This window comes from Corythoichthys intestinalis, chromosome 5 (genome assembly GCF_030265065.1).
Source record: "Corythoichthys intestinalis isolate RoL2023-P3 chromosome 5, ASM3026506v1, whole genome shotgun sequence".
NCBI classification, from domain to species: Eukaryota; Metazoa; Chordata; class Actinopteri; order Syngnathiformes; family Syngnathidae; genus Corythoichthys; species Corythoichthys intestinalis.
The window spans coordinates 36,574,157-36,862,514 of record NC_080399.1 but is presented as its reverse complement, the minus strand read 5'-3'; the positions used below and the strand labels follow the sequence as shown (position 1 = coordinate 36,862,514).

General features: G+C 40.0%; 3 protein-coding genes across 8 annotated transcripts in view; all 3 read right to left on the bottom strand.

The window, feature by feature from the left end:
- The window catches only part of znf423 (zinc finger protein 423), a 283,900-nt gene extending 185,434 nt beyond the window's left edge, over positions 1–98,466 (bottom strand). For 2 of the 5 annotated variants that reach the window (XM_057835817.1, XM_057835820.1), the window contains exons 1-8: positions 97,643–98,466; positions 75,632–75,694; positions 50,435–50,626; positions 3,134–3,311; positions 972–1,096; positions 699–780; positions 430–505; positions 62–345 (exon numbers count right to left, since the gene is read on the bottom strand). In XM_057835817.1, coding sequence (XP_057691800.1) covers positions 62–345; positions 430–505; positions 699–780; positions 972–1,096; positions 3,134–3,311; positions 50,435–50,626; positions 75,632–75,694; positions 97,643–97,682 — 1,040 coding nt within the window. In that variant the 5' untranslated portion in view covers positions 97,683–98,466. The remainder of the gene's footprint in view (positions 1–61; positions 346–429; positions 506–698; positions 781–971; positions 1,097–3,133; positions 3,312–50,434; positions 50,627–75,631; positions 75,695–97,642) is intronic. The other 3 variants (XM_057835818.1, XM_057835821.1, XM_057835819.1) reach the window with 2 other exon arrangements.
- Positions 98,467–114,388: 15,922 nt separating this feature from the next.
- si:ch211-216l23.2 (uncharacterized protein LOC565061 homolog) lies at positions 114,389–128,917 on the bottom strand. The gene is made up of 9 exons (XM_057837730.1): positions 128,733–128,917; positions 128,476–128,553; positions 126,591–126,661; positions 123,840–123,960; positions 118,393–118,592; positions 116,773–117,051; positions 116,525–116,692; positions 114,879–115,085; positions 114,389–114,715 (listed from the first exon to the last, which is right to left on the bottom strand). Exons 1-9 carry the CDS (start codon positions 128,792–128,794, stop codon positions 114,684–114,686), a joined length of 1,218 nt encoding a protein of 405 aa, XP_057693713.1. The 5' UTR covers positions 128,795–128,917; the 3' UTR covers positions 114,389–114,683.
- A 10,573-nt stretch (positions 128,918–139,490) lies between these two features.
- On the bottom strand, positions 139,491–284,005 carry LOC130915755 (cGMP-inhibited 3',5'-cyclic phosphodiesterase 3A-like). 2 transcript variants are annotated; one of them, XM_057835784.1, is made up of 14 exons: positions 282,651–284,005; positions 186,972–187,022; positions 168,653–168,913; positions 160,504–160,661; positions 151,386–151,459; positions 149,518–149,660; positions 149,271–149,408; positions 146,849–146,960; positions 146,552–146,665; positions 144,893–145,092; positions 144,571–144,774; positions 143,046–143,207; positions 142,716–142,968; positions 139,491–142,255 (listed from the first exon to the last, which is right to left on the bottom strand). In XM_057835784.1, exons 1-14 carry the CDS (start codon positions 283,473–283,475, stop codon positions 141,969–141,971), a joined length of 2,982 nt encoding a protein of 993 aa, XP_057691767.1. In that variant the 5' UTR covers positions 283,476–284,005; the 3' UTR covers positions 139,491–141,968. The 2 variants fall into 2 exon arrangements, with proteins under 2 accessions (XP_057691767.1, XP_057691766.1); XM_057835783.1 differs by having other exon boundaries at positions 149,518–149,663; positions 282,651–284,004.
- Positions 284,006–288,358: the final 4,353 nt, after the last annotated feature.

Genomic DNA, 288,358 nt, shown 5'->3' with positions numbered 1-288,358 from the left:
GTTGCGTGTCAATATGATTTCTTCCCAAATAATAACATTAAAAAGGAATGCAGTTTTATACTTGTGTTTGCGGTTGGCATGTTGCGTGTCAATATGAGTGAGGAGCGAGGCCTCGTCCAGGAATATCTCAGGGCAGTGGATGCATTGCAAGTCTGCTCGGTCAGACAGCTGGGGGTGACGGGTCACGACGTGTTTCTCCAGCTCGTCGGTTTGGCTGAAGGTCTCTTCGCAGTAGTCGCACATGTAAAGGTCCTGCTCCAGGTCTACCTCTCCCACCGCTCCCTTTTTGCCGCTGTCCTTTTCGCTCCTCAGCGCTACATGCTCACGGTTCTTGCGATGTGCCTGCTTGAGGAAAGTTTATTAGAAAAACTACATTTCAAAGGACTATTTTTTGGAACAAAGCCCATACAAGAAGACAGTGTAGCTTACCTGCATGTGGCTCTGCAAGGATGATGTCGATGAGAAGCCTCGTTTGCAAACGCTGCACTTAAATGGTTTGCTGGAGCTAAATTTGTGGAGTGACAGACTCGGGTGTAATCAAAAGCAATATCTTTTAAACTTGTGATTAAGTAGACATTTATTGAATATACATATTATAACAGCAAACATTAAAAAGGTAACATATATATATATATATATATATATATATACATATTATAACTGAAAACATTAAAAGGTAACATGTATATGGCACTTACCTGTGTGTCTTGAGATGGATCTTTAGATGGTCAGAGCGGGAAAATGCAGCCTCACACTCTTGGCAACTATATTTCTTGTCTCCTGCAATAGTTGACAAATTAAGAAAGGATCATTATCAGACATAAAAAGAATAGCTAAAAAAATGCATGAAACAACAAAGAAAAAATATTATGAAACTGTCCTTCCATTTTCAATAACGCTTACCCTAAAATGTCTGACTTAAGATTAGTTATATCACCAATAATGACAACGAATAACATGTGACTGTCTACCTGTGTGGAGTTTGACGTGGCGGTCTCTGCTCCGCTTGTGTTTAAAGAGGCGGCTGCAAAAGGTGCACTTGAAAGGCAGTTTGTCACTGTGGATCTGCTCGTGGCGCTTCAGGTAGCTCAGCCGACTGAAGAAAAGAATATGAGAACTCAAGAAGTGAAGTAATTGTGCAGGTAGGAAGACAGGTGCACAGGGGTTCATTGTTTTGTTTTATTGCTATAATTATGACTGAAACTGAAGCAACAAGTAAATACAGTTTCTCATTATATTTATATAGGTACATTAAAAAGAGAAAATGATCTCATTTATAAAGTCAATAAACTCATCATATCGATATCAACAATTATAATTGATGATTTTCTATGCCAGATTGAAATTTCTTCAAGTGATCCTCTACCTTAAATACATGTAGGCTCTCATAAACCACAATTGTTCTCTTGTACTAAAATATGTTGTTAGAAACACAAAAAATGTTAAGTCAATGGCAATATTTTATAATATTTACTACATATTTTGACCGTTAGTTGGCGCCATGGTTTGGGGCTCGCAGTGATGACGTCATTGGGATTTTTCCAAATGTGTAGTGTGTTCAACAATTGCTTATTGCTGCCTAAACTCGCGAAGTAAAATGCCACGATGTGCTGCTTTTGGATGCAATTTGCAGTCAAATGGATACAAGGGGAGTGACGTGAGTGGTCAAGGTGGGAATATTATTTTTAGTGAATAAATGTGCATAAGTGGAAGCTTCTCCCCCTTTTCGGTCCCTGTATGCACGTATCCTACCCACCACGCATTACAACTGGCGCCCGAACATTTTTCCTAGATCCTCAGTCAAGTAAGGGATCCGTCTGTTTTCTGGATGACGGTCCCACCGCGTCTGCAATATTGGTTTCGGATCTGTCTATTTTTTTTTATTCGTCGGTCCCACAGCGGCTTTTCGGATCAGTCTATTTTGTGCAATCGAGGCCTGATCGTGGCTGCGACATTGCCACGGGATCGGTCTAATTCCTGGATCTTCGAGTGAGTAAAAAACGCAGATTTGGATTACTATTGCTATCTTTTTTGTTGACTATTCTTCGTAGGAGTTTTCCCCAAATCATACCAAATAATCAAAGCACTATGGCACGCTACAGTGACGACAGTGACTCTGACATGGACCTTACAACAATGTTGGAGTTCGTCAGGGAACACGTGTTTGCGTACTGCTGAGCTCCCGAGTGACGAGTGGTCAAGGTGGAAATATTATTTTTTGTGAATAAAATTTGCATAGGTGGAAGCTTCTCCCCTTTTTGGTACTTTTATACACGTATCCTACCTACCACACGTTACAATGTACAAGACATGGATTACACAAGGTGTGCTCTTTGGCCTGTACTGTATGTAAAGCACACGACAGCTCTGGATGCTAACAATCTACATAATTATATTGGGATAAGTTTGAAAACGCAATATGCTTACCTTGAATATCTGCTAATAAAACCGGAGTTCCCAACAGCATACACTCTCGCTCCCAACCGGAGTTCCCAACATCATACGCTCTCTCGCTCTGTTGTCATTGAGACTTTTGCCCAATTTTTGTCTTATCAGGTATTTGCTGCACGCATTTTTCCCTGAAGCTCGTCTTGTGAACGACCGACAGTGCTGTCCTGCTCCTCACTTTTCAGATCTGGTTCAAATAGGAAGGGTAGAACCGACAACATGTTGGGAAAGCTAACGAGTGACCCGCTGGAATTTCGGCAACGGGCCTGGTGATGTCACGCACTGCGACATAACAAGAATGGCGACCTATCACTTAAAATAATTATACAAACTTTATTAAAACAAAAACATTAAGAGCGGTTATAATATCAAATTATTATACTCACACTAACATTTATCTTTTAAGAATTACTTGTCTTAAAAATAGAGGATCCCTTTAAAAAGTTTGGGTTTATAATTTTGAAAAAACCTTTATGGTATGAATCTCACTTATTGAACTGAACTATTGGAAAAAACAATTTTGCAATTTACCAATTGTACACAGTTGCGAGCATAAATAAAGACATAATTAAGGGTGGAACTTTAACAGGTTGATTATGATGATTTCATCACAACATTTGATTAATAAACATGAGTTCTACTGTTTGGTACATTTCTGTTGATTCAAATGTGACAAGTTTGATACCTGAAGGACTTGTCGCAGAATTGACACGGGTATGGCAGACCGGCACCGCCTTCCTCCTCGCCACCTGTAGCCATGCCGAGGTCGCAACATCCGTCGGGCATCTGTGAAGGTGATGCCACGTCTTTGCTGGAGGGCGAGGACGGCACCCAGGACAGCCCCGCTGGGTCATCATCGCCGTCTGGGAGGCGGAGGAAAGCGTGTTGTGTTTTAAAATACTTTAGATTGATGCACCACCAAATAGGAAAAAGTACATAGCCACAGGATTTCCCAAAAAATTGCAATTAGAGCACAGACAGAGAGAAGGGGGTAAAACAGGGAGCATTAGAATGATTAATAAGAAGTTACATCTTTCTTGGAAGGCAAGAGACAGCCTGTGGGAGTTCTCAAATGAGAGAGAGGCTATAAACAAAAAAATAAAATAAACACATTTATCCTGGTTATACACACCCATGCAAACACAGACGGCAAATGAGGGTGGCAGAGATAAAGAGAAAGAAATAGAAGAAAGACACACTCCACAGCAGCAGCAGCAACATCTAAATAGAAGGCTCCAAGAACTATGTATCCCCGACGGGGCCCCGAAATAAGGACAGAGTGTATTTTCTCTCCCTTCATCCTCCCTCTGCAGCCATCCCTCATTCCATCCCTCCCTCCCAGCCCTTCACTCATCCCTGAGGACCAGAGATCCGCCTCATCATATTTTCATTAGGGCCTTGGCAGATTGAAATGTCTGAATAGCGATTAGAACACATACACAACTGAGAAAGACCGATTTGCTCATTCCTTATATCAGTGGGCATTAGTCTTTTTTTCTTCCCTCTCTTGACTATGCAAGAGGTTAGCTCATGTGGAGTTTACTAGAGGAGCAACTGCAAGCGTCTTTAATGCACACTTTACAAAAAGGTTTTACAAAACTAAAAGGGGGCAAAAATTATTTTGCCATTATTCTATCTGCTGCAGCGAGTTTACTTGTTTTCAAAATTAATACAAGCGATATTTCCTTTTTTGTTTTTAATCTAACAGCTATCAGAAAGCAGAAAATATTGAGAGATGATTTTAGAGGCAAATTTCTGCAGGTAGTTTTGCAAATCTTATCAACACAAAGCATTTTACTTTGTAGGTGTTGTCTACCGTGTATACCTTTCACAGAGTGCATTGAAACAAAGTCTTGTGATGACTTGATTGCCGGGAAAATGTTGACCCAGCGACGGGCAAATAAAACTCAACAAGGGGTAAAATCTGACACTGAAAATGTATGAATTATAAACTTAGCAAGAAAAAAAGAAAAAATGTGAATGAAAAAATAGTGAGTGAGTGAGTGAGTGAGTGAGTGAGTGAGTGAGTGAGTGAGTGAGTGAGTGAGTGAGTGAGTGAGTGAGTGAGTGAGTGAGTGAGTGAGTGAGTGAGTGAGCGAGTGAGTGAGCGAGTGAGCCAGATGAGAAGAAAAAATCTGTTATCTGTTAAAATCTGTTAAAATATGTTTTGCATCCTTAAACCTGTTTATCGTCATTAAAAAAAAAAAAAAAAAAAAGACGGCACACCAAGATAATCCGAGTGATGAACACAAACATTTTAGTGATTTGGACACATACATTAAGGCACACATTAAGAGAAAAACACTTCTGCTTTGCTTAATAAACTGACTAAAGCACTGAAAGGATGAACTATGACAACAAAGGACGACATCAGACTTGGCGTCACAAAAAAGACTGGGAAAGGAAATTGTTGCAGTTATGTAAATCTGACAGATAAAAACCCAAATGTTTGTGGAGGTTACTCTACTAACAAGTGTCATCAAAGAGGTAATTGGAAATAAATTGTCAAGGGCAAATTAAAAACACATTTGTGATTTTGTTTTGTTTTAAAGATGGAAGCCACTGTTTAGCTGTTCGATATGTCAGTAAAATTAAATCACAGTTGTGCTGAAAATATATTTAATATTAATAATAATAATTAACAAAATATATATATTTTTTTACAAAACCAAAAAAAACAACTATTACAAATTAAAAGGGATGAGACAATGTTTTGTATGAAAATTAGAACCTGTAATATTTCATTTTTTAGTTTCCATTATGACATGGCACCAACAAAAAAATAAAATTAAAAAAAATTCTAGTAGGCCTTGAAAGCGCAGTCAAAATTCCAGAAACGGGTTGGCATTTTTCGGGGTTGTCCTTCGGGAAAATGGCTGGCACCGAAAGAACACTGGATCCTGAATGGCCTTGTCCCCAAATGTTTGATAGTTGGGAGTCGAAAGGCAAGGCGGAAAAGCAAAGCAGATGGGGAGAATCAACTCTGTTTAAGGCAGACTTAGTCGGTTAGAATGTAACACTTGTGAAGTTGGAAAGCAGGAGCATTGAAGATGAGAAGAACGAGAAGAACTGAACAGACCGAATCGGTCCGAGCCAAAGGGAGAAATCACTTTTTGAAGGGTGGGGTGTCGGGGTGTCGAGAAAGAAAGGGAGAGGAGATTAGCGTCATTAAAGAGCCTTAATCCTCTGACTAGCGTGGCTGGCGCTAAAATGGAGGATCACACGGCATTTTAACGCCGTCTTTGTCAGTCGGCCACGAGGGGACCTGGCAAGACAAGGCCGAATGGCAAACTGGGAGGAATAGCATGATGTGGAGGGAAGGGGGCAAGACATTTTCAGTTAAATGTTAAATTATAGAAGAAACCTCAAGAGGAGACAATAAAGCGTGGATTGAGGTCTTTTTTAAGGAGAGACAGCTTGGGAGGAAAAGTGGGAAATGTAGGGTTTTTTTGTTTGTTTTTAAGGGGGCGGTGGTGTAACACATACTATTTTTTCGCTCACCCCCGCCCTCTTTTTCTCTTTTTAATGAAAGACAACGAAGGGAAAAGTGGAGAAGCGTGAGTCCCCAAGTGTTGTGTTGACGCTTTATCCCTTTCTCTGCCCATCTCTTCGTGCGTCAACCTTCTTTATGTCCACAATAGTCTTTCTACTCTTGTGCCTTCATCCCTCCGTCAGTTTTCATGTTGTTACTCATTGAAGCATTCCATTCCAGTCCCTACGACAAGCTCCCTTATTGGTGCTGGCCTTAACCTCTCTTTCTCATCCTGGACATAACTGAAGCAGGTGGGGTTAGAGATTTAAGGCAACATGTGTCATATAATATAGGGAAGAACTATTGAAAAACACTGACTCTCAACTTGTAAAAGCATTTTTTTTTTTTTTTTAACTATCCATGATTTTTCTACAGGCCTCGTCCTCATTGGGGTTTCAGGGGACTTAAAGCCCATTCCAGCTGTCTTTAGGCAATTTGCAAGTTGTTTTGATCACCAAAAACCTATCCATGAGAGCCTGAAAATGCAAATATTTGAAAGTTGGTTATGCCAACTATTGGCCTGGCCAAGGATTTACAGCGTCTCATAAAGACTGTTTTAATCATTAGGTTAAAGCTCTGCAACACCCTAAAATATAATGTTTTAATTCTCTCTTACACATAAATGTACTCTAAATTAGGGCTTAACAATATTGGAAAAAAACTGACATTGCCATTTTTTCTGGGGGTTGCAATATATATTGCACTATTAAAACGAGAAGAATTTTCACCAGACCTCAATAGCTCTGTTTGGGAAGACTCTGGTTGACTCACTGACCAAATTGTATTAAATAGAGCTGTCCCGATCTGATCACATGATCGAAAATCGGACCGATCGCGCCATTTGTCAGAGGATCGGAATTGGGTGAAAAGGATCTAGTTTTTAACTAAAAAAATATATTTATCTTTTTCTGCTTCATGCTCGTACAACCTGTCATGGTTTCTCTTGAAAAGCAGTATGACCAAACTGTTTTTCTTGGTCACCAGTGTAGCTGGTGTTTAGTATTTAAAGTTAACGATGATTGACAGGTTTTCAGCTTTGATCTGGCCAGAGCCTCGATAGCTCTACGATCAAAGGCACAAATGTGTTAATCGTCGTTAAGCTTGGTACACAGTCTGAAGTTTGCTGTGGAAACTTATCTGTTGTGTAAGTTAGAGGCTCTTCTCAGCAGCGTGAGTGTCAAAGCAAAAAAATCATCGGCAGATTCTCAAAACCAGGTGACTCGATGCTATCGGGACATCCCTAGTATTCATATAAATACCATTTAATCCAGGCTAAGGGGGTTTATCTGTGAATGATGAAGATTGGTGTATATAAAAGGGACCCAGGAAGCCATGTCTCTGCACAATTGCTGTGTTGCCTCCTGTTTTGTTTAGGCTCTTTCCTTAATCTGGGAAGGCGGGCAGGGAAATAACAAAAGCCTTACTAACGCCGGTGGCATAAAATACCATTAAGAAAGTTTAAGAAGTCATCAGTTTCGACCTTTATGCAGTAGTTTAGCCCTGTTGTGCTGAATGAATGCATTTTTAATATTTCAGATTCTATAGGGTTAGCACAAGAGTGTTATTTGTCATGACCAGTGTTGTTAATAACGGCGTTAGAATATAACGGTGTTACTAACGGCGTTATTTTTTTCAGTAATGAGTAATCTAATGAATTACTTTTCTCATCTTGGCAACGCCGTTACCGTTACTGAGGCGGGAAAGGCGTGCATTACTATGCGTTACTAAGTTGGTTGAATAAAAAAAGAGTCTGAGAGAGACAGACTCACGGAGACAAGACAGCAGAGCAGGAGTGGGGAAGACGCTGTTGCAAACGCGATGCTAGGTGGCTCCAATAATACCTGACTGGAGCCATAGCCTACAAACTACGCCCACATGATACGGTAGATATCGCATATTATAGAACTAGATGCAAATCAAAGACACGGCTGCATTGGCAACATGTTTTAAGGACTACATGCGTTAGTAAACAGCCGCCATCTTAAAGCAGTAGACCTCTCAGGAAGGCTATGATGTAGAGATCCTTCCTCGCGAACCTAAGTAACTTTTTTTTTTTTTAATCTAAAATGCTCCTAAATCGGCAAAATCTTGACTTAAATCTATCTTTAAACAACGGAACTGTTTTAAAACTTACACATGTTGAAAGCAGACAGAAGGGAACTAATGCAATAATGGGAGCAATTTTAACAACTTTAACGGTTGATTCACAACTTTAAATGACTTCCACACATAGCAAAGGTTACTATCTAGTTATAGCAATACCCTTGTGTCTAGTTAAGTGGAGGGTAAAGAATTGGGCTAGCAATACCCTTGTGTCTAGTTAAGTGGAGGGTAAAGAATTGGGCTAGGGCCAATTGTCCCCAAAACCCTTTAAACTTCACATTGTGTGACCTGTTTTGTTTTGTTTTGTTTTTTTTGAGAAAAAAAAAAACCTAAAAATTATCACTAGTTACTTTGCCAAGTAACTAATTACTCTTACATTCAGGTAACTGAGTTACTAACGCAATTACTTTTTGGGAGAAGTAATTTGTAACTGTAATTAATTACTTTTTAAAAGTCAAATTAACAACACTGGTCATGACCATACAATTTAATTAGCAATTGGGGAATAATACATAGGTAAAAAGAATATAAGAATATCCTGTAAAAATATTGGTGTAGAGAGATAAAGACAATGATTACATTTTGCTGCTCTCTGTCGCATTTTCCTCGTTCTGAATCTTCCTCCTTCATTGGGCTGAATTCTAAATCATCTGAAATCGTTACTCTGCCTATGTCATCACCCAAATGGCGGTGCCAGAGGGCTATAATGACAGGAGTAGCTAAACAGCAGATTTAAAGATTATTTTTTTGTCATCTGCACTTTGCCAAATTTTTGTAAATAGTCGAATCATCACAAAATGTGATTTTAATTCACATGATAATGCTATTTAAGATTTGTTTCTGGTTTTTTTTATGCAATTAAGGCCATAAATGAATTCATTGCCTTTTAGACTTTTCAAGAATCAAGGATCTGTGGGAACTCTGCATGTAATTGCCACTTGTAGCACAAATGATCTCAAATGTAATTAGGGTCACCTCAACTTACTAAACAAAAAAATGTATTCCTCCAACAGCCTCTGCCTCGCCCCCCTACCATTTTGCCACTTCCACCTTCCACCAGCCCTTTACCCTGCTTCCCTCCAATGCCTCCACCCTTCACTTCTCTTGTGCACTGCTACCAGGCTCCCTGCGATGGCCCCAGGCCGCTTTAGCATGAGCGCGCACAGCCACAGACTCACCATGGGGAGCAAAAAAACAACTTTGCACTCTGTATAGCACTGGACAAACTCATGATTGCCATAAAAAGAACCCTGAATGAAGTTTTTTTTTTTTTGTTGGTTTTTTTAAACGGTCTTCTTTTTTTGATTTGCAGCACAGCAGCCTACATGGAGGGGGTCAAAATACAACTTGTGATTGGGTTTAAAGAACATGAGAAATGACGTGAGACGCCTACCTGTTAGTGTGGTTATCACGTGAGTTGGCATGGCAACTGATAATTGAAGCACAGATTTGTGGTTGCTATGCATCACGTGAATTGCACCGCAGGAACATGTATTTGACCAGTCGGATTGTTTGTTTGAAACTACCTGTTGCTGATGGCACTGTGAAAGAAATTGGTAGCAGCCATTCTTTTCCCTGAATGTAACATTGACAATACATCCGTTTCTACATTTTTTTCAGTATCAGTTAATCACATATGTCTAAATGCAGCACTGAAATGCTTGTGGGGGAGCACAGACCTCTGCTGGCGTCCTTTAAGTTCGCATGGGATGCAGTCTATTGGGACATGCATACACTACATACTGGAACACAAGGACGATAAAGCAGTCTGTCCGCGTTAGGGTTATGCCGATACTAACGGATGGATAAAAACACACACAAACACACACTAGGCTGACAGTGGGGACCCTCACCTTCTGCCCTGGGAAAGGGTCCGGCTGCTTTGGACGCTTTTGGGCGCCAACTGTTCCATATGGGCAGTGACTATGTGTCTGTTTGTGTGTTTGTGCCAGTGTGTCTGAGGGCAGAAGGTTAGGAGCAGGGGGCTAAAGATGGGGTGGGCGGACGGTCTACTTTGTGAATATCTGTTTAATGTCACATTTGCAAATAGAGCACATAGGAAAACATCCAATTCAAAACATATAAAAAGAATCTATAAACTTGTTTTAGGTTTGTCAAGAAGTAGCCTATGAGATGCTACAACATTAAGAAATCTAAGGCACACTAGGTGTGTTCTCACACTGTGTGTTCTCTTGTTTTTGATGAAAGAATGAGATGTCAATTCAAATTTGTAAGACTTAATTCTGACTATAAAGGTTGGCACTTGTGAATGTATTGTTTTCTATTTATTTATTTTTACATTTGAAAATTGGAGATGCATGAGACATTTCAACAATCCAGCTCAGTTTTTCAATGAAATTCAGTTTGAGTGAAGGTAGGTAGTGTAAGTTTAACCTGTTTTTAAACTCCTTTGACTCTGTGAAATCACCCAAAAATTAAAACTTATTTTGAAGTGAGTTGACTTTAATTGGGCATTAAAAAAGTTTGACCGTTAATCCAAAAGGCATTGTATATAGTGTGAAAGGGTTTGTCTCTATTCTGCAGAGATGTTACTCTTACAATTTAGTCTTGATGAAGGCATCTGGAGTAATAGCTAAAACTTTTTCAACAGGAAAAGTCCAGTTACTTCACTTCACCCTTTGCAGATTACCATTTTTTGTAAGATAAAACAGCTAATTAGGAATATCAGAACATTAATAGTGGTTCTTCTGTGTGTTCATATGACAAGTATTTTTTTTGTGTTGTCATCAAATTCTTACTCATCTACCTTGTACCATGATGCGGGCTAATTTGTTTAAAACTGATTAACAATGGTCAGAACAAGGGCTGCAGCTATCGAATATTTTAGTAATCGAGTAATCGACTGAAAATTCTAACGATTAATCAAGTAATCGGATAAAACCTTTTTTTTTAGGTAAAGAGCAATTATAAATATACATAAGAAAAAAAGACATTTAATCCAATATTGAATCATTTTCAGTCAATCAATGTCTTTATTTTCGATGTACATTGTTGAAAACAGCCAACAATTGCATCTCAGCTGTGACTAGAAAAAAAAATTCACTGCTTTCACTCAAAAAACCTCTAGATCTTAAAAAAAACAAACAAACAAAAAAAAAACATATTTCTTACCTAAAAATGTAATTACGCTTGATAACACACATCACTTGAAAGCTGCGTGTTTTTCCCACGTGTTTCAATTGAATTTCCATTTGTGTCAAGCTATATTTAAGTTGTAGTTAAGTTTTAAGTTGGTCTAAACTATAAGTACTGAGAGGATTTTAAGTTTTTGCAGTGTTCAAAATAAATGTATGATACCTGCTGTATTGGAGCACATTAGGGACCAGTGCTACTTGGTATTTTATTCAGCAATGACTACTGAGCTAAAACTGACATTTAGCTTTATTATGTTTTAATTTACACCCTCATCACTCTACAGCGCTGTGTTTTTACAGATTAAATAAAGCCTGTATATAAGACACGTTAGCCACGCATCGACAGTGGTCATAATCAATAGAAACCTAGCCCTCCGAAGGGCTAACGTTACGTGAGCGAGTGACAGTAATGTTATATTTATTAGCGCTGAGAAGTCTACTGCTTAAAGATGGCGGCTGTTTACTAACGCTGCCCAGACGCGGCCGAGTCTGTCATTTCACATCTAGTTCTAAATGCATGCTATATCTATGAGACGCCTCGGACATTACCTGCTACCACACTAGCATCATGCGGGCGTAGTTTTTAGTAACGCTGGCGTAGTTTGTAGCGGCTGTTGGCTTCAGTATGTTTTTTTTTTCTGTTTTTTTTTTTTTTTTAAATTGTTTCTTCCTCTACGCACGTGACGTCAGCGCGTTGTCCCGCATCAAAAGTAGCCCGGGCAAAACGTGATGCTTAGAGCTGGCAAAATTAAACGATTCCTCGTGGTGAATAAAATTACTCGGATCAGTTTTTAAACTCGAGTTACTCGAGTTGCTCGAATATTCGTTTCAGCTCTAGTCAGAACATCGAGGTCAGTAGTTCTTTTCCTTGGGCCACAAATCGTCAATGTTCCCTTTGGTGCCCCACTGCAAAAAAAAAAAAAAAAGAAAAAAAAAAAAGTCTTACAAAGAATACATGTCTAGTTCTAGCACAAAAAATATAAATAAGTATTATTTTAAGAGTTTTTACTTTTTCCATAGGCAGATTTTTTTACTTGTTATAAGCAAAAAGTAGAGCAAAAAGTTATATTTTTTGAAGTGACATTTGTTCTAGTGTTTGTGAACCCGGAAATGAGAACCTGCTTCCAGGCAGTGTTAGATCAACAACAGAAATACCATGTCAACGCACAGATACACCACAAATGGGTACTGACATGCATTTACTCAAGCCCGCATACTGTACATCATTGTGTGGTCACCCAGCTTGGGTTATCTATATACATATATCATCTATATCATCTTCTGAGCCTGAAGAGGAGCCTAAACCAAGTCCATTCTGCATAATATGTGGCTAAAAGCTAGCAAATGAGGCAACGAAAACAAATGAACTGAGAGCATTATACCTCGTTGCGAACCGTATTGCTAAAGCCAAGTAACCTTTCACAATTGGCGGTAACTCCCTATGCTTGCAACCAAGGATATGATTCAGCGCATGGTAAGTTACATTTTCCCTGCACTTAAAGCAGAACTTCAGATTTTTTGGCATTAGGCTTAATCTTTGAGTTAGCAGGGGTTTAATTAGTCGGTGGAGTTGATTTCAACAAATTCCGTGCAGTTTGTTCGTTATCTAATAATTTCAGGGCTCTGGAGTGGCTAAGTTACCACGAGTCAATGGTCCCTTCCGAGCATGCCAATAAAAAACGATATTAACAGATCTAACATAGTCAAATAAATTCAAAATGCAGATTGTTATTCAAAATATCCATGCGGCCAAAACAATGTCACACCAAACTGCCGTAATTCATTTATTTCTGCAGGACTTTTTTTTTTTTTTAATGCGTAATGCCACCACAATAGAGAAGAGTGCTTCGGCAACCCATGCTCATGCCACATTTGAGGTAGGTGAGAAGTCAGACTTATCCCACTCGGATGGTACCAGTTGCAACTTCAAAGCTTTCTAAGTGTGTTTTTTTTTTTTATTTTGGCCATCAAAAGAGATACTGACCTCCAGCAAACATGCCTTCTCATAAGCGATCAAATAGTAGAGGAAAACTGACGGCTTAGGTAAATAGACCACACTGTAAACTGCCTTCTTTAGTTTTACTATTAATGGTGTGCTTTTTGACGGGCAGCGCATTTTGTCAAGTGATTTCTGATTGAAGCAACTCGTGAAGTCAAGGTACTTTTTTTTATCTGACTTCGCGACTAGGGCCTCCCAGTTCAAGTGGTGTTTCAGTGATATTTCTCCTGGTAGGAGAACTCCGACTTCCCACCTTCCTCGAATGCAGCATCAATATTGACTGAAGAACGGTAACATAGAGAAACGTGCATTTAGAGGCTGTGAAAACAGAAGAAATGGGCAAATGAGATTCATTCATTCATTTCCCATGCCGCTTTTCCTCACGAGGGTCGCGGAGGTGCTGGAGCCTATGCCAGCTAACTCAGGGGACACCCTGAACTGGTTGCCAGCCAATTGCAGGGCACAAGGAGACATACAACCATTCATGCACACACTCATAACTACGGACAATTTAGAGTGTTCAGTCAGCCTACCATGCATGTTTTTGGGATGTGGGAGGAAACCGGAGTTCCCGGAGAAAACCCACGCAGAGAACATGCAAACTCCACACAGGAAGGCTGAAGCCCGGGATTGAACCCTTGATCTTAGAACTGTGAGGCAGACGTGCTAACCACTCAGCCACTGTGCCGCAATGGGCAAATGAGAGTTTCCACAAATTCCCTATGAAGAAGGAGGAACAATACAAACTGTGGATACTTGCTGCTGGGGATGACAGAAACACACCGGTGGAAAAAATATCACTCCGCTCGGCAGCCTGTTACCTACAGAGCAACTGGATTACAAAATGTTGCTGTTCATACTACAGTTATTGATATGCAATGGTAAGTTTTAATAACTTCATCCTGAAAACATAGCCAAAACTATTGATTGCATGGGTCATCTGGGATTTTCATGCGTGCATATGTTGTTTTTTATTGGCATGCTAGGACGGGCTCATTGACTTACGCTAGCTTAGCCACTCCAGAGCCCTGAAACTAATAAAAAGGTAACTAACTGCACATAATTTGTTGAAATGAACTCCACCGATTAATTAAACCCCCACTTACTCGAAGATTAAGCTTAATATAAAAAATTCTGAACTTCCGGGTGCTGGGGAGGTGCCCTCTGGTGTCATGCCGCGCGCCCCTCCTGGCCCGGGGGTGGGTTGTGGGGGGCGCGCTTCCGTCCCCTTGGTCTGCTTCCGGCCCTGTCCGCCTCCCTGGGCCGCGGCGGCCGCTGCTGCCCCCCGGCCGGCGGGGTCGTTGGCGGGGCCTCTTGGCGCCCGCGGGGCCTTGGGTGAGGCTTGCTGTCCCTTGCCGGTGGGGTGGGCGTCCCCTGGTCGCCGGCGCTTGGTGTGGCGCCTGCTCGGAGTGAGGGGTGGGTGCTCGGTGTGTGTGGGGGGGGGGGGGGGGGGGTTGGTGGGGGCGGTCGCACTTCTCACTTCGGCACTGTAAATATTTTTCACCTTGGCACTTACATGCTCATACATTTCTCCGGGGAGAGTTGGGACGGGGCTTTACAGTCCCGGCCCGGCTCCCCCCTGTTTTTAATGCACCACACACCAAGGTTGTGGGATGGTTGGGACCTGTTGGGGGTGGGGGTACCTCACGGGTGCCTCCTCACCACAGGCCCCGCCATCTCTGCACCTTTTTTAAATGCACCACACATCATACTCCACAGGAGAGCTCTGGCAAAGGGCGGTGGGACGGGCGGCTGGGCAGAAGCTCCATGCTGCGGTCCCACTGCCCCAAGCCAAGCTCTCCTATTTTAATGCATACATTGCACTACCCTCCCCTCACACCCCCATCACGGTGCTGGGTGATGGCTGCCAGTCGGGAACCTGGCAGCCACAGTAATAGGGTGGTAGGTGGGTCCCACACTTTTTTATATGGCGTGGCTCCTGGGGTGTGGCCTCCCCTCTGCCTCGGCTGCCGGCCGCGGGAGTAGGTTGGGGGGTCGGGTCTCCGATCTTGCATCGCCCCGTGGCAGTTCCTGGGCGTTCTCCTGCCTCCGCCTTCCCCTCTCTTCTCTGGCTGGGCATCCGCCCTGCGCTCCGCCGCGGGTCGCTGACTGGGCGCCGGTGTATCAGCGGGGTGTCGCCTGCACCGGCGGGGGACCCTGCCTTGCCTGGGGCTTGGTGGGCCGCTGGGGGTCCCGTGGCGTGCCGTGCCGGTTGGGGGGCTGCGGCTGTGGCTCGTGGCCCGGGTGGGCGGGCGGGGGTGGGTGTAGGCGTGGGGTTGGTGATGCGTCCCCTCCTGCCATCCCTGAGGGCCGGTTGATGGGTGCGCGGGTGGCCCGGGGGACCACCCTGGGTCCCGGGGGGGGGGACGATGGCTCCTTTGCTGGGCTGCGGGAGGAGGGATGGGCTGCGCATGGCCCCCCGCCCCCGCGCCCGCCCTCCCTCCCTCCCCGGGCTGGCTGGGTGGGGGCTGTGGCCCTGGGTTGGCGCCCGCGCGGCTTCTCCGCCCGTCTGCGTGGCTGTCGCGCGCCCGGTGGGGCCTGCGTGCTGCTGGATGTGGTAGGGCATTCTCGGGTCGGGGGTCCCGGTGCCGGGATTGGCGATGCGGCGGCGTAGGGTTGGTCGCCAACGGGCTTACTCATAAGAGATTCACACGATTACTGAGTTCTAGATCACAGAACTGATTTGTGTACACTCTACCCCTATCAATCACTTAGCTTATAGGCTTATAGACACCCCCACCCCCATTCTCCTCTTTCACTGGCCAATAGGCCCGCACATGGTGTAAACCGGAAATACATCTCGCTGACGATAGCACCAGCATATTAGTAACTAGTTTAGATGTTCAGTGTATTTCTAGTTGTTGTTTGTGTATGTGTTTCTTTTCCTTCTTCTCTTGTATTTCTTTTCTTCTTTCCCCCCATAATCCCTTCCTGTTCGCTGCTTTGTCATAATAAAAAGGTATTTTGAATGATCACAATGGGAGTATGTCAGACTCTCAATGTGAAACATTAAAACTGTTCAGAATCTGGGCACTTAGACTTCCATTCTCTGTGTCAAACAGCTGAACAGGACAGGTTTGAAAAAAAAAAAAAAAAAAAAAAAAAAAAAAAAATTCTGAACTTCCTCTTTAATGTTAATCTTTAGCCCCGTCATGTTATTTTAAATTTACTGTAATTTTCTGCCACACATTCCGTGTAAAAAAAAGGCCCATGTCACACCGGTTCATGGTGCAAAAAAGGTTGCTCACTGATTTAGAGACTACATTGTCCTATCCCCGCCATCCTGGAACAAATCAGATAAAGCAGATAACCATTTTGATACGATGTGCCTCTGTCACCAGGCCTGATTGAAAAATGCTTGTCCCACCTCCTGACAACGTCCGCTCTTGGATCAAGCTCTTTGCAGCAGTACGCAATGGTTGGACAGGCGCTGGTCTTCTAATGTGACCACTCATCCATTCCAAGACACACACACTATGACTTTATGCCACCATATCTTGTAATCTGACACTTTGACCATTAGGAATAAACCAAAAAACTGTGTAGTTTAATCAGGCATGAGTCATACATACAGAATAAAAATGCACAGAAAAATTGTTCTTGTGGACACTAACTTTGAAGTCCTACTCCACAGTCATTCCAGAAACGATCATCTTATAACTTGCAATGTAGCATACGTCAGTATCTATAGATACTTGGAGCTAAATTATTCTATGGCAGGGATGAGTTATATATTGCAGAATGATGCTATTTATTAGCATTATCCAGTAGAGGGCAGCTTTCTATAGGTCAGGAATTTGACAGTAAAAGTTAGTGCAGAATTATTGTTTCCTGTAGGTTACGAGTAAGCCAGTAGAGGACACTTTTCAGCCTATAGACCCTACCCACCGACGTCACAAAATCACATGCTCGCTGTATGGTTCCGCCCCCTTGTCCGTCATTTTGTGTCTGTATTATCAATGGTCTCAATTGATCGAGCAATTTATAATGCATTTCATGGAAGACCCGGTGCTTTCGGATGCCGTAAACTCACTTGATGCGTTGCATAAAAGGCGTTATGTGGAAAAGCTTCAGTTTATCCATTCGCCAGATCCATATTTGATGCCTAAATCGATGTTTTTCGACCCGCTGTCTCCGCCGTATTTGCCTGACATCTGCTAGCTACCCTGATATGTACAACTATCTTGTCCACACAAAATCAGCCTATTCTCACGAAAGTTTGAAAAACTTTAAGAGCTTGGAGGCTTATAAGTACTTCGTTGCTGGTTGGGTGAAACAGGTCCTCGTCCACGAAAAATCGGCAGGAATCTATCTTGTGCTTGGAAAGGTGAGTTACGAAATTTTCAATTCAAAATCTTTTGTTATTGCTAACATCCACTGTCAAGTCTAATGTATTTCATGTCGTTTGTCAATGGAGTTAGGGCTTTTAATGTTTATATGGTTTAGCGATAGCACTCTCACTACATACATACGTGTATGTTGTCGGCGATTAGCCTAGCAATGATCTTAATTGTGGTTGTCAGCCCAAAACCCTCTAAATATATATTAAATGCATCTTACCAGACATAAAATGACTACTACATAATCTGTGGTAATCGTTTGGAGCCCAGTTTTCTCGTCGAACTGCAGCAGCCCATCTCGCTCTCTTCTCTCCGGGTCTCTCGGAATCCGGTAGAACTTCCAAGTCTCTCCGTCTTCTCCGTCTATCTTCTCTGTTATTGCAACCGACCGCCACACACGCCTTCACCATTTTGATTATTAATGTTAACGAGCAGAAAAACACGTCGTAAATAGGAGGAATGTACGTAGCCTAAACAGGTAAACATGATGTGTTGACGGACAATTGGGCGGCACCAGTCAGGAGGAAGGAGTTGTGACGTCACGTGGGTAGGGTCTATATTAGCACACAGGTACTTATTTACACAAGTACTCACAAAGTTGTAATAATGCAAACATTGATAAATAACACCAGTCAGGTTACTTTTGAACTACATTACTATCTTCTGCATAATAATAGATCATTGGCGTTCAGCAAGAGCATCCTATAGATCCATGGGTGTAATTATCGTGAGACAAACATCTACAATCCTGCAATTGGACCCAACTGATATTGGAATATACCCCCCGTGTTATCCCGATGTAACGTCCTTCCTCATTAACCTACGTGTATGTGGGACTTATAAATAAGTGATGCAGGCAGCTGGAGCTCGCATCTCAAAACACAAACATGCAGTTATGCACATTAGAACACAGGTTAAAAAAAAATTCATTCAGTCATTATTTTTTCCGAGCCGCTTATCCTCGCGAGGGTCACGGGGATAAATGAATAAATAAATAAATAAATAAAAAAGGAAAGCTCCTTTTTAACATAAATATGGCATAAATATGCCAAACAAAACATTATCTGTGCAGACAGGAAATTTACTGAAGCTTCTGAATCAAAACTGACGCAATGCAGAAACATAAACTCTCGATGATAAGGGGCAGAGAGCGATAAGAATATAAAATGAGGGGAATGTGAGAGTAAGGCAATGAGGCTCTTAAAACCCTGGGGAGTGAGGTAGAGGGGGTCTTGTGCCCTGGGGAACCCAGAAAGCAAGCTGCGGGAGGCGGGTACCTCCCGCCTGCCATTCCCCTTCCCTCCCTTGCCTTCTGGAGGATAGAATCCCGGACAGCCCCCTAGTCACAACTCGTAAACCCCCCACGAGTGGAATACATGTGAGCACACACACATACACGCTAAAGAGAGGTTCCCAGGGGAGAGGAGAAGCAGAGCAGAACACCTGGACCTGCCATTAGTGGCACATTCAGGGATTAGGGGCGCAGACGGCAAGAGAGAATGCACACTGGGATCAGTGCTTATACACTATATGCAGAAAGTAATAAATAATAAACATTCACAGATATTTACAATCCCAATGCACATTTGTGCAGTTTTTTTCTAACAAACTCCTTCCAAAAAGGTAAGGAGTAGGAGTAAATTTGACTGCTTTTATGCCACCTGGACGTACTGTATTGTGGAATAATTAATGATGCAATAAACCATTCACTCCCCAAGAGAGTTGATATTAACAATTGAGGGTCAAGGACAGAAACGGAAAAGGAGAAATGGTCAGGCGAGATGAAGACTCAAAAGTTAAAGTGAAAAGGGGGAACAGAAAGGGGTAGGGTAGGGTAGGGTAGGGTAGGGTAGGGTGCATAGAATAGTGCTTTTTGTATATTTAGTCACACTAAGAAGGCACATACAGTAGAATCACTTTAACAGTAGAGAAGTTCCAAAAAATCAAGTATTACATGCATCGCGATTCGACACGTGACGATTCGATTACAATTCGAAAAACGATGTTTTTCCCTCTAACTTTATGGCAGCCGCTCGTAGCAGAACTAAATTCAAGACACGTCTGCCACGGGGCACCATTAACAGGCGCGGGCACGTTATGATGGATGCTGCTGGTTACTGAGAGAGAGATTTACTCCTTTTTAAAAGACTGGAAAATAAATTTGTGTGTGAGAGAGGCAGAGACAGAAGCGCAACCCGGTGGTCGCGCTTGTGTGCGCAAGTTATTTTTTTAGAGCAAGAAGGGAAGAGAGATAGTTCGTTGCTCCTTGTCATTTAGATGTCCAGCAGTAGTTTTAAGGCATTTCAATTGAAAAATTTCCTGAGTGTGTTGGTAAGACCAGTATGCATCTAAAAGAGGTGAGTCCACGAATCCTCTTGAACTGTTTAGCCTTTATTGTTGTTGTTTTTGAGATGTTAATAGTTAGCACCGAGCGCTAAGCTAATTAGCTAATTCGCTAACGTGTATTTCATATGCAGAACGTGTAAAACCAAAATTAAGTACAGCGGTAGCACTACAAACATGCGAAATAGTACAGAATTCTTTGAAAAAAAAGTATATTGGTTAAAAGAAGTCTTATTTCTAAAGACACTTTGTTTCCAGAAAATGTGGAATTCATTCCACCTGTGTAAATTTTATTGTATTGTTGAGAGAAATAAGTACTCCCTTTAAAATGGTTAATGTTTTTGCACTTTCTTGTAAAAAATAAATAAATAAATGAAAAAGCAGCTTAAGGGCAGCTTTTTGTTGTATGGGCATGTTTCCATCATTCCTGTTGAATCATCAGGATATTTCAATAAATAATGGACATAAATTTGTTTGGCAACTGTATTAAGTAGTAATGTATGATGCATCGATAATCGCGATCATTGTCAATACAGCGATCATCGTTTAATAATCGGATCGTAACACCCTGAATCGTAATCGAATCGAATTGTGGGGTGCCTAAGATGGCACACCCCTATTTATCAGGCATTATATTTGCATTCATTACATCTCTAAACAGTCACAAAATAGTGCTTTGTGTGCTTTACGTGTATATCACAACCTTATAACAACTTTTTTTTTTTTTACTTTGACACTTCAAAGGTTAACTCCTTTTCTACTAGCTATTGTTGACTTTTTACCAGACAAATTCACACAAACTGGGAGGGGAATAATCCCTTAGTATCAAGTCCAAAGTGAGTAGGACAGGGACGTTTAAAAACAACTGTCCAGAAAAAAAGGCCCCTGGGTGAATAAAAGACCACACGCTGGTTATAACAAAGAGCAAAGCTCAGACACACATAGGGAGGGATGCATGGACAGAAACAAAGGTGGGCTTAGTGCTTCGGTTTCTGTATGTGCGTGTGCATGCGTGTGTGTGAGTGGGTGACATGAAACAGATCAAAGTGGAGGGAGGTCAATAGGGCAGGGAGGGAGAAGAGGGACAGGGGGTCCCATTACTGCAGCATGCATCTGCAAGTTGTAGTGCAAGTTTGTCATCGTAAATTCTAGTAGCAGCCTTAGAAGTGGGATTTTATTTAAAAGTAGGCTAAATTTAGCAGAAGAATGTACAATTTAAGAAATGGAAAAGGTAAGGAACGAAAGCAAGTTCTGTTACACAGTAATACACATAATGTAATACAGACGGGTGCACTGTCTCCAGTAGATATGATATCCCAAGCCCACTGAGGTGAACTGAACTTTACCAGCGCCCTCAGAATACTTCTTGTATGTCTATACCAGAGTACAACTTTCACTTACATGTTGCATCACTGGAAACACACCAGATTTTGCTTTGACCAATCCAAGGCTGACAATTGTGAAATAACCTCCTTTTGGATCTTTCACCTGCGTCTGCACTCACAAGTTAGCTCCTGTCTCTCTCCTTGTCTTTCCTAGCCTCTCTTCTATGGAGGAGAGAGCGAAAAGAACAAGCATGCCCCAAAATTAATTTAGATGGTGGAATTAAATTAAAAGCATAGCCTCTGGAGTTTTATTATGTACTAATGTTTGAACCGTTAACTTGGTTTGTATGACTAAAACATGAATAATTAAGTACTAATGGGGTTATTATTATTTCAGGAAAGAAAATCACATTATGGGACTTCAATGGATTTATTAGTCTTTGAATGTGTGGGTTTGGGAGGTAGGAATTAAGCAGAAGGGACATTAGAAAAACATGGTTCATTACACGATGACTGTGTGGGTAGACTTTACCGTGAAAGAGTTTATATCATAATGTCACATAATCCCCTTGTTTGCTAATGTGTATTGACGAGCACAACAGATTAAAAAGGCAGGTGGAAGTCCACTTTTTCACCTAATTGTAGCACATACACACATAGACACTATTTTCTGACGCTAGGTAGCACATTTCTTTCTAGAACACCTTGATAGTCTTATGATTCCATTATATCCTCCTCGGACGACATTCTGTCCCAGATGTAGCAAAGCAGCTCCGGAGCATAAAAGAGCCTTTGCCATGTTTCACATCAGGGATAGTTTGTTGATGAGAATATTTTATTCATTTTAAAGGTGTTTGTTCAGGCTGAGGTCAGGTTCTCTGCACCAAACCTATCCAAAAGTACCTTGTGGTTATTTTTTTGTGTGTACAGAGGGAAGAAAAAAGCCTTTCTGAAACTTTTAAAGCACAGCATTCAAATATTTTAAAAAATGTGTTGATCAAGGACGGGGAATTTGATTTGGTGTGTCCCAATACTTTTGAAAAAGTCCTGACAAGCATCAGTCAAGTTTTCGTTAACCTGGCTTGGTCAGTGAGACACATGTGCGTTTGTCTTAGGCACAACGAAACTATGAAACGTCTCTTCACGTCTTTTATACAGAAACCCCTCCCTTATCAGGCAGCAAGCAGTCAGCCCCTAGCGCCCCTTCTGCAGCTGTCACTGCAGCCCTCATCACAAATAGTATTCTCAGAGGACAAAATTCCCAACATACAGGACAAATACCCACATCTACTCAAAGTGGATAGTACAACAAACACGGACGCATATCTCTGTGTTCAAGACTGAAGCATTCTTTACTCACATTCACACACAATTTTATCTGCTAATTCACAGACCGCATGTTTTGGCAGCTGACAAGGGGTAGAAATACTCATAGCCTCTAACCCCCCCCCCAAAAGTCTGCCATCTACTATGCACACGCTCAATACAATGAGCAAATCTAAGCCAAAAATACGAAGATGCAAATGACGAAGGAAGTTGGAAACTACATTTGTTCAATTTCAGATGTGCTGAGGTGAAAAAGAGAAGACGGAAACATGTACAAACATACAAAGCGCAGTGCTGTGCAATTCACAAGTTCAACAGTCCTCATTAGAACACAGAGGAAAGTCAAGAAAAAATCTAAAAGACTGAGAATCTGACAAATGAAGAGCAGAGGGAAAGAGATTCATGTGACTTATAATAGTTTCTGGGTGGATGTATGGATTGATTCAATGATTCAATGGATCGATCATAAATCAATGGGATTGCCTTGACCCCACCCCCCTTTCACTCTCCTGCTTCCCTTTTTATCACTATTGTTGTGTGTGTTGTTTATTTGAAAGGCCCTGTATTACCACTATCCTCAGCAGCCCCACTCCTGACTTATTTAGCAGTATGTTTTCGATCATATTTGAAAAATGAAGAGCAGTTTGGTTAATATTTCAAGACATCCCACTTGCACGAGACAGAGAGACACAAAGAGAGAGAGGGAGTGCTAACTACATCAGGGGAATGGAAAGGAGGGAATACGAAGGAGAAATTCTCTTGTTTCCTAACCCCAATTCGAGTAGACGGGAACAGAAACATACAGTGCAGAACAACAAACATATTTTACAACTATTAAAACAGTGACAATAATCCTTAAAAGGAACCATGGAAAGAAAAACATGTAGTTCTTAAAAGATAAATGTTAGTACGAGTTATGATAATTTGATATTAAAACCCCTCTTAAATTTCTTGTTTTAATAAAATTTGTAAAATTAGTTTAACTAGTACATGGCCATTGTTGTTGACGACGCAATGCACTCTCGGCGGTGACGTCAAATGGCCACGCTGCCGGACTTCCACAGCGTCATTCTTTAATTACATGAACATACCTGTCAACCCGAGGCCATTGGCAATCTTACTAATAGTGACGTATGCCCTTAAAAATCGTTGACTAATCTTACAACGTTGTACAGTGGGGCAGATAAGTATTTAGTCAACCACTAATTATGCAAGTTCTCCCACTTGAAAATATTAGTGAGGCCTGTAATTGTCGACATGGGTAAATCTCAACCATGAGAGACAGAATGTGGAAAATGAAACAGAAAATCACATTGTTTGATTTTTAAAGAATTTATTTGCAAATCATGGTGGAAAATAAGTATTTGGTCGATACCAAAAGTTCATCTCAATACTTTGTTATGTACCCTTTGTTGGCAATAACAGAGGCCAAACATTTTCTGTAACTCTTCACAATCTTTTCACACACTGTTGCTGGTGTTTTGGCCCATTCCTCCATGCAGATCTCCTCCAGAGCAGTGATGTTTTGGGGCTGTCGTTGGGCAACACGGACTTTCAACTCCCTCCACAGATTTTCTATGGGGTTGAGATCTGGAGACTGGCTAGGCCACTCCAGGACCTTGAAATGCTTCTTACGAAGCCACTGCTTTGTTGCCCTGGCTGTGTGTTTGGGATCATTGTCATACTGAAAGACCCAGCCACGTCTCGTCTTCAATGCGCTTGCTGATGGAAGGAGATTTTCACTCAAAATCTCTCGATACATTGCCCCATTTCCCCAGATCAGTCATCCTGGTCCCTTTGCAGAAAAACAGCCCCAAAGCAGGATTTTACCACCCCCATGCTTCACAGTGGGTATGGTGTTCTTCGGATGGAATTCAGTATTCTTTCTCCTCCAAACACGAGAACCTGTGTTTCTACCCAAAAGTTCTATTTTGGTTTCATCTGACCATAACACATTCTCCCAGTCTTCTTCTGGATCATCCAAATGCTCTCTAGCGAACCGCAGACGAGCCTGGACGTGTACTGGCTTCAGCAGGGGGACACGTCTGGCAGTGCAGGATTTGAGTCCCTGATGGTGCATTTTTTTACTGATAGTAGCCTTTGTTACTGTGGTCCCAGCTCTCTGTAGGTCATTCACTAGGTCCCCCCGTGTGGTTCTGGGATTTTTGCTCACCGTTCTTGCTATCATTTTGACGCCACGGGGTGTGATCTTGCATGGAGCCCCAGATCGAGGGAGATTATCAGTGGTCTTGTATGTTTTCCATTTTCTACTAATTGCTCCCACAGTTGATTTCTTTACACCAAGTGTTTTACCTATTGCGGGTTCAGTCTTCCCAGCCTGGTGCAGGTCTACAATTTTGTCTCTGGTGTCCTTCGACAGCTCTTTGGTCTTGGCCATAGTGGAGTTTGGAGTGTGACTGACTGAGGTTGTGGACAGGTGTCTTTTATACCGATAATGAGTTAAAACAGGTGCCATTAATACAGGCAACGAGTGGAGCCTCGTTAGACCTCGTTAGAAGAAGTTCAACCTCTTTGACAGCCAGAAATCTTGCTTGTTTGTAGGTGACCAAATACTTATTTTCCACTCTAATTTGGAAATGAATTATTTAAAAATCAAACAATGTGATTTTCTGTTTTTTTTCCCACATTCTGTCTCTCATGGTTTACCCATGTTGACAATTACAGGCCTCTCCAATCTTTTCAAGAAGGAGAACTTGCACAATTGGTGGTTGACTAAATACTTATTTGCCCCACTGTATATAGCGTGCAATATGAAACAAAAATAAAACTCAATTTTTAAAATAATATGAATTTATTGGTAATATTGTAACATATAACCTGGTGCAATCATCAAAGAACAAGCAATCTCTTCAGCTACGTCATGATTACTAAAATTTAACAGTGACTTTTGTTATAAATGTACTGTATGTAGCACTTTTGGCAATTTCTATCATGTCTTGATGGCTGCACTTCATGGCACTTCAGCTCGCAATTCAGTTTGACTTGAAGGTTGTTCGTTAGTGTGTCCAATTATAAATTAAAAAGGTCAATTGATAAAATTAACTTACCGATGCAATCTTTGAGTCAGCGAACATTTCTTTTGCTAATTCTGAGAAGTGATCAGTAATAGTTGCAGGCAAATTGTGTTCGACAACAAAATGGCAGAATAAAATCTCCGCTTTCGTCACTTTTCATTCTACAGACTTCATCTTTATGACAAGTGTTGTTAATCTTACTTTTAAAACGTAATTAATTACAGTTACAAATTACTTCTCCCAAAAAGTAATTGAGTTAGTAACTTAGTTACTTGAATGTAAGAGTAATTAGTTACTTGGCAAAGTAACTGATGTTCCGTTTTTTTTTTTTCAAATACTTATTTTCCACTCTAATTTGGAAATAAATTCTTTAAAAATCAAAAAATGGGATTTTCTGGGTAACATGGGTAAACCTCAACCATGAGAGACAGAATGTGGAAAAAAAAACAGAAAATCACATCAATCATTTAAAGAATTTATTTCCAAATTAGAGTGGAAAATAAGTATTTGGTCACCTACAAACAAGCAAGATTTCTGGCAGTCAAAGAGGTCTAACTTCTTCTAACGAGGTCTAACGAGGCTCCACTCGTTACCTGTATTAATGGCACCTGTTTTAACTCATTATCGGCATAGAAGACACCGTCCACAACCTCGGTCAGTGACACTCCTAACTCCACTATGGCCAAGACCAAAGAGCTGTCGAAGGACACCAAAGACAAAATTGGAGACCTTCACCAGGCTGGGAAGACTGAATCTGCAATAGGTAAAACGCTTGGTGTAAAGAAATCAACTGTGGGAGCAATTATTAGAAAATGGAAGACATACAAGACCGCTGATAATCTCCCTCGATCTGGGGCTCCATGCAAGATCTTACCCCGTGCGGTCATAATGATAACAACAATGGTGAGCAAAAATCCCAGAACCACACGGGGGGACCTAGTGAATGACCTACAGAGAGCTGGGACCACAGTAACAAAGGCTACTATCAGTAACACAATGCGCCGCCAGGGAGTCAAATTCTGCACTGCCAGACGTGTCCCCCTGCTGAAGAAAGTACACGTCCAGGCCCGTCTGCGGTTCGCTAGAGAGCATTTGGATGATCCAGAAGAGGACTGGGAGAATGTGTTATGGTCAGATGAAACCAAAATATAACTTTTTGGTAGAAACACAGGTTCTCGTGTTTGGAAGAGAAAGAATACTGAATTCCATCCGATGAACACCACACCCACTGTGAAGCATGGGGGTGGAAACATCATGCTTTGGGGCTGTTTTTCTGCAAAGGGACCAGGACGACTGATCTGTGTAAAGGAAAGAAAGAATGGAGCCATGTATCGAGAGATTTGGAGTGAAAATCTCCTCCCATCAGCAAGGGCATTGAAGATGAGACGTGGCTGGGTCTTTCAGCATGACAATGATCCCAAACACACAGCCAGGGCAACAAAGGAGTGGCTTTGTAAGAAGCATTTCGAGGTCCTGCAGTGGCCTAGCCAGTCTCCAGATCTCAACCCCATAGAAAATCTGTGGAGGGAGCTGAAAGTCCATGTTGCCCAACAACAGCCCCAAAACATCACTGCTCTAGAGGAGATCTGCATGGAGGAATGGGCCAAAATACCAGCAACAGTGTGTGAAAAGCTTGTGAAGAGTTACAGAAAACGTTTGGCCTCCGTTATTGCTAACAAAGGGTACATAACAAAGTATTGAGATGAACTTTTGGTATTGACCAAATACTTATTTTCCACCATGATTTGCAAATAAATTCTTTAAAAATCAAACAATGTGATTTTCTGTTTTTTTCCCCACATTCTGTCTCTCATGGTTGAGGTTTACCCATGTCGAAAATTACAGGCCTCTCTAATATTTGCAAGTGGGAGAACTTGCACAATTAGTGGTTGATTAAATACTTATTTGCCCCACTGTATGCTCCCTTGTTTCTTCAGGACATTCTTTTGACAAGTTTGACTTGTCCTTTTGAGAGCTTTAGTCCGCTTTAGTCAGCTTTTGTCGGAAAAATATGTTCATATGACAAAATATAGCACCAATCTATTTTCTACCAGACACTAGAGAAGGGAGGTATACCGAAAATGTACCTTTAAGGAGATGATTCACGATGACCAATGTAATTTTGACCATGTCGTTAAATTCAGTATTTTAATGAAATGAGAAAATTAAAGTCTTTTGTGCCCGCTTTGACTATGTGTTGTTAGGCTATTCCAGGGGTCGGCAACCCAAAATGTTGAAAGAGCCATACTGGACCAAAATAACAAAAAACAAATATGTCTGGAGCCACAAAAAATTGAAAGCCTTACATATTCCTTACAAATAAAGCAATACATATATATATTAGCTAGCTATATTAGCAATGACTAAGCTACAAACACATAATGAGCGTACATGATTTCCGTATTTTTCGCACTAGAAGGCGGCCCTGAAAGCCTTCAATTTTCTCAAAAGCCGACAGTGTGCCTCAAAATTGGTTAATAATGGCATGACATTCCATTTAGCTCAGCGCCATCTTGTGGATGCATAACGCAACGCCAACCACTACTACTACTACAACAACTACTACACATAACAATGCAGTGCGCCCTATACATGAAAACGGTTCTAAAATAGGCCATTCATTGAAGGTGCCGCCTCAAGTTTAAAGTGCCTACGACAAGCTAAAAAAGTCTTTAAAAGCATTATTATGTGCATTTGAATCATATTTTGAGACGATTCGACTATATACAACAATTTGCCATGGCGCAGATGACGAGAAATTAGTCTTTTCATGTGAAGTTTAGCCACACCTACCATTTTAGGGCTCTAGCGTCCCCAACAGGAGGATGACGTCGGCAGGGTCATGGTTTCATCCGATTTAGAATTCAGCCTATTGAGGAGGAATTATTCAGAATGAGGAGGATGACGTCGGCAGGGTCATGGTTTCATCCGATTTAGAATTCAGCCCATTGAGGAGGAATTATTCAGAATGAGGAAAATACGACGAAGAGAGCCGCAAAATGTCATTGTTTCAGTGTCTCCAATATTTTTACAGGATTTTCGTATATCGAAGTATTTTTCCCCAATTGCTAAATAAATGGTATGGTCATGACAAATAACAGTCATGTGCTAAATGGATTATAAAATATTAAAAATGCATTTATTCAGTACGACATGACAAAATTACTCCATACTGGTCAAAACTGGCGACTTCACCTTTACTGTCGAACTAGGCATTAATGAAAAACTGATTTCCATTCAAAATATGAATATTCAAATCATTTTTTCACTGATTTACAAAATTCCATATAAAACACCATCTAATTTTTATAAGAGCAAAACCTCAATTTTAACTATTCAGAACATAGGATATGCTTTAAAATTGAAGATAATATACTGTAAACACTGGCTTTAAAAAAAATAAAATAAAGATAAAAGTAAATACATTTAAAAAAAAAAAAAGAAAAAAATGACTTATATTATGCACAGTGAAATGGTAGAAAATATTTTGAAGACAAAGCAAAAAGACTTTTTTTAATCACAAGGAAATAAATAAGGAGCCTTACATAAATGAACAAAAATAAGTGCATATTAACATGGAAGGTGTGCTGAACCACCCAAATAAAATAAATTTAAGAATTACAAAACAATTAACTCTTTCCTTTCGCTTAAATATCTGATCAATTTTTCATTGCATTGCACCTTTAATTCAACAATTTTTTTTTTTTTTTTTTTGTAGAGGATAGATCTTCAGCTCGAACCCAACCCGACCGGACCCGAATTTCAGGCCGGGTCAGGCCCAAAATCTGAATTATTTTCGTTCAGGTCGGGCCGCACTTCTCTCTCGCTAACTTTTTTTTTTTAATAAATATATTTATATATGTATACTAAAACGATGTAAGGATGTTAAAACTAAGGAATATAAAAAAGGAGAGTGGGGCATGGAAAGGCAGAAACTTGTGTCGGCTTTGCTGAATGTAAATGAATGTGACGCTTTGCTCTCATACGAGAAAAATATTTAACAAACTTTTCCAGCGTTATTTTGATGTGTAAATGCATTTATAATGATCGTAAAAATATATAGACTATTTAAACATTGAGAAAACTTGAGAAAATAATTGTTAAATCCACTTTCTGCCTGTTAGACGAGACACACAAAGATAAAGGATATAAATGTTTATTGTTTAACTCGGAGAATTTGTTACAAAAGACATGCTTTAATTTGTTATCTTTATGGACAGGCATCATCACAAATGTGATCACACAAAACACAACCACGCATCGCATCCCCGCATTTCCTCCTTATCCTGAGTCCTAACAAATAAAACATAAAATTTCCGGGTATTTTTTCAGGTTCGGCCAGCATATCAAGCTAATTGATTGGGCCGGGTCGGGCTTCAACACCCGCGGGCCGGGCTGGACTGGATTTTTTAGGCCCGATCTAACCACTACTTGACGCTGGGAAGAACTACGGAGAGTAAATAAATGAATAATAAATATCGCTGGAAACGGATGACGCTACAAAAGCTCTTTATTATACTTGTTAACATTTGTGTATGTAAATCTGACGTTATTAGATTGTTCTTATTGGAGATGCGTGTATGGCAGCGTGGCAGGTTTTTTTTTTTTTAAACATTGGGTTTTGACAGTTGCTGTCATATTTTCGGGATTAAAGCACCGAATGCCAGAACAGTGTTCCGCCTGAAAATGCCGGTACGCCGTTCTGCCTCATTCCGGCTCACTTTCACCCCTGCATTTGTTATCAAGGTGAATCTGCTCAATTTACTATAATAAAGCCATATCGTCCAGCCCGAACAGACACATCATCATGATGTATTTCACAGGAGAGCATATCACAGCTTTTAGACTGTTGGCAATATCTGGATGTCCAATCTTTATATATTATATACTATACCATCACCATAAATAGCCGCGAATGACCTGACAAAGTGTTTCAAACAAAACTTTCTGAAAACTTATTTTTGTTTTAGGATGAGATGAGCTTGAGAACATAAATACAAGATAGTCCTTGCGCTCATTTTTCTGCCTTTTCCTGAAAAACATTTTGTAAACACGTTGAAAGCATCTGAAATGACCACGGGTCTTTCGCTCTCACACAAAATATGTCTGAACACCATGATCACCGCACACATAGAGAGCTACATATTTTCACGTGTACTTATATGCGGAATAACAAACTTCACAATGGTGTTCCCCTGAGACTTCCCACAGTGTAGTGAATTCTAATCAGGCAGTTAGCAAGACAGCTATTTCAGGGGACGAGGGACAGAGAAAGTGAGGAGGGTGGAGGGAGAGTGAACAGAGGATATGGAAACAAAAGGTTCTGGTAGCACCCAGGGGAGAAGCCCCAGAGCAGTTGACGTCAGTGTGCGTGTGTGTTCGGCATCAGATTGGGTGAATAAGAGTGGGAGGCTGGCAGAGACTGTCCTGATACTCCTCTGGGAGCTCTTGAGGCAGGGAGAGAACAGTACTGAGCAGGACTTGCAGCCCACACGTAACAAGGTGCCCAGACAGACAGCCTGGCACACACAGCTCATTCACGAGACTCAACTATCACTTGACAGAGATGTGTTCATTTTTTTATGATTAAATTTTACAAGGTGGCTGCTTATTTCAGAAAAGGTTGTGTCACAGTACACAGGGCACCTTCCAGAAGGTAAATCTATCCCACGTCACACTACATCATTTCCACTTCGTCCTATTCTGCTTCTCCCCAGAGTTGTGCTTTTCTCTGACATTTGGCTGGACAAAGGACACTCACACCTGAGAGCTACGTTAAAACTACAATAAGCGGTATCCCTATGGTATGCTGGCCTTTGCCACAACCGTCTGTGAAACTGTGCATGAATGCATGGAAAATGTGGATATCAAATAGTGATGCACGATAATACATTTTTCAACCGATACCAATAACCGATAATTTCCTCCTCATTCCAACCAATAACCGATAATGTCAAGCCGATAATTCTATTAAAAGATTTATGTAAAATTAAAGTATACACAAAAGAAAATATTACTGTGCAAAAGTATAATTTATTGCTCTTTTTTTCAACATAAAATATGAACAAGTATTCAATTCCAACATCAATGACAGATTGTCTGACATTGTGTAATGGTAAACTTTTGGCAACAATTACTTACAGAGTAAATACCTAAGTTGCACAAAAATGCCTTTAAAAGTAGCCATTCCTAACATATATAACATTAATACACTGCAAAACACACCTCCTTAAAACTAGTCAGTTTTAAGTGTAAATCTATTGGAAATAAGTGAAATTATCTGCCAGCTCTTCAAGTGTATTTCAGATTTCTTGGAAGAAGAATAGTTAGCTGAAAATAATCTTCACAGCCTTATTTTAAGCAATACATTATTATACTTAATCCTAAAAAAAATAAAAAAATTAAAAAAAAATTGGAAGAAGGAAAGATTTTGAATAATATTTGTGGCTACAGAATATTATTGTTATTTCATTACAACACAAATGTGCTTATTTAAATTGATAAGTGTTAATAAGTGCCAATAAGTTTTGATTATCTACTGTGACTGTAATTGAGCAGACAAATAAGTTAAATAATTTGAAAAGTGATTGCTAATGTTATATGCTTTGTTGCACACTGTGAAAATGATTAACTCAAAAGAGCGAGATGTCATGTACCCATTCTGAAGCGCTTTGTTTACATTTGCGGCACTCACGACATTTGCTTACCGCAGCTAAACTGATACACGGCAGTACTATTTGGACAGAGTTGGAGCTCGCATCCACGTGCGTGTTGTTTTGTGCCTGAGTTTTGTTAAGCCGAAAATAAAGGCAGCGTTACAAAGTCATCTCGTAATTTTACACACTGAATGCATTATTGACTGGCTGAGTTTGTTTTCTCTATGTTTGAATTATCATCTAACCACTGTGCCGTCATGATAAGCTTGCTTACTGGACATCACTTGTCCAAATGTCCGTGGTTAAAAAATGATGTGATTGGCATGTTTTTCATGAAGAATGGTGGTCATATAAACTGCATTTTTTTATCCAGGGCTTTGGTTACCGGGTCATTTCGGTAAAAAAAAAAAAAAAATCGTGTCATGTCTCGGCGGCGGCAGCTACGTTCGTACCGGATAATCTGCTCGCCCCGGCCGGTCCGCCGCAGTGTATTCAGGTTCTGGTTCTGCTCGCACCCCGTGGGGGAACGCTCGAGAAACCGTGGTGTTCGCCGGGGAACCGGGCTCGGCCCGCCCCGCCGTGGCCTGCCGGACCGGCCAGAGCGGCGGGCTCCGTCGGAAGACAGCTACTTGCCGACTATCGGTCTCCAGTCGTGCCGGTGTTTAGCCTTAGATGCGAATTTACCACCCGCCTTGGGCTGCATTCCCAAATAGCCCGACTCTGTATCGTCACAAGCCCTGTAGTTTAACTTAGTTTGTGTTTACAATAGCTTTAGCATTCCCGCTAGCAGCAGCCTCGTATTCGTTCCAAAAATCTTTGTGATGCAGTTTTAAATGGCTGCTGGGTTAGTGGTTTTGAATGAGGACGCTTTCTTTCCGCGGTACATGTTTCGCAGATGGCGAGAGCGTCGTTTTTTTTCGTAACAGCCACCATAATATTCAACTACTTCTTGTCGTGTAACTCCACCTCCTCAACCCCTCCTCCCTCAGGGGCCTCAGAGTTGAGGCCCAGGTTGAGGTGGCAGCGTGCTGAATTCTTCGGTTGCGCACATTTGGAGGCTAAATCAAGTATATAATTATCGGATTGCATTATCGGTTGAATTTTTTTTTTTATCTGGATTATCTGTGTGATGTCATAATTGCCATTATCAGCCGATAATTATCGGTGACCGATATTATTGTGTATCTTTAATATCAAACTTAGCATACATTGGCTCTATACTAAATGCAATGAGCTTCGTGAGTGCATGTGACTTCGTCACTGTGAAAAGGCATTCTTTGGAACTTAACTATTGACTCAAGTTCTGAAAAAGAATGACATCCAGAACAACCTGAATGGAAAATATCTTTCACATAAAAAGCCTGCACTGTTTCCAAAAGAAACTGAATCGAGAGAGACTGGAAACACATTTAATGTTTTTGTATGGGTTGGAGAAACTTCAGTTACCAATTCAGACTCTTCCTAAACCACTGTGAATTTAGATATAACAGGGTGCGGTTACACTTTCTATATTGAAGCTATATTACAAATGTAATGTTTTGACTCTCACTTAATTGTCTTTACGTTGGCGTCATGGTACATATTTTTTTATTCAGTTGCCGAAAAAAATGTCCCAAAATGGCCAAATAGAACACATAATTGATGAAGAATAAATATAAAACGACAAATGGTTGGTGAAAATACTTCTCAAACCCAACTTGAATCAAGGGCATAAAAAAATCAAAGTCCTCAAAGCGGGTATGGAAGACAGAGGTTGGTTGGAAAAACGAGTGGAAAAACAGAGGGAGGAAGACAAACAGGGGCTGGGGCCAGTCGCCATGGGGTGTGGGTGTATGTATGTGTGTGTCTTGGGATGGCACAGTGGGGAAGTTTGGGGGCATGGTGGAAAGGATCAGAGCTTTGGGGCCAGCTCAGTGGGGAACAGAAGAGTTTGGGAGAGAATGGCAGGAGGCGAAAGGGGGGAAGGGAGTCAAAGGGTGAGCGGAGGGGATGCGGTCAGTTTGGGGTTTGAGAACTCAGTGGGGAGTTACAGCAAAGAGGGAAGGAGGGAGGGAACATAGGGAACGGAGGAAAGGATGCAGACACCGAGGCCAATGTGCTGGGAGGCGAGTGGCATGTGACTTGTGATCCAAAGATGAGTAGGAGGGATAAAGAATAGGGAGGGAAGGTAGAAAGAAAGAATGTATAAAATAAGGGGGACATGTGTTCCACTTGAGAGGGAGAGAAAAAAGGAAGCTGGGAGGGAGGGGGAAATGGAGAGAAAAAAATCCCAGGTGTCAGCAGGAGGGGTGAGGAAAAAAAGAAAAGAAGAGGGGGGTTGAGGTTCTAGGGGTCCTGGTTGTTGGCAGGGGTGCAAGAATCCAAGGGAATGGCCTGTTCCTCATTATCCAGACACCCCCTACACACACAGGCCCCTCATGGCCCCATGACAACTTTATCCAGGCCCATTTAAAACATGCACTGACAGAGACATAAAACACATATAAGATACATCAATTATACTACAAATAGTATGTTGTTTATCCTCCCAAAATGATTAAAATGCATGTTCATAAACACTGGTGTGAATTATGTTGCTAGAAAATCGGTACAGTCATCTCATATGTTGTGCAGGTTACAAAAGATAGGCCCATTCTTAGATTTTAGTCAGAAGGGATTTTGGTGACATCTGCTGCTTCAGGCGGCAATAACAAGTATATCATTCAGGCTGAACCACCGAAGCTTGTAATTTCATAAAGAAGATACAACATCAACCCATAGCTTTTCAGCTACCTGCTACAGCTACACTATGGTATACTTTTTTATGACACCGTTAGAGCCCATGGTTACAAAGGGAGAGTGGAAATGAGCACTCACATCTGTGAAATATTGACAATGAATGTTACATTTCTAAAACATGTAGCAAAGTTTTATTATAAGACTGATTATGGAATGAAAGGGTGCCAGTACAGAGCCCGGGAAACTCTAGGTTGTTAAACCACAGTGGACGCTGGCAATAGATTATTCAGGGTTTGTACACCAATTCCATTGCCATATTCACGACCTTTTTAAGCACTTTCAAGATCAATTTTCCAGTTTTTCCAGTTCCTTTTCAAAAATATCTCAATGTTTTTTGTGTTTTTTTTTTGTTTGGTTGGTTGTTTTTTTACAATCAGGCGATAATAAAATACTACTCACAAGTACGCAAAAGTCTTCCAAAAATGTCCTACAACCCCCGAGGCTCGACAAATTTAGTTTGAATGGTGGTGATTCTAGAGCTGTCCCGACTAGTCGACGTTGACGACGTCATCGATGACGTAAATGCTTCGACGGTCAAAACATACCGTCGACGGGTAATGACGGGTTTAAAAAAAAATTACATGCGGATAAAGTTTAGAATGGCGGGCGCTCGCGATGCAAGCGGTTGTTACTAGCACCCCTAAGGGGGCTACTGTTATTTCAATGTGTGTTATTGTCAGATTGAGCAAAGAGGAAGAAAGTGGGCGAGCAAGAGAGAGGGAGCGAGATTGGTGAGTTGGGAAAGCGTGCGGGTAGCGCAGAGTTCAGTGGCTGCATTCCTCACGTTTTTGTTTTGGTCAATAAAAGTATCCATAAAGAGCCAGCCGACGCCTCTCGGTGTTTTTATGCACGCCGCCGCCTTCCTGAGGAGGAAATCGGACGAACCGATGACAACGAGCCATGTGAATCACCGGTTCACTCTTCACTACGGCGAAGAGTTGAAAACACCGCCAATTACCAAAAAGGGCAGAATTGGTGACAAGTGAAAGTGGCATAAAGCCAAAAAAGCAGACCAGAATAGCCAGAGCATGGAATTATTTCAAGCAAAATATGGACGGTGCCACTGTGTGTACTCTTTGCTAAGCTGAGCTCGCATACCACGGTAGCACGTCGGCTATGAATGAACATTTGAAGCGCCGTCACCCAAGTATAATTTTCGAAGACAACAGGAAACAACAAGCTAGCGGATTGTAAATCCATACAACTTTCTAAAGATTTTTTTTTTTTTAAATGGAAGTTACCTTTATGTGTGTCGTATCAACGTGCATTTTTATTTAATAAAATAATTTATGTATATATATATATATATATATATATATTATGTAATTATATAATTATATAATTTTTAAAAAATCATTATTAAATTTATTAGGATCATGGAAGCTCCCACTTGGGGAAAATATATACATATATCCTGTATATACATAATAAAAATATATATGGAAACAGCACTGGCCTGCTTACTGTAATCCATGACTGAACTAATGTTAGTTACTTTATATTATAAAGTATCATATATATATATATATATATATATATATATATATATATATATATATATATATATATATATATATATATAGTAGTATACTATATTTAAATAAATACATTAATACTATATATTTAATTTTTGTTACTGTGAGTATGTGTGCCTCTCATTCAAAATAATTGTGGTAATATTTCAGTGTGCCCTCTACTTTATCTATTTTCAGGTTAAAACAAACAAAAGTTGAACAGTTTTTGCCCTCCCCCCAAAATGCGGAATGCACACCAGAAAAAGCATCTGAACTCACACAAAGTATTCTTAAAATGGTTGTCTGGGATATTGCAATTCATTTTAACATTTAGAACAATATAGACAATGACATACCACAAAAAGAGTAAGAATTGTTTTGACTCCTGTTAAAGAGGTGAAGTCTCAGTGTTTCCGTTTACATTTGTTTCGCACTAGTTTAATGCCAGCAGCATTTGACCTCATTGTTTGCGATTTATTATTGATATTTATTATGCTATTTGTTTATACGTTAATACAGAATTTAGGTGTTCCAAAATGTTTTTTTGTGAATTAATAAGCTTCAACAAAAATTATTATTATTAAAGAAGTTAAAAAAAAAAAAAAAAAAAAAAAAATATATATATATATATATATATATATATATATATATATATATATATATATATATATATATATTAGATTAGTCGACTAATCATAAAAATAGTCGGGTGACTAATCGGGAGAAAATTAGTCGCTTGGGACAGCCCTAGCTGATTCTGAAACCCCATGGGAGGGTTGGAAGCAGTGAGCATTTTGGCATTTTTGTGGAAAACTGAACGCGTCCTATAATAAAGGTGCCAGCTTAGTGATAGATAGCATGCTATTTGGTGGACAAAGACACGCATGTCAAGGCCGAGGAAACCTTGATAAATGTGCTTTCTTGAAAGTTTGCGACACTTGAAAAATAGCTCTGACGCCTCCAATTGCTAAGCCGAATGATATCTCGATGTATGTTTATGTGGAGTTTTAGTTTACAACAACAACAAAAAAAACTATTCTGTTCTTGCTGAAACTAGTACAACTCTTTACAATGCTATGACAATCTCACCTACTCCTTAAAATAAGACTCGCTGTTTTTCTTTGCAACAAGGGGAGTCGATCGAGTCCTTGTAGCGACAAAGCTGAACGAAGTGATTCACAGCCGGATTAAATGGCAACTGGCAACGGGTGTGGAAGTCGCGGAAAAAAATGTGAGAGAAACCGGAACTGGTCATGCGATAAAAGTATTTTACTAAACCACGGCAAAATGCGCATTTATGCATTTAATACTACTTTATTTGTATACAGTTCACTTGATTAAACTCAAGCACGGACTCAAATGCACTGTACTCTTGGGAGGGATGATGTGACACGGGACATTAAGGGAAAGCACTTTCAGATGGTGCGTGTAGCAGCGATGAAGCAAATTTATTTTATTTTCCTTTGTATTTTTAGACAGTGTGCTGAAAAATGTGTGCCTCACACTTCCAGGCTTTTTTAGGGCTTTACGCAAAAGCATTAATGAAACAATAAAATCCAAGCATTTTCAAGGATTTATGCAGACAGCCCTCAAACTGCGGGCTTTGGACCGATGTTTTTGACATTGGACGACTTCCATCTACCAAATTTAATCTTCGCCAGGGTGGTAAGAACGGTTCACGTTTCACTGATTCAGTGTATCGCGAACTAGTATTCATAAAATTTTTTTTTAAATATGCATTGTTTCATTTTGAGGCACAGGAGACATTGTTTTGCAGCAAGGCAGACATGACTCAGGGGCCTTGTATGTAACTATAAGCACTCATACAAGACGTGACATTGGTTAATGCTGCAATTTTGACACATTAGCGCACCAGTGAGCACCAGTGCAGCCTCTCCAACCGATGAGACCGCCAATAAGAGTGGCTTCACCCCTTGATCGCAGCATCCCCCATTATAATCAACGGACGACTCCACCAATAAAAGTGGTCTTATCTCTTGAGTCGATTGGCTGCGTACTGTGGCAGCCTCCCCTATGCTGATTGACGAACAAGAACAAACAAAGAACATAGAACAAATTGGAGTGGATTTATCATGTGAGCTGATTGGCTGCACACATCGCAGGCTGACCCAGCCTCTTTCCTTGTTCCAGCTCTAGTCCAATGGGGGAATTTGAACAAGAAGAATTTCTACCCCTAAATGAAGCATCATATCCCTGCTACATGTTCTCTTCGCTCAGGAGTGGACTTACACGACATCCAGGAGGTGTGCGAAGTTTCCCAATGCATCACACGTGTACTGTAATTAAACCCTACTTTGCAGTTTTTACTTTTAGCGAGGGGTTCTGGTTCTCATTAACTGCAAAAAAGGAGGGATCACTGTGTAATAACAATGATCTCCGCTGGTTTCAACAGGTCAAATTTAAGACTTTTAAAGATTATATAAAGACCGTATTGAATACAGTTTGAGACCCGATTCATGTCAATGCTGGCATAAAAAAGGAAAATGAGCGGGTATCACAGGTAATTCCGCTTTGTTGTAAGACCCAATTCACATTAATGCTGGCATAAAAAAGGAAAATGAGCGGGTATCACAGGTAGTTCCACTTTGTTGTAAGGTTTTGGCTTCCACAAATATTGAAACATTTACTGTAAAAGCGAGACTGCAGTTTATGCATTTTCTACATAAAAGAAATGTCAATAAATAACACCTTTCACAATCGTATTTAAGATCATTTGCGAAATTTTGGGAGAATTTGAGACATTTTAAGGCCTTAAATTCAAAGGATTGGATTTATGAATTTTTTTAGACTTTTTTTTAATACCCTGCTGATACCCTGAATAATAATGACATAATATTTTCCTTGTCACAAGCCATTTCAATTCAGCATTGGTGATGTGGCAATTTGGCAGCACACACCCAGGTGATGCATTCATTGACAAGCAATTGATTAAACTTCCAGTTCTCAACTGATTGAAGAAAAGTATTGTTTTTGAACCATTTGCCATCATTGGGCAACTTAACCTCTAATGCAATACTGTATATTAACTCTTTTTGGACAACAACAACCACTTTAACTGAAAGCAAATGGTCTTTCCATGTAACATCACGTAATTGCTCCATAGCTGACAGTAAGATGGAAAATCCGAAAACTAAACAGAAAATGTGACTGCAGAGAGCAGGCAATTTATTTATTCAAAGATATGTAAATGTATATCTTCTTAATCTGACTGTGTAAATATTTGATCAATAAACACAAACACAGAGATAAAAAACAAAAAATCTGCAAAACCCTTTGGCTGAAGAATTCTAATGAATGTTTGGAAACAGAAGCTGTCGCCTGGCTGTCTCGCCATCATTCACACACACACACACACACACACCGCCCCCCCCCCCAAGACACACACATACTGTATGGTTGACCAGGAATGGAGGCTATTAGCTGACTACATCCACATCCACACACAAATATTTACCCTCTGCAAGATCTACACACAAGGCACACGAGGACACTGAGTGAGTGAGGCAAGATGAGAGGGAAACAAGAGGGGAAGTTACATTTTTAATTGAGTGCTTCTTTTCCTTTGAGCATGTGGGGCTGAATACAAGGAGCAAGCTGGTGCCAACACACACACGTACACGCACATACTAGTACAATCTTGTGTCCTTTGGCAAATTCTTGGTTTTACCCTTACTTAAGTCAGAGAAAAGAAAAAATAGTTGAAGTAGTAGGAGAAATGGAAGGAAAAGGTGAGGAACAGCTGAAAATGAAGGGATACGAGGAGAAAAGAAGAGAGAAAATGTCCCCACAGAGTCTTTCTCCCTTCCTGGAGCGAGCTCAGGCCCCTGCAGCGCCGCCTGTGTAATTTCCAGCGGCAGTGAATACAGGTATTAATAAAAGCCTCACAGGGAAGAGCATACAATATAACCCTACATTTTCAGGCATTATGAAAGGACGCCCCTAGGGGTCCTTGGGCTCAAATTTCTGAGATGCAGGCATTGTAAAAAGACGCCCTGGGGGAGAAGCCCGCAATAGAAATCTGCTGAATTCAAAGCATTTCCAGAGCCCTGGTGGGAGCCATTACTCCCACTGGAGGGGGAGAGATCTTTTTCACACTCTCCTCTCTCCTTCCAACCGCGCTCTCTTTTTTACCAAACATGTGTTGCTGACATGTTGACAGATTGCTCAGTGAGGTGTTTAGGTGCATGCACAAGGCGTTTCTGCCGAGACACCGGCTACATCCTTCTCTCGTCCCGTCTCTCCTTTCCCTTGCCAGTTCCTAATTCGCCCCCACCCTCCAATCCGCCTTCCCCGAACTGCTAACCCTCTCAGCGCACCCAAAACTGCTCCCATCCATATTTCATAAAGGAGAAACTAGGCTGAAAGAGAGATGGCGAAGGAAGGAGGATGGAAAGAGTTTGGGTGCAAAGGCAAGAGAATTGGGAGGGGAGGGGGGGTTTAGATAAACAGAGACAAAGCGGGATCAAGGGAGGGGAGCAGGAGGAGAGGACAGATAAAGAGGAATAGAGCGATGAAGTCACTAGACGAAGTACGGTGAAAAATGAACCCTGTGATGAAAAATGACTCCAAACAACCCTCCGCCATTGCAGCATGCTGTGACCCCCACATCCCCTTCTCCTCCTTCTACTGCTCCATCCCCCTCTCTTCTCCCTGAAAAACCTGAGCGGGAGCCAGCTGTGTCTGAGCGGTGTTACAGTGCACGTGTGCGCACACTTGTATGTATGCCAAGGGCTAAGCACAGGAATGTTTTGGCGACCCCCCGGGTACACATACACACACATAGCAAAGAAGGAGCAAGGCAGGCAAGGTAATAAAAAGAAATCAAAAGAAGAGGCGTGATTCAGAAATGAGACTAATAATTACTTTGTCATTCACTTGCACTTACTGGATGAGAAACACACACATACTGATGGAGTCAGAGTGCAGGAGGTTGTCTGTAATTCTGCTTCTGATGAAGCTCCTCCTCCCTTTCCTTCTAGTAGAAAGTGATCTGTGGTTTTAATAAGAGTCTTGGCCTCCCAGGACTCAGCTGTTATGCTGTCGACAGACGCAGTGAGGTGCGTGCGTGTGAAAGAGAGAGAGAGAGAGAGCGGGTAGCAACAGATGGTTGGAGCTTAGCAAAGAGCAGACATCCCACAGGGGGCAAACCAGTCACCCAAGGGCCCCTGCACTAACAGCCCTGCTCTCCTTCCTGCTTTCCATTTCCTCCATGTTTTTTTCTCCCTGTAGTTGCCCCTCCTCACAGTCAACCACTTTCCTTCTCCTCACCTGTCTCCTCTCTTACTCTTTGCTCTCAGTAAGACCTGCCGGTAATGTCCTTCTTTGCTTGACTGGTAGAAGGAGGAGGAAAAAAAACAAACGTGCAGTTGGATGTGCTCAACAACTTCACAAATACTTTCCTTAGGAAATGATATGCAGTTCCGACACAATTGCTTCAACTCACCAAGATGCATCTGGCTGGGTTAATGACTCGCTATTTGTCACTGACAGCAACTGTTTGGGCCTTCCTGCTTTGACAGACAGCTACATCCTTTTCTATTTGTCAATTCCTTCTGTTTATGTCTCCTTTTTAAGCATCACTTTGTGTGTTTTTCTTGCTAACACCCGAACCATATTGTTTTTGTGTTTGTGTGCGTGAGTCCTGAGGGGAGTTCCTGTTTCACGGTGGTCACAGGTTTGAAAAAAATATTTAGAGGTCACTTATTTCGACTATTTACCATTTAAAATGATTCCAGTAAGTTTTATAGTGTAATGTATTCAAAAGTGTAAATCACAAATTTCATGAAAATATGATATCTATTCCTTGGACAACTGTGCGATTAGAGGTGGGAATCTTGGGGCACCTAACGAATCAAATACGATTCAGAGGCTACGATTCGATTATAAATCGATTATTAATGCATCCCGCCAGCTATTAGCTGCTTCTAATGTTTTGTACATTTGTTACAAAAATTGTACAAAAATCCTCACAGGCTTAAATAAACTACTATTTCAGTATCAAGTTAACAGTTCAAAACAGTAAATAAAATACTCAAGTCCCCATTCTGTATCAGCAGCTTTAAACTACATTCATTTAATTTAATGTTGTGAATCAACTGGTAAAGTTATTAAAACTCCCGTTATTCCATAATTTCCCTTCGGTCTACTTTCGACATGTAAAGGTTTTAAAACTGTTTCATCGTTTAAAGATTGATTCAAGTCAAGATTTTGCCGATTTAAGAGTATTTTAGATAAAAAGTTAATAGGGTTCGCTACAACAGCCTTCCAGAGAAGTCTACTGCTTTAAGAGGGCGGCTGTTTACCAACACCTGAGACTCTGTCATTTTGCATCTAGTTCTATATATATGTGATATCTACCGTAGCATTATATGGCCGTAGTTTGTAGCGGCTGTCGGCCGCAGTCAGGTATTATTGTTTTTTTATTTAGCGGCATGAGTTGAGCATGGTGTTCCAGAGAATCTGGCGGCAGCCAGCCTCTCTCGGTACCCTGCGCCGCTCGTGTTTACTCTCGGTCCGTTCCTCATTGCGTCCCGAAGACCGCGCTGACTGTGTTTTAATTCCGCTTTACTTGGCATATTTCAATAATCGGAATTTGGATGTTTGTGAATCGTTCTCGAATCTTCCAAAGCCGAATCGGGAATCTAAGAATCGGAAATTTCACACACCTATAGGTACGATAGATGTCGATATAAAGTATGCCACAAATAAATTCCATTTGATTCAAGGGCCTTTGATCAATTTAATACAATATGTCCACATGTAACACAGTTAAATTTTACTTGAAAGGATATCAAATCTAAAAGATGAGATGTTGACAGATGTTTTGCATTTTGATCCATTTCAATTTGATTGTGCTTAACCATTCGATTTCATTCCAGATCGATGTATCCTTTTCCCCGCATTCAACCGAATTATAAAAAACTATACATTTCGAACATTGAAAATGCAAATGCCGAAATTACGCTGCACACAAATAAAATTGATTCTCTTGCTTGTTGTGGACAGTTACAAATCCTAATGTTTATACATCCTATAGGCACTCAACCTTCTTGAAGAAACAAATACACTATATACATTACATAAAATGCAATACATAATACAATGCATAAATTGTACAAATGATAATAATATAATTTCAGAATGGAGATTAAAGGTTAGGTTTAGGTTACATCTATGTGAGCATTTGAGTGGATACAGTGAGGCCAGAAAATGTTCTTCATTTGATCTGTGGGATTTTTTTTTTTCCTGCGCTCTTCCTCTCCTCAGGGAGCCTCTGCTCCACATTCTGACTCCTACTGAGACCCATCGACACTCCCGCGACTCTCTTGCTCGCTCTTTCTCTTGCACGCACAGCACACCCACAGGATATATACCCCAATGTAAAACACAAAAAGTACCAGACACAAACATACGCAACAAACACTGTTGTCAGATGAAATTGCATACCTAATACAAAAATAAAACACACAATATAGCTTTACTTCAAATGTATTTTTGGTGAGCACAAAAAAAGTGTAATTTTTGGAGTTATATACATGGTTGATTTGGTGCGCACACATTAACGTGTCATTGATCTGTGCCACACTGTGTGTACGAGTGTGTTTGTCCAATTTGTTCTCAAATTAATGGTGCCTCTTTATAGGCCTTCTGCTAGAGTGCCACTGAATTACTTGGTGCTTCACAGTTGCACCTGGGACCCATTCAGTGTTATAGCTGTAGCTCCATGCTAACTCGGGACTCATTCGCCACAAGAGTATACAGGGTGTGCTCCAACGTCATTTCCTTGCCACTATGAGCCTACTCAGGCAGATTAATTTGTGAAATTTGCTGCAAAATGAGAGGACATGAATGCATTTTTCTGTTATTTTACAGTATTCTTCTGTATCGCTGTGGTGATCACTTTTAACTCATTCACTGCCATTGACAGCAATTATATAATGTATAATGTTTCAATGTCATTAATGGCAATGGATGTCAAATCTTCATTAATTGGAAGGGGTGGCAGCGAATGGCGACTCAAGCCAGTGAGTAAACCGTGTCAACAAACCTGGAACTCACAGTAGAGCAACTTTTGACATTACTAAACCCACAGATGTGAAAAACCCTCAAAGATTTTACAAATAATTTGAAGGTGGGGTAGTTAACATGCAGTAGTTAATGGGTATGCATTTTTAGTTATCAATTTGACAACTGTATATTTACTAATAGAGGAAAACTGCTATTTCTGAAAGGATTTCAGAGCTTACTGATACTACGATAACCTGTTCTTGTGAATTTTAAAATGAAAAATCATATGTAACATGTCTCCAAACCTCCCTGCTCAAGAACAAGAAGAATGTTCATGCATTACATTATTTCTGAAGTAAATACAGTTGCCACCGAGGAGGAAGATAACTTTTTTTTTTTAATTTGGGTATTGTGTTTATCCCTAGAAGGCGGTGTGTGTGTATCCCATTGGTCCCGGTACAGTGGCTCCCAGGAGCATGAACCAGAGAACATAAAAGGATTCTTTAGTCCACGCTTTTAATTCAGGCTGCACCACAATAATAATCAGAAAACAACGGTTCCTCAACATCATTCATACACGTTGCTATACGAGCAACTCATAGATGAATGTATATATGCAAACCAGCACATGCGAGCACATTTTCCAAACTGTGGGATTACACTGTAATCTGAATCTTTCTCCAGGGAGCAAAAAACATTCATCATTTCATTCCATTTCTTTCTCCTGCTCTCCCTGTTGCTCTCTCTGCGCTCTCTCGCTCAGTAACATCTCTGCCTCCCTAGACTCCTGTGCTGAAAATCACAGGCCACATCCAATGCTCTGACAGCGACACTGCTTCTAAAAAAGCTCAGTATGAAAAAAGACAAACATGTGCTGCAGGGCCTTAAGTGGATTGTAAAAAAACAACAGCAATTAAGAAAGCTGAACGAAATGAATCTTATGTTCTTGCTAATTTTCTCTTACATCACAAATCACATTTTTGTAATTAAACTGACGTCTTTTGGTTAGCCATCTAGCCTAAATTCACACATGCCTTCCAAATTGTCAAAAAACAAACGATTCAATGAAGGGTGACTTTTTTTTTTCATTTGAGATTTTAGGATGGGAACCAGAGTACACTGAGGTTTTCAAATTCCAAATGGTGAAATACATATGCGAATCCATTGGCTGAACAAGCTGGATGCGCGGCACATGGGCCTATCAGTTGTGACTGGATGTTGAAGCAGCAGGTGAATATGAGGTTGCTCATTATACACAGTCTGTAAAAACACCATCTTTAGCACTTTCAACAAATTCCCCCGCCCACACTCCCATATCAAAGTCATGCATCCCCCCCACACACACACACACACAGACGCTTGGTGGCAGGACAACGTCTTGCACCCTGAGTGCGCACGCGTGTGTTGGCTTGTTAAGTAAGCATTTCGATTTAAGGGTGGGAGCCAAATGCCCCGGCCCAATCGTTTCAGTCTCTCCATTAACCCGTTCATGTATGAATTACGATAACCTATATCAGGATACTTTCCTCAAGTGTTTTTAGAACTCTACTGTATAGGCATGATCAGAAATAATAACCTAGCTGTTAATTGTAGTGACCACTGTACCTGACAGGGCTAATTACAGCAGTGCTAGTAATGACTATGACTCAGTGAATATGTGTGTGTATTGTAACTGGAGGTACCAAGTATCAAATTTCGTTTTGTGGTAACAAGATCATGACGCAGGGAAATAATACAGTGGGGCAAATAAGTATTTAGTCAACCACCAATTGTGCAAGTTCTCCCACTTGAAAAGATTAGAGAGGCCTGTAATTGTCAACATGGGTAAACCTCGACCATGAGAGACAGAATGTGTAAAAAAAACAGAAAATCACATTGTTTGATTTTTAAAGAATTTATTTCCAAATTAGAGTGGAAAATAAGTATTTGGTCAAGCCAGATTTCTGGCTGTCAAAGAGGTTTAACTTCTTCTAACGAGGTCTAACGAGGCTCCACTCATTACCTGTATTAATGGCACCTGTTTTAACTCATTATCGGTATAAAAGACACCTGTCCACAACCTCAGTCGGTCACACTCCAAACTCCACTATGGCCAAGACCAAAGAGCTGTCGAAAGACACCGGAGACAAAATTGTAGACCTGCACCAGGCTGGGAAGACTGAATCTGCAATAGGTAAAACGCTTGGTGTAAAGAAATCAACCGCTCTGTCAGCACCTACAGGACAATAGTTTATTTGAACAGTTCCAGTCTGGCTTTCGAGCTCATCATAGCACTGAAACCGCATTAGTTAAAGTAACTAATGACTTGTTACTTGCCGCTGACGTTGGATTAGTCTCGATCCTGGTTCTGCTGGACCTGAGCGCAGCCTTTGACACAATCGACCATAATATCTTATTGCAGAGATTAGAATGTGACATAGGCATTAGAGGAGCAGCCCTCTGCTGGTTTAAATCATATTTATCTAATAGGTACCAGTTTGTCAATGTAAACCAGCAATCATCATCGTACTCTAGAGTTAGTTATGGTGTGCCGCAAGGATCTGTCCTCGGGCCCATCTTGTTTACGCTGTATATGCTTCCTCTAGGTAACATCATCAGAAAACATAGCATTAACTTTCATTGTTACGCTGACGACACACAACTGTATTTATCAATTAAACCTGAGCAGGTCAGGCAAGTAGAAAAACTAAGCGCCTGCGTCCGAGATATAAATACCTGGATGAGCACTAACTATCTTCTACTTAACCCTGAAAAGACAGAAGTCCTTATAATAGGCTCGAAAAGTGTTAGAGACTCTTTATCTGCCCAGATAGTCACTCTGGACAATGTAAGTGTAGCCTCCAGCGCCACAGTTAAAAACCTAGGAATTTTATTTGACCCTGACTTATCGTTTAAAGCACACATTAAACAAACCTGTAGAACGGCTTTCTTTCACCTGCGCAACATCGCCAAAATTAGAAATATTTTATCTAAAAGCGATGCAGAAAAATTAATTCACGCGTTCGTTACATCGAGATTGGATTACTGTAACTCCCTACTTGCAGCTTGTCCTAAAAGCTCTCTAAAAGGTCTTCAGCTAGTCCAAAACGCAGCAGCAAGACTTTTAACAGGAACCAATAGAAGAGAGCACATCACCCCTGTGCTCCAGGCACTTCACTGGCTTCCAGTCGAGTTTAGAATTAAATTTAAAATACTCCTTCTTACATTTAAGACCATTAATGGGTTGGGGCCATCTTATCTCACCGATGCTCTGGTTCCATACCGCCCCAACAGAACACTCCGATCTCAGAATGCAGGTCTACTGGTAGTTCCCAGGGTTCATAAAAGTACTGTCGGAGCTAGAGCCTTTAGCCACCAAGCCCCTGTTTTATGGAATCAGCTTCCAGCTAGTATTAAAGAAGCCGAGACAGTTTGCACATTTAAGATTAGATTAAAAACGTTCCTATTCGACAAAGCTTATAGTTAGGCTAGTTGAAGTCGGAATAGACTCACAGTTTAAGTTGCACTAGAAGCTATAATGCTGGGGGGCAGTACAGCCGCTGAGTTCTATCTCCTTTTCTTACTCTACCTACCACTTGTCTTACTTTATTTCTATTTTCCAATGTTAATATCTAGTTGTCTAGTCTCTTCATCACTAGTCACCCGGTGTCCCCTTTCCCCCCTCCCCTCTGGGGAGGGGCTATTTTTCAGCTGCAGCCTCCTGACTGTCCGGACCCCTGGCTGGATAGACGTCCTCGCTGCTACCCCCGTCTCATCTGACTAGAGGGACCTCTTCTTGCTCCTTTACTCCACTGTATTTTTACGGACTATAATTTCGCTTGCTAATTTCCATTAGCCGTTCTGGGGTTCCTGTCTATCCGTCCTGGGAGTGGATCTCTCCTGACTGTGGTACTCCCCAAGGTTTCTCATTTTTCTCCCAATTGACTCTGGAGTTTTTGGAGTTTTTCCTTGCCGGCATGGAGGGTCTTAAGGATAGGGGATACCCAGGACTTGAACTGTATCTATTCATCTTTGTTGCTTCATTTCTAATTGTGTATCATATTGCCTCTGTAAAGTCCTTTGAGACCTCTGTTGTGATTGAGGGCTATACAAATAAAATTGAATTGAATTGAATTGAATTGAACCGTGGGAGCAATTATTAGAAAATGGAAGACATACAAGACCAGTGATAATCTCCCTCGATCTGGGGCTCCTTGCAAGATCTCAACCCGTGGCGTCAAAATGATAGCAAGAACGGTGTATGTATGTATCGAGAGATTTTGAGTCAAAATCTCCTTCCATCAGCAAGGGCATTGAAGATGAGATGTGGCTGGGTCTTTCAGCATGACAACGATCCCAAACACACAGCCAAGGCAACAAAGGAGTGGCTTCGTAAGAAGCATTTCAAGGTCCTGGAGTGGCCTAGCCAGTCTCCAGATCTCTACCCCATAGAAAATCTGTGGAGGGAGTTGAAAGTCCGTGTTGCCCAACGACAGCCCAAAAACATCACTGCTCTAGAGGTGATCTGTATGGAGGAATGGCCCAAAATACCAGCAACAGTGTGTGAAAAGCTTGTGAAGAGTTACAGAAAATGTTTGGCCTCTGTTATTGCCAACAAAGGGTACATAACAAAGTATTGAGATGAACTTTTGGTATTGACCAAATAATTATTTTCCACCATGATTTGCAAATAAATTATTTAAAAATCAAACAATGTGATTTTCTGTTTTTTTTTTTTTTTCCACATTCTGTCTCTCATGGTTGAGGTTTACCCATGTTGACAATTACAGCCCTTTCTAATATTTTCAAGTGGGAGAACTTGCACAATTAGTGGTTGACTAGATACTTATTTGCCCCACTGTATTCTTTCTTTCCTTCATTTTCTGGATCACTTATACGATTGCATGTTAGTTTGGAAAATCGACCGGATCCACCAAATTTTTACACGAGTGACTTCCGGTCTGCCCGGTCTTCTAGCTAGTAGTATTGATGCAGGAGGGCCGCGTCTCGCGTCAAATAATAAACTCTGCCGTTCTTTCACGTGCATCGCGTTGAGCCGCTTCTGGGACGCGTCTAACACGCGGCCGCACTGCGACTGGTGTGCATTGGCTGATTGACTTTAACGGCCGCGTTTCACTGCGTTCTCGCGGCGGCCACGTTGTCGCGCCGTTGACGTTTCTAATTTACTGTCCTACCGTGTTAGTCATCATTATAGTAGAGAAGACGGAGTAAATATAATCTAGACATAGAAACTGTAACCCGATCAACTCACAGCCTCGAAAAGTAAGGGTTACATTACGTCAGAAACTCGTTCGGTACGCCTCCGTTCCGAACCGAGCACCAAGTACCGAAACGGCTCAATACGAATACATGTACCGTTACACCCTTATAACCGACCATTCAAAGTCAACTTCCTTCTCTATGGAAATTTTAGCTTTAAATTTGCCTTTTTGCATCATCTTGGAATGTGAGAGAAAACCATGCACAGCCTCGAAAAGTAAGGGTTACATTACGTCAGAAACTCGTTCGGTACGCCTCAATTCCGAACCGAGCACCAAAGTACCGAAACAGTTCAATACGAATACATGTACCGTTACACCCTTATAACTGACCATTCAGTCAACTTCCTTCTCTATGGAAATTTTAGCTTTAAATTTGCCTTTTTGCATCATCTTGGAATGTGAGAGAAAACCATGCAGACACGAGGACATAATTGAAGATTCAAACCTCGGATCTCAAAAAGTAATATTGTTGTGCCAATAACATGCTGCCCTCCAAATAAGCATGAAGATGTAAAGTTAGAGACATTGAAAAACCCATAGCAGATTAAGTCGTATGAATGCACACAATACATGCATGCAATGGTTACCCACCTGCTGGACAGTGGTTCGTTCTATGTTCTGTTAGTTCCGCCAAACATTCAAAGTCTTGCTGACAGTTGTCACAGGTGAATATGGAGTCATCGTCGAGCTCGTCGTCATGTTCACCGGGCTCTTCTTGTTCCCTATCCTCAGGAACAGCCCCGCGTTCGTCCTTGGACTCAAGTGCTTTGACTGTTGTTGAGTCTGAGGAAACACGATACATCCATCCATCATGATCATTATTACTGACAACTCTGGTAAACATTTGCATAAACCTTCCTATCATAATCATGCCTAAAAAATGTTTATGGCACATTTTTTATGTTTAAACATAAACACACTAAACAAGTTGACATTAAACATTTTGAAAAAATGCTTTCCCTTGTCACTTGTCATTTTGTGTAGGGTGATTTCAAACATCCTTTCATATTTTATTTAAAAAAAAAAAAAAAAATGCTGTGACATTTTGGATTTTGTTTGTATTCACAAGTAAAAAGTAATTATTCTTTACCAACTACGCCATTTGTGTTCCTTTCATTTTAGCAAGCTGAATGAATTACAGTGACAAATAACATATCTATAAGGCACTCCAGCATGTGGCTTAGCCGGTGTAATTGTGCTCGAGAGTCATGTGCGAGGCAATCAGTGGAGGGTTACCATGGTCCAATGCTCTCTGCCCTATTGTGTCTCCATTTTCACACCTTATTATCACTTTTTAAATGCTGAGATTCCAGTAGGACTGACGCCTATGGCACGGGGGAACAGAATGAAAAATGGCCAAAGAACATGAATGGCACTGCTAGGGTGCTGGGTTGAATTTCATTTCATTCTGTTGTCTGAATTTTATTTTTTTTCCCCAACTTTTACGGCAATATACTGTACGCTGCACTATGGCACGGCCATTGTGTAACAGAAAAAGTCCCTCTTCAACCATAAAGTTGAAAGTTAACTGTACAAAATGTCTTGGTCCAATAGAATGGCGACTGTAGGGTAAAAAAAAATTTCACTGAATCATTAGTTGACTAAGACGTGCTCCCAGATGACACAGTCCATCTCTACCATCAGAGTAAAGTAAATGCAAAGCTGAACATGAGAAGTTATAGTCACCCAAAGATCCAACCACTGCATCTATTACTGACTAATTCATTATGGGAAGGTGTGATGGGAAAGAGGGATACTGGGAGGTGGGGAATGAGGGACTGCAGTGATGAGATGCAGTGGGAGAGGACATTAGTGACGGAAGGATAGAAGGAGGCCGAGATAAACGGATGGGGATGAAGAGAAGGAGGGTGTTGGCCATCTGTCCAGTGGTGAAAGTACCGTCTGGCTGGAGAGAGTGCCTGAATTCTGCACACAGACTTGCAAATTCACATTTAAACAAAAAATACACAATGAATGGACACAGTGATCATAAGAAAATCACTAAGTATTCATGGATACAGTCCAAATTCAGATGCACGCCAACTTCCAGCAATCAGAATTGATGAATGGAGAATGACATATGCAACTGTTGCATTGGATTTCATTCCAATGTACATATGAGAATACCTGTACACTTGCTTCAAAGAAATCCGGTGTTGTGTAGAATATCTACCATCAGCACCATTAAACGCTTGCAAAAATATTACAAAACAATTCAACACTCAGATACAGTACATAAAACGCAACATTTTCCCAAATACAAACACTTACATGCGCACACAAGTGAATTGCAGGGGTTTGTGGTACCAGAGGTGAGGGCAGTGCCAAATCCAGTACATGCCAACACAACCTGCTGTCATGGCAACAGTGGGGCAAGCCAGATGAAACCATCACCCTCACACTCAGGAAGAAACTTAATATTTCTGTGGTGGTGGGGGGGATTGACATGCGTGTGAGTGTGCGTGCCCATGTTGCAGCATTTTGATGCCTTTCATCTCATCGATACCCCCATCCTCACTCTTTTCTTGGGTCAGTTGTGCAATATGACAACACATATCATAGATGGGATATAAAATGCTGATCGTACGTAATACTCTTCAATCGGTTATATTGTTACATTTACCTACTGGGGGAATACTGTCATTTGGGTCATTATGGAGAACATTTGGGCTTCAAAAAAGTTTACAGATCAATGGTAAAAAAAACTTTTTATTGTTAATGTATTTGGCGTTCACAATACTTGGTATAACCACATCAACAGGGTTGCAAAACCGTACAAATTTTAGCTTTCACTCAGGATAGAAGATGTTACTGCTGAACAAGATGACAAATTTACTTTGGAATTAATCTAATTACGCATATGCATAACAGGGTTGCATGAGGTCAACGTTATCAAAATCCAGTAGTTTCAGATAAAGTTGATGATCAATTGGTCGATTACTTGTGGTAGCCGTAGTTTGAAATAATGCTAATTGGAATACATATCACCAACAGCTTCTGAAGTGAAACAAAAAAAACAGCCATATGAAGAGAAACAGACATATGAAGAGAGATTTCATCAGTATGATCAAGTTGGATTCATACGTTTTTTTCTTTTTTCTTTTTCATATACTGTGTGCAACTAGCTGGTTTAACTATTCAAAATGATAAAAAAGTCTTTGGAATGTCAAAGCTTGGAAAATAACAATCATTAAAACGTGCATGTGATCATATGAAATTTAGACGTATACTAAGACAAAGTTTGCATGCATGTCTTGTTTGACAGCATATAAACCTGGATTTAGATGTGGAAAAATGCCTGTTTGATGCCCCAAGGGGTGACATGCAATAAAGTAATGTTTGAGGTTGTAGGCATTGCCCGGAGTAATCTGAGGACAATGGCTTTTTATTAACAGGTACAAATATAAATATGCAAACGGACACCTCAGGAATAATTAGGTCACTTTGCATATCTGCTGGAATGATACATGCCATATTTGTGTGTGTGTGTGTGCGTGGAGTATTACTGAAGCATGCATTTGTGTGTGTGTTTGTGTACACCCTGGGTAATTAGATAAAGAGAAGTGAATTAGCAGTGTCCACGTGCAGAGGGATGTTACACATCCTAACCCCGCCCAGATGAGCCCCGCTAAGCACCACTCGTTAGGCTCATAGAGGAGTGTGTGGGTGCGTGGGTGTGTGTGTGTCTCATTAGCCAAGTTTAAATGAGTTTTTGTGGGCTGTAGTAAGTTATAAACGGTGGGATGCACTATAAAATGTATGTTCATATAGAGCTGACTTATTAGAAAACCTACCCAAGCATAGCATGAATAAATAATCATCTGTATGTCACATTTAAATGTAGACAGGGGGACTGTACAAACCCAAATATTCGGTTTTAAAGTACCTGTGACACGAAAAAGCATGTTTATTTCATAATACATGCGGTATTTAATGGTCCTAAATGAAATGGGCCACTTGGATGTGTGAAGAAGCGATCGATATATTTATTCAATTTTTTGAATCCCGCGCAATGAAAATGAAAGACTTCCGGCTTCGGTCTTGCATTGAGGAAGAGGGCGATGTGACATGTACGGAAGAAGGAGTCCTCTTCACTATACAGCCGTACTGTTGTATGAGATGGACTAAGGATTCTGCTGATTTGGGGGATTAATACGTTTATTTTTCGCATCACGCCAGTCAAACGGCTGCAGAAAAATCTTGCTGTAGGGAGAAGCGTGTGCGCCTTTTTGGGGTTTCAAAAGGTTCCCATTCATCGGTGCATATTGGCCAAAACAAGCCCTACTACTGTGGGACCATGGGACTTACGAGGAAGTGAGTAAACATCGTGTTTTGTATTATGTCAAATACTGGGAACATTTTAATATGTAGGTGGCTTGCATTTTGTGGCTGACATGCTCCTTGTCCCTTCAGCCGACGACCGGAGGCTTTTCGCACATCCCCCCCGCCAGCAGAGCACTATACTCGGCTTATTGCCTTCTTCATATGCCCGGTGTTCTGTCAAATTTTCTGACCGATCAGAAATTGCAACTTTGTGTTAAAAATAGCCGTGAATACAGCGATTACAAAGTAAACACTACAAACTTTTTGTATATAAAGAACTACTTACGTTTGATCATGGATGAGCATGTAAAAAGCCCTCCTCATTCACATTAGTTGCACAACAACTGCAGCTGCTCTCGTATGACTCTCGCTGTTTACGTCTTCACCGTGTAGTAAAGCATTATTTTGCCATATTCGTGTTGACCATTTGGCAGCTACACGCTCCTCCGACGTCGGCCGGTTTGTTCGGCAGTCATTGTCCAGCTGCTTCCCCGGCGAGCTCTCCTGTCCGTAGTAGCAGGGGAACGAGCTGTAAATTGCTCTCCGCTGGGCGGGTTGCCGACTGGCGAAGACAATCGACAACCCAGTCGTCATGTGAAATGATCCGGGCTAGTTATGTGTGATTTTCTGCTTCGAAGGCTTTGAAAAAGGGCTGCAGCTATCGAATATTTTAGTAATCGAGTAATCGACTGAAAATCCTATCGATTACTTGAGTAATCGGATAAAACAAATATTTTTTTAGGTAAAGCGCAATTACAAATACACATGAGAAAACAAGACATTTCATCTAATACTGAACCATTTCCAGTCAATCAGTGTCTTTATTTTCGGTGTACATTGTTGAAAACAGCCAACAACTGCCTCTCAGATGTGACTAGAATAAAAAAAAAAAAACAATTCACTGCTTCCACTCCAAAAACTTTTAGATCTTATATATAAAAAAGTATATATAAAATATATATTTCTTACCTAAAAATGCCATTACGTTTGATAACACACATCACTTAAAAGTTAGGTGTTTTTCCCACGTGTTTCAATTGAATTTCCATTTGTGTCAAGCCATTTTTAAGTTCTAGTTAAGTTTAAGTTAGTCTAAACTGTAAGTCCTGATAGGATTTTGAGTTTTTGCAGTGTTCAAAACAAATGTATTGTAACATATCAGGTTATAATATGGCGGGGATATTTGCATGCGTTCTTGAATGCACTCCGTGACGTGCGGGGGTGAGGGAGGTGCGGGAGTGCGAGAGACGTGCCTTCCTGTTGTTGTTGTCGTTCCACAAGTTCCCAAAAAAAGAAATAATTGCAACCTAACGAAGCGAGTGAGTCTTTGTCAACATTACAGTATGATACCTGCTGTATTGGAGGACATTAGGGACCAGTGCTACTTGGTGTTTTATCCAGCAATGACCACTGAGCTAAAATTGACAGTTAGCTTTATCATATTTTCATTTTACACCCTCATCACTCTACAGCGCTATGTTTTCACAGATTAAATAAATGTATGTAAGACAAGTTAGCCACGCATCGACAGTGGTCTTAATTAATAGAAACCTAGCCCTCCGCAGGGCTAACATTACGTGAGCGAGTGACAGTAACGTTAATCTTATTTATTAGCGCTTAGAAGTATACTGCTTTAAGATGGCGGCTGTTTACTAACACCGCTGACTCTATCATTTCGTATCTAGTTCAACATACATGTGATATCTATGAGACACATCAGATGCTACCTGCTATCACCGTAGGATCATGTGGGCTAGTTTTTAGCAACGCCGGCGTAGTTTGTAGCGGCTGTCGGCTGCAGAAAGGTTTTTTATAATTTTTCATTGCTTATTCCTCTACGCACGTGACATCAGCGCGTTGTCCCGCATTAAAAGTAGTCTGGGCAAAACATGATGCTTAGAGCTGGCAAAATTAATCGTTTCCTTGAGGTGAATAAAATTACTCGGATCAGTTTTTAAACTCGAGTTACTCGAGTTGCTCGAGTATTCGTTTCAGCTCTACTTTGAAACATCACTCGGTTCGGTTTAGCAAATCGGCTAGCTGTCACGCCTCTTGGTTTGTTTGCATTCTCCGAAGCCGGGGAAGGGAAATGACATAAGCCCGATTTAGGTGGCATAAAATATCGTTCGGGAGGTGCAACAGTAAAGGAGTAAAGTCGACAGTTTTGACCATTATGGAGTCATTCTGCCTTGTCGTCCTGAATAAATGCATTTTTATTATGTAATATTCCATTTAGCACAAGACTGTTATTTGTCATGACCTGACCATGCCATTTATTTAGCTATTGGGGAAAAATACTTGGATCAAAAGAATATCCTGTAAAAAAAAAATTGGAGTAGAGAGACTGAAACAATGACATTTTGCGGCTCTCTTCGTCGCGTTTTCCTCATTCTGGATAATTCCCCCTCAATGGGCTGCATACTAATTCAGATGAAATCGTTACTCCACTGACGTCATCCACCGTTTGGGGACGCTAGAGCCCTATAATGGTTGGCGTGGCTAACCGGCAGATTAAAAGACTAATTTCTCGTCATCTGCACTTAGCTAAATTGTTTTATATAGTCGAATTGTCTCAAAATATGATTCTAATTCACATAATAATGCTATTTAAGACTTTCTTTCTCCTGTCGTACGCACTTTAACCATCACATTGAGTGATAACCTGCAAAATTAAAAAAAAAAAAATTCTGATTACGATTTGCATTCTCAAATCAATTTTACAAAACTTTAACAACATTATACCAAATGAGGTGAAAACTACCTGAGAAGCTTGCCACTAAATAGTGTCTTAACGCGCGAGTAGTTTAATTTAGTACTCATCTGATTTCATTTTAGTAAATTGCGCGTATTACATTTGTATTATAAGTTACAAAATGTCACAAAAACATAGCCACTATGGAACAACTTAGAGGCATCAAGTAATGGATTGTGTTCAATTTTGCGAGCTTGACTTCAGTAATTTTTTTTTCTCTGAAAAAAGAAATGTGCTGTTCACTTAAATCAGGGGTCAGTAACGTTTTTGACCGAGAGCGCCAAAACACCAAACAATATTTTAAAATATGATTCCACGAAAGCCATACACTGTTACTGTACATACGGTTGCCAGCTTGCCCAAGTATGTTTTGTGATCATTGTTTTTTTCCGGGAGCGCATTTGACCGCATCATGCGGGAGTGAGAGTGAGGGCATGCTTGGCTTTTACGAGCAGTTGCCGAGTCGCGATTTGCAAAAAATCTTTAGAAAACAACAACTAAAGCCTGACATCTTTAATTAAATTTAAAAATAAAAACAGACAGAGACTGAGAGCTGTTGAAGAAGATTCCTGCCAGTTTTTGGGCTTTGTGTTCATCTTAACAGGTTTCACACTGAGTAAGTATAAATACTGACAAATTATTTTATAATTAAATATACTGTACAGAAAGTAATTTTGGAACATTTTGGTGTGGTGTGCCGCGAGATTTTTTCCAATGTAAAAACGTCCCGTGACTCAGAAAAAGGTTGAAAAACACTGCTCTATTCATCCTATCGTGATCTGTCGTCATTCAATTGAACCAATCTGAGCAGCGAATGAAGGCAATTTCTAGCCAATCACAGATAAGGGGGGCGGGCCGAGGAGCCGGCCATTGGGTACTGCGATTGGATAGGGATTGCTTCGCTTACAGAAATGGCAATTGAGCGGCTCCTCTGTTGCGAATTCGAATTGGAATGGGCATCCGTGTTTTTCTCAAGAAACTAAAGACGAACTCACGCCATGACAAAGATGCGGCCGAAAGTCAACATGAAGGGATAGCGCTGCCACCTCCTGCAGTTTCACTGACTGACACCATCATCAGAAAATATAACAGGTAAAAACGCCACTGTTCAGGCTAAATTTACGTTGAAGAAGTGTGCCCCCCCCAAAAAAATGTAATGCCCCCCCCCCGTAATTTCTTTCTGCAGCCGGGTCTGCTGATTCCACATTTAAAATTACGGGTTGGCGGAGAGCCAGATGCACTCATCAAAAGAGCCAGATGTGACTCGCGAGACAGGTTCCCCACCTCTGTCTTAAATGCTAGTTTAGGACTTTTTTAGCCAATTTCAAGAACAACTTTTGGGTGAAAGGAGAATTGATAAAAGTTGTAGGACTACTGCATTTGTTGCTAAAAAAAAAAAAATGTTTCTTTTAAGCAACAAATAAGGCTTTCTTTGAGATTTGTTGCTTAGAATAGGTGTTTTTTTAGCTTATTCTGAACATCATCAAATCAAGGCCTTTTAATCTTAAAAATATTTCTATGCCTATTTTAAGAATTATTGACTTTGGTTGTGTGCTCTATTTCAAGATTACTGAAGATTTAGTTTGTTTGGTTTTTTTTTTTTTTTTTAATTTATAGCTTTAAAAGGTTTGTCCATCTATAAGTGTTATCTTGATTTTTTATTTTATGATTTTTTTTTTTTAAGAAATTGAAGTTAGTAAAATTCACCATTACTTCACTTGTGTTTAGTAAATTTAAATTAAAACAAACTGTGTATTTGTCTAGTACTAAAGAAGTGTGTTTCTGCAGTGTAGCTTCACTTCCCTCTTTCTCGCAAATGTGAATGAGCTTTTCAGTGCTTTTTTTTTTATTTTTTTTTTATTACTTGTAGTGGACATAGCCACAGTCAGCATGACCATCACCTGGGGAGCTAATGAACTGGGAAATGTTCCTGAACTGTTCCTTAGTGCTAGAAGTCAACTGAAAGACAGTCCCAAAGCAATAGGCCTTAAATGGGAATAAAACATAGTGTAACACTGCAAAGGAAAGGCGCTTACTTACAGTATGTGTTAGATTTGGCAAGCAGAAAGTGGTACTTTGGCTTGACTTGCACACAGCTGCTCAGGGGGATGAATATCTGCAGGCCAAGTGTACATAAAACACCTACATCCACATGCGCATGTCCGCACAAACCTTAAAGAGGCATCAAAAGGTGTGGAAAAGTGTGTGTGGTGCTTCCAGCAGAATGTTTAGAAAGCAAACAGCCCTGACACAAGGCTTTCATTCTGCTCCATGTCGTCACTGCAGCCGAATTCACAGGCACCTGGCTGTATCAAGCACCTTCAGCGGGGCCACCAACAACAAGCTGTGATGTTCAAATCAAACCTGCACTGGGTTGCCCACTGACGTTATTGATGTCTCTTCAGACACGCGCGACCAATGTCACATAGTATGCATCACACACAAGCTGCCCACAGCAGACATGCTCTAATTGGAATGTTACATTAAGCGGTGGGCCAGAGCAAACACTATCTCGTATGTGTGTTCTTGTAATTCTCTTGTTAAAGGTTATAATTGAGTAGTCTGTGTGTCTTTGCCAATCGAGTAATAACTTTATTACATGAAAGAAATGTTAAGCACGATCCAATATTTTACTTTCTACATACCAGGAAATTCCAAAACTCTACCACTACCTGATATTGTTTATTACTTCTTCTCCTTTTGGCAAAAAGGAACCAAAATCTGTGATTAACTCATTCAGTGCCAATGACAGTGATAGACGTCCACACCATTTCAACTGCGAGGGCTGGCAGAGATCAATATATACTGTAATATATATATATATATATGTTACAATTTACACATATCTTGAATAGCAACCTCGTGAGACCAAAGATTTTTTATTTTTGCAATGCATTTTTCCAGGGGTGGCAAAGTCTGATCCTCGTGAGTCTCAATCCAGCCTGTTTTCCAGGTTTCTCTCCTCCAACATGCATGAACAAAATAATCATTGTCTCCGGAGGAGGGTTTTTAGGAGATGAGAACAAATTTTTCAGAATGTTGAAGTTGAGTTATTCAACTTCACCATCGGCTATTGCGTTTTCTTCTCGAGATTCTGCCTGTGGCTCATACATGTATGGTACAGCAATTTTAGGAAGCGTTTCACCATCGTCAGACCATTAATCCTCCTCAAAACCATCTTCCATGAAAACAAAAACATTTTCATTACCGTATATTCAATGTCTGAATAGCTGAAGAAATACGAGTTGTCAGACAAATTGCTCTCTATGGTGATTGTATGTTCTGTTGTGTATGTACACACACCCGCCCGTGATGTGACAGCTGCTAGCACAGTGTTTTTCAACTAGTAAGCCGCGGCACACTGGTGTGCCGTGAGAGATTCTCAGAGGTGCCGCGAGAAATTATCCAATATTGCATTTTTTTTTTTTTTTACGTCGTTGGGCGGAGTTGCAGTAAGAAGGACACACTAGGTAGAAGATTCCGGTTGTGTGCAGATGAGCGAGGTATTTCTTCTGTCGCGTTCAAGAACTGCTCGGATTTCTAGCCATCAGCCACCTTGTTGTCCGCGACAATGTGGAGCCCAGCACGTCTAATGGACATCATTTGATCAGACTCATCAAGTGTTGATATACACAAAAGTGTCCTTTCCATTTTATCCATATGTGACGCCCATCAATCCTCCCCCTGTATTTTATTCCAACACATTGTCGAGGACAGAAAGGTGGCTGATGGCTAAAAATCCGAGCAGTTCTTGAACGCGACATTAGCAGCTATCCAACAGTGCCATGGTGCCAAGCAAGCTTAAACGCCATCTCCAAACGAAACACCCGTCACTTCAAAATAAGTCGATGGACTATTTTGTTCACCTTCGTGAAAACACAGAGGAACAGCCAACTTTTTTGAGAAAAACTAAAAAAGTAAATGAGAAAGCCCTGAAAGCTGTACCTTGTTGCTCAACTGCTAAATCAAAAAAGTCCCACACTGTGGCGAAGACATTAATACAATCTGCCTGCAAAGCCATTGTCAGTGAGATGCTCGGCCCTGATACGGTTCAAGACATTGCCAAAGTCTGATAATGTCTGATAATTTTATGCTTTTCAAGCTAATTGCGATAAAAAAAAAAAAAAAAACAGAGAGAGACTGAGAGCTGTTGAAGATGAGCTTCGTGTGTGTCTTTCTTCCATTCCTGCCAGGATATCATCTTTGTGTCATGGAAACATGCTCATATTTCACACTGAGTAAGTATATGTATTAAGAAATTATTTTATAACGAAATATATTGTACAGAAAGTCATTTTGGAACATTTTTGGTTTGTGGTGTACTGCGAGATTTTTTTACAATGTAAAAACGTGCCGTGACTCAGAAAAGGTTGAAAAACACTGCTAGCAAACAATGTTCAGCCACGCTGTTGAATTGGCCGAGTGTCTCAGAACTCCCGCGGCGTGGGCAAGTGAAATCACCTTTTCTTCAGTAAGTATGGAAAATATTTAACAGAGGGTGACAGGTTATTTCTACATACACTATATAATAATAGAGATTAACAAAATTATGTGATTTTCAGAATGCGACATATTTCTTCTTTAAAACACAGCCTGTCAAGGATGAGAACGAAAATGGCAGAGAAAAGCTGATAATGTGGAGTGATGATGCTGCCAGTCAGTACATGATAGGTTTTGTTTATCAGACATCCCAAGTAGGCTATGAATGGTCATTTTTGTTTATGTTGTTATTCATCATTTCTATTGCTTCCATTCATCAGATTAAATAAAAATTTCATGACTTGACAATGCTGCCCCACAAGTCTCAATGTTGCTTCAATGGTTCTGAGCACAGCAAAGGGGAGCGTGATGGAGAGATTGGCTTCCTCTCCCAGCCCTCAGAAGAGGCGTGCACTCTAGAAAAAACTTCCACAACGCCTAGGACATGGTTGAGTCTCTGTCCGAGAAGCATGGCACGGCCCTGAGGTACCAGTTATATTTGTTTTTCATCCAAGCCGATGTGTCTTTTCACCCAATGACTATGAAATGACAAGGAGTGGGGAAATCATCTTTAAAGTGATCCTCTGATTTAAATACATGCAGGCTCTAATAAACCACAATTGTTCTCTTGTACTAAAATATGTTGTTAGAAACACATAAAATGTTAAAGCAAAGGCAATATTTTATAATATTTAGTCTATATTTTGACCGTTAGTTGGCGCCATGGTTTGCGGGCTTGCAGTGATGACGTAATTGGTATCTTTCCGAATGTGTAGCGTGTTCAACAATTGCTTATTGCTGCCTAAACTCGCGAAGTAAAATGCCACGATGTGCTGCTTTTGGATGCAATTTCCAGTCAAATGGAAAAAAGGGGAGTGAAGTGATTGGTCAAGGTGGAATTATTATTTTTAGTGAATAAATGTGCATAAGTGGAAGCTTCTCCCCCTTTTTGGTCCCTGTATGCATGTATCCTACCCACCACGCGTTACAACTGGCGCCTGAACATTTTTCCTGGATCCTCAGTCAAGTAAGGGTCCCATCGCGTCTGCAATAATGGTTTTGGATCTGTCCATTTATTTTTATTCGTCGGTCCCACAGCGGCTTTTCGGATCAGTATATTATGTGGAATCGACGGCCTAATCGCGGCTGCGATATTGTCATGGGATCGATCTAATTCCTGGATCTTCAAGTGAGTAAAAAACGCGGATTTGGATTACTATTGCTATCTTTTTGTTGACTATTCTTCGTGGGAGTTTTCCCCAAATCATACTAAATAATTAAAGCACAACAATGTTGGAGTTCGTCAGGGAATGCGTGTTTGCGTACTGCTGAGCTCCCGAGTGAAGAGTGGTCAAGGTGGAAATATTATTTTTGGTAATAAATGTGCATAGGTGGAAGCTTCTCCCCTTTCTGGTACTTTTATACACGTATCCTAGCTACCACGCGTTACAATGTACAAGACCTGGATTACAGAGGTGTGCTCTTTGGCCTGTACTGTATGTAAAGCACACGACAGCTCTGGATGCAAACAATCTACATAGTTATATTGGGAAAACGTTTGAAAATGCAATATGCTTACCTTGAATATCTGCTAATAAAACCGGAGTTCCCGAATCCCAACAGCATGCACTCTCGCTCCCAACCGGGGTTTCCAACAGGACTCTCTCACATCACCAGTTTTGCCCAACTTTTGTCTTATCAGGTATTTGCTGCACGCATTTTTCCCTGAAACTCGTCTTGTGAACGACCATCAGTGCTGTCCTGCTCTTCACTTTTCAGATCTGGTTCAAGTAGGAAGGGTATGTTTTAAGAATTACTTGTCTTAAAAATAGAGGATCCCTTTAAGAAATAGATACGTTTCTCTTACAAAATGTTACTTAAAGTGTTTGTTTATTTACCAGTATGGCTGTCCAAAACTTTTTTAAATTGAGAAAAATTTTCATAAGTCTCAAATATCTCTATTTTTATCTCACCTGATTTGACCTACTTTTCAGGTGTCAAAAAATGCCCTCCTGTTCAAAATGTTTCTTCTCTCAGAAAACAGAGATTTTAAGCTTCACCAATGATGAATCACACATGCATATAGGACAATTTTGAAATATGGCCAAATTGGGAGGTCTCAGAGCGAAACTTCAAGCCACATGAGTGTTTTTCGCCATATGTGTATTTTATAAAGGTTTTTTAAGCACAGTAAATTTAATAATTATATATAAATGTATATATATATATATATATATATATATATATATATATATATATATATATATATACAGTGCCTTGCAAAAGTATTCGGCCCCCTTGAATCTTGCAACCTTTCGCCACATTTCAGGCTTCAAACATAAAGATATAAAATTTTAATTTTTTGTCAAGAATCAACAAGTGGGACACAATCGTGAAGTGGAACAAAATTTATTGGATAATTTAAACTTTTTTAACTAATAAAAAACTGAAAAGTGGGGCGTGCAATATTATTCGGCCCCCTTGCATTAATACTTTGTAGCGCCACCTTTTGCTCCAATTACAGCTGCAAGTTGCTTGGGGTATGTTTCTATCAGTTTTGCACATCGAGAGACAGACATTCATGCCCTTTCTTCCTTGCAAAACAGCTCGAGCTCAGTGAGGTTGGATGGAGAGTGTTTGTGAACAGCAGTCTTCAGCTCTTTCCACAGATTCTCGATTGGATTCAGGTCTGGACTTTGACTTGGCCATTCTAACACCTGGATACGTTTATTTTTGAACCATTCCATTGTAGATTTGGCTTTATGTTTTGGATCATTGTCCTGTTGGAAGATAAATCTCCGTCCCAGTCTCAGGTCTTGTGCCGATACCAACAAGTTTTCTTCCAGAATGTTCCTGTATTTGGCTGCATCCATCTTCCCGTCAATTTTAACCATCTTCCCTGTCCCTGCTGAAGAAAAGCAGGCCCAAACCATGATGCTGCCACCACCATGTTTGACAGTGGGGATGGTGTGTTCAGGGTGATGAGCTGTGTTGCTTTTACGCCAAACATATTGTTTTGCATTGTGGCCAAAAAGTTCAATTTTGGTTTCATCCGACCAGAGCATCTTCTTCCACATGTTTGGTGTGTCTCCCAGGTGGCTTGTGGCAAACTTTAAACGAGACTTTGTATGGATATCTTTGAGAAATGGCTTTCTTCTTGCCACTCTTCCATAAAGGCCAGATTTGTGCAGTGTACGACTGATTGTTGTCCTATGGACAGACTCTCCCACCTCAGCTGTAGATCTCTGCAGTTCATCCAGAGTGATCATGGGCCTCTTGGCTGCATCTCTGATCAGTTTTTCCTTGTTTGAGAAGAAAGTTTGGAAGGACGGCCGGGTCTTGGTAGATTTGCAGTGGTCTGATGCTCCTTCCATTTCAATATGATGGCTTGCACAGTGCTCCTTGAGATGTTTAAAGCTTGGGAAATCTTTTTGTATCCAAATCCGGCTTTAAACTTCTCCACAACAGTATCTCGGACCTGCCTGGTGTGTTCCTTGGTTTTCATAATGCTCTCTGCACTTTAAACAGAACCCTGAGACTACCACAGAGAAGGTGCATTTATACGGAGACTTGATTACACACAGGTGGATTCTATTTATCATCATCGGTCATTTAGGACAACATTGGCTCATTCAGAGATCCTCACTGAACTTCTGGAGTGAGTTTGCTGCACTGAAAGTAAAGGGGCCGAATAATATTGCACGCCCCACTTTTCAGTTTTTTATTTGTTAAAAAAGTTTAAATTATCCAATAAATGTTGTTCCACTTCACGATTGTGTCCCACTTGTTGTTGATTCTAGACAAAAAAATTAAATTTCGTATCTTTATGTTTGAAGCCTGAAATGTGGCGAAAGGTTGCAAGATTCAAGGGGGCCGAATACTTTTGCAAGGCACTGTATATATATAGTTTATAAAGGAAAACAACTATTTGTACATATATATATGCATTTATCTTAACGTTTTAAAATAAAATAACAAATTAGACTCCAGTGGCTCCTTTCTTTACTGACAATGATGACGATGATGATAAACACCAGTGTACTTTGACAAAGATGATGAAGATGACAACACACAGGTGTCAAGGGAGCCTGATACAGTACCTCAAAAATCGGTGAATAACTGAAACAGCGAATTTTGAAGCACGACTTGGCGAGGAATATCTGTTTACAAGTATTTTTTTACTGTTTATGCAAGTACTTCCCATCTCTGCCAGTGAGCATTTGAAGAGCACGTTAGAAAAACACAGTGTAGACAGAAAGGGTCCGAGCCATGTTTCAATCACTGAACCTGACTGTGTGACTTTGCAACTATATCACGGGTGAATTTGGCACACGCAAAGCTAATGAGAAAAAACATGCAAACACTTAATAAAACAAAGTTTACAAGCTCTTTTTAAACAGAAAATGACAGCACAATACATCACTTTTTTTTAATTCAACCTGTCATGTCAAAAGATGGCTGCCTTGATTGTGCTTGAATGCACCCCCACCCCACCACTTCCACAAATACAAGCTGAACAGGTGCAGCTGGACACAACAACACAGCCCCCTGCCTCTCTCGCTCCGGGAATGCCCCCCCACCCTCTGCATAACTCTGTTTGTTATTGTGAGTGTGTTTGTTGTGTGAGTGGGGAGTATGGGTGTGTGTGTTCGGTGGCTATATTAAGAAGATATCTCCCCTCACCTCTTCCCCTCTACATCCCACCTCATCTTGTTCCACCACCCATGCTTGTCTGTGTTTTCACAAAACAAGCATGCCCCCAAACCTACACTACCCAACCCTAACAAGAAGAGATCTGTTGAGGCACAGAGTTGCAACTACAACACACAAAAAACATAAACCTATCCAAACTCACAAACACATTCATTCTCTCGCATGCACCTACTTTAATACTCAAGGGAAATGTTGCAGCACGGGAGCACAGCACCCACAACGCCCACTGCGCACAGGTCTGAAAACAATATGATGAAATAGGTGCTCTTGCCAAGGAATAAGGTTTGTCAAAAGGCACACAGACACAGTATTGGTTCACAAACAAACAGGAGCTAGCACCCAAAAGTTGAAAAAGAAGGTGATTGAGTATGACCCATGAGAATTTTGTTGCAAAAATTTTGAATCTGGACAAAGACAACAAACAACTTCTGACAAAGGGTTTAAATGCTGCAATACAGATGAAAAGCCTGTGCATTGTTGCAAGCAGCCAATAATCGTTGACACACAACACACGAGCGCACAGGAACTGTTTTCCTGTGGTATGGCCTTGGGGAAATTAAAACTACATTATGGACCTCAAGAGAGAGCCAGCAAAAGAGGAATGGGGGGGGGGGGGGGGGGGGGTAAAGAATGGCCAGTATCCTTCTTTCCGGCGATCACAAAGAACCAAAATGACGTGTTATTACTGCCTTTTACTAATGTTGACCTTAGTTCCTTTACTGTAAATGGAATTCTGTTCATTCACTCGAGTCCTATTCCGTACAAGACACTGCAGCAGGCATGTCCTAACGAGATGATATTGATAACAGAGGAGCCTCCAGAAGATTAACTATCATTCTTCCCATATAATATGATGAAAAATGTAAATTATCCATTTATAGCCAAGCTGCTAACATCATAAAACTGTATTAATCTACATTTTAAGCAAACCACTACAAAAGCGGCACTGAAAGGTAATAAAACACTCTGCGCTTTGGCAGCACAGTGAAATAGCAGTTAGTATGTCTACCTTACATTCGAGAGGTTCCGGACTGGAATCTCTACTCTGGCCCTCTTTTTATATTTTTCTTTTAATTCTAAATTGACTTTGGCTACCAATTTGAGGCCAGTTATGATAAGACTGCAGGCTTAGGAGGATGACCCATATATATTGTTAATATTTTCAAATTCAAAAACAAATCAAGGGATGGATATCTTTGATTTAAAGGCTGACAAGTTGTTTTGTCTCATTAGGTCATGGTGTTTGAGCTCTTTTGCTGGCTTATAGTCACACAACTATGCACACTGTACTCAAGCTGTGACTGACCAACAATAGTGCAAGTGGTCTCAGTCTCTCGCATTGTGCTTGGGGAGCTGACAAACCTTTTCCATGATGACTCATTGACTGTTTCTGCATGTGACTGTAGTGTTCTCCAAGAGAAATACTGAGTAACTATGTGTGTAAAAATGGTCGGCCTTTGATGACAGACAAAACTTAAAGAAGATACTACAGCAGTGCCTTAGCTTGCAGTATTTTTCTGTCTGAACAAATTTGGATGGTGGGGTACCTTTGGCCTCAGACTGGTCTGCTGTGGAGCGCACAGGAGACGGAGGAGGGAAAGGAGGAGGAAATGGAGATGCAGCAAAAAAGGGAGATGAAGGAGTTGGGGAAGAAAAGATTATCTTGATGCAATTCCCTTCCGAGTCACTATCCCACCTCCCTCTGCCTTCACTCCCGTGGGTCTTTCCAAACTCAACACACATTTTCCAAAGAAAGCAAGGGAGAAACAGACAGGAGGGAGAGGGGGTGGAAGCTTGTAAATTTAATAGCAGGATGGGGAAGTATAGTATAGTGTATTCCTCCAACCTGTCCTTTTCCCCTCTCTTTTTCTGGTTTGCTCACCCGAACCTCACTGACTCTAAAGGAGCGCACAAATCAAGGTCTGGTTTCTTGATTTTCAAACTCATTCCTATGCAACGCAGTAAGTGGTCCAAAAGTTAGAATGAGATCCAAAGGAAATGAACGACAATGACGGAAAGATTTACAAATAGGTATGAATGAGTAGCGCGAGAACTACAACAAATATTTGAGATGGGGGAACCGTCCGTGCAATCTGAAATGTAAGAGTGGCTGAATAATGAAAAATGGCACCGTTTGTTTTTTAAGAGGAGAGGAAAAACTCTGAGATAGCACTGAGTGTGCATGCGCGCGCGGGTGTATGTGGGGGTGTGTGTGTGTGTCATGGGACTTAAGTTTCCTGCAGGAACTGACACACACAGCAGTTCTTGTGAGCCACCCAGGACCTCAGTCAGCACCCCCTGAAACACACACACACACACAGACCCGTATAGCTGCCCCTGGAGGAGCGTGAGCTCAGGTCTGAGTGAGCAGGAGGGTTGGGGGAGCACAAGGATGGGAGGCATTGGTACGTCATAACTCCCCCCCCCCCCCCCCCCCCAAGGGTCATACTTTCCTATGTTTGTCTCCCAGAGGAGCAAAGCAGGAGACAGGGCACGAGAAGAAGCAGGGAGAGCGATAACTTGGTATTTACTGCATTCAGCAGTATCTTATTTCCCTGCTGGGCTGCAGTCGGAGGAAGTGTTTTAACTGTTCTCTGATAGGCTGTAAAAAGTAGCCACAGCTGGCAAACACCTACAGTAGTCCCACTGTATTTGCCGTGTGTAGGGAATTTTGGGATTTTATCTTTGCTAAGCACAAACTACAACAAAGAGGAGGAATCTTCATTTGTGTTTAGGAGATTCTTCCACTCATTTTTCATTTTTTGATTCACTTATTATTGTTCTAGATTACTTTCCTGTGTCTTTTGTTAACAATTGATACGAAATATTAATGTGCCCTGTTTCTCTTGGTAAATGCCAATCATTCACACACACACAAACATTTGAGAGCAGCAGCAGTTGTGTATTTTACTTTCTCTTTTTTTTTCCGGTAGCTTGGGTCATAAAAAAGATATAGAGTGGTACCTCTACTTAAGGACATCCCGACAAACGTAATTTTCAGGTTGCGACACGCCTCATCAGGAAAATATTGTCTCTTGTTAAGAAAGAAATTTCAGGTTATGAAAGGCAAAAATACAAGTGATGTCCCTGGTCCGATCACGTGATCGGAAATCGGTCTGACCGGTCCATTTTTTTAGAGGATCGGAATCAGGTGAAAAGAATCTGGTTTTTAATTTTAAAGGGATCCTCTATTTTTAAGACAAGTAATTCTTAAAACATAAATGTTATTTTGAGTTATAATAATTTGATATTAAAACCCTTCTTAATGTTTTTGTTTTAATAAAGTTTGTAAAATTATTTTAAGTGATAGGTCGCCATTCTTGTTACGTCGCAGTGCGTGACGTCACTGGCCCCGAATGCCGAAATTCCAGATTGTCACTCGTTAGCTTTCCCAACATGTCGTCAGTTCTACCCTTCCTATTTGAACCAAATCTGAAAAGTGAAGAGCAGGACAGCACTGTCGGTCGCTCACAAGACGAGCTTCAGGGGAAAATGCGTGCAAATACCTGATAAGACAAAAGTTGGGCAAAACTGGTGATGCGAGAGAGTGCTGTTAGGAACTCCGGTTGGGAGCGAGAGTGCATGCTGTTGGGATTCGGGAACTCCGGTTTTATTTGCAGATATTCAAGGTAAGCATATTGCATTTTCAAACGTTTTCCCAATATAATTATGTAGATTGTTAGCATCCAGAGCTGTCGTGTGCTTTACATACAGTACAGGTTAAAGAGCACACCTTGTGTAATCCAGGTCTTGTACATTGTAACGCGTGGTAGCTAGGATACGTGTATAAAAGTACCAGAAAGGGGAGAGGCTTCCACTTATGCACATTTATTCACAAAAAATAATATTTCCACCTTGACCACACTTCACTCGGGAGCTCAGCAATACGCAAACACTCATTCCCTGACGAACTCCAACATTGTTGTAAGGTCGACGTCAGAGTCACTGTCGTCACTGTAGCGTGCCATAATGCTTTCACTATTCAGTATGATTTGGGGAAAACTCCCACGAAGATACAAAAAAAAAAACAAGATAACAAGACAACAAAAAAGATAGCAATGCTAATCCAAATCCGCGTTTTTTACTCACTCGAAGATCCAGGAATTAGACCGATCCCATGGCAATATTGCAGCCGCGATTAGGCCGTCGATTCCACAAAATAGACTGATCCGAAAAGCCGCCGTGGGACCGACGAATAAAAAATAAATGGACAGATCCAAAACCATTACTGCAGACGCGATGGGACCCTTACTTGACTGAGGATCCAGGAAAAATGTTGAGGCGCCAGGTGTAACGCGTGGTGGGTAGGATACATGCATACAGGGACCAAAAAGGGGGAGAAGCGTCCACTTATGCACATTTATTCACTAAAAATAATAATTCCACCTTGACCAATCACTTCACTCCCCTTTTTCCATTTGACTGGAAATTGCATCCAAAAGCAGCACATCGTGGCAGTTTACTTCGCCAGTTTAGGCAGCAATAAGCAATAGTTGAACACGCTACACATTTGGAAAGATCCCAATGACGTCATCACTGCGAGCCCGCAAACCATGGCGCCAACTAACGGTCAAAATATGGACTAAATATTATAAAATATTGCCATCGATTTAACATTTTATGTGTTTCTAACAACATATTTTAGTACAAGAGAACAATTGTGGTTTATTAGAGCCTGCATGTATTTAAATCAGAGGATCACTTTAAAACAAAAACTTATTTTGCTGGCTAGAGTAGCCATTGCTAAGAGCTAGTTGACATTTTAAGGTATTTTACTGCCACCTTGTGGTCATAATAATTCATTGCATTCATCGTGTGACACAGTTTGGAACACAGGCTCATTCACGTGCACAGTACACAGCCTGTTGGGCGTATTGACAATGCTGTGTGCTTTCTGTTATGTTTCTGCCTTGGAAACTATGTAAGTACACTGCTCAAAAAAATAAAGGGGAACACTAAAGTAACACATGGTTGATATGAATTAAATATTTTTAATAAATGCTTTGTTTTTTCCATAGTTTAATGTGCTGACAACAAAATCACACAAAGTTATCTATGAAAATCAAATGTTTCAACCCATGGAGGTCTGGATTTGAAGTTATACTCAAAATGAAAGTGGAAAAACACACAACAGGCTGATTTAACTTTAATGTAATTTCCTTTAAACAAGTCAAAATAGGGCTCGGTAGTGTGTGTGGCCTCCTGACCGGACCTGATATGAAAAAAATCCATTTAAAACTGAGTTAGTTAAATTGTTTCAGTTATATTGAATTTCTATTTTATTTATTGCAAAAACATTCAGGGAGCTATTATATAAGTTTTTATTCAACTTTACAAGAGGTGCTGCTGAGCCTGAGAACTTTTTGTTTGAGTATTTTTGTTGTATTGTATTTTCTGTGGATTTTTTTCTGAGCTATTTAACCTTTTAGTCAACTTTATAAGAGATGTCTCTGAGTCTCGGAAATTCAGGCACTTTTGGAGCTATTATTTTCTATTTGTGTGATTCAATAAACATGCTTTAGGCATTTCAATCAAGTTCATTGTTTGCATTATTCAATTTTTTTCCCGCCAATTTTCACATTTTTACTGCAAATGAATATCGGCTCTAAAAATTGGTTATCGGCCCCTCTAATTACTAATAATCAGTATTGGTCCTGAAAAACCCATATCAATCGAGCTCTATTGTGTGTGTGTATATTTGTGTGTTTGTGTGTGGGTGTGTGTGTGTGCGCATGTGTATGTATGCTTCTGTGATCATATTTTATCATAGTTTCATGTCCGAACACTGTCTCCAAAATATATGTGAACATTTCTACTCCAACCTCTGAAAATAAGTTTTAGACAGTCGTAGGAATTTAGTGATATGTTGCATGCGACACGAAAAAGCATGTTTACTTCATAATAAACGCGGTATTTTATGCTCCTGAATGATATGGACCGCTTGGATGTGTGTGGAAGCGATCGCTATATTTATTTAGTTTTTTTAATCCCGCGCCATGAAAATGAGTGACTTCCGGCTTCAGTCTTGCGTGGAGGAGGAAGGCGCTGTGACGTGTACGGGAGAAGGAGTCCTATCCACTATGCAGCTGTACTGTTGCATGAGAAGGACTAAGGATTCATCTGATTTTGCGGATTAATAAGTTTATTTTTCGCATCACGCCAGCCAAACGGCTGCAGAAAAATCTTGCTGTATGAGGGAGAGGCGTGTGCGCCTTTTTGAGTTTCAAAAGGTTCCCATTCACCGTGGATATTGGCCAAAACAAGCCCTTCTACTGTGGGACCATTGGACTTACGAGGAAGTGAGTAAATATCTTGTTTTGTATTATGGCAAATACGAATACAGCGATTACAAAGTAAACACTACAAACTTTCTTTAAGTAAAGGACTAGTTACGTTTGATCATTGATAGGCATGTAAAAAGCTCTCCTCGTGCACATTAGCTGCACGTTAGCTGCACAACAACTGCAGCCGCCCTCCTCCGGGGAACGAGCTGTAAATTGGTCTCCGGCGAAGACAATCGACAACCCAGTCGTCATGTCAAAACATTCGGGATAGTTATGTGTGATTTTCCGCTTTGAAGACTTTGAAACATCACTCGGTTCGGGTTAGCATGTCGGCTAGCTGTCACGCCTCTTGGTTTGTTTACATTCTCCGAAGCCGGGGAAGGGAAATGACATATGTCCGATTTAGGTACCATAAAATATCGTTCGGGAGGTGCGACAGTAAAGGTGAAGTTGACAGTTTTGACCATTATGGAGTAACTTTGCCATGTCGTCCTGAATAAGTGCGTTTTTATTATTTCATATTCCATTTAGCACAAGACTGTTATTTGTCACGACCATGCCATTTATTTAGCAATTGGGGAAAATACTTGGATAAAAAGAATATCCTGTAAAAATATTGAAGTAAAGAGACAGAAACAATGACATTTTGCAGCTCTCTTCGTCGCGTTTTCCTCGTTGTGAATAGTTCCCCCTCAACGGGCTGACTGGTCCTTCTCAAGCCATTTATTTAGCTATTGGGAAAAAAATACTTGGATAAAAAGAATATTCTGTAAAAATATTGGAGTAGAGAGACTGAAACAATGACATTTTGCGGCTCTGTTCGTTGCGTTTTCCTGGTTCTGAATAATTCCCCCTCAATGGGTTGAATATTAAAACCGATGAGCCCAGTCTCCCGCTGACGTCATCCTCCTGTTGGGGACGCTAGAGCCCTATAATGGTAGGCGTGGCTAACCGGCAGATTAAAAGACTAATTTCTCGTCACCTGCGCTTTGCTAAATTGTTGTATATAGTCGAATCGTCTCAAAATATGATTCTAATTCACATAATAATGCTATTTAAGACTTTTTTCCTCCTGTCATATGCTCTTTAAGGTTTGGAAATGTCGATACTCTCATTAAATTTGAGTAAACAAAGATTAAACATATTTTGAAGGGTGATTTTGGGTAGGGTGTGGGCATTGAGCATCGATGGAACCCAGTTCAAACACTCCGATGCTCCCAAAACCGTTCAAATTTTTTAATTTCAATTCCATGTTTCGATGCCCTGACCGCCGAGCGGGAAAAAAATTGCTGCCGAAAACCACGAAGAAGAAGCCACAAAAAGCGTGTGTTTATGCATTGCAACTTGATTACAACCATGGACATGGTGTGGCGGTGCTCAAAACTTTGGCTGAACTTTACAAAAAAAAAAAAAAAAAAACAGACCAGTCAGCTCAGTGCAACATTTGCAACGCAACTATATCATACAAATGTGGCTGCACAACCAATATGAACACCTCCGGCTTTATGGAATACAAATGCCGAGTAGCATAGGTGAATGCCGCGCCGGTCCTCTAAACAGTCAGAACCAGGTAAGTAAAACAATAAATTACATCTGTCCTATGCTGTTCCCGCGATCCGACCCCAGATTAAGCAGTAGACCATGGATGGATGGATGGATGGATGGATGGATGGATGGATGGATATTACTTCAGGCTATTGTCGATATCACATGTATATAGAACTAGATGCGAAATAACAGAGTCAGCAGTGTTAGCACATGTATTGAGGACTCGATGCGAAATGACAGACTCGCTGGCGTTAGGTAACAGCTGCAATCTTAAAGCCGTAGATGCCTCCGTTAAAATCAACAGTATTTAAAGAATCTTTTGTTTTAGAATCTGTTGTGTTGCTTGTTTAGAAGAAGCAGCCATATGAAGCATTCCATTACTTTTTTAATGAAGTCGTATCAGTGACCATATACAGACATCACATAGCATCCTAGCCAGACTCTATCATCTCTTCTTCTACACATTATACATACACACTGCAACACCGCCACTCACTGGCCTAACTGGTATTGTCACAACATAAACATTGCATGTGTCTGTAAATACAACATAATCAGTTTTACAAATAAGGAAACCTTATCATTTTGCCTCATCGACTTTAAATTATAATCAATAGAAGAATTTATATTAATGCTTCTTCGTAGTTCCCACCTAAGGTACATGTATATCAAAATAATATGCGTAAATGTTTTGTTCGTAAGCTTTTGAAAAATAAACATCTTTGTGAAAGTGCACTCCAGTGGAAAGAAACTTCATCACATTCAAGTTCAAAGACTGATATTCATATACAAGTTAAAAGTAGCCCTATGAGAAGTTCAAATAATTCATAAATTCCACATTAACTGCATTAATAATAAATAATCATAAAAATAATAATAAAATAACAATAATAAATAATCATGGATTTTAAATTCATATAATTTCAAAAATCATCGAGAAGTTAATATAAACTAATAAATTTTTAAACTATTAATTTTTTTACCCTGCCTCTTATGAAGAATGGGAATCGAGAATCGTTCGGAGCCGGAATCGAAACATGGAATCGGAATCGAAACCGGAATCCTTCTGTTTCAAACGAAGTACAACCCTAATTTTGGGGCACGTACAATATGCGAAAGTGTATTAAACTTGAAAAATTATAGCAATACATAAAATATGTGGGAAGAGTGAACCAGCCCTCCAGTTAAAACACGTGGAAAAACTAAATCCTGTACAAGAGAGACAATAAAAAGCCGCCCATCTTGCAGACTTCCTCCCAGGATATCACCATACAACAGAGAGCAGTGAAAGAGCACACAAATCTCTCCTGTCTTGCTCTCCATGTCCCTTTTGTCATATCTCTTTCCATTCAGTATTTCTCCAGTGATCAGTGAGTTCGCCATCTCTTTTTACATCTTGCTGGGCTTCTTTCAAATCTCCTTATTTCACCACTTTGTTTTTTTCTTCATCTAAGTAGTTTCATCAATCTCTCCATCCTTCCCTCCCAATGTTCACTCCATCTCTCAGCCCCTCTTGCTCCTACAGTATCCCGTAGAGAAGTCCTTTATAAACCATATGGAATTGAAATTACAAACGGGGTGCCGGTCACTTTGTTTTACTGTACATGAGCGGTATCTACATATCTTCAGCTTCAGAACTGTAGGCCTGCATGCATGACCAAGAGCCTGAGGGTATTTGTATATACTAACCTGTCTGGAGAGTTGATTCATCCCAGGTTCCTCCACACTCTGAAGATTCACCTTCTTCCACTGCTGTGAAGAGAATAAGAAGTTAGAGAAACGCAAAATGTGCACATCAGTTGAGGCTAATGAATTCACATGAACAAGAAGACGAGAAAAACTGTAACCAGTGGGCCAGAACAAAAACTTAACTTAAAATTAGATATCACAACAAAACAACATATTAATCACAGTTATTTGCACATTGCCTGCCATGCTCGAATAAAGGTACACGTTAACTTCTTAGCAAAAAAAAAAAAAAAGTAAAGTAAAAGAACTGCTGAGATGACAATGTCTCAAGAGTCATTGGAAGAGAGCTGGAATGTGACAGAGACTTCCTGGGTACAACAGGAAGGAGGGAAGTACTGCTGCCCCACAAACAGGAAATGGCTGGAGCCACCACACAATGGAGCTTCCTGAGCACCCTCCTAAGTTACATGATTTTTTTCATTTCTCACCTCTGATCTCCTTTTTTCTCTCGCAAGTCCCACACCTCATATTGCTCCTTTTCTTTGTCAGCACCCCTTTGGCAAACAACAACATCTTTGACATACTGAAATTTTAAAGAAACTTTCTTCAAAGACAACATGATGTACAACATATAGGTAGAGAACTATTAGCATGATTCCACCTGTAAATGCTTCACAGACATGCACAAATCTTTAGAGATGATACACCCTAAAACGCCAAGTTAAAATCAACTACCTCAAACTTTTAACCATTCATAGCAGTGTATGTATTTGTGGCAGGATTCCTCTGCTGGCATTCATTCTACTTCACGAAGTTGAGATCTTTCGAAAAGTACAGGTGACGAATCTAAAAGTACTGGAAGCTTTACAGCTAATAAAAACTACCGGTACTCTTTCTTGATGAGACTGTGGGGGATTTGGTGTGTTTCATTAGCCAAGCACACAAAGCTTTATTTAGATTTCCACATCCTCCTTAGAGACACACACAGTTAGTGTGAACCTTGCACACACCAGGGGGTTGTGGGGAACGCGAGTGTGATTGCGAGAAAGCCTCAAGACGCGTGTAGAGACCATGAGTAAGAAAAGAAGAGAATGTTTAATCATTTAAGGGTTATAATGGATTCTAACCAGAACATAGCAACATTCATACATAAAATGGGTCACAAGAATTCAGTGGGTTGCTGCTGCTCCTGCTTTGTCCATCTAGAAGTCTTTCCATCTTCTTTTTTACGTATAATAAAAAGACATGCATGCAAAGAAGCTAACTTTAAATCAGATTTCTATGTCTTTATTGATTTATTTTCTTTAAATATGAATTCTTAATGCTTAGAATTTTAAATAAATAAATAAATATCTATTTTGTACTGACATTCCAACAATTCACAAGGTAAAATAAGATTAAATACAAAATTAAAAATGTTTAACTTGGACAACTATACATTAAATAAATAATGTATTGCATATGAATTGTAGAAAAACCAATTACACTTCTCGAGGTTAAGTGGCAGAGATTTTTTGGGGGGGAGAGTGAATGAAAGGTAGCTTCTCTGTTTTATCACACTGATGTCTGTTCTGCCACTCAATGAGACCATGAGCTGTTCTACTGCCTCCACTGGTAAGTCTGATTCTCTATTCCCACATGCAAGTAGTGCTCTTTGTAGCGCGGGTCCAGTGAAGTCGCTACGAAATACACAAGCTACGAATAGACCTCAGTGAAACAGTGCCGACTAGAGCTGAACGATAAAAAGGAAAAGCTGACATCGGGACTTTTTGGGGGTTTGAAATATATTGTGATTTAGTCAGTGTTGGGAGTAACGCCGTTATAAATAACGCCGTTACGTAACGGCGTTATTTTTTCAGTAACTGGGTAATCTAACTAATTACTTTTTCCGCCGTTACAACGCCGTTACCGTTACTGACGGTCAAAAGCGGTGCGTTACTTACTCTGACTGAATTGAAGAAACTACCAGCCGTGTCGAGTTGACTCTCTGCTCTGTTGATTTGTCATCCAAGACTTGGGGTGCGTTCAGGTTTGAGAATAGCGCACGTACTTCTGACTTCAAGCTGTTTGTCACTGCTCATTCAATTAGACAATGCTTTCCAAAGTTTGGTAACGTTTCTGTGTTTGCCACACCTGATGCTAGCCTCGTTCCCATCTCCCACTGTCAGCCAGCAATAATTCTGCTTCCATCTTGAGGACGGCAGACGCTTTGAAGGTGATGTGAATTGTCGGGAAACGAGCCTACCTGAAAGCACCCCCTCAAGAGATGCGATGGAAGTGATTGTGATTGGCTGAGGGTTGGAGTCATGTGTCGTGGTAAGCCAATCAGAGCCGGTGATTTCACAAGCAAACCGGAACAGCGCGTGCGGCAAACACACACGCAAAACAGATGCACAGGGTCGGGATGGCAGAGCATTCAGAAGAAAATTTGTCCTTTAAGAAGTGGAGATATAGACACTATTTCAAGTTTGTTGAAATTAAAGGAAAGAACCTGCATGTAATGTGTAATTATTGTCCCGGGGCAAAGCTTTTGTCGACATCTGTGGTAAGCAATTCAAATCTGCTGAAGCACCTAACAAGTTAACTACCTGTCTGTTCTTTTCTATTCCACTGACTCGAATACTGCTCAGAAAATTTCAAATTCTTTGACATACAACAAGTTCTTTTTAAAGTTACGAAAATAGTTACTTTCCCTGGTAACTAGTTACTTTTACTATAGCGTAATTTAGTTACTAACTCAGTTACTTTTTGGAAGAAGTAGTGAGTAATGTAACTAATTACTTTTTTAAAGTAACGTGCCCAACACTGGATATAGTATACTGTAATATTAAAACTAAAAGGATTTTCACCAGATGACTTGAATAGCTCTGGAAGACTTTGGTTGACTCACCATGAACACAGTGTATTACTATAACACTGTTTAATCTAGGCTAAGAGGCTTCATCTGTGGATGATCAAGGTTCTGTATATGAAAAGGTAGTACAACATGTAAAAGTATAGCATAACAATGACAATAAAAGCTTTTATGAAGCAAAACAAAAGTTTGTGTGTTCAAAAAAATAAATAAATAAAATAAAACAATTGCATATCCTGCGATGGGACTATCACGCATACGCACATCACAATGGAGATGTTCAAACGATATATTGAGCAAGCCTAGTGCCAACAGACTCCAATGGTTTTGTTTGCACTTCATGGTCTCACAACTTGGAGACAATAAACAACTTTCATAATCATTGATGCATCAAGAGTGCTTATCCCTTTAGTTATCTGCTCTCCTCTGCAGTACCATATGAAGCCAAGACTCTCTTGCGAGAGCATGTGGCACGTGCTTTTCCACTGTAAGTGTGAATAGCTGTGTCGAGCCAACACACCCTTTCACCAGACATGATGCCTCTCGTCGCAAGAGAAGTGCACACTAGCGAGACAGCTCCTTGCTCCAATGCAACGTCCAGTTTCAGAAATGTTATTTCGGTGAAAACGCACACCACATTATTGGTCAAAATTCATCCAAATATTTTCGACCACTGAATTTTCAGTACATCTCTAGTAGATTTTTATTTTGAAGATATCGTTAACTCTTTGGCTGACACTGACGACAATAGACATCCTATCCACCGCCGACCGTGGCAGCTATGAGTCAAATTGCAATGTCAAGCCACCCTTAATACCATGAGGCACACTCAGCGCTCCCCAGCCCCTCGCTTTCCATCTTCATTCTCTCTTTACTTCTTCTCCAATTATTGGGGTTCCCTGACCACTGCTTGCTGTCATGCTCAGTCTTATTCCATCATGTGATTTTTGTACCATTGGCTCACATCTTCCTCACATCCCTCCACAATCACTCTTGATCCCTCGTCTTTGTCTGTGCTGAGCCCCATGAAAGCAGTTACAACCTTAACGAGGAATGCTTTTGTCTTTTTTTCCTTCTTCAAAAACAATACGCACATGTGCACGCACCCCCTCAACCCCCATACACACACCCACGCAGTGTATTAGGGCCACTTATTCCCAAGGCAGCCCAAGGCTTTGGTGTTCCCAGATCTAGTTGATGAACAGGTCATAGCGGCCAATCACACACCGGCCATGAAGCCCAAAGGGGCGGAATGTGGGTCAGTGCAGCCAATGATAAGCTGCTTTCTCCCAGGAGAGACAGTTGATTGACAACTGGTACTGGACAGAAGTCAATAGGGTAATTGTCATCCTATTCCTTCTCACTCTCTCTCTTTTCTGACTGTCTCTTCTGATACTAGACACTTTCCTTTCTTCCCTTAACTGAATGCTGTGTATCCTCTTCTCTTCAACCTACTTCCTGTTCCTCATCTCCCCTCCCCAACCTGTTATGTCCCACCAGCTCCACAAGGACCCGCTCATTGGCTGCCCTTCCCGTCCCCCTGGAACAACTTTATGACACTATTGGCAGAAGATTGATGCCAATCTTTATCCCCAGCTAGCCACCCTTGGGAGTCTCCTCAACTTCAACCGTCTGTGTCAAACACACATGCACATGCAAGGCTCGCTTGTCGGGGGACAGTGCCAGAAGCTGATTAACCAAATACTTTTATCAGCAGTAAAACCGCTCTCTGTGTCTGCCTGCAGTTGGAACAAAACCGCCTTAAAATACAAAACCGTGCATGCACATACAGAGTGCCAGGCCAGTTGGAGGTTTGGGAATGTTTGTGTTTTTGTGCTTTTGTTTGCAAGTGTGCGTGTGTGTGTATGTGTGTGCAAAGGGACAAAGGGTGCAGAGGGCTTAGATGGCTGGAGGAGAAGCAACATCACCACAAAGCCTGACGGACAAGCTTCATTGCACCATCCATATTTTTTTCAGCTCCCTTGTCTGTTCTTCTACTGGCCAAGTGCCCAACTTTTTTTTTTTTACCATTATTTTACTTTCTTCAGTTATAACAATTTCATCCTTGTGCCCTTTTTTAAATTCTTACTGTATATAAAGTCATTATGGTTTTATCATCTGTGCTTTACAGCTGGGTTTCAAGTAATCTCTCGAGCATTACTGAACATACACTGAAACACACAACAAACTTATTATTTACAGCAAAATTACATAATTTGAGGAATACAAACCTTTTACTCTGCAGGAAAACGCATCACTAGTTACTAAACAGGAACACAAAGGCCCCTCTAGAAAAAAAGGAAGCGTCACACACACAACAAACAGTGAGTTGATGTTTCAAGGACAAACAACACAGCGTGAGAATAAAGAGCCTTCTGATCTGACATTTGTTTTGGTTTTGTCTGTGTGTTTTTTTTCTTTAGCTGTCAGCGTCGATAGTAAAAGCGAAACAAGAGTAAAAATGTGTGCGTACTCTTGTCTTTGTGTGGCATAACCCTTGGCATCCCACTTTGATAATGCCGAGAGAGAGAGAGAGAGAGAGAGAGAGAGAGAGAGAGAGAGAGAGAGAGAGAGAGAGAGAGAGAGAGAGAGAGAGACAGAGAGAAGATGGCTTGACCAAAAAAGTGGCACTGGGGAGGTACTACAGAAATAGGAGGAATATCTACCAGCTCCTCCAGTTGGCCGGGAGCACGCCAGTTAAACATGGTACCAAGTTCAACAATGCTAAGGCCGAGTGCAAACATGAGCGCAAACTGGTGAGGAAGCGCAGAAACAGATCGCATGCAAAGAATTGGAGGAGAACAAGCTGGAGGGTGGAGGGCTTCATAATTGCCTTCTCATGTAGTAGAGACTGGGGAGCATTTCGTGGCTGAAGACATCAATTTCACGCTTAGGCAGCATTTTGCTTGATACATACTTGATTAGGATAAGAGGAAATGGCAAATAACCGATTTGTGTCATTTGGGGGGGGTCAGATGAGCTCACTTGTCAAGTTTCTATTAAGACAAAAGGGAATAAACAACATTCACGTGTGAGGCACTATGGGAACATCTATGAATGGTCCAAATAAAGACAAGCTAAATGTTAAGGAACAATAAATTATTTAGCACATTTTGTCTTTTTTGGTTATTTACTGTATTTTTGCATTGTATTTTTAATTTACTTAACTTACTGTAACCATGGTGTAATAGATTTTTTAAGACAGTAACGTTATGCGTGTTTATATTATACGTATGTTTTAGGGGTGTCACGTTACACAAAAATCTCGGTTCGGTACGTACCTCGGTTTTGAGGTCACGGTTCGGTTCATTTTCGGTACAGTAAGAAAACAAAATGCAAAATATAAAAGCTATAAAGCTAGAATTCTGCTCAAAAAGTAGCGGGTATTTAAAAATAATAATCCAACAACAATTTGCCTTTCAGGCCCCGCGTATTGGTCAGCTTTCTTTCTGAAAAAAAAGAAGAAAAAAGAAGTCCTGTGCTAAAGAGAAAAGCAATCCCAATGACAAAGATTTTAATATGTATTTTACAAATGAAATGGCTCAATGATTTTTTTTTTCTCATGAACGGTTTTCAAAGCTTTATTGGTGGATTTTCTCAAGTTAAAGCGCTACACAGAAATTAATAAATTTAATTGTGTAAGCAGGATCTGTGTATTATTCTTATTATTTAATTACAGGTGTTTTAGCTCATTTCAATTTATATTATTTAAATGGGCTATTATTTATTTTATTATGTGTTTGTATTTGACAAATGTGATGTAGTATTCATTTATATTGTATATTTTATGTTGTATAACTTTAGTTCCTATGTGAATATTAGTTCCTACTTGTTTTGTTGTGGTAGGAGGGTTTTGTATTGAACACGGGGCCGTGTTGGTTATTATTATAGCAGAGAAGACAACTGTAAATCAACAAACACAAGTCAACTGTGCCCCGATCTACCATTCAAGAGATCTGATGGACTCAAAAAGTGGGTTCGATTGCATATTAGTTTGAAAATCGACTGGATCCACCGTATTTTTACACGAAAATGAAGGAGGGCCGCGTCTCGCGTCAAATAATAAACTCTGCCGTTCTTTTCGCGTGCATCGCGTTGAGCCGCTTCTGGGACGCGTCTAACACGCGGCCGCACTGCGACTGGTGTGCATTGGCTGATTGACTTTAACGACCGCGTTTTACTGCGTTCTCGCGTCGGCCACGTTGTCGCGCCGTTGATGTTTCTTACTGTCCTACTCCGGGGTGAAAGTGGGCGGGAACGGTCAGGAACGCAGTTCCGGTGTAAGATTCAGGGCCGGAACACAGTTCCGGTATAAGATTTAGGGTTCAAATGTGCATGTTTTCTGAAACAGGGGAAAAAAAAAAAAAAAAAAAGGGCAATGCAACAGAAAATGGATCAAATCTTTAGTAAGGAAAGGGTTAAGGTGGCCTTTTTATCATATTTAGTTTTATTTGCTCTAATGGGGAGGTTCAGAACATTTTAGCTGTCAATGTGCACTTTGGGCTTCTATTCATTTATGTTAGGCTACTTATTCCTTTCTTTACGATTAAAAAAAGTCAATGTTTGCGCAATCTTCAAAATATATTCCATTTCACTCTGCGTAATATAAGTCATTTGTACTTATTTTTCTGAATGTATGTTTCTTATTTCATTATATTATAAAAAAACAACAAAAAGTAAATGTTTACATTATATTCAATTTTGATATACATCCTATGTTCTTAAGTAGTTAAAATTGAGATACGGCATTTAGTATGTGAGGAAATGAGGGAAAATGAAAATTAGGAGATGGAGGTTGGGGTTATAGCCGTTTTGAAAAAATACAATTTTGAATGAAAATCAGTTTTTGTATGTGTTATAGAAATAACTGACCAAATCAGTTTTCTTTGCATTTCAGTAGTTTTGACCGCCCCCAATACCCCCCCCCCCCCCCCCCAAAATAACAATTAAAAAATAAAAAATAAAATAAAATTTCTGGCTCAATGACGACCTTCACGTCGGGGAGTTCCGGCAAGAAATTCTAACCACTTTCACCCCTGGTCCTACTGTGTTGGTCCTCATTATAGTAGAGAAGACGGAGTAAATATAATCTACACACCGTACCGAAACGGTTCAATACGAATACATGTATCGCTACACCCTTAGTATGTATATAATATGTAGGTAGGTAGGTAGGTAAAGACAGTATATGTTTCTGCACAGGGCTTTAGGTTGGAATTTTTGTTGTTTCCTGCTAACTGTGGGCTTGTGAAGCACTTTGAGACTGATTGAGATTTTAAAAATAACATCAATGTAATTAATATGACTCGATTAAACACTCGTCATAGTCATTGTTATTATAAGCAGTGAAATGTAAAGTACACCCCACTATTCTTAGGGCAAAGGAACGAGGCCAGACCATAAAGAGTGCAAATCAATGAATAATTGACACCCAATATAATTACATTGGAAAGAAGGAAAACCATACTGTATACTGTATGTATTTTTTCCAAACCCCAAAATGAGTAAAGTCGTTAAGCTCTAACAGGTCGGGTTGTTTCTCAAACAATAATAAAAAAAAAAAATTCAAATATAAAAAAACTCTTATTTAAGAATAACGTTCAAATGCTAAAAAAAATCCATAAATATGTAAATCTTCAGTTCCCAAAAGGCAAACATGCTTAGCAACACTAGTTGTTAATGCCTTTATTACTTAACCACAAGTGCTTTTAAATACTGTACCAATTATGTTCCCAAGCTGTTGCACTTGAGCTTTTGTGTAAAAATTATTTGTTATTTCTTCAAAAACTATTTTCTGAAACTTAATAATAATACTCTTAAAAGCCCTTAAAAGAGAATTTTAGGACTTTATTCTCCAAACATTTTTTCCACAATTAACACTTGTTCCTCCCACCCTTTCAACATGGCCTTAATACAGGAGTGCCCAATCCCGGTCCTCGAGAGCCCCTATCCAACTTGTTTTCCGTGTCTCCCTCCTTTAACACACCGGAATCAAATTATCAGCTCATCAGCAAGCTCTGCAGCAGCCTGATAACGATCCTGATTAGTTGATTCAGGTGTGTTAGAGGAGGGAGACATGGAAAACAAGCTGGATAGGAGCTCTCGAGGACCGGGATTGGGTACCCCTGCCTTAATACCTCACTGCAAATGGAGGCGTTATTGTAAATTCTAAAAAATATCACTAATTAATGAGCTTCTAGGACCAGCTAATGGGCGAATGCAGTGGCGCGAAATGTAGTATTTTGGCAAGCAGAATTTGCTAGCTGTTCAAGTGTAATAATTTGTAAAAGTTTAATCAAGAATTCACAAAAGTACTGTGGTACCTAAGGTTGGGCATCGTTTGAAATTGATCGATTCTGGTTCCGATTCCACGTTTCGATTCTCGATTCCGATTCTTTTAAGAGGCAGGCTAAAAAAAAATTGCATAGTTTTTTATTCATGTCTTAACTTCTAAATGATTTTTCAGATTATATGCACTTCTCACAGGGCTATTTTTAACTTGTATATAAATATCAGTCTTTGAACTTGAATGTGATGTTTATTTCCACAGGAGCGCACTTTAACAAACAACTTTATTTTTCAAAAGCTCACGGAGAAAACATTTACACATATTATTTTGCCATACATGTACCTTAGCTGGGAGCTACTACGTCGCATTAGTATGAATACTTCTATTGATGATAATCTGATGATCTTTTAATAATGTTGATTTTAACAAAGGCGGCAACGCGCTCCATAAAGTATGTAGCTGCTTATACAGGCTATATAGACTGAGAAGTCTACTGCTTTAAGATGGCGGCTGTTACGTAATGCCAGCGAGTCTCATTTCGCATCTAGTCCTCAATACATGTGCTAACGCTGCTGACTCTGTCATTTCACATCTATATACATGTGATATCTACCATAGCCTGATGTAATAATACGACTTGTTCTCATACTATTCCATCCATTATCTACTGCTTAATCTGGGGTCGGGTCACGGGGACAGCAGCAGACAGACGTAATTTATTGTTTTACTTACTGTACCTGGTTGTGAAAATGTGGCACTCAGCTATGCACTTGGCACTTGTAATCCATGAAGCCGGAGTTGTTTAATCATATTGGTCGTGCAGTCAACTTTGCATGATATAGTTGTGTTGCAAATGTTGCACTGAGCTGACATGTCTTTTTTTTTGGGGGGGGGGGGAAAGTTTAGCCAAACTTTTGAGCGCCGCTGCACCTTGTCCATGGTTGCAATCAAGTTGCAATGCACAAACGTGTTCTTTCTGTGGCGTTTTCTTCGGGGTTTTCGGCAGCAATTTTTTCCGCTCAGCGGTCAAGGTATCCAAACATGGAATCGAAATTTAAAAATTAGAACGGTTCCATAAGCATCGGAGTGTTAGAACCGGATCCCATCGATGCTCGATGCCCAACTCTAGTGGTACCTCTAGATTAGGGCTGGGCGATATGGCCTTAAACATGTATCACGATAAATTGAGCAGATTTATCTCGATAACGATAAATGACGATAAATTCGCCCAAGCGGACTGTTATATAATTTGAAAATCTGAATCAATGCATGAAATACAGATTAACTATTTCTTGTTGATTTATTTACCAGCATTCAATTTGATATACTGTATTTAACAATTGTACATGCAGTCTAAACATTAAGTTTATAAAAATGTATTGTAAGCAATAAGAATTCAAGTATGAACATTTATAACAGCGTGTATGACTTGAACAATGTACATTGTCAAAATCAATATGCCTGTGCAAACATGTAATTGTAACACAAATGACTTGCAGCTTGAACAGTACACTTCAAAAAGACAGCTTATTGTTAATGGCTGCTGTGACATAATTATTAAATACAAGTGTTTACTTTATGGTTTAAGGTTTTTTTTCCCCCCAGTGCATTTTTTAATAAATGCACGCACAATAAAAATAGCTGGGGCCATTTCTCGGTCATTATAAGTATTGCCGTTGGATTGTACTTTATGCTGAATGTTTTACCATCACAAAAGCTATCAGAGGAATCACACACAGACAGATACAAAATAACGCCACATAGTAATTGCTAGATGCAGTCCGTGCCCAATCCACTCATTAAGTTCAGCCGTTTCGACAAGGTTAGAGCCGTTATCCGACTCCATAACGTTCATTTGTAGCGTTAGCCGCTAGCTAGCGTTAGCCTGGCTACCAGTAGAAAGCACTGAAAGCACCATCTCCGGAAATCGTGAGAACAAAGGAGGACAGCGGGTGAAAGCCCGTCTGGATGCCACCAAGAGTCTACTAAATGTCGGTTGAAAGTTTGGTGAACCTCCCTTAAGCCACACTCCATCACGTTTTGCTTGTAGCGTTAGCTGCTAGCGTTAGCTTACCGAGCTTTTGTTTGATTGGCTTCCTGATGATCACGTGACTCCCTACGTAAGCACATTCACTGCTTTCTTAACGGGGAATGAACATAGACGAACAACACAGAATCAAAGCGGGATGAAAAGACTATATTTTCTTGTTTTATTAATTTACCGAATTTACCGACATGGTCAAAATTACGTCGGTCATCGTTAAGAATTTCGGTGACGGTAAATTTTCGGTTTACCGCCCTGCTCTACTCTAGATACGAATTTAATTCATTCCAGGACCTAGTTTTTAAGTCAAAATGGTCGTATGTCGACCAGGATTTTCCCATAAGAATACATTATAATTCGATTAATTCCTTCAACAGCCAAAAAAACTACGCTAAATCCTTCATAAATACTGCAGGTACAATCATAAATAGCAATTACACATAGTAAAACAAGTTATGAATACAAATCGGAATAATGATAATATTATAATTAATCAGAAACGAATGGGGTTGTATTGTGGCGGTTGTGTTTTGCATGCTGTTCCTTAACGCACCGTGTGACTGACAAGAGTGTGAGAGACGTACGGATGAGAGTGTGATAGACGTACGGAAGAGAGGCAAATTTTTACTTAAGTACTCGCCGTTTACAATTTTTCATGTTTTGTTGTTGGCGTCGGCTACGGAGAGCAGTAGCCATGTTGTGTTGCACAAGTTCTGAATAAAAACCTGACGAAGCTGGTGACCTTCTTGCCAATGTTACGATAATAATAATAATAGTCACCTTAACTTATAAAGATTGGCAAACGGAGGTCAGAGGAGGACCGTCGAGATCATGGACATATTCCGGCCGTATTGTCGAGCAAGTTCCCTGACGCGCACACCACGCTCATATTTTTCTATCATTTCAATGGTAAAAGTCACCTTTTTTCTTTTTTCACCACCTGCACTAACCTTCTTGGGACCCACGTTGATTTCTATCACAAGAAAATCCGGCACGCTGCCGTTTTGCGGGAAAACAATGAAATTAGTGCTGCAACGATTAAATGATTAACTCGAGTATTCGATTTGAAAAAAAGATTTGAATTAAATTTTGCTGCTTCGAATATTCGTTTAATTAAAGTGGCGTTGTAATGGTTTGTTTTGAAAGTGTTTGCATTTAGCTTTATGGTTCTGGGTGGATACACTGCCTCAAGTCTGCCTCATTTCACATGGCTGAATCCAGTGGCTCCCTGTTAAGACAAACATTGGCTCAAACAAAAACTTGGCTTGTTTTTTTTAATGCATTTGTAATTTACTTTATAGGTATATTTAGCCGTTTTTTGTGGGAATATGTGTCCGAACCAATTGTTAAGAGCACTGTGTTAAAAAATAAATTTTAAAAAAAAGTTAATATTTTATCGCATTTAAGTTAGCGGACGTTTGCTATGTAAGTTAGCTACTTGTTCTTTTGTTGTACATAGATGCTATTTTATTTTATTTTTTTATACCGTTTGAAGCTCAGCTCAGTTATTTTCATTTTTTATGTTCCTTATCTGAATACTCGATTATTCGAACTAAATAGTTCATCGATTAATCGACTATTAAAATAATCGATAGCTGCAGCCCTAAATGAAATTGCAACGCTAATGTAAATCGTCGTATTTCGAGCATGTCGTCATATGTCAAGACAAAAGACGAGTCAATTTTACGTCGGATTTTGAAAGGATAGTATGTCAATGCGTTTGTATGTTGAGGTACTACTGTAATAATTAACTGAGCTGAGCGTTTTCTCAACTACTAATAAGTGAGCTATCAGTACCTTGATTTCAGTGTGTTTGACAATTTCTCTTCAAATGAACCCTCTCACAATGTCATTCATTACACGGAGTTGAAAACCTTTGACTGTGTTGTCTGTGTAGATTTAAATGTCTTATTTCTCTGCTACCACTTCTATTCTGTTTAATTTCATTAGCTGTCACTGTTACTTTCACACTGTCTTTTGCTGTTACCCCCACTCATTCTATTGTATGGCTCACAGTAGGGCTCACTTGCCCACTTTGACTGGAAGGTAAATGGACTTGGAAAAAACAACTAAAGACTCAAGCACTAAAAACAGGCAATGGTTGCTCTATAGTGAACCTGAATACAAAGGCCGGTCAAAAGGTCCATTGAAAAAGGAACATGACACAGTCAGCTTGTCTTGTTTAAGACTTCACAATACACACTGGTCCGTCTCACACAAACGGAAGGGAGACAGTCATTTGCATGGCCAGAGAGCTACAACAGTGCGCTAAAGCGTTACATAAAAATTGTAGACCTTTGAGGACAGGGCCAAAAAGCAGCAAATCTAATGAATATATTATGAAACAGGGACATATGAAAAGGGGTACTGGTAATTGCCCCCACCACTAATGTTTAATGTACGGCCAGTATCATAAGAGATGGGTTGAGGAAGAAGTTAGGGGAGAATTGCTATTGACCGAATAAAGGACACAGGGAGAAAAGCTTGAGGAATGGAAAGTGTCCACAATTGTGTATTCAAATCATGCAGTGATGACTTTAATGCATTTACCTTCACTGACGGCAAAAGACATCCAGTCCATTTGAACTATGGGATGCTGGCAGTGAATGAGTACCTCAAGCCCTCAAAGTTCAACTGGAATGGGCGTCTATCGCAGTCAACTGCAGCAAATGGATCTAAATGTTAGTCACAAAGGCTCAAGTTGCATAAAAAAGTCAAGTTAAAGTGGATTCCACGTCTATCTCCAGCAATGGCAGTCAATTAGTTAAGTCCTTTGGGACCATCGTGCTGCATAAGTATTGGAGTTAAGGTCCAGTGAGTTCGCAGAAGATAAACAAGGCCAACAAAGCTGCAAAAATGGCACAATCCTGGTCCGTTATGCCTGGTTTCCCCCATACACACACCAATGCACGAGCGCACCAGGTCAGCCACTGATAAGGAATTCATGCCAGCATCCAAACACAATCGCCATTTCTGGTTACAATCACACAAATGCCATACAATATAAAGTGGAGCCAGGCCATCAGATGACATAGCCCTCACACATCTGTCAGCATCAATCCATTTGCAGACCTGCTGGGGAGGGGATCAGTCATACGCTACACTGCCAAACAGTATATAAACATTAAGGGTGTAACGGTTCATGTAAATTAGGGGTGTAACGGTACGCAAAAATCTCTGTTCGGTACGTACCTCGGTTTTGAGGTCACGGTTCGGTTCATTTTCGGTACAGTAAGAAAACAAAATGTAAAATATAAATGTGCTGGTTGTTTATTACACACCTTTGTGCTTTCAACAATAGGAACATTTGCCTATACAAAGCTAGAATTCTGCTTAAAAGGTAGCAGGTATTTAAAGATAATCCAAAAACAATTTGCCTTTAAGACCCCGCGTATTGGTCAGCTTTCTTTCTGAAAGAAAGAAGAAAAAAGAAGTCCTGTGCTAAGGAGGAAAGCAATCCCAATGACAAAGATTTTACATGTATTTTACAAATGAAATACTTCAATGAATCTTTTTTTTTCTTATGAACGGTTTTCAAAAGCTTTATTGGTGAATTTTCTCAAGTTAAAGCGCCACACAGAAATTAATAAATTTAATTGTGTAAGCAGGATGTGTGTATTATTCTTATTATTTAATTACAGGTGTTTTAGCTCATTTCACTTTATTTTATTTAAATGGGCTATTATTTATTTATTATGTGTTTATATTTTACAAATATGATGTAGTATTCATTTATATTGTATATTTTATGTTGTATAACTTTAGTTCCGATGTGAATATTAGTTTCTACTTTTTTTATTGTTGTAGGAGGGTTTAGTATTGAACACAGGGCCATGTTGGTTATTATTATAGCAGAGAAGACAACTGTAAATCAACAAAGACAAGTCAACTGTGCCCCAATCTATCACTCAAGAGATCTGAAGGACTCAAAAAGTGGGTTACGATTGCATATTAGTTTGAAAATCGACTGGATCCACCGTATTTTTACACGAGTGACTTCTGGTCTGGCCGATCCTAGCTACTGGTAGTAGTATTGACGCAGGAGGGTCGCGTCTCGCATCAAATAATAAACTCTGCCGTTCTTTTCGCGTGCGTCGTGTTGAGCTGCTTCTGGGACGCGTCCAACACGCGGCCGCACTGCGACTGGTGTGCATTGGCTGATTGACTTTAACGTCCGCGTTTCACTACGTTCTCGCGGCGGCCACGTTTTTGCGCTGTTGACGTTTCTGGGTTATACTGTCCTAACGTGTTGGTCCTCATTGTAGTAGAGAAGACTGAATAAATATAATTTACACAAAGAAACTGTAACCCGATCGACTCACAGCCTCGAAAAGTAAGGGTTACATTACGTCAAAAACTCGTTCGGTACGCTTCCGTTCCGAACCGAGCACCACGTACCGAAACGGTTCAATACAAATACATGTACCGTTACACCCTTAATGTTAAATGTATTGAACCATCTCGGTTTTTTATGTTCGGTTCGGTTCATTTGCATACCGTTTCGGTTTTGTTTCCTGAACTTTTTTCCTCATAAAATTTAATATTAGCGGCAGCTAAGTGCTGCGTACAGAACCGAAGTCTCGTAGGAAATTCCGTTAGGGGACTTTAAGTGTCGCACAAACAGGGCTCTGAATGATTATTGTTTGCAGGCTCGACAAACTATGGCAACATGACAAATCCAAGCAAGAAGCTTGCGCTAAAAGAGCATGTTACTTCACTACTTTTGGCCCGGCCCGCCTCGAGCAGCCAGGGGCACGGCGATGGGCACCTGGGCCCGGCCGGATAGAGATGGTACCGCCAGTGCCGATGCTATTGAACACTTTTTGGCTGCCCTCGTTACCAATGGACAAAGACATTTGGCTATATTGGATAGTTATGAAGACAATTGCTGCATGGGCGGTGATGGCGCAGTTGGTAGCTTGAGTTGTCCTGGGACCGAAGGGTCAGAGGTTCGATTTACGGCTACGATTTGTATTCAGTGTTATTCGTCGTGTCTGGTAGTCACCATATACAAACAAAAGAACACAAAAAAATACACCGAAGAGGCACAATGAATTGCCACCATCGGTTATTTTTATTATTTACACACAGCTCCAAAAGTAGTTTGTCAAAAAATTTGCTGAGGAAAAAAAAACTGTTAACTCAGGTTTGTTTCATTCGGAGCCTTCAAGAGTGCTATAATTTTGCGTTCAGATCAACGTGAGTCCCATTACATTCAATGCAAGTGCTGCTGGGTTCCACCAATCACCAATTATATTAGCTTGTTTTGTCCCATTAAAAAAATAAAAACTCAAACCTATTCCCCGCTGGGTAGTCAAAGTCAATACAATTTCTAACAAAGCTTTCAAAAAGCCATTTAATGGTTCGACGAGCCTTTATGCAAAGCCAATACAACCTTTTACACAGGAGCGGCCCCTTATTATTAAGCAAACAATAAACTATACACTACACTACACATGCACTATTTTTTTAAAGTAACATGACACGATTGCTATTGATAAGTAGAATTATATTTTGGAATTTCTCTTCAATTTTGGCACAGAATACCTGCCACATTTATTGAGTGCATAGCATGCAGTGTATGGTTGTATGCACTACACTTTTTTTATAATAACGTATGGTTAGAATTCTTGTATGTATACAATCAGCAGCGTGCAGTGCCAAATGATGACATTCAAGCTACTGTAATTATAAAGCCAGATTTGGCTCGAGAAGATAGAAAGCAAAAACCAAGCAGCATGTGTGCAAAAAAAAAAAAAAAAAAAAAAGACAAAAGGACAGATTAAACGTGCTGTAACACAACAACAGTGTGGACTATCACAAAGGTTGTAAAAAGAAGAGTGACAACAATCTGTATGTTGACACGTTGATCAGCCGAGTCTCGTAAAATCAAAGCTCTAAACTGGATCGCAATTTAATGACATTTCCCAACCACAATTAATTTTTTACTTTTTTGGCAGCTTGGTGCCACTTAATTTAATGTCTTGAATACTTAACAGACAATAACATTAAATTGTGGCAATGAATAATTACTGTCCCAGAGTCTCTTATTACATTGACATAACAAAAAGACATTATATTTCACTCCACATCTATTTCTTTTAAAAATATGAAGCGAAACACACTTGTCTCTGCAAAACGACCGCAAACAGGCTTCCAGTAAGATGTGTGTGAAGTGCGGCCAGGCTCAGTTCTTAACAATTCAACTCAATATCTGTTTACATGATGCCCGTAACACTCCGGGAAAGTTAAAATGAGAAAGGGTGAAAACAATATGAAGATGCTGAAAGGAGGCGATTGAGTGAAATTGATGCCATTAGCCTGGAGGAGTTGACTAGCTTGCTCTATCTCCTCAGTCCCTCGCTCTCACAGTCAAAAAAAAAAAAAAAAAAAAAAAAACACGTTGGGCTTGGCTGACTGTAAACAACAATCTAAACAAACCTAACAGACGCTCAAGAGTAAGTGCTCCCTGCTTCACCCCCCTTTACCGTCTCCTGCCGACCGCCGTCTCCCTGTCATATGTACTCAACTCCAGTTTAATGTCCTGCAAATGAAGCGGATTTATTAATGTGTAATTAAGTAATAATCATCACTACATAATGCATGAGGGACTCAAGGGACTAAGAGCTGAGAGCGCGAGTAGAGATAGGATAGAGAGGTTTGCGGAACAGACCGAGCAGGAGATTTTTGCTGCTGCGCCCCACTAAAGACGCACATTAAAAACGGATTAATCCACTGAAATAATATTTTGATAAGACAGAAGCAGCGGTTGCTCACTCGATCGCTCGCTACCTCCTACTCACCCGCCTCTTCTTATCCCGTCATGCATGCATTTCTACCGCCATTTGCCCATGTTAAATTAACAGACTGCAATTAGCCGAGTGCCCCACTGCTCATAGAGACCTGATCAAAAGATGAGACAGAGTTGAAAAATGTTAAGGTTGAAACTTAAAGACTTCAGTTCGCCCATTTTTTTTTTTTATATTGACACTATCTTACAAATGAGACAAAGATGACAACTTTTAAATACACAGACATTAAAGCCTGTTGGACCAGTTGCAAATCGTTAAAACTTCAATCTACTGCATTATGTAGACTGCTATAACTCGAAATCAGACATCTGATGTTATGTTTGTGCTCCTTTACCACTACTGCAACGAGTTGAGACTGAATACAACGGTTTCCCTGCCAAATAGGACAGTCTATTTTGCCCCAACTGCTTTATGATACGATTAACAGCCAATTGTCAAATCAACAGATTTTGTACCGATTAATTGATTATTATTGGCGGCACGGTGGCTGAGTGGTTAGCACGTCTGCCTCACAGTTCTGAGATCAAGGGTTCAATCCCGGGCTTCGGCCTTCCTGTGTGGAGTTTGCATGTTCTCCCCGTGCCTGCGTGGGTTTCCTCCGGGAACTCCGGTTTCCTCCCACATCCCAAAAACATGCATGGTAGGCTGATTGAACACTCTAAATTGTCCATAGGTGTGAGTGTGTGCGTGAATGGTTGTGTGTCTCCTTGTGCCCTGCGATTGGCTGGCAACCAATTCAGGGTGTCCCCTGCCTACTGCCCGAAGTTAGCTGGGACAGGCTCCAGCACCTCCGCGACCCTCGTGAGGAATAAGCGGCATGGAAAATGAATGAATGAATGAATAATTGATTATGGCATGCAGCCTTGTGAAACCAAGCATCCACATATAGCACACAATTGTTTAGGATCAATTATCAGTTCATTATAGCCTTATGCCAAGTGCGACCACAGAGCCAAATAATAGATATGGTAAAATGTGATACTGTAAGATCACAGCATGACCCGTGAGATACCGACTTCCTAAGCTGAAAATGTGATTTCATGGTGTACTCGCTGTCAGTGGGAATGGAAAGCAGGAGATGGATGAAGTGGGACTTGGTGTTTTTCCTCCTATTGTTTTGGCTCGCCAGCGTCTCTGTAAGCCAGCCAGCGAGTCAGAGTTGGGTGAGCAGGTGAAAGACAGGAGAACATGAAAACACCGATAATCCCCCGGCGATGCTCACCTCGCTCTGGCCTCCGTCGCTCCCTCCTGCCTGCCCACTCACCAGCTCTGTGCAAGTGTTGCCCACCCCCAAACACCTCTCTTCCCCCTTTACCCTTCACCTCCCTGTGTTCCCTTCAACTCAATCTCCCACCTTCTCTCTCTACATCCCACAATGTCGGGTCTTGTCAAGCTGTCAGTCGGGCAAGGTGTGAAGGGGAGATAGCAAAAGACATGTACACACACAGATGCGTGACTACACATCGGCTTATGCAAGATAGACTACAAGGCCTGCGTCACCTGAGGTGGATATACACAGAGTGGCAGCGGTAGTAGTGGTAGTCCTTGCCCTCGACTTTGTTTCACTCTGCTTCACCTGACTAAAGCCAAACTGGTTATCCCTATGCTGACATCAGACTGCCTTTATGAGAGGACCATGTTTCCAATGAATGCAAATACAGTAAGAACATGAGAATGAAAATCTCCAAGGCATGTAACAAAGTACCAAGCAGATGATTTGTATGTGGACACTACACCGGCATCAATAATATTGCAGTATCAAAAAGCCACATCGTAGATGTGAAGAAGGAGGAACTCCATGTTTGAATACAATGCTCCAGCCAACAGTATACTGTCAGCACTTCTTTTCACCATCCTATTATGCCATAACATTGGGTACACCTGCATAACTGGGCATCATCGAGTACAAGGTTTGAGGGCAATTATCATCAACTTAAACTTGAATTGCAACAGTGAGTTTATTGATTGACTGTGCCAATGGAAAATAAACATCATTATTATTGTCAAGCCAGAAAATTTGAAACAGCACATACATGTGAACTACTGTGATTAAACTAATATTTTGACAAGTGGGTTTATAATTACTACAGCGGCGATAAGACATACAGTATGTGAACTGTGATTAAACTAATATTTTGATAAGTAATTACTACAGTGGCGATAAGACATTTTCCAATATATACTGTACTTGGTTGGAATTATGATGGCATGTTTTTGTTTTGGGATATGATTTTTTTTTTTTCTTTTGCAACCAACTACAAAAAAACAAAACAAAAAAAATACAAGAAAGTCCATGCAAGAAAATGCCTACATTGTTCTACTTACTACAAAGTTTGGTTTTTCTTGTCCAGCTTTTTCAGTTTAATATAAAGGGGAAATGCAAAAATACACGCAAGAAAAATATATCAGGTATCATCTTTCAAGGCTGTTTGGTTTTAAACATTTATTTTGGTACAATTCCAAAATTTTATGCAATACATTGAAGCGCACTTTTTAATACGCGTAGAATTAATGGAGGTGGTAATATTGAAACTGAGCACTATGTTATTTTAGGAAATATCGGGGTAGTTGGAGAACATGTTCGAGGTGATTCAAAGTGTAACAAATATCTGAGACATTAAATTATGTTCACCAAGAGTAATTGGGAAAAACTGCAGAAGATATTGACTTTTCTGAGACCAACTACAAGTTGATAGACCTTTTGCACTACATCAATGAAAAGGCTTTATCAATTGTCAAGCATAGAAAGTTTATATTGTCAGGCTTGACAAACAATATTATTCAACTGCCACTTCTATACACGCAGATGCTCATAAAATATACATTCAGGAGAAACATAATGTTACAAAATGTTATAAAAAAAAAAAATTTAAAAAAAAACTAATAACCCAATGAGAAATTAGGGGGGAAAAACTTAGTGGTCAAGTGAGGTTTTTTTTCATTTCCCAACTAATTTTATTAAAAAATTGCCTGTTTTGTAAAAACCAGTGGCAGGTTTTAATTGTGTGTAATATTTTTCTAAACTCGACCATTTCATTCTGGAACAGCATCCCGTTTGCACCAGGACTTCTTGTTTGTACTGTACAGATTGACGGATGAACCACACACCGGCAGATGTCTTACAAGACAAGAAATCCTCCTTTACGTCCTAAAGTTCTGTCAAACGCAGTAGCACGTTTGAAATATTATCAGGTCCAGTGGCTTCCTAGAAGTTCCGAGTGGACCAGGCTGTATGGAGGAAATGGGGGAGGGGGTGTCGACCACATGGTCAGCCCATCCCGTCGCCCATCTGGGTCCCATAAAGGAAACATGGAGGCCAAGGCCACCACATGCCCTAATGCATGATGCCCATTCACCCGTGCACTCAAATGAATACTGTGTTGCAGTAATGAAACAGTGGGATCACTTCATTCGTTTCGGAGAAACAAGTTTGAAATAAAATCTGAATTTTGAACATGATGGAAAAAAATAATCTGGCAATGTTATTAAAGCAGTCTGTATACATTCACCTAGAGATGGCATTATGCCAACGAAAGAAGACATGTAAAAGTAGAGAGAGAAAAAAACACTGCCGACTGGCATTCCTTGGATATTGGATGAGGAGCGTCAACACTTATGAAGCGCGATATGATGCAAAACGAAAACGCGTCACAAGATCAATTAAATACAACGGATACGTAGGGGTCAACAAAGTCTGAGTGACAAAACAAGCAGGGATAACACACTCCAGTCGAGCATATTAGAAGATGGAGGCAATTAGAAGACGTCAGGGGAGCCATCCAAAAGTGCACAATAATCAATTTGATACATTGATTTGACAACTATTGGACTGACCAATGCACTTTTCTGTGTTTTTAGTAGACTACAGCAAACAATTTACTCGGTTCCACTTTCAACCTGAGTCGGAAGAAAAGTCAAGTGGCTAAAAGATGCACCAGGGTTGTGCGTTACATCTCCGGTTCTGGCCGCACTGAATTTTGAAATGGAAAGTACACGACATGGGTTGTCTTACCTTTAACCGAACGCGGCTTGGCCTGTTTCCGTCTGGACATTTCTTCTCTCGATTGAAATCGTCTGTTGTTGCAATTTTCTTTCCTTTTTGTGCTCCGTTCCGTGTTTTCAGCTCACCGTGCAGGCGGGCACAGCCGAGGTTAAACCGCCCTCCTCCACCTCCACTCGGCCCCGGCTTCTTCGCCTGTTGCAATGCGGCACCTTCGCTCGCACGAGTCGGCGTCTCGGGGGCTAAGAAAATCACCGCGTGGGTCCGGCGACACCGAACCCAAAGAGCGTGGAGTCGGCAGCACCTAGCGTGAGGTGTTAGCTCAAGCTATACGAAGAGGAAGCAACCTGTAGAATAAATGCATTTGGGCTAAACGCGACACTCTGAAGGAATATGTTCCCTTACTAATGTGAACTAGTGTCTGTTTCTATGTAGTTTAGTTAGTCTTTGCCCTCCGGGAAATCGTCGCGCGGGCTCCGTCCCTCGACTAGCAGTGCTCGGGTGGCACGGACATGGCGCGTCTCCACCCCCCTTGCCTGAGGAATTTGACAACGAACGTGTTATTATTTCCCAAAGCCCTGTGCCCTGTGGTGTTAATAAGAGCCAGATATTCGCTAGCCTCTGTCTCCCTGCTTTTTCTTTGTCCTGACTCTGGCTACCAGTCTCCCTCCTCCTCCTCTGCCTGCCTCTGCTGGCGGGGCTGCGGCGCAGACACACATAATAAAGCCAAGGCAGGCAGTGCTTGGCTGGAAATGTAGCCGCGTCCCAGCAGGGGGATGTGAGAGAAGGGTCCCGGCGGGGGAGCGCTCTGATCCCGCAGGGAGCAGCTCGGCACAGCCCGGGTTGGCTGAGGCAGAGAGGCAGGCAGGGCTTGACGGGGAGAAAGAGAGAGAGAGAGGAGCGGCGAGCGCGGGAGGAAAGTTGGCCGACAGTGCCTACCCGTGGCCAACCGTTGCCACTACGCTTGTGTCGAAGAGACTGCACTAGAAGGAGATAGAGCGAAAATATGGAGTTGGATTCCAGTGAGTTCGGTGAAACTGATTAGGTGATGGGTTTGGTGAAACTGATTAGGTGATGGGTTCGGTGAAACTGATTAGGTGAATCAGTTTTGCAACTTTGAGCCAAAGGGCCATACTTACGGTGGCCCTGAAGTCGCAAAGCATTTGTGATATTTAGCTCAATGTTTAGGCCAGTGCTTCTCAATTATTTTCTGTTACACCCCCCCCCAAGGAAGACGTAAATGTTTCGCGCCCCCCCCCCCAAACTCTGCCGCCACTGTAAAAAGTATCATTTGTCTATAATATTAGTATTATAAGTATGCCTCTTCCTCACATTGTATCCTTTTTTCTGTTAGAGAAAATAACAGAGATCAACTTATAAAGTATAACTTTATTAACATTGTTTTGTTTGTAACAGAAAAGACTTAATGCGCATCAATTTGCCTGAACTAAAAAAAAAAAAGTCACATCCAAACTGTAAAAATACACTCAAGGTACATTTTTGACCATTTGATACTGAAAAATAAAATCAGTAAATACTAACAAATTCTAATTGATTAGAAACATTAACTCATGAGGACAATATGCCAAAAAAATGACCGAAAAAACCAAACTGAATAGAAAAAAAAAAAGTGTCTTTGGACAGAGGGACAGTTTTTATTTTCGCTGCTCACAGTATCACCTCCAGTTTGCCATTGTGTGGTGTTATTTTGTACTGAGCATGCTAACAGTGCTCACTGGTTTACTGATATAACACTGACAAAGCGGGAGGATTGTTGGCAATATTCAGCACGTTTTTGCTAAAAAAACAATCAAGCGGCTTATCAATGAGATTGGGGTCTAATGTCTTTAAGTGGCGTCTTAGTTGATTTGGCTTCCGGCTGTCCGCTATAATCATTTTTAGACACAGTAAACAGTGGTCTTTCCTAATCTACCACTGTATTAAAAAAGCGCATTCTCGCCGGCCGAGGGAGAACCGTAGGTGAGGGCGGTCGTGACAATCCCAAGCCGAAAATGGCACTCCTCGGGCGGACACATGAGAACCGGAGAAGACAGTGGGTCGCTGCGTGGGTCCGGCTGGAAAACGGCTTTCGAAAATGGCGCACAGCTCTCCAGCTCTACATGAGTCTCTTCCGTGTGCTCTTGCTTACTTCAAAAATACTGCACGCACTTTGAAAATGAGAGCGCCACTGCCACCCACTGAGTGGATGTGCAAGTACACTTTATACTAGGCCTGAACGATATATCGTTTAAACATCGCCATCGCGATGTGCGCATGTGCAATAGTCCCATCGCAAGGACGTGCGATAGTTTTTTAATTTCATTTTTTTTAATCCACAAACGTTTGTTTTGAGGAAGGAGAGGGAAAAAAAAGCGCACAGCTTCTCTTTCTCTCCAGCAAGTCATCGGCTCCTCCCCCTCCCCCTGCAACAGCGGAGTGGAGGGAGGAGGGGCCGAACAGCAGAGCGGAGGGAGGAGGGCCCGTTCTCAAAGTGAAAGCAAGCAATCAACACGTTGGAGGAGCAAGGAAGACTGTATCCAAAAGGAGTTTTGTAAGTATTTTGGCAAGAACAAGACTATAAGGGACAAAAAACAGCCCTGTCGACAGTGCCTCGCCATGGTTGCCTCAACAAGAAGTAATCTGTCAAACATGTGGGACCATTTAAAACGCAGGTATCTATGCATTCCTGCTACGAGCTCCCCATCAGAGGCTTTTTAGCACAGGTGGGAACATTGTTACGTGCCAACGTTATTGTCTCAAGGCTGCTATAGTGGATAAACTAATAGTCTTGGCCAAAAACCTATGAGACCCAGTTGAGAATTGCTGAGCAAGGAAGGTGGACGATATGCAGACAAATACATAACACAGCTGAAGGAATGTCTTTTCTTCTTTTAATGTGACAGCTATCAGGAAGGCAGGAAATTTGGGAGTTAAAATGGTTCTGTTATTCATCACAGTTATTTGCAGTTATTCAGGTCAATTATTTACAAGTTCAATTGAGTTTGTTTCTTTTATATTTAAATTTATTGTAAACCGTATTTTTCAAATAACTATATATAGTACAGCTGCACATAAAGTTTTGATACTTAATATTTTTGTTGAAATATTTTTACAACTTTGTTGCCGTTTTGCAGTTTTATATTGTTATATTTTGTGTAAACAACTCAGAGGACTAATGCACTTGCACTTTTATTAGTCAGATTTAATATTTAAGTTCAAATATGTTGACAACTTTGTTGTTTAACTGAGGTTTTTATGTATTGTTATAGTTTGTGAACTCTTTTGTCATATTTAATATTTTTGTTCAAATATGTTGACAACTTTGTTGTTTTACTGAGGTTTTTATTTATTGTTATAGTTTGTGAACAACTCTTTTATTTGTCATATTTAATATTTTTGTTCAAATATGTTGACAACTTTGTTGTTATTTTACAGAAGTTTTTATTTGTTATATTTTGTCAAAAACTAAGGGGACTAATGCACCTGCTCTTTTATTTATCATTTAATGTATTTGCTGCTGTTGAAGTGTAAAATATTGTATTCAATAAATGATCTATTTTGTGCAGACATGACTTCCTGGATACCTTCATACAGAAATCTTCATCATTAACAAATTAAACGGTATTATATGAATACACTGTGGTCACGGTGTGTTATGTAAAGTATTTCCAAACAGCTATTCAAGTCATTTAGTGAAAATTTCTTTAAAAAAGATAGATCTTTTTTTTTTTAATATCGCAATATAATATCGCAATATATTGCAAACCTAAAAAAAATCGCGACAATAGTTTTTTCCAATATCGTTCAGGCCTACTTTATACTAGTACGGCGCAAAAAAAAAAAAAAAAAAAAAGCATGTTCCCCGAGGTCACACGCGCCACCCTTGGCATCGCTCTGCGCCCCCCTGGGGGGGTGCGCCCCACTATTTGAGAAGTACTGGTTTAGGCTGAACCTAAAATATAAATATAGTATTGTAGTGGATGATATTGTTGAGCAGTGATCTCCAAACTATTCCACATAGGGCCGCAGTGGGTGCAGGATTTCACTCCAAGAAAGACCTGACCTTTTCACCAATCTGGTGTTTTATTAGTGGAATCAGTTGATTGCAGTCAGGTGTTGCTTGTTTTAGTAGAAACCACATTGGTTAAAAGGTCTGTGCTTGATCGGTATGAACAAAAACCAGGACCCACAGCGGCCCTCGAGGACCGGTTTGGAGACCTCTGTTGTTGAGTCTCGATAGCTCGTTGAGTAGACGTGTTGCCATGTTCGGCCACTAGTGCCTCTCGTGACTCTAGAGCAGACATGTACTCGACTACGATGCACCGGCCTGCGGCTTACTCGACGACGACGCAGCCGCCTCCGGCCTGCTCGACGACACCCCGCCCGCCTCCAGCCTGCTCGACGACGCCCCGTCCGCCTCCGGCCTACTCGACAGCGTCCCGTCCGGCCCTGGTTTTCTCGACGACACAGCGTCTGCTCTTGGTCTTCCTGGCGACGTCAATCCTGTGCCTGCGTCTCTGGCCACTGCCAACGTCGCTTAAGCACCTGCGCCTCTGGAAGTCTCCGAGGTCACTCCTCTGCCGGCGCCACTGGTCGCCGCCACAGACACTCCAGAGACACGAGCGGCCGAACACGGTAACTCAACAATATCATCCACGACAGCAGAGGTCACGGAACCCCGGACCTGGGTCCGGTTCCGGACCCCAAGCCGTCTGGACCGGATCTCAAGCTGTCCAGACTAATACACGTTGCAACAACAAAATCATTTTTTTCTGCGGGTTTGCAGAGCGGAGATGGGCAACAAAACAAAAACCTTTTAGCGGTGACACGCGTGAGCCAGCCAATGGGAGTGAAGCATTTGAAAGTTATTTTTAGAACAGCATGTCTCACACTCACTTTCCAGACTCCGCGGAGTGACAGCCAAAAACTGAGCCGAATGAAGTTGGAGGAAGAGGCGAAAAGGTACGGCAAATGGCGTGCTCAAAACTACGCAAGATTGATGCAGAAAACAGAGTTTAAGGAGGAGTAGACCAACACATTTTTGTTCATTTTACCTGGCGGCAGCACAAGACCGCTATGCCTCATCTGTTCAGAGACGGTGTTCTGCCAAAATCTGCTACATCAACAAAACGTCCTACATTAGTTGAATTTGACACCCAAAGTACTACCATGCGCGCTAAACTTGTTTTGTTTGGATGCCTACAGGCAGAAGGTACGAAAAATGCCTTAAGAAAATACTTAAATGCAGTTATACCAAATAAGGACGGTTTAAATACGCTACGTGACTAATGTGGTCAACTGCTTCAAAGGTAACACAAAAAAACACAATGGTTAAAAGTATGAGAGGGTAATACACGCAAAAAGTATTTTTCAGGCAATGGAAAGGTTCTAAAAAACAAAATAAAAACAAAAATAGTGAGTACTCGCTGCTTCTATCCGATGTGCGCATCCGTGCGGATGCTTGCGCAAGCGCCCTGAGCATTGTGTAGACGTTTCACCGCGTAGTAAGGAATGACCGAACAACGGAAGCGTCTGTAAAAAGCCTTTGAAAAGGCACTATGAAACGAAGCACACAGCTTTTTCGCAAAGTTTCCCTATGAACTCTGCCATCTGTTCTCAAAAAATAGCGGAATTAAGGGCTCAATATGATCGCTTTATTATTTAATACTAATTAATTATTATTAAATATTATTTATTACTTACTATAATTTTATTTTTTATATTTTATATACATTTTTGAATGTTGTAATTATCAGCATGGCCATGTCAAGATACGTTTGTATTTTTTGGAAAAAAAGAAGCATTAAAAATATTTCCGGACCCGAGATTGTTGTAATTTTTTAATTTCAGACCCAGAGGATTTTTAATTTATGACCCCTGCGCTACAGTATATACATTTTCTAGTATACAAATGTGCACTGAAGTAAAGATGATCTTGTCTCAATTTATACGCACAGTAGGTCTATATCAGAGGTGGGCAAACATAGGGCCGCAATGGGTGCAGTTTTTTTTTTTTTTTTTTTTTTTTTTTTTTTTTTTTTTTGATTTTCTACATATGCAACATTACAAAAGACAAGAACAGACAGAACAAATGAAGGCAAACCAACATTAACCAACAACAACAAAAACAGCAAGCTGGGAATAGCAAGCAAGAACATAATTAAAGATGTGCAGAACAATGAAAGCTATACAAGGGAGAAAGTACGATATTACACAAATGCCCTTGTCAGAATGGCAGAAACATTGTCCTGAGTGTAGTCTAGAAACGGTTTCCACGATTGTTTAAAAACATCCATTTTGGAGTTAAAGCCCAGTGGAATATATTCCATTATTGTCCTGTCCCAACCCGACAGTGAGGGGGCTTTATCCATAATCCAGTGCATGAGGATATTTTTCTGAGCACAGAAAGTCAGAATATTATAAAGTCTTTCTTGATATTTGTCATTAACACGGTCATTTGTAAGACCCAAGAGAAGGGAAACCGGGTTGAAATCAAGGGGTGTATGTAGAATTTTCTGTATTTCAAACAGGACATCATTCCAATATTTCTGTATTTTGATACAGGACCAATAGCAGTGAGTAAGATCACCAATTTTAGTCTGGCATTTAGGACAAACAGAAGAAACATCTTTCCTATATTTAGAGAGACGGTTGGGAGCAACATGTGCTCGATGCAAAATCTTTAATTGAATGGCTCTTGTTCGGTTACAAACAGTAATTTTTTTTTGCGTTCGTCCAAATGTTGTCCCACATTTCCCCAGCTATTTCAACACCAAGTTCCCTCTCCCAGACCCCCCTCAGTGACTCATTTCCCAAACCTGAGCATTTTTGTAAACTAACATATAAGTTCCGAATGGCAGCTTTCCCCTGAGAAAGAAGTACTTGCTTCTCTATTTGTGTGACATCATTGTCCGCAAGTAGATCTTTGGTGATAAAATTTCTGACCTGAAAATAAAGAGGTCATTCCTTGATATGTCATATTTTTCCCTAACTTGATTGAAAGTCATGAGAGTAGACCCAACAAATAGATAACCCAGGGAAGCTATTCCTTTAGTCGTCCAATGCTTAAATGAACCACTTAAGGTCCCTGGTAAGAAATCAGGGTTATCCGTTGCAAGCCTCGATCTGCCTTCAATGTGCCGTGTAATCCTCCACGCCCTAACAGCATTAATTGTAATTGGGTTACAGCAAAGCTTTTTCATACATTTCAATTTATTAATAAAAAGTAGGTTTTACAAAGGGCAGTTGGACAAGTATTTCTCGATATCCAGCCAAATTGAAGCGGCATCGTCTTTAACCCAATCAATTATACATTTTAAGTGGGCACTCAGTTGGTATCTCTTGATGTCTGGAAGGTCGTTGCAGGTTTTTGTTGCAACCCCTCAAGAGAGCACCTTTTCACTAATTTGTTGTTTTACAGTCAGGTGCTTCCTGTGTCCCCGGACCCCTCATTGGTTAAACTGCCTATGCTGGATCAGTTGAACTAAAGACCAGGACCCACGGCGGACCTTGAGAGCCGGTTTGCCCACCCCTGGTCGAAATCTTGGCCTGGTTGTTTGAACAAAAATCTGATAAACTCAGACTGCCAAAACCTATTCTGTTGTGTAATGGCAATATGTGGACACACAGGTTTATTATACCTTCTGCCATTTAGTGAGAGAGCATTTATTGTTTTTTGCGAATGTGTTATTGCACTGTAGGGGTGGAACGATACATCAATCTGATGAGTATATCAAGTAGCACGAAATAATCGATCAAAACGCAAAATATCATGAAGGCACGTTCACATTCGACCAAAAGGACCAGGGTTTAGTTGGAGAGCTACTGTACCTTGCAACAACACTTGCTAATGACTTGTTGACAAAGTTCAGTATTTACACTGGGCCAACTGAACTTTCCGAGGAGGCACACTCATTGATTGGACAAATTTAGAAGAGAAATACTTCAGCATTGAGTGCTGTTACGCTGCAAACGGGGCTAGTGTAAAAGCTCGGTGAAATGCCTCAGCTACAAAATGTCAAAATTCCTTTTTTTTTTGAGGGGGGGTGTCAGATTAAATGTAACTGATTGCATTAAATGTGTGCAAATTATACTGAATCAATTGAATCAAACTGAATTATGACAGGCTTTGTTTTCTATTAGCAAATATCACATTGTCTAGAAAAACGATATGGTATCGTCATGAAATGTATTATTTACAGCCCGTATGGAACACTGCTTTGGGTTCAGGTAGCTTTTCGGAGATCTGCTCAAGTACATATTTTGAACATCACTACAGATGATATTTGTAAGATATTTAAAAATAGATCTGGTGGGTTCACTTCACAGACAGGTCTCATGCCCTCCCTCACATTAGGTGAATGACTCACTCACTGTGGCAACCCCTGAAGAGACAAGACGAAAGTTGCAAAAACAGCATCAAATCAAACAATAGCACTACTCAATGACCTCAACAATCCCTAAAGTATTTTAATCTTGTTAGCTTTCATGTGAACAAAAAACAACATCTGTGTAACACAATTACCAATTTTCACACCGATTTGCTATTTAAAAAAAAAAAAACATTATAAAAACTACTGTACTGGTCACGGATCAACCACAGCGGTCACGTGTGGACAACCTTTCACACACAAAGTCACAACTCCGGACAATTTTGTATTTTAATAGCCAGAGAAGGTGGTTTTGTGAATGTGTTAAGAAGCTCAATCACCTGTAGAAATCCCATGCAAGCACAGGCAGAACACCCCAACTTCTGGCGGGCAAACCAGACATATTTAAAAACCTCACCCATCGCTTATTATTGTAAAGATTTTGGCACGCAACGAGTGATGTTCGATAGAAGCAAAGCAGCCAGACAGCTCAGACATTAAAAAAAAAAAAAAACTTCAAATAGCCTATACATTCATTCATTTTCCATGCCGCTATTTTCCTCAGTATTCTTTTAATTTGTGTGAATGAGAAAACAAAGCACTGGATTCATTTAAACATGAATATTTCTTTGAGTATGTTCCACCTCCAAATGCCTCCTTTGTCTTAAAAGGATTTAATATTTTACTCATTTATAACAATTTCTTCAGGGGAGTCCCTGACAGGATTAGTCTAAGGCTATTCATTTAGGCAGAGCATAGCCTGACCGTGTATTACGAGCATTTATTTTTTTACACTTTAGGTCCAGACCATAGAATGTATGCTCATATTCTGGAAGCTTTAGATATGAGCCAAGAGGGGAAAAGTTACTGTTCTTAAAGCCCTTTATTACATTAAAAGAAAATACCATAGACTCATATGGAAAGAACCATATAAAATATACAAAAAAAAAAATAATTCAATTAGCAAATCAAGTGTATGTGCATAGTATTTGTGTAGGGTGACATTCTTCTTCAAAAGCTTCTTTATGTTCAGAAAAGAAAAGCCGACCACTTGTTTGTGTGTGGACAAAGTCAAGCAGACAAAAGAGGGGAGGGGGGGTGGAAATCACTGGCTGCTTTGTTCTTCCCTCTGTGCTCCAACTGAGTGCTCTCTGACCACAGCTGAGCTTTTGCATGTTCCCTCTCTGGTTGTCATGGATAACTGGGTAACGTGGAGCTCCTGGTGCTAAGCTGCAGGACCACTAGCCTCTACAGACCGTGTCCTCCTGTGGAGAGGCAGAACAGCCATTAAGATTGACCCCTCCCGCCTCCCCCCAACACACACACACTCCAAGTCTCCCTCTTCCTCACCCACCACTCCCTCTTCATGAAATGAGTGCACACCAGGAGACCTGTGTGTAGCGCTTCCCTAATGTGACTGCCGTTGGCAAAGAGGGGGCAAAAGCCTTCACTCGGTGGTTGGTCCCACTCTGCCCCCACTTTTTTTCCCCTCTCCTCGTATCTGCCAGTAAACACAAAAGAGTGTGGAGGGAAAAAAGGGCACATTACAAGCTCCTTAAGGGTCAAGGACAGGCCCATGGCTGAATAGTTTCTAAGAGTGCTATTGTAAAATCACATAGCTTGCGATTACACCCTCTGTCATCTCCGCACGGATTTGACTCCCTTATATACATACACACATGAAGGAGAACAACATCAAGTAGTTGCAACAAAGTAAGTCGCCCGACTGACATGCTATTGATTCCGACTGCACATGAATAGGCCAAACCAGCAAAGCAGGTGCAGTTACAGCTTCCAAGACATGGAGTTGCTGTTAGGATTTTATGACTAAACAACATGCTTTTTGCAGGGGTGAAGCTATGATTTTAATCAAAGTGGAGCTTTCAACTCAAAGTAGAGCTCCAATAACAACATGCAAGAAATGGAACTTCCGACTCGTGTGTGTGTGTGGGTGTACAGTACATTTACATTGGCTAATCAGTGCAGATCCAAATCCAAAACCATGTTCATCCATCCATTTTTCACACATTGTACATTTGGGTTTAAAATAAAAAATCCTCAAGACTATATTGGCCTCATATCACTTATGAACAAAGTTTGATGTCTAAATTCTTTGAGATAACATTTTTTGTTTCTTTTTCAACTAAATTGATTTGTTTTCTATAATTAAGCAGGCAACTGGTTTCGTGTCAAGTGTTGGGAGTGAAAAACTATACATGACCAAAGATATAATGCAGGCAAGGGCGTAGTTTTGAGTCAAACATTGGGGGACTGGAACATTGAGATTTCCACCTGAAGCAGGTACAACTGGTCAAAATTTACTGTTGCCTGTTCAGCTAATCGGCAAAAATAATCATGTAGTCTGTGTTCCCAGCTGTTTTTTTTAATTTAAAGATGACTTTTTAAAATGTGTAGTGCCAGCATAAATGATATGCTATTATTTATAGTATTTGGTTTTTTTTCCAAGTTTGAAAGCCCACAAGAGTTCCCTGTAAAATCAGTTAATTGCGCTATCCAGCGGTTTGAGAAACTGGTAGCTAATATTTCATTTGCACCCCAAAACGTATAAATACATTCTATTTTTAATTGCGTCAGTGTCCCAAAAACTTATATATAGATCTTTTGCGTTTTTTTTTTTTTTTTTTTTTACAAGAGGCATCTATAGGTTCTGCTGTATCTAAGATACAATGCACAAAGCTCAAAACACATTTTAAAGCAATAAAACTGGCCACTGGAGGTCAGTAGCGCATTTGGTAAGAACTCATCTCGGGCCAAGGAAGGAAGTGAAGAAAAATAGGAAACGGAAGTTGGAGGGAGCTTGTGAAGACGTGTGAGAATTTGAGAAAAATGTGGAGAACGATTGGGGTGGGGAAAAGGCAAACGACACTGGAGGGGTGTTTTGAAAAGAAAACGAAACCATCGTCAAAGAAGGATTAAAAAAAAAAAATCTATCTTGATGAGACACGGTGACGCCCACAACAGCTTGAGGTTCCACACGCGTTCTGCAGCGCTCACGTTGCGTTACTCCTTTGCCCAAGGTTGAAACCAACGATGAAGATGATGGAAAAAAAGTGAGACCGATCTTGATCCGGACTCATCGGATCACCTCATTCAACCGGGAGCAGCCGATAGCCTTCCCCAATGTTATGTGCGCAAATAGTTCAACAGTTATGTGTAAATAAATTGTTATTTTGCTATCAAAAGCTCTATTTGTCTTGTTGTTTGTTATTTTGTAGCACAAAAACATTATTCAGATGTTTGGGATGTCACATAAGCGAAAAATAGCTGTGTTAAAGTCAATGTTATGTTTGAAATGTATGCTTTCACAAAAAGCTCTTTTTCTGTTTTTTCATCAGAAATTGGAAAAATGCTTTCTAATGCTGATTTCTAAAGAATGGAAAAAGATATAAACTAACTTTTTTTTCTGCTGAAAGAATAGAGTCTAATCTTTCTTTTGGTGGGTTACATGTTTATATAGGAATAGAACAGAATATTCTGTGGGCCTTGCAATATCAGTCAAAATCCAGTAAAATGGCCGGGAGTGAAGTGCCTTGCTCCGGTGAAAATGGCTGGGAGTGAATGAGATATTGGCATACATGTTGAATTTTTAATAGTCCACTCAATAGTTTCTTCTCATGTCCATTTCTTATAAGAATTATTGTTCAGAAATAGATTAAATCAGTACTTAAAAATAGGGACCTACTTTTCTCTTACTCTGTATATTTAATGAAATGATACATTCCAGATACTGTTATCATTGGTTTAATATTATTTATGAAATAAAGTTGCAAAAAAAAAAAAAGAAATATGAAAAATGAGACAAAATTATCAAAACGCCTGTCTCCCAAAACACTTATAGTATTCATCCGTACATTTAAGAGAGGGTTTGCACCAGTCAATCCGCCTCAGAGTGCGACATTTTGAGTTAAAGCGCCAATTACATTTTGCCTGAAAACATGGATTTCAACCAGATCCTTCGAGTCCTTGCGCCCGAAAAATAGTGAGCTTCGGGCGGCCGCGAGGGAAAGGCAAAGCGTCTGGAGCCTCCATGCTGGAGGTTTTCGTGGTGCTAAAAATGTTCACATTCTTTCATTTTACACGCTCATTCAAGGTTTGTCTGTGTATTGCAGGACAATAAATGCCAGACTCTGCCTCAGAGTGCCACATTTTGGGCTAAAATAGCCAAAGTTATGTTTCGCCTGACATGGGGTTTCCACCCCGATCCTTTGTGTGCTTTTGCCCACATATCGTGCATCTTGAATGCCTGGGAGAGCTCCGCATGGCACCATTGTTGTATTTTCATCCAAACATGCTGGACAACAACAATAATGGGTCGCGCCATGCGGTTTCATGTTCGTCACACCACCTCAACATGTCCCATTTTGGCCATTAATATCTGGATGATTTCTGGATCCCTCCCATAGTTGGCGGCCATTGCGCGTATTGTCTTGAATTCCAAACTATTGCATGAGGGACGGATCATAATTTATCGTGTGTAGCAAAAACTCATTCATTTGAAATAATTTGATGGGGCGGGGGGGGCGGGTTTGGATTTTTTATTGGGTTTTGCCCCCCCCCCCCCCCAACAATTACTATTTACTATTACTAATTATGAAAACGGGTATGTATATATAAGTCTAACGTTTTATGTGTGTTGTGAGCCAATGTGAATGGAACGTGTACTTTGAAATAACTATAGCCTAAACTGCTCAATTTTCAAGTCAGCGTTGCAGTTATTTTACTGTAGCGCATAAGATTAAAAAAAATATCGTATATAACAAAAAAAAAATCAATTAAAACTTTGTTATGAATGTTAATGACGTTTGTAAATCCTGACCAGAATTCAGCAAGTTACTTTTCTAGTACTTTAGTGTAATATATAGGTAAATTAAACATACATTTAATTATTTGACAAATAATGTGAACCCTTTATGAGCTCTTCATTTCAGACAGAAAAGGAACAGGTAGCGGCACAAATATTGTCGACTATCTGCTGTCCTCTACTGGCCATGAATGGTACGTGCAGATTTGCTCAATACCTCGTTTTAAACCGCCGTTAAAAAGACAAGACAGCAGCAATTTAAACGGTAAACAAATGACTGGACAGCAATTAAAGAGTATATTATAATACATGTAATATGCAGCTAAGTTTTTTTTTTAATGTATATAATATATATATATATATATATTTTATTTATTTATTTATTTACATATTTTTATAATAGTGGTGAACTTCTAAATTGGACTTTTATTCAGCCTGCTTAAACATTGTACAGTTGATGTAGCCATTTTGCAATACTAATTACACTAGGTGTTCACAAACGTTTTTTTGTTTTTTTTCAAATATGTATAGTCATTGGCCCTTAAACGCAGCAAAGATTTCCACAGAACACCAGGGATTCTGGCGTCGTATCCTATCACTCTACAAGTGCTATCTGTGGAGGACAAACTTAACCCAATTAATTTGAGTTGTTGTGTTGAGGATTGGCTCGAGAAACAACCAGTGTTGCCAAGCAGGCATCAAGCCAGTCAGCCAGCCAGCCAGGAAACCAACCAGCTGCTTGCATACTACATGACAACCAGACAGCTAACCAGCCAACAAACCAGCCTGCCAAATGCTTAACTGGGTATTCTGTCAGGTAGGCAGCTTATCAAAGAGCTGGTCTCTATACTGGCCTTGACCCATGACTCTGTGTAAGGTGTTGAACTCTTAAGGGCAACACAAGGGTCATTTCAGCAATGGAGTGTTAGCTGTAGGTAAGCCGTAAATTGCCCATGCACAGCAAGCGCAGGACACACACCCCTACATTCATACAGTTTTGGTCGAAAGTTTACATACACTTGTGAAGAACATAATGTCATGGCTCTCTTGAGTTTCCAGTTATTTGCACAACTCTTATTTTTCTCCGATAGAGTGATTGGAACAGATACTTCTTTGTCACAAAAAACATTCATGAAGTTTGGTTCTTTTATGACTTTATTATGGGTTAACAGAAAAAGTGATCAAATCTGCTGGGTCAAAAATATACATACAGCAACACGAATTAGCAATTTCTTGTGAGTGATTATTGACTTGAACAATCATTGACTTGAACAAGTCAGGAAAGTCACTTGGAGCCATTTCAAAGCAGCTGCAGGTCCCAAGAGCAACAGTGCAAACAATTGTTTGTAAGTATAAAGTGCATGGCACCGTTTTGCCACTGCCACGATCAGGAAGAAAACGCAAGCTATCACCTGCTGCTGAGAGAAAATTGGTCAGGAGGGTGAAGATTCAACCGAGAATCACCAAAAAGCAGATCTGCCAAGAATTAGAAGCTGCTGGAACACAGGTGTCAGTGTCCACAGTCAAGCGTGTTTTGCATCTCCATGGACTGAGAGGCTGCCGTGCAAGAAGGAAGCCCTTGCTCAAAAAGCGGCACCTTAAGGCTCGACTGAAGTTTGCTGCTGATCACATGGACAAAGATAAGACCTTCTGGAGGAAAGTTCTGTGGTCAGACGAAACAAAAATCGAGCTGTTTGGCCACAATGGCCAGCAATATGTTTGGAGGAGAAAAGGTCAGGCCTTTAACCCCAAGTACACCATGCCTACCGTCAAGCACGGTGGTGGTAGTATTATGCTGTGGGGCTGTTTTGCTACCAATGGAACTGGTGCTTTACAGAGAGTAAATGGGATAATGAAGGAGGAGGATTACCTTCAAATTCTTCAAGATAACCTAACGTCATCAGCCCGAAGATTGGGTCTTGGGCGCAGTTGGGTGTTCCAACAGGACAATGATCCCAAACACACATCAAAAGTAGTAATGGAATGGTTAAATCGGGCTAGAATTAAGGTTTTCGAATGACCTTCCCAAAGTCCTGACTTAAACCCCATTGAGAACTTGTGGACAATGCTGAAGTAACAAGTCCATGTCAGAAAGCCATCAAATTTAACTGAACTGCACCAATTCTGTCAAGAGGAGTGGTCAAAGATTCAACCAGAAGCTTGTGGATGGCTACCAAAAGCGCCTAATTGAAGTGAAAATGGCCAAGGGACATGTTACCAAATATTAGCGCTGCTGTATGTATATTTTTGACCCAGCAGATTTGATCACTTTTTTCTGTTCACCCATAATAAAGTCATAAAAGAACCAAACTTCATGAATGTTTTTTGTGACAAAGAAGTATCTGTTCTAATCACTCTATCAGAGAAAAATCAGAGTTGTAAAAATAACTGGAAACTAAAGAGAGCAATGACATTATGTTCTTCACAGGTGTATGTAAACTTTTGACCACAACTGTATATGTTGATAGTTACTGCCTAGTTATCAAAACGTATTGCCACAGTAACAGTTTTTCCCCTCTAGTGATAGGAAAGTCATTTGCTTCGATGTACTGAATTCATGTATGGCATCAAAACCTATCATGGGGCACACAAATGCAAAACTAGCTACCCCACATTTTAAACCCTTTTGTTTAAGGACAGCAAGGAGCCTGGTAGAAGGCAAGTGATGACACAATACTAAAAATTACGTAGTGTAGTCATTTATTGACGTCTTCGAATGAAAACCTTTCACCCACGGTCCAGTGAATATAAAAAGTCTGGCATTTGAACAACGGTGTGCAGTTTCTTAAATATGTTTATAAAAAAAAAAATAATAATAATAATAATAATAATAATAATAATTTTGCCTCATTTTCCTCTACGATTCCTACACTTGACCTGGACAATTCAATCTAAATTAATATTCCAAGGAAATAATCATATATCATATTTTGAGGGCATTTGGAATATGAATGATATTTTTGTTAAGTTTAGTTGTGTGGTGCCAACTCACTTGTAGTTTCACAGTATAAAATTTTAGATGCTTGTTGTGAAACCTAATCTGTTTCTCACAAACTGAAAAGACTGCATTAAGAAAACAAAAAAAAAAAAAAAAAAAAAGAAAGCCTGTATTGGCTTAGTCTGCAGGACAGACAAATCCCACATCAATATCTAAAAGACTACTGGAGCACATTAAATCATTTCCCATCCAAAAATGCTTGATTTCAACTTTGTATGCACAGTTCTAATAATAAAGAAATCACATGTTGTCTATTAAAACAGTCAACAATTGAACATTTAACATGAAATTCTTAGCATCACATTGAGGAAATTTTACGAGGAAAAAAAAAAAGAAAAAAAAGAAAATGCAGTATGTTATCTGAACTGGTTTCAACAGGACACATACAGAGGGATTTGTTAATTCTCAGCAATTTGTGCTTTTTAACAATTAGTTTTGCACAACTTTGTTACAAGACCAAAATTTTAAAAACTGTCATTGCCAAATTTCAACAATGTTTTTCCCTCGAGATTTGGACCATACTTCTGAGATAAAAAAATAAATAAATATTCAGAACACAAGATGTAGCGTAAAAAAAAAAAATTAAAAAAAAAAACGCCTCTCGAATTAGCACCTTTACGATGTTTGTGTGTCACTTAAAAAAAAAAAAAGAGAAAAAAGCTGAATGTACAATATATTGTACTGTGAAAATTCCCAACAAGGAAAGATGTACTCAAATCACATAATTTTGCCGAACCATAAACAAACTTCTGAGTCATTCATGTATTTTCTTAAATCACCTAAGCCTTTGAAAAGTTGAATGCTCCAGAGACATAAAAATCTGCGTGTCCGTTCAATACTGTGTGGTTGTTGGATGCTGCATGCTTAGTGCCTGGGGCTACTCAGAGGAGGGACACCTTTGGACAGACAAGAGAACCAAAATGTCACTTATAACCCAAGTCCAGGTTTAACACTTTTAATTTTAGTTACACTTTTGATATTTAGTGCCCAACCAGACATCAAGTTTACCATGAATTCTTATATGTATCGAATTGAACGAAAAGATTACATTTAACCCACCTGGAGTCGCTAATAGTGGGGGACGAGAACTTTTAAGGGAGGGTGGAGCAACTCTCATGCTGTGGGACCCTCGCAGGGCCTGGTTACGTTGTGGAAGAGGACGCATTAGAGGGGTACAAAGCAACCCGGGGCCACCATATAAATTGTGCGTAGATTGGGGTCGATGCAGTGATAGCAGAGGGGGAGGCTTGGTTTTTGGAAAGGAACCTAAAAGTGAGGAAAAAAACAACTGAGCAACTGTGATGAAGGAAGGATACCTCTGAAAAAACTCAACAAGCAAAGCAAATGTCCACGTTCAAATAACCGATTCTCATATCACCCATTATTTGCAACTTGGAAAAAGACACTGCAGAGCTAATTTTCACAGGTGGACCTGATAGCCAGAGGTGCAGCGAGTAAAATTCTGTTTGAAAAATTGAACATTTTTACACACCTCTCACTAAAAGGTTAGAGCGGGATTCTAGAAATTTCACAATTATGACAGGAAGGAAATCACAAGCTTGAACCTAGTCCTCGAAGGTCCTACTGTTTTGGTGACACCGAACAAAACAATTAAGTCTGCAGGTTCACTAGCATTCTCTATTTGGACTCCAGTACTCTGTAATGCCTTACTCATGGAAAGCTGCAGCTTGAGGTTGCTTGGCAGCTACCTCAAAAGAAATGCCTAAATCTTGCCTTTATACTCTGGCTTTTAGTTAACATCATATGTTGTCTATGTTCACAGCCCGTTTTATTGTCAACTGTGGGTCCGTGTAGACCTTTGAGACGTTTGTTAAGGACTATATAAATAGAAAATAACGTGACATGCCTTGACTTGCATTTGGTCAATTCTAACAACGTGTACAATATACACACGATGTGAAAATGTTCTTTGTGGAAGCGTTTCAGAAAACAAATGGTTACATTAAGCTGATCTGTCACCTGCTGACAGCTTATGGTACAGTTAGATTAGCCTGATTGTGACGTATCTCACTGATGTTTCACTTATTGACCTAAGTTACGCTGGGGGATAAGTGTAACGGCAAATCACATCTAACTTAGCGTTTGAAAACTCCTGAAAATTTGTCCAAAAGTATTTGCTTAGTGCTGAGATATTTTCATTTTCAAAATGCACTCAGATCACAAAATGGTTTTCTCGGTTGTAACGAATCGAGTATTGTACGTGCCATTAAAATCAGACCATTTTGTTCAGAAAATTCCCCTTAAACTGATGGAATCATTTAAGTTGTTCTTTGACCGATGTGAAAAATATTTCCAAGTCCCTACTAGTAGTTCCATATTACATGCAAATTCTACATAAGGCGATATTGTACTTGTTGATCTCCAAGTGCTACTACTGTGACCAACACTTTCCTCATTCACTGCCATTGATGGCTTATCGAAGTGAAATATCTCTAAAGGAGGATACATTCCAAAGTCAATTTGAAATTAGATGTAATGGAATAGAGTGTTAATTAATTCAGTATGCAACTGGTCGAATTTAAATTTCGACATTTGGTGAAAACAAAATCTTGGTTTTGGTTTCAGTACAGATTTTCTGCCAAAACAAATTGATGCGTTTTTGTGCACGGGCTACAAAATGGGACCGGATGGATCGGGCCAGAGGGCATTCATTGAGTTTGACACCAGTGGTGTAAGTTCTTCACCTGGTGAAGGTAAGAGTGGCATTGGTGTGGGTGGAGTACAGTCTAGCAGTGGTGGGCGTCCCGCTTCACTTGCACACTGAGGCGGTTCTAGCGGTGTTGGGAGAAGCGGAGGCGGCTTTCCCAGTCCTGAAGGCAGAATGTTGCACTTTTGTTCTCTGTCATTGCTCGCTGGTGAGAATAAAACACAGAGTCAGGGTAATAACCAGAGATGAAAGGAACCAAAAGAGGACAACAGAATAGAGTCCGACCTCTTAAGAATTCCTGACGGGAACGGACATAACCCAAGATGGTTTCTAGCTCCTCAGAGTAAACATGCACGCCCTCGGACAGCAGCTGGAGGGACTGACGTATTTCTGTGGGAACGACGTGGCGCCCGATCTTTTCCCGATCCAGAAAATCCCCAAGCAACTGCGATGCCTGAGACGCAATATCTGCGGGGTCCCTTGGCATACGTTCCTTACCGACGCCACGCCCGTGCTCTGCTACAACAAAATCCATGGCTTGGTCTTTGGGCATGTTGCGGTGAACTGTGGGTGGAAGTCAATGGTTAACGGTAACGTGCTGGACCTTGAACCGGGTGACGTCAAAGAAAACCAGATGGAAGTGAATTTGTTGAGTAGGATTTGAAGCTTAACCTTCCAATTGATTCTACACTGAGGTCGGTAGGCATTAGCATTCTCTGGTGGGTTATATGTTGCAATGTAATTTCATTGGTTGGCTTGGTGACAGGTTAATGAAAAGTTTGCAAAAATCAGATTTGACATTTTAATGTAATTTTTGGAAATGTTTGCTCAGTGATTGAACTTGTTGACTTGTATGATTTTGCTTTCATTGTATTCTGCTATAAGAGGTTGAAAATGATAGGAATGATTTTTATTTATTTAAAATTGAAAATAAACCATGGATTTTTTAAGTGTAATTCTATGGGTGTATATTAAACCAAGCTTTATGACACGTTAAAATTGAAGCTGCGGCCTATTCAAGTGCAGGAATTAGTGAGACGCATGTTTAGAAAAACATTTTGTTACAAATTGGATTTCTGAGCTCGGAAAATTTAAAAATCCATGAACGCTATCTGAAAATCATGAGATTTGTTTTTTAATTTGTTGGCATAAAGGATGGGTGTAAAAAGTTATTGTTGATTGACCAGTCAGATGTCCTAAACATAGGGACATGATTGTTAATTAATTGCATTTTTTTCCTATTTTATTTACTGTACTAATGTAATATACTATATTTGTAATGCGGAGTAGTCAGCAGAGATTCTTCAGTCTTAAGTAGGTAATCTAAACAAGTGAGTGACACCTTTTTCTTGAGCTAAAGATGTGAAAGTTTCATTCCCCATACCCATTACTCTATCAAGACTTGGCCACTCCAATTGGAAGCTAATACTACATCAATACTAAATTGAAGCCAAACAACAACAAAAGATGAATTCACGATTTTAGCTCATTTGTGACTGTGGATGACAAAAGCATAGGGCTGTGGTTAAAGTTCATGATTCCCCCCCCACATCTTTTTTTTTTTTTTTTTTTTTTTTTTTTAATTTTAAATTTAAAAAAAAAAAAAATCTTACACATTGAGAGAGAACGGCCGCAGAAACCCAATTTGTAATAAAATATTGTTTCTTAGTTGAAACATTCATTCTAATATCTATTTTTGGACCAGAATTGATAAACTACTGTGTATCAACTGTGGGCATATTGCAGTCAGTTTGAGATTAATGCACGGTGGTTTTGGTGGTTAAAATGATATGTAGGTAAGATTTATAGGGGGTGCCTATTGTATATTGTACAGTCAGTGGTGGGGACTTGCAAAGAGAATGGAGGTTCATAATTGGAAGTGGTTTTGTGGGGGTAGGGACTTACTTTTGAGGGACTCTGAGAAAATGATAACAGTGCAGGAGGACAGAGCTATGTTTGTCTGCTCCACCAGAATACATAACGGGGAGCCAACACCTCGGACATCCTGCAGGGCTTTGGTCAGGCCCGACTCCGCCTGCAGGTAGAGCATTTCCACCGACAGGCCACGGTCCTGCAAGCACTGGTTTAGCGATTTGGGGTAATCCCTTTGAGAGGAAAAGAAACACATTAACTCAACACCTCTATACTGACTGACTCAACTGGAATTAAGACCAACTTAAATCATATTTAAAAGACTGATCAATTACATTTGGATGACAATTTGAAGTTTTAGACACAGAGTGAGACCAATTGGTTAGTCTCTGCTAAATGAAAACTCGGGAGTATGACACTTGTTAATGGCCTGTATATTGTGTTGAACCAGTAAATTTAACTAATTTTTGAAAACCCAGTTCAAAATACAGTGGGGAGAACAAGTATTTGATACACTGCCGATTTTGCTGGTTTTCCCCACTTGCAAAGCATGTAGAGGTCTGTAATTTGTATTATAAGTTCTCTTCAACTGTGAGGGACGGAATCTAATACAAAAATCCAGAAAATCACGTTGTATGATTTTTAAATAATAAATTTGCATTTAATTGCATGAAATAAGTATTTGATACATCACAAAAATTGAACTTAATATTTAATTCAGAAACCTTTGTTTGCTTTTACAGATACCAAACGTTTCCTGTAGTCCTTGACAAGGTTTACACACACTGCAGCAGGGATTTTGGCCCACTCCTCCATGCAGATCTTCTCCAGAGCCTTCAGGTTTCGGGGCTGCTGCCGGGCAACACGGACTTTCAGCTCCCTCCATCGATTTTCTATCGGGTTCAGATCTGGTGACTGGCTAGGCCACTCCAGGACATTAAGATGCTTCTTACGGAGCTACTCTTTAGTTGCCTTGGCTGTGTGCTTTGGGTCGTTGTCATGCTGGAAGACCCAGCCACGACCCATCTTCAGGGCTCTCACTGAAGGAAGGAGGTTGTCAGCCAAGATCTGGCGATACATAGCCCCATCCATCCTCCCCTCAATACGGTGCAGTCGTCCTGTACCTTTGGCAGAGAAGTAGCCCCAAAAAAATAATGTTCCTCCTCCATGTTTCACGGTTGGGATGGTGTTCTTGGGGTTGTACTCATCCTTCTTTTTCCTCCAAACACGACGAGCTGAGTTTAGACCAAAAAGTTAAATTTTGGTCTCATCTGACCACATCACCTTCTCCCATTGCTCCTCTGGATCATCCAGATGGTCAGTGGCAAACTTCAGACGTGTCTGGACGTGCACTGGCTTCAGCAGCGGGACCCTGCGTGCGCTGTAGGATTTTAATCCATGACAGCGTAATGTGTTTCCGATGGTTTTCTTCGAGACTGTGGTTCCAGCTCTCTTCAGGTCATTGACCAGGTCCTGCCGTGTAGTTCTGGGCTGATCCCTCACCTTCCTCATGATCAGTGATGCCTCACGAGGTGAGATCTTGCATGGAGCCCCAGAACGGGGCAGATTGACTGTCAACTTGAACCTCTTCCATTTTTTAATAATCGCTCCAACAGTTGTTACCTTCTCACCAAGCTGCTTGCTTATTTTCCTGTAGCCCATCCCAGCCTTGTGCGGGTCTATTATTTTATCCCTGATGTCCTTACACAGCTCTTTGGTCTTGGCCATTGTGGAGAGGTTGGAGTTTGTTTGTTTGTTTGAGCATGTGAACAGGTGTCTTTTATACAGGTAACAAGTTCAAACAGGTGCAGTTACTTCCGGTAATGAGTGGAGAACAGGAGGGGTTCATAAAAAAGAACCAAGAGCCGAAATATTTATTAGTTGGTAATGTATCAAATACCGTATTTTTCGGACTATAAGTCGCACCTGAGTATAAGTCGCACCAGCCATAAAATGCCCAACGAAGAGGAAAAAACATATATAAGTCGCACCGGAGTATAAATCACATTTTGAGGGGAAATTTCCTTGATAAAATCCAACACTTACAGTAGAACACATGTGTCATCTTGAAAGGCAATTTAAAATAAAAATACAATGGAGAACAACATGCTGAATAAGTGTACAGTATGATAATGTTACATGATGCATGAACAATTTGAGGGGAAATTTACTTGATAAAATCCAACACATAAAGTAGAACAGATGTGTCATCTTGAAAGGCAATTTAAAATAAAAATACAATAGAGAACAACATGCTGAATAAGTGTACAGTATGATAATGTTACATGATGCATGAACAACGAAATGCGAACGTGGCCGGTATGTCAACGTAACATAGCTATTAAGGATTATTCAGATAACTATAGCATAAAGAACATGCTAACAAGTTTACCAAACCATCAGTGTCACTCCAAAACACCAAAATAATACAAGATATAACAGATATAAAGATATACACTGTATAAGATATAATAACATGTTAATAATTTCACACATACACACGCATTCACACATATACATTCACGCTCCAGAGTCGCACCCCAAGCCAAACTATGGAAAAAACTGCGACTTATAGTCCGAAAAATACGGTACTTATTTCATGCAGTTAAATACAAATGTATTATTTAAAAATGATACAATGTGATTTTCTGGATTTTTGTATTAGATTCCGTCCCTCACAGTCGAAGAGAACTTATGATACAAATTACAGACCTCTACATGGCTTGCAAGTGGGAAAACCAGCAAAATCGGCAGTGTATCAAATACTTGTTCTCCCCACTGTATAGAGCAGAGGTGGGCAAACTATTCCACAAAGGGCCGCAGTGGGTGCGGGTTTTTGTTCAAACCAATCTGGTTTCTTAAAAGTGCAATCAGTGGATTGCAGTCAGGTGCTTCTTGTTTCTGCTGAAAACTCATTGGTTCAACTGTCTGTGCTGAATTAGTTGGAACAAAGACCAGGACCCACTGCGGCCCTCGAGGACCGGTTTGCCCACCCCTGGTATAGAGCTATTTTGTGTCATCCAAATTAGCATTAAAAACTAGATTGATAATGTGATGTTTTCAGGGTGACAAATGTATATGTGTGTTGACGGGAAACAATTATTTAAAGGCCACACATTATACTCTTTTTAACCCAAGCATAGAGCCACGTTAAAATGTTTTAATCATCTAAAGCTGCTATGTGCAACTGAGTACTGTATGTTCCCAAAATCTCAAGAATTTAAAAGAGGCGCTGTTAGTAAAATGTCTCCTTTTCTGACGCATCTTCCTGGGTGAATGATTTACATACATATTGGACCAATCAGGTAGTCCAATTTATAAGGGGAAAAAAGGGGCACACTAGGCTAACTAATCACGTGACAGCTTGGTTGTGCCACACCAACTTGGCCACATATCACTGCCGAAACAGTGCTTAGGTCAGAGAAAGTAAAATTTAACAAACATTTTCATGCATTTTTGTGTAATGGTAGTTACAAGTTACCTCAGCCACAAGTATAACTTAGGTGGCAAAACCCCCCGTTCCTGTTGAGGGGGGGCCTGTGGGGGAATCCATCGCTAACATAAGCTCTGCCACAACATTTAAGTGTAAAGGCGGAAACACACTATAATAGATTTGGTCGCGCAACCCCAGGAGACTTTTCGGAGACACATTACTGAAGATGATGCCCGATGGCTTCAGCCCGCCAAACAGCTTTGCGTGAACACCAGCTAAGCATTCCATGCCCTCAGCCAAAGCGGCGCTCATTGAATACTCGGGCACCAGCATCGATGCCAGTTCGGCACATTCTGTCCCTGGCCAAAGAGAAGCTCTCAATGCAGTGTTGCCAACTACCCAGTATAGGAAAGCCGTCCTAAAAGTTGGTAGGTGACATCATCACCTAATTTGCGTAATTGACAATTTGCATATGAATGTAATAGACACTGTAGGATGTAGTTGTGCAACGGAGGGGGGTAGGTGCGGAGGTTTGGGTGGAGGGAGGGAAAGTGGGATCGTGAAGATGGAGTTTTGAAACTGCTTGTTTTAATTTCAGCTTTGGAAAAATGACGAAACAACAATTTCTCGCGTTCTTTTGGCTTCTAAAGGTTTTCCCTCCGTCGACAATGCCATATATTTAGGTGAAATAGGGTGGAAAAACCTTAATGTGGGTCTAAAGCTGATTTCGAAGTCATGTGTTGAGGACTTTGTGAAATGTGCGAGCATGTCATTGTACATTGCATGTATTGTTACCCATCACAAGCTGACAATTCCATTGAACAGAATTATTTGTGTAAAATAAAAGGCTGTTTGGAATATTAAAAGCACACATGAGTCATACAATATTTTGGCAGTTAAGATATCAGTGTGGCATTTTTGCAGCAATAGACTTGTTAATTGTGGTTGTGTGGTGAAAACTTTTTTGATTTCAGTGTCATCTAAAGTGGTTTTAGGCTCTGGCATGGTTACAAAAATAGTAGTATTTCAGTTAGTTATAAAATTGCAATATTTGGAGGGGTGATTTCAAAATGACTTTAAAACCGCCAACATTGTGAGACAAATTTTTGGATTGACATATTTCATAGAAGGGTAGTGTTTTATTGTGAGAGAACCCATGGAAATGAGTGATTCTGACCATATTTCTATTGTTATGAGCAACCTGACATGTAGCAGCTCTAGGTTTGTTGCTGTGATAAATTTCTTTCCGTTAAGGACCATTCAAGATGTGAAACAATGAGAAGCAAGAGGGAATGAATAAGATGATGAGAGTTGGGCGTTTCCCAGCTATTTACCGTAAAGGATTTACACTATTATAATGTGAGAAAAAAACAACAACTGCATGTTATCATGGAAACGCTTTTTATAACAATATACGAATAGAGTACGCATTACAAAGGCTAAGGTAGAACACATTTAATATTGGAATTTTTAATGTTTGAATTTATCTGTCTCGACAAAGACTTTTTTTTAAATGTTCCACATGAGGCAGTGAGAGGTAACATTAAACCTAGGCGTTGGTGCAATATCACAAACAAGTACCTTGAAGCCAGGCAAACGATCAGGCTCCATGAAGGTGACGTAACAGGATGACTGACTTTTAACTTTTTAATGAAAATAAAAAAGGTGAATATTATCCGTCTATGTATTACTGTGCTATACTCTGCTGGTCAAAAACTCTCACTTCCACGCGAGCTTCATCTGGATCAACTCGCTATGATTAATTACGTGACTGTATGCACAAAGCTTAGTTATACATTTTGTCACATTTTAAGGTAAATTTGCACAAATTAAAAGTATATTAATGCAATAGTCATGACAGTACTTTAAACTGAATTATCAATTATGGAATTAGGAATATGTCAACACTATGCGATAAATATATTATACTAAACTTAACAATAGCTCAATTTGCTCCTACACTTGGCTTCAGCATTTACTCAAGTCATGATTCAAAGTGCTGAAAAGCTTCTCTTAGACTTTCAGGATATTTGCAATTTGTACTCACAAGCACTGGTTGGTCAGGGAAATGATCACACAGTCAGCCACTGTCCGATCCTCCTGCACTTGCTTGTAGAAGTTCTGATACAAGGTTTTCCGCCTTTCTGATGGAGTCATCTCAGGCTTGGCTGAAAGAAGACCAAAGACACCCATTGATGAGAAAAATGAAGGGAGCATGCAAATAGGGGTGTGCCCTCTTAGGCACTCCACGATTCGATTCGATTCGATTAGGAATCAGGCCGCTACGATTTGATTATTGAATGATGATCATGGTATTGACGATGATCACGATTATCGATGCATCATACATTACTAATTAATAAAGTAGCCAAACAAATTTATTCCATTATTTATTTAAAATATCCTAATGATTCAACAGGAACCATGGAAACATGCCCATATAACAAAAAGCTGCCCTTAAACTGCTTTTTTTTTTTAAATAACAAGACAATGCAAAAACAACCATTTTAAAGGCAGTACTTATATTCCAACATGCCTATATAACACACAGCTGACCTTGAAATGCTCTTTTCCACAAGGTGCAAAAACATTAGCTGTTTCAAAGGCAGTACTTATTTCTCCCAACAAAACAATAAAATTTACACTGGTGGATTGAATTCCACATTTTCTGGGAACGGACAAAGTGTCTTTAGAAATAAGGGTATAACCAATATACTTTATTTTCACAGATTTCTGTAGTATTTCCATATTTGTAGTGTTCCCGCTGTATTTAATCCTGGTTTTAAACGTTCTGCATCTGGAATAACTTTTGTACACCACCAAACAACGCACAACTTGACATAGAAATACATGTTAGCGAAGAACCTAATCAGCATAGCGCTCGGTGCTATCTAGTAACATCTCAAAAACAACATGTCGTATGTCGATGCGTTCGTCCGTCGAGGTACCACTTTGTTGTTGAAATCAAAATAGTGCAGAAATTCGTTTTTTTGTGGATCAAGTGCAAGTGCCAATAAGGTACTGCCATATCACAAATGACTCACACAGTGTTTCTGGCACACAGCTTCAGTACAGTGAATAAGTTTATAATTCATTATTTCTCAATCATTTATTGTTCATTTAATTTTTGCACCATGAATGCAAATGGTCTGCTAACATAACAAATCCCAAGCATCTTAGTTTGGACAAATCTAATGGTAAATAAGCGTAACTGCTCTGCGAAGCTGTGACCCGCCCATGTAGAAAGGCAGAAGGATTCTACATTCACTTTGAAGGCAACATACATATTGGTCCAAAACTAATAATGAAAAACCGATGTCAATATTATTCGGTATCATTTTAAAATGCGTTGATCTGCCGATATTATTGGGTAGCCCATAGTATTGGCTCTCTTATTCAGTAGTTATCTTAAACATGTTCTCTTATCCCAGCTACCCAATTATATCATACGACTCAAATAAATATTGAAAAAAAGTTTTTTCACCGTCAACTTAACATAATTTTTAATCCCTCCAACATTTAATTTAATGCTTTTCAAGGCCGTAATTTTGACAAAATCCTTTTGATCACTTTTAATGTTTTTTAATGACCCGCATATATCCTGCAATAGGATTGCTTTTAAAAATACTAATCTCGTGCATATTCACAGTTCGTCTTTTTTTGGTGGTAGTCTGTGGGGGGGCACTACAAACAGTAACAAGTTTGATGTTTTGACCCATTATTCCAATGTCATACTTCACAATTCTACAGTTGTCATTAGAGGTGTGCGAAATTTCCGATTCTTAGATTCGCGATTCAGCCATGGAACATTCGAGAACGATTCACAAACATCCAAATTCCGATTACTGAAGTATGTCAAGTAGAGCGGAAGTAAAACACTCAGCGCGCCGCGTGGTCTTCGGGACACAATGAGGAACGGAGCGAGAGTAGCTAAACGTCATGCTTACCCGAGGGGCCAGGTAATGACAATGCTCAACTAACGGCTCTGGCTCAACTCATGCCGCAAGATAAAAAAACAACAACAATATACCTGACTGCTGCCGACAGCTGCTACAACGTACGTCCACGTAATGGTACGGTAGATATATTTATATAGAACTAGATGCAAAATAACAGACTCGGTGGCGTTAGCAGCACATGTTCAAAAAGCTAGATGCGGGCGTTAGTAAACGGCAGTAGAATTCCCTACATGGCTGTTGTAGCGAACCTTCCAAGCGAACCTAATTAACTTTTTATCTAAAATACTCCTAAATCGGCAAAATATTGACTTGAATCTATCTTTAAAATAGTTTTAAAACTTTCACATGTCGAAAGTAGACAGAAGGGAAATTATGGAATAACAGGAGCAATTTTAACAACTTTAACGGTTGATTCACAACATTAAATTAATTGAATGTAGTTTAAAGCTGCTGATACAGAATGGGGATTTGAGTATATTATTGTTTTTAACTGTTAACTTGATACGAAATAGTCGATTATTTAAGCCCGCGAGGCTTTTTTATTTATTTTTTAAACAGTTTTTGTAACTAATGTACAAAACATTAAAAGCAGCTAATAGTGTGTGTGTGTGTGTGTGGGGGGGGGGGGGGGTCATCAATAATCGATTTATAATCGAATCGTAGCCTATGAATTGTAATCGTAATCGAATCGTTAGGTGCCCAAAGATTCCCACCTCTAGTTGTTATTATTTTAATTCGTTTAAAACTAAGGCAGAAATGGTGCATTTCAGAAGAAGCCATTTTGTTACTTTTCATTTACTTCCATATTGTAATGTGGACAATATACAAAAAAATCTTACCATTCGGTTGATGTTTTGCACCATCGTGCTGACTCCCACTGTAGAGTTGTTTTTGCTCAAGTTCTTTGTAACTGAAAGAGAGGTAGTAAACATGCATTGAGCAATTATTCAATTTTATTTTGAAGGTTCATTCTAAAATGACTCCCCAATAGAGGTGGGAATCGTTGGGCACCTAATGATTCGATTATGATTCAGACGCTACAATTCGATTATAAATCGTTAATTGATGCACCAACCGCCCCCAGCTATTAGCTGCTTTTAATGTTTCGTACATTAGTTACAAAAAATTGTACAAAAATCCTCTCAGGCTCAAATGAACTTCAGTATCAAGTTAACAGTTCAAAACAGTAAATAAAATACTCAAGTCCCCATTCTGTATCAGCAGCTTTAAAGTGTGTACGACAGGATTAAAAAAAAGTCTTAAATAGCATTATTATGTGAATTAAAATCACATTTTGAGACGATTCTACTATATACAACAATTTGGCAACGCGCAGATGACGAGAAATTAGTGTTTTAATCCGCCGTCTAGCCACGCCTACCATTATAGGGCGGGAGACCCGTGCTTAATAATTTTGATTACAATTTTGATTTGCCAACTGATTTACGTAACGAGGTGGGTAGTAACGTGTTACATTGACTCCGTTACATTTACTTGAGCAACTTTTTGAGGAAAAATGTACTTCAAAGAGTAATTTTACTAAGTTATTCTTTTTTACTTTTACTTGAGTAGATTTGTGAAGAAAAAACGCTACTCTGCTACTTTGGGAAAAACAAGAGTAGTTAAATTTTTCCTCTTCATTCTACATATTAGATTTATTTATTTATTTATTTTTGCCATCGATGCCAAATAGCTGTAGAAGTTTCACCCATGAGACGTTGCAACAATAATCACATAACTCCATGATACTAATCAGACACAAGTTTGCCGTTCTATCTTCACGCCAACCTATTCAAACATGTCTGTTCAATCGTGTCTTTGACGCACCATAAAAATATTAAGTAAAGTGGTACCTCTACATACGAAGTTAATTCGTTCCAGGAGCTTGTTTTTAAGTCGAAATGGTCGTAAGTTGAGCAGGATTTTCCCATAAGAATACAGTGCCCTCCATAATTATTGGCACCCCTGAAAACGATGTGTTTTTTAGCTTCTAATATTTTTCTTAATTCAAATAATATGGGACCTTAATGGAAAAAAAGAGAAAAATCCAAGCTTCAATACAAGTGCATTCATTCAGTGGGGAAAAAAATCCCACATATAGAAAAAGTTATTTGACATCAAATAATGTGTGTCACAATTATTAGCACCCCTGGTGTAAATACTTTGTACAACCCCCTTTTGCCAACAAAACAAGGTCTGAGGACTGAGATGGCCATGGGAGGAGCTTGATTTTGTGTCTGGTGAAGCATTTCTGTATAGATTTGGCCATATGTTTACGGTCATTGTCTTGCTGAAAGACCCAGTGACGACCCATATTCAGCTTTCGGGCAGAGGGCGACAGATTTTGATTTAAAATGTCCTGGTATTTCAAAGCATTCATGATGCCATGCACCCTAACAAGGTTCCCAGGGCCTTTGGAAGCGAAACAGCCCCACAGCATCACTGACCCACCCCCATACTTCACAGTGGGTATGAGGTGCTTTTCAGCATGCGCATCTTTCGTGGCACGCCAGACCCACTTAGAGTGTTTGTTGCCAAAAAGCTCTATCTTGGTCTCATCTGACCAAAGCACACGGTCCCAGTTGAAGCTTGGGACCGTGTGTATTTTTGTGTGGCTATTTATGACTTTTATTTTTATCCTGTCACAGGCGGTTTAATAGCTGAGTAACATGATTTTAGAACTGTCCCACTGTCCCATTGTGATAATCGAATAAATTAACCCACCTTTCGAGGGCATCCTTGATATCTTCGGTCCTCTGCTCCCTGTTGTAGGGCGCACTTCTGAACCTCAACGGCTGTGCGCTGCATCACAAAACGCACACATTTAAGAGACATTTTATGATAAAGTTACTCTTCAGCGCAATGACCATGCGCGAACAAACATAGACGGTCTTCAAAAGCTTTGGATGTACAGTATATTTATAGTGTAGTGTAGTATAGTATAGTAGCATGCTAATGCTAAAAGCAACATAAAAACTGACCTCCCGTTTGGGTTACCCTGCTGCCGCCGGGAAGCTTTGGAGGATTTGGGCCAAGATGACATTTTACTGGACCCTTTTGGCCCAAAAATCAGTAAGCTTAATAGTAAACTGAATAAACAAATTCGTAGGGTGTATTTTCCTCACGAATGACAACCTTTTACCACATGTAATCCAGCAGTGAAGATGACTGCTGCTATAGATATAATTTAGTAGAGAGTAGTGCGCAATGGTCGCTGGGAGTAACCGGGACAGTCGTTATCACTTGTCAGCCATTTTGTGTCAGCAATATTGGCTAAATCTAATACATTTTTATCGTCACTTGAGGGTGTACTTTTAATTAGATAAAAATTGCTCAGTTTTCAACCGATTTACAAACCGCTTGGGTCTTCATAAACGTCAGATATACAGTAATTGCTCTATTATATAAGTAGTTACTAAAAAAAACGATTTGCTTTACAAAAAATATATATATATAAATAAACCTCATGACAAACAATTCGGCTTTTTTTTCTTTTCAAATTTCTTTTTATTAGTTTTACTAAAAATACAGAATAACCAAAAAATACAGAACTCCCCTCCCAAACTAAAAAAAAAGCTTCACTCTAAGTTATCTAAGTCTGTCTAATCGTAAACGTCCAAAGAGCCATAGAAAATCCTTCACTGCCATCACTCCCAAAACATAATGATTACAAAATCAAAATAGAATACAATATAGTCAAATGTCGCACCAAATAGGAGCAGCATGGAAAGCGACCGTACCGTTGCCCATCCCCCATAGCTAAATTAATAATATAATAACAATTACAATATAACAGTGCATATGTCATTCCTGGACTTGTGTAGCGGTGCTGTCAAAGAATGAAAGAAAAGGTCCTCATGTGTTATTTCTTTTCAGAACCGCGAAGAATATATCTGATTTTCTCGAGCCTAAGGTTCATCAGCGCATCCCTTATCCAATGCGACGTTGTGGGTGGCATTGTGGATGGCATGGCTTTTGGCAGCCATATAAGAAATAGTTTGGCCCCGTAAATAGGCCTTGAGTGCCTCCAAAATTACTGAAAAAGAAACCTCTGGGGTGGTATTGATATCTAAAAACAACGTAATCTGATCAGAAAGAAAATTCACAAATGCCTCACCTGCTAGTAAAAGTGAGTTAAACCTCCAATTCCTGCTGGTAGCACCTGCTTTTGGTAAATTGAATTTTAGTACGAGAGGTGCATGGTCTGAAATAACTATAGTTTGGTATTCACACGAGCGAACATTGGATATTAGTCTATTATCTCAAAAAAAAAAAAAAAATCTATTCTACAATATGTATGATGTACATGCGCAAAAAAAAGAATATTCCCTATCTTTTGGATGTAAAAAACGCCATATATCAGAAACGCCAAGTTCTATAAAACAAGACTGAAGGTAAGAAGCTGATTTGGATGCAACACCGCCAAACAATTCGGCTTTTTTGGCGCATGTTTTACACACCAGTTTCATAAAATACAACAGCATAGAAAGGTAATTAACCTTAAACAAATAACCTTTGCCATTAGGGAGCAAGGCCGGCCCAGCCTATACGCAGACTATGCAGCTGCTTAGGGCCACCACTCGGGGGCCCCAATCTGTCAACCTCATTTTATACGTTGTTAATAGAGCATCGTGAATAATGTGGCGCGCATTGCCGTTTATCTATGCAAAAATCAATTTTCTTGTAATTACAATCTGGCAACCTGGGGAGTGACGTTGAACCTGCTTTGCCATGATTGGTGATCAAACTTGCTTGGAAAATAGACTCACGAAATATGTCGAAGAGAATTTATCTTTCTGGAGCAGAGAAACGAAAGAAGAAGAAAATCGGAGAAGAAAAGAAACAAGAGTATCAAGGTAATAGAGCATTTTGTTGTTGATGTTGTTGTTGTGCAAGACACTCAGACTTGAACGTTGTTGTCAGCTGAGTTAGTCAATATGTCGTACTGGTAATTGCCATTAGCCGCAGGACGAAGGCCCGGAGCTAATCAAGTAAAGCCGAGCAAGTTATCACCTGTTGACAACGGCAAATGCAGGGCTTCTGCTGATTGTAGTCAAACGAAATATTGGCATAATATGCATTTGGACTGGAGAGCTTAGATATAGGCTACGTCTACACTAGGACGGATAATGGCCTTAAACGTGTAATTACTTGGACTATACCACATGTCGGCTGCACTAGTATGGATTAGTTGTTATACGGTTAATGTAGGCGGGTAATGTAACCCGCCGCCTAGCGCCGCTTTATATGCTGTCACCGTACAACATTCGGATGCTGAGCAAGAGACGTCATACAGGTGTTCTGACAAATTTTGCAACCCATCAAAAATTGCTACCTTGCGGTTTTGCGCATGCGCGTAACGTTAAAAATGGCCGCGAATGCAGAGATTCCAAAGTAAACACTACAAACTTTCTTTAAAGAAAGGAATATTTACTTAAGTTTGGCCATGTAAAGACATGTACAAAAGTTCTCAGACACATCCTACCATGTTAGCTGCACACAGCAACTGCACCCCGCGCTCTCACTGTTAATGACGTCGCCGTGTCGTTAAGTATTAATTTACGCCATTTTCGTGTTGCACATGTATGTTTATGATGTATCTAGTTTAGTTAGCACCTTTGGATAACATTGAGAGTCCAACTGAATGTAAAGGAGGGCATTTTCAGCTCCACAAAAGCTTTGGGAGCAAAATTTTATAAGGGAGCAAATTTTGACAGAACACCGGTCGCTGTTTTTAGCGCGGCATGACAGCATTGTAAACAATGGAGGCGGACGATCACGACGTGGCATTCCTGCTCTTCTCTTTTCCACACATTTTTCTTAAACCTTCAAACTACGTCTCAATAATATGCTTCAATTCAGCCCCACTTGGGGTCCTCCCATCGCGGATGTGGTGGGGATAAGCGTTTTTTAGAGCTCGTCTCCAGAGTTGTCTCCGATCAGAGTAATGCTGCGGGGCTCCCCTCCCAACTCAATGCCGACCGAACATGAATACTGTTTATAAAATACGTAGAGAAAAAAATTAAACCCCGAAAAGTGACCTGCGTGGTACCCCCAGTCAAAGAGGCGCGCGATCAGTTTTTCCCCCAGATATTTTTGCCTGTCAAAACTGCTGCCACTTTCAGGATCGCCACTTTTATGCACATGCAGCCTGGTTGCGGCTTCCAGCCACCCAGCGCCACAACATATGCTCCCATTTGTTATTTTCCAAGTGGTAAGAGCGCAACTGAGCATCGATTGTAACATCCCAAGTAATGATGTCAGGCTTCCGTTGTTTTAGAAAGATTTATTTCAATCACAACACGGCGCCTGCACGTAAAAGCAGAGCGTGCTCTCCTTTCCACTCTCGCTCCTGTGTGATGCGTGTAATTGCGATCACGAAAAAAAACAGTGATCACAAAATAATGACAGTCTAGAAGGAGTAGTAATTTCGAAATTTTCCGTGGGCTAGGAATGAGTTTCCGTTTCAGAGATAAACCGTGCGGGCGATGACGTAACACACGAGGCTTCTCCTTTTTACGCATGCGTAGTTTGTGCATTGAGGGCCAGAACGCAGTTCCGGTATAAGATCAGGGCCGTAATGCTGTTCCGGTAGACGTTGCTTAGACTCCGAAAATATGACGGCAACTGTCAAAACACTGTGTCAAGAAAAAAAAAAAAAAAAAAAATGCTAAGCTGCCACACATGCATTTCATCTCCAAGAAGAAAACAATCTACCAGCATCAGCTACACATACACAAGCATTAACAACAAGCATTATAAAGTACTTGTGTAGCGTCCATTTCCATCAGTATGTATTATTTCTTTTATTCCAGGGACGGCAGGGAAGTTTCCCAGGCTGGTGCAGTTATCTGAGTCTGACAATGATGAGTCACGTCAATATGTGAATGCACGCAGCAAAGCAAAACGCCTGGACCCATTTATACGTTCAATTAGCTGACATGCTAACATGTGACCAGCAGAGATAGTTAGCTCTGATTGGTTTAAATGCGCATGTTTTGTGGAACAGCAAAGAAAAAAAAGGTTGTTTAATTGATGCAACAATAAAAGGGCAATGCAACATAAAATGGATCAAATCTTTAAGAGCAACGAAAGAGTTGAGGAGGCTTATTTATCATATTTAGTTTTACTTGCTCTGATGGGGAGGTTCAGAACATCTGAGCTGTCAATGTGCACTTTGGACTTATATTTGTTCATTTATGTTAGGCTACCTATTAATTTCCTTATGATTTAAAAAGGTCAATGTTTGCACGATCTACAAAATATATTCCATTTCACTCTGCATGATATAAGTCATTTGTACTTATTTTTCTGAATGTATGTACTTATGTCTTTATCATTAAAAAACAAAACAAAAAGTAAATGTTTACATTAACTTCAATTTAAATATATATCCTATGTTCTTAAGTAGTTAAATTTGAGATTTGGCATTTAGTATGTGAGGAAATGAGGGAAAATAAAAATTAGGAGATGGAGGTTGGGGTTATTGCTGTTTTTGTTAACTTTTATTTTGCAAATCATTGAAAAAATACAATTTTGAATGAAAATCAGTTTTTGTATGTGTTATAGAAATAACGGTGCTAAAACAGTTTTCTTTGCATTTCAGTAGTTTAAGAGGTTTGACCCCCCCCCCCCCCCCCAAAATAAATGAAAGAATAAATAAATAAATAAAATTTTTGGCTCCGTGGCGACCTTCACGTTGGGGAGTTCCGGCAAGAAATTGTAGCCACTTTCACCCCTGATTATCAAGTAGTATGTCATGTATCAGCCTATATAGGGAATCTACTTAAATAGTTGCGCACTCCCCACAGTACACGTTTTTGTTGACGAATATTTTCCTGGGCTAAATTTTGTTCCATGTAATCATATTTTGTACTTTGGATGATTCAAAGGCGCTATTGAGAAGTGTCTTGGAACTGGAGGTGGAATGCCGTCCTCTTCACAAAATGATGATTTCCCCAAATGTACAATTCAAGGTAATGCCGTGTACATAGTTATGAGATAAAGAATCAAGAAAGATACACATTAAGTTACAATTTTAATATATTTTTGCAAAAACATGGGCCCTTTGGCATTATTTTGCTTAGGGCCCCCAAATGGCCTGGGCCAGCCCTGTTAGGGAGACATTAAACTTTCATTTTCAACAACATACCTGCTGATCATACGACTAAGTTCAATCCTTGTCACAAGTTTTGTGGAGCAGTAATATCTTGCGTTTGCTGCTTTGCGGGTTTTTGGTCACTAATTGCAGCATGTATTGTGTTCAGATGCTTCATTAAATTTTGAGTTGATCATGGCAGATGTGGACAAATGCTTTCCCCCCCGGACACAATTGAACTTCGTATGTAAGTTCTTGCCCTCCCTCTCATTGATGGTGAAGTAGTGCTTATACTTCCAATTTGTAAAAGGCAACTTTCCCACTTGATCCTCTGTATTCACCATCTCTTCTTTCTGTCACTTTTTACTGGTCGTAATACTGTAAAATAAACTCTACAGGACTGTCTCAGATAATTAGAATATTGTGATAAAGTTCTTTACTTTCTGTAATGCAATTAAAAAAACAAAAATGTCATACATTCTGGATTCATTACACATCAACTGAACTATTTCAAGCCTTTTATTATTTTAATATTGCTGAATTTGGCTTACAGCTTTAGAAAACTCAAAAATCCTATCTCAAAATATTAGAATATCATGAAAAAGTATACAAGTAGGCTATTCAACTAATCACCTGAATCATCTAATTAACTCGAAACACCTGCGAGGGTTTCCTGAGCCTTAAAAACACTCAGCTTGGTTCAGTAAACTAAATCACAAGTATGGGGAAGACTGCTGATCTGACTGCTGTCCAGAGGACCATCATTGATACCCTCCATCAGGAGGGTAAGACACAAAAAGAAATTTCTCAAAGAGCAGGCTGTTCACAGAGTGCAGTTTCAAAGCATATCCACAAAAAGTCTGTTGGAAGGGAAAAATGTGGCCGGAAACGCTGCACAACCAAGAGAGATGACCGCAGCCTTAACAAAATTGTGAAGAAGAGCCGCTTCCAGAATTTGGGGGAGCTTCAAAGACAGTGGGCTGAAGCTGGAGTCCAGGTATCAAAAGCCACAGTTCACAGACGTGTCCGGGAAATGGGCTACAATAGCCGTATTCCCATGGTCAAGCCACTTCTGAACTCAAGACAACGGAAGAAGCGTCTGACTTGGGCTATGGAGAAGAAGCACTGGACAGTTGCAGAGTGGTCCAAAGTCCTCTTTTCAGACGAAAGCAAGTTTTGCATTTCATTTGGAAGTCAAGGCGCCAGAGTCTGGAGAAAGGCTGGAGAGGAGCAAAATCCAAGTTGCTTGAAATCCAGTGTGAAGTTCCCACAGTCAGCAATGGTTTGGGGAGCCATGTCAGCTGCTGGTGTTGGTCCACTGTGTTTCATCAAGTCCAGAGTAAATGCAACTGTGTACCAAGAGATTTTAGAGCACCACATGCTTCCATCTGCTGAAAAGCTCTATGGAGATGAGGATTTCATTTTCCAGCATGATCTGGCACCTGCCCACAGTGCCAAAACCACCAGTAACTGGTGCACTGACCATGGCATCACTGTCCTTGATTGGCCTGCTAATTCCCCTGACCTGAACCCCATCGAGAATTTGTGGGGTATAGTTAAGAAGAAGATGAAAGACACCAGACCTACAAATAAATGAGCTGAAGGCAGCTATCGAAGCATCCTGGGCATCAATAACACCTCAGCAATGCCACAGGCTGATTGCCTCCATGCCATGCCGGATTGATGCAGTAATCCGTGCAAAAGGATTCCCAACCAAGTACTGAGTGCATCAATGGACATTTTCAAATGTTTGATTTAGTTTTGCTGTTATAAAATTATTTTTTTACTTGGTCTGAGGAAGTATTCTAATTTTTTGATATAGGATTTTTGAGGTTTCTTAAGCTGTAAGCCAAAATCAGCAATATTCAAATAATAAAAGGCTTGAAATAGTTCAGTTGATGTGTAATGAATCCAGAATGTATGACATTTTTGTTTTTTTAATTGCATTACAGAGAGTAAAGAACTTTATCACAATATTCTAATTTCCTGAGACAGTCCTGTAATGTTTCTTCGGTGATGTCATGTGACATAACTCGCATCGACGAGTCCGTGTTACTTCCTTCAAAGAAAAAAAAAACCTCCCTTGTTGTATAGACAAGTTTCCGAGGTACTTCCGCATGTCTGCAAGCAACTTCCATTTTAGAATTTCTCCATCCAAAAAAACTGGGGAGCTGGAGTAACATTACTCATCAAAATCCCTTAAAAAAGACAATTTGGAAATACCGCATCCATTTGCCATCATCACGACAGGGGAGGACAACGTGTTCATGAAGGCAGATGTGGAACCAAGCTCGTCCCACCACAAAGACCGGGTGTTTTTGTAGCCATCTTGCTGCTGTCTTATGAAGGTATGTTCTTCCTATCCCTGCATTTTTACGTGTCCGGTGCTCAAAAAATTCTAACGTTAAAATCTTGCGCATGAAACGACTTGTTGATATTGTTACGATGATTATTGTAATTATGATGATCTTTAATATTATTTACTACAACTACTGTATCTGCTGCGAGCCGGTTGCTAATCAGTACATGTTGGATGGCACAATTACGTATGTCAACGCATAAATCCAAGTGTTAAAAGTTTTTTGTTGGTTTGTTTGAAGGTGGAAAACGCTGTTAGGCAAGGTAAGACAAGTTGATGTGCCTCACAAAAAACTTACTTTACGTTGATGGACATATATCAAGACGTGCGTTCTATCCGGGGGCAGCTGAGGGGCTGTAAATGGGAGACGGTGGCTCACCTCGTGGCAGACCGTCAGCTCGATCCCGAGATCCAACTACGAGCTTTTAAACTGGAGCAGCTTTAAGATACGCTATTGTAGCTGGAATTACTGAGGACAGCAGGAGGAAGCCCGTCTGGAGGCCGCTGAGGGTCTCCGTAATTTTGGGGGCAAGTTTGGCGAGGCTCCGGAGCTCTGTTGTCTGATAACACGTTAATATTTTTCTAATAATTTTATAAATTGTGATTTTTTGACCTGTTTTACACATGCGCCAATCGTTTTAAATAAAACAAGAAATGGAATCATGTTGTCCAAATGTTTTATTGCGATTATTATCTGCAATCAAAAAGAATGACATACTATTTTTGTTTATATGTACATACCTTGTAGCATTTTTCTTGAAACAACAAAATCCGTGTCAGCCCTTCTGCATTCGGCAAATGTAATATTATTTTTAATTTCACCTCATTTTGGTCACTCAAGTGGCTGGCGTATCGATTTCGGATATCGGATCTGGTTTCGATTTAAGGCGTATGGCGAGTAGAGCCACACTGTCCCATCTACGTCATGCTAAATCCATTTTTGGAGATTCCGTGGGTTCCTCCGGTTTGATTTTGCAGTTTTACCTTGTTCAACACACTGATTACTTCAACCGCAATTTATGTTGTTCTTTCTAAATCGGACGGAATTTCAGAGCAGAAATTTTCCAAGATGGCGCCGCCCTTATTTCGCTCAGGAAACTTGTCTATAGACCCTACTCACCTACGTCACAAAATGACGTGTCGCTGTATCCGGCCGCCATATTGTCCGTATTTTTTAGACTTATTCTCATTGTTTTCAATTAGTCGTGCAAGTTATAGAGCAATTCATGGATGCCCCGGTGCTTTCAGACGCTGTAAACTCATTGGATGCGTTGCATAAAAGGCGTTATGTGGAAAAGCTTCAGTTTATCCATTCGCCAGATCCATATTTGATGCCTAAATCGATGGTTTTCGACCCGCTGTCTTCGCCGTCTTTGCCTGACACCCCTGATATTTACAACTATCTTGTCCACACAAAATCAGCCTATTCTCACGAAAGTTTGAAAAACTTTAAGAGCTTGGAGGCTTATAAATACTTTGTTGCTGGTTGGGTGAAACAGGTCCTCGTCCACGAAAATTCGGCAGGAATCTATCTTGTGCTCGGAAAGGTGAGTTACGAAATTTTCAATTCAAAATCTTTTGTTCTTGCTAACATCCACTGTCAAGTCTAATGTATTTCATGTCATTTGTCAATGGAGCTAGGGCTTTTAATGTTTATATGGTTTAGCGATAGCACTCTCACTACATACATATATAATATGTAATAAATATGAAGTGCGATAGCACTACTCCAGATTGTCCCGAGTTGAATTTATTTTTTGGCTTTTGACCTCAATAGTGAAATTGTAAATTAATTGTATGACAACTGTCTTGTTATCCCCTTATAATTATATATTTTCAGGTAGTTCATTCACTACGTATGAGTGTATGTTGTCGGCGATTAGCCTAGCAATGATCTTAATTGTGGTTGTCAGCCCAAAACCCTCTAAATTTATATTAAATGCATCTTGCCAGATATAAAATGACTACTGCATAATCTGTGGTAGTCGTTTGGAGCCCAGTTTTCTTGTTGAATTGCAGCAGTCAATCTCGCTCTCCTCTCCGGGTCTCTCGGAATACGGTAAAACTTCAAGTCTCTCCGTCTATCTTCTGTTTTTGCAACCGACCGCCACACACGACTTCACCATTTTGATTATTAATGTTAACGAGCAGAAAAACACGTCATAATAGGAGGAATTTACGAAGCGCTAATGCATTAACATGACGAGTATACGGACAACATGGCGCGGGGGCGTGGCTGTGACGTCACGTGAGTAGGGTCTATAATGACAAATGAAGTTTATTCTATTCGATTCAGATGAGCGCTGTAAAGGATACGCTGAAAGGGTGTTTTACAGCGCTCGTTTCATATTTCATAGCGGCAATCCTTGGTATCTATCGGAAACCTGACTCAAGTAATTGCAGCACAAGTCGTGGTAATGGTTGTGGCGTTGTAACGATGGAAATAACATTTAGTTAGATTACTCATTACTCAGGAAATAAACGCAGTTATTGAGTGCAATGTATTAAAACGCCAAGATTATCAACAGTGAAATGACTATTTTTTTTCAGCATCTAGCCTGAATCATAGCCACGTTAATACGTCTTATCACAAAAAATTTTAAAATTCGTGCCGAGTAAGTGGAGGAAATCACTCACCTAAGTGAGTGATTCCAGAGCCTAACAGAGAAGTCCACTGCTTGAAAATGGCTGCCGGTTAGGAACGCGGCCTTTTTGCATCTAGCTATCTATAAAAGTGATATCTAAGATCGCAGTGGCCAAATCGCTCACAGCTGACGTCAGGACTTTTGTTTGTCGACGGTTAGATTCATTGGCGTTTAAGAGAGGTATGGGGTCAGATTAGTCTCATGAGACTAATCTGACCCCATAGTTCTGGCCATTTGAAACCTACCGCAGTTTTAGACAGCCTCACTATGAGGTCAGATTAGTCTCATAAGTACACACACTCATTTAAAAACTATTTGTGCAATATCCAACATAATTGGTTTATGATGAGGGTAAACATCTTTAGCTACATCGAATACATTTTACATATGCAATATGTGTCAAATTTACTATCAAATCAAATCTGATCCAAGAACAAGTCAGTCAAATGTGTTCATGACCCCCCCCCCCCCAATAAATTTCCTCGCTTCAGCTATTTTAATTATTTCATACATGCATCAGCATTTGCATCTGCTTGTTTGCATTGTTAACAGGGCAGTATACATTACTTTCAGTATATTACATCATGTAATCAATTCATCAACATGTTTTCTACAATAGTAAAGACAAACACAGGGATACCACAGAAATTCTGTCTTATAATTGAATGTATTCACATTACAATATCAACTTAGATCAATGTGTGACAATTTCTAATGATCTTCAAATATATCCATATATGATACATACCAAGAGGCACTTCCAGTATGTCTGGCAATATTGAAGCCACAGTATAGTGTCTAAATTACAAAATGGTAAAAATAAATAATGCTTCTCTAAAAATGTTTTTGTCATTTTAAATTGTCTTTACTGTACAGTGTATATTCATGTTGTACAAAATGGAGCATCACCCTGTAAGGAAAAACTGTATTTGGACAAAATATTCTTAGTACACATGGTAAGTGCAATATACTGGTGAGAGCAAACAAACCTACTGTATCATGATGTTGATGCAATACAAAAATATTGAACAATTTTACATATGGGATTATGAAGCTGGTTTAACTCACAATTATCCTACAAGTGTTTGACGATTAAATAAAAGGAATGAAGACAAACAATGTAACATGCTAACCTAAATCATGTTATATTCTTAGCCCCCAAAGCAATTTAATAGTTTTTGTGGTGACGTGACAATTGTGCGATGAATGTTTAAAAAAGTCAATTGTTGCAATTGAAGATATATACAAATCAACTGTTAGGTCAGAGTGGAAGCACAAGAGAAAATACTGTATGAACACAGGATCTTTGGAGAGCAACTATTTCATCTGAGCACCTCAGAGGAACTGAATGCATTACCTTACCGATATTTACTAAGTGTACTTGCTGCCGTACAGCCACATCAGAAAAAGGACAGCATTGGATATATATACACATTTGCAATTAGACAGTAGATACTAAATGAATAATTTCGTGGAATATACATTCACTAAGCAGTTGAATCAATCCTCGTGGAAGCACCCGCTGTGGCATACATTGAAATGTAAATAAGGCAGCAATAAGCCTGCCAATATGAGTCTAAAAGGAACAATCTAATATGAAATCACCAGATTAATGTCTACCAAACTACACACAGTGACACATTCTTCATTTGGGGCATTTTTGCTTTAAATAAATCTGCATTTTAGTTTGTGATGAATAGTATTATTTTCCACAGAAATTATTTGTTTTGTTCTTAAAATGTCATTGTATGAGAGAAATGTCATATGTCTATGTTCACAACTTTAAAAATGAATCATTATTTTTCAGATTCACTTGACACCTGTTTTGGTGCAAATCACTCAAATGTGAGGAAAGCTCTACACTACAGTATCACTATTGATTTGACAAAAATTTCTGAATGCTCATCTCCTGAAGTGTCAACTTACAGTACTTGATTTGATTTTTCAGTCTGGACTCATCCAGGTGACATTTATTGTTGTTTTTAAATTTGCTCCCTGATTCATATATCCTGTGCTATGTGAGTTAAGGACATCATTTAAAGTAGCTTGCAACAATATCCCAGCATGCTGTTGCTGTTTGCGCAGGTCCTAGAAGAGCTTTAGCATTGAATCTCAACAGTGGAAAGTTTCCTGAGGGTTAAAGGTTCACATATGGAGGAATTTGGTGCACACAGAGAATACAAAATTCAAAGCCTTGAATAAAAAGAGAAATAACAAAACAGTATTGCATTAGTCGCCTGGTCTCTGATGGCCCTCCGAGTCAAAATCGCTGTCAATTGCAGACAATAAATTAATATAATATTCCCTTTAGTCTTCTTTTCTCCTCTCAGGAACATGTGACTGTCTATTCTTTCTTGAAATATGCCAACATGGTATTTAGCTTATTTGTGATTATTCCCGTTTTCGTGGAGCTATGACACAATGGCAAATCTTATTCTTATATTACATGAATATAACACTGGGAGTATGATGAGAATGAAGCATCTGGATTTAAACTATACAGTACATAAAAAATGTAAAGTATAACATTTACAAATGCTTTATTGTGAGATTGATTCATGTTGGTTGAGTGTAATGAAGTGACAGTTACACCAATGCTCATCATTGGATTTACTAATATAATATGCCATAAACATTTTATGGACCGTTTTTGACCCACGCTCAAAAATTCCTGCTGAAACTGAAGCACAAGTACAAGTAACTGGGGTGTCCATGTACAGGTATAATTGCATTCAGAAAATAATTATGTACTGTATAAATTGGCAGCTAATTTTAGCAGTCCTGTGTTACCACGTTGTGGTTGAGGTCTGTGCAGCCAGTTTGCCTCTTCTCGTGACGGTAAGAAAAGAGTCTGTGTTTCAAAGTACATGCATAATCTCGTATTGCAAGACCGAAAGCTCCTTTATTTAAATGTTTGGTGAAATCAAATATTTAGACAAAATGTGTAAAGCACGAAATGTCCCACCCTGTTTTTTTTTTTTTTTTTTAATTCTTTGTAGGCACACATTTCCCAATCTACAGTGTTGTGTCTAAAGTGATGTGCTGGCAAAAACAGGATTCAGTAAATTAGTGTTAGAAAGCAAAAAAATACTTGTCCAAATCCTGAACGTTTCTTTCACTGCAGTTCCTCCTCCACGTCTTGCGTAGATGCAGGCCACTCAGGTTCCTCCACTCCTTCTTCGGGATCCTCACCTTCAACTGGCTCCTCTCTGCTGCCTGGCTCCTCTTCTTCCTCATGAGTAGCTAAACTGAGCTCCGCTACACTGTTCGCGTGGATAGACTCGGCTCCTTGGCCCTGCTTCTGTGCCTCCTCCCCGATTACTTTCTTCCACATCTCGTGGTTTTCCATCAGGTGATGAGTGATCTGACAGAACACTTTCCTCCTCTTCTTGGCTGCTTTCTCTGAGATAAAAGAATAGACATGAAGTGATGAAATATATGATTGACCACAATGTATAACAGCCAGGATCGTCTCGAAATGTAAACATTCTGCTTAAATTTACAGTCTTCAATTAATCTGCAGGATTCTAGTAAATGCATTTTACAGACAACACCTACACACTTACTCATTACTATTTAATCATTCTCTGCTAAATATGTGTTTCCAGTTTTCACATCTTTCAGTTTTCACAGGAAGTGGTGTAGGAATTTCTAAGGCTGTTGTACTTTGAATCCCAAATTTGTCGACAAGGTATACTAATTCGCTACCATTGACAGTGATAGACGTCCAATCCATGTGAACTGAACGAGCTGGCAGCCAATGATCACCCCCCAGTTGAAACGGTTTTGACGTCTATTACCGTCAATGGCACTGAAACATGATCATTCACTGTCATTCGAATTAAGTGCAATGGCACTTTACGTGATGATTCCGAGCTGGTGGATGCATCTTCCTCTGCTGTATCTTCCTCCTCCTCATTCTCTGTGCCCTCAGGTTCCTCCGCATTCATCCTGGGTTCCACCCAACGTCCGGGCATGAGGCATGCCGAATCATAAGAATTGCACAAGGGTCCCACAATGTGCGTGATGAAGGACTCCTGGAGTTTGGCCAACTGAGGTGCGGCTCGGTCCATGAAAGGGCTGATGGGGAGACCAAGACTGGCCTCTTCATCACCCTGCATGCAGCATGACCCTCATTAGCACAAGGTTGTAAACCGAAACATGTGGTATTGATCAAGCAGTGTTCTCTCACCTGTTCATAGAACTCATTGACAATGCCTTCTGTCCACTGGAGATGCAGGTCCTTACACTTTAGCGGTCCATTGATGTCAGCCAACTTTATGCACATTTGGCAGACCAGCAATCTGTCATTCTCATTCGACCAATCAATCCCTGAAGAAGGATCATCTCCCACCTAGGGAATCAACAGAAAAACGTTACTTTTGATGTAAGTATCATTTTTAAATCTGTTTAATCTATAAACTGATAAAGTAGAACTTTTGCATTTTTATTGGTAAATAAATAGAACTTATTATTAGGCTGCAAACCACATGCACAATGGTCAAGTGAAGTCTTGTTTCTACAGTAAATGCAAACCCAAAAGGCAATATATACTGTATGTCAACAGTCATTATGTTCTCATTGTTTTTTTATTTTAAAACCTTGATTTGGCAAAATTAAAAGAAAAAACAACACAATAAATATGTATTTGTGTTTTCAACCATTACATTTCGCCATGGCAAAAATAGATATTATTGTATTTTTCGGACTATAAGTCGCAGTTTTTTTCATAGTTTGCCTGGGGGTGTGACTTATACTCGGGAGCAACTTATGTGTGAAATTATTAACTCATTATGATATCATTTCACATGTTATTTTGGTGTTTTGGAGTGACAGTGATGGTTTGGTGAACTTGTTAGCATGTTCTTTATGCTATAGTTATATGAATAACTTAATAGCTGTGGCCAAGTTCGCGTTCTGCCTTTGGCAATGTGTGTTCAATTGTATTATTGCCTTTTTTATTTTGAAATGCATGCTTTTAGTTTGTGGCGCTTTCACACCCACGTGGGGGCACACTCGCAGAGAAGAGCGCTCACACGCCAGAAGAAGAAGGACAGCTACTCTCTGAGCAAGTGGGCAAGAAAGAGAGAGAAAGAGAGCGAGAGAGAGAGCCAGAGACAGAGAGACAGAGGGAGAGAGAGAGAGAGACATGACTGTCAACCTACATTCATTGTTTATGCTTGTAAAATATCTCTACAGAGGAAACGCCTGTGTGTATCATCCTTCTTGTTGTTGTGTGTTTTCCACCCGCGATCGGATACTTAGAGCCAGTTGTGTGGTTGTTTGGATGATGTGCTAATGCTAGCAAATGCATGCTAACCATTTGATTCATTACTGTAATAGCACCTAATTATCATTTATTTACGTTGATGCGAACCTGTTTGGTGTCGAGGACGAAAATGATTCAGCAAATTATACGGACGTCCAGCATCGTCATTTGGGAGTTTAGCTCGCTGTATAGCCATGACCGAGCCATAGCGTCCTGGTGATGACATTATATTCGCATTTCGTTGTTGACTTATACTCCGGTGCGATTTATAGTCTGAAAAATATGGTATATTGTTTTTTTTTTTTAATTTCATTTATACATTTTTATATGCAATTCTTTGCTATTTGTACCTATTGAAAATGAACAGAAGGGTGTATCTCTAGTTTTAAAATGTAAGTATCCTTACAGTTTTCTTCCCAAAGATGTTTAACATCCAAAACATACATACCTTAGCATTGAACTCTGCAAGAAAATCAAAGTGCTTCTTTAAATCCGTGGCCAGTATGGCCTCAATGACCAGGAAACGGAACCGCTTGAACTCTCTGTGGTCCAAGTTGACGAGGAAGTTGAACTCTGGTCGTGACAACAAGAGGTTCCATGCTGAGGCAGCGTGGTGGTTTTCCAGAACCGAACGGTCATTGTAGAGCACTGCCTGCAAAGACATACAACAAACTTTACAACACTTGCAAAAAAAAAAAAAAAAAAAAAACCCAGAGTGAAAATTATTCTTTTTTAAAGTGACAGCCAAACAAGTTCAATTAAAACTTTACCTGTGGGGCACTTGTAGCCACAAGGAAGGCGTTGGTCCGCCCCGGATGATCGTAGTCGTGCATTGCAGCAGCTACATAGAGAGCCATAAGCTCCAGAGCCGGTATGAGGCCTGACAAGCAGCCGTAACCATCCTCTGACACAGTGTACGTCTTTGACACCAGGAAGCCCATATGACTGTGAGTTATTCCGCTGTCTGAGTCTAGCCACAGGGGAAGCAGAGAAAGGGAGTAAGGTGAAAAAGAAGTTACCGCAGTGTGCACGAACATACATTCGTATATTGTGCTTTGAGCAAATTCTTAAGCACACACACTTGGTTTATACAATTTACGCACAGAGAAACAAAGTTTTAAACTCACAAATCCACTCGCTTTTGGATCAAAGGGAACGCCTTAGTAAGGCATACAAATGAGGGTATGAAAATATGGTTGTGAGGAAATTCTAATCTGCCTGCAATTTCATGCTGCTCAGGACTTCAAATAGTTTTGTCAATGGAAGCGCCCTAAGCTTGAATAAGATAAGACAAACTTTGAATAGGGAAAAAAACCATACTCCTAAAGGTTTTTCTCAAAAGCATCAACGAGGTGCCTTACTGTATAGTGAGGCTCTGGATAGATGGGAAAAAAAAAAAAACTATGTTTATACTTTTAGTTGGAAATAGCAAACGTACATTGGACAGACAAAATGATATTTTATTTTTTAAACTTTTAATTTTTTGAATTAAAAAAAAAAAACTTGATTTTTAAAAAAATTCTATGAATATAATGTATGTATATACATGTACGTATTTTATCCTTACTAGGCCAATGGGTGAGCTGGAATTTTTGGGCAAAAAAACAGGGTACTTACTACTCTGCAAACACGGACTCCGTCAGTATAATGCAAACCAGCAGTTCTCCAAATTTGAAACTTAGTACCACCCCTGAAAATACTGTACTTTCACTCTCCAAGTAGCACCAACATGAACATAGTTATAGTGATCAAGTGTGCATGTAAAAGGTGACCTAAACACTACTAAATGTACTTAAGTGATCTTAAAGTGATCTACATACGTATTGATTAATTCATCTTCTGAACCGCTTATCCTCTCAAGGGGTATATTACAGTATAAATACATATATATTCATACAGTATACACACACACACACACACACACACACACACACACATATATATATATATATATATATATATATATATATATATATATATATATATATATATATAATTTAACAAAATACTTCATAAAAGTTACCTATCTTACTGCATAAAATTTATATACAGTGATACTGTAATCTTAAATCTACTGAAATTGTCAGGTTTAGTTTAATATTAATACATTTATGCTTATTTAAATTGATTTGGTGCCAAAGACCTGTTTTTACAAAATTAACGTATTTTCACATGGAGGGGGTGCCTAAGGCTGCTCTACTGTGAAGTTTAAAATTCCAAGCCAGCACCTCCCAGTTCAAATGGATTGGACGTCTTTCACCGTCATTGGCATTGAAGACATAATTCACTGCAAGCCCTCCCAGTTTATACTTATTCAAGCACGAAGAGAACATGCAAAGTGTGAGGCTAAGTGAAACCAATTAAAAAGCATAATTCTGGGTGACAGTTAATGACCTTGACAAGATGTGCGTGCATACTGATAGACAGACCTGAGTCACTAGCAGAGCTGTGGTCAGCAACGAGGCTGGGCAGACCCGGAACCGGCTGTGTGGTGAGGTACCAAACTGCATGAAGCACATCTGTGGCGTGAACCCTATTATGATCTGGGCCAGGCAACAGTATATAGTCAGTTATTTTTTTCTCCACCAGAGTGCAGTGTTGAACTGCCTCATTGATCCAAAATTTAACCCAATTAACTGTGACAAACAATGCAGTCTTCCCTCAGTGGATGATTTCGATAAAGCTCCAAAATGTAACATAAGCAGACATGATCTGTATGCGCTTACATGGTATGTCTCTGTAACCATTCTCAAGGGCGTGGAAGTAGTTCATGAATTCTTGGATTGGAATTTTGAATGTCTGAAACAAGCCGGTGTCCTCAAAAAGCCTGTAAGAGACCTAGAGAGGGGACATAGAGCATCACCATCCATCCAATCTCTATGCTCCTTATCCTCATCACGTCATTGGGAAGCTGGAGTCCACCGTAACAGTGCCGCGTAACATACTGCCGAAAAAATATTTGTACTCGGCATACAAAAAATGGTCTTCAGCACTTCTCAGAAATTTAAATAAGCACTTCTAACATCAAGATTCAATACAAATAATTTCTAGAAGGTGTTGTAAATCATTTCTAATTATTACTTGATCACAACAACAAAACCTTTTATATTATTAATATTGTTTCATGAAATCACACAAAGGGAAAAAATATATATTACATATAATTAGGGCTGTCAAACGATTAAAATTTTTAATCGAGTTAATTACAGCTTAAAAATTAATTAATCGTATTTAATCGCAATTAATCGCAATTCAAACCATCTATAAAATATGCCATATTTTTCTGTAAATTATATATATATTCTGTAAAATAAATTGTTGGAATGGAAAGATAAGACACAAGATGGATATATACAGTGGGGAGAACAAGTATTTGATACACTGCCAATGGGAAAACCCATTGGCAGTGTATCAAATACTTGTTCTCCCCACTGTACATTCAACATACAGTACATAAGGACTGTAGTGGGCATTTCACTTTACTGTCATTTAAATTTGTCTATGCTGCCCTCACTCCGAAGCGTCTACTTTTTCCAAAGCTAGACAGCTAGTGAATGACGCCTTAATAATCAGACTTCTTCCTTTTTCATCTGATTTATTAATAAAATAGCCTCAAACCATTGTCCTCTTTAGACCGTCATAAAACTACAAAAAAAAAAAAGTACACAAGCATTGCATTAGCAACAACGTTAGCTTAGCACGCTATACAGGTTCACTAAACATAAACAAAAAGTGTCTCATACAAAAAAATAGAACATTTCACTTACTAACATAATATGTACATTCTTTACAACAACCATACTTACGGACAAATCTTGTCCAAGGATCATATAAGCACAACATTACAACGTAGGCGTCAGCCCGAGACGTCGTGCAGCCATACTAAACTGGCAAGAAAACAATAAACCATGCTGCAAAGCGACCACAAGAGTTCGCTATTACAGCACAAAAAGCCTTGCTGTAAAACTTACCAAAAGGCAGAATACTGTCTGAGCGGGACATGTGCGTTAATTGCGTAAAATATTTTAACGTGATTAATTTAAAAAATTAATTACCGCGCGTTAACGCGATAATTTTGACAGCCCTACATATAATATATATATTTACAGTATATATCTAGGTTTAATCACAAAAAGTACAGTTCTCCATCATGCAAGCAAACTACAGGTAGTCCCCGGGTTACGAATGAGTTCCGTTCCTACGTTGGCAACGTAACCTGAATTTCCGTGTAAATCAGAATTAAACCTTTAAATATCCCTAAATACCCTATAAATCTCAAAGTAACTATCCAAAAAAATGAAGCAATTGTACTGTCCTCGCCAAGATGTTGGAGTTAAGTTCTAGCTTGACAGTGAGCTACGCTCCGAAATGACAATGTCAGAGATTTGCGTGGTTTGCTGACTTTATTCAGCTGCTCATGACATCAACACTTGCATTATGTGACTAAAATAAGAATGAAATTAAATCAGTTTCATCTTCAGTAAAAGTAATTGAAATTTGCATTTATACACTCTTCCTCGTGTGTGCTCGTCCCCATGCGCTCTTCTTCGTGTCCCCAAATACGTTCTTCTTTGTGGGTACATGCGCTCTTACTCGCGTGCCATTAGTACTACTTGCTCTACGCTTCCTGCGCCAAGATATAAGCATGCATCACAAAACAAAAATCAACATAATTTTACAACAAAAAATAAATTAAAGAAAAAAAAAGACTCGTGTCGGAAAGTTTAAATTACATAAATTGGGTATGTCATAACCCGGCGACTACCTGTATTCAACCAGATAGAGAACGGATTTGTTTTGAAATTTATAGAACAGGATTATCATTTATGCAGTATCTACTATCATAAAGTAATTTAAAATCTGAAAAACATCCGAGACCCAAATATTACTGCCTGGAAAGAAGTGGCTTTCCTGGGTGGGGATTGCAAGTTCTCCCCATTTTGTTCCAATATTCCACAAAGATGTTAAGTTCATTGAAGAATTTAAATAGCATTTGGTGTGTGTGTTCTTATGGTTGTTTGTCTGCAATACATTCCTTGCGATTAGTTGGCGACTAGTCCAAGATGAATCCTGCACTCTCTCTGCAAGTATCTTGACATATGTTCCTTCACACCGGTTACTCTAGTGCCTTTCTCTAGACCAACTAACCTGACTGAGGATCCGCCCACATTTTCCATTCGTCTTCTCCATCAAGCTGAAGATGGGAAAGTTCCAATTGTTCAGCTGACTCATCGTCGGCTCTAAATCTTCCATTAATAGCGGCTCAGGGGCCAGAATAGGTTTGTCCTATGGAAGTGACACATGATGAAAAGGGGGTTGTTCATTTCACTTATACCTTGGAGTCCACTCCTGACCCGGAGAGCTATTGGAGGGTCTTTATGACTTCCCGTCTTACCTCAGGAGGTATTAGTGGGTGGAGAATTACATTCTGGGAGTGTTTTCCTTCTGTGTCCTCCTCTGTGTGCGCTACATCACTGCTGTCACTGTGATTGGCTTCGTGGGTGCTGTCATAGTCTGATGACACAACCACTTGATCTTCTGCTATTAGAAGAGGCAATAACAACAAATCACGACTGGAGCCTCCAGGAAATGTCTTGTATTCAGCTTTAGTCAGATTTAATAGTACATTTGTTCTTGCAACGCAATGATATATTAGGGGTGGAATAACATGAACATTACTTTTCAAGCTAGTCAGTCTTATAGTTCAGTTTTGTAGCTAATCATAAACAGAATCTTTACTGTGCAGTTTTGTTTTTTGATTCCTGTTATTAAAAGGGTACTTTAGGTGCCATAGCTGTCGAATGAAAAGCATGATTCATACGCTTCCCATTGTTATTATCAAAATTACTTTTCACTGAATTGTTATTTTAACTAGATATCCAGTTCTAAAGGATATAGCAAAAACTTGACCAACATTTTGATCATTTGATTTGAATATATTCAGAAATAGTGGAACTTATTTTGGACATGAAACCATTGGGGGAAATTTAAAGCAATTAACATGTTATTTAATTAATGCAGTTACAATTTTTGTTGTTGTAAAGTCTACAATATGCATCATCATCATTTAAATATGCCATTTTGCGAAAAAGAAGAGTTTTCATTTAAAAGTCTGAAATTTTCCAACAACAAAATTGTCAAATATATTTTTTTTGTTTTAGGTTAACTATAACTGATTAAGTCAAATGTGCAAATAATATTGTATTAAATCAACCGAAAGCCCTAGAATAGAATAAAATCATGGCAGACTTTACAAATATTGTATCTTTGCCCAAAGAATCATATTGTTATAAAATTGGTGATTTAGACCCCTGGCCTACAATACACCTTTATATAGTAAAGTTATAGACAACCACAATTTACTCCATTGCATATGGAACCAGAAAAGCTGTACAACACAATAATCATGATCCAAAAAGAATCTCTCCAATCAAATCCTAAACTTGCGTTTTAAAATGACAATAAATCTTTGCAGAAAGTGTCATGTCTCGGAAGTCATGTTAGTGGGTTCACTAAATCCGGACCTCGGAGCCACTTTTCCTGTCGTGTTTTCCATGTCTCCCTCCTCCAACACACTGAATCAAATAATCAGGATCATTATCAGGCTTCTGGAGAGGTTGCTGATGACATAATCATTTGATTCAGGTGTGTTAGGGGAGAGAGAGAGACATAGAAAACACGTCAGGATAGATGGCATCGAGGTCCAGATTTGGTGAACCCTGTTTTAGTGGGGGTTTTTTTGGTGCAGAATTTCCTGCTTTTATTTTTAGTAGTGGCATTCCGCCTGGTTCCCAACTTTACTTCCTGCTCTTCCCAATCAGGCTGATCATTTCCAAATGTGATCCATTGTATTTATAGTCTGCACTCTGTACCTAACCTTGCCCTGTGTCGGTTCGTCTTGTATCCTGCCATGTTTCATGTTACCAGCTCATGTAAGCCTTTTCTTGACGAAAATTTATTGTATGTTGAGTTCAAATGCCCTTTTTGTTACTTTGTTGACTTTGCTAAGATTTTTGGTGTCCAGCAAGTGCTGTGATTTTTCGTTGTCTCTTTTTGAACTCCCATGAACTGAAAATAAACCTTTTTTGTTTAAACGGAACATTTGTGCATTTGAGTCCTTACTGAATCCCTGTCAGAAAGAGTCCTAACCTCATAAAAAATGAGTAAATACCACTAATCTGTTAGGTCGTTAGGATATCTCAAGTAATGTTCCATGCACAGCAAAGTGCAACTTTGAAGCAAAAGTGAAACTGTTGAGTATACCTGAGCGTGGTATCCTGTCTCCCTTGTCTATAGAGCCCTCTCCGTGGCTCAGTCTGATGTATGGTCTTCCACAACTGTAGGCAAGAGGATCAGACGTTGAACTATTTTATCATTTGAAAAAATATTAAAATATTTAGACAGTCCTTGGAAGAACTCATTAAAATCCAAAACAGGCTTTCAAATTGGCTCGGCATATTAACCAAAATACACTGAAGGTAGAATAGTACACGTGTTTGCTTGTCGAAAACAATGTGCGCAAGGCTTTACTATCAGCCACTTAGCCGAAGAATTCCGTTCAATATATCTGTCTTGGATGTCAAAGCACTTTGAAGATGTTGACAGGAAAACTTAATGAGGAATTCCTGAAAGTATTTTTTGTTGTTGTTGTTCCTTTCAATGCTTGAACAAACACTGCCTGCACAGACACTTCAACAGAAATAAAAATGATTAGTGAATATAATGAGATGCAGACACAAGACAGGCAACTATGATCTAAGTGGTGTGCGTCCATCCTAGATAAATCATTACAGGGAGCCTTTCTGTTGAGAGAAATGGTGGAGGAAATGTTTTGTATTCATAAATGTGTCCTCAGTTGATGTTGAAATAATGTTCCTATTGCTTGTTATTATTGACATATTATCTTTTCGCCACAAGATGGCAGGATGGGACTTAATTGTCTAAAGTGCTACATTTATTACTTGTGTTTGACTTTGATGACTTTGATTTGTGGGATTGCCTGTGAAGACAGCAATGAGAGAGGATGTATCCGCATGTCAATGGAAATTAAATACGCCGAGTTTTGGCTAAAAGACAACTTATTCTCCGTCAATTCTTCCTACGAATGCAACGTTGAGCTGCAACCACCTCAACAGGTTATGGGCCCAGGAGTCATTCGAAGGTAAAGCCAGGAGTCACCATGTAGAAGGTCGCGAAGGACAGCGTGCTCAAGGACTGCTGATTAGCGGAAAAAGCTAACAAGCAACATGGATCCACAAGGAACAAGTAGGTTACCTCGACTGGCATTTGACGGAGATGAAGCTAAATATGAACTCTGGGAAACTAAAATGTTGGGACATTTTCATCTTATCGGGCTAAAGAAGACAGTGCTGGTAGGACCAACCACTGAAGCAGAGAGAGAAAATGATGAAATGAAAAATGCGGACACGTATGCTGAAATGATACAACTACTTGATGATAAAAGCCTTTCATTAATAATGAGAGATGGGCCAAATGCCGGAAGAAAAGCTCTGAAAATATTAAGAGAATATTATGCTGGGAAGGGAAAACCCAGGATTATAAACTTGTACACCATGCTAACATCTCTTCAAAAGGGAAAAGAAGAAAGCATAGTGGACTACATAATAAGAGCTGAGACCGCCATCACAGCATTGCGAAATGCAGGTGAAACAATGGCAGATGGTCTACTTATCGCAATGGTCTTGACGGGGCTGCCAGAAAGTTACAAGCCATTTACAATTCATGTGACGCATACTGATGAGAACATGACATTTGCAGAATTCAAAACCAAACTCCGAAGTTTTGAAGAAACGGAAAAGTTGATGGAATGCAGATTAAGGGAAAAGAAACAAGACCTGAACAAACGTGTGAGATATGCATACAAGGAAAATATATCCAGACTCGAAATAGAGACCCAGATACTCGAGCAGATACACCCTTAAAATTGGTACACTCAAATCTTGCTGGTCCTATAACTCCAGAATCGATTGGTGGTTACAAATATGTGCAGTTATTCACAGATGATTACTCTGGTGCAATTTTCACATATGTCCTGAAAAAGAAAAGTGACACTGTTCTAGCAACAGAACAATTTCTCGCAGATATAGCTCCTTATGGGAAAGTAAGGTGCATCCGATCTGATAACGGGACTGAATATACTTGCAATGAGTTTCAAACATTGTTGAGAAAAAGTGAAATAAGACACGAAACATCAGCGCCGTATTCCCCACACCAGAACGGGACAGCTGAAAGAGGATGGCGTACACTATTTGAAATGTGTAGGTGCATGCTAGTCGAAAGTGAGCTACCAAAATACCTATGGCACTATGCAGTACAAACTGCAGCAATGGTACGCAACAGATGTTATAATAGACGTACAGGGCAAACTCCTTACCAGATGTTGACAAACAAGAAACCAAATATTTCCAGAATGCAAAAATTTGGGTCTGTATGTTACACATACAAACAAGACAAGGGAAAATTGGATTCTAAGTGTGGCCAAGGACAGTTTGTTGGCTATGACAAAAATAGTCCAGCATATCTAGTATACTATCCAGACACAAAGAAAGTACAAAAACATAGGCTGGTAAAGTTTGTGAACAAGGAAGTAATAGAAAAACAGACACAGACATGTGACATGGATCAAGATGAAGAATACAACATGATGCGGTTGCCAAGGGCTGATCGAGCAAGTGTAGAGGAGAAAAACAGAACTGAAGATCCTATAGAACCAAGTGCACATAATGAGAGTCCAAAGGAAGTGACACAATGTGAACTTGAGAGTAGAAGATATCCCTCAAGAGAGAGGAGAAAACCGAGTCATTTAGAAGACTTCATAACAGAAGTCAGAGATAGTGATGGAGTTCATACCACTGTAGACTACTGCTACAGGATGGTTTTTGATATACCTCAAACATACCAGGAGGCCATGAGTTCCAATAACTCAAAAGATTGGTCAAAAGCCATGGATGAAGAAATTCAGTCACTAAACGAAAATAAAACATTTACCTTGACAACACTGCCAAAAGGCAAGAAAACAGTGGGGGGGTAAATGGGTTTACACACTCAAAAACGGATGACATGATAGCTGATATCATGACAAAACCTGTAACAAAGTTAAAATTGAAGAAGTTATTGAAGAAGTGCTATTTTTGGAATTTGAAATGTAAAATTTCATTTGGTTGTTAAAAAGGCATCAACATGAGAACAAGTGGGGGTGTTGAGAGAAATGGTGGAGGAAATGTTTTGTATTCATAAATGTGTCCTCAGTTGATGTTGAAATAATGTTCCTATTGCTTGTTATTATTGACATATTATCTTTTCGCCACAAGATGGCAGGATGGGACTTAATTGTCTAAAGTGCTACATTTATTACTTCTGTTTGACTTTGATGACTTTGATTTGTGGGATGAGAGAGGATGTATCCGCATGTCAATGGAAATTAAATACGCCGAGTTTTGGCTAAAAGACAACTTATTCTCCGTCAATTCTTGCTACGAATGCAACATTGAGCTGCAACCACCTCAACACTTTCAATCAGCCCTGAAGCACCTCTTCTAGTTTCTCCATTGCGGCCAATGTCAGGCTGGAGGTGTTTCCAATTAGAATAGCTCTCTCTAAATGGTGTGAAACAGAGGTATTGCCTGCCGTTGGAGCATGATGTCACAGGGAGCACAAAGACATGCAGTGTGTCCCCCTATCTCCCTCAGATGGATTGTTTGGTGAGCCGTGCCTTCCCCACTCTAGACTAATGGTTCCGAGACCCCGACAAAGAGTTCTGTTGTGTCTCAGCGGCCGGGTCCGACCACTGTGCGTAATGTCTAGCAGGTGTGGAATATAAAATAGTTTGATAGTTTGGCGGGCGAACAGGCAGTGCATTATTGTCAAAGGGGGTCTGCACAAGGCAGGAGTGCTTGGCTTAAAAGCTTTAACTTTTAATGAAACTTGAAAAACTGGCAGCCATGCTTTCTATTCTGCTAATGCAGCAGAATAAGCTCAGTGACTGACATTGAGCTCTCAGCGCAAAATAACAACGCTGGATGTGTTCGCACGCTGCCAGGTATCAAGTGACTTTGCTTTTATAGCAAAAACGTCCTGAGTCTGTGTAGCTTCTTGTTAATAGATAAGAGTGGACTCAGACTGTCATTAGAATTGTTGTGGGGCAAATAATTGACTTCGTGTGGCTTCAACCTGATCTGCACTTGGTCAATACATACAATAGTTAGTAGTAAAGGGAGGAATGTACTGTATACTGTATGTACTGTACATATGGAAAGGTTATTTTCACTGCTATTGTAAATTCTCACTGAAGACATCAAAACTATGAACGAACATGTGGAATGGCAAAAAAAAGTGAAATAACTGAAAACAGGTTTTGTATTCTACATTCTTCAAAGTATCCACCTTTGAGGTGTCTCCAAACTTATATATATATATATATATATATATATATATATATATATATATATATATATATATATATATATATATATATATATATATACACACATCTTGATACTGTTCGAGTTCAATCAACTGTTCAAGTTGTTGTTGGTAGCGTTTGAAAGCTTAGGTTTAAAGAAATTCTAAATATCCATCTTGCCTCCTCTTGCCTCCTCTGGTGTAGTTTTGGCTACGCAAAGCAAAGGATAGTCTCCAAGGTGCTAGTCACATGATCTGTTCGAAAAATGATTTTGACCCATTATGAAAACTGTACGTTGTAGGATTTTTGTTCATTTCATTAATTTTTGTTGTTTTATTGCTTTAAAACTTTCATAGACAACATTTTAACAGCTAGGTCTTTATTTCTAAGGGGAAGTTCAGAATTTTTGACATTAGGCTTAATCTTGGAGTTAGCGGGGGTTTAATCAGTCGTTGGACTTTATTTAAACAAATTTCGTGCAGTTTGTCAGTTATGTGTTAGTTTTAGGGCTCCGGAATGGCTAAGCCAGGGCGAGTCAATGGTGGTTGAAATCAACTCCATTGACTAATTAAACCCCTGCTAACTCAAAGATTAAGCCGTATGTGAAAAACTCAATTACACGCGATTACATTTTTCTGTTATTTTTATGTTGAAGCAGCAAAAGGAGAAAACTTGGTAAAAAGTAACTTAGTTACTTTAATAATGAAGTAATCAGTAAAGAAACTAGATTACGTTTTTGAGATGTAATCAGTAATCAGTAATTAAATTACTTTTTTAAGTAATCCGTAACAACACTGATCACCAATATGAACCTAATTAATTGATAGGTTAAATGATCAATGCAAAAATAAATCTGTATTGACTTGTACTTTTCACACTGCAAATTTATAACGTTTTAATCTGATGATTTTTCTTAAATCTATTCGAATGTTTTTTTTCCATCTTGTTTTGAGTGTTAAAGACTAACAGATTAATGGTCAGATTATCAATTTACTTTAGGTAAATTTTACCATTTGTTCTTATTAAGCCCATCCATCTAAAGGTTTGTTCACCAAAATCAAGTGGGGAAATGATTTCAAATAATGTTTTGAACAATATCACTTTTTTAATCAAGAACATTTCTGACGAAAAAAAAAAAAAAAAAAAGAAATATACTCACTATTTGCTTAAAATAAGAGTGTTAAGATGATTTTCAGATAGTTATTTTTCTTATTTCAAGAAATCGGAGTAAAATTTACTTGAAGCACTGGCAAATAATTTCACTTATTTCTATTATATTTACACTGAAAACAAAGGAATTTAACTAGTCATCAGCCAATCAAACATGCATTTGAGGGGGAAAAATGATGTCACTGTAAGTCTGAACATAATGAAAGTAATTCACTTAATAATGGTAGGATCAATTCTACCCTTACAAAATATGTGAAGACAATCTAAATGACCTCTATAACTGAACTCATATAATGCAAATAAGGTTGCCTAAAAGTTGGTGGGGAAAATTTGAGCATCCTGAAAAGTTCCTAGTGTTTATGGCCCTAACGTCGCTATGCAAACCTACGCCATTGGTCCATTAACAGAAGGACTTGTATTGTTGTGTTAATGTAGTACGTATTAGGGCCAAATAAAAGAAAAAAGAAGGACTACGAGATGTAAGTAGTACTATTGCTACAAGAAAAAAAAAAGTCGTATTAAAACGTAGGGTAATGTAGCTGTAATCAGCTACGCATTTTACGTACATGTACCGTAGCTGAGAGCGACGACATTAGCCTGTCTAATGAAATATTTCAAATAGAGCTTTGTTATGGTTCTTCTTGAAAAACAAAATGTGAAAAAAAAATTAATTTGTCATGATATGACGCAATTTTGCCGTGGCACAACATGGTGAGGCGGTCCGACTCCGATGCAGCCCACCACCGCAGTTTTAAAAAATACTTGGGGAAACACTGTACATGCTATACTAAAGGTGATTGAATACTTTACATCAATTTATGTTCCCTACTAATTGTCCTCATTTATCCCTTCACTGCCATTGACGTCCAATTACCGGTAGTTAAAATTGACAGGAGAGTTAAGACCAAGAAATAATTTGCTTATACATCTCCGTTCACCTCAATATGTTTTGGAAAAGTGACAAGAGACTTGCTCTACCAGATGAAAATTTGAACAATGAACAAACAAAAAAATAACACAGATTTTCCTAAGGTTAAAATGTCTGGCAAACCATGCAACGAAATGCAAATATGGCATGCAATGCACCTATTCATCTGGTGAAGTACAGAAGGACTCACACATTGCATAGTGCAGGACATGGAGTTCATCAAGTTAATTGGCCAGTGAAAACACATTTTAAAGAAACATTTTTCTTCCACAGTGTTTATTTTAAAGTTTTTGGACCATTCTGGCTGGCCTTTGCCTCCTTCTCCTCACACTCTGCAGCAGATTTGATGTCTAACCAATAACTACTCACCGACAAACTAGCTTTGGTCCGAGGCCCAAGCAGACAATAGCCAAGCCACAATAAACACTGCAAACCATTATTTTGCTTCCAGTAATCTACTTTCTCTTTGAGCCAGATGACGTCGAGATGATAGCAGCGTAGCGGCTACAATATGGAAGCTATTCTATTTCTTCACCTTTTAATAAAAACATGTATCATAGTTTTGAAGTGTTGATGTTATTCCTAATTCTAATTCTAAACAGTGCATGAAAGATGACCTAATTGGGATATTCAAGCAGCAATGAAAATAGGCCTAATGTCTAATTAAGATCTCAAAGATATGATGAAGCAGAGAGAAGGAAATGGAAGCCATGTGTTTTTTTTTTTCCTACAATGTATTCTCCTCAATTGCTCAATACATTATGATTACAGCACATCAAGCTCCAAAGATACAGGTTACCTCAGGCCACTCTTTAAGACTATGGAATTAAACAGGTCAATTAGGTCAACAAAGTACTTGCATAATGCAAGATGAAATGACCTTTGAAAATGTTTCAATTCAATAAATAAGATGAGCGCTCTCTTTGCGGCAGTAAACTAAACCGGGGATCTCTTGGTACACTCCGATTTCATGTTTGCCTTTTCCACAAAAAAAAGCACTCATGAGTCGTGACAATGTATCCAAGTGAGAATGGGTGTAATAATTGTGGGGTTCTGGTGACAGGGGAGAGGCCCTGATGTTTATTTATACTCAACACCACCTTAAGTGGTCATAGCTGGAGCCTTCAACAGTTGAGCTGAGGAACAGTAAAAGTGGGCCCCTGTGTAAGAGCTGCTTAGTGTGCTTACATTTGCACAATGTTTTCCTGTAACGCATTCATTGTGTAAATACACAGCTAAACAGCCTGCTGACTGACTAAGTGAGGTACCCACAGACTGAAAGCTCAAAATTATTAAATGCTCAAATATCGCGTCTTAAAAAGGTTATTGTGTGGTGTGTTTAACAACTGACATTTTTTCTCCTGTTGCGCCCAGAGAACAATCCATTTTACTTGGGCTGATTGACTTTAAGATCAAGATGGAAAAACACTTTTTTTAAAAGATAGATCTGGTTAGCACGCGTGTCATATTTAATCAACCAAGACTTTTGAACAGCCACTCAAAAAGTCCATTGTTGATGGTCAGTTCATTACAGTCCAGCTAAGGAAAACTGTAAAGCTAAACAGAGATAACAAAGAAATTTTCAAATATTGTGCACTAAAATACAAAATACTTTTCATTTTTTGAACGCCCACTGGCTTAATCCTAATAAACAACAGTATAGATCCAATTGTATAAAAACTATTTTCTCAAGGACGGTTGAACAGTAAAGTGAAGATGAACCAAGTGCAGAAAAAGGACGTTCAGGAATGACCTGTACATGTACAGTATGAGTGCTGAATTAGAGCCGAGACAGAAAGTTAAAGGAGTGAAAATCGCACTTGATGGGACAGTAATCTTTTTTTTTTTTTTTTTTTTTTTTTTTGGGCACTGATTTTTCAAAGCAATGGATTCATTCCGAGTGAGTTTCCTGAGAAATGTAATAATTAAAAATGTTCTTAAGTGTACCTTGAGGGTTCAATGTGCAAAATATGCAATTTTATTATGGCTCTAAATTTGTTGTATACGTATAATTTTGACTGTTGATAGATCATTTTGAATTTGTCATTTGAAAAGTAGCTGGCTCGGCAGAAAAAGTGTGGCTGAAGTGTACTGAAATACACAGCTGGGATCTTTGGAAATGTATCTTGACTCCACAGCGCTTGGAAACAGGCTCAAAACATGCTCAGCTGTCCTGGATTCCTCCAAACATAATAGCATAGTTACCACAAACAAGTTGTGTGTGAAAGAAAAAAGAATCATTTTTGTACTGATTGCAAAGTATGCCGTAAAAAAAGAATTCATGGCCATTATTATTTGTAAGAAACAAGCAGCTATGCCTTGACTTGTTGCGCATTACTTTCCAAACAAAATGCAATAGTCAATCCTATTTGAAGTCCTAAGCAGACCAAAAACATGACCAGCCTCACGTAAAAACAGCTAACTTTGATTCCAAAACCATCAAACAACACAAAATAATCTATGTACATCCCAGTCATATGAACCCATATACAGAGCATGCTCTTGTGCGATCTTCAGCACTAATGTGCTGAGAGTTTATGCGTGTTTTCGTATTCAGGTTAATGCCTTTGCCTGTGGGCCTTTTTTCCATTCTATCTCTAGTTATACACGCATCCCTTTCGTGCTAAGTACTCTGCCATGACTGCGCAGTCATGCTGATGCATTCGGTTAAACCACTGCCACACTGCTGGGAATAAACCTAATAACCTTAGTATAATATGTCAAAAATGAGAATGCCATTATAAGGGGTCTTCCATATTATCTAATGAAGCATGTGATTCTTGAAATAGAGCGAGCAAAACATGCTCCATCCAAATAAATGGTGCCTCTGCTGATAATAGAGACGCGTGGTGGTCGGCTACCTGCACGTGAGTGTTTCATGATAGGGTTTAATGCTGGCACTGCGGTCCCTCCTCACAGGCCCCGGTTCAATTGTAGGCAGGCCTGTGGCGGAGGTGGTGGTAGTCCATGTGGAGGAGATCCTCCTCAGAAGACCCGGGTGGAGACTCCGTCTTAAACGCTGCACAAAACATGAGAAAAAGCAACAAGGATTAGTAATCGTGTTTGCTTTAACTCATTGGCTGTCGTTAGTGGCAATAGACATGTAATTCATTAGAATTGGGAGGGTTGGCAGTGAATGATCAAATGAAAATGAAAGCACTAAAACATATTAACTTGACCAAACAAGATCTACTCCAATACTCGGTCTTCTTCCTTGAGAACCAAAGTACCCTTTCACATGTGTGATGTTGCCATGTGCTCCATGCCATGCATCAGCTTGGCAAAGAGGCAAGAAAAATGGCAATGTCTCTCCCGCGCTCACTCAGTCTTCTGCATGATGACCCAGTAAATTTTGGCTCAGAATAGTAAATGAGCCCATTCAAAGCATGGTTGCTCTCACACATGCTGATGGCTTTGCTCTGTTTCACTCCTATTAACCTAACCATTTGCATTTTTGTACTATTAGTGTAATTTAACTATGAGCCACATGTACTATATACTAGTACATCTACACTAGATAAGCAATAAAACATTGAATTTACTCATCTGACAAACAACCAAAACAATCGAATGAAATCCAATTAAACAGTAAATGGTTGAATTCTTGTAGTTTTTAGTGGAGAAGTGCTACAGCGCCCTGATATTTTCTCTTTCCTCATTTGTCAATACGAGTTTGTCAAAATTAAATATTGATTTCGCATCTACCTGTCTATATATCTGGTGAGTATAGATAAATTTAACTGAATTCCTGCAAAACACATTAAAAAAAAACATTCATCACCAAAAGATTGATTTTCATTTAAACGGTGTTTTCCTTCAAATATTCAATGCTGCTGTATCAGCTTAGTTTTACCGATAGACTTCACTGAGTTTCCAGTAGTACACCCAACACACTCCGAGACTAAAATACTGTACTTGGGAACCAGTATTCTTAACTCTATATTAAAAATAGTTTACATGCCAAATGGAAATGGCTTTTTTTGTGTGAAAACAACACAGCACCGAGACCGTGCTTATCAAAGTCCTAAATGATATTCGTCGGAATACTGACGCAGGCATATCATCTGTTCTGCTACAAGTATAACACCATTTACCATATTGGATCTCAGTGCTGCATTCGACACGGTTGATCACAATGTACTCAGGGGTGAAAGTGGGCCAGAACGGTCAGGAATGCAGTTCCGGTATAAGATTCAGGGCCAGGACGCCGTTCCGGTATAAGATTCAGGGCCGGAATGCTGTTTCGGTATACGATTCGGGGCCGCAATGCTGTTCTGGAACACGGCGCTTTGATTCCGAAAATATGACGGCAACTGTCAAATCACTATGTAAAATTAAAAAAAAAAAAAATGCTAAGCTGCCACACATGCATTTCATTTCCAAGAGGAAAACAATCTACCAAGATCAGATTTATATACACAAGTGTTAACAACAAGCATAATAAAGTGCTAGTGTAGCGTAATCCGTTTGCACCAATATTCATTATTTATTTTATTCCACGGACGGCATGGAGGTTTCTCCAGCTGCTGCAGTTATCTGAGTCTGACGATGACAAGTCACGTCAATGTGCAAATACACGCAAAGCACAACGCCTGGACTCATTTATCGTTCAATTGGCTGACATACTGACATGTGATCAGCAGAGATGGTTAGCTCTGATTGTTAAAATGTGCATGTTTTCTGAAACAGCAAAAAAAAAAAAAAAAAAAAAAAAAAGCTTGTTGAATTGAGTGACAAAAAAAGGGCAATGCAACAAAAAGTGGATCAAATCTTTAAGAGCAACGAAAGAGTTGAGGAGGCTTATTTATCATATTTAGTTTTATTTGCTCTGATGGAGAGGTTCAGAACATCTTAGCTTTCAATGTACACTTTGGACATATGTTTGTTCATTTATGTTGGGATACTTATTCATTTCCTTATGATTTAAAAAGTCAATGTTTGCACGATCTTCAAAATATATTCCATTTCACTCTGCATAATATAAATCATTTGTACTTATTTTTCTGAATTCATGTTACTTATATCTTTATTATGAAAAAAAGTGAATGTTTACTTTAACTTCAATTTTAATATACATCCTATGTTCTTAAGTAGTTAAAATTGAGATTTGGCATTTAGTAGGTGACGAAATGAGGGACAATGAAAATTAGGAGATTGAGGTTGGGGTTATTGCTGTTTTTGTCAACTTTTATTTTGCAAATCATTGAAAAAATACAATTTTGAATGAAAAACAGTTTTTGTATGTGTTATAGAAATAACTTTGCTAAAACAGTTTTCTTTGCATTTCATTAAGAGGTTTGACCAGCCGCTCCCCCTCCCAAAAACATGAATGAAAAAAAAAAAAAAAAAAAAATTCTGGCTCCGTGGCAACCTTCACGCCGGGGAGTTCCGGCAAGAAATTCTGGCCACTTTCACCCCTGAACATATTACACAGCAGTTGGAACAGTAAGTAGGGCTCACTAACACTGTTTTTCAGTGGTTCACATCTTATTTCCATGATAGGGATTTCTTTGTGTCAATCGGAAACCATCAGTCAGAACGAACCACGTTCACACAACCATGTTCACACTTTTATTTAACATCTATATGCTTTTCCCTAGCTCAGATCATGGAACAGTATGACATCTCCCATCACACCTATGCAGATGACACACAACTGTACATGTCTGTGTCCCCACATGATTATACTCCCTTAGTGTCTCTGAGTAAATGGATTCATCAAATCAATGGATGGATGAACCAGAATTTTCTCCAGCTAAATGTGGGGAAGACAGAAGTGATCATTTTTGGGCCAAAAAAGGAAAGTTCAAAGATAAACACCCGCCTTGGCACAATGTCACTTAGAGCTACAAATCAAGCCAGAAATCTTGGCGTAATCATTACTCAGACCTAAAACTTGATAGCCGTCTAAAGTTCGTCACTAAATCTACCTATTTCCACCTAAAAAATGTAACCAGAATTAAGGGGCTTCTGATGAAAGAAGACATGGAAAAAACTCATGCATGCATTCATTTTCAGTAAATTGGACTATTGCAGCGGTACATTTACAGTAGGAGTGGGAACCTCTTGGTACCTCACGATACGATACGATTTGTGATACAAAGCTCACGTTAACGATGATGTGACGATATGGCGATACAACGATTATGGATACAATGGTCAGGAAATCATTTTAGGACATTCTACAAACAACTAATAAAAAGAAAAACAAGCTTCTGCTGTGAATTGGAATGAGTTTAACCAATGTTCATTCGCTGCCATCCCTCCCACTTCAAACGGAATGAACGTCTATGGCTGTCAGTGGCAGCCAATGCCAGGCAATGAGGTAATTTTGGGCCATTTAAGGTCATTTACCTGTTGATTTTCAGTTACTTCCTGCTGATTTTGGGGTACTTTATGGGTCACTTCCTGTTTATTTTGAGTGACAGAACAGGAAGTGACCTTAGAATCACCCAAATGAATAGGCAGTGACTCAAACTCAACAAGATATGACTTGTAAATGCCCTAAAATGAACCGCAAGTGACCTGTAAGTGCCCTGAAAATCAGACAGAATGACTGTGAATGCTCTGGTTTCGAATGAACGAACGTTTTTAGTTTAAATGGATTGGGCGTCAAGCACCATCAATGCAGCCTTACTGTTAACTGAGACACTATTATCGTGGAAGATTTTAGTAGCAAATTGTTTGTTCGTTTTTATTTTTTTAGAAATTGACACCTTTTTAAAACGATATCTCGATTCTTGGCAGGAGCATATAGATAACATTTTGGGATACAAAACATCACGATATATCCCCATTTCGATTTTTGTTACACCCCTAATTTACAGGTCTTAATAAAAAAATCAGTCAGGAAGCTGCACCTAATACAGAATGCTGCTGCCAGAATCTTACAAATACAAGGAAACTAGACCACATTACACCGGTTTTGAAATTGTTACACTAGCTTCCAGTGAGTCAAAGGATGGAGTGTAAAAATACTACTGCTCATCTACAAAACACTTAATGGCCTTGGAACAAAATACATGCTTGACTTGTTGGATCCCGATGAAGCATCTAGACCCCTAAGGTTGTCTGGAACCGGTCTCCTGTATGTTCCAAGAGCAAGGAACAAGCAGGCTGAGGCAGCATTTAGTTATTATGCTCCTCACCTCTGGAACAAGTTACCTGAAGGTAGAGGTGCACGATATTTATCAGTCCGATAATTATAGGTCCGAAAAATAGGAATTATGACGTCATCCCAATAAATCCGATAACAATATGTTATCGGGCCTATTAATAATATTTTTGGGACTGTGTCGGATTGGGATGTATGCATTTGTTTCCACTCCTGTTTTGCCAGTATGCAAAGTTTTGTTACTGTTCTAGAGTCCATATTTTTCCTTCACTGAGTTATAAACCTTACAATGGCAATTAGCAAATGTTTGCATTTTACAGTGTTATGTTAAGTTCTTAAGAGGCCTTTTGGTTATTGATAGGCTTGCTGTTCTATAATTGCCAGGTTAAGAAAGTTGTTTCATGGACCAAGACCACAAAAGTCTCCTCTCCTGTTGCACCAAATGTTTTATCTGCTGACAAAGCACAATACCTGTTGGGTTTATGTTTGTTTTAGATCAGTGCTCATTGCTCAGGGGAACACATCGTCAATGATATTGACTGATTGATTGTGATTGACTCAAATTATATTTATTTGAAAATATTAATATGGGCACTTTATTTGAAGTCAAAACTCTTCTTGTCTTTGTTCATTATAATAATGTTCATGTCATCATGAAAATTCTGGTTCGGTCAAAGGCAAATGCTATGCTGAATCAACCGCTAGTATTTTTGACCTACAGGTGTTCAACATGGATATCGTGCACCCCTACCTGAAGGTCTCAAATGTGCTCAAACGGTCCTTTAAATCCAGGCTAAAAACGCTTTTATTTATTACAGCATATTCATAACTGTCTATAAATTTTAAATTCAAACTACAATGGGGCAAATAAGTATTTAGTCACCCACCAATTGTGCAAGTTCTCCTACTTGAGAAGATTAGAGAGGCCTGTAATTGTCAACATGGGTAAACCTCAACCATGAGAGACAGAATGTGGAAAAAAAACAGAAAATAACATTTTTAAAGAATTTATTTCCAAATTACAGTGGACAATAAGTATTTGGTCACCTACAAACAAGCAAGATTTCTGGCTGTCAAAGAGGTCCAACTTCTTCTAACGAGGTCTAACGAGGCTCCACTCGTTACCTGTATTAATGGCACCTGTTTCAAGTCATTATCGCTATAAAAGACACTTGTCCACACTCTCAGTCAGTCACACTCCAAACTCCACTATGGCCACGACCAAAGAGCTGTCGAAGGACACCAGAGACAAAATTGTAGACCTGCACCAGGCTGTGAAGACTGAATCTGCAATAGGTAAAACGCTTGGTGTAAAGAAATCAACTGTGGGAGCAATTATTAGAAAATGGAAGACATACAAGACCACTGATAATCTCCCTCGATCTGGGGCTCCATGCAAGATCTCACCCTGTGGCGTCAAAATGATAACAAGAACGGTGATCCCAGAATCACATGGGGGGACCTAGTGAATGACCTACAGAGAGCTGGGACCACAGTAACAAAGGCTACTCTCAGTAACACAATGCGCTGCCAGGGACTCAAATCCTGCACTGCCAGACGTGTCCCCCTGCTGAAGCCAGTACACGTCCAGGCCCGTTTGCGGTTCGCTAGAGAGCATTTGGATGATCCAGAAGAGGACTGGGAGAATGTGTTATGGTCAGATGAAACCAAAATAGAACTTTTTGGTAGAAACACAGGTTCTCGTGTTTGGAGGAGAAAGAATACTGAATTGCATCCGAAGAACACCATACCCACTGTGAATCATGGTAGTGGAAGCAGCATGCTTTGGTGATGATTTTTCTGCAAAGGGACAAGGACGATTGATTTATGTAAAGGAAAGAATGAATGGGGCCATGTATCGAGAGATTTTGAGTGAAAATCCCCTTTCATCAGCAAGGGCATTGAAGATGAGACGTGGCTGGGTCTTTCAGCGTGACAATGATCCCAAACACTCAGCCAGGGCAACAAAAGAGTGGCTTCGTAAGAAGCATTTCAATGTCCTGGAGTAGCCTAGCCAGTCTCCAGATCTCAACCCAATAGAAAATCTGTGGAGGGAGTTTAAAGTCCGTGTTGCCAAACGACAGCCCCAAAACATTACTGCTCTAGAGGAGATCTGCATGGAGGAAGGGGCCAAAATACCAGCAACAGTGTGTGAAAAACTTGTGAAGAGTTACAGAAAACGTTTGGCCTCCGTTATTGCCAACAAAGGGTACATAACAAAGTATTGAGATGAACTTTGACCAAATACTTATTTTCCACCATGATTTGCAAATACATTATTTAAAAAAATGAAACAATGTGATTTTCAGTTTTTTTTCCCACATTCTGTCTCTCATGGTTGAGGTTTACCCATGTTGACAATTACAGGCCTCTCTAATATTTTCAAGTGGGAGAACTTGCGGAATTAGTGGTTGACTAAATACTTATTTGCCCCACTGTATTTGCTTTTTATTCATTTTCAATTTCAATTTCAATTTATTCACACACACATTCATATTTACAATGTGTACTTCATATCAATGCTGAGCCAAGATTTTGTGTGCGGCAGGTCTCCTTAAGAAGCTACTAAAAGCTTATAGTCAGGAGCCCGCAGTCTTCTCATACAAAACATACTAATGAACAACAACAAACTGTACACTGTATTTTCTGCTATATATCCATTTCTGATTTCAATTATTATTAGTTTTCATTCTTAATGAGATTTTTACATATAATTTTATTTCCTGTTTCAATTGTCTTTGTTTTAACTTTCTTTTGATTTAACCCTTTATTTCAAAATGTATCACATGTGATACACCTAAAATTTCATGATTTTGAGAGTAATTCAGAATTTTGACATTTCTTTTTGAAAAAAAAAAAAGATGGCTTCAAGTCAACACATGCATCTGCAGGTTTCATGAGAAAAAAAACCAGGATTTAGCTCAGGTTATAGATATTAGAGCGTTCATTACACATATTCATTTGGACATTTCTTATTTACAAATTTGAAAAAAAAGTTTCATTCGGACCTTATTTTTTCAAATTTTGGGATTCTCTGATAATTGCTTCATGTTGCAGGTCTTTAAGGTTTAATGTGATTTTTACGAATCCTTTTATCTCTGCCCGTGGATTTTCATGTGATGTAAAGCACTTTGAATTGCCTTGTGTTGAATTGTACTATACAAATACATTTGCCTTGCCTTGAAATGGAGGTGTCATATCAGAAAGTATGTTTGTTTTTGTTGTATATCCTGTTGAAAAAAAGTGCTTAAAAAGCCAACATTGTGATGACTGACTTGCTGACCTGCTTCCTTCTGCCCACCCCTTTACACAGACTGAGCTGGACTTGGTGACTTAGGTGAGTCGTAAAAAGTGCAGACTCACGAGCAGTCAGAGTTCAAGCAGTCAAAAAGTCTAGACAACCCTCTGCCAAAAGACAGCCAGGATGGGCGTTGCCTTCAAAAGCACACTTAAAGATATCCAAAGAAGTGCAATGTACATCCATGCACACTGCATTCAGCACCACGTTGCCCTTCTCTCTTCTACAATACAGACACACGCACACATGTCTGACTTGGGCACATCTGTCATGTTGACACAGCTGTGGCCATGAAAGGGAGAAGCAAGTAGACGTGCTCTATTTTTTTTCACTCAACTCTAAGAAAACACACTCCTTTATTCGATGCTAAAAGGTCTGAGAGGCAGCAGCAGCCATTAGTGGCAAGACGGGCTCAAAGATTAACATGTGTGTCGAACGATTTGTGCCCTTTAAATCATTTCGGCCGTAATAAGGTGGACCGTAGTTCCATCTAAGGGTAATTTCACACACTTCCCAAAGACAACTGTAGGGTTTGACATTTGGGCCGAGTGCTCTCATCATGATTTGCACCACATGTTGCCTGTGCGAATTCCCTTACTTTATGGATGGATGTCTTCTCTCCTTTCTCCGGTCCCTCCTCGGAGTCGGAGCAGACGTAGGCGTCCGATGGGTTGAGCAAGGGGGCGGGGCGGGGCCGGTGGAGTGGCTGGAAGGTGAGCTGGGTTGTGAGCAGGCTGCTGACAGCCCGCAGTGAGGTGCAAGTGTTGGAGGGCAATGAGGGGTCAGCCAGCAAGTCTGTGATCAGTCCGTGTGCTTCTCCCATTACGGCAATGTCCACCATGACGCTTGTGCCGGACGACTGGAAGGGAGAAAAACACAATGACAGTGAGATTGGCAATGTTTGAGCAATCCATTTTTCTGAAGTCATAAAAGTGTCTTGTTAAATGTCCTGTTGCAACCAGAGGTGAAATTAATTCATATCAAAATTATTCAAACATACCTTTTAACACATTCATTGTTATTGACAGCAATAGACATCTAATCCAGTTGAACTGGGATGGCAGACCTCCCAATTCAAATGGATTGGTTGCATATCACCGACAATGGCAACCAACGAGTTAATATCTATTTCATGCAATTATATTATATTTTCCCAAATTTATTGTCTTTTTACTTTTACTTTCTTTTGGCTGCACGGCTTCCAATACAGATATACCGTATTCAGATATTTTTGTGTGTGTCCATTCAGAATTCCCTCTCTAATTTACACAGTACAGTATGTACTGATAAGTAAATCCAATCTCCCCTAGGAATTCAGAAGCAGAAGTTCTGCCCGATGTGACTGGAACAATAATGAATGAAAAAAAACAAGATAAAATTGAAAAATCAGTTTTTGTAAATGGAAAAAGGGATTTAGAAAAAAAAAGTGCTAACTAATTGAAACTAAATGTTACATTTAAAAATGCACAAAAACTAACTACAGTATAAATATGGCAAAACTACCTTTTTTTTTTTTTTTTCTTTTTTTTTGCGTTTGTCAATTTCATTCTAAGTATTTAAGGTTGATTCTAGATGTTTTTATTCCTGATTTTGGACATTTTAAATCTTGCTCACTAGAAATAAGACAAATTGAAAAAAAAAATAGTATAAATTAGTAATGGAGGATGATAAAAATGAACAGACTCTTTATAAAAACTATTTAAAACGAACTGAATTAGCAAAAAAGGCACTGTGGATGAATGGTTAGCACATTCGCCTTACAGTTCTGAACTCAAGGTTCCAATCCCGGGCTCTGGCCTCCCTATGTGCAAGTTTGAATGTTCTCCCGGTGACTGCGTGGGTTTTCTCTGGGTACTCTGGTTTCATCCCATTTCCTAAATACATGCATGGTAAGTTGAATATTCCATTTTTTATTCCTTGTGCCCTGCAATTGGATTCAGGGTGGACCTCGTCTAGTACACCCTGATAGCTGGAATAGACTCCAGCACCCCCGCGACCCTCGGGAGGATAAGCGGCACAGAAGCTGAATGAATGAATGAATTTGAAAATTAAAAGTGTTTACAAAACTGTTTAAAAAAAAAACAGCTATTTAAATGTGCCCCACAGCTAACATCAGTATTTTTTGGTTGGAATTGGTTGGTGAAAACAAAACTGAGAAAATAAAACTCCCAAAGTGCTCCCAAAACGTTTGTCAAAAATGTCATGATCATATGAAAAACTAAATTCAAGAGGGAACCAAAATGTCAGTAATCTGCCAACTACGTAGTTTTACTACACAGTAGCTTTACCTAATTTCCTTTCCTTTTAATTATTTATTCAATTATCGTCTAAATAGGGTGATGTACAAGTAGTCTTTCACAGAAGTCTGGGTGGACACGCATGTTGATTTTAGACCAAACAAAATCAGGTTGAAGCGTGTTCACCCCATATGTGTGCTGATGTTGAATGAATGGGCTCATTAGCAACGTCCAAGCAAAACGACACAGTGTTACTGTATTCCTCCCAATGTAACAAGGAACTTTCGAATCTGCCTGACTGTCTGCCCAGTAGCTTTGGACTGAGCCGTCAAAGTGAAAAGTTCACAACCTTCTAATTGAACAACCACACGTGATCTCGGGCCAGTCAGTGAATTGAACCACCAGACTTGATATTTGTCGTTTTGCCCTGTTATTAGATTTTCTCGCCTCCAATGCGAAATTCCCTTTTTCATCAGCTGCTGGAAAGCCATGGATTAAAAAAAAGCATATGTTTATGCTGTTTTAAATTTCCTGGAGCTAGCTTGAACATGACACGTGTATGAGTTTTCTCCTTTCAGCCCCAACATGTGGAAGTATTTCGCCTTTTAGTTTCCCTTCTCCTATCTGATAAATCAGAGTACTATAGTATAAACGTTCCATTCTAGTGTGCAGTACTTGCTATATTGTCGAGTCCAAAAAGCTTGTACTATAGCCACACCCTTAAACTCCCTTTAATGCATGCTGTCAACACCAGATAGAAAAAAAAAGTTTTGCTTGGGTTATTTAATTCCCAATTTAAATGGTTACAAAGGGGCATGGCTGCTGTACAACATCTGTTTGGAAAAAGAAAACAAGGACCCCTGGCGAGTCTCAAATCTTCACACGGTCTTGCATGCACACATCATCTACAAAAAAATCCTGTGAATTTTACAGATTATGAAAGGTTCCACACCTTTCCATAATCAGTCAAATTTACAGTTCAACCAAAAAGAAAAAGTTACTGTCCATCACAATACGAAATGACTGAAAATTTCCTAATTATCATTTAAAAAGATAAACACAAGTATATACTTTTACTTGTTTTTGTGAAAACCTCAGCATTAGAAAGGAGATAGTGATAATAACCATAAAATGGAATCTACTCTGACAATATGAGATATATATACAATTGCGATCGATTCAATGATCTGAGAATAAAACTACATAATGAACATAATGACAATATTGAAAGGCATGTAACTTACAATAAAAAAGATTTCAATCAAAAACCAAATAAAGACAAAACGGTATGAAACAATTGAAAGTAACTATATAGCTGGATTTTAAATGTCATTATTAAAAAAAAATTATGCATGCAAATGATGAATCATAACTATATTGTATTGGGGTACTGTATTGAAATAGCAGTCTGTATTATGTTAAATGCTATTCTATCTTATATAGGGCTTTGTTTCATAGCGAGAAAGAAAGACATAAAACCTGACATACAGTACATAGCTTTGCTGAACTCTCAAAATGGTACTTGGTGCCTGTAAAAGTGGTGTTCAGCTTCCTTTTTATTCCTGCAGAGCGCCCAAAACATTGCCATGAAAATTGAAAGCAATCCATTAGATATTATATTAAAAACCCTAATTGCATTGTTCTTGTCCTGCTTTGTACGTAATTTTTCATTTATTTGTAAATGGGTCATTCTGGCTACTGAAAATGAGATACTGATAACAAAGTATTTTCCAATGAATCAAGAATATGACACATTTGTGTCCTCGACTCCTAACTGACATCATGAATAAATCTGAAACAGATTAAAAATTTTAGTAATATAATCCTATTATTTTAACTATTTCCTGCAATTTTTGATAATCATCATTCATCATTTTATTTGCTGTGTAAACCTTTTCGACATATCTTTAAAACAAAGAAAAAAAAAAACAGTTATCACAATGTTTTATTTCTAGGTTTCAGGAGGTACAGAACAATTCTTTGACTTTTCTTGGATGTACATCAATTTAATGTTTGTAACTTTTCCGAACAGGTTATGAACCACACATAAATCACTGCTGTTTTCTGGAAAAACACTCTTTTATTGCGAAATATTTGGATTGATATGACAAAGGAGTGGGAGTGTGTGAGTAGAGAGTGAGAATTGATTGATGCTTGAGGGTGATATTCGGCTTTGTTGACATGAAACGTTTAAACCGTGAACAAGTATCAATAAACACTGTTTTATGATCAGCTAACCGCCAAGTCAAACACGACGCAATGCGTGAACATTCTGTTGTGACATGGTTAAATGATGGCGGCCTGTGCGATGAAGATTTTTTTTTACTGGCCGTGTGAACTGTTGGACGAGTGCGTCATTAGGCGTGCGGTGGATGAACGCCCAGATTAAGGCCCGTGCACTCAGGAGCCAAGGCTAGTCAAAACAAATCAGCAGTCACATCTGAAGCCTTGTTTGTGTGCACTCGCAGCTTTTGCACACTCGTGGCTGTGAATTTACATACGCCTTTGTGCACACAAGTTCACAATAGTGAAAATGACTTTTACATTCATGAAAATGCATCTACAGTTGAAGCCAGAGGTTTACTTACACTGTGCAAAACCAAACATTTCATTTTTTGTCTCACTGTCTAAAGTAAAATCAGACTAAACCTCTCCTGTTACCGAAATTATTAAATTTTGCAAAATAATTATAAAAAGAATTTCTTTGAGAATGGTATATAATTTTCTTGAAGGTCAAACGATTACATTTTTTTTTTTTTTTTTAGTATCGTGTAGCATTTCTTAACCCTGCGTCTTACTGTATTGTCAAGTGCGGTTTATATGTTGATTTTTACAGGATAATGAGTGTTTTGGAGTGAAAATCCCTGCGGTCAATAGTCCAGTACGGTTAATTAATTAACAAATATCATTTTCTTGCAAAAATTGGTGGGTGCAGTGCTAGTAAGGCGCACGTTATGGTTCAAAAATTACAGTAGTGAAAAAAATTTACGCATTTTATAGGCAGGTTAGTACAAACATAGAAGCTTTCAACACCATTGAACCTTTGTCCTGATAATCTGGTTACTCTGGCGGTCGCATTAGCCTGGCTAGCAGCTACAAAAGTAGAGAAATCGGATACATGAGCATGTTTCATTTAAAAAATATACCCTGATTACAAAAATGTGGGTTTGTGCAGAAGTATCTATTATGTTGGTTTATGTTATGTTTAAATAATTCACCCATAAAACTAAGGGTTGTGAGGATGTTCCGAGTGTGGTTGTTAAGCAGTGCTTCCAGTTTTCCGTTTCCTGTTCTGTGTTACATCTCCTTCAGCACGACTTAAAAATAAGTTAAATATTAAGCTAAATAAGTTATTTCCTCACTTCCGAAACAATTGTGGAGAAACTTGTGCTAATAAGATCTCTATTTATCATACATAACATTTCATATGTGTGCATATAATTTGATTCAATCATACAGGAACCACTGCCATTGAGAGTTATAGACATCTCGTCCATTTTGACTGGGAGGGTTAGCAGCGATCGTTCGATGCCAAGCCGCCTGTCAAACTGAATTGGTCGTCTATTGCCTTCAATTGCAGTGAAACATGATCACTCAATTCCATCCATCCCAATTTAAATGGATTTGATGTCAGTGGCAGTGAATGAGTTAAAATCCTTTTCAATTAAAAAAAAAAAAAAAAAGAACGGAATGGCAAAGTTGCCATTTTTGATGGTATGCAGAATCTGACGGAACACCGGCCCAGTGACATTTAAGTGAGTTTTACGAGCAGGTCATTACGGACGCGGATTAGAAATTGAATATGAAAAAGAACCTGGCAGTTTCAGTGTTAAAGTGGATTACATAATTGCTGTCTGTGGTTCTATATTGACTGTCAATAATAAAGAAAGAAAAAAAAAAAACACGCCCTTTTGCATCCAAACCTCAACAATATACAGGACAGGTCAAGTGTGTTTAGCTAATGAGATGAAAAAACACAGTTCAGCGTGTGGGCGTAGCATGTCAGATGGCTAAAGTTACCCTGCTGGGCAGCGACAACCATAATAGCTGCATTGTCTGTAATTAAAGATGCACCGATACCGAGACTAGTATTGGCAGGGGGCGCCGATCCGGCCCGAAATGGTGGTATCGGTATCGGCGAGTACCAACAAAGACGGTGCCAATACCATTTACCGGTCCATTTTTTTCCTCCTGGCGCTCACTACACTCTGTCTCTGTGTTGTGTGATGACACGTGAACACCAAGCAGCTATCGCTATTGGCCTGATCCAGACCAATGACAAGGCCGCTTTTTTATATGGAGGAAAAACAAACCAGGAGAAATGGCGGCGGTCGGGAAATATTTCAAAATAGAAATCCCGTCGATTAAAATCAATGGCTGCATGCAAGATTTGTGGCCTGAAAGTTTCTAGATGTGGAGTTAAATCGCCAGTTTCAATACCTCGAACCTGATTAAACATTTGAAGACGAAACATGAACGAACACAACGAGTTTGAGCCTGCAAGAGCAGGACTGCTATCCAGAGGAAGGGCGCTGGACCGGAGCAACAAAGTCTGGTCAGTTCACTACGTCAACTTTACTTTTATTGTCTTTTACTGAAAAAAATGCTGCAGTAATTTGGGAACTGTTTCCAAAGTAGGGTTGCCATCTTTCAGAAATAGAAATAAGGGACTCCCCCCTCCCGAAAAAAGGAGGCTAATAGAGAGACGGGATGCTGTGGTCAATTATTATTATTTATAATTGTTAGCGTCCGCAAATGCGGAAACAAGGTTGGACCTCGAAGCAGACAACAAGCGGGGGATATGTACAAGGGTTTAATGATTGCAAACAAAAATAACACGCGATCGCAGGATAGTAGAAATAACAAAAGGAGGTTGTGACAGCTGGTTGACGGAGCTCAATACTACAAACTCGAAGGTTACTAAGACGATAGCATCGAGCCAAAAAGCCAAAATAAAAACACTCAAATACCTGCACAGGGTAGAGGTTACAAACGAGTGCAGCACACTAACAGAAAAAACCTAATGCAGGGGCGTAACAAGCAAATGTAGGGAGACTATAGTGCGAGATGTCAAATGGCGATCAGCAAGGCAAATATCTCGGCAGCCTTCTCTGAGATCACCCGTGCTTAAATGCTCCGTTGATGAGCCTGCATTGGATTAAGGTGCGACGTCAGGAACGCCCCCACTACCAGCCCAGCAACAAAACACAATCTAACCAGCAGCAGAATGTGACAATAATTTCATGAAAGTTGCACTGTTTGGCCTTTGAGAGGTTTAAAAAAGTTTATTCAGTTCATTCAGTTTATTATTATGAATTTATTTTTACTTTCTTACTGTTGGTCTAGTATTATACTTTGTACTAGTCTTTTTCCTATTTTGCAAAGGTAAGCAACAACCTGACAAAGCCTTGATAGCAATGATTTCACATCCAATTATGTAGCTCTTTAGAAAAAAAGAAGAAAAAAAATATATATATAAACGGGGTGGTATCGGTATGGTATCGGTATTGGCCGATACTGCACAGCCAGGTATCGGTATCGGGGCCAAAAAATGGTATCGGTGCAACACTATCTGTAATAACAGAAACGTCTTTTTTTGTTGCATTTATTTACAGCACCGCTTAGCAGCTCAACTATACAGTATTAACTAGAAACTGCAATTTCTGGAGAAATTACTCTGGGTCTTTGCTCTGTGGAGATACAGATCTTAGCCCAGCCTAGATTGTCCTGTTGATTTGGGGACATTTGGGGGGTGTCACTTCCTGTTGATTTGGGGACATTTTGGAGGTGTCACTTCCTGTTGATTTGGGGACATTTTGGGGGCATCACTTCCTGTTGATTTGGGGACATTCTGGGGGCGTGGCCTGTCAAATCAGGTCATTTGGGGGCGTGTCCTAATGATATCTGGTCATTTCCTGTTGATTTGGTGACGTTTTTTTTTTTTTCCCAATGAAAATGAATGGGAAAAAATTTGGACATCCATGGCCGTTAATGGCATCGACTTACAAAGGCGCCAATGGAATCCTAGTACCTTGGCATCAATAGAATGAACAAACATGTCCGTCAATGGCATTAAACAAAGTAAATGCCATTAAAATGATTGGGAAATTTGGAAGTCCATGTCCATCAATGGCATGACCCTCCATAAGCGTCAGTGGAATCGGGGACATTTGGGGGACATGTCCCATTGATATCTGGTCATTTCCTTTTGAATGGGGACATTGGATTTTTTGCCATTGAAAATGAATGGGAAAAAATTTGGACGTCCATGGTCGTCATGGCATCGACATCCATATGCGTCAATGGAATCCAAGTACATTGGCATAAATAGAAATGACATACATGGCCGTCAATGGCATCTGTTTAAATTGGCCTCAATGCAAAGTTAATGCCATTGGAAATTAATGAGAAATTTGGACGTCCATGGCGTTACATATGCCTCAATGGAATCCGAATACATTGGCATAAATAAATCCGACATACATGGGCATCAATGCAATGTAAATTTCATTGGAAATTCCATTGAAAGTGAATGGGGAAATTTTAACGTTGTATCCCATTAAAAATGATTGGAAAAGTTTTTGGCAAATTTGGGAAACCGTAATTTTTTTCCAAATTCTGTATACAACTTTTATGCCCCTCATTATCTCGGAAATTTTGATGTCCAAATTATGTGATTTGGTCAAAAATTGTAGGACTACATACATTTTGAAAAACTTTTTTTTTTTCTCGAAGAATCGGCATTTACGGGCAAACGGAAAATTTTTCGGGGACGTTCGAACGATGCCAATCTGTCAAATGGTTCGGGATGTGTGGCGCGCCGAGACATCTCATTCAAAACAAACAAACAAAAAAAAAACAATAACATTATCTGGATCTTTTTCAAAGACCAAGATAACAACCTTGTTCATTGCCCTTTTTTGAAGCACGTGTGCTTTCAGCTCCCACTCATCGCTTATGAAATGGGCAGTTACTGTAACAAACAATTCTGGGGCTACAGATGTCCTCACATCTCGCAACTCTGTCTACATTCGACTGCGATGACATGATTTTTACTTTAGTCTGCTTGGCAATATAACGCCATACGGGACTGCCGTGTCAGTTAAACGGCGTCGGGATGGGATGACATACCTCGGCTTGCTTTCAACATTCTTCGAAATCCCCTATTTTCTAGATTAGATTTTCTCGTAGAATCCCAAATAATTCCACACGTCTGCTTTTAAATCTATGGGCGCTTGTTTGATCTCACGGAGAGGATAGTTGGTTAGGTCAGCCATGCTTGTTGCTGTTTTGTATCTAGAGGCATGAGTTGTAGATGTGAACTCTCGGTCCGTTCCTCATTGCGTCCCGAAGACCGCGCCGCCTGTGTTTTAGTTCTGCTTTACTTGACATTAGGGCTGCAGCTTTCGAATATTTTAGTAATCGAGTAATCGACTGAAAATTCTATCGATTAATTGAATAATCGGATAAAACTTTTTTTTTTTTTAGGTAAAGAGCAATTATACATACAGATGAGAAAACAAGACATTTCATGTAATATTGAACCATTTTCAATCAATCAATTGCCACGTTTACATGGAGCCAAATATTCCAATTACAATCGGAATATTTGTTCAAACCGAATAAATGTGTTCCATATAAACACCTCATTCGGAATGAACAGGCCCAAACCGAATGGAATTTCATTCTGATTCACAGGGGTGGAATATTCCTTTTCCCAAACCGATTAGAAGTAAAATTATATCATGTAAACAGGGAAGCGGAATGGTGTCTGGTTGCGTTCTTTCTGCACATGCTCCGTACTGACGTGGTGACGTCACTCGGTGACGTAAGTAACGTCACTTGCAACATGGATTCCAAGCACACGCACAGCGCACCTAATAGGAGTCCGGCGGAAAGTTTATATCCATGAATCCCTCCACCAGCCCACACAACTTTTTAAATGAACGGCGTGTCATTCTGAAGTTTTGTTTCCACTCGAAAAGTTAAAACAGCAGCTGATCTGACGATCGATCTCCATGTTTTGCAACGTGACGCTTTGTTTTGATTAATCTGCGCATGTCAGACGGCAGTTGTCAAACGTCCTTTCGGAATAAAGGCAGACACATGTAAACGCTGGATCGGAATAGATGAAGTGACATGTAAACAGCTGATCTGAAATTTCCATTCGGAATGATTTGAATCGGTATGAATAAAAGTCAGCATGTAAACGTGGCTAATGTCTTTATTTTCGATGCATATTTTTGAAAACAGCCAACAATTTCATCTCAAATGTGACTAAAAAAAGACTGCTTTCACTCCAAAAACTTTTATATCTTATAAAAATATATATATATATGCCGGAAAACACTCAGGTGACTTGAAGTTCCGCTCTGAGACCCCCAATTTGGCCAAATTTCAAAATTGTCCGATATGCATGTGTGATACATCATTGGAAAGCTTAAAATCTCAATTTTCTGGGGGAAGAACATTTTTGGACAGGAGGGCATTTAAAAAAAAAAAAAAGTTTTTTAAACAGCAAAACCCTATATGGAGGTGAGAGCACGCGAGAGCAGAATTACAGACGCCATGACTTTAACGAGATATTATCGCGTACTTACCTTGTTTCGATTCCAAAAACTCCATGTCACATGGATCACTGAGGGTCAAGACACAGCTGTGAATGGACACAGCTGGATTTTTGGGGGATTTTATGGGTGAAACATGGTAATATAACAAGGGTCGCGATGCAGAAATCGCAGACATCAAGGAGTGGTCGAAATTTTCCTTTTTATATATTTACCCTTTTAAATGTTTTTTTTTCTCAATTTTTCTTTGTTTGGATTGATTATTTATCATCTAACATATTGGGGGAAATGCGACAGTAACAAAAAAATACAATGAAGCGATAGTTATGAGGTAGATATCCGTGACTTTTTTACAGACGCCATTTTTTTCCATTGTGACGTAATTTGTTTAAAAGTTTAACATATGCGAGTGAATAAATTTTTAAAGTCGTTTTTTTTTTTTTTTTTTTTAAACAAAATATTAGAAATCAATTAATGATTCTAAACCAAAAATGACAGACATTTTGAATAATAAATATAATTACTTACCTTGTTTTCATGGCTGGGTTAAAACAAAAACGGTTGCGCGACGTCTGGAAACGGGGGTTTCCAGGGTGAAGCAGGCAAATTAAAAATAGTTCGGGGGCTTAATGCGCCGTGAATCTGCTATGGCAGCATATAGACATATTATTCTATCAAACACAAACGTTGTTTTGGCTTAAAATACAGCAAATTCTTTTAAAGAGGAGTGCAAGAGCAGAAACTGCTTTTTCAGTCTTGTCTGTGTTTTCCGCCATATATATATATTTCTTACCTAAAAATGTCATTACGCTTGATAACACACATGACTTAAAAGTTAGGAGTTTTTCCTACGTGTTTCAATTGAATTTTCACTTGTGTCAAGCTATAAGTTCTAGTTAAGTTTTAAGTTAGTCTAAACTGTAAGTCCTGATAGGATTTTGAGTTTTTGCAGTGTTCAAAATAAATGCTGTGCTGTATGGAAGCACATTAGGCACCAGTCACTAAAAATGACAGTTAGCATTATTATGTTTTTATTAGGGCTGTCAAAATTATCGCGTAAACGCGCGGTAATTAATATTTAAAATTAATCACATTAAAATATTTGACGCAATCAACGCACATGTCCCGCTCAGACAGTATTCTGCCTTTTGGTAAGTTTTACAGCAAGGCTTTTTGTGCTGTCTAACAGCGAACTCTTGTGGTCGCTTTGCGACATGGTTTATTGTTTTCTTGCCAGTTCAATATGGCTGCACGACGTCTCGGGCTGACGCCTACATTGTAATGTTGTGCTTATATGATCCTTGGACAAGATTTGTTCGTAAGTATGGTTGTCGTAAAGAATGTACATATTATATTAGTAAGCGAAATGTTATATTTTTTGTATGAGATGCTTTTTTTTTTTTTTTTATGTTTAGTGAACCTGTATAGCATGCTAAGCTAACGTTGTTGCTAATGCAATGCTTGTGTACTTTTTTTTTTTGTAGTTTTACGACGGTCTAAAGAGGACAATGGTTTGAGGCCATTTTATTTATAAATCAGACGAAAAAGGAAGAAGTCTGATTATTAAGGCGTCGTTCACTAGCTGTCTAGCTTTGGAAAAAGTAGATGCTTCGGAGTGAGGACAGCATAGACAGATTTAAATGACAGTAGAGTGAAATGCCCACTACAGTCCTTATGTACCGTATGTTGAATGTATATATCCATCTTGTGTCTTATCTTTCCATTCCAACAATTTATTTTACAGAATATATATATAATTTATAGAAAAATATGGCATATTTTATAGATGGTTTGAATTGCGATTAATTGCGATTAATTACGATTAATTAATTTTTAAGCTGTAATTAACTCGATTAAAAATTTTAATCGTTTGACAGCCCTAGTTTTTATTTTACACCCTAATCACTCTACAGCGCTGTTTTCACAGATTAAATAAAGCCTGTATGTAAGAGTTAGCCACGCATCGACAGTGGTCATAATGAATAGAAACCTAGCCCTCCACAGGGATAACGTTACGTGAGCGAGTGAAAGTAATGTTAATCTTATTTATGAGCGCCGAGAAGTGTACTGCTTTAAGATGGCGGCTGTTTTATTAACGCCGCCAAATTGGTCATTTCGCATGTAGTTCTACGTACATGTGATATCTATGACACGCATCAGACGCTACCTGCTAGGCTGCTACCACCGTAGCAACATGAGGGCGTAGTTTTTAGCAACGTCGGCGCAGTTTGTAACGGCTGTCGGCTGCAGTAAGGTATTTTTTTATTGCTTCTTCCTCTACGCACGTGACGTCAGCGCGTTGTCCCGCATTAAAAGTAGTCCGGGCATAACGTGATGCTTAGAGCTGGCAAAATGAAATGATTCCTCGAGGTGATTAAAATTACTCGGATCAGCTTTTAAACTTGAGTTACTCGAGTTGCTCGAGTATTCGTTTCAGCTCTACTTGGCATATTTAAATAATCGGAATATGGATGTTCGTGAATCGTTCTGAAATCTTCTTCGGCCGAATCGCGAATAATCTAAGAATCAGAAATTGCACACACCTTTAGAGCATCCCACTTTAAACATTAGAGTCCCTAAATGACATTGGGTGAATTCAGTCCACAATTTAATGATGATTATTAATGGAGTACACAAAATGAGGTCCCATATTTGCTATTTCAGCTTGTGTCCTCATTGTGCACTTTTAACCCCCCAGCTCCTTTGTCTAAACAGGCCGTGGTTGGAGTCCGCAGTAAGAGGACAGTGATGTGTGGGATTGTTGAAACTGGGCAATAGTGAAAAAAGAATGAGTCTCAAGGGGGAAGTAAACTCTGGGACAAATGGCCTCAGGGGCATACTTGAGAGAAAATGAGGTGTTTGATGTTCCAAGTAAACACATTTCAATCCTATAAGCTATGCATGCTACATGAATTTTGGTCTCATTTTGGGTTTTTACTTATTCCCTTTCAGTGGCAGCACACATTCATTTAATGGCCCTGAATGGATTAGCTGCAGAGTTCTCCTCTTAGAATAACAAAGCAGTGATATAGTGTGAATCATAGCAGAGGACTAACACAGAAGTCCCTCTGGATTCTCCCGGGTCCCAGCTGGACTCCTCTAGCCAAAACTACACCCAGCACTCAGCTTCCAACTTCCCAAACAAGCCCTCGCCCAACTCCCTTCACGATCTCTTTAGAAGCAAGCAAATTACTCAAACTCTGTTGAACACAGTTTCTCTGTTGCAGCACTGCCACAGAATGTAGTTACTCCTGTTTTATTGAAGTCTAAGGCCATGTAAGGGGAAGTGGGGGCAATCAAAATCAAATCAATATCAACGCATTAATTCCAAAAGAGGCGTGCCTTGCCTGTGGAACATTTCAGTTTATTTAGCACTGTTTGTGCACTCAAATGTTATGTTAGAGAATGATTTATTAGAAGCGACGACATACAGTGGGGCAAATAAGTATTTAATCAACCACTAATTGTTCAAGTTCTCCCACTTGAAAATATTAGGGAGGCCTGTAATTGTCAACATGGGTAAACCTCAACCATGAGAGACAGAATGTGAAAAAAAAAAAAAAATCACATTTTTTAATTTTTAAAGAATTTATTTGCAACTCATGGTGGAAAATAAGTATTTGGTCAATACCAAAAGTTTATCTCAATACTTTGTTATGTACCCTTTGTTGGCAATAACGGAGGCCAAACATTTTCTGTAACTCTTCACAAGCTTTTCACACACTGTTGCTGGTATTTTGACCCATTCCTCCATGCAGATCTTCTGTAGAGCAGTGATGTTTTGGGGCTGTCGTTGGGCAACACGGACTTTCAACTCCCTCCACAGATTTTCTATGGGGTTGAGATCTGGAGACTGGATAGTCAACTCCAGGACCTTGAAATGCTTCTTTCGAACCTACTCCTTTGTTGCCCTGGCTATGTGTTTAGGATCACTGTCATGCTGAAAGACCCAGCCACGTCTCATCTTCAATGCCCTTGCTGATGGAAAGAGATTTTCACTCAAAATCTCTCGATACATGGCCCCATTCATTCTTTCCTTTACACAGATCAGTCGTTCTGGTCCCTTTGCAGAAAAACAGCCCCAAAGCATGATGTTTCCACCCCCCTGCTTCACAGAGGGTATGGTGCAATTCAGTATTCTTTTTCCTCCAAACACGAGAACCTGTGTTTCTACCAAAAAGTTTTATTTTGGTTTCATCTGACCATAACACATTCTCCCAGTCCTCTTCTGGATAATCCAAATGCTCTCTAGCGAACCGCAGATGGGCCTGGACGTGTACTTTCTTCAGCAGGGGGACACGTCTAGCAGTGCACGATTTCAGTCCCTGGCGGCGCATTGTGTTACTAATAGTAGCCGTTGTTACTGTGATCCCAGCTCCCAGCTTTTTGCTCACCGTTCTTGTTATTTTGACGCCACGGGGTGAGGAGGGAGTTGAAAGTCCGTGTTGCCCAACGACAGCCCCAAAACATCACTGCTGTAGAGGAGATCTGCATGGAGGAATGGCCGAAAAATACCAGCAACAGTATGTAAAAAGCTTGTGAAGAGTTACAGAAAACGTTTGGCCTCTGTTATTGCCATTTTCTGTTTTTTTTTTCCACATTTTGTCTCACATGGTTGAGGTTTACCCATGTTGACAATTACAAGCCTCTCTAATATTTCCAAGTGGGAGAACTTGCGCAATTATAGGTTGACTAAATACTTATTTGCCCCACTGTATGTGAAATTTCGCCTAGGTTTGCATTGTTTACAATAACTAACAACATAAAACTTGTTACATATGTACTGCAATCTAAGCTGAAATATCCACCATGGGCTTTGGCTTGAGAGTAGAAAAAAATGAAAATCCATACAACGAGTTGTCATGCCACGGTGAAACTGAACCAGCTACAGTGCACCAAGAAAGTGCAGCCGGGGTAAAATACCCTACAGATGGAGAACTCCCATATCTTGTTAGTCAGTTTCACGATTTACTGATGGACACAAGCTTTGCAAAATGACCAATGGCTAACAGGGTGTATCAATCAAATGTGGTGTACTGTTGCACTGACATGTGCCGCCACAGTGAGTTCAAGCAGGAAATTAGACACGCATTGATTGATTACGAGGCATAGCAAGAGTTCTGATCATGTCATTAAAAAATAATTAATGTTACCATCCCACAACAATTTGGCAGGATTTATTATTACTATCTAATCTCACGCTTTCATTACTGTCTTTTTTCGTTTTCTGCTGATAGCAGCATCAAACACACAGGCACGCAAAGTGTCATGCCAACGTCCAAGGGCATTATTTGTTCTCTTTGTCATCTGCAGTGGTGCCCTGTGGCTCGGTGCATGGCAGTTCGATACATCGATGATGCCCCCCACAAAAAATCACGTCCCAAACATGGAGTAGGCAATGTCGAAGTTCTGTGTGCCTGTGTGTATAACAGTCCTCCATCAACTTGTGCCTCGATGCAGTTCGCAGGGCCTTTAATGACCCCAAAGTGACGATATCACAGGAGTTTCACCTACTATTAACCTGTGAAGCTCTGTGAAACATTTGTTGTGACTAAGGGCTATATAAATACATTTGACTTGACAAGAGGATAAAAGCATATGAAGGATGAGAAGATATTTCACTGTGACGTTATAGGTTATTTCTAGTGGCAAAAGTAGATTGGTTTGAAATGTTTTGAGCAGGCATTTGTAACAAAATAGCTCATACAATCCGGTCTCATGCAGTGTCAAAGGCTTGTTAATAGATCTTTTCGAAACCAAACGTTAAGTTTATAAGACATCTTATATTCATAAATGTGTTTATTTTTATTGGGAAGGGTGTTTGAATGTCAGAGGCAGCTCTGCTGTGATATCCAAGTTTGTAGTAAGGTTCATGAGAAAAAGAATGCTACTAGAGGGTAGCCTGGAACTCCAGACTCACTGGGTTCCAGCTATAGAGTCTAGGACCTACTGTACCTCCTTATTGGCCTCTCGAGCCCGAACGAAATCGTCCGTGGAATCAGATTTGTTTATTTACGTGACGTGTTCTTAACGAGCAACGTCACTCTTGCGCATCGGAAGTCGTCTCCACAACAACACAGATGGCGAACGGGAGAGCCGAGAATATGTTCCTATCCATGGTAAATTCAGTTTTAAATGACCAAAACCAAATTGAGTCGCTAAAACCAACAGTCTGTCTCAGGCTAGCTAGTTGAATAAACTTCACTGTTCTCCACGCTCTTCGTATGTTTACGTCCTCGCGCTAGAGTTTCTTGTCGTTTTAGCAATGTCACGACCGCCCCTCGCTGATTGGTCCACTACGCTGTCTGTTTGCCGTGACTTGCTCCGCCCTGAGAATTTGATCCGCTGAACAGTCGCCAGGCTCTACGTATAGCTGGAACAGCAGTGAGTCTGGAGTTCCAGGCTCACTAGACGACACTAATGCAGGAATAGGGCCGAAATGGGACACATTTTCAGCCCTGGAGTTTCATGCTACAGACCGGCCCACTTTGATAATGACCTACCGTATTGAAATATTGTAATAATAATCCTGCTTTCAAGCGATTAAATTTTTTAATTGTGATCAATCGCATGCTGTCAATAGTAAACTTGCGACTGGTGGAAGTTTTTGCAGTGCAAAAAAAAATATATTTTAATTTTGAAATACACCTATAGCACAGGAGTTGACCAATGTGCATACCCTACATCATTAAAATTAAAGCCTCATTAGAAACAAGAAAAGATTTTTTACACTTGTAAAGATGAATTAAACATGAATTTCCCCCCCCAAAAATTGTAAAAACGGAGGCACAGAGAAAGAGTGGTTAGCATGTCCGCTGAACGTCTTGCGATCAAGGGCTCAAGCACGGGTTCTGTGTGGAGTAACCATCTTATTTTTGAGGTACTATCTATAATTTTATCTTATATAAAATAGACTGACTTTTTAATGGCTGAGGAACCTTTTGCAGGTGTTTTGAATTACACATGTGGCAACTGCAGGGTTTCCCCTGGGATTTTTTTAAGCTGTGGTGGTGGTTGGCTGCATCGGAGTCGTAAAGCGTGCCGCGGCAAAATTGTTTCATATCATGACAAACAAGATTTTTTTTCAACAAAATTATTTTTTTTCCCAAGAAGAACCATAACAATGACCTATTTGCAAAGTTTGCATCCTGACCGCACTTAATTATCGTGGATTTAGAAAAAAAAAAAACAAAAAAAAAAAACAATTTAGGGCTCTTTCATAAGGGAAATCAGCAATTGGTGGTCACATTTATAGTCAATGTGAGCCAGTTCCTCCTTGACATTTCTTTTTGGGAAAAAAAATGATGGATGCAAGTCAACACATGCATCTGCAGGTTCCATGAGAAAAAACAGGATTTAGCAAAGGTAATAGATATTAGACCGCTTATTACACATATTCATTTCGACTTGTCTTTTTACAAATTTGGAAAAAAAGTTCATTAGGACCTTATTTTTCAAATGTTGGGATTCTCTGATAATTGCTTCATGTTGCAGGTATTTAAGGGTAAACAAGTTTACTGACAGCTTCATTAAAAATCTACTGGTATATTACGACCGGCCCAAACATCGGGCCGTCCCACCGGGATGTATCCCGACCCTCCCGATTAGCCACTCCGAGCCTGATAATGAATGAGGACAGCATGACGGTGTACATTGGCTGGACGTTGAAGCTTTGTACACTCAAACTGATAATATAGATGTATAGATTTCACAAATAATATCTTGTTGTAGTTTGCAGAAGTATGTGTGTATGTCACAAAGTACAACTGAGATCTTTGACCGTAGTCTTCTCCACTCTGCATTCACTTTTGTTGTTGTTGAATTCCCACCCCCAAAATCAACCTTTGCATTTAAGCTGAGCACTTTCTTGGTTCATATCTCTCCAAATCTCATCATATCAAGTTGTGATTTTTGGTCCCTATGTAGCCTATATGAGCATATTACATTATGTACCAGAAAAAACAGAGAATAAACCTGACTTTCTATTAGATATAAAGATCATTTTCACTGACTTCATTCAGTGATTTTGCAGATTAAAAATGTTTGTAGACAGTCTTGTCTGTGTGTGAGTGTCTGCGAGCGTGCGTGTGCACTATGGTGTGGAGAAACCCACCTGTGATCCTCGGGAGCCTCTTTTGTGTTCCCAGTCTGAACGGGCCAACATCTGTGAAACAGCAAAAAAAAAAAAAAAAGACTTGTCAAACCACTGAAAAGCGACAACATTATTGATATTATAGATGAGCCGCAAGAGTACGTACACTGCCATAATCCAAATGTGTCAAAAAGAACAGATGCATCAAACATTCTGCTTTTGCAGAAATCATAACCATTAGTTATTCTTAGTTTGTCAACCTAAAATACAATTATTATAAACTATGTATTGAACAACTTCACTGACAACAGTAATTTGTTATTTTTAGGTTCTGACAATGATAATCAAAATGAAGCCCTATACTTGACAAGGCAATGTTATATATATACACCAGGGGTCGCGTTAATCGAATATTTTCCGTCGTTGACCGATTTTTTAAAACGGTGACGGAAAAAACTGAAGTCCACCTGTCATTTTGACAGGTTGCAATTCACACCCCAGACCACAGGGTGGCGAGCGAGCATATTAATTAGCTATTGTCTCTCTTGATGCATGACGTCGTTGGCCTTACTCTGAAAAATGTCAAGGCAACTGAGTGTCCGAAGTTTCTTCAAAAAGCCCCAAAACGACGATGGTGTTGATAAAAGAGGTGAAAAAACAGGGACTGCACAAGCGGGCACGTAATTCAAGTTAATGCGCACCAGGAGGAAGGTGTAAGACTCCGTTCAGGCCACAGCAGGTGAACTGTTAATTTCATTGTTCCATAATGTAGCCTACCTACTGGGGCCACAGTCAGCTGTTTTTGTCACTGCGGAGAAAAAGTTACATATTCATCTGCTTGATGTGTGATGGCACGGTGTGGATTCTCTGTTAAGCTTGTTCGGACAGAATATTAATTCAAAATGAATGAAAACCAAATACTATTGAATATGTTGAAGCGGTATGCAATGTTAAGTCTTGTTAGCTCGAATTGCTGTGTCCAGCCGCTGTAGCTCTGCTGCTCTCTGTGAACTCTCTATTCAAGCCGGAACGCGCGCGGCTCTTAAGTGTCTCTGTTACGTGACTGTGTCATAGCCGCTAATGCGCTCGGCCAAATGGACACACAAGTACGGAAGGTGAATTATGCCAAACAAAGGGTCACCACAATGTCATTATCAACATTTTAAAAATTTAAGTGACGGGTAAAAATAGATTATGACCGGATTTTTATGACCCTGTCAGTCAAAATGACAGACAACGAAAAAGTCTAGTGTAACCTCTGATATACACTCACGTTGCATGGTGGCATGGTTGTTGGTGCCAGAAGGGCTGGTCTGAGTAATACACACACACATAAATTATATTATACTGTATATACACGTATCTAGCTCCTGTAGTGGATCGTTTCATGTTAAAAACTATGGATGTCCCAATCACATATTTTTTCATGTGAGTCAGAGTCCACTTTGAGGATCTGCTGGTACCGAATCCCGAGCTGATACCTTGGAAATGTATTTAGGAGGGGTAAAACAGAACATCCAATCCCTTTTCCCCCAATTTGAACAAAGCTAACCCAACATTATAGCTATATAAAAGAGTTGTTAGTACAACAGTAGAATGATTGCTGCCAGCCCTTCCAGTCAAAATAATTGGACATCTATCACCGTCAAAGGCAGCCGATGAGTTAATACTTAAAAATAAATGAATACATTTTAAAAACCCGATCTTTTTTTACCCAATTCCGATCCTCTGAAATCAGGCACGATTTCCCATCATGTGATCTTATCGGGGACATCCCTATTCAAGACATTATTGTGCATTTGTGGTAAAAGAAGCAGAATTACGATTGGCAGGGAAAAAATTCAGAAATGAGTTTGTATCCTTTCTTCCCCCCACTTTCGATTAAGCGCAGACATCTAATACAATTTCACAGTCAGGTTTGGTTTGCTTTGGTTCCTATTGGCTGCCTGAGGGTCTGAGGGAGGCGCAGGATCTGATTACCAGCCACTGTGTCCTCCTCAGGCCTCGCAAAATGCTCCCCCCACTTATTCCAGAGTTACTGCATGCATCATGCACTGATGCATGTTACAGAATTTCTGGACAGTCAAGTCACGACTAAAAACTCTTTGGATGTGTTGTGGCTCTGTGGTCTAAAGACGCCTTGACAAATCAAACGTGTCACTATGACAAACTGCAGTGGCACACACACCAAAATCAAATGTCTTGTTATCGGTGCCAAACGGAGGATTCAGGTGCAATATAATGTCTCACTGGGGGCTTATTGTGTTGCGTCATGATGTGTGGCAAAACATGAGCAAAATGGGGGATCGTGTTTTGAGGACTCCTCTAATGCTCCTTGACACCAAAACAGACACAAATGGGATGAATGGTATTTTCAGATAGAGCATGGATTTTTTTTTTGTTTTCTTTTAAAAAGCAAACAAAGATATATAGCACAAAACAGACTGATGATTTTTTTTGACAACCATGAATCAAAGGGACAACAGAAAGAGACACATGCAACAAAATACTAAATAATGGTCCATATCAAAACTAACCAACTCTACCCAATGGCGGACTGGGCAATTTTGGGCCCTAGGACGAACGTATCCAGGGGCCCTCTGCATGGGTCAGGGGTTAAAAAGGTGAGAAGGGTGTGGAGAAAATATGTTCCGGTACACTAGGGCTGTCCTAAACTACAAATTTTCTCCTGATTAGTCAGCCGACTAGTTTTACGATTTGTCGACTAATCTAATAATTTTCTTTCTTTTTTTTTTTTTTACTAATTTAGCAATGAAATTTTTGTTGACGCTTATTAATTCACAAAACCATTTTGGAACACGTAAATTCTTTATTAAAGTACAAATAATCATGTAAATAACAATAATTAGTCACAAATAAACAATAAGGTTAAATGCTGATAGTATTTACTAGTGCAAAAGAATGGAAAATAAACAGATTCAGAACACTGACTTTGCCTTTCCAACATTATTCAAAACAATTAAAAAAAAATCTAGCATTATTATTATAGTATACTACTATATATAATAGTAGTATAATAATTATAATAATTATTCATTGCCAATCATACTTGTCATAAAGAGTCATTTGAAAGCTATTCTTAGTGCAGAATCTGTATTCTGTAGTATTTACTCTACATATTATAATATTAATTCTGAAGTATGTGGGATTAACTCCAGAAATCGTTATTTATATGACGAACATGACGGGCTTTTATTTTGAAATGTTCACCGGAGGTACGTTCGCTAAACCGTTAACTGAAAGCTTTACACTCCGTAAAAAAACATTCTTCGTCATTGCTTGTGGTGTCACCTATAGATTTAATTTTAATTTAATTTTTTTTGTTAGCAAGTGCTGTTAACCAGCTGATGAGTGTTATTGTATGACTAATTGGAACTGTACTGCATTTTTTCGCCACAGGCGAAGTGCTGTCGTGTATTTTATGTTTGGTGTGAAGAAGAAGAAAGTTAAAAAAGGCATTAGTGGCCTGTTCTTAACTTCTCCGTCACTGAACTTTGGCTCTCATGGAGAACACGTTTGCTCATGTGTTTGAAATAAACGATAGCCGACGTGCAAAGTAGCAAGTGAGCTGCAAAAATAGCGAGTTTAGTGGCGTGAAAAACGCGGGAGAGCTAAGTGAAGCTAACGAACAGCTAAGCGGAGCTAAGTGACGCTAAACGGAGCTAAGCGAAGCTAAACGGCGCTAAATGAAGCTAAGTGACTGATACTCAGTCCGTCGTCGTGGAACAATCCATTGTGGTGCATGTGTGTGGGGGAGAGATAATATAAATGCAGCATTCAAATGGCTTTCCTTTTTTGTTTTGTTATTTGTTTGTTTGGTATGCTGACATAATTATATATGACGAATAGTTGTGGGTGCTGCTGGCTCCGGTGGCCCAATCCCTTGCTCGTTGGGGCAAGGGCAGCTGGTTGGGGGCCCCCTACTGGTTGGGGGCCTAAGGCGATCGCCTACTTCGCCTGAATAGTAGATCCGCCTATGACTCTACCAGTCAATTGCTATGCTAGTGTGGATCGTTCACAGGATAAAAAACAAAAACAAAACACAGTTACACAGTTAATTATGTTGTGTGTGCAACATATATGGTTATGCAACGTACATCAACATAAGTTGTAAGAATGCTCAATATATTTCTCATTAAATATATGGGTACATCATTTTGACTTGCTCATTTCATTAGTAGCTTGCAACATACATTTCTGCTGAGCTTTCTAGGTGCCCTCCACAAATATATATATATAAGAAAAATCAAATTAAAAGTGTAAATAAAAATAATTAGTAAAATATTTCCAGTGATGCGCAGCGCAGCCCATCCCTCCTCCCGCAGCCCAGCAAAGCAGCCATTGTCACCCCCCCCGGGATCCAAGGTGGTCCCCTGGGCCACCCGCGCTCCCATCAACTGGCCCTCAGGGATGGGAAAAGGGAACGCACCACCAAACTCACGCCCGCCCCCACCCCAGTCCGAGTCCCGCAGCCCCCCAACCAGCACAGCACGCCGCGGTACCCCCAGCGGCCCACCAAGCCCAGGGCAGGGAACGGTCCCCCGCCGGAGCAGGCAACATCCAGCCGATACACTGGTGTCCAGCCAGCGACCCGCGGCGGAGCGCAGGGCGGATACCCAGGCAGAGAAGAAAGGGGAAGGCGGAAGCAGGTGAACGGCGAGGAGCCCCGACCTCCCCCCACTCCCGCGGCCGGCAGCCCAGGCACAGGGTAGGTCACGCCCTGGGAGCCACGCCATAGAGAAAAAATGTGGGACCCACCTACCACCCTATTACTGTGGCTGCCAGGTTCCCCGCTGGCAGCCATTACCCAGCATGATGGGATTGTGTGGGGAGGGTAGTGCAATGTATGCATTAAAATAGGAGAGCTCGGCTTAGGGCAGTGGGACCGCTGCATGGAATTTCCCACCGACCTTTGCCGGAGCTCTCCCGTGGAGTATGATGTGTGTGGTGCGTTTTAAAAGGTGCAGGAATGGCAGGGCCTGCCGTGAGGAGGTAACCGTAAGCACCTCCCCCAACAGGTCCCATCCATTCCACAACCATAGTATGTGATGCATTAAAATCAGGGGGGAGCCGGGCCGGGAATGTTTGGCCCCGTCACAACTCTCCCTGGAGAAATGAATGAGTATGTAGGTGCCAGGGTGAAAGATATTTACAGTGCAAAGTGAGGAGTGCGTGAATTAAGAGGAATGCTCCCGTAGGCGTGGCTCCATCCACCAGAACCACCGGCCGCAGGGCGGGAGAAGTGCCAGGGCCCCGATCAACCCCTGCCCCAGAACACCCCTGGTGCACCAGCAACCGCCCACCCCTCCCCCCGCCGCCCGAGCACCCACCCCACACCCGAACAGGTGCTACGCCAAGCGCCGGAGACCAGGGGATGTCCACCCCACCGGCAAGGGACAGCAAACCCCACCCGAGGCCCCGCCGACGACCCTGCCAGCAGGAGGGCAGCAGCAGCCATCGTGGTGGCGGACAGGGCCAGAGACAGACCAAGGGTGACGGAGGTGCAACCCCCCCAACCCACCCCCGGGCCAGGAGGGGTGCGCGGTATGACACTACGGGGCACCTCCCCGTTACCCGGTACAAGGAGACACGGCTCCGGCCGAGCCGACTCGGGAGGGAACTATGGCCGCCGCATACACCATCCACCCCCCACCCCACTCCACCCCACCCTGGCTGGCCAGGGAAGGGCCATGGCCCCGGGGCGACACCGGTGCGGCACCCCCACCCCCCCGCGAGACCACCGCGCGCCCGACGGGACCCCCGCACGACCAGACGCAACCAGACAAGCCCTAGCTGATTGCAGTACTTTCAATTCATATAATCCTTGGAATTATTCTGATGTCATTTTCTCATCAAAGATCTTCTGTTTTGGGGGTGGGGGGAATAATATATAATGACCATTTAACCACTTCATTAGAACTTTGCCAACAAGATGTGCTGACAGACACACAAAATACAATAAGTTTTGAGTTTTCAACTACTTTTTATCGTATTTATTGTTGTATGGGAACTACTCTCACTTGTCTATTTCAACTCTGTGATTGCAGAATTAGTTCAGAAACACCACAAAGACATGTCTGTAGTCTTTTTTACTTGTTTCATAAGACATCATTGCATTCTATACAGTCAATTCACACCTGCAGTCACAAGACTTTTCGCCATGCAAATGAATGTCAAAGAGTCTCAAAACCATTGACCAAGAAGTTTATTGGCTTAGAGCTGGCAGATGACTATTAGCGTCCAACAAATACTAGTATAGTGCAGACTTGCACTACATTGCTGCCACACATTAAAGAAAAAAACTGCAATTGAAAATGAAATTTTACTGTTAAAAAAAAAAAAGTCAGTGCTAAAGTGTATTCCGTTGTCAAATGCTTTAGCAGTCATGCGATTCACCGTAATTTTTGGCCCATGTAAGCGAAACCAAATTGGCAAAAAGGAAACTATATTTGTTCATAAATAAGCCGTATTGGATTATAAATCGCAGGTTTCCACTTTTCATTATAGGATATGTACACCAAAGACAATCAACTTTTTAACCATAAATCAATGAATAAATAAATAAACAAATGAATGAATTAAAAAATCCATAAATCAGCTACCCAGCTCTATGAGCCGCAGGGTTCTAAGTAGTGTGGTAGCAGTTTGTAGTCCGAAAATGAAGGTAATTGTTTCCTGTCTTTATGGGTAACATAGATTGTGTTGATTTCACGATTTCATTGGTTAAGAAGAGATAATTTCATGCAGCTCAGTATTTCATTTTTTTTTTCCATTTTCATTTCATTCGTTTATTTCAGGCCATTATTCCTTGTCAAGACAACAAATATATACAGCTCATATAATCATGTAACAAAAAAGAGCAGCAAAGCTAAGTAACATTGCAACATCAACTACATGCCTGAAAAGGAATGGGAAGAAGAAAATTTATTTAATCCCACCCCTATTCGCATCTAATTAAGAACAAAAAAATTATTGCTACTTCAATCCAAAAATGTAGGCCACCAAAAAATCAGTCCAAACAGTTTTGCACATATACATTTTTGTAACAAATTTTGTCCCTTGTGATGAAGTTACCACAGGTAACACTCAAACCAAAAACAATTTCATACCAACATGGTACAGTACCTTGCAAAAGTATTCGGCCCCATTGAATCTTGCAACCTTTCGCCACATTTCAGGCTTCAAACATAAAGATATGAAATTTAATTTTTTTGTCAAGAATCAACAACAAGTGGGACACAATCGTGAAGTGGAACAACATTTATTGGATGATTTAAACTTTTTTAACAAATAAAAAACTGAAAAGTGGGGCGTGCAATATTATTCGGCCCCTTTACTTTCAGTGCAGCAAACTCACTCCAGAAGTTCAGAGAGGATCTCTGAATGATCCAATGTTGTCCTAAATGACCGATGATGATAAATAGAATCCACATGTGTGTAATCAAGTCTCCGTATAAATGCACCTGCTCTGTGATAGTCTCAGGGTTCTGTTTAAAGTGCAGAGAGCATTATGAAAACCAAGGAACACACCAGGCAGGTCCGAGATACTGTTGTGGAGAAGTTTAAAGCCGGATTTGGATACAAAAAAAATTCCCAAGCTTTAAACATCTCAAGGAGCACTGTGCAAGCCATCATATTGAAATTGAGGGAGCATCAGACCACTGCAAATCTACCAAGACCCGGCCGTCCTTCCAAACTTTCTTCTCAAACAAGGAGAAAACTGATCAGAGATGCAGCCAAGAGGCCCATGATCACTCTGGATGAACTGCAGAGATCTACAGCTGAGGTGGGAGAGTCTGTCCATAGGACAACAATCAGTCGTACACTGCACAAATCTGGCCTTTATGGAAGAGTGGCAAGAAGAAAGCCATTTCTCAAAGATATCCATAAAAAGTTTCATTTAAAGTTTGCCACAAGCCACCTGGGAGACACACCAAACATGTGGAAGAAGGTGCTCTGGTCAGATGAAACCAAAATTGAACTTTTTGGCCACAATGCAAAACGATATGTTTGCCGTAAAACAACACAGCTCATCACCCTGGACACACCATCCCTGCTGTCAAACATGGTGGTGGCAGCATCATGGTTTGGGCTTGCTTTTCTTCAGCAGGGACAGGGAAGATGGTTAAAATTGACGGGAAGATGGATGCAGCCAAATACAGGAACATTCTGGAAGAAAACCTGTTGGTATCTGCACAAGACCTGAGACTGGGACGGAGATTTATCTTCCAACAGGACAATGATCCAAAACATAAAGCCAAATCTACAATGGAATGGTTCAAAAATAAACGTATCCAGGTGTTAGAATGGCCAAGTCAAAGTCCAGACCTGAATCCAATCGAGAATCTGCGGAAAGAGCTGAAGACTGCTGTTCACAAACACTCTCCATCCAACCTCACTGAGCTCGAGCAGTTTTGCAAGGAAGAATGGGCAAGAATGTCAGTCTCTCGATGTGCAAAACTGATAGAAACATACCCCAAGCGACTTGCAGCTGTAATTGAAGCAAAAGGTGGCGCTACAAAGTATTAACGCAAGGGGGCCGAAGAATATTGCACGCCCCACTTTTCAGTTTTTTATTTGTTAAAAAAGTTTAAATTATCCAATAAATTTTGTTCCACTTCACGATTGTGTCCCACTTGTTGTTGATTCTTGACAAAAAATTAAAATTTTATATCTTTATGTTTGAAGCCTGAAATGTGGCGAAAGGTTGCAAGTTTCAAGGGGGCCGAATACTTTTGCAAGGCACTGTAAATGAAAGAAAACCATATCAACAATGGTAAAGGCCACACACACAGAACAAAAAAATTATAAATGGCAACAATAACTATACCAACAACGGTCACGGACAATATACCAGCAATGGTAAGAAACAACCAGCACTCATACAAAGACAATTTATTAATGTAATTAAGTTGCCTGGTACACCAGACTCACCGCTGTTCCAGCTATTGAGTCTGGCCACCATTCAGCGGATACAATTTCCAGGGCGGAGCAAGCCACAGCAAATAGACAGCGGAGTGGACCAATCAGCGACAGGCAGACGTGACGTTAGTAAAATGACGAGGGCAGGAGGAGGGACTTGCGCGCTGAAGTAAACATACGAGGAGAGCGGAGTTTATTCAACATGGCTAGCGCGAGACAAGACTGTTGTCAATGACTCGTGTCGATGTGTTTTTGGTAATTTAAAACTGATTTTACCGTGGATTGGAACATATTCTCAGCTCTCCGGTTCACCATCTGTGTTGTTGTGGAGATGACTTTCGATGCGCAAGAGTGACGTTGCTCATTAAGAACACGTCACGCAAATAAACGAATCTGATTTGTCGATTGATTTTGTACCTGCTCGAGAGGCCGTTAATGGGCTGGTTCCCAGACTTTTCTCTCAGTGTTTGAAAAATACAGGGAGAACAGTCTGGCCGTGCCAGGCAAGTAATTAAGACCTTATATCAGTATACTGTGACCAGACCATAAGTTTGTATAACCTTTTAAATCTGTAGATAGTTTGGCATTGCTTGTGTTGCATTCCCAGATTATTCCAAAGTTTCACTCCACACACAGACACACAAAAACTTTTACGAGTTGTTCGAATTTTTGGTATTAAGAAGTCTCCATATCCTCTTAAGTTATGACTTCTCTCTTTCATTGTAAAAAAGTTTTGCAATTTAATTGGTAATACTTTGTTGAATGCTTTATAGAGGATTATTGATGTATTATACTTTACAAGATTGTTAAATTTTAGCAGTTTTGAATGAATAAACAAATTATGTGTGTGATCAAAAAACCCGACCTTATGGGTGATCCGCACGGCCCGTTTCTGTAAGGTAACTAAAGGATTTATCGTGCTCTGATAAGTGTTTCCCCAGACTTCAACACAATATGAGAAGTATAGGAGATTGAGCTTGTTGAATGAAGTTGTCTGAGAACATTTGTCTTCTTGAACACACCACATAGAAGTAAAGTGGTACCTCAACATATGATACATTCGAAATCCGACATAAAATTTGACTCGTCATTTGTCTCGACATATGACGACATGCTTGAAATACGACGATTTATGACAGCATCACAATTTTATTGTTTTTCCGCAAGACAGACGGACCCATGGCGGGTTTTCTTGTGAGAGAAATCAACATGGGTCCCAAGAAGTTTAGTGCAGGTGGTGAAAAAAGGAGAAAGGGGACACTTACAATTAAAATTAAGATGTAAATGATCGAAAAATATGAGTGCTATATTTCTGAACTTGTGCAACACAACACAGCTACGTCTGCCGTAGCCAACACCAACAACAACAGAACATGAAAAGTGAAAGTAAAAACTCAAACGCACCTCTCTCACTCTCTCATCTGCCACATGGTGCGTTCAGGAACAGCATGCAAAACACAATTGCCACATTGGAACCCGATTTGTTAATTGTTATATATCATTAATATTCCGATTTGCATTTATATATATTTTTATTTAGCATAGTTTTTTTGGGCTGTGGAACAAATTAATCGAATTATAACATGTTCTTACGGGAAAACCTTGTTCGACATACGACCATTTCAACTTACAAACTAGGTCCTGCAATTAATTAAATTTGTATATGTAGAGGTACCAATGTACTTGCAAAGGTTGGTGAATAATCGTTATGGTTGTGAGGACAAAATGATAAGCGTCTCGCAAGCATAATCCATCCAATTCTTAGATGACTTTGCAGATGTTTACCAAATTATACCCAGAGGTACTAGAAAGGGAATGTTCTGTCCACTTTAAGCACACCATGAGCTAAATGTGTAACGCTGATCAGAAAAATACAAAAACAGAAAATGTCTGTGATGCAAGTATTGTACAGGTTAATTTGACTAGAACTAAAAAACTATTTTGTTGTTGTTGACAAATACAAGTTACTCGGTAACACGTTATAATAACTATCCGTTTTACGAGTTAATAGATTATTAGTAAACTGTTGATAAATGATTTATTGTTGATTTGTGAAGTATTTGTTAACAGTGTGTTAAGCATTTAGAGGGTGTTCCAATATGGTTGACCCCATTCTAAATGCCCATGCTAGTTGATGGATCTTAATAAAACTATACACTTTATGTTGAAGGTCATAAGTTTTATTGGTTAAATATACAAAGAAACGTACAAATATTTTTGGTTCTATGGCAGATTTTTATTAATGTGCAACATGAGCGCTGCCTGCAAAATGCCTTATCAAAATGCCTTTTCTTTTGAAGTGAACGGCATTTCTTAACCTGAAAATATAGAAATGCCAAACGTTACACACAAAAACTTGAAACGTTTCTACACAAACTGTGTTTCAGCTTAAGAACACCCTGTAAATGCTTAACAAACTGTCAACAAATACAGTGGGGAGAACAAACATTTAATACACTGCCGATTTTGCTGGTTTTCCCACTTGCAAAGCATGTAGAGGTCTGTAATTTGTATCATAAGTTCTCTTGAACTGTGAGGGACGGAATCTAATACAAAAAAACAGAAAATCACGTTGTATGATTTTTAAATAATACATTTGCATTTAATTGCATGAAATAAGTATTTGATACATCACAAAAATCGAACTTAATATTTGGTACAGAAACCTTTGTTTGCTATTACGGATACCAATCGTTTCCTGTAGTCCTTGACAAGGTTTGCACACACTGCAGCAGGGATTTTGGCCCACTCCTCCATGCAGATCTTCTCCAGAGCCTTCAGGTTTTGGGGCTGCTGCGGGGCAACACGGACTTTCAGCTCCCTCCACAGATTTTCTATCGGGTTCAGATCTGGTGACTGGCTAGGCCACTCCAGGACCTTAAGATGCTTCTCACGGAGCCACTCTTTAGTTGCCTTGGCTGTGTGCTTTGGGTCGTTGTCATGCTGGAAGACCCAGCCACGACCCATCTTCAGGGCTCTCACTGAAGGAAGGAGGTTGTCAGCCAACGTCTGGCGATACATAGCCCCATCCATCCTCCCCTTAATACGGTGCAGTCGACCTGTACCCTTGGCAGGGAAGCAGCCCCAAAAAATGATGTTTCCTCCTCCATGTTTCATGGTTGGGATGGTGTTCTTGGGGTTGTACTCATCCTTCTTTTTCCTCCAAACACGACGAGCCGAGTTTAGACCAAAAAGTTCAATTTTGGTCTCATCCGACCACATGACCTTCTCCCATTGCTCCTCTGGATCATCCAGAACGTCAGTGGCAAACTTCAGATGTGTCTGGACATGCACTGGCTTCAGCAGCGGGACCTTGCGTGCGCTGTAGGATTTTAATCCATGACGGCGTAATGTGTTTCCGATGGTTTTCTTCGAGAATGTGGTTCCAGCTCTCTTCAGGTCATTGACCAGGTCCTGCCGTGTAGTTCTGGGCTGATCCTTCACCTTCCTCATGATCGGTGATGCCGCACGAGGTGAGATCTTGGATGGAGCCCCAAAACGAGGCAGATTGACCGTCAACTTGAACTTCTTCCATTTTCTAATAATCGCTCCAACAGTTGTTACCTTCTCATCAAGCTGCTTGCTTATTTTCCTGTAGGCCATCCCAGCCTTGTGCAGGTTTATTATTTTATCCCTGATGTCCTTACACAGCTCTTTGGTCTTGGCCATTGTGGAGAGGTTGGAGTTTGTTTGTTTGAGCATGTGAACAGGTGTCTTTTATACAGGTAACAAGTTCAAACAGGTGCGGTTACTTCCGGTAATGAGTGGAGAACAGGAGGGGTTCATAAAAAAGAACTAAGAGCCGAAATATTTACTAGTTGGTAATGTACCAAATACTTATTTCATGCAGTTAAATACAAATGTATTATTTAAAAATTATACAATGTGATTTTCTGGATTTTTGTATTAGATTCCGTCCCTCACAGTTGAAGAGAACTTATGATACAAATTACAGACCTCTACATGGCTTGTAAGTGGGAAAACCAGCAAAATAGGCAGTGTATCAAATACTTGTTCTCCCCACTGTACTTCACAAATCAACAATAAATCATTTATCAACAGTTTACTAATGATCTATTAACTAGTAAAACGGCTAGTTATTATAAAGTGTTACTAGTTACTCTTGCTACTACAAAATTTGTTTTCTATTACAACAATTAATTTTTGCAACAAATTCACCACTACACCTGCAGATTAGTTTTGTTATAACTACTGTTTTTCCTTAAAATAGCTATTTCCTTTAATTGCAACTATTTTAAACCATATACTAGTATACCTAAGTTAATTTTGTTGAAATTGGGAAAAAAAAAATCTATGACTACTATTTTCACCAAAATTTTTGTACATACAGAGTGGGTGTCAGGCTGTCTACCCACCGCGGAGGTCCAGAGCCACAACCCACAGCAAGCCTCCATCTGTCTGAGGTGCAGAGTACAAACAAACTTGCTGAAAATATTGTTGTTTGCCTTGTCCTTGCCAATAACCAGGGAAAAAAAGCCACTTCCTACTGGGTGTGAAATGTTGCTCTCTTGAGCCTTGGTCCCCATCGTACTGGCAAACTGGCAAGACTGTCATCATCTTACTGCAAGTGAAACTGTCTCAAAAATGAGCCGGAAACTGCCTCATTCTAAATATAGCTCAGTGCCAGATACAGTATGTGCACGTGTTTCTTAATCATTCATTCACCACTTCATTCGTCCTCGCTGTTCATCTCACTGCATCCCACTTTCCTCTATATTAGAGCCTTCGCACATTGATGTGTGTCTATGCAGGCTGTGAATCGGTGGCCTGAACTGACTGTGACTTCCCTTGAATATCCAGTAAAGGCAATTAAAGGCATGTAACAGAGAAAGGAGTGCTGAGTTTACAGTTGCCTTAGATAAGATCAGTGTGCAGGATTTAGTAGCTTTAACTAGGGATTGTGTGTGCACATCTGCACTGTCCAATTAGTCCAAAGTCTCCTCACCAATTGTAAAAGCTTGAAAAGTCTCTTCAAGTTCAAACAAACAACTATAGATATGAAGAGTACACCTCGCTGAACTTATATTCAACCCTGGCAACTTTGAGGAGACAGACACTTCCCTTTTATTATGTGTCCTTTGTTCTTCTATCAGCGTGCCTTATTGTAGGTAAGCTGACGTCTGCGGCGCTCTCTTTTGACATCCCGCTACACTGCCAGAAACTAGGTCACATCCCGCTAAGTCTTTGACGATGAGATGAGCTCTTTGGATATTACAGCAGTTTAGTGTCATAATCATCCAGGCAACAATATTAAGAAGCCCCTTTTCATAGCTGGTAAATACGAGATGGATCATGATGGCGGGCGCAGGGTGGATTTTGCCCATGACAAAGGAAGTTTTTCAGGTGTGATTAGTTGTCTACCGATTGCTCCAAAATAGATCAATATAATTGAAATTAGACATATGCCTATTACCGGTTTCAAGGTATACCATGGTATGAAAATGTCACGGTTTCAAAACCCCCAAAATTTTTCGTCATGCTGTCCCAAAGGTATTAGCTATTTTTTATGTCCTTAATTTACAATACGAGGAGTAATCCCTCGATCTAAGATTCAAGGCTCAACACTCCCTCACCGGTTGTTGCTCAGTGTCAGTGAGTCAGCTGTGCTACACGATGGCTGGAGGAGGTGAAACTTTTTCCCTCAATCAAAGAAAAGGAAATCGCTGGTATGGAAATACTTTGGCTACAGAAAAGTTACAGACCGCCCCGGCTTATAGGAGGAGGGCCAACCAACATGTAAGACATGTTTGCGGAAGGTGGCTGCTGAGGAGGCAATACCTCCAATATGATTTCGCATTTCTACAGAATTAAAGGTTAGTAAACACTAAGGGTGTAACGGTACATGTATTCGTACTGAACCGTTTCGGTACTTGGCGTTCGGTTCGGAACGGAGGCGTACCGAACGAGTTTCTGACGTAATGTAACCCTTACTTTTCGAGGCTGTGAGTCGATCGGGTTACTGTTTCTTTGTGTAGATTATATTTACTCTGTCTTCCCTACTATAATGAGGACCAACACGGTAGGACAGTAAGAAACATCAACGGCGCAACAACGTGGCCGCCGCGAGAACGCAGTGAAACGTGGCCGTTAATCAACGAATGCACACCAGTCGCAGTGCGGCCGCGTGTTGCGTCCAAGAACCGGCTCAACGCGATGCACGCGAAAACAAGGGCAGAGTTTATTATTTGACACGAGACGCGGCCCTCCTGCGTCAATACTACTAGCTAGCAGACTGGGCAGACCGGGCAGACCGGAAGTCACTCGTGTAAAAATACGGTGGATCCGGTCAATTTTCAAACTAATATGCAATCGTAACCCACTTTTTGAGTCCATCAGATCTCTTGAGTGGTAGATTGGGGCACAGTTGACTTGTCTTTGTTGATTTACAGTTGTCTTCTCTGCTATAATAATAACCAACACGGCCCCATATTCAATACAAAACCCTCCTACCACAACAAAACAAGTAGGAACTAATATTCACATAGGAACTAAAGTTATACAACATAAAATATACAATATAAATGAATACTACATCACATTTGCAAAATACAAACACATAGTAAAATAAATAATAGCCCATTTAAATAAAATAAATTGAAATGAGCTAAAACACCTGTAATTAAATACTAAGAATAATATACAGATCCTGCTTACACAATTAATTTTATTAATTTCTGTGTGGTGCTTTAACTTGAGAAAATACACCAATAAAGCTTTTGAAAAAAAAAAAAAAAAAATCATTGAGGCATTTCGTTGGTAAAATACATCTTAAAATCTTTGTCATTGGGATTGCTTTTCTCTTTAGCTCAGGACTTCTTTTTTCTTTTTGCTTTCAGAAAGAAAGCTGACCAATACGCGGGGTTTGAAAGGCAAATTGTTGTTGGATTATTATCTTTACATAACCGCTACTTTTTGAGCAGAATTATAGCTTTGTATAGGCTACTGTTCCTATTGTTTAAAGCACAAAAGTGTGTGATAAACAACTAGCACATTTATATTTTGCATTTTGTTTTCTGACTGTACCGAAAATGAACCGAACCGTGACCTCAAAAACGAGTTACGTACCGAACCGAGATTTTTGTGTACCATTACACCCCTAGTAAACACTATCATGAACATTTTCTACCAGCTACGAGAGTTAAACAAGAGAGTAAAACGTGTTTTTTTCTTTCTCTCTGGCAACTGTATGTGTTGAGAAAGGGATTGTGTGTATAATGTAAACATGATACAAGTCATACACATGTGCTTTTCATGGAAACGAATTCAATTATTTTTGTTCTGATGGTAATAATGTTGAGCTGTGGCTACTGGTTTACGCTCACATAAAGGACTGCATTCATTTTATTTAGAATATTTCAGTTAGTTTCTGTTATTAAAAAAAAATAATAATAATAATTTAACATTATACTTATGTTCCAATTTGCTAGTGTGTTTTGAATAATTAAAATCCTGTTCAATGGAAAAAAAGTTTTTTTTTTTTTTACCCAATATATCTCAAAGTAACACATTATAGAGCTTTAATTGCAATACTGTGATACCGTGAAACGGTGATATTTTTGCCTAAGGTTAATATACCGTCAGAATCCGGGACATGCCTAATTGAAAATGAATGATGATTTCTTTTTTCCTGAGTGTAAAATAGTGTTAGCCGATTATGATTAAAAATATATCATGATATACTGTAGGTCATTTCACGTCACAATGGCGACATACCATTGCTTTTGCAGGAAAAGTTAACAATTTTGTTGTTAGACTAAAAGCAAAACTGCCTAATTCATATTTTTGCCAAATTGATATTCATGCATGTTACTCTCCACTGCTGGATCATACTGCCTTACTATTTTTTTCCTAAGCCAATCAGAACTGTCCAGAAATTTGTTAAGTATTAAATATGAGTCAGACAATTTTGCTATTTGGCTAACTATGTGTTTGTATTTCTTAATTGTGGATTCTTCACTTCCATTAACTTTCACAGTATTTATGCAATACATGTTAGTGTTGGGTGATTTATCGCACACCTGGTTTTGCTGGTACAGGCACTAGTGGTGGTGGTGCCGCATGATTGATTTAAGTACCAGCACTGTACAGTTAAATAATGTAAAAAATGATCATATATTTATGATGACAGAAAGAATAACACATTTTAGAGCTTTAATTGCAATACTGTGATACCGTGAAATGGTGATATTTTTGCTTAAGGTTAATATACCGTCAGAATCCGGGACATGCCTAATTGAAAATGAATGATGATTTCTTTTTTCCTGAGTGTAAAATAGTGTTAGCCGATTATGATTAAAAATCTATCATTATATACTGTAGGTCATTTCATGTCACAATAGCGACATACCATTGCTTTTGCAGGAAAAGTTAACAATTTTGTTGTTAGCCTAAAAGCAAAACTGCCTAATTCATATTTTTGCCAAATTGATATTCATGCATGTTACTCTCCACTGCTGGATCATACTGCCTTACTATTTTTTTCCTAAGCCAATCAGAACTGTCCAAAAATTTGTTAAGTATAAAATAGATAGTCAGTAATAATAGTATATATATAGTATAATCAATAATAGTCAGACAATTTTGCTATTTGGCTAACTATGTATTTGTCTTTCTTAATTGTGGATTCTTCACTTTCATTAACTTTCACAGTATTTATGCAATACATGTTAGTGTTGGGTGATTTATCACACACCTTAATTTGCTGGTACAGGCACTGGTGGTGGCGGTGCCGCATGATTGATTTAAGTACCAGCACTGTACAGTTAAATAATGTAAAAAATGATCATATATTTATGATGACAGAAAGAATAAATGATGATCCCTAATTTATTATTGTTTTGCCTATATAATTTGTTATATTGCCTGGCACCAACGAAAAATGCATAACATCAGTTGTTTAGTGAAGAATGGACGATCTGGACGGAAAAGGCTCTTTAAATGTAATCTTATGTCAACAAAAAACAGTCAATACATTTCTTAATCATTTTTTTCTATGGAAAAAAAAGGACTAATGTGGGTAACTACTAGCAGTACACTGTTGAGTTCAATCAAGTCCATGGCATTGCAGCAAGACAAAGGGTTACTATAGAAAGGTTCAATTCAAACTGCAGTATCTCAAAACGAGCTGATCCACAGTAGTGGCTCAGTGGGGAGGAGACTTTCTGAAGCTCCTCTCGTCCACCCGCTGATGGGAGAATCTGGAGAGACAGAGTCATTGCTATTCAATCTGGCTAATGTTTTACAGGTTTTAGCGGGAGGGGGGCAGTCATCACAGGTCATTTGCGTCATCACTGGAGGGAACTATTAAGGTGGGCTGCCAAAGCTGAGGGGCCGTGCACAGCAAATGAGAAACACACTTGTGTCTATGCAAAGTTTAACACGATGAAACCACTCTTTCGGCATCTGCTCCACTCTCTATGTGTACTTAATGGGCATCCAACTGCTCACGTGCACTAATATTATTCATGTCTTTTAAACACGATGTGGAAAAGCTAATCTGCCCTTCACGCTTTCTTACTTCGCTTTTGCTTATTGTTGACTAATGTGTGATTAATGAGCTTCATTATATTTGGCTTCCCCAGGGAAAGATTTGCCTGAGTGTACAGAAATCCTTACCGTGCGAGTCACAAAAGGTCACATTGATCCTACATGACCAACACATGACCTACAGTGCACGCACGTAACCCTATTCTGGCTTGAAAAGGCCTCGATTGAATAAAACGTGTTACAGACATTCATTCGTCTGCTTTAAACAACCCAAAGACGGACTGTTATTTCTCTGTACTATTGTTGGTGTGCTCACTCATTTGTCTGGCGCGTGAGTTCAGGTGGGATCATGGAACAAGGTCTTCGCTTCTGTGCATTAGGGGATCTGGCGCGCTGAGACCTGGCAGCCCACCTCAAAGAAGTATGCCAAAGCCATTATAGTATAATAGTCCAGTCAGGATTACTGCGAGGCCAAGGGAAGAACACAGCATTCACTTGTTTGTTTGCTTTACAGTCTTCCGCTCCTTTCCGTCTGCAAGGTGCCAGTTTGCTGTGTGTGTTTTAAATGGCAATCGATTCATTTCAGTGGACAGTGTGTTTGCACCTACTCGTTGACCAAACCTTTCTACAGGGACAGGAAGAGCCCACAAAACAAATGAGGGCACTTAAGTGAAAGCCAAACTGTACATACTGTAGGTCTTGTTGAGAACAAACCAGCCCACTTTAAAGACGGGCATTCATCAATCAAGTGATGAAAAAAATGATTGAATAGAAAAATAACATGTAAACATCTATAGAAAGCTGAGCTACAATTGTGTATCATCACTAAGTACCGTATTGGCCCGAATATAAGACGGTGTTTTTTTGCATTGAAATTAGACTGAAAAAGAGGGGGTCGTCTTGTATTCGCGGTCTAGACGATATACCCATTCACAACACTAGATGGCTCCAGATATCACTGAAGCGATGTTCTGTCATGACAGATCTCAGCTACTCTCAAGTTTAACCAGTTTGCTTTGTTTTATTGCAATGTTTTTCCTTATTCAGATTTGTTTCAAGACTAGTTACAGTTAGACTTCACTTTGATGGATAATGCAGTTATTGCAATTTTGTGGTTTTATCACAATATATTGGTTTATTTAAATTTCAAAAACTAGAAGCCATTCACGAATTACGAACGTGATTGCACTTTAGTTTACATATTTAAATGTTCAGATATTAAGATTTGACTGAGGCAAAATAACATGCTTTTTCTCTCAAATATATTGTTATAATCATTTGTTTCGGATGTACTGTAATTATTTTTTGTATAAAAATTAATTTGGTGTTCAAAAAATTTTTTTTCAAACTTGAAAAAGAGGGGGTCGTCTTATAATCAGGGCTGTCTTATATTCGGGCCAATACGGTATAATAAATAGACAAAAGCATGGGTTCAGAACACAAAACTCTGTGATTAATTCATCCATCCATAGGGATTGTCCTCAGTTAGGGTACTCATAAACTGAAGACTTACACGGATGACTTTAGGTTGAGAGTGAAGCTGTGCCAATCCTACTATTGTCAGTATTAAAGGTGTATTTTGGTGCTGATATGAATTTTGAAATTCGTTATAGTTTGGCTGCAGTGATAGAAACGTAACTGGCTACAGCTTTCTTTGACATCTTGGTTTTCATTGTTGTTAGATACTGAAATTTAAAAACTAAAATTACACTTTTAGACCTAATTTTAAATGGTTGTTACATTTGACTTTTGAGGTTAAATATTACTTTTGTCAATTTTTCTTTCCATTCCAAACTGTCACACACACACAAAAAAAATAATAATAATAACATGTTCGAGACTTGTAAGTGAAAATGTTTTGTTGTTTTGCTTGTTTTGGATTATGTTCCTCACCCTAATAAAGTAGGTCAGTGAAGCTACATCTACACAAAAACAGATAATTTTCTCCCGGGTGTTTTGCAGACTATTGCTATACCTGTCCGCACTACGTTAAAGGTGCGTTTAAGGCCCTCCCACTTCTGCAAGGCACGGCTGCATTTGAGCAAACTACGCATGCATTAAAAAGCAGCAGCCTCATGTGTTATGTCATCGTCTGTGAGGTTTACCTCTGAACCGAAAACTAATTACTCGCTGGCGGGAAATTTCCAAAATTACTAGACCAGGGGTTGGGAACTCCGTTTTGTGATCACTGTTTTTTCGTGAACGCAATTGAACACATCACGCGAAAGTGAAGGGAGGGCACGCTCGTTTTTTTACGAGCAGTCGCCGAGTTGTGCAGCACTGCTGGCTGATCGGAGAATTCATGAGCGAGACGAGCTCTGTAACGCTCATCTCCGTGTAATCCACGATGGGAGGACCACCAATGGGCACTTAATTGAACCATGTTACTGCAACCAATGTTTGAAGGCTCAAGAAAAATGCGTGAATGCATTACCAGCTCACCACAGCTCATTCATGTCGAACGAGCCGGCAGGTAGCACATTTAAAATTACGGGATGGCGGAGAGGCAGATGCACTCATTAAAAGAGCCAGATATGACTCTGAGACACATGTTCTATACTCTATAGCAGGGGTCATGAATTAAAAATTCTCTGGGTCCGAAATTAAAAAGTTACAAACATCTCGGTCCGGAAATAATTTTAATGCTTCTGTTTTTTCCAAAAAATACAAACGTATCTTTATGTGGCCATGATGAAAATTACAACATTCAAAAATGTAAATACAATATAAAAGGTGCATAAAACTAAAAAAGTGCTTTAATTGAATCATTAAATAGGAACATAAGAGCATGTTCGAGACTTCTTTTTTTTTAAATCGTGGATGCTGACAGGGGGGTTTGCTTTATTTTTTGACAAACCTCTTCTTTTTGCTTTCCATCAAGCAAAGTTTCAGCAACTGCACTCATACAATCTTTGACAATCGGTGCGTCACTGAAAGACTTTTTGTTTTGCCCAATATCCACGTTATTCTGAGGGAGCATTCATTTGTGCGTTGCTGTGCAGTGAATAAATGAACCATGAGCCTTGAGTTGCGATCATATTGAGCCCTTAATTCCGCTATTTTTTGAGAACGGATGGCAAGTTCATAGGGAAACTTTGCAAAAAAGCTGTGTGCTTCGTCTCATAGTCCCTTTTCAAATTGCTGCTTTTTTCAAGCGCTAAGTCTCTGAACAGATGAGGCATAGCGGTCTTGTGCTGCCACCAGGTAAAATGAACAAAAATGTGTTGGTCCATTCCTCCTTAAATACTCGGTTTTCTGCATCAATCTTGCGTAGTTTGGAGCACGCCATTTGCCATACCTTTTCGCCTCTTCCTCCAACTTCATTCGGCTCAGTTTTTGGCTGTCACTCCGCGGAGTCTGGAAAGCGAGTGTGAGACATGCTGTTCTAAAAATACCTTTCAATGCTTCACTCCCATTGGCTGGCTCACGCACGTCACCGCTAAGGTTTTTGTTTGTTGCCCACCTCCACTCTGCAAACCCGCAGAAAAAAATGATTTTTGTTGTCGCAACGTGTATTAGTCCGGACAGCTTGAGATCCAGTCCAGACGGCTTGGGGGTCCGGAACCGGACCGAGGTCTGCGGTTCCGTGACCTCTGCTCCATAGGTTAAACAGTAAACAAACGCTGTGGAAAAGAAAAGAGGAGCAGGAATGCCACGACTTGATCATCCAGCTCCATTGTTTACAATGCCCTCATTCCCCATTAAAAGTGGCGATGGCACGCTCAATGACGTCACTTCCTCTGTATCCAATTGTTGTTCGGAGACACTCGTCTATAGTAAGCAGCGAGTAATATTAGCCGGATAACTACTCCGTGCAAGAACTTACACGAATAAGAGATACATTAGTGTAGCCGACATGCTGTATAATCTAACTGATTACATACGTAAGACCATTATCCGTCCTAGTGTAGATGTAGCCTGAGTCAGCACTACCCAGCCATTAGAAGTGCTTACATTAACCTGATACTTCATATATCATTGGCTGCCATTGATGGTGATAAGATGTCCATTGCATTGACTGAAAGGCCTGGCAGTGATCACTCACTGTCAGCTTCCCAGTTCAAAGAGAATGGACGTCTATCGCTGTCAGTGGCACTGAAATATGATCATTCACTCCCAACTTTCCCAGTTGTAATGTATTGGAAGTCTACTGTCATCAGTCACAGCCAGTGAGCTAAAAGAGTCCCATGTGCGAAACATCCGACAAGTCAGAATACTTGGCAGAGGTGGTTCTGTTTTTGATGACTCGGGAGCATATTAAAGCGATTAAATTTGATTTGTGCAAGCGCTGCAAAGCATTGGGTGCAGTTCCACTGTAAATGGTTTTATGAAGCCATAAATCTGACTGGCATAGGCGACGATATTTATCTTGGATGAGTTCATCTACGTCAAGAACAACTTAATGGCGAGTTGAACAACTCGGCAATTTGACCTCAAAACGAGAGCTTTGCAGTCCAAACAGGCGGTAATTTGGATAGCGGAGTGAACTGCACGTAAACCTTTTTGATGTTAAATCCATTGGGACTTCTAAACCACGACTTGGCTGTGAGTTAGTTGATGTAGAATAAAACAAGGGAGTTGAGACCAAAGGCAATGAAGGCAGAATATGAGCGTGCAGTGCAGCCCACGTTGCATACATTAATTCATCTTTTATTCACACGTTTGACTCAGCAGGGTCTGTGCTGTGTCAATGCTCATCAGAGAGGACCACACATAAACGCACGCTCAATGCATGAAGAGCATTTACAATTCCATCAAGTTTCCCACAGGACAAACACACAACCCTGTGATGGCCCACTAATGCATGTTCTTTTAAATGACATCCTCAATAAATCACTGATAGGTAGCTAGAGAAGAGCAAAGCATGAGTACCGAGCCTCTAATAAATGTGGACATGTAAAACGGCATAAATCTCTGCTTCCCCTTTTATTTGAAGGTGGAAAAAGTTCCATTAGAGTTTTAAGAAAGGGATGAGCAAGTCTTATGAGTAGTTTTCCACCATTAGGCTGAGTGAGAGAGTTGACCGTGACATTCCCAGAGGGCACTGGTTCTCTGTGTGGTGGGAACAAGGAATCCGCAGGAAGCGTGAAGGTAGAAAGACAGCTTTCCGTGACCGACGGTGGTTTGTATCTCAAAAGACCTGCTGGCATGACAATGGAGCTTGAAGCTGCTAGCCAGCCTATAGGGAAGCAAAGCTAAATGCAAGAGAAGCTTGTGGTCTTTTGGGAAACACACAAACTTGGACCATGTGAGTAATAAACAGCTTCTTAAAGCTGCACACGCCACTATCAAATATCAGTCATTTTCTAAGGTCAGTCTACGTTCCTAATAGGGTTTTAACAGAAGCATCACAAACTGCGACCACCCACAGTTGTGTTGAGAACAAAGATGTTTGTTATTCTGCATGTTTTGGTTGCAAATACATGATAAAAGGCTGAATCTCTCTATGAAAGCCATTAGACACATTCAAAAGCAATACTTTGTGTTTGCTTTGTGAAAGCATCTGACATACAGTATCATGAAGATACACTGCTGGCCAAAAGTATTGGCACCCCTGCAATTCTGTCAGATAATGCTGAATTTCTCCCAGAAAATGATTGCAATTACAAAGGCTTTGGTGGTAATATCTTCATTTATTTTGCAATGAAAAAAGTAGGGCTGCAGCTATCAAATATTTTAGTAGTCGATTGATAGTAGTCGATTGATCGATAGACTAGTTAGTTCGAATAATCGCGTAATCAGATAAGAAACATGAAAAATTAAAATACCTGAGATGAGCCTCAAAAGATATAATTTTTTATTTTTTTGAGGTGAGTTTTTTTTTTGTGAGGATCTGTGTACAACAAAAGAACAATGGGCTAACTTACATAGAAAAAGTCCGCTAGCTTAAATGCTATAAAATGTAAACGTTTTTTTTTTTTTTTTTTTTACAATGCTCTTAACAAATGGTTCAGACACATATTCCCACAAAAAACCTCTAAATATTCCTGAAAACTAAATTATGAATGCATTAAAAAATATTAGCTCAAACAAAAACTTGGTCGTAACAGGGAGCAGTTGGATTCAGCTATGTGAAAAGAGGTAGACCAGGCAGTGTATCCGCCCTAATCAATAAAACTAAATGCAAACTTTCAAAATAAACCATTACAATGCCATTTTAATTAAACGACTACTCGAAGCAAAAACATTTCTCGATTCATCGAGTATTTTTTTCTAATCGAATACTCGAGTTAATCAATTAATCGTTGCAGCACTAGAAAAAACACAAAAAAGAATGGGGGAAAAAAAATTTATGATTATCGTTTTACACAAAAATGGGTCAGAAAAAAGAATTGACACCCTTTTAAAAATCTTGTGATGCTTCTCTAATTTGTGTAATTAACAGCACCTGTTATTTACCTGTGGCACATAACAGGTGGTGGCAATAACTACATCACACTTGCAGCCAATTATAATGGATTAAAGTTGACTCAACCTCTCTCCTGTCTCCTTGTGTGTACTACATTGGCCATGGAAAGAAGACCAAAGAACTGTCTAAGGATTTGAGAGGCAAAACTGTGAGAAAGCATGGGCAATCCCAAGGCTACAAGTCCATCTCCAAAGACCTGAATGGTCCTGTGTCTGCCATATGCAGTGTCATCAATAAGTGTAAAGCCCATGGGACTGTGGCTAACATCCCTAGATGTGGACGGAAAGGAAAAATTGACAAGAGATTTCAAAGAAAGATTGTGAGGATGGTGGATAAAGAACCTCGACTAACATCCAAACAAGTTCAAACTGTCCTGCAGTCCGAGGGTACAACAGTGTCAACCCGTACTATCCGCCGGCGTCTGAATGAAAAGAGACTGTATGGTAGGATAACCAAGAAGACCCCACTTCTGACCAAGAGACATACAAAAAACAGGTTGGAGTTTGCCAAGATTTACCTGAGAAAGCCAAAAACGTTTTGAAAGAATGTTCTCTGGTCAGATGAGACAAAGGTAGAGCTTTTTGGGAAAAGGCATCAACATGGAGTTTACAGGGGGGAAAAAATGAGGCCTTCAAAGAAAAGAACATGGTCCCCACAGTCAAACATGGCGGAGGTTCCCTGATGTTTTGGGGTTGCTTTGCTTCCTCTGGCACTGGACTGCTTGACCGTGTGCATGGCATTATGAAGTCTGAAGACTACCAACAAATTTTGCAGCATGATGTAGGGCCCAGTGTGAAAAAGCTGGGTCTCCCTCAGAGGTCATGGGTCTTCCAGCAGGACAATGACACAAAACACACTTCAAAAAGCACTAGAAATTGGTTTGAGAGAAAGCACTGGAGACTTTTAAAGTGGCCGGTAATGGGTTCAGACATGAATCCTACAGAACACCTGTGGAGAGATCTGAAAATGGCAGTTTGTCGAAGGCACACTTCAAATCTCAGAGACCTGGAGCAGTTGGCCAATGAAGAATGTTCAAAAATTCCAGCAGAGCATTGTAAGAAACTCACTGATGGATACCGGAAGCGGTTGTTTGCAGTTTTTTTGTCTAACGATTGTGCTACCAAGTATTACGCTGAAGGTGCCAATACTTTTGTCCGGCCAATTTTTGGAGTTTTGTGTAAAATGATTCTGATTTTTCTTTTTTCATTGTCTTTTGTGTTTTTTCATTGCAAGCAAAATAAATAAAGATATTACTACCAAAGCATTTGTAATTGCAATCATTTTCTGGTAGAAATTGAGCATTATCTGACAGAATTGCAGGGGTGCCAATACTTTTGGCCAGCAGTGTACATGTGTAATATATATTACCAGTGTTGAGTGTTGAATTGAGTTAGTAACTCAGTTACCTCATTGTAAGCATTATTAGTTACTCAGCAAAGTAATTGACTTTACTTTTCATGTTTTACATGTTATTACATTATACATTTTATAATATCTTTCACATGAAAGATGTTTTTATTAACTGATTGAATTGAGATTTTTTTCATTCCCCAAACCCCCCCCCCCAAAAAAAACGTAGGTGACACTTTTGACATTTTTTTTTTTTTACTGATATAAGAGTTTAATGGTGTATAAATGCTGTGAAAAAAATCCTTTTTGTTTTTCCTGCTGTACTGAACCCGCACCGAACAGTGAGCGAAGTACCTACTGAACTGTGATTTGTGTGTACCGTCACACCCCTACTATATATTTATTTTTCAATATGCAGGTGAGGATCTGAATCTCATGCCTTGGCTCAAGTTTTTTTTTTTTTTTTTTTTTTAATTAAAAAACATTGCACGAGGTTCATGGATATGTCATTCAAGAAAAGTTTAGTGCAAGTTACTATTTTTTTGTAATTAAAAACTATTATCATATTGTAGCGTCTACAAGTACAATGCCAGCTTGGTGATGACAACGCACACTTAGCAAAAAAAAAAAACAGTACATTATTTTCAATTAATTGTACCCACCTGGACGCCACGAACTTTATGTAAAAAAAAAAAAAAAAAAAAAAGTTGCCCAAGAGTTTAAGATGACGCTAAATGCTAATGACAATGTGAATGCTATGCTAACGCTCCAATCCACTTAGTTTGCAATAGCGTCACCACCCCCTTCCCTCCTCTCTCCTCCTGCTTTGCACTTTCCAGGGCAAGCAGGCAGGCAGGCAGGCAAATGGGTGACATAATCAGACAACTTGCACTTCATTCAACCAAATTGTAGAAACGGACTAACGCGCACCTTCACATTCTCAGTAATGGTAATGGCATTGCAAAGATGGGAAATCTTATTAATTAGATTACTCACTAATGAAAAAAATAACACTGTTAGAAACACCATTATACTCTAACGCCGTTATTCACAACACTGTATATTACACAGTAATGATATAATGGGTTGTAATTAAAACCATGAGAGACATTGTTATATGATAAATTATTAATAGATAACTGCATGACATCATATTAAAGCAGAAGGTGCTTTCATTATCCTTCTCTAGCCAAACTAATACAACTGTGTTAAGTTGTGCAAAGGCAGTTAGTTTCATCATGTGTTTGTCAAGCAGTAGGACTACAGCAAACATTACAGAAAACATTTCCAAACACTTGGTAGAGAGGTGGAACAAGGACTGATAAAAACCCATTCAGTATTAGTCTTGGCCAACAAAAAAAAACAAGGTTTTAATTAGGCCTGTCGCGATAACAAATTTTAGTGTGCGATAATTATTCTCATAAATTATTGCGATATGCGATATTATTGCCCCCCTCATTTTTTTTTTAACCAATTTACAATAACACAGTGAGAATACAGTATATATTAATAGATCAAGTACACCCATTTAAACGCGATAAATATTTACTCTTAAATTCAAAAATACTTTTTAAGAAATCACAACTAAAAACAATAGACCATGCCTCTTAAGTAAAAAAACAACAATATTGATACCGCACAGAAACAGAATAAATAAAATGTGTTAAAAAAAAAAAACTGCACTTAATAACTTAAGCATTTAGGCAAATGAAAACTTTTCCCGTCATAGCTTCTGCAATGGTGTTCCATAAGGATGCAACGATACAGTTAAGTCATGGTTCGGTATGATTTTTGATATGGGGGACACGATTTTCGATCCGATTCAATACATTTAATGCTCTGTAAAAAAAAAAAAAAAAAAACAACATTCATATTATTTGTATCGTTTTTTTGTTGGTTTTTTTTTTTTTTTTTTTTTTTGCTATTGAGCAAAAATTAAATTGACATCATATAAACATGCATTTTAGTGCATAACATTTATGTGCTTACTTCTTACTGCTCTGAAAGAAATTTGTATAAAAGTGCTTAGAACAATCTTTACTGTTTGTAAAGTGAGGCAGGACACACTGTTGATTGCTACAGCTCTCTTAGCAGCTAGGTTTACTACATGAGCAAGACATCCTATTTGTGGTCCGAATCCATCTGTGTCACGTACTGAATTAACAATATTTGCAACATTATCTATAGTCACTGGTATGGATTGATTTGGCCTTCTTAACTTCCATTCAGTCATGACAGTTTCTAATTCATCGATGTAGTATATGGACTACGTGTCCCATAATCACTCTGGGCTCATGTAGCCAATGGCATGGGACATAGCACATCTAGTTTGCCATTTCATGATATCTAGTGTGTGCGCGCATTAAAAAAGTTAGCAACCGCCGCTCAAGTCACGTCTGCTCATTACTACACAACACCAGCATATGACAATCGACTTTCATAAACAGGACGAGTTTGAAGCAGCTGTTCGTTGTCAAAGCGAGGTTGTTCGTAGCAGCCAAGTCGGTAACAATGTTTTGGCAGACTTCGTTGTAAATATCCGGCGTTGTGCTGAAAAATGGCCGCCCCGCGTGAAATGTCACTCCTGACGGGAGCGCCCACACGTCAACAACACCGGCGCGCCATAGATGGTCCACAGTCACTCCGGAGGACTGACGCGGCCGATATACGTTGAACAATAGGTTATAATGGGAACGATTGGCTCTGGCGCTAGTTTTTGCCGGACCTGGAACAAAGATGCATTTTGCGCAGTTGGTAACGAGGAATCCGAACTTTTAACAGCACGTCTGCCGCACGCACGCATGCACGTGCACGCGAGGCGATAAATCGCAGCGGAAAAATTACCGCCTTCATTTTTATTTATCGCACGATAAATGGAATTATTGCATATTGCGACAGGCTTAGTTTTAATTATACTTACTTGCATGAATATTTTCTGACATCCTGAACTATCGGGAAAAAACAAAGGCTACTTAGTGATGCTAAAAACAATTGCCCTTATTTCATGCTGCTGGGATTTAGGAAAAAAAATCTAGTGTGGCGTTTGCACTCCACCTAATAGAAATCTATTGAAATGTAGCTCCCTTCAGCTTTTATGCAGCATTGATCATTTTTAAAAGTTGGGTATTAAATCTTTTTTAAAGGATCTTGACTGCCCATTATTCTGAAATAGGAGCAAGTCAGCACAATTCCTTTTCCTGACATTTAATTTCCTGCTATCTACACACCGTGTTTTGGTAACCCTTTGTGCATGTAGTATGATCATAGCTTTGAATGAGACGAACAGACAACAGGTTCATCTAGTAGTCGCCATTTTGTCAAAAATCCCCTGATGCTGTTGACAAGAGCTGTCCCGACTAGAAGACATAGTGGACGTCAATGATGACGTAAATGCGTCGACGAGCACAACATCCCATCGACGGTTAATGAAGGGTTAAAAAAATATATGCGTGGAAAGTTGAGAATGTCGAACGCTCGGTATACAAGCAGGGAGAGCGGCACAACACCAAAAAAAGCGCACCAGAGTGGCCAAAAAGTTGACTTATTTCAACGAAACTAAGGAGGGTACACTGTTGTGTCCTGTCTCTTCAATGCCAAGCTTGGCTGCACGTCGGCCATGAATGAACACCTAAAGCGCCATCACCCAGTTGTAAGACAGAAGACAACAAGCTGGCAGATCTTAAGTCCATCTAACTAATGACTTGTTTTATTAAAGTTGCTAAGCCTTGCAGCTGGTTGTAATTGGGCGTGCTCAGGTGGGGGGGTCCTGGTGCTGGTATGGCGGTGGGACGGCGTAGGGTCGGTTGCCAATGGGCTTACACTCACAAGGGATTCACACGATTACTGGGTTCTAGATCACAGTGCTGATTTGTGTACACTCTACCCCTCCCAATCACTTAGCTTATAGTCCCCCAACCCTTCTCTCCCTGGTCAACAGGCCCCCCCACATGGTGTTAACCGGAAATACACCTAGCTGACGATAGCACCAACGTATTAATAGTTAGTGTAGGTGTTCAATATATTTCTTGTTGTTGCTTTTCTTTTCTTTCTTTTCTTGTCTTTCTCTGTTCCCCCATAACCCCTTCCTGTTCTCTGCTTTGTCATAATACATGAGGTATGTTGAATGATCACAATTGGAGTATGTCATACTATCAATGTGAAACATTAAAACTGTTCAGACCAACCGGGCACTTACACTTCCATTCTTCGTATATATAGTATACATAGTATATACAGTAGTATACTATAATATTAATGCTAGATTTTTTTTTTTTTAAGAATTGTTTTGAATCATGTTGGAAAGGCGAAGTCAGTGTTCTGAATCTGTTTACATTCCATTCTTTTGCACTAGTTAATGCTATCATTATTTGACCTCATTGCTTATTTGTGATTTACTGGTATTTGTTATTTACGTGTTTATTTGTACTTTAATAAAGAATTTCAGTGTTCTAAAATGTTTTTGTGAATTAATAACCATCGACGAAAAATTTTCATTGCTAAATTAATTTTCCAAAAGCTGGAAAAGCAATTTGAAATGATTTCTTACACAAATACACAAAGCACTTGTTATTTATTTACAAAAAACTGGAAGAGTTTCTCTTGAAGCAACGCCTGAATCATTTTGGTCACAGCCACTAAGGCGACCACACATGCATAGCTATACAAAACCACACTTGTTGTGTTTACCTAGCCATGTGACTGTAGACGCAGTACACACAGCGACGTCATCTTGCATTCCGTGCATTCATTAGGTTTGGTTCTCACTGATAGCGTGCTGGATGCAGTGGTGGAGTGAGCTTGGTTTGAACTCTTCAGCTGCTCCCAAAAAAATGAATAAACATGCACGCTGCTTTGTCTTTGCTATCTGCATGCTCGAGAAACCAAGAGCGCAACTTTGAACTATACTGTGAGGAATATAGTGCACAACGTGCATATATAATGCAGTAAATATCAAGCTCAAGGCCAGCAAACATGAAAAAGCGCAAACAGATGCAAGTAACATCAGCTGTGATCATCACGTATAGACTCAGTTAAAACGTGTACTTTAATTAATTGATGGTGATGAGGGATATACCGTATACAATTATAATGCTCATATTTACCTCCAAGAACTCATTCTAGGAATGTTATATAATAGATTTTATGATTGAAATAATTGGGAGCACCAACCAGTATGCACAACTTCACATTGACAAAAATTAACACCAGCACTGAATGGAAAATGACAGCACCAAATTCAGGCTTTTGAATCTGAACCAATCCGTTGTCAATGATCCACCACCAACTGCAACTACAATAGTCCTTAGCTCTAGTTAAACCATTATTGTCACTACTTGTACTTCCAAAAACCTTTCATGATTATAATAGTGAGGGCAGAAAGTTCTATTCTATTTGCTCTCATTACATTGGGTAGGTGCACCTTCTGCTGTGGTAAGCAGGGGTGAAAGTGGGCGGGAACGGTCAGGAACGCCGTTCCGGTATAAGATTCAAGGCCGGAACGCAGTTCCGGTACAAGATTCAGGACCAGAACGCAGTTCCGGTATAAGATTCAGGGCCGGAACGCTGTTCCGGTATATGGTGCTTTGATTCCGAAAAAATAACGGCAACTGTCAAAACGCTATGTAAAAACAAAAAAATACAAAGCTGCCACACATGCATTTCATCTCCAAGAAGAAAAGAATCTACCAACATCAGATTTACATACACAAGGGTTAACAACAAGTATAATAAAGTTCCTGTGTAGGGTAATCCGTTTCCACCGATATTTATTATTTATTTTATTTCACACGAACGACATGGAGGTTTCCCCAGCTGCTGCAGTTACCTGAGTCTGATGATGACGAGTCACGTCAATGTGCGAATGCACACAGCAAAGCAAAACGCCTGGACTCATTTATCCGTTCAATTGGCTGACATACTGACATGTGATCACCAGAGATATTTAGCTCCGACTGGTTCAAATGTGCATGTTTTCCGAAACAGAAAAAAAAAATAAAATAAAAAAAAAAAAAAAGGCAATGCAACAGAAAATGGATCAAATCTTTAAGAGGAAGGAAAGAGTTAAGGTGGCTTATTTATCATTTAGTTTTATTTGCTCTGATGGGGAGGTTCAGAACATTTTAGCTGTCAATGTGCACTTTGGACTTATATTTGTTCATTTATGTTAGGCTACTTATTCATTTCCTCATGATTAAAAAAGTCAATGTTTGCGCGATCTTCAAAATATATTCCATTTCACCCTGCATAATATTAGTAATGTGTACTTATTTTTCTGAATGTATGTTACTTATATCTTTATTATTAAAAAACACACAAAAAAAGTAAATGTTTACATGATCTTCAATTTCAATATACATCATATGGTCTTAAGTAGCTAAAATTGAGATTTGGCATTTAGTATGTGAGGAAATGAGGGAAAATAAAAATTAGGAGATGGAGGTTGGGGTTATAGCTGTTTTTGGTAACTTTTATTTTGCAAATCATTGAAAAAAATAATTTGAATGAGAATCAGTTTTTGTATGTGTTATAGAAATAATTGACCAAATCAGTTTTCTTTTCATTTCAGTAGTTTGGCCCCCCTCCCCCCACTCCCACTCCCAAAAAAAGAAAAAAGAATATCATTTCTGGCTCCGTGACGACCTTCCGGCAAGAAATTCTAACCACTTTCACCCCTGGTGGTAAGTAAAAAATACTGTACCCGATAGAGAACTCGAGGTGTTTATAACTTATACAGTAATTAGCGCATCAAAACCAACACAACATGATAATTCATATTTCTCCAAAAGTGGGTTTTGATTAGAGATGTCCTGATCCTGTCCTGATTGAATTGGATCGGACGCCGATATGGGCAAAAAAATGCGCATCGGTATCAGATCAGAACACGGGAAAAATTCCGATCCAGAGTTCCGATCCAGTTTTTTTTTAAGTCCGGTCTGGGTTTTCCAGCGCACCGATTTACATAATCCATTCCAGTTTTTGCTTCGGTTTCCCTAAAATCCGGTCCGCATTTTACGGCACACCTTCAACACACTACATTTTACATTACCGTCTCCCAATTTACCGAGAGACTTTATCGGTAAAAATGTCAGCTGTGTGGGAACATTTCACCTTAAAGGACGACAAAGACAAAGAGGCAGAGAGCAACATATGCCACAACAAAGTCAAGCGTAGTGGTAAAGCTGTAAGAAGTTTTAATGCAACCAACCTAATCAAGCATTTCGCGAAATACCACCACAAACAATATGAGGAGTATGTTAAGAAAACCGAAGACAAAAAGAAAGGTCCTCCGCAACTAACACTGGCAGAAACTTTTGCTATGCGTGAAAAACTGGCACTCGACAGTCCCAAAGCCCAGGGAATAACAAGGGTCATTGCCGAAGAATTCATTCTGGATGACGAGCCATTATCTCACGTGAGTAAAGACGCACCATCCAACACGTGATTCGGCCGCTGAAGATTCGAGAACGATTCACAAACATCCAAATTCCGATTATTGAAATATGTCAAGCAAAGCGGAACTAATACTCAGCGCGGTCTTCGGGACGCAATGAGAAACTGACCGCATTGCGTCCCGAAAGTAAACATAACTTGTCTTAGACCCGGGTAATGCCAATGCTCAACTCACGGCTTTAGCTCAACTCATGCCACTGGATAAAAATACACAAGAATACCTGACTGCTGCTGACAGCGGCAACAAACTACGTCAACGTCGTTTTACTGGAGATAATAAATATCATATGTATATAGAACCAGATGCTACACGACAGACTCGACTGCATTAGCAACATTGAAGTATTGAAAACCAGATGCGTTAGTAAACAGCCGCCATCTTAAAGCAGAAGACTTCCCTAGTAGGCTGTTGTGAACCTTCCAAGCGAACCTAATTAACTTTTTATCTAAAATACTCCTAAAACGGCAAAATCTTGACTTGAATCTATCTTCAAAACAGTTTTAAAACTTTCACATGTCAAAAGCAGACAGAAGGGAAATTATGGAATAATGGGAGCAATTTTAACAACTTTAACAGTTGATTCGCAAAATTAAATGAATTGAATGTAGTTTAAAGCTGCTGATACAGAATGGGGACTTGAGTATTTTATTTACTGTTTTAAAATGTTAACTTGATACTGAAATAGTCGTTTATTTAAACATGAGAGGCTTTTTAAACAATTTTTGTAACTAATGCACGAAACATTAAAAGTATCTAATGGCTTGGGGGATTTGTGGGATTTTCCACTGAGGTTGTTGGTGTGTTTTGCTTTTTTAAGACTGTTTACAATATTATTTGCATGTTTTACTGGCTGACTATGCCATTTCTGTTTGTTATTTATAATGTTTTGTGTTTGTCACTGAATAAACAGGTCAGTTTCTTGTTACCAACCATTGTGTGTTATTCAAACTCACCTAGTTCAGCTGGCTAGTTGTTATCAAGGGTACTAAAACCTTTTTCAACATGAGTCTGACAACGCCCGCAGGAGCCTGCCTCTTAACTCACGCACTTCTCACTTCGGCACTGTAAATATCTTTCACTCGGGCACTTACATGCTCATACATTTCTCCGGGGAGAGTTGGGACGGGACTTTACAGTCCTGGCCCGGTTCCCCCCTGTTTTTAATGCACCACACACCAAGGTTGTGGGATGGTTGGGACCTGTTGGGGGGGGGGGGGGTACCTCACGGTTGCCCCCTCACGACAGGCCCCGCCATCCCTGCACCTTTTTTAAATGCACCACACACATCATCCTCCACAGGAGAGCTCTGGCAAAGGGCGGTGGGACGTGCAGCTGGGCAGAAATTCCATACGGCGGTCCCACTGCCCCAAGCCAAGCTCTCCTATTTTAATGCATACATTGCACAACCCTCCCCTCACAATCCCATCACGGTGCTGGGTGATGGCTGCCAGCCGGGAACCTGGCAGCCACAGTAATAGGGTGGTAGGTGGGTCCCACACTTTTTCCGGCCGCAGGAGTGGGGTGGGGGGTCGGGGCTCCGATCTTGCATCGCCCCATTACAGTTCCTCGGCGTTCTCCTGCCTCCGCCTTCCCCTCTTCTTTGACTGGACATCCGCCCTGCGCTCCATCGCGGGTCGCTGGCTGGGCGCTGGTGTATCAGCGGGGTGTTGCCTGCACCGGCGGGGGGCCGTGTCCTGCCTTGGGCTTAGTGGGCCGCTGGGGTTCCCGTGGCGTGCCGTGCCGGTTGGGGGGCTGCGGCTGTGGCTCGTGGCCCGGGTGGGCGGGCTGGGGTGGGGGTAGACGGGGGGTTGGTGGTGCATCCCCTCCTGCCATCTCTGAAGGCCAGTTGATGGGTGCGCGGGTGGCCCGGGGGACCACCCTGGATCCTGGGGGGGGGTATGGCTCCTTTGCTGGGCTGCGGGAGGAGGGATGGGCTGTGCTTACTGGGTTCTAGATCACAGAACTGATTTGTGTACACTCTACCTCTTTCAATCACTTAGCGTATAGACACCCCCACCCCCGTCCCCCTCTTTCACTGGCCAATAGGCCCCCACATGGTGTAAACCGGAAATACATCTCGCTGACGATGGCACCAGCATATTAATAATTAGTCTAGATGTTCTATGTATTTCTTTTTGTTGTTTGTGTATGTGTTTCTTTTCTTTCTTCTCTTGTGTTGCTTTTCTTCTGTCCCCCCATAATCCCTTCCTGTTCGCTGCTTTGTCATAATGAAAAGGTATTTTGAATGATCACAATGGGAGTATACCAGACTCTCAATGTGAAACATTAAAACTGTTCAGACAACCCGGGCACTTAGACTTCCATTCTCTGTGTCAAACAGCTGAACAGGACAGGTTAAATAAATGAGTCTGACAACTAAGTAAGGAGGCTAAATAACTTTAAACTTTAACACATGCTCAGATAGGTCGGTATCGGTATCCGGCAGTATCGGTATTGGATCGGAAGTGCAAAACAATATCGGTATCGGATCGGAAGTGCAAAAACCTGGATCGGGACATCCCTAGTTTTGATACGATGTTTTGTTTTGGGGGAAAAAGAAAAGAAAAGCAATAGTATAAAATTCCAGATCATATTTGAATTGTTTGAAGTGTGTCACAACTGAACTAAATGAACTACTAAAATGTGACATCAGTTATCTTGTGTCTAAAAAGTAAAGCAGCATTCTGTGATGTCCATATCAAATGAATTCAAGGCTTGAAATAGCAAAAAACAAAAAAACAAAAACAAAAACATTGAAAGACGTCAAAATGCTTCAGTTGTGAACACAGCTGTGGAAACAGAAGCCAATGACATCACGCTTTCAGTGCTTTGGTCCAAAGATAACAACAACAGGCTCATCATGCAACCTTCTAAATAGTAGAACTCTACGCCATCTTTAATGAGTGCTGCTCTCCGCAATTTGATGCTCTCGAAATTAGTTATGGCGGTGAAAGTAGCTAATGTCCAACTGAGAATCGCAATCACAAAAAGAGGTGTGCAGCCCAAACCTTGGGCAACTTATCATCTAGAAGGGTTTCTACAAAAAGCAAGCCGAAACAAATATCTGCGCAACTCTTTAAAAGACAGTCATCAACTAGGAATGTTTTCAAAATTGCATTAAAAATGAAAACAAAATAATCATAAAACAGTTAAAAATGCATGAATTAACTGAATTACATTGACATTAAATAAAATAATTTAAAAAATGAACTGAATTATTTAGTAGGCGATACCATAAAAAGGAGCTGTAAACAGCTGTTTTGGATACATAGATTGCAAAATTGAAAGCCAGGACATGTCCCTACAGAGTATTTGCGTATATACTACTATGAAAAAAATTGTTGTCAACAAGATAATAAATAGCTATATTAACAGAGAAAAGGGTGATGGGTGAATATGATTCGTTTCATCTGGGACCAAGTCGTCTGAAAGTATAGTAAACAGTGAGGGCACCACAAATGTCTTTGCGGAAACAATTGAATGTCGGCATATTGTCCTCTCGGCACTTGCGAGGACACATCCAATGACTTTGTCCTTTGCCAGGTTCGATCCATCTGCTGAACTGGCACTTTTACATAAATCTGTATGTGTGTGTGTTTGAAGGGTGGGGTGGAGGGGTGTTTCGGAGGGCCTTTGTTGGCAGAGAACAGCCTGCCTCTGGCAATAAAGTCCTCAAGTGCACCTCATTAGATTAGTGCGCCATACAGCTTCCAGTGTCAAAACTACAGTAACATTAAGTGCACACTAATGTAGTGCTTTGTATGTGTTTGGAAAATCAATGGCAACAAGAAGCCAAGCTGTAGATTGAGGTGGCATTTTTGTATATTTTACTTTGAACAAAAAAACATGGTGGACTAATGGGTAACACGTCTGCCACGAAGTTCTGAGGTTTGACTCCTGTGATTCTGTCATCCTGTGAGGAGTTTCGGCAGGTTTTCATTGTGTACTTCCACAGAAGAAATTTACATTTTATTCCTGCTTAGAGTAAAACACTTGAAAAAACTAAGTAAAGTATCATGATGTTCCGTTGTCCTCTAATTGTTTATACGGCATTGGTTGGCACGAGACACAAAAAGTTAACTCCATTTGTTCCATCTCTTCAAACTGCATGAGTGACATTGAGCCTTTCCCTCTTGATAACTATTGAGTTTGTAATGAAAGGGAGGAAATGGGTGGTCCGGGCAATGACAGCAGACATAACACAGAAAGGATTATGTCCGTCATTATGTCATTGTGCGTGAGGCATTCAACCACATTGTCATGTTCTCATAACTGCTTGTTAGTGAGCAGATTTTGAGAACAAAAAATGCAATATGGTTCATTGAGCAAAGCTTGCCAACATTTTAGTCAATGTCAGAAATTGGGCATATTCTGTGCAGCGCTTCTCATCTGAATTTGTCTAAATTTGATATTGTGGGGTGATCTCCGTGTACAATTCTATCAATTCAAGATCATTGGGTTTCTGGGCCATCCCTCACAGTCAGTGACTATATCAGTGGCTATTCTTCCTCATTCATAATAACAAAGGCCAAAAAGCTAGGCATTAGTTAGAAGTTAGTTAGGTTATAACTTGGGCTGTCAAAATTATCGCGTTAACGGGCGGTAATTATTTTTTAAAAATTAATCACGTTAAAATATTTGACGCAATTAACGCACATGCCCGCTCAAACAGATTAAAATGACAGCACGGTGCAATGTCCACTTGTTACTTGTGATTTTTGGAGTTTTGTCGCCCTCTGCTGGCGCTTCGGTGCGACTGATTTTATGGGCTTCAGCGCCCATGAGCATTGTGCAATTATTGACATCAACAATGGCGGTCTACTAGTTTAGTTTTTGATTTTGAAAACAAAAACATTTAGAGAGGATTAAATATAAAATTTCTATAACTTGTACTAACATTTATCTTTTAAGAACTACAAGTCTTTCTATCCATGGATCACTTTAACAGAATGTTAATAATGTTAATGCCATCTTGTTGATTTATTGTTATAATAAACAAATACAGTGCTTATGTACCGTATGTTGAATGTATATAGCCATCTTGTGTCTTATCTTTCCATTCATTAATTTACAGAAAAATATGGCATATTTTATAGACGGTTTGAATTGCGATTAATTACGATTAATTACGATTAATTAATTTTTAAGCTGTAATTAACTCGATTGAAATTTTTAATGATTTGACAGCCCTAGTTATAACACCTCAGTCTCCAAAACACATCTCCCATCAGGAATTCCGTATTTCATGTTATTTAGGCTTTGTGTAATAACACACGAGCAGCAACACAGTGTTGGAAGAGGGGGAATCATCTAGTGCAGGGGTGGGCAAACCGGTCCTCGGGGGCCGCAGTGGGTCCTAGTCTTTGCTCCAACTGATTCAGCACAGACAGTTTAACCAATGAGTTTTCAGCAGAAACAAGAATCAACTGACTGCAATCAACTGATTGCACTTGTAAGAAACCAGATTGGTGAAAGCCTGTCCTCATAATGGGTATGAACAAAAACCTGCACCCACTGCGGCCCTTTGTGGAATAGTTTGCCCACCCCTGATCTAGTGCCACCGGTAAGCCTTGGAGGCAAGTAGGAATTCATGCAGCGGTGTCCAACACTAGGTGCTTCACGGTCAGTTGCAGTTTGGCCAAGGTACCACTGAATTTCAACAGAGGCCGCTTCCAACAGGTTTCAAAGAGATGCTTCTCCAACCGCGTGTGCCCACAAAGCCTTGCTGGCATGGAGGAAGAGTTGTGTAGGCATAGGAAACAAACTAGAAGAAGTAGCATCCACTTTGCACTTGGCATTTGGAACTTAAGCGGGGCCATGGCTTAAGCACTGTTAGCATATAAATTAAGACCAGCATGCAGAACTGAAGTTTTGTGGGAGAATGCAAAAGAATGTGACAAATGCAACAGAGAAGCCTGAGCTAAAAGACTCTCCTACTTCACCACTGCAGTATCGGCCTGCCTCGAGTGGCTGTTGGTGCAGACGAACATGGCCCCGGCTAACCCTCACTCCTGGGGGATATTGCACAAAACCAGAATAGGTGATTAAGTCCATAAATATTGTTAATTCCGGATGATCTAAACCTCAAATTGGTTGCACAAAAGCAGCTTGTTTCCATACATCCATCTGACTCTGGACAAGTATCCGTGGTGACTGAGCCCCAGCTGTACAGCAGGTTTAACTCCATGGATAAAGTTAATAATTAAGACAATAATAATAATAATTAGAGCTGCCCTGACTAGTCGACGTAGTCGGACGTCATCGATGAAGTAAATGTGTCGACGAGCACACCATCCCGTCAACGCTTAATGCGGGGTTAAAAAAATACATGCGTGGAAAGTTGAGAATGGCAGATGCTCGGGATTAAGCGGGGAAAGTGGCACAAAGCCAAAAAAGCGCACCAGAGAGCCCAAACCATGGACTTATTCCAACCAAACAAAGGAGGGTACACTGTGTAGTCTCTGTAATGCCAAGCTTGCATACCACGGCAGCACGTCGGCAGTGAATGAACACCTGAAGCGCCGTCACCAATGTATAATTTTGGAAGACGACAGGAGACAACAAGCTGGCAGATCGTAAGTCCATATAACGACATTTTTTTTATTGAAGTTACCTTCATGCTGGTCGTACGACAGAGTATTAGGGGCTAATGTTGGGCTAATGTAGCTGAATAAGCAGCTACGTAGTTTACAAAGCGCATTGCCGCTTCTGTTAAAATCAACAATATTGAAAGTATCTTGTGTTTTGGAACCGGTTTTACAAATAAGGAAATCCTTATTATTTTGCTTCATCTACATCAGATTACAATCAATAGAAGAATTTATATTAATGCTTCGTCGTAGCTCCCAGCGAAGGTACATGTATGTAAAGTGCGTAGCTGCTCACAGCCCACACTCACATTAACCTCTACGAAATGAATGAGTAGTACAACTTTAAATTTGTAGTCTTTTTAAAAATGTTTTATTCATTTATTTGGCCTGTATACTCCGTCGTAGCATACAATCATCGTGCATCATTAAGGATTTTTTTTTCATGTAAGTCACTCCGGTGATTCATGACATTTATTTGCTGTGTTGGTGCTCTTTCTAATGCTGAGAACAATATAGACATACCACTAGAAGAGTAAGAATTGTTTTGAATCCTATTGGAAAAGTGAACACACAGTGTTCGGAATCTGTTTAAATTCCATTCTTTTGCAATAGTTAATGCCATCAGCATTTGACCTCATTGTTTCATTGTGATTTATTAATTGTCATCAAAAATTTAATTGCAAGATTAGTAAAAAAAAAAAAAAACTACATTCAACTATTTTAACTACAGTCATTTCATTTGCTTTTATTCATTCATGCTCATTAATATTTAAAATAGATATTATACACTACAGCTATTAAAACAAATCCTGCATGATAATGAAAGGGGGGCAGGTGGGAATTATTCATGTATACAAGAACACAAGGCTAAGACGGAGGGGTTCCATATTATTATGAACTTGCTTTTAACTTAATTAATCTTTCAATTCATTCATTTGGTTTCAGCCAGGAGTTGAATACGGTGCTAATCAAGATTGCTAAAGGAGCCCCGCCTCATTTAACTTTAGTGACACTTCCTAAGGAGTACATTTTATTAACCTACCGCACATGTTTGGGCTGCTTCCACATCATGGCTGTCCACTATTGTATTGTATTGTATGGCAGGATTTAATCTTCTCCTTTTTTAGCAGCATATACAGTGGGGCAAATAATTATTTAGTCAACCACTAATTGTGCAAGCTCTCCCACTTGAAGATATTAGAGAGGCCTGTAATTGTCAACATGGGTAAACCTCAACCATGAGAGACAGAATGTGGAAAAAAAAAAAAAAAAATCACCAACCCAATGCTTCACAGTGGGTATGGTTTTCTTCGGATGCAATTCAGTATTCTTTCTCCTCCAAACACGAAAACCTGTGTTTCTACCAAAAAGTTCTATATTGGTTTCATCTGACCATAAAACATTCTCCCAGTCCTCTACTGGATCATCCAAATGCTCTCTAGCGAACCGTAGACGGGCCTGGACGTGTACTTTCTTCAGCAGGGGGACACGTCTGGCAGTGCAGGATTTGAGTCCCTGGCGGCACATTGTGTTACTGATAGTAGCCTTTGTTACTGTGGTCCCAGCTCTCTGTAGGTCATTTACTAGGTCCCCCCGTATGGTTCTGGGATTTTTATCTCACCGTTCTTGTTATCATTTTGACGCCACGGGGTGAGATCTTGCATGGAGCCCCAGATTGAGGGAGATTATCAGTGGTCTTGCATGTCTTCCATTTTCTAATAGTTTCTCCCACAGTTGAGTTCTTTACACCAAGCGTTTTACCTATTGCAGATTCAGTCTTCCCAGCCTGGTGCAAGTCTACAATTTTGTCTCTGGTGTCCTTCGACAAATATTTGGTCTTGGCCATAGTGGAGTTTGGAGTGTGACTGACTGAGTTTGTGGACAGGTGTCTTTTATACCGATAATGAGTTAAAACAGGTGCCATTAATAGACCCTACCCACCTACGTCACAAAACCACGTGCTCGCTGTATGGTTCCGCCCACTTGTCCGTCATTTTGACTCTGTATTAGCATTGTTTTCAATTGATGGCGGAATTTAAAATGCATTTCATGGAAGACCCGGTGCTTTCTGATGCCGCAAACTCACTGGATCTGTTGCATAAAAGGCGTTATGAGGAAAAGCTTCGTTCTATACAGTCGCCAGATCCATATTTGATGCCCAAATCGATGTTTTTCGACCCACTGTCTTCGCCCTGTCTGCCTGACATCTGCTACGCAGATATTTACAATTATCTTGTCCACACTAAATCAGCCTATTCTCATGAAAATATGAAAAACTTCAAGAGCTTGGAGGCTTATAAATACTTCGTTGCTGGTTGGGTGAAACAGGTCCTCGTCCACGAAAATTCGGCAGGAATCTATCTTGTGCTTGGAAAGGTGAGTTACGAAATTTTCAATTCAAAATCTTTTGTTATTGCTATCATCCACTGTCAAGTCTAATGTATTTCATGTCGTTTGTCAATGGAGTTAAGGCTTTTAATATTTATATGGTTTAGCGATAGCACTCTCACTACATACATACGTGTATGTTGTCGGCGATTAGCCCAGCAATGATCTTAATTGTGGTTATTTGTCAGCCCCGTAGACGAGGCCAGTTTCTTTCACTTGGTACCGGCTAAATATTATTCAAAAAATAACGATGGTGGAAGAAAGGGAAGTCACAAACATCTTGAATTTGAAACTATGTCGTACTACGTCGTATGTTGTCGGCGATTAGCCTCGCAATGATCTTAATTGTGGTTATTTGTCAGCCCCGTAGACGAGGCCAGTTTCTTTCACTTGGTACCAGCTAAATATTATTCAAAAAATAACGATGGTGGAAGAAAGGGAAGTCACAAACATCTTGAATTTGAAACTATGTCGTACTACGTCGTATGTTGTCGGCGATTAGCCTCGCAATGATCTTAATTGTGGTTATTTGTCAGCCCAAAACCCTCTAAGTATATCTTAAATGCATCTTACCGGATATAAAATGACTACTACATAGTCTGTGGTGATTTTTTGGTGCCCAGTTTTCACGTCGAATAGCAGCCGTCCATTTCGCTCTCTTTGGATCCCTCGGAATACGGTAAAACTTCAAGTCTCTCCTTCCATCTTCTCTGTTAGTGCAACCAACAGCCACACACGCCTTCACCATTTTGATTATTAATGTTAAGGAGCAGAAAAACACGCCGTAAATAGGAGAAATGTACATAGCCGTAACAGGTTAACACTATGTTTTGACGGACAAGTGGGCGGTACCATTCAGGAGAGCGGAGTTGCGACGTCACGTGGGTAGGGTCTATACAGGAAACGAGTGGAGCCTCGTTAGACCTCGTTAGAAGTTTGACCTCTTTGACAGCCAGAAATCTTGCTTGCTTGTAGTTGACCAAATACTTATTTTCCACTCTAATTTGGAAATAAATTCTTTAAAAATCAAACAATGTGATTTTCTGTTTTTTTTTTTTTCCCACATTCTGTTTCTCATGGTTGAGGTTTGCCCATGTTGACAATTACAGGACTCTCTAATCTTTTCAAGTAGGAGAACTTGCACAATTGGTGGTTGACTAAATACTTATTTGCCCCACTGTATTTTAACTTTTGTGAATAATGGCTTTTAGTTCTTTTGCTCTATAGGAGTAAATGAATACGTGCGTTGTCTATTGTTCGACCTGTGATTCTGTGATCGATTTTGTCAACTTGTTGAGAATGCTGTGCCCACATATTTATTCTAATCATCCACACCTGGCTTGAATTAACCGCATCTCTTTATCCTAGCACGGCAAACGTGTAACCAGTTCATCCAAGAAAGCGTAGCTCAGCCTTAGTCAAGCCACGGCGTCATTATTATCCTTTAATCTTAAACCTACTGTTTTTGTGCAATACCCCCAGTGGCGCCTCCAGAAATTTTTCATAGGGGTGGCCAGATGGGGCCACTTAAATTCTTGGGGTGGCACACTAAAACTAAAAGCCATAATTTCCTTATATTATTGCAGTAAAAACGTCAGGGGAAAACTATCGGAAAGACTTAAGGACACGGCTACTGATATACTTTGGTGTATTGTGTAATATTTGATGTTACTAATGATTTAATGTGCATAGTCCATAATCCATCGTCCATAGTCCTGGCTGTGCATTTGGGATGAAATGCATAATTGATGCTACAACAATCTAACGATATACTGGTAAGCGGGGTGGCCAGTGGGGTGGCCAACAAATTTATAGGGGGGGCCGTGGCCACCCCTGGCCACCCCCTGGTGGCGCCACTGAATACCCCCTTGGTCCTGGGCCTGTGGCGGGAGAAGACTTTTTGGTTTCCTTGTTAAACTTTCTAATGAACAAAGGGCAAGTGGATAAATCAAAAGTATTTCGCCGTTGCTGCATTGTAAAGCTGCAAAAACTACTTGATTAAATCGATTAAAATCGATTAATAAATTAGTTGCCAACAAATTTGATGATCGATTTTTGCCTGCAGCCATGAGCAGTCCCGTTTGGGTCCTTGTTTGTCTTTAATGTGAGCGTGCGTGCCAGTGATTAGCGCAAGAGAGAGAGTTCACTGCTACACTCAGGTTTAGTTGCTTTGCTGAATCAATAATATTTACACGAGAGTTAGATTGTCTTGAGTCGTGTGTGTTAGATCCAGTGTGCCTCCGTCCGAGGTGGGTAAATGAAGCCAATTGTATTGTTTGTATTCTTTGTTGATGAGAAGTTACTACTTAGTGGAGCCCTAGGTTAGTAAGCGATTATGCTAATCAGTGTCCTTCGTGTCCATTTGTATTGTGCTTTGGAGAAGCATATTAGCACTTGACTTATTGTTGGATAGTAAAGTTGTCTCATTTCTTTTTATAAAGAAACCACACGCACATAAACCTATTCATAAAACAATGTAGAATCTTCTTTCAACACAAACTCCCATTCAAACTGTAAATTGTCATACAAGAGAGTGTGCTTTGAAATTGGATTTGGAATGTATTTATGAACAACTGTTTGATAAAGAAAACTGATTCATTACAGTCTGCCTCCTGTATATTTAATTTAGTTGTTTAGTTTGTTTAAAGAACATAAATGAGTAATTGAAACAATTTATATCAGCGCTTTGCCGACAAGAAAAAAAATGTCAATCAGCAACACTTTTTAAAAATTTTTTTATTTGAATGAACAGGACTTGTGTCTGATTGGTGTAGCGAGAGAATTGTCTTTATGTTTCATACTCAGAACATTTATTAAAAACTTAAACAAATTTTATGGACTTAAAACGGTACAGCTACAGCTAAGTCAGAAAGCTGTAATAAAGTATTATTTTAGAAGGAAATAGTCATCCATTTTGTCATCATTGTTACTTACAACATGTCTAAAACACCTTCCAGTTAAATTGTGATGGTAATTGAAAAACGTGACATTTATCCGATGAATCGTTTAATTAATCGTCCGATTACTCCTTTATATAAAAATAATCGTTATTTACAGGCCTACTGCATGGATTTGTTACTTAATATGGCACCATCCGACAACGAATGTTACATCTACATTTAAGAAAATCAGTCGGAGATTGTCACTGCAACCAGATCTGTGCTTTCTGCAGAAAATGTGGATATATCAACCTTTCTAACAAAAAAACTTTAAGTTTAGATATTTAAATTTGCCATGTTCAGGCTGTTACTTCTTAGGGTGTAAAAATAACAAATTTGCTTATTTATTCATAATATTTTCAAGATTTTATAATTGTTATCATTTACTGTTTTTGGGTTTTTTTTGACTCGTTTTTCTTGAGTTTAATTAATTTGAAATATCCTCCATGAGGGTTGCTTTTTTTTTTTTACACAAGTTTTACTGTTTACATTTTTTAATTGAAAAACAAACAAACAAACAAACAAACAAAAAAATTCAGCCATTTTTTGCACCAAAAATTGACCGCTCCAAGCACTTCTAGAAACTGAACAGAAACGACATTTTAGTGTACTGTTACATCCCTTGTAATTATATAGGAGTTAGTGGGTTATAAATTCATGAATTGAAGTCATATGTTGTTCTAATAAGTGCCGCTCCGTATTACCAAATTAGGTTAAAGAATGACAGATCAGATCTGGTCTGATTAGTAAATTTGCCTTGCATATACTGTAAATTAAACTAGTAGCCACACATCAAATTTGGTTGAAAATATTTGAGGAGCAAAATGACAGCTTTTACTTTTTGTCGATATGGATGAACCTTTCTTGTTTTTTTCTTTAACTCATTTGCTCCCAAAAACGTATAAATACGTTCTATTTTTAACTGTTTCAGTGTCCCAAAGACGTATTTATACGTCTTTTACGTTTTTTTTCACCACAGACATCTCTAGGTTCTGATATAACTTAGCTCCAAAGCACAATGCTAAAAATCCATTTTAAAGCAATAAAACTGGCCACTGGAAGGCAGTAGCGCATTTGGTAAGACCCGCAATCCGATTCAACGGAACGAACGGCCGGGCCGCACCGGCGAAAGACAACAGAATGGTCGTCCAGGATGCCAGGCTGCGGGCGACCGAGCAGAACAACCGGGAGGAAACCTGGGATGCCAGGCGCTGGACGACCGAGCAGAACGACCGGGACCACCAGTGCAGCGGACGATGCCGTTAAGTCCGTGCTGCTCGCCGAGCAGAGCTCACGCTGCCCTGCTCGGCCCTCGCGTCCCCCGCTCCCTCTAGTGTTCCGCGACTCAGCCGGAAACACGCACGGCCAAACCAGTTCCCCAGTTCCCCCAGCAGTGGTCACCACAAAAGAGAGACTAAAAAAAATCCATTTTGATGAAACAGGCGGCGATGAGGGAAAAGTTTACCCCGGCTGTCGCAGCCACAACAACGTCATCTCTCAGTCAATAGTTTAGTTATGTGTAAATAAATTTTTACTTTGCTATCAAAAGCTCTATTTGTCTTGTTGTTTATGTTATTTTGTAGAAGGGAAAACATTATTCAGATGTTTGGGATGTCACAAAGCAAAAAATAGCTGTGTTAAAGTCAAAGTTATGTTTGAAATGTATGCTTTTAAAAAAAGCTCGATTTCTGTTTTTTTTTTTATCAGAAATTGGAAAATTGCTCAAATTAAGCTATTTTCTAATGCTGATTCCTAAAGAATGGAAAAAGATATGAACTAACTTTTTTTTTCCTGCTGAACGAAAAGAGTCTAATCTTTCTTTTGGTGGGTTCCATGTTTATATAGCAATAAAACTGAATTTTCAGTGGGCCTTGCAAAATCAGTCAAAATCCAGTAAAACGGCCAGGAGCGAAGGGGCTGAAAATGGCTGGGAGTGAATGAGTTAAAGGATTCACTTTCTTGTTTGCCACAACAAAATGAAAAAAATCTTTTTCTTGTAGTGAAACAAAGTCTATGGTTTGCTGCAGATTTGTACATCAGAAAATGTTTTATATTTCATAAGACTTTTCTGTTGACAAAAAAGGGCATCAAAAAGCCAAAAGAGATGCAGCAGGACTGGAGGTTGTTTAGAATTCTACAGTGCTTATGACAGCCCAAAGACAAAAAGGACATGTACTTTGTGGAAACTGGAGCGGGATAGTCAAGAGTTGCTGAGTTTGGAGAGGAGAAGAAGAGTCGTGGCGAACGTCAAAATGTGGGTCTCATCAAAAGAGACCTGGAAGGCAGAAAGATGACTCAAATCAAGAGAATGACTCTGTGGATGAAGAGGAAATAAAGACATGATATAAGACTACAAAGTGTGGGATTACAGATCATTGTGAAGGCGCTTTGGGGAACTATGCATTACGGTTTAACTCGAGTCGTCCTGTGCGATGAGTTGTCCGGGTGGTGTTGAACACACCTCTCCAGATTGGGAAGCACTGTGTTGCCATGGAAACAGCCCTGACGTCAGAGCGAGCATTATGTGATTACTCATAGTCTGTTGAGGAGCAGACCAATAAAACAGGGACCATTACTCACACAAGGGAAGATGGCCAAAGCTCAGGTTACACACAAACTCATGTATGCACGTGCACTCACGCACAACCACGTGCGCACTCAGACAATGGACCGATAAATACACGCGTGGCTGACACACTCAATAACTTCCACTAAGGGCTGGGCAATTTTAACTTCAAGATCGAAGACATCCAAGAAATTTTTAGATCGGTCTCAACGATCAGCCATGTCATCCGTAATTGAGCATATGCATATGTACAGGGTGACCCAAAAAAAAGTTTACACTGCCATAATACAACTTAAATGCCATGTTTATTCATCTTAGAATTAGGATTTAATCACAAATTATACATTATTGTAAAGAACATGTACAGTACACTCTATTTTTTAATGTGTCCTCCCTTAAGTGTCACAACAGCCTCCAGGCGCCTGCGGAATGCTTGACAGGTCTTCTTTATGCAGGATGCTGTCATCTTTTCCCAAGATCTAACAATGGACTTCTCCAAGGCTGTCACAGAAGTTTGTGGCTTCTTACAGGCACTGTCCTCCACAGTTGCCCATATGCTATAATCCAGGGGATTGAGATCTGGACTCTGGGGTGGCCACATATCACCTTGTCAATCAACTTTTTGGTCCGCACAGATCGGGTTTTCCAGACCCAGGTTTTCGTGAGGCTGTTCCAGTATCTTTCAGCTTCTTTTTAACTTTGTAGACTGCACATCTGGATATTCTCAGATTTGCTGCAATCTCAGTAGGTGTCAGACCGGCACGCAGCAATTCAGGTACAGCTAAAGTTTTCTTCATTTTCAGCAGAAGCACAGGAGAGAGATTACCAGCTGCATTGAGTGACCTTAATGAATCACGTAAGCATGACAACCTATTTAGATATGTTTCAATGGCTTTTAAACAAGGAGTCAACCGAGTGTAAACTTTTTTTGGGTCACCCTGTAGATGTAAATTGACTAATTTGGCAGATTTTGAACAGTTGCATGAAAAGAGTCCAATGTTGATGAATTTTAAGCAGTATTACATTCCAGGTAAGGTAAACCCCGAAATTCCACTTCAGCCGTTTTCACACACATATCCAGGCAAATTCCCTTGTAAAGAGACACGGGATTTACTTGCGCGATCATTTTCACGCATGTAGAGATGTCCCGACAATGACGCGGGTTGGAGACTTTCACAAAATTGTCCCGTCTTGCCCACTGGCGCTCTCTGTGAAGGGGAGGGCTGCTGGCGCGATTTTACAACCTGGACATTACGTCATTTTTGGTCGGCATTGGCTGCACAATGTTGGTCAAATCGTGTTTTGTTCCAGGGGGGGCGTTCTCAACGTCGTAATTGCAGCCAATTCAAGCTCATCAAGACTGTATTTCAGCCCAGGCGATCCAAGAGAAGGGTGTCGAAATATTAACTTGCTGGGTGCCATTCGACACTTCTGCCACCCTTGTTTTGAAATCCCCTACATTGTGCTGGTATTTGATATCGGCTCTCTGCCTACTGCTTAGGTTAGTATTATTGATCCCTGTCAACCTACAGTCACGGCCCCATTGTATTATTCCCCCTTTTCCGCGATTGCATGGTATTTTGGTTTCTATTTAATAAACCCTTTAACGCGTCCTTCTGTTGTTTTTTGCTTTGAAATACAACCTTGTTTCCGCAATAGCGGACCCTAACATCGGCAGCAAAATAAACCACACATTTCCAAAGATGGACGTTGGACTCTACTCCTCGGCTTTACGATCTCGTAGCAATTTAATTTAGTTATGTTTTCAGTTTATTTAGCTGTTTCCGGCTTGCTATGTTGACAATTGCGATGTTTGTTTAACCGCTTTCCGTCTTACTACTCACTATGTATCCTCCCTGTAATCTTGCCGTACATGTCAGCGTGTCTTTTTGGTAATATTGCCTCACATTGAAGTCTTAAAAAACAGCAAATGTTTCTTTGCAAATGAGGCAGACACAGTTGTTGCGTTTTTTACTGAAGAAATAGTCCAATTTCCACCTATCCTTGAAGCGTCGGCCGTCGCAGTCAACTTTTTTTGTTGTTCTTGATTGTCACCATTTTAGAAGATTTGGAGTAAAGGGTCACATGGGGTAATGTTGCTTAGAGTGCTGCTGCCTTTTAGTGGGTAAATGAGGGGCACCATTTAATGTGTAAGCTACTTCATATGCTGGTAGCAGTATTGCTAACCAATTTATTAAGTCTGTGTGCGGGCCAGACGTTATTGATTTTATGACAGAGGCTGGGGGCCGGATGAAATTTGACCATGGGCTGCATTTGGCCCCCGGGCCGGACTTTGGACATGTCTGCCGTATGGCCTTTTTTTCTATCTGTCCTGTTCAGTTGCTTGACGCGGAGTGTCATATTGGTCCGAACAGTTTTAATGTATCACATGGGAGTATGATATACTCTACTACTATGATATTATTAATTTTGTGTCGTTTATTAGAAGTAAGCAGCGAACAGGAAGGGTTTATCGGGGGACAGAAAGGGAATCAGAAAGGGAGAATTAAGACTATTATACAATGGTAAATGTCATTTTATAGAAACTACCAGATATAAAGCACACTATAAAAAACAAGTTTAGGGGGGAAAAAAATCGAGCTTGGATGATATGAAAAAAATTATGTGATCTTTTTTTTGACTAGATTGCCCAGCCCTACTTGCTCTTGAAAACTAAACCAATAAAATGAAAGGTGAGCTGGTTGAAAATCTTGTCCTAGTAGAGCCACACAAGTGAAATGAAAAATTTAGAAAAATAACGATTCCGATAATGGTAATAAAATGCTGTGATTCATTAGTCTAGAAAGACAAACTCTTAAGTGTCATTGTGGAGGGACCCACAGTTTGGCAAAGTGCCTCAAACATGTATGGCGACACATACACCATTATTGTAGCACACTTCCACATTCCGCCAACTTCCTCTTAACATCTCCCACACATTCTGAAATGGGAGTTAAAAGACTGTTCAAGCTGATAAGGATCCTGACAAACAGTGAGGATAAACAAGGCGATTGTAATTAAGACCACACGGCCAATCAGAGAGGCGGATGCCCAGACAAGCATGTGATGCAGACTCCATTACTGATGTGTTGTACATTCCCAACCCAAAAACCATTTGTCTATTCATCGGGCAAGTGTCACTACTCAAAAATAATGAACACATAGCTCTAGCCGTTTCCATAAAAACATTTCTTCTTGTCCACACCTTTGCTTTTAAGAATGTGCCTGTCCAAAGAATGTCTGCATCAGTTCTCAGTTTTTTTTAAGATGAAAAACAACCACGGTACCAGTCTTTATTTTATTCACATCCCAATGGCTGAATGGGTCTGATGCACAAAAAATGACAAAGAATATTCACAAGCACCTTAACAAGAAGGAAGTGCTTTATCTCAGAATTGCTAACTGCAGAAGTTAAATTTACCTGGGCAGGCAATGTCTGAGGTGACATTTTTCACACAATTACCCGTCATACAAGTTGAAGCATGATTCAAAGGCTATATTCATACAGCAGGTCTTAATGTACAATTCCGAGTTTTTGTCATATCTGGTTTTTTGGGAGCCCGTTCAGACTGCCTTTATCCATTGAGCCCGTTCAAGTTTAATGCATGCGCACTCCAATTCGCAGTCCGACATGCGCTGTGCAAACTGACCCGTATGCGCAGAAGCATCAAAACAAATGACTATACATGCTGGTTCTACATCATTCAAGGATGATCAAAGTTTGATTTCCAAAAAGTAGACACAAATAGCAGACATAAATAATCCCCGTTTAGTCTTATATTCAAAGTTTATATGAATTGACAGAACGCATGGATGCACTGTGCGTGCATGACGCACACACATACGGACAGTTTGCCCCGACTCTCGGCTGTGTAAGCAATCTTGAAACATTGCTCATTTGAACCGCAGAGAGAAAACCGAGCATTGTCAGACTGTTGTCAAGCCCGCCTCTTCTCAAAAAGCCGAGTTTAAGCTGGGGGCTAACACGAATGTATAGCTCCAACGCTGCCGTCCTCCGTGCGTCTCGCTCTTTGCTGATGTAATTGCTGCATGAACGATTTGGGGGACTTGACAGTTCAGACCGTAGCCACATTCTGGAAAAATGTGGCCCAGATCGGATTTTAACCACATACGAAAGTGACCTAGATTGGATTTGAAATAGTCTACGACTTTTTCCGTTAAGACCGTTGAGTTAATGCCTCACTCGAGTCGGAAAGACACGAAAAAATCGGATTCGCGCATTAAGCCCTACGGTATGAACCTAGCCAAATAGTCATGTACATATCTCCATAAGGTCTTTATGATATTTGAGCATCAAATTCAAATCCTTGAGTCCAAGTGGAGCTGTATGACCTTTACACAAGGAGGATATATTTATATATCTATATATATATATATATATATATATATATATATATATATATATATATATATATATATATATATATATATTTTTTTTTTTTTTTTTGCATTTCCACATTTCCTGACGTTATCTCAACATGGAACCTGTTATTCTTAACCGAATAAACCATTCAATATTCAATGTTGAAACAGTGCTATCTACTACAGTATTTAGAACACAAGTTCCTGGCAACAATGATGGATGATCATGACCTAAAGACACTGCTGTGCTTGCTGAGTGACTTCAGCATATCCAAGCAGACAATGCTCACCATGACCGATCGCGTTTTGTACTTGTCCACTGCGTCACATTGTGCCGGCGTCATCGAGCATCTATTTCACTGGAGCATCTATGGACAAGATTGCCTTTAATGTGTATGATGCCAGTCCCAGTTATTACATTTGGGACAAGTGTTCCGTGTCAATTCTCTTCCACAAATGTGACCGAGCGCCAGCCAAACCTAATCTAGCGCACTCTGCATAATGGCTAATTTGGTTACAAAGATTGTGTATCTGAGCTGATGTGGTTAAAGGCTTACGATCCCTACAGATCACCGTTTCTCCATCTGTCCCGATGAACAGCCTTCACAGCAACACCTCAGTGCATGTGGGGGGTGCAGGGGTGTGTGCTGGAGGGTGAGCGGGTGAGTGTGTGCTTGTGCGCAAGCTGCAGTGCACCTGGCAGGCCAGTGAACTTAATGAGTTTCAAATATACAGCATCCCACAAAACAGAGCCTCCATCATCTACCACACACACGTCATCCCTCTACAGTATGTGGTCCGTACCCTGATTTGTCCACTCAACCTGATATTTACATTGAGTATGTGAATGGTCACATTTGTTTACGTGCCTATAAATCGAAACTGAAAGACATTTTTTTAGCGCATGTAGGTGGAGAGCGAGACAGTTGTTTATAGTGAGTGTCTTTGTAAATTGACAGAATGCAGATATACTGTACATATTGCAAGTTATAATGACAGATGTTTCTTAACATTATGTGTCAAAAAATAGACACACATTTGTATACATGATGAATAATATTGAGTATATGTATTTATTAATTGTATGTCAATGGGAAGAGTTATCTTTATGTTGACGTTTGATTACAAAATGTGTTTTATATTACGTGTGCCACAACAGATTGCTTTTAGAGTGAATGCAAATAGGAGATAATTTTGCACGCATTGACCAACATCTGCTAATATTATGTGTTCATGTAAATAAAGGGAAATGTATTTACCGTTTGTAAATACATAGCAATTGGTTTATATACAGTGAGTGTATTCACATTGACTTTATTAATGTTAAGCGTGCAGACAGAACATTTGCTTAAATCATATCATATCATCATATCATACATACATGGACTGTTGCAGTTACAGTGTATCACAAAAGTGAGTACACCCCTCGCATTTCTACAGATATTTAAGTATATCTTTTCATGGGACAACGCTGACAAAAATGACACTATGACACAATGAAAAGTAGTCTGTGTGCAGCTTATATAATAGAGTTAATTTATTTTCCCCTCAAAATAACTCAAAATGGAGCCATTAATATCTAAACCCCTGGTAACAAAAGTGAGTACACCCCAATAAAAAAACGCACATCCCTAAATGTCCAAATTGTGCGGTGGTCCTTTCCCACACTCCCCTCTGCTGGCTTTTATTGGTATAACACTTCCTGTTTTTGATGTATGGAATCACTTTAATCTTGGCTCACCTGGGAGCACACCTGCAGCTCATCAACAATCAACACTGCTCATAAGGATCGGCCTGGGCAGAAAGCAGGTGCCAGATGATTCTGCCAGTCACCATTGGTACATCGGCCAACTAAGCCTGTAGTTTGTGACTCTTTTTGAACTCTTAACTAATTCTGTCTTTTTGCCATCAGGGCACCCACCCATCAAAGCCCTCACAGCCACCACCACAGCTATTGATCATTCAACCCACCAGCCGTTCAACACCTTGCCCTTGTACAATGAATATCACTTCACACTTCATCCGTTTCCGGCTCGCATTTTGGTCCCCATCAACTTTGACAACTTTGCCGTAGCAAATTGAGTACTGCTTGTCATTTTCCCTCCAAATTGTAATGTGACTCGAAGTATGGTAAGCATTGCTGCAGAGATTGAAGAGGTAGAGGGGTCAGCCTGTTAGTGCTCAGACCATACACCACACTCTACATAAAATTGGTGTGCATGGCTGTCACCCCAGAAAGCTTGCAAACAGTTTGCTGAAGACATGTCAACAAAGCACATGGATTACTGGAACCATGTCGTATGGTCTGATGAGATGGGCGGGCTTTCTTTTGCACCGTCTTCAGAAGAGGCTTCCTCCTGGGGTGACACCCATGCACACCAATTTGATGTACAGTGCAGCGTATGGTCTGAGCACTAACAGGCTGACACCCCACCTCTTCAATCCCTTCAGCAATGCTGACAGCACTCCTGTAACGAGTCACATGACATTTTGGAGAGAAAATGACAAGCAGTACTCAATTCGGACATTTAGGGATGTACATTTTTTCATAGGGGTGTACTCACTTTTGTTGCCAGGGGTTTGGATATTAATCGCTATATTTTGAGGGGAAAATAAATTAATTCTATTATGTAAGCTGCACACAGATTACTTTTCATTGTGTTAAAATGTCATTTTGTCAGTGCTGTCCCATAAAAAGATACAGTGGGGCAAATAAGTATTTAGTCAACCATTAATTGTGCAAGTTCTCCCACTTGAAAAGATTAGAGAGGCCTTTAATTGTCAACATGGGTAAACCTCAACCATGAGAGACAATGTGGAACCCCCCCCCCCCCCCCCCCCCCAGAAAATCACATTGTTGTATTTTCAAAGAATTTATTTGCAAGTCATGGTGGAAAATAAGTGTTGGGTCAAAACCAAAAGTTCATCTCAATACTTTGTTATGTACCCTTTGTTGGCAATAACGGAGGCCAAACGTTTTCTGTAAGTCTTCACAAGCTTTTCACACACTGTTGCTGGTATTTTGGCACATTGATCCATGCAGATTTTCTATGGGGTTGACATTTGGAGACTGGCTAGGTCACTCCAGGGCCTTGGAATGCTTCTTACGAAGCCACTCCTTTGTTGCCCTGGCTGTGTGTTTGAGATCATTGTCATGCTGAAAGACCCATCCACGTCTCATCTTCAATGCCCTTGCTGATGGAAGGAGATTTTCACTCAACATCTCTCGATACATGGCTCCATTCATTCTTTCCTTAACACAGATCAGTCGTCCTGGTCCCTTTGCAGAACCCCCCCAAGCATGGCGTTTCCAACCCCATGCTTCACAGTGGGTATGGTATGGTGTTCTTTGGATGCAATTCAGTATTCTTTCTCCTCCAAACACGAGAAACTGTGTTTCTACCAAAAAGTTCTATTTTGGTTTCATCTGACCATAACACATTCTCCCAGTCCTCTTCTGGATCATCCAAATGCTCTCTAGCGAACCGCAGACGGGCCCGGACATGTACTTTCTTCAGCAGGGGGACACGTCTGGCAGTGCAGGATTTGAGTCCCTGGCGGCGCATTGTGTAACTGATAGTAGCCTTTGTTACTGTGGTCCCAGCTCTCTGTAGGTCATTCACTAGGTCCCCTTGTGTGGTTCTGGGATTTTTGCTCACCGTTCTTATTATCATTTTGACGCCACGGGGTGAGATCTTGCATGGAGCCCCAGATCAAGGGAGATTATCAGTGGTCTTGTATGTCTTCAGTTTTCTAATAATTGCTCCCACAGTTGATTTCTTTACACAAAGCATTTTACCTATTGCAGATTCAGTCTTCCCAGCCTGGTGCAGGTCTACAATTTTGTCTCTGGTGTCCTTCGACAGCTCTTTGGTCTTGGCCATAGTGGAGTTTGGAGTGTGACTGACTGAGATAGTGGACAGGTGTCTTTTATACCGATAATGAGTTAAAACATGCCATTAATAAAGGTAACGAGTGGAGCCTCGTTAGACCTCGTTAGAAGAAGTTAGACCTCTTTGACAGCCAAAAAGCTTGCTTGTTTGTAGGTGACCAAATACCTATTTTCCACTCTAATTTGGAAATAAATTCTTTAAAAATCAAACAATGTGATTTTCTGTTTTTTTTCCACATTCTGTCTCTCATGGTTAAGGTTTTCCTATGTTGACAATTACAGGCCTCTCTAATCTTTTCAAGTAGGAGAACTTGCACAATTGGTGGTTGACGAAATACTTATTTGCCCCATTGTATACTTAAATATCTGCAGAAATGCAAGGGGTGGACTCACTTTTGTGATACGCTGTATCTCAGTTATTTCAGGTAGTATAGATGTGACCACACGGTGCGGCTTTGCTGAGCATGATATTGCGAAATAAAAGTTATTTGTGTTTAAATCAGTAAGTTTTCTGAATTAAGACGGGGTTTTTCCATGTATCAGCAAATCTTATTTAATGCTTTTTAATGCCACTTTAAACAAATTTAATACCCATGCCCAATTGCAGATAGTTTTACGCACACAAATTGTAAGTAGAGTTGTCGGATAATGACTTTTTAACCAATATTATCCGAATCAAAAAATCTGATACCGATATCAAATCGATACCGATATATGCAGTCGTGGCCTTAACATATTATGGCTAATTGTATTGTGATGCCCTACTGGATACTTTGATAATGATAAATGTAACAACTTCAAGATTTTCCAATATACATTCTGTGAGAAATAATGGAACAACTTCAACTGAAGTTTTGGAAAATGTGCCTCCATTGCCCCACCAAAACTTACTTGTTGAAATCAAAATAGTGCAAACATAAGTTTTTTTCAAGCTCAAAGTGCCAATAAGGCACTGCCATATCCCATATGGCTCTTATAGTGCTTCTGGCTCAAAATAACAACAAAGGCACACAGCTTCAGTAGAGGTAGTGAGGTATGTTATTATTGTTCATTTAATTTTTGCACCATAAATGCAAATGGTATGCTCACATAATAAATCCCATGCATCTTAGTTTGGAGACATTTAATAGTCAATAGCATAACGGCTGTGTTAAACTGTGACCAACCCTTGAAAAAAGGCAGAAGGCTTTTACACTGCTGGCCAAAAGTACTGGCACCCCTGCAATTCTGTCAGATAATGCTCAATTTCTCACAGAAAATGATTGCAATTACAAATGCTATTCAATTTGACAACATGCATATTTGCCCAAAACTGATAACCAAAAAACGACGTCGATATTATCCGATATCAATGATGATATCGGATGATATAATGATGTTTATCAGCCGATATCATCGGCTACCCGTTAATATCAGACAACTCTAATAAATTATGGGAAAAAAAATTTCATTAACGGTCAAGTTTACATAATTTTTAATGCCTTGAATATTTAGTTTAATGCGTTGTAAGGCCTGAATTTTGACAAAATCCGTTTAATGACTTTTAATGCTTTTAATGACTCATGTAAACCCAGTAAGATCTACAAATTATAAGTCTCGCACTGTAAAATTTGCCTACTTGGCCGAGCCAGTATCCAGAACAGTTTGGTCATAATGAGAATTGTTATGTCTGGAAGAAAAAGGAGGATGTTTGTAAGCATGAGAACACCATTCTAACTGTGAAGTTCATGGGCAGCAACATCATGTTAAGGGGTTGTGTGCTATCAGGAAGGAAAGGTGCACTAAATAAATCAATGGCATTTACAAACCTAAATATTTTTGTTATTCCTAATTGATCTAAAACGAGAAATGCTTGGTCTGATTTCATGTCACACAACGACAACAAATTGCATGTATCATTTTATTTAATGTGTTCCGAATAGCTAATAGAAACCATCTAGGAAAAGTTTGAGGTATGCAGATATGTCAGCTGATTTGCACTCACTTAAATTTGAATTCACTGTCAATTTAACACTATGTGTAACTCATGTTGACCGCTATGATTAAAACCATGACGGAAATTTGTGGAGCCTCAACCAGTGTAAAATCTGCTTGTCCACAAAAACCCCACAAAATTGCCATGAAGAAAACTCAAGACTAACTTATTAGCTCACAGTGAAATCAGTCTTGCTTAAAAACTTAGAACTCAGAATATATCAAGCTATGCCAAATGATTGGACTTCAACGCAAGAACTCAGAATATATCAAGCTATGCCAAATGATTGGACTTCAACTCAAGACAGAAAAACAAGCATTTACAGAACTGCGATAAATCAACATCGGAATAACTCGTGTATAAGTGAGCTTTCCTGCTGAGAAGACGCGACAATCTTAAAGCAACAGAAATATAATACCGCATAGCAGTACTTCAGAGCCATTAACGGCTGCTTCATTAAGCCACGGATCACTTGCTAAGACTCAGATCCAGACAATACAGTTCAACACGCAATCATTTTTTTCCCCTTCTTTTGGAAAATCAAAAGCAATTATTACGAGCCACTAATGCATAGTGAGGCAGTCATCTTCCATCCATTACACATGTGAGAGGAATGTTGTTTTGCGGTGGGCTTAGAAGTCAAATAAAATACAAGAGCTGAAGCGTGTTTGCCCAGTAGAACACATCCTAGTCTGGCCTAGCCCGGCCTGGCCTGTCTCCATACTTGGTCCAGTCCACTCAGACCTAGAAACACAAATACACTAATGAATTGCAGCTGTGGGGCTGGAACTGACGGCCTCCTCCTTACTTTCCGTCCTTAAGACTTTGCTGGGTAAACCCACCTTAAGCCTCCTCTCTCACTAACATACAGTAAGTGAGACCTTCCCACAAGAGAACCATTTCCCTAAATATTACAGCAGTGTGGAGTTTTCCCGCTCGGAACTGAGTGGCTACTTTTTCTCAAAGAGTCCCACTCTCGCACACCCTTAAAGGCTGCTTTTCTTATGACTCAGAGGACCGACTGTGTTCAGCGGTGAAAGCGGGAGCTTATTCGTGACCCCGTCCTGCTAATGTGCGCACGCTGGGTGCGAGTGCTGTCCAACATGCGCTACATCCCTTCCTGTGATGTTTCCCGTCAAATGTAAACCCCTGCTTTCACATCCTCTCTTCAGCTCACTGCCATATGTCAAAGTCCCTGTCTGTCTAATGGGCTGCACAGATGCCACTTTCCTGGAAGGATTCCTCCTCTCTTTAGCCGAGCATGTGTGTGCAAACAGTCCTATGCGTCTGTGTCAATATGTTTCACTGCGGTCTGGAAACAATAAAAAAGGTGCACAGCGAGGCAAGATGAGGGGTGTGGAGAAAAAAATGTGGAAATTGGCGCAAGGAGCATGTGGAAACAGCAGGAAAGTTATGCTGCTGTTTGGATGAGCCTTGTTAAGGGGAAGCAAAAAAAAAAAAAAATGAAGGACAAAAGGAGCGTGTGGTCAGATTGTTGACTTGGTGGCATGATCCAGTGAGTGAGGGGTAAAGAAGTTTCATTTGTGTAGTTTGGATCTGACTGGTGGAATGAATGAAACCTTACACTCAAAACAAAACTTTTCATCTAACTGTGCCATGAATCAGTTTGGTTGTAACGGGCCAGAATCCATATCATAAATACTTGATGAATCCCCAAAAATTGGAAGTTGGACACACACACTGAATACAGTAGAGGAAAAACCAAAAACGGACCATTAATTGCATCCCTGGGGACGAAGACAACATTAGCATTAGACTGGATTAATAAAAAAAACAGTATTTGAATAACAAAATCACACAGGGTAGACGATGACTGAGATCAATAGGCATCCGTGTTTCCATTTTCAGTAGCTTTGGATTTACTTCCCAGAAACATCCAACTCTGTGCCAGTAGCATCTTGGCAGAAAGCAGCAACAATCTGTTAATTGTGAAATGCTATGCTCCCATGATGGTGAGACTCATCCATATGTTGCATGGATAAAATCCCAAACATGCATGAACCGAAGCTAAAATAATGGCAAAACCAGTTAGCGAGGGGTTTGCACGGAGAATTAGTCAAGCCGGTGACGTTCATGTGCAAACCACAAGAACTCTCAGATCGCTGGCTAAATGACAACCTCCAATAAAAGGACAACAAAGGGGCTGGCTGGTGGAGGGTGGTCCATCCATTTATTTGATGGAAAAGTAAAGTCAAATAAAAGGCATAAGGTTTGAAGCTTGAAGGCATGTCATGCGTGTCTTGGGAAGGAGTACTTGGACGTTTTTCTGCCCAAGATGGAGCAAGCAGTCGGAGACTCCGTCAGAATTACGCATGCGAGTGGGGATGCGTTCACACTTTGCGTTTGCTTTCTCTGGCCTCAATTAGCTGTTTCATTTTCCATCTGTTTCTTTTCACTTATCCCAAAAACACGACCGAATAACACGAGATCCTTCTCTTTCTTACGAGAATGCCAAAATGGGTGTCAAATTATAGAACATCTGCCAAACTTTATAACCAATGCCAAGCTTTTGAACACAAAATTTAAAGAGGTGGTTGATTTCATGATCTGACTAACTGCCATGGATGGTGATCATTTGCTGCCGTACCTCCCAGTTCAAATGGACTGGACGCGTCTGAATACGCAGTCTCCCTCAGGCACAAGAAGAGCGCAGTGTGACGTCTGTGAAGTCTTTCGAATCAAGTTTGTTCGACATGACATGAGCGCTGTAGCTCAGCTGAAATACATTTTGTAGCTACTGCATCAAGCTTCAATCAAGCCTCCAGGGACTGGTTCAGGAAAGAAAGAGAGTCTAACAGACTAACCCTTTTTTTCACCTCTTCTGTCAGTGCTCAAGATGAAGACCGCATCAGTTCACGCCTGTACGCAACCAAAAACCCCAAACAGATCTGGCGATCGCTCCCGGATTCATTTTCTCTGGTTTTTATTTTTTTAACTGAAAGATGAAGGCCGAGTAGGTGCCAGTGTGTAAAACTGCACATACATACACGCACACTCATCTGTGCAACATCTGCTCGAGCCGCTCCAGGCTCTTTGCCACTTGAGAAGTGTGTCACGTTTCCCGGTGACGTCAAGAGAACCTCCAGCATCTCCGCTTGGTGGAACTCTGCCAAAAGCACCACACGCCACTCCTCATCCTCACAATGGAGTAGCTGTCTGCTGAGCTCTGATGGACCGGCTGTCAAAAGTGCTCCCTAGTCTCACTTCCTCTAGATGGTTAAGTGAAGCAAGACATAACGCTATAGTAGATCATCTCCACAGGGCCAATGCAATATGGGATGAAAGGGAAGTAATGATCGGAGACAACGCTGTGAGCAAAGGACTCAAGTGTTAGATCACATCAGATGATGAGAGGCTTCAACAGTTGACATTTTAACACCAAACTGTTCTCATTGTTACGGACATCAGTAATAATACAGTACAAAGATTGACACTTTTCAATATGATTTGTTGGAAAAACGTTACGAACCCTTTCTTTTTTGCCAATTACGTATATATTCATGTTGCTTCATTGCAATTTGCTGCACAATAAAAAGACTGAAAACAAGTGCAAGACAGAAATTGTGTTGCCTAAGAAATTAATGGCTCTGACCTTTACGCTCTCCTAAACTAATGATGTGTGAGTTTTATAACAATAAGGCTCTCAACACAAACCTTCAAATGTACAGTAGTAGACCACTGTGTCACATTGACTTTGTAGTTTTCCATCTATCAAGTTTTGAGTCGTAGTTTGATCAGTTTCTTGCTTCGCGTGCCCAGAAAAAGTTTGAGTTATGAGCTGTTGATTATTTGTACCTACTCGCATTTACTCTGCAGTACTCTAGTCATTGGATTAATTTGATTGTTTTTATTCTTTGAGTCACAATCGCTTTAATGAGCGTCAAGTTTGCTAGTTTGACAAACAATATTCCTACAAAAAGAGAAACAAATAATGCTTTTTTTCTTTAGAAAGGTTACAAACATTGTGTGAGTAACGTAATATGGATGTATTCGAAATGAAATTGATCATTTTCTCGATCAACATTGTCATCTTATCTTATTTGCAATTGTTTTTATTCGTTGAGTCACAATCGCTTCAATGAGCATCAAGTTTGCTGGTTTGACAAACAATATTCCTACAAAAAGTGAAACAAATAATGCTTTTTTTCTTTAGAATGGATACAAACGTGTGAGTAACGTAATATGGATGTATTCAAAATGAAATTGATCAAATTCTCGATCAACATTATCATCTTTTAGATGTTGTTTTGTTACAAAAGGTTTTCATTCAGGGACAAACTAATTTGTCAAAAACTGCAAAATTGCACTGTAATTTTTTATTGCTTGAAATGTTAATTATTGCTTAAAAGTGTTAAAAATATCGTATTACATTGAAAAAGGCTATTGCATTGAATCGTGGCCGACTTTGTAATGTTGACAAACATGGTATTATTGTCAAAAGAACCGATATCATATCATGAAATTGGTGATTCACAAGTGATTAAAATGGCTCTAATTGCAGTTAATCCATGTAACTAATGAGTCAACCATGCAATTGGAGCCATTTTAATCACTTGCTAACCTAAGTAACAAACATGGAGGTGTTGTTTTTGCCTAGAACAACATGGCATTGAAATTCTAAAAGAGTTAAAAAGAAACTCGGAAAATAAATGTTGTCTAGAGGTGGGAATCTTGGGGCACCTAACAATTCGATTACGATTCAGAGGCTTTGATTAGAAATCGTTTATTGATGCCCCTCAGCTATTAGGTGCTTTTAATGTTTCGCCCATTAGTTACAAAAACTGTACAAAAATCCTCTCGGCTTAAATAAACTACTATTTCAGTATCAAGTTAACAGTTCAAAACAGTAAATAAAATACTCAAGTCCCCATTCTGTATCAGCAGCTTTAAACTATATTCAATTAATTTAATGTTGTGAATCAACCGTTAAAGTTGCTCATATTATTCTATGATTTCCCTTGTCTACTTTCGACATGTGAAAGTTTTAAAACTGTTTCATCATTTAAAGATAGATTCAAGTCAATATTTTGCCGATTTAGGAGTATTTTAGATGAAAAGTTAATTAGGTTTGCTCAGAAGTTTCGCTACAACAGCCTTCCAGAGAAGTCTACTGCTTTAAGACGGCGGCTGTTTACTAACGCCTGCGAGTTTGTCATTTCGCATCTAGTTTTCTATACAGGTGATATCTAGCGTAGCATTATGTGGTTGTTGTTTGTAGCGGCTGTCGGCCGCAGTCATGTATTAAATTCTTGTTTTTTTATCTACCGGCATGAGTTCAGCATGACGTTTACTCTTGGTCAGTTCCTCATTGCGTCCCGAAGACTGCGTTGACTGCGTTTGACTCACACTTTACTTGGCATATTTGAATAATCGGAATATGGATGTTTGTGAATCGTTCTCAAATCTTCCACGGCCGAATCACAAAGAATCGGTAATTTCGCACGCCTATAATGGTGACAAATTTCATGTTTGCATTTATATGGTATTGTCTCCATTCGAACTATGTTGCAATTCCGCATGAAAACGACGTAGTATTCATGATAGGCCCTAGGGTGCAGTGCAGATTTCCAAGGCGACAGCCAATGATGCACTTCCTTGACACCAATAACTTCCTCCACCCGGAAGACAACATATCCGCCAATCCCAAGCAATGGCATTTTTCTTTTGCACCAAAAGGCACAAAAATGCAAACATTAAACATATTTAAATTAAAATTATTATAATAAATAAAATAATAAAATAATAAATAATAAAATGAAATGTTTTAATAAAAACAGTAAATTAAAGCTGACGTTCCGCCATGTTTGTTGTTTTTAATCTTTATTAGAAGCGCTGCTTGCGCCCAAAGTTATGTATGCGAGTGCTGACTTCATCGCCGCGAGAGCTTTTATATGGTTGCGCAGTAAGCCCCGGAATCGAATCCTTCCACTTTGGAGCCCGGAATCAAAGGTTTGCGCCTCACCTTCCATTTTTGTTGTCACCCGATAAAGGTGAGGCCATTGCGCAACACAATTGTTGCGTCTTGGTGTCTCAGCGACACCGTGTAAACGGCCCCTTAAGCATGCTGTGGAGCAATGAGGTACACTGGAAGAATAGAAAAGAATACAGTGACAGCCAAATTTTCAAATATATTTCATTTAAATCCATTTTATCTTAAACCCAACAAACAATGCTAGAAAATCATTCAAATCAGAATTTAGTCACGCGACTGTATCGTCCCTTAGTGATTACAGCTTGCAAATATGTTGCAAGGACCAGGACGACTGATCTTTGTAAAGGAAAGAATGAATGGGGTCATGTATCGAGAAATTTTGAGTAAAAATCTCCTTCCATCAGCAAGGGCACTGAAGATAAGACGTGGCTGGGTCTTTTAGCATGACAATGATCCCAAACACACAGCCAGGGCAAAAAGGAGTGGCTTCGTAAGAAGCATTTCAAGGTCCTGGAGTGGCCTAGCCTGTCTCCAGATCTCAACCCCATAGAAAATATGCAGAGGGAGTTAAAAATCCATGTTGCCCAACGACAGCCCCAAAACATCACTGCTCTAGAGGAGATCTGCATGGAGGAATGGGCCAAAATACAGGCAACAGTGTGTGAAAAGCTTGTGAAGACTTACAGAATACGTTTGGCCTCCGTTATTGCCAACATAGGGTACATAACGAAGTATTGAGATGAACTTTTGGTATTGACCAAATACTTATTTTCCACCATGATTTGCAAATAAATTCTTTAAAAATCAAACAATGTGATTTTCTGTTGTTTTTTTTTCCCACATTCGTCTCTCATGGTTGAGGTTTACCCATGTTGACAATTACAGGCCTCTCTAATATTTTCAAGTGGGAGAACTTGCACAATTAGTGGTTGACTAAATACTTATTTGCCCCACTGTACATATATACAACCTTGTGCAGCCGATAATTTGACATTTTCACACATAAACTGCATTTTCATACTTCAAGTAGCATTTGAGAATTAATTTCCTTCCTTCAAAGTTTAGTCTGGCTGCAATCATTGATTCAATGAGTTTAATCTGCAAAAAAAGTCTGTTGACAATTTGGATACCAACTGCTAAAGAGTGTATACATTATTTTGGGACACCCTGTATATATGGTATAGATATATATATATATGTATATATATATATATGCATGTAAATATCTACATTAACAACACAAAGTTGCAATAGTCGCAATTTGTACCTGTGTTTTTGGTCATTGTCTCTTACTTTTTGAACAACTGTATGAAATGTGGAAAAAAAACAAAATAACAGATGTGATCTCAAATATTTATAATCACAACAGTCAGGTACTTGTTTAAAAAAAAAAAAAAGTACTGCTCTCATTGTGTTGTAATGCTATTTTGCCAACATACAATATGTTATATACATAATATCTTAATCTTATAAACTGTGTAATTTACTTTGTTTAAACCTTATTTTCTCCATTGTCATCGATTTAAGAAATCCCTGATTTGCATCTTAACATTCATTAAAAATATATTTCACATCAAAGCCATTTATGGTATGCCTCGCCTGTTAATTTAATGACTATGAACATTTTTTGTTTGATACCATTATGTACTCTTTGGCTGCAAATTAAAAAAAAAGGCTCCAAATATAAATTGGGAAGCCTCTTCTTGATTATTTACACATCCGCTGCCATTGATGGCAATAGACGTCCAACCTATTTTAAATGGGAAGGTTGGCACTAAATGATCATTGTCAGCCCTGTCAGTCAAAATGGATCTGTCAACGTCAATCGAAGTGAATGTGTTAATAATGTGTATCAATGCAGAAGAAGAAAAAAAGCATATATGACTTTCTCGAGAAATGAAGAACATTGTCTGTGCTTAAATTGCAGTGTCCATAAAACATAACAGAAATCATCAGACCGGTTTTTAATTTCACACCTCACATCTTACATTTTATGGGAATACTAGTTGTACTTTGAGTGGATAAATACAGGATATGGTTTTTCCCAAGTTTCTTCTAGTTGTTGACATGCATTATCAATGTTGCCCATATTAGTGCATGTTTAGCAGATTTCAAAGTCCCCTTAACTCAAATATTTCAGTCCCTACCAGAGATGAAACAAGCTAATTGACAGATGGGACATTTCTCAGCAAGTGAGTAAAACATGGCATTGAGCAGAGCACCGAACAGCAGAAGCCTTGTTGGCTTTGGGGCCAGACGAGACGCACGGCCAGCCAGTGAGGCAGCGGCAGGCAGGCAGGCAGAGGTTACAATAACACATTTGCTTGCATCACGCCAACAGCAGACGCACACACGCTAATACTTGAACACATTGGACCCTGCTAGTTAAATGCAGGTCTGCAGAATATGTCGCCCCATTTCGAATAATTGGCATTGGCAATTGGTCTTACCCAAAATTTTCTTCAAACATGCACACAATCTGTAAAATGTAACAACATGACATTTGCAGGCTGGTCCACCACACCAGTAACTGCCAACTAATGTGCTTGGAAGCTTTATTGGAAAGAATTGTTCACTGTTCAGTTTACCATCGAGTGCTCACGTCTCCAAATTTTGCTGGTAAGTTACCTGGTTGACTGTTACTGAGAGTATCACTGTCTCTTGTCTTTTTTTTCATTATTCTTTATGCCTATAGTATATGATAGATATACATATAATGTAGTATATATGGATTTACACACATATATACAGTCATACTTTGACATACGATTGCTTCGAGACACGATCTTTTCGACATCCGATGTAAAATTTGACTCGCCATTTGTTTGTACATCCGACGACATGCTCGAAATATGGCAATTTATAGTTTCTTAGTTTTGCCGCAAGACAAACGCACGACGGATTTTCTTGTGAGGGAAATCAACACGGGTTCCAAGAAGGTTAGTACAGGTGGTAAAAAAAAGGAATGAGGTGACGCCTACCATTGAAATGAAGATGGAAATGATCGAAAAATATGAGTGTACTGTGCACTTCCGTGAACTGGCTCGACAATACGGCTGTAGAAAGTACGATCTCAGCGGCCCTCCTCCGACCTCCGTTCGCAAGTCTATATAAGTTAAGGTAACAAGTAATACTGTATTGTGGTAACATCGCCAAATAAATCGCCAGCTTATTTAGGTTTTTAATCATTTATTTCAGAACTTGTGCAACACAACATGCCTACTGTCCGCCGCAATTGACGCCAATAACAAGTGTTAAAAGAGAAAGTAAAATCTCTACCGCACCTTTCTCTCTCAGTGGTGCGTTCAGGTACAGCATGCAAAACACGTCCGCCACATTAGAACCCGATTCATTACATTGTTACACGAATTATTATTATTATCATTATTATATAATTATTCCGATTTTTATACATAATTCATTTGATTTGCTGTGTGTAATTGCCATTTGTAATAGTACCAGCAGTATTTATTAAGGATTTAGTGTAGGTTTTTGGGCTGTGGAACAAATTCATGGAATTATAATGTATTATTATGAGAAATTTCTGGTCGACATGCGACCATTTCACCTTACAAACAAGGTCCTGGAACGAAAATTACATTGCGACTTTTTCGAGTTTTGCGATATATTGCGATATACAGTATATATTGAACTATTAAAACTAGAAGATGATTCACCAGATGACAATAGCTTTGTTTGGGAAGACTTTGGTTGACTCATCATGACCCCATTGTATTCATATAATACAGTTTACTCCAGGCTAAGAGGCTTCATCTGTGAATTATGAAGATTGATGTACATAAAAGGGATCCATCTCTGCACACTTGCTGCTTTTATGAAGCAAAACAAAAGTTTACGTGTTAAAAAAAAAAACAACAAAAAACAATTGCACGTCCTGCGATATGCACATGCACATTCGCGATGGGGATGTTCAAACGATATATTGTGCAGGCCTAGTTTCTATTGTGTCTTTGGTCGTGCCTATTTTTTTAGTTTTTTTTTTTTCTTTCTGTAGTTACTTTTCAATGTTTCTTCGTTATTTTTGTCAGCATTCTTTCTCTTTTTGCATTTCCTAATATATTTTATAGAATGCACAAACTTCTAGTCGGCACTAGAGTGAATAATAGACCCTACCCACCGACGTCACAAAATCACGTGCTCGCTGTATGGTTCCGCCCCCTTGTCCGTCATTTTGTGTCTGTATTATCAATGGTCTCAATTGATCGAGCAATTTATAATGCATTTCATGGAAGACCCGGTGCTTTCGGATGCCGTAAACTCACTTGATGCGTTGCATAAAAGGCGTTATGTGGAAAAGCTTCAGTTTATCCATTCACCAGATCCATATTTGATGCCTAAATCGATGTTTTTCGACCCGCTGTCTCCGCCGTATTTGCCTGACATCTGCTAGCTACACTGATATGTACAACTATCTTGTCCACACAAAATCAGCCTATTCTCACGAAAGTTTGAAAAACTTTAAGAGCTTGGAGGCTTATAAATACTTCGTTGCTGGTTGGGTGAAACAGGTCCTCGTCCACGAAAATTCGGCAGGAATCTATCTTGTGCTTGGAAAGGTGAGTTACAAAATTTTCAATTCAAAATCTTTTGTTATTGCTAACATCCACTGTCAAGTCTAATGTATTTCATGTCGTTTGTCAATGGAGTTAGGGCTTTTAATGTTTATATGGTTTAGCGATAGCACTCTCACTACATACATACGTGTATGTTGTCGGCGATTAGCCTAGCAATGATCTTAATTGTGGTTGTCAGCCCAAAACCCTCTAAATATATATTAAATGCATCTTACCAGATATAAAATGACTACTACATAATCTGTGGTAATCGTTTGGAGCCCAGTTTTCTCGTCGAATTGCAGCACCCCATCTCGCTCTCTTCTCTCCGGGTCTCTCGGAATCCGGTAGAACTTCAAGTCTCTCCGTCTTCTCCGTCTATCTTCTCTGTTATTGCAACCGACCGCCACACACGCCTTCACCATTTTGATTATTAATGTTAACGAGCAGAAAAACACGTCGTAAATAGGAGGAATGTACGTAGCCGTAACAGGTAAACATGATGTGTTGACGGACAATTGGGCGCCACCAGTCAGGAGGAAGGAGTTGTGACGTCACGTGGGTAGGGTCTATAGGCAATTACTGATCATGTTTCAGTGCAGAGCCATCATTCACCGCCAGCCCCTCCCAGTTCAAATAGATTGGACGTCTATCGTTGTTAATGTCAGCCAATGAGCTAAGACGAGAAAATAGCTAACCGTAATTTTTGGACTATAAGCTGCTACTTTTTTTCCCTCATTTTGAAAGCTGCGACTTATAGTCCAGTGCAGTTTATTTGTTGATGTATTTGGGTTAATAGGTAACACTTTATTTGACAGCGTAATAACACTGCCATAAGACCGTCATAATTGTGACATGACACTATCATGGACATGATTAAATGCTTGTGGCAGATGTCATTAAGTATTATCCGGCAAATTATGTCACTAACTCCATTTATGTCCAGCTCAGATCTTTTACATCTATTCATAAGTGTGATAATTTGCGGGATGACACAAAATGACATCTGTCATGAGCATCCATTAATGCTCAGGGCAGTGTCGTGTCATAATTATGATGGTCTTATGACAGTTTTATGGTGCCACTGACAAATAAAGTGTTAGAGAAAGTACAAAAAAAAGAACAGAAAAAGCAATTATTGAAACAACTGGATGAGTAACTGAAGAAATAATTTGCACAGAACATGATATGTGACTGTTATTTACATCTGTAGCGCAGCAATGCATGCTATGAGGCATGTTGGACGACAACAGTGTTTACAGCAGGTGGCAGCAGAGATTGACTGTCTCCCACAGGGGAGCAGTGATGGCCAAATAAAGCTTCTTGAAGCAATGAAGCTTTGCAGCCATTAGGTTGAAAGCTTCATGGTGTTTCATTTGGTCTTATGACAGTTTTATGATGCCACTGTCAAATAAAGTTTTATCAGTTCATATCTCTTGGTGTAAATATCCCATAATACAGAGAGGACAGCTGTGGCTTATAGTCCGGTGCGGCTTATCTCTGAACAAATATTGTTATCGTGTTAAATTTGGTGAAAGGAGTCTTATAGTCAGGTGCGCCTTATAGTCCGACAATTACGGTACTCATTACTCACTTATCACTTGGGGCTTATTCGTAATTAGAAAAATATTTTCATTCTTTTCTCTTATTATTATATATTTTTTTATATTTGGTCTACGGCCTTGTGAATTGACTCATACACTGGACTTTTTAATAATATTATATATTTAAGATTTGAAGGATGGGACATAAAATATCTTCCAATTCTGGAATGACCCATGACATGACTCCTCCCTCCCCTTTCACGTACATACACGGCGGCATAGCAGCCACTCGCGTCAGCGAGACTTGTGAGTCTGTCCATTGATCGAGCAGAGGCCGCCAAACACCTGCTGACAGCCCCGGATGTTGCTGAAGGCTGAGGTCAAATTGGGCAGGGTGGGGGGTTCTTGGCTGAGGTGGGCCCAGCGGCCAGCTAAGGAATGTCCCCTCATGTGAAGGAGCAGTGTCTGGGAGGTGGCCCCCGTGTGGGATTGAAAAGGCCCTTCACGAACATCGGCACACATGAAAGTTCCCACGTGTTGCCTTCACTTCCGCAAAGTGAGGTGCTGCGCTACCGGATACCGAGTGGCAATAATCAACCTTCCATCCTTTAAGCATTGAAAACATTTCAACAGAGCTGGTCCACACAAGCCGCATGCTTGTTTCAAGAACGCAGCAACAAGGATAATTAAGTGTGTGGTATAGACAAGTAGTTATGGAAGTAGTACCTTAAGATAAGAATTTTCCACACTCCTAATTGAAACACTGGCATTTGCATAAATTGTGTCATTGTTTCCCTAAAAAAACTATATAAATGAATACAAAATTTGCTTGACACATCTAAGCCATATGCGGAGGTTTAAACTTTCATAACATTCTCAATCGTCATTTTAAGATCTGAGCTCCTGTTGACCTTACCACTGATAGGTGGTGTTGGAGCATATCGCTGTGGTTCTTCAATTGCACTGTGGATGAGAGGAAGCTGCTCCAGAGGGTCATTAAAATGCCTTAGAGACTGACGAGCTGCCCTCTTCAATCTTTGGAGGACATCTGCAGCATTAGGAGAGCCCGCAGCATCATCAGGAACTCCTCTTAGCCAGGACACCACCTCTTTCAACTCTTTCCCTCGGGTAGACGTTGCAGGGCACTGCACTGTTTTCTGAGTGAATCTCGGATCCATGCGGGCTCCAGTAGGTCCCCTGCAATATTTGCGGTGACTGTGGTGTAATTCAATGGAAGATTCATCTGAAAAATCCACCTTTTGCCACAAAACAGTGAAGTTTGGTGGTGGCAAAATCATGGTCTGGGGTTACATCCAGTATGGGGGAGTGCGAGAGATCTGCAGGGTGGAAGGCAACATAAATAGTCTGAAATATCAACAAATCTTAGCTACCTCTTACATTCCTAACCATAAAAAGGGACAAATTCTACTGCAGGATGGTGCTCCATTGCATACTACAATCAAGATCCTCCAGGACTGGCCAGCCCAGTCACCAGACATGAACATCATTAAGCATGTCTGGGGTAGGATGAAAGAGGAAGCGTGGAAGACGAAACCCAAGAATGTTGATGAACTCTGGGAGGCATGCAAGACTGCTTTCTTTGATGTTCCTGATGACTTGATCAATAAATTGTATGAATCCTTGCCGAAACGCATGGATGCAGTCCTTCAAGCCCATAGAAGTCATACAAAATATTAAATTCGGATCTCACAGCACCACTACTTAATTCGTTTATGTTATATAACATATTTTTGTATTTGAAGTACATTTTTTCTTCAATTTTCACACTACTTTCTGTAGGCGACAAAACTTTTGTCTTGCCAAAATTTGACCTTTACGTCTTCATTAAATGATAAATCTTTTTTCAGTGAAATAAATAGATTTTTGTACATTCAACATCATTTGGGAGGGTCTTAGCTTTCATATGAGCCATTTCTGAAACCAATTGAGTAATTAAAAGTCAGGTTATTAGCAATGGTTTCTACAAAATGGATAAGCGACAAGACTTTTGTCAGGGACTGTATACAGTGCCTTGCAAAAGTATGAATCTTGAATCTTGCAACCTTTCGCCACATTTCAGGCTTCAAACATAAAGATATGAAATTTAATTTTTTTGTCAAGAATCAACAACAAGTGGGACACAATCGTGAAGTGGAACAACATTTATTGGATAATTTAAACTTTTTTAACAAATAAAAAACTGAAAAGTGGCAAGCGACTTGCAGCTGTAATTGGAGCAAAAGGTGGCGCTACAAAGTATTAACGCTGTATGTATAGATATATATATGTATATATATATATATATATATATATATATATATATATATATATATATATATATATATATATATATATATATATATATATACAGTGCCTTGCAAAAGTATTCGGCCCCCTTGAACCTTGCAACCTTTCGCCACATTTCAGGCTTCAAACATAAAGATATAAAATTTTAATTTTTTGTCAAGAATCAACAACAAGTGGGACACAATCGTGAAGTGGAACAACATTTATTGGATAATTTAAACTTTTTTAACACATAAAAAACTGAAAAGTGGGGCGTGCAATATTATTCGGCCCCCTTGCGTTAATACTTTGTAGCGCCACCTTTTGCTCCAATTACAGCTGCAAGTCGCTTGGGGTATGTTTCTATCAGTTTTGCACATCGAGAGACTGACATTCTTGCCCATTCTTCCTTGCAAAACAGCTCGAGCTCAGTGAGGTTGGATGGAGAGTGTTTGTGAACAGCAGTCTTCAGCTCTTTCCAAAGATTCTCGATTGGATTCAGGTCTGGACTTTGACTTGGCCATTCTAACACCTGGATACATTTATTTTTGAACCATTCCATTGTAGATTTGGCTTTATGTTTTGGATCATTGTCCTGTTGGAAGATAAATCTCCGTCCCAGTCTCAGGTCTTGTGCAGATACCAACAGGTTTTCTTCCAGAATGTTCCTGTATTTGGCTGCATCCATCTTCCCGTCAATTTTAACCATCTTCCCTGTCCCTGCTGAAGAAAAGCAGGCCCAAACCATGATGCTGCCACCACCATGTTTGACAGTGGGGATGGTGTGTTCAGGGTGATGAGCTGTGTTGCTTTTACGCCAAACATATCGTTTTGCATTGTGGCCAAAAAGTTCAATTTTGGTTTCATCTGACCAGAGCACCTTCTTCCACATGTTTGGTGTGTCTCCCAGGTGGCTTGTGGCAAACTTTAACGAGACTTTTTATGGATATCTTTGAGAAATGGCTTTCTTCTTGCCACTCTTCCACAAAGGCCAGATTTGTGCAGTGTACGACTGATTGTTGTCCTATGGACAGACTCTCCCACCTCAGCTGTAGATCTCTGCAGTTCATCCAGAGTGATCGTGGGCCTCTTGGCTGCATCTCTGATCAGTTTTCTCCTTGTTTGAGAAGAAAGTTTGGATGGACGGCCGGGTCTTGGTAGATTTGCAGTGGTCTGATGCTCCTTCCATTTCAATATGATGGCTTGCACAGTGCTCCTTGAGATGTTTAAAGCTTGGGAAATCTTTTTGTATCCAAATCCGGCTTTAAACTTCTCCACAACAGTATCTCGGACCTGCCTGGTGTGTTCCTTGGTTTTCATAATGCTCTCTGCACTTTAAACACAACCCTGAGACTATCACAGAGCAGGTGCATTTATACGGAGACTTGATTACACACATTTGGATTCTATTTATCATCATCGGTCATTTAGGACAACATTGGATCATTCAGAGATCCTCACTGAACTCCTGGAGTGAGTTTGCTGCACTGAAAGTAAAGGGGCCGAATAATATTGCACGCCCCACTTTTCAGTTTTTTATTTGTTAAAAAAGTTTAAATTATCCAATAAATGTTGTTCCACTTCACGATTGTGTCCCACTTGTTGTTGATTCTTGACAAAAAAATTAAATTTCATATCTTTATGTTTGAAGCCTGAAATGTGGGGAAAGGTTGCAAGATTCAAGGGGGCCGAATACTTTTGCAAGGCACTGTATATATATACATATGGATATACATATACATATATATATATATACATATATATATATATATATATATATATATATATATACACATATATATATATATATAAATCAATAAAAACGAAATGCGACAATTTCAAAACAAACCATTACGATGTCACTCTAATTCAGTGCTTCTCAATTATTTTCTGTTACGCCCCCCCAAGGAAGACGTAAATGTTTCGCGCCCCCCCAAACTCTCTGCCGCCACTGTAAATAGTATCATTTGTCTATAAAATTACTATTATAAATACGCATCTGCCTAACATTGAGTCCTTTGTTTCTAATAAAGAAAAAAAGTAACATAGATCAACTTATAATAAAGTATAACTTTATTAAAATTGTTTTGTTTGTAACAGAGAAGACTTGACACGCATCAATTTGCCTGAATTTCCAAAAAAGTCACATCCAAACTGTAAAAAATACACTCAAGGTACATTTTTGACCATTTGATAAAGAAAAATCAAATGTAATAAAATCAGTAAATAATAACAAATTAAAATTGATTAGAAACATTCACTCATGAGGAGAATATGCAAAAAAAAATGGACTCAAAAAAACAAAACTGAATAAAAGAAAAAAAGAGTGTCCTTGGACAGAAGGACAGTTTTTATTTTTGCTGCTCACAGTATTTACCTCCTTTGCAATAGTGTGGAGTTATTTTGCAATGAGCATGCTAACAATGTCAATGCTCACTGGTTTACTGATATAACACTGACAAAGCAGGACGATTGTTGGCAATATTCGGCACGTTTTCACTGAAAAACAATCAAGCGGCTTATCAATGAGATTGTGGTCTAATGTCTTTAAGTGGCGTCTTAATTGATTTGGCTTCTAGCTGTCCGCTATAATGATTTTTAGACACAGTAAACAGTGGTCTTTCGTCATCACCCACTGTATTAAAACTCAAAGCTAAAAGGCAAACAGCACGAAAAAAGCGCATTCTCGGCGGCCGAGGTAGAACTGTAGGTGACGATCCCAAGCCGAAAATTGCACTTCTCGGGCGGCGACGTGAGAGCCGGACAAGAAAGTGGGTCGCTGCGTGAGTGAGTCCGGTCGGAAAACGGCTTTCGATAGCGGCGGCGGCACACTGCTCTTCATATCTGTTTTCTGTGTGTGCTGAGTGCTCTTCCTTAGTTCAAAAATACTGCGCGCACTCTGAAAATGAGAGCGCCACTGCCACCCACTGAGCGGATGTGCAAGTACACTTTATTCCAGTACGGCAAAAAAAACCCAAAAAAAGCATGTTCCCCGAGGTCACATGCGCCCCCCCTGGCATCGCTCTGCGCCCCCCCAGGGGGGCGTGCCCCACTATTTGAGAAGTACTACTCTAATTAAACAAATCCTCGAACCAGGAAAATTGTATTTTTAAGTTTTCTAATCAAATTACTCGAGTTAATCCAGTGCTTCTCAATTATTTTCTGTTACGCCCCCCCAAGGAAGACGTAAATGTTTCGCGCCCCCCCAAACTCTCTGCCACCACTGTAAATAGTATCATTTGTCTATAAAATTACTATTATAAATACGCATCTGCCTAACATTGTGTCCTTTTTTTTCCTAATAACGAAAAAAAGTAACAGATCAACTTATAATAAAGTAGAACTTTATTAACATTGTTTTGTTTGTAACAGAAGACGCATCAATTTGCCTGAATTAAAAAAAAAAAAAAAAGTCCCATCCAAACTAAAAAATACACTCAAGTTACATTTTTGACCATTTGATAAAGAAAAATAAAATGTAATAAAATCAGCAAATAATAACAAATTAAAATTGATTAGAAACATTCACTCATGAGGACAATATGCCAAAAAATTTGATCGGAAAAACAAAACTGAATAAAAGAAAAAGAAAAAAAAAAGTGTCCTTGGACAGAAGGACAGTTTTTATTTTTGTACCTCCTTTGCAATGGTGTGGAGTTATCTTGCAATGAGCATGCTAACAATGCTAATTGGTTTACTGATATTACACTGACAAAACAGGACGATTGTTGGAAATATTCGGGCGTTTTCGCTGAAAAACAATCAAGCTTATCAATGAGATTGGGGTCTAATGTCTTTAAGTGGCGTCTTAATTGTTTTGGCGTCTGGCTGTCCGCTATAATTATTTTTAGACACAGTAAACAGTGGTATTTCCTCATTACCCACTGTATTAAAAGTCAAAGCTAAAAGTCAAACGGCACGAAAAAAGGGCATTCCCGGCGGCCGAGGTAGAACCGTAGGTGAGGGCGGTCGTCGTGACGATCCCAAGCCAAAAATGGCACTTCTCGGGCGGCGACGTGAGAACCGGCCGGACAAGACAGTGGGTCGCTGCGTGAGTCCGGTCAGAAAACGGCTTTCGAGAACGGCGGCGGCGCACTGCTCTTCATATCTGTTTTCTGTGCGTTCTGAGTGCTCTTCCTTAGTTCAAAAATACTGCGCGCACTCTGAAAATGAGAGCGCCACTGCCACCCACTGAGTGGATGTGCAAGTACACTTTATTCCAGTACCAGTAGTAAAAAAAAAAAAAAAAAAAAAAAAAAAAAAAAAAAAAGCATGTTCCCCGAGGTCACATGCGCCCCCCCTGGCATCGCTCTGCGCCCCCCCAGGGGGGCGCGCCCCACTATTTGAGAAGTACTGAGTTAATCAATTAATTGTTGTAGTTGTAACGGGTGCACGCAGGTCCATGTGGAGCGTGGAAACCTCCCTGCCGATTCCTTCATGTAAGATCGCTAGCGGCTGTGCCGTTGGCTCGAGCTTATTGGTGTAGTGGTTACCGATCTTGCCTGCCGAGTGGAAGCGTCGTTGGCGCGCGGGTTCGCGTCCCGGCCTAGTCAGAGGTGGGAGCGGAACGCGGGGCGGCGCTGACACAGGGGTTACAATGGTGCCGTGACCCGGATCGGCAGCGAAGGTTTCGGGGGGTGAATGTAACGGGTGCACGCAGGTCCATGTGGAGCGTGGAAACCTCCCTGCCGATTCCTTCATGTAAGATCGCTAGCGGCTGTGCCGTTGGCTCGAGCTTATTAGTGTAGTGGTTACCGATCTTGCCTGCCGAGTGGAAGCGTCGTTGGCGCGCGGGTTCGCGTCCCGGCCTAGTCAGAGGTGGGAGCGGAACGCGGGGCGACGCTGACACAGGGGTTACAATGGTGCCGTGTACCCGGATCGGCAGCGAAGGTTTCGGGGGGTGAATGTAACGGGTGCACGCAGGTCCATGTGGAGCGTGGAAACCTCCCTGCCGATTCCTTCATGTAAGATCGCTAGCGGCTGTGCCGTTGGCTCGAGCTTATTGGTGTAGTGGTTACCGATCTTGCCTGCCGAGTGGAAGCGTCGTTGGCGCGCGGGTTCGCGTCCCGGCCTAGTCAGAGGTGGGAGCGGAACGCGGGGCGGCGCTGACACAGGGGTTACATTGTACTACTTTAAACTACTATAATTGTGTATTATTAATAAATAAATGCCCTATGTTCTACTGCAATTCTATAAACTGCAATAAAGAGTCATTTGAGCAAGAATGCTCCAACAACATAGATCTAAAGTCATTAAGCACGACCAGATTTCATACATAAGGCGCACTTTATGAAAATGAAGAGGAGGAGCCACCTCCACAATCTCTGGACCGGTGTTGTGCATGAAGGTGTTCATCATATTTCTGTCTCATGAACGTTACTGTGAACGCATTCATGCTAGTGGTTGTGAGCGGTGTTCACAACCTCGCTCATGAGTTCAGTATCTAGGCCTTTGTGACAAAATTGCAAATACAGCCATAGGCTGAAAACACACTATTAAAAAAAAATCTTAATCGTGGAAACTTATCCAACCTGGCAACCCAAGCTGCCTGTCATGGCTGTGTTATTTTAGCAAATACGTCAGCTTTTGCCCCCGAAGCTTTTATGGTACAAATAAGTATTCCTTAACATTAGGTTGGACTCTCAATAATATCCAAAGGTGCTAAACAAACAAGTTACATCATAAACATACATGTGCAACATGAATACGGCGTAAATAAAGGCTTAACGGCACAGGGAGGACGTGAACGGTGAGAGAGCAGAGTGCAGTAGAGTTGAGCACAGTCACATGGTCGGATTTGTGTAAGGAAAACATAAGTACAGATTCCTTTCTTTATAGAAAGTTTTTGGTGTTTACTTTGGAATCACTGCATTCGCGGCCGCTTGTAACGTTACGTGCGTGCGCAGAATCGCAGAGTTGGAATTTCTGATGGGGTAAGAAGTCTGACAGAACACCGACCCAGTACCAAAATTTAAGTAAGTTTTACGAACACCCGTTGAATATGAAGATGAATCTTTCAGTTAAGCGTTAAGGTGGAAAAAAATAATTCCTGTCTGTGGTTCTATATCAACTCAGTCAATAATAGCTTGCAGCAATTTTGGGCAGAAGAACAGAACTGCAAAAGTTCTTTTTTTTTTTAACCATGAACTTTAGCTCAAAATTTGAAATCTGAACTATGAACTGAGCAGTTCCTTTTAAAATTTATAATATGAATTATGAACTTAACAGTTCATTTTAAAATTTGTGAACTGCAATTTGAACTAGTTCAAATAAAAATGAACATTCCCAACACTGGTGTGAACTTTAAAGTGCCTATGACAGCAAAAAGCATGTTTATTTCATATTTTATTCTTATTTTATGCTTCTGAATGAAATGGACCGCTTGGATGTGTGTGTAAGCGACCGTTTTATTTATTCAATTTTTTTAATCCCGTGTCATGAAAATGAGTGACTTCCAGCTCCAGTCTCTTGAGGACAAATGCCAATGTGACGTCATCCGGGTCAGCATCTCACAATATAGCATTGCTTTATAGCATGCAGATGGACTGCGGATTCAGCTGATTTTGAGGATTAATTTGTTTATTTTTTGCATCACGCCAGCCAAATGTGCTGCAGAGTTTTGTTGCTGCACCAGGGAGAGCCGTGTGAGCCTTTTTGGGTTTCAAAAAGTTACCATTCACCCCGAGATTGCCCGAAACAAGTCCGACAACCGTGGGACCATTGGATTTACGAGGAAGTGAGTAAACATTGTGTTTTGTATTCTGTCAAATACTGGGATCATGGCACATGTTTTAATATGGAGGTGGCTTGCATTTTGTGGCTGACAATGACAATTGTCAAAGACAATTGACAACCATGCCGCCGTGTGATATGATCCGGGTAGTTTTGTGTGATTTTGCGCTTCGAAAGGCAAGAATAAGACTTTGAAACACCACTTGGTACGGGCTAGCATGTCAGCTAGCTGTCACGCCTCCTGGTTTGTTTACGCTCTCCGAAGCCGGGGCTGGTAAATGACAAAAGCCGGACCAACTCCGGTGGCATAAAATATTGTTCGGCAGGTGCAAGAAGTCGACAGTTTTGACCATTATGGAGTAATTTTGCCATATCATACTGAATAAATGCATTTTTAATACTTCATATTCCATTTAGCGCAAGACTGTTATTTGTCATTTATTTAGCAATTGGGGAACAATGCTTAAAAAGAATATCCTGTAAAAATATTGGAGTAGAGAGATTGAAACAATGATCTTTTGCTGCTCTCTTCATCGCTTTTTCCTGGTTCTGAATAATTCCCTCTCAATGGGCTGAATTCTAAATCAGATGACATCATGACCCTGCCGACGTCATCCTCCAGCTGGGGACGCTAGAGCACTATATTGACAGGCAGGGGCTAAACAGCAGATTAAAAGACTAATTTCTCGTCCTCTGTCTGCGCTTTGCCAAATTGTTGTATATAGTCGAATCATCTCAAAATAAAATTCACATAATAATGCTATTTAAGATTTTTTTATGCTGTCACAGGCACTTTAAGCACAATGTAAATGTTGATAACAGAGAAAAGGGTACAAGCTGTGTTCACCTCTGTTGGTTAACTACAATGAAGACATAATTTTAATGCCTATAATTAATATTTTTGTAATTTTCAGTTGAGTGATTGACTTGACTGGTGACAGGAGGGGGAAAAAATTGGAAAATCCCATTTTAAAGTGTAAGCTGATCGCTTTCATTTGTGACACTTGTATGATTTGAAGACCAGACACTAAAAGACACAAGGCTGATTCAAAACTTTTTTGTTGTCCATGTATTTAAAAAAAAAAAAAAAAAAACGGCAACAAAGACAATCTTATGCAGTTAGATTTCTAAGTTTCAAAAATAATAGAAATGTTAGGTTATCATTAGTGTCAACTTGTCAATATGAAACGATTGTGCCAATGCCAATGATTAAATAGGGAGAGCTAGCAGCTGATTGGCTCATTTTGAAGTTAAAATTCTGAAATTCACTTGATAAATTAGTCAGTAGAAATAAAAAGTATACCGTATTTTTCGGACTATAAGTCGCACCTGAGTATAAGTCACACCAGCCATAAAATGCCCAACGAAGAGGAAAAAAACATATTTAGTTCGCACCGGAGTATAAGTCGCATTTTTTTTGGGGGGGGGGGATTTACTAGATAAAATCCAACACATAGAACAGATATGTCATCTTGAAAGGCAATTTAATATAAAAATACAATAGAGAACAAAATGCTGAATAAGTGTACAGTATGATGTTACATGATGCATGCACAACAAAATGCGAATATACTGTCCTCACCAGGATGCTACGGCTCGGTCCTGGCTACACAGCGAGCTAAACTCCCAAATGACGATGCTGGACGTCCGTGTAATTTGCTGAATCAATTTCGTCCTTGATACCAAACAAGTTCGTATCAACGTAAATAAATGATAATTAGGTGCTACTACAGCAATGACACAAACAGTTAGCATGCATTCGCTAGCATTAGCACATTGTTCAAACAACCATACAACTGGCTCTAAGTGTTCGATCGCGGGTGGAAAACACACAACAACAACAGATAAGATGATACACACAGGCGCTGCCTCTGTAGAGATATTTTACAAGCATAAACAATGAATGTAGGTTCGCAGCCGAGTTTCTCTCTTTCTCTCTCTCTCACTCTCTCTCTCTCTCTCTCTCTCTCTCTCTCTCTCTTTCTTGCCCACTTGCTCAGAGACGCTGCGTGGTTGTCCGTCTTCTTCTGGCGTGAGAGCGCTCTTCTTCGCATAAACAAGTGCGAGTGCGCCCCCACTTGGGCGTGAAAGCGCCACAAACTACAACCGTGCATTTCAATATCAAAAAAGTCAATAATACAATTGAACACACATTGCCAAAGGCAGAACGCGAACGTGGCCATAGCTATTAAGAGTTATTCAGATAACTATCGCATAAAGAACATGCTAACAAGTTTACCAAACCATCAGTGTCACTCCAAAACACCAAAATAACATGTGAAATGATATCATAGTGTGTTGATAATTTCACACATAAGTCGCTCCTGAGTATAAGTCGCACCCCGAGCCAAACTATGAAAAAAACTGTGACTTATAGTCCGAAAAATACTGTAATAAATCCACAGAATTTCAATATTACTGTGGATAGTATTCCACAGTTTTAGTGAAACAGCCTCCTCTGCGTGCATGTGTGTGTTTTGAGGCATCTGTTTGCCCTGTGTCCTTGGATGGCTCCTTTCAAGCAACTGCTCTTGTTATGTTTAAAAGAAGTCATAGTATTTGTCAGGGCTGTTTGCAGTCAGCAATGAATGATGACCCCAATTAGTCCCGACAACAACAACAACAAAAAGGGATGGGAGACTAGTAGATTAGCGTAAAAGACTGATGTGTTTCCTTTCTACTACGAAAAAATATTCTGTAACAGTAACATCACACAAGACCGTTTCAAACAATACCAACAGTCCTTTTTAAGGCACGCACTTACAAGCACATATGCAAATGCGTTCAGCGCTTCTAAAACAGAAACGCACACACTTTGCTTCCAGGAACATTCTGTTCACCTCAACGCATTCTCTTATGCTAACTGATAATGATTGTTTTTGTCTTGAGCAGAAAGCAGAAGGAACCACTGCATGTAACTGGATCATATGGAGAAAACTCCATAATTCCGTTCGGTATCTGGTTGTGTTCTAATGCTCAGTATTTCATAAGCTCCTGAGGTGTTAATATGTCAGTCAAGACAGGAGGCCCGTCTAGCGCTTCCAGCTGTATTGGGTCGAGTCTGTGGTTTGAGGCCCGACGTGGTTGTTGGGGGCGAATTCAAACTCTGGCTTGCAGCAGATGGCAGCCAACAAGCTGCTGGCTACATACACACACACGCGCACACTTGCTTACACACAGTCACCACTTCTGTTATTTCCATAGTAAACAGTAGGGAGTCAGATTAGGTTGATTTTCATGGATTGTCGGGAAGAGGCCAACGAGAGGATTGCACACATACTGCCTCTGAATAGGATATTGAAGTTAAATTTTGACCTGAATATATCCAAATCATTATTTGACCTTTCTTATGAATATTAACCACAAAGCATTGCATTACCTTTTTAAATAAAGAAAAAACAAAGTAATAATAATGACAGCAGTGACTCAATTTTTCAAAACTTGGACAGCCATTGATGAGGAATTTCAACATTTTTTTTTTCAACTGGTGGCAGAGATTTTAGCGCTACTTCGTGTTCAAGATAGGAAATTATTTTGCGTTGTACAGGTGCCGGCAGATGGCAAAAATGCACTTGGATATGTAACAAACCCTGTTTGAGTCGGCATGAGAGGCTACTTAGATCTTCAATTACTAAGGGTGTAACGTTACATGTATTTGTATTGAACCGTTTCGGTACGTGGTGCTCGGTTCGGAACGGAGGCGTACCGAACGAGTTTCTAACGTAATGTAACCCTTACTTTTCGAGGCTGTGAGTCGATCGGGTTACAGTTTTTTGTGTAGATTATATTTACTCCGTCTTCTCTACTATAATGAGGACCAACGCGGTAGGACAGTATAACCCAGATAGGTCAACGGCGCGAAAACGTGGCCGCCACCAGAACACAGTGAAACGCGGGCGTTAAAGTCAATCAGCCAATGCACACCAGTCGCTATGTGGCCGCGTGTTAGACGCGTCCCAGAAGCGGCTCAACACCACGAACGCGAAAAGAACGGCAGAGTTTATTATTTGACTTGAGACGCGACCCTCCTGTGTCAATACTACTACCGGTAGCTAGGATCGGGCAGACCGGAAGTCACTCGTGTAAAAATACGGTGGATCCGGTCGATTTTCAAACTAATATGCAATCGTAACCCACTTTTTGAGTCCATCAGATTTCTTGAGTGGTAGTTCGGGGCACAGTTGACTTGTCTTTGTTGATTTATTGCTGTCTTCTCTGCTAAAATAATCACCAACACGTCCCCGTGTTCAATACAAAACTATCCTACCACAACAAAACAAGTAGGAACTAAGATTCACATAGGAACTAAAGTTATACAACATAAAATATATACAATATAAATGAATACTACATCACATTTGTAAAATATAAACACATAATAAAATAAATAATTGCCCATTTAAATAAAATAAATTGAAATGAGCTAAAACACCTGTAATTAAATAATAAGAATAATACACACATCCTGCTTACACAATTAAATTTATTAATTTCCGTGTGGCGCTTTAACTTAAGAAAATCCACCAATAAAGCTTTTGAAAACCGTTCATAAGAAAAAAAAATGTTTCATTGAGGCATTTCATTTGTAAAATACATGTTAAAATCTTTGTCATTGGGATTGCTTTTCTCTTTAGCACAGGACTTCTTTTTTCTTCTTTCTTTCAGAAAGAAAGCTGACCAATACGCGGGGTCTGAAAGGCAAATTGTTGTTGGATTGTCTTTAAATACCCACTACTTTTTGAGCAGAATTCTAGCTTTGTATAGGCTAATGTTACTATTGTTGAAAGCACAAAGGAATGTAATAAACAACTAGCACATTTATATTTTGCATTTTGTTTTCTTACTGTACCGAAAATTAACCGAACTGTGACCTCAAAACCGAGGTACGTACTGAACCGAGATTTTTGTGTACCGTTACACCTCTATCTATTACTAATAATTCAAAAACAAAATCCTGGATCCGTTTTTTTTTTTTTTTTTTTTTTTTTTAATTTTAGATAGACTATTCTTTTATTTGGTAGATGTAAAGTGGATGAATTGATGGAACATTATTATTTTAAGTTGTTGAACAATGAACATGTGCGCAAATATGGCTCTCAATCAAAGCGTAAATACAGAGTTGTGACTCCTGACGCTGAAATCGTGCATCCGAACTGTTAAGTTAATGCAATTTTTTAATTGATCAATCCTGTTAGTAATGTCTAAGGCTAGGTTCATACCGCAGGTCTTAATGCACGAATCCAATTTTTTGGGTGTTTTTCCGTCTAGGGTGAGGCATTAACTTGACGGTCTGAACGGGAAAAGTTGCATAATGGTTGACCATTTCAAATCCAATCTAGGTCACTTTCGTATGTGGTTAAAATCCGATCCGGGCCACATTTTTCAGGGTGTGGCTGCGGTATGAACTGTCAAGTCCCCCAAATAGTAATTCATGCAGCAACTACTTCAGCAAAGCGCGAGAGAGACGGGGTGATACGGTAGCTGTGCAGCTGTGCATTAGCATTAGCGACTAGCTGGAACACAGCTTTTGGGGAAAGAAGGGGGCATTACAAGAGTCATAAAAAAATAAAATGGGATAGGATAAGGCTGAGAATGGTCGGTTTTCTCTCTGCTCCAAATGAGCAATATTTCAAGATTGCTTACACAGCCAATAGTCGGGGCAAACTGTCTGTATGTGCATGTGTCATGCACAGGCAGTGCGTGCAAACTATCAATCCATATAAATTTTGAATATAAGACTAAACCAGGATTATCTATGTCTGTTGACGTTGAGCCAGCATGTGTGGTCATTTGTTTTGATGCTCCTGCGCATGCGGGTCAGTTTGTTCAGCGCATCTCGGACTGCGAATAAGTGTGAATGAGTCATACTTAAACGGGCTCAATGGACAAAGGCAGTCTGAACGGGCACGCCACAAAAACAGATATGACAAAAAAAATCAGAGTTGTGCATTAAGACCTGCGGTATGAACCTAGCCTAAATGTGTTTTGCTTCCGATTCTATTGCACTTTGATGTCAAAATTCAGTATTTCTATACCTCAGTGGCTACATTTGACACTTTTATTCTGATTAAAAGCCTGATCGGAATAAAAATGCTTCATATATACACACCCAATTGGAAACACTGAACGAGAGGGGTGTCTTATATCGATTAATAATTCCGATGGGCGCGTATGAAAATATTTTTCCAAATTTCCGAATAAACAGTCTTTCCCGCGCATTTCTGTGGTGTCAGAAGGCCTATATGTGTTTCTGCTAATCCCGGAAGCTAGTAGAAGCAGAGCAGGCAGAAGATAGGCAACAGTAAATTGGTCTGTATCCGAGACAAATATGTTGCTGGAGATACTAACATATCTTAAAACTCTTGAAAAAAATAAGAAAAAGAAATAATGAAAGAAATAATGCAAACTTTTAATGTAGAAATGGACAGAGTGATGTTTTGTTGACACGGAAGGCAGTACTGTTTCTTCTTCCACTATATTTATATTATATTAATATATTATATACTGTATACAGTGGGGAGAACAAGTTTTTGATACACTGCTGAATTTGCTGGTTTTCCCAATTGCAAAGCATGTAGAGGTCTGTAATTTGTATCATAAATTCTCTTCAACTGTGAGGGACGGAATCTAATACAAAAAAACAGAAAATCACGTTGTATGATTTTTAAATAATAAATTTGCATTTGATTGCATGAAATAAGTATTTGATACATCACAAAAATCGAACTTAATATTTGGTACGGAAACCTTTGTTTGCTATTACAGATACCAAACATTTCCTGTAGTCCTTGACAAGGTTTGCACACACTGCAGCAGGGATTTTGGCCCCCTCCTCCATGCAGATCTTCTCCAGAGCCTTGAGGTTTCGGGGCTGCTGCCGGGCAACACGGACTTTCAGCTCCCTCCATAGATTTTCTATCGGGTTCAGATCTGGTGACTGGCTAGGCCACTCCAGGACCTTAAGATGCTTCTTACGGAGCCACTCTTTAGTTGCCTTGGCCGTGTGCTTTGGGTCGTTGTCATGCTGGAAGACCCAGCCACAACCCATCTTCAGGGCTCTCACTGAAGGAAGGAGGTTGTCAGCCAAGATCTGGCGATACATAGCCCCATCCATCCTCCCCTCAATACGGTGCAGTCGTCCTGTACCCTTGGTAGAGAAGCAGCCCCAAAAATGATGTTTCCTCCTCCATGTTTCACGGTTGGGATGGTGTTCTTGGGGTTGTACTCATCCTTCTTTTCCCTCCAAACACGACGAGCCGAGTTTAGACCAAAAAGTTCAATTTTGGTCTCATCTGACCACATCACCTTCTCCCATTGCTCCTCTGGATCATCCAGATGGTCAGTGGCAAACTTCAGACGTGTCTGGACATGCACTGGCTTCAGCAGCGGGACCTTGCGTGCGCTGTAGGATTTTAATTCATGACGGCGTAATGTGTTTCCGATGGTTTTCTTCGAGACTGTGGTTCCAGCTCTCTTCAGGTCATTGACCAGGTCCTGCCATGTAGTTCTGGGCTGATCCCTCACCTTCCTCATGATCAGTGATGCCCCACGAGGTGAGATCTTGCATGGAGCCCCAGAACGAGGCAGATTGACCGTCAACTTGAACTTCTTCCATTTTCTAATAATCACTCCAACAGTTGTTACCTTCTCACCATGCTGCTTGCTTATTTTCCTGTAGCCCATCCCAGCCTTGTGCAGGTCCATTATTTTATCCCTGATGTCCTTAAACAGCTCTTTGGTCTTGGCCATTGTGGAGAGGTTGGAGTTTGTTTGTTTGAGCATGTGAACAGGTGTCTTTTATACAGGTAACAAGTTCAAACAGGTGCAGTTACTTCTGGTAATGAGTGGAGAACAGGAGGGGTTCTTTAAAAAGAACTAAGAGCCGAAATATTTACTAGTTGGTAATGTATCAAATACTTATTTCATGCAGTTAAATACAAATTTATTATTTAAAAATTATACAATGTGATTTTCTGGATTTTTGTATTAGATTCCGTCCCTCACAGTTGAAGAGAACTTATGATACAAATTACAGACCTCTGCATGGCTTGCAAGTGGGAAAACCAGCAAAATCGGCAGTGTATCAAATACTTGTTCTCCCCACTGTAGATATATTTGGTCAATTTGTACATGTCAAAATATTTTGTTCTGACCAAAAGTGTGATGCATGAACATGCAAGTCCTTTTGGATCAATATTTTTTGTGTCCTTGAAAACTGCATCCTATCACAATTTTAATCTGAAAATTCATTGGATTAAGGAAATTTTGTCCATGTAAGCGTAGCCAGTGACATTTGTGATGCTATAAGTGGTGTGAAATTCTTCTGAAAATTAATGATCAAGGGAAGGACAGTTAAATGACGAAAAAATAATTTGTTTTATAGCTACGAAGTAGGAAGAATTCCACATTTAACGAGCTATTTATTTGTTCCTTTGTGCTGTGCGGAAGAGGTAACACACACAAATCAGAAAAGAGGGAGAAGCATGCTAAAAGTTAGGCAGTCTATCATGAAGCACTCTTCTACAATTTGGGGGAGTAAGAGCACGGTCACCGTTTTGCCTTGTTACTAAGCCAAACCTCCAATGACCTACTTTCATTCTACCTCAATTCATCCACCACTCATCTCCTCTCACATTCACAGCTAATAGACTATGACTGCATTTGCACCGGGAGCGTGAATGGGATCCACCAATCACAAGTCACACGATGCTCAAATGGTCGCACTGGTGACCTTTAATCTAGAGTGTAAGCTATTTGAAAACGACATGTTAAGGGAAAACGTGGCTGTTTGTTCCCAAGTACAAGCTGCATTTTAGGTCAAGCGCATGTTAAATCGTTACCCCTCAGGCCATCGACAGCCTCCCCCCAATCCAAAAACAATTCAATTACGGAGGGTGCAGCCAAAATAGCGTAGCAGGAAACATTTACTACAGTGGCAGTAATTGTGTTTGGATCCCATTCCACAGGAAGTCATTAACATAGATTTCAAGAATATCTCGATCATCCAAGTTATGAAAGAATTTCCTCCTCCGGCTATGATAATATTTGTGCTGGTGTCAGGATGAGGACAGAGCGCATCGTAAAAGGGAAGGAGATGCGGATGATAAAAGAGTGTCTTTCAAAGCAAAATGTTTTACGTTCAACTTTCTGGGAGCAAAGTGGCTTCTCTGCCATGTTAGTTTGGGGTGGAATAAAAAAATCACCAGCATCAACTGCTGTACATACAGTCAAATCCATAAATATTGGGACTTTGGCAAATTCATTTGCTCCTATGTAGCCAAATGCTTCATTTTCTACACGCGAAAGTAACCAAAGACTTTTTTTAAGGCAAGCACACGGAACGTTATACAATGATCAAATCAGTCACCTGACCTGAATCCAACCGAGCACACATTTAATTTGCTAAAGACAAAACTGAATGAAAAATTGTACAGGCACCGAACGAATAATTTGCGGTGTTAGCGGTTAATCAAGGACATCTTCACGAGTTCAAATAACTTAGAACTATCCTTTCATTTTGATACAACCAAAAACTGTTACCACACTAAAACTAGGTACTACAAATAGCACAGGACCAGGTATGGTCTAGTTTTGACTATGGCAAAGATTCAACAGTGTGCGAATTGTGTGGGATGTAAATGTTGGATTTGTTTTCATCCAAACTCAATATAACAAAATGCCTCGCATAGAGTAATACAGGCGATCACAGCACGCTTGAGAGGATGGCGACCCTGGAAAACTTCTCATGGCTTTATTTATTTTGTAAGTAAACTCTTTTTAGACACCAACAATCAATCTGTAAAAGTGCTTTTTGAAAAAGGCCTGAGAGAGGATAAAACAAAAGTCATTGCATTATTCTTCAGCACAAACGTGAATAACACCAGGCCAACAAAGTGCAGATAACTTCCAGCTACATTTAAACATCCTGACTTAATTGTATGTCTCTCTTTCTACGAAGAGGAAGCACATTACACACACATTCGATTTTGACACTCACCATGTGCTAGTCCCCAAGTAGCCTCCCCATGTGCATCTCAGCCCCTGCATGAGCGAGGCGATGACTAGCGCAGGTCACGATGGGCTTGTTTACACATTACAGACCACACAGACAAGAGACTCTTGTGACGGCATGTGGCGACCATGTGTGTCTCAATTACTGGCAGGTCGTGACTGGTCAACCGCCGCCTGAGATGAGAGGTCCACGGGTGCGCCAAAGGGGTGCATCCATCAAGGTGGGTTGAGGACAAACGGATTCATGATCTTAACTAAATCAGGAGGTAGAATGCGGCACCTGATTGCTCTGCAGACCAAAATGAACGAGCTGTTTCAAAGACCGACAACAAAATAAGAGTGAGATCACAGTACATGCCTCCAAATGGGGCAAATGTGTCAAGCAGCCAGTAATTCAAGCTCAGTTGGCTACTTTTTTTTATGGTCAGCTGTTCTTAAAAAGACAGCAGCATGTGGAGTAATTAGTTGTGTGTACACCTGCTGTGATTTGACATGCATCTTCAAAATCACCAATTTAAATTACAACCCTAACACACAACACTGCAGCGGAGTTGTCTCAAATGAACACTAAAAACTGGAGTCATCTCGGGTAAAAATGCAAAAGCAGTGAAAAACAGTCTATGTGACCACTAAGAAAACAAACAGTACAACTAAAGCGCTAACGAGCGCTATTACGGCAGCCCTAAGTGGGCTGACCGACAGTACACACACTCTCCTCTCTCACAGCTTTGATCACACCTAAAAACCTCACACCTTTTACACACTCAGCACAGCCATTGATGTTCTACAGGCAGGAGCGGATGGGAGCTTGCACGTGTCTATCATGTTCAGTCCTTTACTTTGAAAACAGAAAGCACCATTATCTTGAGGATATTTGCTACTTTTGGCCTTTTAATGGACTGATATGTTATTATTACATGGTGATGCTCTGAGAATACGACACATTTCATGTTTGCATTTACATGGTTCCGTCTTGGTTCCGTCTCCATTCGAACGATGTCACAATTCCGCGTGAAAACGATGTAGTATTCATGCCAGGCCCTATGGGACAGTACAGTTTTGCAACGCAACAGCCAATGATACACTTTCTTGACAACAACAACCTCCTCAGCCCAGAAGACAACATTCCCGCCCACTCGAGGCAATGGCGTCTGCAAGGTTTATTTTCTTTTACTTCAAAAGGCACAAAAATGTGAACATAAAATATATTTATATTAAAAATGTTATAAAAACAGTATAATTAAAGCCAGCGTTCTGCAATGTTTGCTGTTTTGAATGTTTAGTAGCAGCGACTGTGCATGCCCAAAGTGACGTGTGCGAGTGCTGACGTCATCGGAGCGAGAGCAGTGGGGGCCGGGATCAAAAGTTAGCGTTTTCGCCTTCCGTTTTCGCCATCATCGTTTAAAGGCGAGGCCATTCCGCAACACAATTGTTGCATCACCATGTAAACCCTCAATGATGATAATAGTTGTCAGCTTTCTTTTTGTCAGCACTGGAAAGCACTACTTCAAGAAAAATCCATTGTAAAAACAAAAAACACAGGTCAAATTGACAGTGAAATACTGGCAGATGTTGTTGCCAGAATCTTACCATTGAAAACCGGGAAAACCTTGAAAATACGTTGACTATAAAAACGCCTCAGTCACTAAGTATTCCTCAATTTTTTTTTTACTGAAAGCAATGGTATAGTAAAAATGGAATCATATGTATTTTATAGTGTAATCATATGTAACAAGTCTTGATTGTGGTGCTGAAATCACGTCACATCTTTTTCCTGTGGTCCTCCACCTCTTCAACCCAGATTCAAAACCACATAGTTATCTGATCAAACATGCTACCTACTGAGCGACTGCAAACCAGTTGGAGCAAGTGCTATGCATGTTATTAGGAAAAGGTTAGCTAAACATCACTCTTTAAAGAACTTGAAAGACTGTACTGTGTGATGGCTGAAGTTTGGTTGTAGTTGTGCCGGTCACCGGTTTCAAGGCATACCGTATCAAAACATCAAGGTTTCAAAACCACAAAAAAATTCCGTCACACCGTCCCTAAGGTGTTAGCTATTTTTTATCTCCCAAAAATGCATGAAGAAATCCTTCACTTGCAACTGTAAGGCTCAACCCTCCCCCAACGATTGTTGCCCAGTGTCATTGAGTCAGATGTGCTACACGATGGCTGGAGGGGGTGAAACTCCTGAACTTTTTTTCCCCCATCGAAGAAAACGGAATCGCAGGTATGGGAATAATCTGGCTGCAGAAAAGTTACAGACGAGCACAGCTTAGAGGAGGAGGGCCAACCGACATGTAAAACATGTGGGGCTGCAGCTATCGAATATTTTAGTAATCCAGTAATCGACTGAATATCCTATCGATTAATCGAGTAATCGGATAAAACATATATATTTTTAGGTGAAGAGCATTTATAAATATACATTAGAAAACAAGACATTTCATCTAATATTGAACCATTCTCAGTCAATCAATGTCTTTATTTTCGATGTACATTTTTGAAAACAGCCAACAATTGCATCTCAGATGTAACTAGAATAAAAAAAAGACTAATTCACTGCTTTCACTAAAAATTTTTTTTAGATCTTATAAAAATATATATACTTCTTACCTAAAAATGCCATTACGCTTGATAACACACATCACTTAAAAGTTAAGTGTTTTTCCCACGTGTTTCAATTGAATTTCTATTTGTGTCAAGCTATTTTTAAGTTCTAGTTAAGTGTTAAGTTAGTCTAAACTGTAAGTCCTGATAGGATTTTGAGTTTTTGCAGTGTTCAAAATAAATGAATGATACCTGCTGTATTGGAGCACATTAGGGACCAGTGCTAATTGGTGTTTTATCCAGCAATGACTACTGAGCTAAAATTGACAGTTAGCATTATTAAGTTTTTATTTTACACCCTCATCACTCTACAATGCTATGTTTTCACAGATTAAATCAAGCCTGTATGTAAGACATGTTAGCCATGCATCGACATTGGTCATAATTAATAGAAACCTAGCCCTCCGCAGGGCTAACGTTACGCGAGCGAGTGACAGTAATGTTAATCTTATTTATTAGCGCTTAGAAGTCTACTGCTTTAAGATGGCGGCTATTTACTAACGCCGCTGACTGTCATTTTGCATCTAGTTCAACATACATGTGATCTCTATGAGACGCATCAGATGCTACCTGCTACCACCATAGCATCATGCGGGCTAGTTTTTAGCAACGTCGGCGTCGTTTGTAGCGGCTGTTGGCTTCAGTAATTTTTTTTTTTTTTTCTTCTTCTATGCACGTGGCATCAGCGCGTTGTCCCGCATTAAAGATAGTCCGACCAAAACGTAATGCTTAGAGCTGTCAAATTTAAATGAAAACTCAAGGTGAATAAAATTACTCGGATCAGTTTTTAAACTCGAGTTACTCGAGTTGCTCGAGTATTCGTTTCAGCTCTAAAAACATGTTTGCGGAGGGTGGCTGCCGAAGAGGCAATACCTCCAATATAACGTTGCATTTATACAAAATTAAAGGTTAGTAAACACTGTCATGAATGTTCCCACAAGCTACGAGAGTTAACTCCAGTGCGTTAAGTGTGTCTAATGGTGGTAAAACGCGTTTTTTTTTTTTCTCTCTCTCTCTCTGGTAACTTCCTGTGTTGAGAAAGAGAGTGTATATAATAATACATGATACGAGTCAAGCTTCTATTACAATTATTTTTGTCCTGATGGTAATAACGTTGAGCTGTGGCTGTGGGTTTAGGCTCACCTGAACGACTGTATTTATTTTAATTTTATTTAGAATATTTTTTTCATTTTTTTATTTTAACTCAACATTATACTTATGTTCCAATTTGCTAATATGTTTAGAAAATCCTGTTTAAATGATGTTTTTTTTTTTTTTTTTTTTTTTAATTCAGATATCTCAAAGTAACACCTTTTAGAGCTGCAATTGCAATACCGTGAAACCGTGTTAATTTGGCTTAAGGTTATCATACTGTCAGAATATCATACTATTGCCTATTTGGCTGTGCTATTTGCTCAGTAGTTAGCATGCCTGACTGCCACAGTGACAATAGGGTCCAACGCAAGGGGGAGAGTACAAAAAAAGAAATTAGTCAGTGTTGTTAATAACGGCGTTAGAGTATAACAGCGTTATTTTTTCTGTAGTGAGAAATGTAATTAATTACTTTTCCCATCTTTGCAACGGCGTTACCATTACTGAGGATGTGAAAGGGTGAGTTCAGAAAATTTGGTCGAATGAAGTGGGAGTTGTCAGATTTTGTCACACATCTGCCTGCCTGCCTGCCTGCCTGCCCTGGAGAGAGTCGAACGGGAAGAAGGAAGGGGCCACATGACGCCGTTGCAAACGCAATCATGATTGGCTAGGTGGCTCGGAACGTTAGCATAGCATTCGCGTTATTGGTTAACATTAGTATTTAGCGTGGCGAGCGTCATCTTAAACTTTTTTTTTTACATACAATTCCAGTCCAGGTAGGTACAATTAATTCAAAATGTATTGTTTTCCTGCTGAGTGTGCATTATTATCACCAAGTTGGCGTTGTCCTTGTAGACGCTACAATAATAATGTTTTTGTTTTTTTTAATTTATTACCATAAAATAGTCACTTGCCCTAAACTTTTCTTGAATGACGTATCCATTAACTTTGTGTGGTGATTTTTTTTTTTTTTTTTTTTTTTTTAATCAAAACAATTAGAGCAAAGACAGGTGAGGCAGGAGATTCGGAGCCTTAACTGCATATTGAAAAAATATATATAAACATATTAGGGGTGTGATGATGCACACACACTGGTTAGAATGCTCCCTGGACGCATCCCTCAGGAGGTGTTTCAGGCATGTCCAACTGGGAGGAGACCCCAGGGCCGACCCAGGACACGCTGGAGAGATTAGATCTCTCGGCTGGCCTGGGAACGCGTTGGGATTCTACCAGACGGGCTGGTGGAAGTGGCTGGGGAGAGGGCTGTCTGGGCGTCTTTCCTGAGGCTGCTGCCCCCGCGACCCAGATTCGGATAAACGGGAGATGACGATGACGACGACGATGCACACACGTCCGCGATTCAGTACGTACCTCTGTACCGGGGTCACGGTTCGGTGCGGGTTCAGTACAAAAGGAAAAACAAAAAGGCTTTTTCTCACAGCATTTGAAAGTTAAACTCAGATAACAGACCGCCGTTTAAAAGATGTTGGATCAACATTCCGCGGTCGATCTTATATCGTTGAATCAACGTCACTTTTGCACTCTCAGTTAATGTTGTTTCAAAGTTAAAATCCTTACAAAACCGAAACATCATTTCGATTATAAATAGTATTGGAACAACGCTGAATCAATGTTACGTTTTCGACCAAAACGCCCGCTCATCCATAATTCAATGACTTTTCAATCATATTTCCTGGTCAATCATAAATCAACTATTTGTCAACATTAAGGGATCAACTATAAAACAATGTTAACCCAACCATCGCCTGACATACCATAGAACAACATTGTTTCAATGTCACTTGCGGTCGAAAATTTTGATGTCAACCATACTGATGATTTTGATGGAAAATCAACATTTATTCAATGTTGGTCTGCTATTCGCGGTTTGTTTACGGTTACACTATAGGTGGTTTTTTTTTTTTTTGTATGTAAAAAGTGTGACATACGTTTTTTTCCCAATGAAATAATCAATTCAGTCAGTTAATATTAGCATCTTTGAAGTGAAAGATGTTATATAGAATGGATAATGTAATAAAGTGTAACAACAACATTAGTAACATCAGTTACTTTGTTAAGTAACTAATTCCTCTTACAATGAGGTAACCGAGTTACTATTAGTAATTTCTAATTGCAACTATTGCTTTTTTAAGGTAAGATTAACAACACTGCCTTTTTGTAAATAATGTACTGTACTTTGAAGTGGTGCAGCATGCACAATGTGACAAATCAGGCTTCACAGACAAAAAAAAAAAAAAAAAAAAAAAAAAAGATCAACGGAAAATCAAATACACGTTTAGGTGTTCAGGTCGATAATAACCTGAAATAAAAGAAGCTGTTTCCTAACAAAGTGTTGTACAGGATACGGTGACAAACTCTCCAAATAGATGAGAGTTGTCGAAAATACGACGTGACTATTGCAATGAGAGTGTACATTGTGAAGTGAAATGCACAATCAATTTAATCTGCAAAATAATAAAAGTGGAGTTGAATATGGGTTGAATACCTGGTCCCGTTGGATGCATGGCAGAGAGGTCCTGCGATGTGACTTGCTGTTGGACTGACTGTGTGCCATGTCTGTGGATACGACAGAACTGGACCTCCTGCGCCTTTTGAAGGAGGGGACGACGTCTTCCTTGGCTCCGCTCACGGAAGTGCAGCCCTCCTTAAGTGTCCCTTGGCCGGCCAGGAGCCCGTCAGCATACCTCGCCAGCAGGATGCCCACCACTCCCAGCAGGTAGGCCACGTACGGCCTCCAAGCGGTGCGAACTTTGTGCAGCGAGAAGAAGGAGAGCGCGCGTACGATGCCGACGACCACCACCACGGACGAGCCCCGTTCCAGGCGCGCTAGCATCAGTGCGCCGCCGGCCACGCACGCCAACACCAGCGCGGCCGCTACTTCATGCGGGCCGCCCAGGAGGCTCCGAGCCGCCGCTTCGGCCAGCTGGAACACGCTGAGGAGCGAAAGCGCCGTGCGGAGCTGCACGCCGTGGCGGAACAGGTAGACGCCGAGCCAGAAGAAAGCGCACAGGAAATCGAGGAAGGGCGAGAGCGCTGCCCAGCAAGCGAGCGGCAGCTCCGCGAGGAAGCCTGCGAGCGAGTGAGCGCCAATGCACGACTGCTCGCTGTTCCAGTGTGCGCACCTCAGCAGCAACGCGGCCAGCACGAGCGCACACGCCGCGCAGCCCACTCCGCCGCACGTCCACGCGCGGGTCCGCGCGCAGCTCACTGGCTCGCGGCTCAGTGCGCGGACGACACGTGTTTGCGCGTAACCGTTGCGGCTCGGCGCCCCGGGCCCGGAGACTTTTTCGGCGCCCCGCTGTGCAGGCATGACCACCGGAAAGGGCGCGGAGCGGAAAGGGCTCCTGTTACGCACAGGCGCCCATCGCCGCTGGACGCCTGCACGTTCCCTCCGATTTTCTTCCGAGTTGAGTGTGTCAGATGTCGCGGAGGTCCCTATGTCTACTCTCCTTTGTGGCGTAAAACACTGTCCCGTTTGTCATTGTTGCGCCACGATTGTCCCGTCCGCGTGTAGAGCCCACTCCCTACCTCCGTCACGGCGTCCTTTCCCCTCCAGTCGATTCCCCCGTTACTTTTCCGGTACAACGAAGTAGAGCCGCGTGTATGCGGGAAGCTGCAAGCTTATTTCACACCCCCGAGTTCGACACGGCAGCGCCTTCAGAAGAACACCCCCATTCGTAAAAGCAACTCCATCCGGCGGGCGTTTTACTCAGTTTTTCACTGAATGAAACCCTATTAACCGGTTGGCAAAGAAAATCACACCATACCACACCTACTTTCTGCAAACCAGTAAGCATCCCCTTGATCGCAGTGGTGCAGATTGCAGAATAAACTAATAGTCAAGTCTGAAACACAACACATAGGGCCACTGCTAGTCCTTTGATTGTCCTTAAAAAAAAAAAAAAAGATGTGTCTCGCATATTACACAAAATCACAAAACAGTTTTGAATTATGCTTTGATTAGGAATCACTCTACATTTGTGTTATAAAATTCCCTAGCAAGCATAGGCGGAGTTTGACTTTTGGGGCAGGGGGGGGGCACAACATTCTGATGATCCCAAAACGCAGTGTCAGCAATAAAATTAAGTTACAAAAATATTAATAAGTTGACACTAAGCGTTTTTTTGTTTCCCATGCATAATTCTTGAGGGGAATTCTAAATCAGGCTGCTTAGGCAATATTTTTTGCCAACATTGTCATCCATTTATTATGGTACGTCCGCCGGTGTCGTGCCAATGTAGTTACCCCAGTCAAAAATAGTATCCCCTGGGCACAGCCATAGGGAGGTAGATTTGTGTCTTTATTATTCAATCCAAGAAAAAGTTGCTTCAGTAAAAAAAAGTTGCTTCAATCAAAATATATATTTTCAAAATTTTTTTTTTTTTAAAAGTCCTTCGATTTAAAAAAAAAAAAAATGTGTTTCAATGCAAAAATAAATTTGGAACCCCCAAAAAAATGCATTTGAAAGCTATTTTTCTTTGATTTTTTATTTATTTATTCATTATTTTTTTTTTATTGGAGTCAAGTTTTTTCTTTTTTTAAGCAACTTTTTTGATTGAAGTAATGAAGTATGGCCACTTTTTGGCTAGGATGTTTTTGTCTATATTATTCAATCAAAATATAAGTTGCTTCAAAAAATATATTTTCAAAAAGAAAAATCACTTCAATCAAAAAACGAAAAATTTCAATCATAGAAAACATTTTGGAATGCGAAAAAATATTTGAGATTGAAAAATTTGCATTCGAACACTTAATGTTTCATTGAAAAAGTTTTCTTTGATTGAAGCATTCTTTTTTGTGTTTGGGCCATATTATGGGTAGGACATTTATGTCTAAATCATTCAATCCCAAAACAAGTTGCTTCAATCAAAACAAATATTTTCCATGAAAGAAAAAAATTATTTGAGAAATAAAATTGCCCTCTGCTAATTTTGTTGTTGTTGTTGTTGTTGTTGAAAATTATATGCAAAACAAATGACCGTTTAAGGTGCTTGTCACATGAACTGTTCGAAAAATAATTTTGACCCATTATGAAAATATATTTTTTTTGTTCATTTCATTCATTTTTGTTGCAGTTTTATTGCTTTACAACTTTTTATATCTATAGGAAAGTCAATTTCATGCAATGCCATTTTTCGGCCACCAGGGGAGCCTTGCCCCCCCCCCCCCCTAAAATCCGCTCATGCTAGTAAAGGCAAAATGAAAGTTGATATGAGTGTGAGGATGAACAACTTGACAAAAAATTCAAACTGCCCTTTTTTTATAACCATTCATTACCACTGACAATAGATATCAAATCCATTTGAAGAGGGATGACTCGCATTAAATGATTATGTTTCAGTGCCATTGACAGCGCTAGACGTCCAATCCTTTTGGACTGGATGGGGCTGCCATCCCAGTCCAAAAGTTTCATAGTACAATATTGAACCCATTGCGAGCCATTGACGACAAAATATTTCAAACCCATTTAAACTGGGAGGACTTGCCATGAACGCTCATCATTCAGTGCCACTGACGGCACTTGATGCCCAATCCATTTATTGACTAAGGGTGTTGATAGCAAATGATCACTGCCAGCTTCTCCTAAGGTTTAAGTGTCTCTAATCATGAAACACGTCACTCCAATCCAGGGCCGTTCCTGACCAATTTGGTACCCAAGGCAACATATTTGTTGGTGAGCCCCCCCACTCACAACAATAGCTATTTTCACCACAAATATTTAAACACTCCCACTGTACTTCTTTTTCCACAAGCAGTTTGTGTGTGGGAAGGTACTGGACATGGTGGGCTTGGACGTGCTGATGTTGATATAAGGTGGCTGTAAAAGATGGCCCGGGATGTACAGAGGTGGATGGAAAATATTTCAGAGTATCTACAAAGAGAAGAAAGTGGGATGTTACATTATATGAGTCAAATAGATGTCGATTGTGAAACCCGCATGACATAACCATATTAGCTTCTAACTTTAAGAGCCTACTGTACCTGGCTCAATCAGGTGTTCGGATTCAGCCACTAACTTTGACTGGCGAGGTTGAAAAATAAAATAATTTCACGAAGCACTGCAACTACACTGGACCATCCATTAATAACGGATTAAATAATATATGATAATAAAAAATGAAATTGAATATTTTTTTACATAAACGGAATTGCCATTTAAATAAATTAATGACATATTTAATATGTTTGCATTTTTAAATCCATGACTCTTATAGTCCCCCATACCACAAAACTGTAAAATTATTAATTGCATATTTAATGGCGTATTCATTTAATTAACCTTGGCACTTTTAGGCAAAGTAAATTTATTTGAATAGCACAATTTAACACAATGTAAAAGTATAAATCCGCAAGGCGCAATTTTAGGCCCGGATACACCATCTTCAACTTTCTCTGAAATGGGAGAGGGAGTAAATTTAACTGATCAACTGATTAAACTGACCAATCCACAGCTGGCTGAATACTGAAAATATTTATAAAACAACAGGCCTGGCTAATGATACAGTATAATTTAGCCTTAGTACTATGTCATCTAAACTCTTTGTAAATAACCGCTAGCTTGCAATTGCACTAAGTATACGGGTTTATGCAACAAACCTCTGTCTTTTTCACGTTTATGCCCCTATTCTTTCTTCTTCTTTCTAGAAGACCCGGAGGGTTTTTGTCTTTTCATGACGTCTTCACCGTAACATCGCTCAATTGCAGAGGCTAAAAATAACATCTTCAGGTTGTTCGCTGGTCTGCGGGGGGAGGGGAGGGAGTGAGATTAGAGACTATGGTGAAATTACCGCATCAAAGGAAACAGTGAAACGGGCAGAAGGCGCATTAGAAAAGTGATTTCATCATTATTTAAAGATTTATTACTATATGTATTGTTGGTCTTTTGATATATTGTCTTTGATAATTTTTTGAATACTGCTATGATCGAATATTTTTTGAAACATTTTTTTAATGCCCTTTTGGAGGCTGCGACGTGGACCGCACGGGTCTGCTGTAATCGCTCAGAATTGTTTTGATGTGAAATGACTTTGCACTAGTGATGGGACGAAATGAGCCGAGGTTCCGAAGCTTGTGTCGAGCAATGGGAGGGGGGTTTCCACGAAGCTTGTAGCGAGGCGCGCTTCATTTCGGCAAAACCCGGAAATGATGACGTAGGAAGCCTCGCCGGCGGCCGGCGGCCGGCTGAATCTCGTGAGTGCTTCGGAAGTGATCCAACGTTTGGCGCACATTGCAAAAGCAGGACAGACTACGGTATAAATTGGTTGCAAAACGCAATGGCGATCGCCTGTTATCTCACATTTTGTGGATTTCGGGCTCCTGTACTTGTTACATCTGTGCGCAACAGTGCAACCAGTGCAATCTTTTTTCGAGCCTTGTCCTTTGCTTGCGATGGAACCTGCGCGAAAGCCATCCTCCCCTGTATGGGAACATTTTGATTTGATTGCTTTCAATAAGGTAAGGGAGAAAAACTACTTTAATATAAATGTGAGTGTGTGTGTGTGTGTGTGTGTGTGTGTGTGTGTGTGTGTGTGTGTGTGTGTGTGTGTGTGTGTGTGTGTGTGTGTGTGTGTGTGTGTGTGTGTGTGTGTGTGTGTGTGTACCTATCTGAACCAAACATCAACAGAATGAACAATCCATTAGTGTACTGGGAGGCACAAAAGAATACCTACCCAAATTTATATAAACTAGCACTCACATTTCTCTGCACCCCAGCTTCATCTGTGCCTTGTGAAAGAATATTTTCTAAAGCTGGTGAAATATTTTCCAAAAAAAAAGAAACTGTTTAAAGCCAGCCACTGTGGGAAAGCTATTATTTCTAAATAAAAATGAATAACAAATTACCCTTAGCACTTGTTGTATTTTGTTCACATACTAAATTACTAACACAAGCACATTCATATCTTTGTTTTAAGCAAATAGCCATTGAATTCTTAACAATGTTGACCTCTTGGGCTTACCTGGTGATGGCAATAACGGAACGCGGCGACGTAAACTTTTAATTCCGGGCTCTTATTGACAAGCAATGTTATACAATCATTTAAACTTGTAAAGAACTGCAAACAGACAACAAATACGAGATTAAAAAATCTACTGAAAAACTGGGGAAAAAAAAACAGCAAAATAAAACAGAGGGGAAGGAAGGTTGTCAAGGAACTTTATCATTGGCTGTCACCTTTTAAAACTGGACTGCCC

Bases quoted from the DNA above. Each gene is read 5' to 3' on its own strand.
- LOC130915755 (XM_057835783.1), bottom strand. From the start codon at position 283,475: ATGCCTGCACAGCGGGGCGCCGAAAAAGTCTCCGGGCCCGGGGCGCCG. The intron at 168,914-186,971 runs GTGGGTTTCTCC...TCTCCCTTCCAG, and splicing joins GAGGCTCCCGAGGATCACAG to TCGTCCGGCACAAGCGTCAT. The intron at 149,664-151,385 runs GTATACTCAACA...CTCTTCTAATAG, and splicing joins AGACAGGATACCACGCTCAG to CAGAAGATCAAGTGGTTGTG.
- si:ch211-216l23.2 (XM_057837730.1), bottom strand. From the start codon at position 128,794: ATGTCATCTTGGCCCAAATCCTCCAAAGCTTCCCGGCGGCAGCAGGGT. The intron at 126,662-128,475 runs GTGGGTTAATTT...CCTCTCTTTCAG, and splicing joins ATCAAGGATGCCCTCGAAAG to TTACAAAGAACTTGAGCAAA. The intron at 123,961-126,590 runs GTAAGATTTTTT...GTCTTCTTTCAG, and splicing joins TGCAAAACATCAACCGAATG to CCAAGCCTGAGATGACTCCA.